The 288,358-nt window shown below is 46.4% G+C and overlaps 1 protein-coding gene across 3 annotated transcripts; it reads left to right on the top strand.

Annotated features, from left to right (window-relative positions):
- The first annotated feature begins 105,944 nt into the window (after positions 1–105,944).
- On the top strand, positions 105,945–216,165 carry TRAPPC3 (trafficking protein particle complex subunit 3). Of its 3 annotated transcripts, XM_063954412.1 has the most exons (6): positions 105,948–106,036; positions 139,358–139,434; positions 187,972–188,069; positions 200,765–200,864; positions 213,002–213,184; positions 215,229–216,165. In XM_063954412.1, exons 2-6 carry the CDS (start codon positions 139,432–139,434, stop codon positions 215,346–215,348), a joined length of 504 nt encoding a protein of 167 aa, XP_063810482.1. In that variant the 5' UTR covers positions 105,948–106,036; positions 139,358–139,431; the 3' UTR covers positions 215,349–216,165. The 3 variants fall into 3 exon arrangements, with proteins under 3 accessions (XP_063810479.1, XP_063810482.1, XP_063810481.1); XM_063954409.1 differs by lacking the exon at positions 139,358–139,434 and having other exon boundaries at positions 105,945–106,036; XM_063954411.1 differs by lacking the exons at positions 105,948–106,036; positions 139,358–139,434 and adding an exon at positions 183,925–184,109.
- Positions 216,166–288,358: the final 72,193 nt, after the last annotated feature.

The raw sequence follows: 288,358 nt of genomic DNA on the forward strand, positions 1-288,358 counted from the left end.
ATACTCAAATAATTTCACCTTAAACTAACAAATTGCATGCAAGTAGCAATAAACAAACACTATTCTGAGAAGTTTATGTGGACTTATCAATTATACTGCTTTAATTTCAGGGCTGAATGATCTTATATCTAACTTGTGTCATTAGTAAATCAATCTATAGACTGTAAGCTGGGTACACACTACACCAGGGGTGGCCAACCAGTCAGAGGCAAAGAGCCAGAAAAGATCTGTAGTCAAGGGTAAGAGCCTCTATTATGCGCGCACCAAAATGGTGGTGTGGCATAGTTTTCACAAAGCCACCCCATTTTTGTGCGCACACCTTTCGGTATGAAGTTTGTAGGACCTTGTGTCATAACCCCGTTTTTAGTCATGTTGTACAGTGCCACGTACAATTAATGCCTCTGTACAGTGCCACATGCATATAAAAATGCCAAAAAAATTGGTGCCTCCACAATGCCAGATACACATATGTCCCCACAGTGCCAGATACCTATATGCCCCACAGTGCCAGATACCTATATGCCCCCACCGTGCCAGATACATATATGCCCCCACAGTGCCAGATACATATATGCCGCCAGTGACAGATACACATGTCCTCACAGTGTCAGATATACATATGACCCACAGTGCCAGGTACACATATGCCCCACAGTGCCAGATACATATATGCCCCACAGTGCCAGATACATGTGTCCCCACAGTGCCAGATACATATATGCCCCACAGTGCCAGATACATATATGCTCCACAGTGCCAGATACACATGTCCCCACAGTGCCACATACATATATGCCCCACAATGCCAGATACACATATGTCCCAACAGTGCCAGATACATATATGCCCCACAGTGCCAGGTACATATATGCCCCACAGTGCCAGTTACACATATGCCCCCAGTGCCAGATACACATGTCCCCACAGTGCCAGATACACATGTCCCCACAGTGCCAGATACACCCCCAGTGCCAGATACACATGTCCCCAGAGTGCCAGATATGCCCCCAGTGCCAGATTCACATGTCCCCACAGTACCAGATATACCCCCAGTGCCAGATACACATATCCCGACAGTGGGCACCCCCCTCCCACCCCAGTGCTGCTCACCGCGCTGCTGCTTTGCTGTGTGTGAGGGGAGGAGAGCGCCTCTCCTGCCCCACAGTCTCTGGCGGCATTATCTCTCTCCAATTAGGTGCCGGTCTGTGAGCTAATCAGAGCTAAGGCTCCTGATTGGCTGCCGGTCCGCGAGCTCTGATTAACTCACGGGCACTGCCGTCGGGCAGCGGGAGGCGGTAGCTTATGAGCCACATGCGGAAAAAGAAGAAGCAACATGTGGCTCGAGAGCAGTGGGTTGGCCACCGCTGCACTGAATGATGTGTACCCAGCCCGCCATCGCTGCCGATGGGACCCGGCATGTGGTAAAAGCATACACACTTGCTGATGCCGGGTCTGACATCGCGAAGCCACGTGACATGCTGCATTCTGCAGCATATAATCACTAGCAACATCCCCCATTGGCCCTGCTGCAAGGATGATATGGGATGTCGCTACTGATCTGCATGAGCACGCATATCATGCGTACACACTAGACGATGTACTCGATATGTTGCTCTGATCCGCGGGATCAGGCGACATATCGTCTAGTGCTTACCCAGCATAAGCTCTATGTAGCAGGTTTTATGTCCTATTGTACCATGTTGGTGTAGGCTACATGTTAAAATGGGATGTGGTTAATATCCCAGCTGTCGGGATCCTGGCTGATGCAATACTAACGTCAGAATCGCAATACCCGTCAAAATCCCAACATTGGAATTCTGACGGAGTCAAGATACCGATGCCGAAACTCTGGCAGCCAGGATCCCAACCGTTGTAAGGGCATGCGATTATGTGACCGACAGTCGGGAGACCGACGGTCACTATACTGATGCTGAAAAGCCAGACAGTCAGCATGCCGACTGACAGGGACTATGTCCATGACACCAATAGAGTGGGAATAGAACCTGTGGCGAGCGCAGCGAGCCCACATGTGGCTTTGTTTCGTTCGCCCCCTTCCCCCCCGATGGCAACCTAAACACCGGGATCTCGGCAACGGTATGGTGACCGGCTGTGTTCCAACCACCAGTCACCTGTACCCATCCCCTTGTAAGTATAGCCACCGGAGCTTGCATTAGTTCAGGGGGCAGGGGTTAAGTTTACCCGAAACTGGGGGGAATTAAGGTTAGGCTACGGGGGTGGGAGGTTAGGGTTTTGCTGCGCTCAGGGGGGTTTAGGGTTAGGCACCACCAGGGGAAAGTTAGGTTTAGGCACTAAGGGTGGAGGGTTAGGTTTAGGCTGCGGGACGGGGTGGGGGGGAAATGGGGGGTTAGGTTAGGCACCACCAGGGGGAGGTTAGGGTTAGGCACTAAGGCTCGGTGAAGGGACAAGGCCAGCAAGAGAAATTTTGGGGCCCTGTACAGTGATACCTCCGGGACCCTCTCACATATATATATATATATATATATATATATATATATATTAAAGCGCAATGGAATTTGCTGTGCTATATATGAAAGTGTTAATAAATATATATATTTATACACATATATAAATATGTATATCTCTCCTTTCTCCCTTACACCCTACAGTCTGTCTCTCCCCAGTGATTCGATGCTGCATTCCCAGCTTCCCCACCCCACCCCTAAGCCCTATATCCCCTCACCAATCCACCCTTACCCTGGGGAGAGACTCATTTGCCGTGCACTACCCAGTAACCAGACCCGAACACCGCACAGCAGGAACCATGCAGCCCTTACACCCCACCAGAAGAGGCCGGTGCAGGGCACAGGATCCTGGTCAGCAGAGCTGGACCTGGAAGAGTGGGCACACATTCGCGCCGCACAGTCACTGTGTGTGAGAGGCTCCTGCCCCTCTGAGGCTGTGCCCACACCGCCTACAGCTCGCTGCCCTTTTTGGACAAGACGGCTCACATCCCTGCCAGCACTGCGTGACATGTCCTTGGGGCCCTTCTGATCCTTGGGGCCCGGTACAGGTGTCCCCTTTGACCCAACCTGTTACTGGCCCTGGGAAGGGAGATTTAGATGGTAGGGGACAGGGGTTAGATTAGTAAAATTACCCCTGTCGGGATTTCAGAAATCGGGATGCTGGTATTTGTATTTTGACTGCCGGCATCCCGTCTGGCGGTCATTCATACCGGACTCGTTAAAATTATGTCATTGTTATAAAAAAACTGCATGTTCTGCTTTCTTTGCTGGCACTTTGAAAATCAATACCTAGAATAATAATTAATATAGAAGCAATAGGTATTTTATTTATATTTTACGTCCCCTCGGCACATACAGTGTAAATCAGTTTCAGACGAATAGACAAATGTTGAGCAATCATAATAAATGGAAGCCCCCACTCAGCACCAAAAAATGACAACATAAGTAAAAACTGAAACATGTAGTGACAGAACTTTTTCATGTGTCGTAAATTCAATCTTCTCAGTATATAAAATTGTAACGATAAGACATCCAGACGTGGGAACATGTAAAAACACAAATAGCAACAATCTAGTGTAGCATGTTCACAAGGGGCAGTGTGACGCAGCAAGAGGATGCTTGTGCAGGTGGCATGGCTGCAGGATCGCATCATCATGGGCACGCTCCTCACTATGCAATGCAGAGATTACCATCACTGAAAGTAGGGGCACACTTGCCTACTCTGCCAGGATGGGCTGAGGGCTACCAAAAATCGTGTTGCACTCCCGGCCTCCCGGTAGAGAAGGCAAGTCTCCCAGAGATGTCAGGTACCTGCTCCCCCGCCCACACACTGACACACAAATCCATTTGCACACCCTGCGATTCCACCACTCGTAGACCAAAAGGAGGTGGTAATCAGGGCATTGCAAAGCAGGGTGCAGATTCACGCCTCTGCACTGCCCACATACGACGATTCCACACCCCCTGCCGAATCGACCTGGCTGCAGCCAGAAAGTAGGTAAGCATGAGTATGGGGTGTGACTACGACAGTGACATGCGGTGAGGTAAATGTCTGAGGAGCCATTGACTAGTACCAGAGCCAGATTTACACATGTAATAAAACGGTAGGGTGGTGTGGTGAGGTGTGAGTGGGCGTACCTGTTTCCACGGCAACATCGGTGTCAGCTTCCCCTGGATCTCACCTATAACTTCTGGCAGAGGGACGGAGAACCCCAAGAAACCTCCAAAAATCACCACACGTTTGGATGTGACTAAAATTTATTTAACTGCCAATTAACTGGTCACTGCTGTAAGTTCAACTTAGTTAAATCCTTTTTAGATTAAATGGGTTAACTTATTCAAGAGACTATATATTCACATTAGAAAACAGTTGTAATGGTAATGTCATCAATCAGTTTTGCACAAAACAGTAATCACAATATAGGAGAATGCAATATAGAAACTGTCCACTAGGTGGCGGTGTACAGGTCACTACACTCAGTTCTGGGGGTTTATTTACTAATATTCGTGTTTGAGTCGGTTTGTGTAGTGTTTAAACTCATTTTTATCGGGTGCATTTTCATGCAACTTTTTGAAACTATGGCCCTCATTCCGAGTCGTTCGCTCGTTCTTTTTTTTCGCATCGCAGTGAAAATCAGCTTAGAGCGCATGCGCAATGTTCGCACTGCGACTGCGCTAAGTAATTCTGCTATGAAGAAAGGATTTTTACTCACGGCTTTTTGTTCGCACCGGCGAACGTAGTGTGATTGACAGGAAATGGGTGTTACTGGGCGGAAACACGGCGTTTTATGGGCGTGTGGCTGAAAACGCTACCGTTTCCGGAAAAAACGCAGGAGTGGCCGGAGAAACGGGGGAGTGTCTGGGCGAACGCTGGGAGTGTTTGTGACGTCAAACCAGGAACGACAAGCACTGAACTGATCGCACAGGCAGAGTAAGTCTGGAGCTACTCTAAAACTGCTAAGTTTTTTTTGTTCGCAATATTGCGTAAACTTCGTTCGCACTTTTAAGATGCTAAGATACACTCCCAGTAGGCGTAGACTAAGCGTGTGTAACTCTGCTAAATTCGCCTTGCGACCGATCAACTCGGAATGAGGGCCTATATACGCTAATTTACGAAGCTGTCGAGTTTTTGGTTTTCGTGTTTTCCGATGTCGATGCCAGTCGGGTTTTTTTGGCACATTTACGGCCGTCATTGTCGTTTGCGTTCGTGTTTTTGTTGTTTTTACTGGTTTATTTTCTATGTTAAACGCGGCAGGGTTATTTACCAACAACGGCCGCATTTTAACTTTTAGTTTCGATTTTCATCCCCGTTCGTGATTGGTTGTGTTTCAGATGTAGGAGTGTCTGTGCGCAACCATATAAATACGCCCCACACCGTCCGCACTTGGTGGGTTTAGTTAGTGGTGAGGAGGGAGGTTGTGCTGTGGAGGTTGGTGAGAAGTTGGTTTGGTGAGGAGTTTTTTGGGCGATTTCTGAGTGTAGTATTGTGTTTTAAAGTAGTCTTGTCATTCTTGTAGTCTTGTTTTTTTTGGTTTGGTCTCATTATTTGTCCAAGTTTGTTTGCTTTATAGTCCCTTGTCAGTGTGTGTGTGTGTGTGTGTGTGTGTGTGTGTGTGTGTGTGTGTGTGTGTGTGTGTGTGTTGTGCAGTGGTAGTGGAGGAGTGTGTTGTTTGTTTTATGTTTTTTCTGTGTTAATTGTTGAACCACACAATTATGTCTGACTCAGAGGTGGTTGAGGTGGCTGAGGTGAGTGAGGTGGAGGGTGTGAGTGAGGGGGAGGAGGTTGGTCAGGTGGAGGAGGTGAGTGAGAGTGAGGTTAGTGAGGTGGGGGAGGTGGGTGAGGTTGCTGCAGCAGCCTCAAGTGACAGTGATAGTGACAGTCAGACAGTTCCGTAGCCACGCACCACTACTAAGACTGGGCGGAATGTAAAGTTTAGTTATGCTGAAAATGTGGCATTGGTGCGGGAGCTGATGAAGTATCAGCGGCAGCTATTTGGGCCTGAGTCCGCCAAGGTGCCAACAAGGAAGAAGAAGGTGTTGTGGGCGAAAGTTGTTGCTGTTGTAAATAGTGAGGGGGTGGTAAAGCGGACGGAGGACACGTGCCGTAAACGGTACTATGACATAAAGCAATGTGTCAAGTCCAAAATGGCCAAGGAGGCGAAGTCGGCTCGCAAAACCGGTGGTGGACAGCCCTATATTGCCAGATATCTGGACTATGAGGAGCCCATGCAGAGTTTAATACCTTCTGAAGTAGTGTCTGCAACCCATGTTCGTGATTCCGATCGGCACAGGAAGGATGGTGAGCATGTGTATTTGTCTTAACATTCTATTACATTACTTCTATCGTAATTTTTTTTGTAAATGTGTGTCATGTGACATTGCATATTACTCCCATCTTCATGTGTGCATCAGCAAAGACATTGTTTTTGGTAATGTTTTCTACAAAAGCCGATGTAACATAGTACTTTATTGTATGTCATGTGGTTTTTTAACAGTACATTTTCCATGTGTAGTTTGGACTTGGTGTGTCATTGAATTGTCCAGCAATAATGTTTTCCTTTTACACATTTTACAGTTTGAAAGTTGGACTATGTTTTTTATTTCAGTTATCCATGTGCAATGTTTCAAAAACAGTGGTTGACATGTTAGAGGCTGGAGTAGTGCAAAGTGGCTTTGAAGCCAGTTACATGTGTAATTTCATTAGTACTGAATGTAATCTTGTTTAAGACAAACCCACTATTTGTTGGTTCATTTTGAGTCTGTATTTGTATCCTGACACAACACTGCAGACTTAGTTACCTTACTATTATGATGGGGTTTTTGTTTTGTTTTTTGGCTCATATTGTGCTAATGTGTGTTTGGAGTGCCACATCACAGAGCATTTTCTATATTGCATCTTTCATTAATTACAAAACATTTTTAAATGAAGATGTGTGTGTTTTGGCTTGTTAGTGTATGTATTTGCAATTGTGTCCTATGTCTGTGTCCTGTACATTATTTCCTGTGTTGCACTTTCCATAGTGCATATGGCTATTGGCCAATGTGTGTGTTTTTCTAAAAAAAAATATATGTTTTTGGTCCGAAATTATTCCCACATAAATAAACATCCATTTTTGAAAGATGTAATGTTTATAAACATAATGGGTGGATGTATCAACAATAGCATGAATAAATGAGTTCTTTTATTTGTTTCATTATTTACAGTGTTGAAAAAAAGCAGTACTGGTCGGCCTACAGTCACTCCCATGCGATCTGATGATGATGACGCTGCGGAAGCAGGTAAAGTGTCCATTGTAGTATAGGTTATGTTTGTAAAGGCATGGCCATAACAAAAGTACACTTTAAATACTAGAGCCATCAAAAGAAGTCTTGAGCAGCAGAAGGCGGACTCCTGTACCACACCAAACAATAATACATGTGGCAACAAAGAAAGCAAGGTCTGATGTCCAGTCCCAACCACAGCAGTCTACCCCGCCACGAAGATTGTCTACAGTTTCTTCGGTCCCACCACTCCAAATTTTGGACACACCTCCAAGACACCAACCACACTCCCCTCATCTTGATTGTGAATAAGAAACTGTAATGAATAAAAAAAATACTCATCTCATAATAATCCATTTAATTAGACTAATTAACTCAAAATCCAACAAAATCTGCTATACGTACCGAAAACAATAAACATCAGATGGAATTTGAGCAAAATGGCCTTGTCCACATACAGTATAGATATGTATGTCCACTTCAGCCATACAGTAGCGGATTGTGTCGAAGATGCTGCAACATAAACACGTGTAAGCTTGGCAAATAGTAAGGTTTTTTTCCTCAATTTCACTTGTGTTTGTCCTAACATTGGCACCAACATGCAAAAACATTACTATGTTTTTGTTTTAAAAACTATAAGGCAAAACATTATGGTTTAAAGTGTGTTTTTATGGTGGAGTATGTCTGATCTACCATACAACTCATGTGGTTGCTTTAAGAATGAAGTAACCAGACACATTTGCCACAAACAGGAATATGTCTGTATTTAAGTTCTGAGTGATGATGTTGCTATGCTGGATATCTGAAACCACCATTTAAATACATGTGTTCCATGTTTATTGCTTTGTATTAATTTCTCAAACATATGTCTAACTAACGCCAAAATTATTCTAATTCCAGATTCTAGTACTGGTACCAGCATCCCGACGCAACAGCAGCAACACAGTGACATGGATGAGACAATCATTTTACAAATGCAGCCAGTAATCGAAGGAATCAGCCACCCAGCACCTGTGAGTACACCACCACAGCAAAGCACACCACCACCACAACACAGCCCAACAACACCAGTAGCACAAGGCCCTGATCAAGTGTTTTGGGACAGTTGGGCTACACAGCAGGCCACTAATCAAGATTGCCTGCGTAGGCAGACCCAAATTTTTTCAAGCCTACCATCTCACCTCCGAAGAATCAGCAGAAATATCAGTTGCCAAAATGAACCAACCACCAGAATTGCCAATACCATGGAAAACATGCGTGCAGACATTACACATGTCATGGGCAACTTACAACGCATAATGGAAGAACAGCACAGACAACAGCAAAGCTACATCAACATCTTAGAAAACACTCAAATGATCAATGAATCTATCACCAGAATTTTAGAAAATCAAAATGCTGCAACACGTGAACTCAATGCCACCCTCACTAACCTCAATGAAACACTCAGATCCCAGCACCAACAGCAACCAAGCAGCAGTTCTGGTACGACTACTCCTATTCTATCGCCAGTGTCCTCACTACCAAGGCGCTCCACCAGAGCACGCCAACACGACAGTGGTAAAGGCAAAGGCCAGTCCAAGCAGCCAACCCAAAAAAAATAAAAAATAGAGATACCGATTTCTGTATAGAGAATAAAATAAACACAGTTAGTAAGTTTAGGATTGTCACAATATATATAACACTTAGCACCTTGTCAATTTTTACAACATAATTAATTATAACTGAAACAAACAACAACAGGATTTTTTGCCACACATTTATTCTTTAACATCTTTGTATTTTTTTGGAGGAGGAAAATGTTCTTTGAGCTGCACATTGATCTTAGCATGCACTAACAATACCACTTGATTTTTTCAGAATAATTACTCTTTCTTGATTCCAATCATTCTCATATCCTGCAGACAGACTAATTGGCAGCCATGCAGATTCATCTATGACCAATACAACTTACAATGTGAATCTTAACTCTTTTACATTTCATCTCTAGATGACATTACAAGAATAACACAATTGAGTTGGCTAAAAAGGTTCTAATATGTTGGCAAAAAATATAGAGAATTCAGTCCCAAAATGAATGACATTATTGTTGTGCCATGTTTGTGTGTGTTAAAAGTGAGTAATCAGATTCTTAAACATGATACAGAAACAAAGAAATTGAAAATATTTGATTGTACAAAAATAATGTGTGCAATAATGGATATATGTTGAAAACTGTGTATTGACTTACAAATCTGCAAGTTTACTCCAGCAAACATAACGAAATAAATTATTTTGGATGAGACTAAGTTTGTGTCCCTTAAATACGATGGAGCATCACACATAGGAACACATGTATTCCTCAAGGCTAACATATTATATGTGGAGAAGTGTTACATTAGGCCGTTACACACATTCATAAAGTAAAAAAACCCCAATTACTATGTGGATTATGTGTGTTTTTAAGAAATTATTAGAACAACTTTATTAACACTTATCCAGACTTCATGCATGTCACTCATAATCTGTTGTTTAGAGAATTTAAATAAACACAATACACATGCTACATTTGTTTTGCATAAAGCGAGGGTATGTTTGTATGTCTCAAGGAGACAGACACATTCTGAGTAATGGTTTTTAAACGAAAAATGTGGCAACATATATTTAGGCTTACACAACAAATGAAAGAAGCAAACAAAACTTACCTTAAATATAACTATTTATGAGGTCTTGCCTAACCTGCCTCCCTACATCTGTACTCCAAGAATCACCAGATGTCTCTAATTCCTCTGCTTGCTGGCTGCTTTCTTCATCCTCCTCATCATCAACATGTGGCAGATCTTGGTGCAAACACATGTTATGAAGAAAGCAGCAGCAGAACACAATTTGAGTCACCTTCAAGGGACTATACAACAAAAGGCCACCAGACTTATCCAGACACCGAAACCTAGATTTCAGCACACCAAAACATCTTTCTATCACATTCCGCGTGGACTTATGTGCATTATTGTAATTGTGTTCAGCAGGGGTATCAGGTCGGGACAATGGAGTTAGAAGCCAAGAGAAACAGCAATATCCTCCATCACCTGAAAGACAGATATAGTAATGTGATTCATGTTAAGATACAGCAACACATAAGAAACACACTGTATTTGGCCAAAGTATACACAGGCGTAGACATATCAAATTACATACCCAGCAGCCATCCATCTGGCATTTGTCCATCCTCAAACTTATCAAAGAGGGATGACTGACTGAGGATGAAGGAGTCATGGCAGCCCCCAGGGTAACCAGCAACAACACTCATTATTTTGAGTTTTGCATCACAAACCAACTGCACATTTGTGGAGTGGTCTAGATGACGATTAGTATAGATGTGCTGCCTGCCCCTAGGTGGTCTCAGCTGAATGTGTGTGCAATCTATGGCTCCCAGCACATTGGGCATGCCAGCAAGCTCATAGAAATCTACCCTGACGGCATGCCACTGAGACTACTGGGTAGGGAAGCAGATTGAGGCATCGATATGGGGCTGCAAAACAGCCAACACCTGTGTGTATATTTGATAGAAAATAAAACATGAGATTTTAGGACAGAACTGGCCACTGAGAGTAATTAAAACCAACCAAAAACAGAGGAGGTAGTTAGGTATACATCACCTTGATAATGTCGATATTATCTTAAACCATAAAGCTATACCTCTAGATACACTTTTACCGTGGAGCCGCTATGGCCGCTAGACTGAATACACGTGCTACGCACTCTGTACGCTATTTGCGTACAGAGTCCCGTACGTGGTACGTACTTGGCGTCCACAAGCCGCGCTGAGTGTACAGAGTACGCACAGCGCACGCACACACAATTGATAACCTTTAAACCTTGTTAGTGATACAATGTAGTGATATGATTACACTTTAAACCCTTAGCAGCAAAGTACTGCAACGATGTTATACCATAAACCTTAAGTAGCGCTGACGGTATAAAGTACCCGCAGTGCGTACACCTTATCAATGCTTATAAACCTTATACAGTTAAATATGCTTTTAAACCCTTGCAGGAAAGTGAAGACACAACACCGATTTGTAGTTGAAACCACAGGGTTCTAAGGCCACCGTGGATTATTTCAAAAGGTAACACAGTACAAATCATACACTACAGGCTAACAAGATAAATATAAACAGAATAATGGCTACAGAGAATGTACATACGTGAGAATGTTCGCAAGCGCAACCCGGCTGGTCCTCCGCTTGTCAGATGGAAAGCGTTCAGAGTCTTCTGACCGGCCAGGCAACAATGGGCTTTTTATACACAATTTACATACACAATACAATGGTCACTGTAATCTCATTGTCCATTGGACACAGAGATGTGTCTTTTCATTACAGGAGAGGTCATAGGTTGATTTGAAAGGATGGGCGATGTCTTTCCCCAACTGCTCTTGTGGGTGGTATCCTCTGGATTCCCGCCGCATACATAATATACAGTAAATACAGTTAATATCTATATTCTACTTTTGCACATAACTATACGCTGGAACATGCGATCTTTCTCTAACCAACACCGGAATGTTACCCTTCAATACCCTACAGCTGGATACTAGACATCACCTTCCAACCTTTATCTGACCCTTCCTATCATGCAAAGGCGAATCCCTTAGTCCTGGAACTGTTTAAACTGTTGATTCTCGCTGATGTGGTGTACGGGAACTATGTGTACAAAATGCACTATTTGGGTTAAATATGTAATGTTCTAATAACCCTCTACGCGCTCACAAACTCCGCCGTAAATACCCATACCACGCGCATGATCGCAGGAGCGATCCTACGCAAATTGCGGATATGTGCACAGACGGCGGACTGAGTGCACGCGCAGCGGGCATGTGCATGGGGTTAGTACAGGGTATATGCATTACAATATTTTTCGACTTTGACAGTCCACCCTTTGGCAGTCAACTATAACTGCCACTATCTAAACATTAAACAGAAAAATATACAATACAATATCTACAGATGATTGGATAAAAATATACAATACATTATCCATAGGTGGTTGGATGGTAGGAGGAGAGGTGTAGGCGGGAAATGTATGACCTAGTGGCATAGTAAAAGCATGTATGTATGAAATCCATGTCTGAGGGGCATGTATCATCGTGCCGTATATGTTCTAGATAAGCTTCGAGGTATTGCGAAGTATACATTAAATCCTTCTCATCCCGTATTAAGGGTCTGTAAGTGGGCCAACAAACACTACCGAGCTCTTTTCGGCTTCTTGTTCCAACAAATGGGGTGCACATTTAGTTGATGATACATGGAGGGGGAACACATGTGAATGCTAATATGTGGATATCACCTGTCGACTATGTGTGTCACTACCTGAAGGTTGTAGAGATGAAGATAAGACACATATCAAACATACATTCAAATAACATTCACGTAATCATTCTTGGGTGTTGATTGAAGTCTTCTCCGGATGGGTGTATTTTTGCTTTGGGAAAAACAAAGGAGAAACGGGTGAAAGAAACGGACCGTGGAGTCACGTTTTATCACAACATTGTCTCTATTGATGGGTCATAAATTAAATCAGTTGCTGTAACAATGCCCCCGCTCCTCAAACTCATCACTTTGGTACCGCGCTTGCACCGCGTTAAAATTTGAACACACCTAAATATCAAACCAATCATTATGACAACTCCCAGGATACAAAGGAGAAACTTTCCTACACTCACGATAAAATTTTGAGCCCATTCTCTTTTACCTGAGAACCAATTTCGTGGGTTCAACCATGAGACCCAGCCGGTCAGTTCATTACTCACAGCAGTAAGGGTAAGGTTGTGTCTCCTCCGGAACTCCCACTTCAACTGCAAGATATCGTCCATCTTTTGATCTATGACCTCGGTTGGGTCATCAGTGCTATTTGTGATATACGTGCAGCACTTCACACCATACTGGGTTGCCAAAGTGACACAGTACCCGCCTGTCACCGCTGTGATATAACTGAGGACCATCCTGTGCTGGATCAGTTCCATTTTGTAAGCTTGCAACTCCCTCCCTGTATACCTGAAGGTGTCATCATACATCTCGGTGATATTATCTATTAGGTTCGCTAGCGCGTGGTTATACCTATAATTTATAATTCCTCTGGTGGTACGGGTGATGTCTAACGCGAGTAGGAATTGAATCCCGGTGGATTCGTTGATTAAATCAGAGGCTGCGTGCTCTGTCCTATCTATAAGGTGTCTCTTAACGATGTGTTCATAGTGAGTATGAGTGTAAGGAGCTTGAGCATTGCGGTGAACGTCTTTCATCTTATTATAGGTTATGGTCATAACTTCTGGCAACACTCTTCCAATGTAACACAATCCCTCTGAGTTTGGGGCAAGCCACTTATACGCCTTCCTCCCGCATATGAAATATGCATCATCGGGGAGAACATATGGGACAGAATAGGACATTACCATATTGCAAACCTTCCAAGTAAAAAATCCTATCCCTAACTCTCTCATCTGTTCAGTACACGTATCAGGCTGTATGATATGCGCACAGTATCCTGGTGATACTTCTCCAACCTGCATGGTCCTACTTCCTAGAGTATACCTGTACCGAAAATACCTTCCACCGTCGGCTATTTGGCGTATAAGTTCAGAGTCTACGGGCATTCTATCAGCTCTGTGTGAAAATGCCATGGTTTGGTTATTCCATGTCACTTCCCAATTTCCCGGCTTTCGGGAGTTGGAAATGTTGAAACATACTAAGGATCTATCTACATGGTACTGGTGGAGCTTCAAACTAGGGGGCTTAGAAATATTAAATTTCTTGTCCACCGGTCTCCCACCCCGTAATTCAAGTACCTCATCTATTGTTAAAGAGTATGGTACTTGTCCTGACTTGCTCTGACCTTGAGGTACTTGTGAGCACACCCAGCATTCTGTTTGGTTTAAAACCTTACCCACTAATGAGTGATAATCGCTCAATGGATGACGGTCCATGTTGATATTAAGGCTGGACTGACATCTCTGGATGCACACGTCCTCAACTATGTTTTCACAGTTTCTACAAATACAATTTTCCTCAGCCAATAACCCTTCACAGTGCCTCCTAGTTTCTTGACTACCAGATCGTTTTCTGATACTCGCCTTTGCTCGGTGGATGTGTTTCTCTTGGAATTCTACAAATCCGTCCTTGCCATCAGAACCCATTCCAGATCCTTTCTCGACCTCTCTGGTACTCTCATCGAAACAGACTGCTCTGGTTAACAACAGGGTCAACAGGAAAACCCGGAATGCAGTCTCTTGGGGTAAGTCCATCTCGTTAAGGGGAGAGAAAAGGGAGCAAGAAGGGGGGGGAGGAGGGTAATGGGAGATGGAGAAAATAATAAAAAGGAAAAAGAAATTTGGTGTGACAACCGTCTCTGGTCTTGTAGTTCTCTGTGCTCAGGTGCCGTGACAACAGTCCTGCCTCTCAACCTTCCCGGAACAGGTACTCCAGTGATACGATTTCCTCTACACTCTGCTCTTTGTCACGGGTTTTCTCTGGGTCAGCGACCTTCTTACAGTGGGACGAGTGGACCCAAGTCTCTCTATCGGCAACCTTTAATGCTGTCGTGCTGGTTAGTAAGACTTGGTACGGTCCTTCCCACCTGTCAATGAGGCAACCTGAGCGTAGAAAATTTTGAATCATTACATAATCCCCAGGTTCAATGTCATGACAATTACTGTTTGGTAGGTCAGGAATCACCAGCTTTAGATTTCTGTATTGATTCCTCAACTGCTGGCTCATCTTAATCATATATTTTACAGTCACCTCATTATTGCATTTCAAATCATCCTGGGGGTCAATCATTACATGGGGTTGTCGACCAAAAAGAATCTCAAAGGGTGATAGGTTAAGGGGGGACCTGGGAGTGGTTCTGATGCTGTACAATACAAGTGGCAAAGCTTCTGGCCATAACAATCCAGTTTCAGCCATCACTTTGCTCAGCTTGTTCTTAATAGTGCTGTTTACTCTTTCCACTTTCGCACTCGCCTGTGGGCGGTACGGAGTATGCAGCTTACTATTAATTCCCAAAAAAACGAAGAGGAGAAAGACTCTTTGTTGGGGCACTCTTTGTCAAATATTAGACATTTAAAACATAACTTTTAATAATTATATTAAAAATAAAGTGACACAGTTAGTAGAGATATGTTTACAAATAGTGATGCATATCAATTATGCTTATCTTAACAAATTATTTAACAAATGTAAAGATAATAAACGCCTTGGTGAAGATTGTTAGTAATTAATAGATAATTAATTAAGCTGGGAATAGGTCTGTCTATAATGTACGACAGATTGTTTTTCTGATCCCAGAAAGAAAAGGATACCTTGGTTTAGTTACCTCCGTGTTTATGAATGCTTCCAATGAAAAGGAGAGTAGATGTGATCTGACAAATTTGAATGTTGCCTATGTGGGTTCTTGAACACCTTCTGCTCTATGTTTAGGCAGCCGTGTACCCGGGAAGGCTTTTGCTTAATAAATATTGTATCATTCGACTTTTTGCTACAGACAGAAGTCTGAAAGTCCGAATAATTGCTGATTTGGTATGAGAATATACTAATCACACAAGTAGTATAATAAAGATAAATGGAGAAAAAATTAATTGGGTATATAGTATATGTGATAGTTACTGCTAGATTTTTTAGGATACAGGAAAGACAAGGTAAAGAAAAAGATGGACCACACCTCCATGTTCACAGACCGAACGATTCATCTCCTCTTTCCCAATAAAATCAGCCGTCAGCAGCATCTATGTTTCTATGACTACCGCCAGCCTCAGCCTCCCCGCCCCCCAACATGCGTCATATGTCAGACGCCACGGGGAGCCTTCTCCCGTCAAACAGCCGAACGTAATGGCTGTGATACGCAAAGCTGTGGAACGCATTGCGTTCCCATGACTCCGGTCCTGGCCTCAACGTCATTTCCGGAACCGCCAGCTACACACGGCGTTGTTCTTACTAATCACCGGCGGCCACTCAGGTAATTAAACTTACCTCATATATACCCTTATTATTAGCCACACTAACCACCAGTGAGCAAGCCTATTCTATGGTGAAACGGTCCGTTTGGTGTAGTGGGATCCAGTGGGACTGCGCAGCCCAATCCCAGACAAGGAATACTACGGTTTAGTAAGCGCCCATTTAGGGCAACAAGACATTATTTTCTATTATCATTATCTATCTAGGAAGCGCCCATTTAGGGCAACAAGATTTACCATATTATTTTCTATTATCATTATTTATCTAGTGACCTCCTTTGTTTATGTGCTTTAATTTGCAATAGGAGTAAAACTGTGATGGATATATCTATGTGATCTAAACACAATACTATCCTTTATTCTCAAAGCAGCAATTTACATAAAGATTTACTATATTATTTTCTATTATCATTACTTATCTAGTGACCTCCTTTGTTTATGTGCTTTAAATTGCAATAGGAGTAAAACTGTGATGGATATATCTATGTGATCTAAACACAATACTATCCTTTATTTTCAAAGCAGCAATTTACATAATACTTTAGCCTTTTTCTTACAAATAGCAAACCAGTGTGTGTTTGTTTTGTTGTTTTTTCATTATTCTCTATTGCTTAATTTGCTATTTAATCTGATATTAAATTATCAACAACAGTGCACAGATGTCTGCCTTGCACTAGGGATCAGAAAAACCATATTCTCAGAAAAATATCCTTTTTGCAAGGTGGAGCAAGGATTTCTTCTTTTGGTATTTAACCTGTATAGGCCAATAACATTGACAAGAACCTAGGGCATTTAGTCCTCTATTAGTAATAGCAGCCAAATGATTGGTTTATGCTCTTTCTGATGTATGCTCTTTCTGATATACAGCTTATATGTGTTCTTTCTGATATACAGCCTATAAATTTCATGCTCTCTCATCCACTAATCTGGACAGCAGAAGCACTTTGGTAGTCATACTCTCTCATTCAGCAGATTACGGCCATACTCCACAGGATACGCCTGATCCCGTTCGATCTTGGAAGCAAATCTGTGGCAGGCCTGGTCAGTAACTGTGTGGGGGACCAGCAGTGAACACCAGGTGCAGTAAACAACCCAGCTGAACAGCAGAAGTAAGACACCCCCTCAAATTATTCCATCTTTTTCTTTACCTTGTCTTTCCTGTATCCTAAAAAATCTAGCAGTAACTACCACATATACTATATACCCAATTAATTTTTTCTCCATTTATCTTTATTATACTACTTGTGTGATTAGTATATTCTCATACCAAATCAGCAATTATTCGGACTTTCAGACTTCTGTCTGTAGCAAAAAGTCCAATATTTATTAAGCAAAAGCCTTCCCGGGTACACGGCTGCCTAAACATAGAGCAGAAGGTGTTCAAGAACCCACATAGGCAACATTCAAATTTGTCAGATCACATCTACTCTCCTTTTCATTGGAAGCATTCATAAACACGGAGGTAACTAAACCAAGGTATCCTTTTCTTTCTGGGATTAGAAAAACAATCTGTCGTACATTATAGACAGACCTATTCCCAGCTTAATTAATTATCTATTAATTACTAACAATCTTCACCAAGGCGTTTATTATCTTTACATTTGTTAAATAATTTGTTAAGATAAGCATAATTGATATGCATCACTATTTGTAAACATATCTCTACTAACTGTGTCACTTTATTTTTAATATAATTATTAAAAGTTATGTTTTAAATGTCTAATATTTGACAAAGAGTGCCCCAACAAAGAGTCTTTCTCCTCTTCGTTTTTTTGCTTTAAACCTACTGACTCTGGGAGCACCACCGACTGGTAATTGATACACTTAGTGTACATTATTTGTTTAAAGTCGGTCACAGACCAAGAACCTATTTTGGTTAACGTCTGTATCAACAACCTGTTGCGGAACTATCCCTATAAGTTTTACTATTAATTCCCATCAGTTTGCACATTACCTGAAAGACTTCACCTGTAAAATGGGTACCCCTATCGCTTTCAATTATCCTAGGGATACCATATCTGCACACAAATTCCTGCACAATTTTCTTTGCAGTAAACGTAGCAGTATTTGTGGCAGCGGGGAACGCTTCAACCCAATTTGAAAACACATCAATACAAACTAACACATATTTGAAATTTCTGCAGGGTGGTAACTGTATGAAATCAATTTGTATTACCTGAAAAGGGCCGTCTGTCGGCGGGATATGGGATGGTTCTGTTGGTATTGACTTTCCAATATTCTTCCTCAAGCAGATAAGACATGTCATTGCTCTCTTACCTGCATGAGAAGAGAATCCTGGCGCACACCAGTAGGCTCTCACCAGCTTACACATACCCTCTTTGCCCAGATGAGTCAGACCGTGTGCCGCTTCAGCTAAGCTTGGAAGATATACTCTGGGGGCTACTGGCTTACCTTGTCCATCTGTCCAGAGTCCCGAGGACTCCTGGCCATATCCCTTTGACCTCCAGACTGCCTTTTCCTGTGGAGAACACAAATTTTGCATTTCACTTAATTTTTGTGTGTTGACGGTATTGAATACCATCAGTTGTGTGATATCTGTCTGTATGGGGGTGCTGGCTGCTGATTTAGCAGCTTCATCTGCTCGGCTGTTACCAAGTGACACTGGGTCTTGACTGTCTGGGCTTTGCACTTGATAACAGCCACTCTGTCAGGTTCCTGTATCCCTGTTAGAAGCCTTTTTATATGGGATGCATGCGCTACAGGTGTGCCAGCTGCCGTCATGAAATTTCTGAGGCGCCATAGGGCCCCGAAATCATGCACTACTCCAAAGGCATACCTAGAATCTGTATATATATTGGCTGACTTACCCTTAGCCAATTCACACGCTCTGGTTAGGGCGACCAGCTCAGCAACTTGTGCTGAGTGCGGTGGGCCCAGGGGTTCAGCTTCTATGATACCTCTGTCATCTACGACTGCGTATCCAGTACACAAGTCTCCCGAGTCCGTCTGTCTGTGGCAACTACCGTCAGTGTAAAAAGTTAAATCTACGCCTTCCAGTGGGTTGTCACTAATGTCGGGTCTTGCAGTGAAAGTTTGGTTCAGATATTCCATACAATCATGTGTGTCAGTGTCTATACTAAATCCTCCTTCACCATCATTCTCATCCTCCACCCTTTGTGCTTGTCCAGGCACACCTGGGAGATAAGTTGCAGGATTTAGTGCGCTGCATCTCTTTATGGTGATGTTTACAGGGGCCATTAGAGCTAATTCCCACCTTGTAAACCGTGCTTATGAGACATGTCTGGTTGGGGCAGAGTTCAGTAAGGCTGACACTGCATGAGGTGTATGAATGGTCAGGTTGTGTCCCAACACTACGTCTTCGCTTTTACTCACTAGCAAAGCTATCGCTGCAACACTTCGCAAGCATGTGGGGAGAGACCGTGCTACGGTGTCCAACTGTGCACTGTAGTAAGCTACCGGCCTGCTGGCATCACCATGTCTCTGGGTTAGGACACCTGCCGCACACCCAGCACTTTCCGTACCGTACAACTCAAAAGGTTTCCCATAATCTGGCATGCCTAATGCAGGTGCCTGTGATAGGCATTGTTTAAGTTTCTCAAATGCCAGTTCGGACTCATCTGTGTGAGAGATCCGATCTGGTTTGTTCGAGGAGACCATTTCCTGCAAAGGTAAAGCCAGTATGGAGAACCCTGGGATCCAGTTTCGGCAGTACCCACACATTCCAAGGAAAGTGTGGATCTGCTGCTGGGTTTGTGGCAGAGTCATGTCGCGAATCGCTTGTATTCTATCAGTGGTGAGGTGTCTAAGTCCTTGTGTCAAGCAATGTCCCAAATATTTTACCTTGGTCTGGCACAACTGTAACTTATCCTTTGAAACCTTGTGTCCCGTATTAGAAAGGTGAAACAGAAGCTGTTTCGTGTCTTTCAAGGACGACTCGAGTGAATCTGAACACAGCAGTAAGTCATCTACATACTGTATTAATACTGATCCGCTCTCAGGTTGAAAGGATTGTAAACAGTCATGCAAAGCCTGGGAGAAAATACTTGGGCTGTCAATGAAACCTTGGGGTAGGTGAGTCCAGGTGTACTGTACTCCCCTGTATGTAAATGCAAACAAATATTGGCTGTCAGGGTGCAGAGGGACCGAAAAGAAAGCAGAACAGAGGTCAATGACAGTGAAAAATTTCGCAGTAGGGGGAATTTGCATGAGGATGACAGCTGGATTTGGCACTATGGGGAATTGGCTCTCAACTATCTTGTTTATCCCCCTTAGATCCTGCACTAGCCTGTAACCCCTCCCCCCACTCTTTTTCACAGGGAAGATGGGACTATTGGCAGTGTTGGACGTCCTAACTAGGATGCCCTGTTGTAGCAAGCGCTCTATGACTGGGTACACTCCTAATTCCACCTCTGGCTTCAGAGGATATTGTGGGATTTTTGGAGCTATCCTACCATCTTTTACTTGTACCACTACAGGAGCTACATTTGCCATCAATCCAGTGTCTTGTCCATCTTTGGTCCAGAGGGATTCCGGTATCTGGGAGATCATTTCCTCTACCTTGGATGGACATCTGTCTATAACAGCAGAGTGTGACATTAACCTTTGTGGGGTGTCTAACATATCCTGCACTTCCTGAACGTGATTCTCGGGTATATCCAAGAAGACACCCTCAGGAGTACAATATATGACACACCTCATCTTACACAATAAATCTCTCCCATGTTATAAACCACAGGTAGTGGTTCATTCCTATTTTATGTTTATAAGTAGTCTTGCAGGCCAGGATTTCCCGTTGCTCTGGTTTAAGAAGATTCTTGTTTGCTGCCAGTGGTGAGTCTGTGTGATTGCAGTTTGTTCCCATGTGTTCAGCCTCACCTGTCTGTTGATTGCACCTCTCAGTTGTGCAGCAGGGCAGCTGCACGACATAATTAATTAAGACTCTCTGTTATATGCTGGCTCAGTGCAATTCACAGACGCTGGTGATATTTCCTGAGTTCCAGAGTTCTTGAGTTCTGAGCTAGTCTCTGTCAGTTCCTGAGCTCCTGTCTAGCAGTATCTGCCTAGCTGCTTTGAGTGTCGGTTCCTGAGTGTCGGTTCCTGAGTGTCGATTCCAGTGTCGATTCCAGTGTCTGATCCTGTGTCCTGCCGTGAAGCGTTCCTGTCCAGGAGTCCTGTGGTTTTGTGCCTGGTCGAATATCTGGCTTCTTGGTGTCCACCGGTCTGTCGTTTGGGATTCTGCCTGTCCTCCAGTTCCGAGAGTCTGTGTCGGCTACATTGGGGGTTCCTGTCCATTTGCCAGTATTTGTACCGGTTCCGTGAGTAGCGGCTTTGCCCCGTCCATCGGCTCAGGCCGCAGTATTCTTTGGTTATAATTTGTTTCTGGTGTTTTGCAGAGGGTTCTGCTTGTGCTGTCACCGCCGGTACACAACGGTATTGTGTCGGCGAGTGGACAGCATTTCCTTTGTTGTTCTTTTCCTTTGGCGGCATGCCGCACATATATTTAGGTTTAGGGTTGTTAGTAGCCCTTAGCCTTCTGTTTGTTTTAGCTAGAGGTCCCCTTGTTATTATCCTGTCTCGGTTCACGCCTTGTCTCAATCTAAGACCTGGGGGCATCGGAGTTGGGCAGACCCAATCCGTCCTTCAGACGCGGCTGCCGTGGGCCCAAGAAACCATAGTTACTCAGGCGTGAACGGACCACACGGGGGAAACAATGGAGGTAGGGTGCTAGGGGCTATTTCCACACCACACCTCGTTTCAGCGTCACGTTCTGGTGCTCAGGACTCACTACGCAACATCTCCCTTGTTCTGAGCACCAGAAACATTATCACCAGCCATACAACAAAAAAGAAATAATTTTCTTTTTTGGCCCAGTCCAGTGTCTTGTCTAGAATCCAGTCCTGTCTAGAACTCAGTGTGCAGAATCCAGTCCGGTGTTTAAAAATCCAGTCTTGTCTTGTCTAGTTTAAAAATCCAGTCCAGTCTTGTCTAGTCTAGTCTAGTCTAGTCTTGTCTAGTTTAAAATCCTCCTATGCCAACTATGCAAGCCCTGCAGGCGTCTCTCTCAGCCCTGAACTCTGCTTTTAGTGCTTTGAAACCTGAGCGGATGGAAGTTTTGCAGCAATCCTTAAAGCAACTGCAAAACCTTCTGACCAAAATTTTGCCAGAAGTTCTTGAGAGTTCATTCTCTAAAGAGACTCTTGTTCACAGTATGGTGACCAGTGAATCCTCAGGTTTAATTAGAGAGAAAAAGTTTGAAAGTTTTCTGCGGCCCAGGCTCTCAGAAGAGGAGCGTCTGCGTCGCAGAAACTTAGATTTATGCCTATATTGTGGGGGTTTAGGCCACTATCTGCAGACCTGTGAGTTGCGCAAGCCAAAGTGTGGTGACAAGTCCTGCCCTCTGGCCAAGTTGAGTCAGGATACAAGACCTACTCCTGTCTCTACTGTGGCAGAGGTACTTGTCACACAACCCACACTAAAAAGCACTCTGTCCTATAATTGGGGTCCTTGGGCTAGGGAGCCCCATTATAGATTCAGGAACCAAAGGAGAATGTTTCTCTCCTCTCTTGATTTTCCTGTGGAAGCAGAGTTGCAAACCCCTGGAGTGGTGCCCGATGCCCAGGGTCCTGGAGTGGTGCCCGGTGCCCAGGGTCCTGGAGTGGTGCCCGATGCCCAGGGTCCTGGAGCGGTACCCGATGCCCAGAGTCCTGGAGCGGTGCCCGATGCCCAGAGTCCTGGAGCGGTGCCCGATGCCCAGAGTCCTGGAGCGGTGCCCGATGCCCAGAGTCCTGGAGCGGTACCCAATGCCCAGAGTCCTGGAGCGGTACCCGATGCTCTAGGTTATAGAGGGACATCGAATATTATTGCTCAGGTGTCAATACCAGAAGGGGTCTCAGAAGCTGTTACCCCAGGTTGAGACTTGAAAAGCGCAACTCCAGAGAAGGTGTCTAAAACCATAGTTCTAGAAGGGAACTCGAGAAGCAAAACCCCAGAAGGGATCTTTGAAGGAATATCCCCAAGTTGGGTCTCGAGAGACGCAGCCCCAAAGAAGGGTCTAGAGGTCGCTTCCCCAGGAAAGGACTCAAGAGGCATAGCGTTAGTGGAGGTTCTGAAGGTTATAGCTTCAGCAAAGGTCCCGGAAGTCTTAGTCCCGGGAGACGTTTCGATAATTATCGACTCAGAGAGAGAGGCCGACTGCTCGGTCCCAGAGAGGGAGGCCGACGGCTCGGTCCCAGAGAGGGAGGGCAACGGCTCGGTCCCAGAGAGGGAGGCCGACGGCTCGGTCCCAGAGAGGGAGGCCGACGGCTCGGTCCCAGAGAGGGAGGCCGACGGCTCGGTCCCAGAGAGGGAGGCCGACGGCTCGGTCCCAGAGAGGAAGGCCGTCGGCCCGGTCCCAGTAAAAGAATCCGAGGTGCTGGCCCCAGCGGGGTTCCCGAAGGCCACTGCCCCAGCGGGGTTCCCGGAGGCCACTGCCCCAGCGGGGTTCCCGGAGGCCACTGCCCCAGCGGGGTTCCCGAAGGCCACTGCCCCAGCGGGGTTCCCGGAGGTCACTGCCCCAGCGGGGTTCCCGGAGGCCACTGCCCAGGGTGGGGTTCAGAAAGTCACTGCCCCGGGTGGGATTCAGAAAGTCACTGCCCCGGGTGGGGTTCAGAAAGTCACTGCCCCGGGTGGGGTTCAGAAAGTCACTGCCCCGGGTGGGGTTCAGAAAGTCACTGCCCCGGGTGGGGTTCAGAAAGTCACTACCCCAGGTGGGGTTCCGAGGGTCACTGCCCCAGGTGGGTTTCAGAAAGTCACTGTCCCAGGTGGGGTTCAGAAAGTCTTAGCCTCGAGTAAGGTCAATAGTGACCAGGTCCTAGCAAAGCACTCTAGTCAGTCAGATGGGAAGGAAGCAGATCCTGACTCTGTTGATATCTCAACATCTATAATCTTTGATGGGGACTTAGTCGAATTTCTGGCGCTTTACAAACACTATTACACCATTTTGTAGTTTAGACCATTTCTGGGCATCACTTCAGAGAACCTTGTGCTCTATCTGATATATTCCTTTAGAGGAGAGCCTTTTGAGTGGGCAACCAGTCTAATGAAAGCTGAAGATCCCATTCTTCAGGATCCCCCGGCATTCAGTGATGCAGTTATTAAGATATATGGTTCCAAAGAAATTGGTTCAGGTTCCTCTAGGTCACCCGTCTTATCTGCTGATAGTTCACCGTATTCTGTAAATTCGGCACAAGAGTCTCAGCCCGTTGTTTTGACTGCAGGATGTGCTTTTCTCTCTTCTTCTAATAGTAGTACTTTGCCTGAAAGTTCAGCTCCCAAGGTTAAGAAACCAATCTCTGATTTGAACCCAGCCTTGCTGGGAGGTACCATCAGTTCAGACAATGGCCCTCATTTCGAGTTGATCGCAGTGAATCATCGCATCGCAAACGGGCAGAAAACAACTAAACGCGCATGCGCAAAAGCGGAAATACGCATGCGCGAGCATAGCGATACGACACTTGTGCAGAAATACTACAAAGAAAACTGCTCGTTACACAGAAACGAAAACGGGGAGTGGCGAAGGCGTGACAGAGGCGCGACTTCGCAATCTGACAACATGGGCGTGAAAGTGGGCGTCTAGTGTGGGAGTATGCAACTAGCAGTAGGCGTGTTTTTGCAGAAATGCATTTGCGCAGTTAAACTTAACATAGCAATTCCTCGCAATCTTGACGCAGCAGCCTAGTAGGTCTGCAGTTACTCTGCATTTGCGAAGTAGTGTTACAAGTGTGTATGCAATAATTAGCAGTTAATTGGAGAGCCCATTCATCTGTTGTCCAATTACTTGCTAAACACTGCTCTGCTGAAGTACTGCAAACAGCAATTGTGTGGACACATTACATGTTTATTCTAAGCACCTATAAATCTGTAACGCTGCCAAATAAGGTTTTTATTGTGAGTCAAGTTTTTGGATAAACATTCATGTTAAGTGCATGTTTTAATGTGTTAAATACTACCAAATGCAAACAAGTGAAATTAACAAAACTTCCAAACTACATCAGCAACATCTAAACTACATAAAATGTTACCTTTGTATATCCCAAATATCAGGACCAACATAATGCAGCATACACTTAATTTTTTGCTTAAATAAAACTTTTATCTTTGGTTAGAATATCTGACAATGTTTAAAATTATGTCCTGTTGCCCATAGTAAAACAAAACCTGAGTTGTGACTATTTTTATAATATGGACATTAAAGTGTGGTGCAAGGCATACCTGTTGCATTTTTAAAGATGCAATGCTTGTATGTTTTTTCTGATTGTTCCCTTGTTCCCCAGGTGTCTATATGCTTTGCTAAACTTTCCTGGACTAAGATTAACATAATGCATTAACTTTAATAAAGTACACAAACTTTTTTTTTTATTACTGCTGTAATATATTTAGTGATCCAAACAACATGGCTACAGGTGAGTATCACAGGCAAAGATGGACCAAGCAGCAAGCAGATGCCACTGACACAAATGACATAGCAGAACTCAGTACTAGGGAAACTCCATCTTCTGACAAAATAATAATTTAAATGCAAATAAATAATATGGTGTAAACACCCTGCCAGACAAATATATTTGGGGAACTGAGAAAGATTCAGGAGCCAGCACACAAACACAACAATACACAGCACACTAGGAAGAGGAAGATGGCTCTGGTGTACAGGACAAAAAGCTCACAGGCTACAATATATCAAAACAGAAATAATAAATTTCACTAAGAGTGAGTTAGCCATTCTGGCCACACAAGCCAACACAAAAAAAACATAGAGACAACATGAAAAACATGGGTGCTGCCCATCTGGAGAGACATCACTTTCTTTTTTTTTCCCCGCCTGATGCTGTTCTTCTTGGCTTGGTCTGCGGAGCGACCTTCGTGTGCCCTGCCCAGTGGGATGTTCTTCCTGGGCAGGGGCAGGGGAGGGAGCCGATGTGGCTGGCTCTCTGCCACTGTGGGCAAGGGAGACAGCGATGGCCTGGAGCCAGGGCCGGTGCTAGGGTGTTCGGCGCCCCCCTGCAAACTATAAATTTGCGCCCTCCCATATTCCTTTGGCGCGCGACGCGAAAAGGGGTGTAGTCTCACAAGTAAGGGGCATAGCCACACAATAGTACCCCCATTCAAAATTGCGCCACAATGTAGCACAATCTTATTCATCTTATACGTAATGCCCCACCCGTAGTAGTAGCGTCCTTATATGTAATGCCCCCCCAGTAGTAGTAGCATCCTTATGCATAATGCCCCCCCAGTAGTAGTAGCGTCCTTATGCATAATGCCCCCCAGTAGTAGTAGCATCCTTATGCATAATGCCCCCCAGTAGTAGTAGCATCCTTATGCATAATGCCCCCCAGTAGTAGTAGCATCCTTATGCATAATGCCCCCCCCAGTAGGAGTAGCATCCTTATGCATAATGCCCCCCAGTAGTAGTAGCATCCTTATACATAATGCCCCCCAGTAGTAGTAGCATCCTTATACATAATGCCCCCCCAGTAGTAGTAGCGTCCTTATACGTAGTGCACCCCCAGTAGTAGTAGCATCCTTATACATAATGCCCCCCCAGTAGTAGAAGCGTCCTTATACGTAATTCCCCCTAGTAGTAGTAGCGTACTTATACGTAATGCCCCCTCCAGTTGTAGTAGCGTCCTTATACGTAATGCACCCCCAGTAGTAGTAGCATCCTTATGCGTAATGCCCCCCCAGTAGTAGTAGCATCCTTATACATAATGACCCCTCCAGTAGTAGTAGCATCCTTATACGTAGTGCACCCCCAGTAGTAGAAGCGTCCTTATACGTAATTCCCCCTAGTAGTAGTAGCGTACTTATACGTAATGCCCCCTCCAGTTGTAGTAGCGTCCTTATACGTAATGCACCCCCAGTAGTAGTAGCATCCTTATGCGTAATGCCCCCCCAGTAGTAGTAGCATCCTTATACATAATGACCCCTCCAGTAGTAGTAGCATCCTTACACGTAGTGCACCCCCAGTAGTAGAAGCGTCCTTATACGTAATTCCCCCTAGTAGTAGTAGCATCCTTATACGTAATGACCCCTCCAGTTGTAGTAGCGTCCTTATACGTAGTGCACCCCCAGTAGTAGAAGTGTCCATATGCATAATTCCACCCTAGTAGTAGTAGCGTCCTTATACGTAATGCCCCCCCAGTTGTAGTAGCGTCCTTATACGTAGTGCACCCCCAGTAGTAGAAGCGTCCTTATACGTAATGCGCCCCCAGTAGTAGTACCGTCCTTATACATAATGCCCCCCCCAGTAGTAGCATCCTTATACGTAATGCCCTCCCCCAGTAGTAGTATTGTTATACGTAATGCCCCCCCAGTAATAGTAGCGTCCTATACATAATGCCCCAAGTAGTAGTATCGTCCTTATACGTAATGACCCCCCAGTAGTAGCGTCTATACACGCAATGGCCCCCATTAGTAGCGTCGTTACACGTAATGCCCCCCCTGTAGTAGTAGCGTCCTTAAAGCACACATAAACGCACACAGACATACCACACACACACACACACACACACACAATACACACACACATTTCCCTCTCACACTTCACTTACCTAAGGCAGTCTCCATACACTATGGCAGCCTGGTCCGTGTAGCTCCGCCCCCTTCTGTCCCGTTTAGCCCCGCCCCATTCCGTCCGCTTAGCTCCGCCCCCTTGTGTACCGTGCACAGCGCTGTCCTGTCACACAGGTGAGGGGAGGGAGGAGGCTATTCACGCTGCAGGCGCTGCTGCCAGTGCCTGTCATACAGTGACAGGCACAGCAGCAGCAGCAGCAGGGGGCACAGGACGGCGCAGCAGGGAAGGAATGCAGAGCAGGGGGAGCGCCTCTCCGTCCCAGCGCCTCACTGCACTGCATCCCTTCGCTGAGCGGGTAGCGCCGGGCCTGCCTGGAGCCCTTGCAAGATGTTATTTGCAAGGTTTTGGAATGAGGAGGCAAGTTGATCTTGTCCCTGCCTGATCTCTGCCAGACCTTGGCAGAGTTGAGCAACACCTTGCTCCACACTGGTTCTGTGCTCAGTGAGCCGGACAGCTATCTGGCTTACCTCCCGGATCATCCTGTCCTGAAAAGCATTTAGGCTCTCACCATACCTAGCTATTTCAAGCAGGATCTCCGGGATAGCAGAGGGTTGGGTGGGGGGGCCAGTTGGAACCTGGATAGGTGGGATTTGGGGTCCCACACTGCCAGACACACTAGGTCCCTCCACCTCAGCCTCAGCCACATAACCCTCCTGTGACTCTACCTGCTCACCCCCCTGTGCTGTGTTATGTGCAAAGCAAATAGAAGAATGTGTGGAAAAAGAGTAGAAAAAAACAATATGAGACTTTTGTAACAAAAACAATTAAACAATACAAATATGTGTGTAAACTTACCTGGCAAGTCATGTTCCGTCAGTATTTCAGGCAGGTCCGTGTCCATATAAGACACCCCTGACCCCTCCTCATAACTGACACAGTCCATCGCCATCTCCTCCAACTCTGTATACTCCACAGCGACAGCTGGTCCGCCCCCTGTAGCCCTCAAGGCATTCCACTCCGCAGACCTCTTGCCCTTCAGGCGGGATTTGAAGTCGGCCCAACTACATATATTTGGAAAAATAGGGGCAAGGTATATTTTAAAAATAAATTCCTGCTTTAATATATAGGACACATGTTCTGCATTTGGTTGCTATAGACATCACATCTAATATATAGGACACATGTTCTGCATTTGGTTGCTATAGACATCACATCTAATATATAGGACACATGTTCTGCATTTGGTTGCTATAGACAAAATCACATGTAACTAGCTTTTTAAGAATACTTTGCACAGATAATGGACTGCCAATATACACTTACCGTCGTCTAACTTCCTGTGATGTTCAGACTATAGAGCCGACTTCATTCACAGAATGAGTGATGTCCCTCCAGATTCGATCTTTGGTAGCAGCACCCATGTTTTTTGGTCCTCTATGTATTTTTGACATGGCCTGTGTGACCAAAACACGCAACTCCCTCTTAGTGAATGCGGGCTGCCTTTTTTTTCGCCTTGAAGTAGCCTGTGAGCTTTGTTCCTGTTCCTCCTCACCATCTTCCTCGTCACTAGCTGCTTGTGTATGTTGTGGTTGTGTGGCTAATGCTGAATCTCCCTCAGTTTCCCCAGTCTGTCTGTCTGGCAGGGTAACCCCTCCGAACTGCTGGGTATCAGAAGCTGGAATGTCTCTAGTACTGAGTCCTGCTTCTTCAGAATCCGCAGAGGCGGATTCCAGCATTTGCAGACGCAATGCTATTTGTCTTTGTGCCAATGCGGCCTGCTGCCGCTGCACGCGGTCCATCTCTGCTGCCAAATCCTCACGAGTAGCCATGTTGCTAATGACATGTCTGTACGCACAGGTGTGTAGGTATTTATAGCTACGTGCGCAGCGAAAATTCACACAGGTGTAAATTATGCTAATTGTGTGACTGATTGTACTGCTTATTTAAGAGCCTTGTTTGCAGCCTGTGTGAGTGGGTGTATGCTGATAAAATCTGCTGTGTGTTATCTTCGAAGGTGGTCGTCTTTGGTACAACTTTGCAGTGAGTAATTTTTGCATGGTCTTGCAGACAGATGTCCGTTTATTCGCTTTAAACATTTTGTATAGCGTAGTGCGTTTTTTTTGGCTAAGTTTCTTTTGTGAGTATTCCTACATTAGTCAATTATCAAGCCAAGTATGTATGGTGGTGCAATGGAACTGGGTTTATGTATTTTGGAGGATATCTGTTTGATATTTAAATGGTTTAGTATGCCATATGTTTTTTTTTCTTACCTGTACTTTACAGTGTGTATGTTATATTGTTCACACAGTTTGTTTGATTTATTAGACTCCTTCTGTGTCTCTTGTAGGTGTCTCATTGTTGGATTTAGGTTCCATATTTTGATTTTGCACAAGTAGGCTGATTTTTTGTTCTTTTTTTCAAACACATTTGAAACTTCATTTATTGACCAGGTAAGTAGCCTATCCCTGTGTGTGCTGCTGTTTGTTGTAATTGTCTATATGATCTCTTAGACTCCTTCTGTGTCTCTTGTAGGTGTCTCATTGTTGGATTTAGGTTCCATATTTTGATTTTGCCCAAGTAGGCTGATTTTTTGTTCTTTTTTCAAACACATTTGAAACTTCATTTATTGACCAGGTAAGTAGCCTATCCCTGTGTGTGCTGCTGTTTGTTGTAATTGTCTATATGATCTCTTAGACTCCTTCTGTGTCTCTTGTAGGTGTCTCATTGTTGGATTTAGGTTCCATATTTTGATTTTGCCCAAGTAGGCTGATTTTTTGTTCTTTTTTTAAACACATTTGAAACTTCCTTTATTGACCAGGTAAGTAGCCTATCCCTGTGTGTGCGCTGCTGTTTGTTGTAATTGTCTATATGATCTCTTAGACTCCGTCTGTGTCTCTTGTAGGTGTCTCATTGTTGGATTTAGGTTCCATATTTTGATTTTGCCCAAGTAGGCTGATTTTTTGTTCTTTTTTCAAACACATTTGAAACTTCATTTATTGTGCAGGTAAGTAGTCTATCCCTGTGTGTCCTGGAGTGTGTTTGTAGCAAGTGTGTATCTTATTTATTATTGCCCATTTCTCTATCTAGTAGGTGTTATTTCTTGGTTTACAAAGCATTTACTTTTGACAAAGTAGGGCTGATTTTTGCTGTATTAGCTACTAAAGGACCCCCCTTTTTTTTTTTATAATTATCAAACTAATTTACATTATTCATACTTAGTTGTTTGAATATATATTGTGGCAGTTATTATATGGGTATGTTTGAAATCTCAAATACTTTTTGATTTGTGATGTTAACCTATGTTTGAAATAATTAGCTAAAGGTTTCTTTTTGTTTTGTTTCCAATTTTGTGTTTTGGACCCGTATTTTATTCTTGAAGAAATGGAGTATGCTCCTGCAGTAAGTTAACACCCATACACTTTGACTTTGATTATGGCTGACAATGTGTGTTTTTTTGTTTTTGTTTTTTAAATGATTCTTACCTTCATTTTAAGTTGGTGATGTCCATTCATGTGGCAGCTGAAGCCCTCCCACCCCAACCCACGGAACCACTCCCACCCCAACCGCTGCAAGCTCTCCAACCGCAACCGGCTCCTCATCATCCAAGGCAACGGAGGTGTGCTAGGCCACCAATTTTCCGTACCCGTGTCCTCCTTTTTGGGATGCCTGATGATGTGGTTTTGCGCAGATACAGGCTGCCACCTCATCTAATCCTAGACACTCTCTCCATAATAGAGAGTGATCTAGAACAATCCATTAGGTATCCTACAGCAATACCAGCATTGACACAATTCCTTGCTGTGTTACATTTTGTGGCCACTGGTTCATACCAGCATGTTGTGGGCGATCTGGTTGGCATGTCGCAGGGCCAGTTCAGTAAGGTCCTGCGGCGTGTCAGCCAGGCTTTTATTAAGCGCGTTAAGCAATTTATTGCTATGCCTTTGGATGTTGGGGCCCTAGATGTGGTGAAGCGGCAATTTGAGGAAGGTGGTAGTTGCTTCCCACATGTTATTGGGGTTGTGGATGGCACACATGTAGCTATTGTACCACCAAGACATAATGAAGAAATTTATAGAAACAGGAAACTGTTTCATTCTCTGAATGTAATGGTTGTTTGTGGGCCATCCCTCCAGATCCTGTCCCTGAATGCTAAGTTCCCGGGGAACTCCCATGATGCCCATGTCATTAGACAATCAGGGATATGGCACAGATTGAGATCGATGGAAGGACAAGACATGTGGTTATTGGGTGAGTGTTTTTATTTATTTACTTACAATAATATTTTTAAAATTTACATTCTAATTATTTTCTTTTCTTCTCATTAAACAGGAGACCGTGGATATCCTTGCACCCCCTGGCTCATGACTCCTTACAGTAAGCCCAGGCCAGGACCACAGACGGCATTTAACTCCGCGCTTACTGCCACTACACAGCTGGTGGAGCGCAGGATTGGTGTCCTTAAAGGGCGCTTTCGTGTGCTCCACCGCACTGGTGGCGACATCATGTATTCGCCGGAGATGGTAAGTAAAATTGTGGTCTTGTGCGCAATTCTACATAACATCGCTGTAAGGAGTCGCGTTGAGCTTCCTCACACAGAGGAATTGCCAGATGAGGAGCCAGGGGTTGGGCGGAGAGTCGGTGGGGGGAGTGTTTCCCGGAGAGGAAACGAAGTAAGGGCACGCATTGTGCGGGAATATTTCAGGTATAGTGATTTTTAACAAATTATAAAAATATTACACAAAGTCACTGTATGTTTATGTTCATTTTGCTCTGATGTCATTTAGGTAGCTTTTGAAAGCTCATTGTGTAATTGTTTTGGTGTGTGTGAATATATTATTAGTTGTTTCTGTAAATATTCAAACATGTTAACCTTACAATGTTTTTTTTGTTTTGAAAATATTTTTCCGTTGTTAAATTGTTGTAATTTTTTTTTTTTATACTAATACTGTTTTCAAAACCAAATACACAACATATGATACTAAATGTTGAAAACTTTCTGACTGTGCAGCTGATTGTTCCTCCAAAATGTGGTGAGTACACAGATTGTCACAAATATTTTAGTAAAAATGTGTGTGTGTGTGTGTGTGTGTGTGTGTGTGTGTGTGTGTGTGTGTGTGTGTGTGTGTAATTGTGAGGGTAGGTTCTTTTATTATCATGTTCTTCCGCGACTGTGAATTTCCGCTTTAGCGAAATAACCCCTCTGCTCTTCACAGCACTGCAGACAGCAATAAAGTTTATTCAATGCACACATCAATAAAGTTAATTTAGATGACAGCACAGATTTTACACCAATCACATGCCAACACACACTATAAATATATGTCCATATATGGAAAACGCCATTGCCATGATGCGTGCTGAACCGTTCACACGGCGTGAGCTCCGCGTCCTGGTGGCGGTGATGGACCGCCGCGTAGGGCGCTTTATCCCAAATCGGGTAAAGCGCGAGGCCTACGCGGAGGTCCGCCGCTTGTTAAGAAGCCGCATCCGCAGCCGGAGGACCATTATCCAGCTGGAGAGGCGCTGGAGCGACCTGCGAAGGCATACGCCGGACTTGTTGGCGGAGCTACGCCAACAGATCCGGACCCTACGTGGGCGCAGTAAGTAACATTTCGGCACATGACGGATTTTACGCATAACCTTTGCATACTTTCACTAAGTGAGAGTGTGAAAATTTGCACACTTACAATAAGCATGAGTGTGTGTGGGTAGGGCAAGCAGTACTGTATACCTCCCAACATGACCCTCTCCAGGAGGGACAGAATACTCTGCTTCTGGACTTGTCACTTAATTTATTGAATAAAGGTGTTTCAGCACAGATGATGGCAATCATACATTAAGAGGGAAGTGACGGAGCACAACATTCTGTCCCTCCTGGAGAGGGTCATGTTGGGAGGTATGGTACTGACTGTATGTTGTTGGGCATAATTACTACACAGGCTGACAACTGAACACAATAACCTGCTCAGTGGTTTATTAAAAAAAATTTTGGTGGTTTTGAGAACTGGTGATGTTGGCTATAACAAACATTCAGATTCTATATATTATCGGATAGAAGGTGCTTCAGAAAGTTTAATTATATTATGATTGGTTGATAAGGACAACATCACCAGTATAAACATTTTAATAACTTAATAATGTTACCCCTGTCTCTTTAACATGGGACAGAACAGAGTAATATGAATATGCGGATGTTCTAAATGTATATGTTAAAACCTAAAAATTACATATGTCATTCTAGGGCGAGCACAACGGCAAGGTGCTGCTGCTGGTGCAGGGAGGCCACAACAGGCACATCCTCAAACACCATCCCCTTCTGGCTCCCCCTCCACCTCTCCAGCCACCTCACCCTCTCCAGCCACCTCACCCTCTCCAGCCACCTCCCCCTCTCCTGCCCAATCCCCCTCTCCTGCCCAATCCCCCTCTCCTGCCACCTCACCCTCTCCAGCAACCTCACCCTCTCCTGCCCAATCCCCCTTTCCTGCCCAATCCCCCTCTCCAGCCACCTCACCCTCTCCAGCCACCTCAGCCTCATTTTCCAACTTCCCCTCTCCAGCCCAATCCCCCTCTCCAGCCCACACCCCCTCTCCAGCCCAATCCCACTCTCTTTACAAATTCCCCTCTGCCCCCCTCCCCCTCTGTGTCCCAAAAAAGCACACCACCACCCTCACCCTATCATTCCCAAACACCCTCTGTAAGTACCTCCCCCTTCCATCCTCTCACCCAATTGGACCCTCCTTCCCCCATCCTGCCTCCTTCCCCCATCCAGCACCCATCCCCCATCCAGCCAACCTCACCCATCCAGCCTCCATCCCCCAGCCAGCCCCCATCCAGCCAACCTTACCCATCCAGCCTCCATCCCCCAGCTAGCCAACGTCGCCTACAGAATGGGCAGCCCCGGAGCCACTAGAGGGAGGTGGCCAAGTGGCAGAGGAGAGTAAGTTCGCACACATTCCTTATTTTTACATTTTTAAAATACAAAACACATTCAAATAAATGCAGTGTTGTACTGTGGCCAATCTTTTGTCAAGGTTAAATGCTTGTCTTCTTCATCATGGTATGGATGATGCATTCACATTTGTGTGCGGGACATTATATGTACAGTGTCTACATCTGGTTGCTAATCACTATGTCAACAGGTTTTCCTGCACAACAAGGTTTGTATGTGAAACATTAGATGCAACACATTTAGACCTGAGTGTTCATTTTTGTGTGGTTTTACTTTTACAATTGAGCTTGGGTATTGCAATATTTTCTTAAAAAAGTCGCAGGAGTCACTTTGTTAGCCAGCCTAACGACACAATGATTTGTGTTGTGAAAGTTACACTCACAAAATGCTTATTTGCTTTTTCAAAACCTGTTTGACCTTATTTATTTAGTAAGGCAGGCTTTCAGGGAGTGTGGGCATGCTAGGATGTTGTCCTTCTGAAGATGTTGATACGCAGTGTGATGATGCAGGGCAAAACAGCACAAAAGACAAGTCTGCTTCACTACAGATGTGAATGATGACCAGTATGGGGTTACATGTACTAATTTGGGGGTGTGATTCAAGATTGGATGTTGAACATAGCAACCAAACAAAAACAAAGTTTCAGTTATTTCCCACCTTCTAGAAGAGAAGTAGAATGTGATTGGTTGCTATGGACAACATCACACCCTAAATATAACTCCCATCTTAGTAAATGTACATCATGGTGTGGTAGACTTTTACACATTGAAATTTTGCTATGACAAACATTGCTGAGTATGCTTGTGTGTTGGTATGCTACTGTTTTGTCATTTATACATCCATGATGTATATCATTTGATATGAAAGTGTGCTTTTTGGAATTGTGATGTAATAGGTAATGTGAGTTATGTTTTAATTTGCATTTTGACTCTGCATTTCAGATGGTGCCATTGGAGATCCCACAAGCCTGGCAGGCATCGTTGGCCGGATGAAGGCACATTTGGAGGCCATGTTGGCCGAAGTAAACCATTTGGCTAATTTATTTAAAAAAAAAAATATGTTTATAAAAAACTTAAAACAAAAAATGTTCAAAAAATAAAAAGAAATGATTTACTGTTATGCGCTTGTGATGTTTTTAATGCAAAAATATCAAAGCATATTGCAAAGCAGAAATTGGTTACCTAACAAAAAAAACACAAACAAATTACGAGTTTTAGTCTTATTTATTACATACAAATTAGGTTAGTTAGTAGCTTATTTTTAAAATAAACATGTAAACACATACATTCACACACTAAACATCCACACCAAATTATGCTATTTACATTTATGTCAGGCACAGTTTACACATCTCTTGCACTTCTTTAAAAACAAACATGGTAATGTCCAATTATGCCTACAAAGTGTTCTTGAGGTATTCTTTGCAGACTTAATTGGTCATGCACACAATCAATTATTACACTAATTGGATTTATAATTGAGGGACGCTTGCTGAGTTTGATTTGCAAGGTGCCATCTAAATTAGGGAAAAAAAACATTGCTGTGCGTTTGTTTGCACAAACCTTAGCACATTTAAGAGGAATGCGTAAATCTACGATGAGATCGTTTTTTTACGATGAGTGTTCGTATGCGATGGATTCGCATTAATGCGTTGTGATTTGGCATACGCCTACTTTGTGTAGTACTGCGTACGAAATAGCAAATGTACGTTGGGGGCGGATGTTCGCAGTTTTACAACATAATCGCAACTTTGCGAATATGTTGTGCGAACGAAAAACATAGCGAACAACTCGGAATGACCACCAATGTTTGGGGAATTACCTTGGTCAGACCTCAAGAACTTTGTAAAAATAAGAAGAAGAAAAAGAAATGATTATTGATTCTTGCCTTGTTAAAAGAAAAAAAGAAAAAGAAAAATATTTTTTTCCTTTCCTTGTCTTGTGTCCAGTGGCCACCGTCAAGGGGGGGGCACCGTTACAAGCTGTTGTCACAGCTTGTTTCTGTAAGACCAGTGTGTCAGGTTTTTTTTTGTATCCCTTGTTTTGGAAAGTCTGAATTTTAGGGTCCTTTGACCCCTCCTCAAGGGGGGGTTAATGTTATGAGCCACGGCTGTGGCTCATTCCTGTTTTGCATTTTTGGTTATGTATTTTATGTTATACTTCTGTTTCTGTTCCCCGTGGGTGTCATGGGGTGTTCGGAGCCCACCCTTAAAGAGAGGGTACTGTTATGAACCACAGGTAGTGGTTCATTCCTATTTTATGTTTATAAGTAGTCTTGCAGGCCAGGATTTCCCGTTGCTCTGGTTTAAGAAGATTCTTGTTTGCTGCCAGTGGTGAGTCTGTGTGATTGCAGTTTGTTCCCATGTGTTCAGCCTCACCTGTCTGTTGATTGCACCTCTCAGTTGTGCAGCAGGGCAGCTGCACGACATAATTAATTAAGACTCTCTGTTATATGCTGGCTCAGTGCAATTCACAGACGCTAGTGATATTTCCTGAGTTCCAGAGTTCTGAGCTAGTCTCTGCCAGTTCCTGAGCTCCTGTCTAGCAGTATCTGCCTAGCTGCTTTGAGTGTCGGTTCCTGAGTGTCGATTCCAGTGTCTGATCCTGTGTCCTGCCGTGAAGCGTTCCTGTCCAGGAGTCTTGTGGCTTTGTGCCTGGTCGAATATCTGGCTTCTTGGTGTCCACCGGTCTGTTGTTTGGGATTCTGCCTGTCCTCCAGTTCCGAGAGTCTGTGTCGGCTACATTGGGGGTTCCTGTCCGTTTGCCAGTATTTGTACCAGTTCCGTGAGTAGCGGCTTTGCCGCATCCGTCGGCTCAGGCCACAGTATTCTTTGGTTATAATTTGTTTCTGGTGTTTTGCAGAGGGTTCTGCTTGTGCTGTCACCGCCGGTACACAACGGTATTGTGTCGGCAAGTGGACAGCATTTCCTTTGTTGTTCTTTTCCTTTGGCGGCGTGCCGCACATATATTTAGGTTTAGGGTTGTTAGTAGCCCCTAGCCTTCTGTTTGTTTTAGCTAGAGGTCCCCTTGTTATTATCCTGTCTCGGTTCATGCCTTGTCTCAATCTAAGACCTGGGGACATCGGAGTTGGGCAGACCTAATCCGCCCTTCAAACGCGGCTGCCGTGGGCCCAAGAAACCATAGTCACTCAGGCGTGAACGGACCACACGGGTGAAACAACGGAGGTAGGGTGCTAGGGGATTTCCACACCACACCTCGTTTCAGCGTCACGTTCTGGTGCTCAGGACTCACTACGCAACATCTCCCTTGTTCTGAGCACCAGGAACCTAACATCCCAAGTAGATTAGTCGGAGCCGATGCAGCTAGCAAAAAGGAGTGCTTGGTCTGCAAAGGCCCTATCGTAATCTCCGCTGGTCTACTTAAAGGGTAGTGTTGCACTATTCCTGTTACCCCCATTGCTGAAATTGTTTTACCCGTGGTTTTCATACCTACCGTTGAATTTAACACTGACCTGGCCGCCCCTGTATCTACAAGGAAAGGTAGTGATCTACCAGCTACATCAACTGTAACCTCTGGTTCATTTCCAAGGCTAGCAATCAACTTCACTGGCTGCAGACTACAGGTGTGGCCTAACCCCTATTGTATGTTGTGATCCTCCCGCAGCGCGCTGGCAGCTACAATATGTGAGGGGGGTAGCTGAGAATTTCCAGAGGTCTGCCAGTCCCTCCTAGGTGGGTACCTCCTTGTTTCCCCTGCATGTGGCTCATAATTCCTCCTATGCGGTCCCTGATCTCAATTACGTGTGTTATGCTGTGAGTCATGTTCTGGTCTAGGGGGTCGATATACGTTATGTGTGCCTTTAAAATTACAGTTCCGTGCGTAATGTCCTTCCCTCTGACAATTGTAACATTTTACTACATACGACTTACCATCAGGGGTCTGGGGTTTTGGCTGATGTGGCTTCGTTGTCAGTGCTTTTATACTTACTGTCATCAGCTTATCCCCCTGTGACTCCTTGTGCTTAATGATGTTCCGATCGTGCTCGATAGCGGACTATCTTAATGCAGCCACCGAAATACCTCTCTAGTTAGGTTGAGTGGTTTGTACCCTTGTTCTCAACGTTTCTTTTAAACCGTCCATTAATACTGACACAGTTACCTCTCTATGATGTACATTTTCCTTAATGTCCTCGACCCCAGTGTATCTAGCCATTTCCTGCAGTGCTCGATGGAAATATTCAGAAGCAGTTTCACCTTCTTTTTGTCTTATGGAAAAGATTTTATTCCACTTGACAACAGTAGGGAAATATACTCCTAATTGTAGATTGATCTGTCGTACAGTCTCCTGAGTGTATTCATCAGTGAGAGGTACTTCTATGTCTAATTTACAATCAGCAATGAATTTCACAGGGTCAATATTGGAGGGTAAGCATGCCCGTAGCACTGTTCGCCAATCTTTGTTTGTGGGTTCGGTGGCATTACCTAATTCTCTAATAAACGTCTGACATGCGGCTAGATCCTTTCTGGGATTGGGAAATTCAGACATAATTGTCCTCAATTCTGTCCGGGACCAAGGACAATGCATAGCAATGTTCCTGATGGGAGTGATTCCCTGAGCGTCAGTCTTCCCATTGGGGACCGCGATCACCCTGACAGGATTTAGTTCAATTACATCATTTTGTGTTGACTCTACAATGTGAGGTGCAATTGTCTCTGCATAATGTACTGTACCGTACTTACCTGTGGACACGACCTCACCTGTCCCTCCGCTAGGGGCCTTTGCTACTGCTCTTACTGGTTGGGCCGTGCCCACTTGTGTGTCTTGTATGGTGGCTGCTAGAGAGAGTGCCGATATTGTGCTGGGCTCATCTTCTTGGTCACAGTCCTGAGGGAAGTTTAAGATGGGATACAACTTGCACGGGTTAGCATTAATACATTTATCAAGTTCACTCTTATCATATATTAGTATGCCATTGTCTGTAGCCACTTTCTCCCCTGTAATATACGGTGGTGGTGGTGCAGTTGCTATCAGTTTCCTGCTAGGGTTGGAACCGGCTGCATGAGCTAGTTCCCTCTGCATATCACCCTCTTGTTGCCATAAATGTAAACAGCTTGCGTGTCTGACCCTTTGTCTTCGGGATTTTAACAGACATATCCTAATCCTTAAATTCTGCAACACCTCTGGATTAAAACTGCCTATCCTAGGGAATGGTTCCCTATCTTCCGCAGTCATACGTTCCCATTCATTGCATAAAACCTCTGCGTGTGATCCATATTTCTCACACATTATGTACCTCGCTGACCCCTTGGGCCACGGAATATCAACCTGAACCCTGGTTGATCGTCCCTTACATGAGCAACTGGCCCCCATCTTTTGCAGGTATTGCCTTCTCAGCTTATTCCTACAAAAAAACCAAAATACTCAATATAAGGCAACGGTGAAAGTCCTCCGAGTGCTTTCACCCACTCACGCCCACGTTGGCCAATACACCTAAACACTGTCGTCAGCGCCGGTACGTACCCAACCTAGGGCCCCTGTGTAACCTCTATTTACTGAAAGTATATGGGAGTGACTTACTCTTCCCAGTAAATATTGGTTGTTGGAGATTTCCTGAGTGACCAGCGAAACTCCCTTAAAACAAAAAAACTTTTTACACAAATCACGCTTGCGTATGCTACACCCAGCGCTAATGATCCCGCGATTTTACGCAAAGCTCATAAAAGGGTATCACGTTGAGCTAAGTATTGCACCCATGAACGCGCGGTCCAATCGCACAGCGTATAGGTAACTGTTACTTATCCGTCGTACGACCAATGGAATCGTTTTTCAGGCTGCGAAACCTCAGCCGGAGCGTATCTGAACGGGCCTATATGGGTTCTACGCCAACCACCTGGGCTGCGCTCTCTAAACAAAAACCTTGCTGACCTTTGGTCTGCGGTACTCTATACCTTCGCTGACCTTTGGTCTGCGATATCTACTACTTTACTCCATTCTACTTTAATCAATGTTAACGTGAGCAAGCCACTCTCACGCCACCAAGTGTTCACTCACCTGGTGTGGTCTCCTACGGGATCCCAAATTCCCTGGGTCCACAAAACCTTTATTGTTTGCACACTCACGCTCGTTCACTCATATACACTTTGGTTTTTCTGTACAGAAAATTAACTTTCATTCAGATAAAACAGCCTTAGTTCCAGAGGTAATACAGTAAAAAAGGTTTTTAAACTAAATATTGGACACTGAGCAATTTGTGCTATTATCGCGTGGCTACCATCTCGCGCCTAAACTAAAACAATGCTATTGTGTGATTTGTACTTAGCGGTCGTACTTTTACGCACGTTGCGTAAACACGCCACGTGTGTAGGCCTTTACGTTGCGTACGCAGTCCCGTACTGTGTCCGAGACACGTGTACAAAGGCCGTACGTCCGCAGTACTACAAATCCCACACTTCTATAAATGTAAGCGATATTTAACTATAATCGCTTACTTAACACAACACACAGTTTCTTCTGTATAAACCTTTACAACTAGGCCAGGCTGCATGTGCGTCTTACACTTACTTCCTTAAATATTAACTCTATATTTTAACTAAATAGCAACAAATTTTCTCAGTACAGGTCAAAACGAACCTAATAATCGCTACTTATGGCAATAATACGGGCAGATAAGCAAAGTACAAAATACAGGTGTATGTGTGTGTTGTGTGCGCATTTGGCGCCAAAACAGAAATTTCATAGATTTAAAAATAAAATAAAAATAGCTTTGCGTTCTTACCTTACGGATCCCTCCAGCATCCCTACAAACCATGCAGGGCAGACGCTTATCTAATCAGCACTAGTGTATCCACCAACCAAGAGAAGTCTTACGGGGGATACCTTTCCGCCCTTTGCTGATAGATAAAGTCTGCGTAAACCTGCTAGGCTGCGGGTATGAGGAAAAACCGGACGATGTCCCCAATTGATAATGTCGATATTATCTTAAACTATAAAGCTATACCTCTAGATACACTTTTACCGTGGAGCCGCTATGGCCGCTAGACTGAACACACGTGCTACGCACTCTGTACGCTATTTGCGTACAGAGTCCCGTACGTGGTACGTACTTGGCGTCCACACGCCGCGCTGAGTGTACAGAGTACGCACAGCGCACGCACACACAATTGATAACCTTTAAACCTTGTTAGTGATACAATATAATGATATGATTACACTTTAAACCCTTAGCAGCAAAGTACTGCAACAATGTTATACCATAAACCTTAAGTAGCGCTGGCGGTATAAAGTACCCGCAGTGCGTACACCTCATCAAGCTTATAAACCTTATACAGTTAAATATGCTTTTAAACCCTTGCAGGAAAGTGAAGACACAACATCGATTTGTAGTTGAAACCACAGGGTTCTAAGGCCACCGTGGATTATTTCAAAAGGTAACACAGTACAAATCATACACTACAGGCTAACAAGATAAATCTAAACAGAATAATGGCTACAGAGAATGTACATACGTGAGAATGTTCGCAAGCGCAACCCGTCCGGTCCTCCGCTTGTCAGATAGAAAGCGTTCAGAGTCTTCTGACCGGCCAGGCAACAATGGGCTTTTTATACACAACTTACATACACAATACAATGGTCACTGTAATCTCATTGTCCATTGGACACAGAGATGTGTCTTTTCATTACAGGAGAGGTCATAGGTTGATTTGAAAGGATGGGCGATGTCTTTCCCCAACTGCTCTTGTGGGTGGTATCCTCTGGATTCCCGCCGCATACATAATATACAGTAAATACAGTTAATATCTATATTCTACTTTTGCACATAACTATACGCTGGAACATGCGATCTTTCTCTAACCAACACCGGAATGTTACCCTTCAAATACCCTACAGCTGGATACTAGACATCACCTTCCAACCTTTATCTGACCCTTCCTATCATGCAAAGGCGAATCCCTTAGTCCTGGAACTGTTTAAGCTGTTGATACTCGCTGATGTGGTGTAGGGGAACTATGTGTACAAAATGCACTATTTGGGTTAAATATGTAATGTTCTAATAACCCTCTACGCGCTCACAAACTCCGCCGTAAATACCCATACCACGCGCATGATCGCAGGAGCGATCCTACGCAAATTGCGGATATGTGCACGCACGGCGGACTGAGTGCACGCGCAGTGGGCATGTGCATGGGGTTAGTACAGGGTATATGCATTACAATTTTTTCAACTTTGACAACCTGTGTTAGTATTCTTGAAAATGAGGGCTGTGAGATTCCAATGACATCCCCAGACACAGCCTGAAAGCTCCTAGTAGCCATAAAGTGGAACACAGCCAGGAGTTTGTGCAGGCCTGAGACAGGGCGAGAGCGTGCTGTCTCAGGGTCTAGGCCCAGTTTGACAAGGTCATACAGATGGAAAATGTTGTTACGATTTAGACAGAACATCTGTATGACCCTGTCATCGGACAATGCGTTCAAGTTTAAACGCCCCCTAAAAAAACGAGGCCTGCGCAGCCTCCGCGGAACCTGTACAGCCTGCTGCCCATGTTCAGTTTCTTGGCCCTGGTTACTTACAGGCTGATGTCTGAGTCTGAGGAATCCCACAACACATAAAAGATCACTGGTCCACAGTCCTGCTGCCATTTCCGAGTGTAGGTTGTTTGAAATGGGCCTAACATCCTTTTATAGGCATCCTAATTCAGGTGTGAATGATTTGTAAGTGGTAACACATGTAAACACGCCTGAAAAAAGCAGGTCTATTTTTTGCTGCTTTTTTTAACGAATCGCAAAAAAAATACGACTGCAATTGAGCACTCAGAGACTAACACCCAAATACGAATGAATAGTGAATACCCGTGTTGTATGAAATAACAGACCGATGGTCTATTCATTCGTATTTCTGAACTTTGCCGTTAAAACCATTACGAATAGCCCAAACTCTGCCAAGATTTGTGCTTAGTGAATTCCCACGTTGGGACTTAGAAAAAAAAAACACAAATCGGACAAACTCGGATTATTAGTAAATATAGGCCCTGGTGTGGACCCTTCACATAAAAGTCAGTGGTAGACCCACTAATTTTCAGATAGATAGCAGGGAAACCGGTAACTTTTGAACATATGCTAAGCAGAGCAGCGAGTGACAGAGCCTCCCAACTGCCCCCCCTCCCTCACCAAGGGACACTGCTGCACATGGGTGGGACTGTGGGACAGTCACAAAAAAGGGATTATGGTTAACTGTTGCTTTAGTGGGCCCTTGTAAGCAGTGCAGAAGTATTTAGAGCAGTGGTCAGGGAACAGGGGTAAATTACCCCAAGTGGGGTAAAAATTAAATTTTATATATATATATATATATATATATATATATACAGTGTAACGAAGAAAAGGCGGCACTCAGAGACTGTGGTAATCAGAATTGTATTCCACACAAATAGACCCAACGTTTCGGGGTGCTTACGCCCCCTTTGTCAAGGTGAACAATGAAACTACAAAGCAAATGACACACCTTAAATACCAAAGAAAACCCGCCATGTGAACAGCGCCGTCCCGGCCGCACGCTCCGGCGTCTCTTCCGTCTCTCTACTAACGACGTCATCAGGTTGCGTGTTGTTGTCATAACAACCTCAGATGCTTCAAGAACCCACATTGTGAGTTCGGCTTGGTGGACGGGCCACCACAGGACAGGACAGTCCCTTTAGGGACACCCGTGCCAGTATCAAAAGAAAAGGCAAGAAGAGGTCGTCCACCCGCAGGGGCGGCCAGTGTGCGCGAAACCAGAGGTGCTACAACAAGCAGGAAACTCTGATCTATAATCTCTTAAAAGAGTGCTCTCCGAGATTGAACAGGGAGTACTAGAAAAAGGACTCTCTTCTGTCCCCACCACCCCTTTCAACGATATCAGGTGGCATATTGAATTGCATCAGTTTTCACGCAAGCTCAGACGTCAAGAATTTTTACAACATAAAGCGAGAGAAGTTACCTCCAATGTAGGCCTTGATGCACAACACCAAGGCTTCCTGAACCAACGACTTAAGTCGTCTTTTGACCCCGCATCTACAAATGCCTCCATTACATAATTTTCAAAATTAATGGAAGATTCCATCACACGATACAATGCGGCGTCCAATCCATCATCAGTGCATCGCAACATGTCCAGAATGGAATGGACAGCTTTGAAGAAGCTGGGGGATTACAGGGACATTATAATCTGCCCGGCGGACAAAGGGGGTGGGGTAGTGATTCTAGATTTGGATTACTATATTAATCAAATCTACAGCCAGTTGGCTGATGACACCACTTATGAGGAGTTAATTTCAGATCCGACCATCGAATACCAGAAGGCTTTAACAGGTATCTTGGACGCAGCTGTATCAGACGGTAAATTGACACAGAAATTGCATAAAGCCTTAACTCAAACTCACCCTCTAGTACCAATATTCTTTACAGTCCCCAAAATCCATAAAAAAACCCCTGACTCTGCCAGGTAGGCATATCATATCCGCAAGAGATTCAATTTTTCAACCCGTGTCCATTTTCCTTGACGGCATTCTGCAACCGCTGATTCTTAAGCACAAGCACTTTATCAAAGGACACTACCAGCTTTTTAAATCGTCTCGGAAGGATTAAACAGGTACCAGAGGGTACACTGATATGTGTTGTAGATGTCATTAGTCTTTATACAAGTATACCCCATGAGGCCGGATTGAAGTCCATGGAAGACTTCCTGGTAAAAGAAAAAATGGAAGCCCTTGACATCACATTATTTTTGGGTCTTCTTCGGATGACACTTGAAAAAAACTATTTTTTATTTAACAGTAAATTTTACTGTCAGAAAACGTGGTGTGCGATGGGGAGCAATGTCTCCCCATCGCTCGCCAGCATCTTTATGTTCAGGGAGGAGGAGGTGTTCTTCAGTGATGATTCCATCTCACGTAATATTTTACTGTTTACGCGTTTCATTGACGACCTGTTCATTTTATGGACAGGGGGTACTGACCGTTTCAACCAGCTTATGAATACCATCAACTTGAGACCTTCCAGTATCAAATATACCTTCCAGACCAGCAGCAGTTCATTAAACTATCTAGATGTTCAAGTTTCCATCTGCGACGGCAAGTTACACACAGGCCTCTACCGCAAGCCGACCGATCGGAATACCTCCTCAGAGCTAATAGTCATCATCCAAAATCACTCAAGGAAGGACTTCCGCGTTCCCAAATGATTAGGATTTCACATATTATCAGTGACCGTCACGGTCACATTGGGAAGGGAATTAGATGTTATGGTCGCGAAATTCCAGGAAAGAGGCTATGATCGTCATCTCTTGTTAAAACAAAAAACAGAAGTCCTCCAGCTATCCAGAGAGTCTCTACTCATTCCAACGGAACGACAGCAGAAATCAGTCATTCCTTTTATCTCAAGGTTCAATACATCCAGCCCTGTAATACAGAGAGCCACTGGGGCTCTGTGGCCGATAGTGTCCTCAGACAGAACGCTTCACAAACTTAAAGATAAAAGACCCATGATGTGTTACTCACAAGGTAGTAACATCAAAGATCGAATTGTGCACACAGACGTCACCGGGTTTCAGACGGAAGTGACCAAACAGAAAGCACCTAATACCATGTTTTTAGGTAGAAGTCACGGATGCTACAAGTGCATAAAATGCACAACCTGTGAGAATATGATCACAGGGTCAAGCTTCAAGAACCCACATCGTGATAAGGTCTATAGAATCAATTTTGTCCTCACATGTACTACAACACATATCATTTATCTGATAAGTTGCCCATGTGGGCTACATTATGTGGGGAAATCGGTCAGGACCTTGAGGGAAAGGATGGCGCTTTATCGATCTGCAATTAAACAGGCACTAGCAGGCAAGGACTCAGAGCAGCCAGTGGCGAGGCACTTTGCCATGGCTAAACACTCTATGGGGGATCTTCGTCATCTAGTAATAGATAATGTCCCCAAACACATCAGAGGAGGAGACAGGGATGGTAGACTTTTACAGTTAGAGGCCAAGTGGATTTTTGAGCTCAACACCACCAATCCGAACGGGCTTAATGATAAAATGAGCTGGAATATCTTTAAATAATACTGCTTGTAGCCATTATGTGTCTGTTTACTGTGATAGCTGGATATAATACATGCGGGTTAAATGCAAATACTAGGTTTACATATATGGTACCCATTGAAGGATGCAAAACCTACATTTAGGATTTATTTTTATAGGGGCACCCATTGGGGGCCTCCCCCTTTTTTACTTTATTGCTTGGCTAGCTATAAACCCCTTTATTTGCTTGATGCAGTATCATCCTCGCATGTAAATTTTTCTCCAGCTGTCATCTCAATAACGGCATAGTGGATTATCAGCTATGTGTATTTTTCCTTTATTTATTTCTATCTGGTGCGGGGTGCTTGTAATTTGTTCCGCACTCTTATATTTCTTTGTTACACAGTGCCGCAGCCTGGCCGTTTTAGCATCTGAGGTTGTTATGACAACCAGACGCGACCTGATGACGTCGTCAGTAGAGAGACGGAAAAGACGCCGGAGCGTGCAGCCGGGACGGCGCTGTTCACATGGCGGGTTTTCTTTGGTATTTAAGGTATGTAATTTGCTTTGTTGTTTCATTGTTCACCTTGACAAAGGGGGCGTAAGCACCCCGAAACGTTGGGTCTATTTGTGTGGAATACAATTCTGATTACCACAGTCTCTGAGTGCCGCCTTTTCTTTGTTACACTGCACCATTTGTATCGGAGGGCACCTGAGCAATATTGCCAGTAAGGAGGGAGTGCCGGTCCACAGTAACTCTCTCTCTCTCTCTCTCTCTATATATATATATATATATATATATATATGTAATCACGACAGCACTCAAAGCCTATGTATGTAAAGCAAAAAATGGTGGTGCAGGCCAATAAATATTAAACACGCACTGCAGAAAAAGTAGACAAGCCAGACCGACTGGTCTTCCTTGTTAGCCCCTGAGGAAGACCAGTCGGTTGAAACAGCTGTCGGGCTGTGTTTGATGTATTTGCTGTACTTCACCATGCCATTTGGTTAAGGAATAAATCATCTACATCTACACGTGAGTGCTGGCTTGTCTACTTTTTCTGCATCACTGGAGAAGTGAGTGTTTTATATATATTTATATATATATATATATATATATATATATATACACACACACACACACACACACACACACACACACACACACACACACACACACAGTATCTCAGAAATGCCATATAAACAGTGATAACCAGTATATATGCACATTAATATATGATTCCCTTCCTTTCAAATCAAGGGGTAACGTCTGCGTATCTAAATATATTTTGGGGTAAAAGGTAAAAAAGTTCCCTGACCCCTGATTTGGAGTAAAGTTATCAGCAATCGCAGTTCCACAGTTAAACTATCAAGCAAGCAGAGGAATTAGCAAGCAGTTGCCGTGAATCTCCTAGCAATGACAAGAGTGGGTTAAAGCAGTTCAAGCTGGAAATTGTAACAGCAATATATAATTTCAATCCTCAGCATTGGCAGTAGTTACAGTTAAAGCAGTTTGATGACAGTAAGTGAAAATAGACAATGCTGTTCGGTTTCTTGTTTGATATGCAAGCTTGTGAAAACAATTGAAGCAGTGAAAGATGAAGGTAATATAGGCCCTCATTCCGAGTTGTTCGCTCTGTAATTTTCTTTGCATTGCAGCGATTTTCCGCTAACTGCGCATGCGCAATGTTCGCACTGCGACTGCGCCAAGTAAATTTGCTATGCAGTTAGGTATTTTACTCACGGCATTACAAGGTTTTTTCTTCGTTCTGGTGATTGTAATGTGATTGACAGGAAGTGGGTGTTTCTGGGCGGAAACTGGCCGTTTTATGGGAGTGTTTGAAAAAACGCTACAGTTTCTGGGAAAAACGCAGGAGTGGCTGGAGAAACGGAGGAGTGTCTGGGTGAACGCTGGGTGTTTGTGATGTCAAACCAGGAACGACAAGCACTGAACTGATCGCACTGGAAGAGTAAGTCTCGAGCTACTCAGAAACTGCACAGAGAAGTCTTTTCGCAATATTGCGAATCTTTCGTTCGCAACTTTGATAAGCTAAGATTCACTCCCAGTAGGCGGCGGCTTAGCGTGTGCAAAGCTGCTAAAAGCAGCTTGCGAGCGAACAACTCGGAATGAGGGCCATAGTTCCTGTCACTGACAAATTGGCTGCCCTGTAGCAGTGGGTTGAAATGCCTCACTTTGCTAGAACAAGTCTCTCACTGGTCCTGAATTGAAAAGAGCCTCGCTGTAGCACCCTGCATATACAGCTAAGTCTGTTCCTGATTAAGGTTCTGACAGAAAAGTTTCTCCACAAGGGGAATGAAGCATACCCTCCAACTGTACCTTTTTGGCCGGTACTGTTTTTTTATGGTTTGTACTGGCCAAAATGGGCTTTGTGCCGATCTTTGACTCACTAAATTTCCATTGAAAGTATAGGAAAGGGTGTGTGGTCACAGCCCCTTTACCAGTGGTCACGCCCCCTTTCCTCATTTGTACCGGGTTTTGAGTGTAAAATGTTGGAGGGTATGATGAAGGCTATTATGTGTCATCAACAGGCTTCTAGATCTGGGTTACTATGCCCGCTGCCGTCCCTTGCTCCTGAAACTCTGACTGGGTAAGCTTGTGAACTGACAGTAAAGTCTGTGTGAATGGACCAGTACCTAGTTGACTGCTGTGGCTGCTGACTCTTTTCCCTTTGTAATTTGTACTGCAGGGCATGGGTAAGGACTCGTGTGACTAAAGGAACTGGTAAATTCTAGATGATGCTGAGGTAACTTAGGCCCAAATGTTTTAAGCCTTAAAAAGTGATAATGTGGAGACAAAGGGGCATATTCATTATGAAAAATGTTTGAATTTTTCAATTCTCATTGCATTCTCACACAATTTTTTCATAATAGTCCATGCATAGCCTGTGCAGCAGCGGCCACCCCACACCCCCTGCTGCCAGTACTCTTGTCATGTTCCGGGGCTGGCCGGCTGCTGCATAGTGCGTGCAGCAGTGGCCGCCCCGCTGCCGGCACCTGTTGCAAAGTCTCTGGGCTGGCCGGCTGCTGCACCCTTGTCATGTCCCAGGGCTCGCCGGCTACTGCATAGTTCATGCAGCAGCAGCTGCCCTGCACCCCTCGATGCCAGCACCTGTAGTAAAGTCTTGGGGCTGGCTGCTGCATAGCCTTTGCAGCAGCGCCGCCCCTGCACCCCCTGATGCCGGCACCTGTGATGTCCCGGCTGCAGAGATCGCTCTGCAGCCACGGACACCCCCCTTAGCTGCACAAGCTGCCATGTAAATGGCAGCTTGTACAGAGATTCAAGAGTTGTTCATCATCTCAGGATGGCGAACAGATTCTCATTCAAACTCCGAAAATAGAGCATTTTCAGAGATTGATGAATGTCACAATTTCTACATCTCCTGTGGAGTGTAGAAATTGTGACTTTTAAAGGATAATCAATATGCCCCAAAGAGTGATAAATGACCAGCCAACCAGCACCTGTCATTTTTCAAACACAGCCTGTGACCTGACAATTAGGAGATGGTTGGCTGGTCATTTATCACTCTTTGTGCGAGATTAAAATCTCCGCCTCTCCCCTCCCGCCCCTTGTTTCGCACGCCAGCAGTATTCTAATGCTACGGACATGTGCAACAAGTTAATTTCAGCTCGCTAGCCCCGGGGGTAGTGAACTGAATTGCACGTCAAGATACCCATTTGGGCGCCCAAATGGCTCTTTTCACGATCGTGCCCATTACTTTAGTTGGGTTTAGGTGCACACCTAAACCTCAAGAGTAATGGGCGCGATCAGCATGGAAGGGGGGGGCATTTGAATATCGCCCCTCATTCGCCCGTCACTTTAGACGGGAGATCGGGGTTGTGATAACATTTGAATTCCCCCCTTTATCCATTTCCACTCTATTGCTTTTTAAGGATTAATACATTTGGGCCTTAGTCTTTCTGTCAGGCTGCCTGTCCCTGTCACCGCTCCTGCCGGCCTTGACCACCCCAGGATGTGCTCCCCGTCACTTACCACTGCCTGAATCTTGCGCTAGTACCTCACGCGGCTTTCTTGTTTCTGGTTACAGAGCGGCATACAGGGTTGGACTGGCCATCTGGCACTTCTGGCACATGCCAGAAGGGCCGATGGCCAGGTGGGCCGATTTGTCCATCCATTTCAAGACTGGGCTGGCCTGGCAGCACCACCTCCTGGGCGGCACTGTGCTGGGCGGACGCATCATTTGCATAGTGACGTCATGACGCAGCTGCGACATGACGCGACCGAGCAGCAAGTACGAGCGGTGTGGGCAGGGGGAGCTGAGCGCACAGTGAGCCCCCATATGTGAGTACTGCAGCACCGCGTCCTGGGCAGCACGGAGGACGGAGCGGGCGGAGTTTCATGCGTGGCCGCATCATTGCTTAGTGACGTCATGACGCGGTTGCGTCATGACGCGACCGAGCCGGCCAGAGTATGAAAGATGCGGGCTGGGGGGAGCTGAGTGGGCGTAGTTCCATGTGCAGTCGCGCTGGGTATGAATTGAAAGGCGCATGCGGGCAGGGAGCTGAGCAGCAGGTGCAATGCTCAGATGAAAGTGTCTGCCTGCCTGTGCTCGTGCATTCTGCTCACCATGTGCACCGGCTCCTGCCTCCTCCACTCACCTGCAGAGTGCACAGCTTCCAGTCTCATTCCAGGCCCGCACACCATTCTGGGAGCGGCAGCAGTGGTGGGAGAAGACGAGCGAGGAGCATTGAAAGAACAAGGCGCAGCAGCCCCAGCGTGGCGGCATGCGGCCGCCTGCCCAAGCATCCAGTCTGCCTGCCTGAGCCCCTGTCCCTGGATCCTGGCCCCAGCAGCAGTACAGCAGACAGTTGCAGCATCAACACTGCAGGGAGAGTGCTGCCCTCCAGCCAGGGTGAGTGCAGGTGTAGATATACCCTTGTTGACTCTCACTCACTCTCTCTCTGTCCTCTCTGCTCTCTCTCTCTCTATCCTCACCCCCTCTCTCTTCCTCTCTCTGTTCTTTCTCTCCCCATCCGCCCCCCCCCCCCCCTCCCTTCACTACTGTGGCATAATTTGAATTAGGGTACTATCAGGGCCGGCCCGACGCATATGCGGGGTACGCGGCCGTGTAGAGCGCCAATATGTAAAGGGCGCAGCTGCAGAGAGTGAGATAGTCACTCAGTACACCGCCGCGGCCACCCGCCCTGGACACAAAACTCCTTTTTGATAAGCTTGCAGCCGTGCATACTCCTGGCTCCCAGCCCTCCGACAATGACAGGAAACAGGGGGAGGGAGACAGTGGGCTGCTGTCCCTACCGCAGGGGATATAAATTAGCAGGGGTGGATTGGCCCAGAGGGACCTTGTGACCATTTGCTGGTGGGCTGGGCCCATCCTGGCCCTAGTGACCGCGCTAGCCCTCCCCTCCATCCACGTGGGCCATGGGCTTGGCTTCCCGGGGGCCGGGCTGAGTGTGAATAGGCCCTGCACTAGACTGTCTTATGTGCTGCGGGGCGGGATGTGACGGCATATGTGCTGCAGCCTGGAGGTAACTGCATATGTCATATGATATGTGCTGTGGGGGGTGACGGCTGGGGAGGCTGCTCATCATATCGCTCCAGAAAGGGATACATCGGCACCTCAGAGTTGGTGACCTCCGATGGTAAGAAGGCGGAGATAGTGACCGCATGGCGCTGGAAAACACTACAAAAGTGTTACACAAGGTGAGGGGCGAGAGGGTGACAATGCTGCTGGGTGTGTAGCATACAGGACACTCAGCACAGCCATATGGGATTTGAGTCATGCTGCCTGGAATTTATGTGTTGGGTGATCAACTTCAGTGACACTCACTGTGCTGTCTGCCTTTGCTGGTAACTGCACTCGGCACATAAATTCCAGGCAACATGACTCAGATCCAGAGCTGGATTAAGGCCTTGGGGGGCCTGGGGTACTTACGACAGGGGGGCCCTAAAATGTAATTAAAATCATAATCACTACAAAGTATGATATAAATATACACACACATATATATGTGTGTATATTTTATATATATATATATATATATATATATATACACACATACCTAGAACCTAAACTTTAACTATAGCCACACTTACTTTCTTTGGACAGCTGTCACTCAGCTGTCCTGTGTGCAGCGCCGGTGTTTGGCGGTGGGGAGCCGAGACAGGCAGCGGGGAGCCGGGACAGCCAGTGTTGCGGGGAGCTCAGCAGCACCAGTGTTGTAGGAGTCTGAGAGCTGGCTGATAATGGGTGCTGGGCTGGCTGCTGCCTCCACGGAGTCCACACGCGGCTGTCCTCCCTCCTCCTTCCCTGCAGCCTGCACGCCCAGTGGCAGCCAATGACTGACCCGCAGGCTGCTGCTCCTCACCTTATTGGACAGCTGAGCCGTCACTCAGCTGTCCTTCCATCACAGGCAGTGAAGTCAGTGGAGCCGCCGCCGGGAGCCTGAGCCGCCAGGGACAGCAATCGCTGAGCTGCCCTGCCGTCGCGTGTGGCGCCGGCTCCCGGGAGCGCAGCGCAATACCGCAGATCGGATCTCTGTTCCGATCTGCTGTGGCGATGGGGGGCCCTTTGAAAAAGGGGGCCCGGGGTACTTATCCCCGGGACCCCCCTCTTAATCTGGCTCTGCTCAGATCCCAGTGTCTGTACTGAGTGTCATGTATGCTACACACCCAGCAGCATTGTCACCCTCTCGCCCCATCACCTTGTGTAACACTTTTGTAGTGTCTAAAATAAATCCAGTCTGTCGCACCCGTCATAGTAGCACCATAATTCATACATATAATTTATTTAATAATGTGTTTTAAAAAATGTTATTGTCCTGTTTTTTTTATCACGTTGGGTATGTTTGACCAGTAGCCAGGATCCCGGAAGTCAGCATACCGACGCCAGGATCCCAGTCAGCAGAGGGGTGAGCGCAACGAAGCCCCTTGCGGGCTCGCTGCGCTCGCCACAGGTTCTATTCCCACTCTATGGATGTCATGGACAACCACGAGTGGGTATAGCCTTTGGCCCCCTGCTGGCATTCCTGTAGCCGGGGTTCCGGTGTCAGTATGCTGACCACCGGGATCCCGACCGCCGAGATGATAACTACATCCCTTTTAATCATATAATTTATGCAGCTACCTATGCCAGTGATCTCAAAATATATGCTACAGAAAGTGAGGGACCTGGTTTTGGAAAATGAGCAGGTGTGTTGCTCTGCACCAATAGGAATCCTCAGACTCTGTCTCCCCATCCCAATTGTTCTGCACACTACCAGAAGGCCCTGCCCCCTACCGTGGATAGGCAGACACTGGGCGCTTACTGTGTTACAGGGATACCACTGTCACTGATGCCAATGCTACTCAGACTGGGAGCAGCTAGAAGACTTAAGTTGCTGCTGGGGAGTGCGGTTACCGTGACAACGAGGACTCTTACAGTGAGCAAGCCTGGCCCATCTGATAGGTAAGCTGCAGGGGGAGGTTAGGTTTAATCCGTGGGGGGAGGGTTAGGTTGCGGGGATGGGGGGTTATGTTTAGGCTGTGGGGAAGGGGGTGTTAGGGTTAGGCTGCAGGGGGTGGAAGGTTGGGATGCGAGGAGGGGGGTGTTAGGTTTAGACACCCCCGAAAAGGGTTACGTGGGGATGGAGGGGCAGGGGGTAGGTTTAGGCTGCTGTAAGGGAGGGTTAGGAGGCCATTGGGGCAAGGTAAGTATACTCGCCTTCCGCCTTTCTGGATTTTGACCGCCAGTATTTCAATCCCAATCTGTGTAGGGCATGTGGGGTGGACATAAGGGGAGCCCAAAAGCATAAATTGTGTTGGGATCCAGAAAAAGTGGAGTAGGACCCCAAATTTCTAAAGTAAGGGGTCCCTGGGCCCCACTTTTTTTTTCGCTCCACGCGATCACTGCTCCCAAGTCACTCACTATCCACCTATCACTCCTGTCTCCCCAATCACCCACTATCTCCCAGTCACTCTTGCCTTCCCAGTCACCCACTATCCACCTGTCACTCCTGCCTCCCCAGTCACTATCCACCTGTCACTCCTGCCTCCCCAGTCACTATCCACCTGTCACTCCTGCCTCCCCAGTCACTATCCACCTGTCACTCCTGCCTCACCTGTCACTCACTATCCACCTGTCACTCCTGCCTCCTCAGTCACCCACTATCTCCCTGTCACTCCTGCCTCCCTACTCACACACTATCTCCCTGTCACCCCTGCCTCTCCAGTCACCCACTAAATCCCTGCCACCTCTGCCACCCCAGTCACCAACTATCTCTCAGTCACTTCTGCCACCCCAGTCACCCACTATCTCAATGTACCCATTGGGGCACTGTTGTGTGGCCACACCCTTTCCTTGTCAAATCACAGCCTTTTTTTGCGGCAACAGGTGCGCTGTCCCTGTAAAAAGTTGATCCCATCATGGGGCCAAAAGTTCCAGTACTAGTCAGGCAAAAACCTTTCATCAGGTCTGGAGGGTAACCCGCACCGAGATTAATAAGTTATGTTGTAAGTCACAAAGTTGGAGTGCCTATAATTATATCTGATTAAACCCTGTTATAGGGATTCACATGCACACACACACATATATATATATATATATATATATATATATGTATACATACATACATACATACATACATGAAAAAAGGTTCAAAGGCTCATGAAGGTGCTACCAACTGGTTTAAACAAGGATATGGAGTCAAATCCCCAAAGAAGGGGGAAAAGAAAAAGAAACCAGATAGATTTAAGGTGCACTCATCCAACTACTGAGTCATTGGTACAATTATTGTTGTGACACATATATGTCCCCAGCGGCAATATCAAATAAGGGCTTAAATGCTCAGTAACCTTAATTAATGTAGAGGTTTGTTTTATTATACATTTACATGGGACTAAATTATCCTTTATTGAAAGTAGAGCGAAATATTAAAATTCATAGAATAAGAGACAGTAAATAGAAGGTGACAGAAATTGAACTAATGTGAATAAAGATTTAAAAACAAAGCTAATGTGTTTCTCCCTTCATATATTTTCCTGTGTTTATTACAATTGTGCATTCACATACAAATATTTGCGCAGCACTGTGACAGTGCTATGCTTATATGAGACCTACGGTTTTCATATTCATTTGAGCCTACTATGCTGCGATAGAGGGAGATGTGCTGTCTTGCTTGAAAGTTGCAAACTGTTACATCAAATTGTAACCAAGTTATATTTATATAAAAATGTGCAACAAAAGATCTCCACTCCTGCCCCTAAGGCTGTGATTAAGGTTATTTGAATCTTATATTATAAATTGAGGAGTGACACAATGTTGCTGAATATGTAACTAATGCCTGAAATTCTGAAATATCATATGGTGCAGGACACAACCATATGATATTTCAGAATTTCAGGCATTAGTTACATATTCAGCAACATTGTGTCACTCCTCAATTTATAATATAAGATTCAAATAACCTTAATCACAGCCTTAGGGGCAGGAGTGGAGATCTTTTGTTGCACATTTTTATATAAATATAACTTGGTTACAATTTGATGTAACAGTTTGCAACTTTCAAGCAAGACAGCATATCTCCCTCTATCGCAGCATAGTAGGCTCAAATGAATATGAAAACCGTAGGTCTCATATAAGCATAGCACTGTCACAGTGCTGCGCAAATATTTGTATGTGAATGCACAATTGTAATAAACACAGGAAAATATATGAAGGGAGAAACACATTAGCTTTGTTTTTAAATCTTTATTCACATTAGTTCAATTTCTGTCACCTTCTATTTACTGTCTCTTATTCTATGAATTTTAATATTTCGCTCTACTTTCAATAAAGGACAATTTAGTCCCATGTAAATGTATAATAAAACAAACCTCTACATTAATTAAGGTTACTGAGCATTTAAGCCCTTATTTGATATTGCCGCTGGGGACATATATGTGTCACAACAATAATTGTACCAATGACTCAGTAGTTGGATGAGTGCACCTTAAATCTATCTGGTTTCTTTTTCTTTTCCCCCTTCTTTGGGGATTTGACTCCATATCCCATCATGGGGCGCCAAAATGTATTTTCGCTTACCAAAACAAATAAGCTTGGGCCGGCCCTGGGTATTATTGTGTGGTCACGCCCCTACCTTGTGAGACCAAACCCTATTTGCTCTCCCCGCCAATGCTCTTTATCTACTCAGGGCACAAAAATGTATACTTACAGCTCTGCTTTGGTACGCACAGATGTGTCCTCCTCTGTGGTCAACCCCACTGGCGTAACTACTGCCCCGCAGACCCCGCCGCGGCGTGTGATGGGGATTGCGGTGTGTGGCATAATGTATCACAGACATTGTGGTGTGTGTCATATAAAGTGTCACAGGCATTACGGTGTATGGCATACAGTGTCACAGACATTGTATGTGCTATAATGTCTCGGTGCATTGCCGTGTGTAGCATAATGTATAACAGGCATTGCGATGCGTGGCGTAATCGTGACGTAATATGTCACAGGCATTACGGTGTGTGGCATAATGTGTCATGGGCATTACGGTGTGTGGTATATTGTGTCACAGGCATTACGGTATGTGGCATATTGTGTCATGGGCATTATTGTGTGTGGCGTAATGTCTAAGGGCCATTGCAATGTGTGGCATGATGTATACTGGGCATTACTATAAGGAGGAAAAATGACAAATAATGTAAGGGGCATGAATCAGGATTATTTTTTTTTCCTGTGGTGGCCAACGTCTGGGCGTGCAGGTTTCAAAACTGGGGTTTAAGGTAGTCTTTCCCTGCAATACCACACCCCTTTATGCAAAGCCACACCCATTTCAGCAAGGCCACGCCCCCTTTTTTGCAACAGATTCATCAGTTTTCTAATAGCACCTGTGTGTGTGGAAGGGGGATGGGGCACCAGAGAAAGTTTTGGCTTGGGGGAGAAATTTCTAGTTATGCCGCTGGTCAACCTCCTGCCCTATATAATTCCTACAGTGAGGACTATCTAATCCTCTACATCTGCTAAGGCAGGCCTTGGTCAATTGGGGAAATGCATTCCCTTTTCTTTTTGTGTGATCTACACCAATGAAGTCTCCGCTTTACCTAACAGAACCAACCAAATGTCTGACTTTGGCACATGTTGGAATCCCCTGCAAGATGAGCTTTGTTGAATGCATTTTAATAGATAACGATGTACATTTGTAGGTTATTTTAATATTAATTATATTTGTAAGAGCATAGACTAAGTAGGAGGAGTCAGGAATAGTAAGGGGAGGATTCAGATGCTGACACCGAGGTGGGCCTGTCTGCCTAAAAAATGCCAGGGCCTATTTTTAGTCCCAGTCCGGCCCTGGCGGCATACATCGACTCCGGTGCGGCTCTCTGCTTTCGAAGCAGCTCCCGTGACCCGCAGACCTCGGCCTCCTCAGCGACAGCTCTCCAGCAGCACAGCTCTCACTTCCACCACCTCCAGACTTGATTCCCTTTCAGCGGGGCAGGCCAGCAGCGTCACCTGCTCCTGTCTCTCCATAGAGTGCTGTCCGATCCTCCGCAGCCCCAGTCACAACTCTCCTGCTGCTTATCCTCCAGAAGCTCCGTCAGACACGCCCCCCTCATGGATCTCTTCGTTCAGTACACCCGCCCTCTGGCTTCCCACTGTCTTGGCTCCTCCTCTGTCCAGGCGGTCATCCAATCGTGGGATCTCTTCACGCTCTCTAAGCACAGTGGCTGCAGTCCCCTGGATCCAGGAGCTCTCCATATGGGTCCCATTACTGATGTCACAGGTAATCAGGGCAGGCTCCAGGCCTACTAGCACCCTCAGCAAGATTTTTTTAAGCGCTCCCCCCACCCCACCCAATGCGAGCGCTTTTGGGAATGTGGACGTGGCCTAATTTCTTTAGGAATTACTACCTCAGCTAAGTGTGCTGTTGTACAGAAATATATGTTCATAGTAAAGTACTAAGAAATAAAAATGTTGAACAGTGACATTTACTAAAACTTCGTATACATGGAAGCCATTATATAGGGACAGGACAAAGGTAACAGCAGGGACGGGGACAGGACAGGGACATGACAGTGGGAACAAGGACAGAACAGAGGGGACAGGAGGGATGGGACAGAGGTAATGGCAGGGACAGGACAGAGGGGATAGGACAGCATACCTCCCAACTGTCCCGATTTTCATGGGACAGTCCTGTTTTTTTGGGACTGTCACGCTGTCCCACCTGCGGGCCGCACTGTCCCGTGGTGGGAGGGGGCAGTTGGGAGGCTCCTGCACTCGCTGCTCTGGTGAATAATACCCCTAGAATGGGCAGGACATCCTGATCCCTGTGAGTGGATGGCTGCGGAGCGAGAGAATCCGGGGACACGGGAAACGGAGGTTTTAAAACAAAGGAGGTGTCCCGGGCAGGAAGGTGAGAGAGACGCGGCATGATGCTGTGAGGAGAACACGGAACAGTGTGCCCGTGATACAGGATGGTGACAGAGCGTACAGAGGCAGCGCAGCACCTCTAGTAACCGGAGGTGACTGGCTTGGTGTGCGAGCAGCGGCATTCCCGACAGCAAAGTGAACGCAATAAATATTGGTGCCCCCTATATATAAATAGTGTTCTGGAAAAGAAAATTATATACAAGTTGTGCTCATAAGTTTACATACCCTAGCAGAATTTGTGATTTTCTGCCCATCTGTCAGAGAATATGAATGATAACTCACAAACTTTTCTTTTACTCATGGTTAGTGGTTGGGTGAAGCCATTTATTGTCAAACAACTGTGTTTACTCTTTTTAAATCATAATGACAACAGAAACTACCCAAATGACCCTGATCAAAAGTTTACATACCCTGGAGATTTCGGCCTGATAACATGCACACAAGTTGACAAAAACGGGTTTGAATGGCTACTAAAAGTAACCATCCTCACCTGTGATCTGTTTGCTTGTAATCAGTGTGTGTGTATAAAAGGTCAGTGAGTTTCTGGACTCCTGAAAGACCCTTGCATCTTTCGTCCAGTGCTGCACTGATGTGTCTGGATTCTGAGTCATGGGGAAAGCAAAAGAATTGTCAAAGATCTGCGGGAAAAAGTTATTGAACTGTATAAAACAGGAAAGGGATATAAAAAGATATCCAAGCAATTGAGAATGCCAATCAGCAGTGTTCAAACTCTAATTAAGAAGTGGAAAATTAGGGATTCTGTGGAAACCAAATCACGGTCAGGTAGACCAACAAAAATTTCAGCCACAACTGCCAGGAAAATTGTTCGGTATGCAAAGAAAAATCCACAAATAACTTCAGCTGAAATATAGGACTCTCTGAAAAAAAGTGGTGTGGTTGTTTCAAGATGCACAATAAGGAGGCATTGGAAGAAAATAAGATTTTACTCACCGGTAAATCTATTTCTCGTAGTCCGTAGTGGATGCTGGGAACTCCGTAAGGACCATGGGGAATAGCGGCTCCGCAGGAGACTGGGCACAACTAAAGAAAGCTTTAGGACTACCTGGTGTGCACTGGCTCCTCCCTCTATGACCCTCCTCCAGACCTCAGTTAGGATACTGTGCCCGGAAGAGCTGACACAATAAGGAAAGGATTTGGAATCCCGGGTAAGACTCATACCAGCCACACCAATCACACCGTATAACTCGTGATAGTATACCCAGTTAACAGTATGAAATATAACTGAGCCTCTCAACAGATGGCTCAACAATAACCCTTTAGTTAAACAATAACTATATACATGTATTGCAGACAATCCGCACTTGGGACGGGCGCCCAGCATCCACTACGGACTACGAGAAATAGATTTACCGGTGAGTAAAATCTTATTTTCTCTAACGTCCTAAGTGGATGCTGGGAACTCCGTAAGGACCATGGGGATTATACCAAAGCTCCCAAACGGGCGGGAGAGTGCGGATGACTCTGCAGCACCGAATGAGCGAACTCTAGGTCCTCCTCAGCCAGGGTATCAAACTTGTAGACTTTAGCAAATGTGTTTGACCCGACCAAGTAGCTGCTCGGCAAAGTTGTAAAGCTGAGACCCCTCGGGCAGCCGCCCAAGAAGAGCCCACCTTCCTCGTGGAATGGGCTTTTACAGATTTAGGATGCGGCAGTCCAGCCGCAGAATGTGCAAGTTGAATCGTGCTACAGATCCAGGGAGCAATAGTCTGCTTTGAAGCAGGCGCACCCAACTTGTTGGGTGCATGCAGGATAAATAGCGAGTCAGTCTTTCTGACTCCAGCTGTCCTGGAAACATAGATTTTTAGGGCCCGGACTACGTCCAGCAACTTGGAATCCTCCAAGTCACGAGTAGCCGCAGGCACCACAATAGGCTGGTTCAAATGAAAAGCTGAAACCACCTTTGGGAGAAATTGGGAACGAGTCCTCAATTCCGCCCTATCCTTATGAAAAATCAGATAAGGGCATTTGCATGACAAAGCCGCCAATTCTGATACACGCCTGGCCGACGCCAAGGCCAACAACATGACCACTGTCCACGTGAGGTATTTTAGCTCCACGGATTTAAGTGGTTCAAACCAATGCGACTTCAGGAAATCCAACACCACGTTGAGATCCCACGGTGCCACTGGAGGCACAAACGGGGGCTGATGCAGCCCTCCCTTAACAAAAGTCTGAACTTCAGGCAATGAAGCCAGTTCTTTTTGGAAGAAAATGGACAGAGCCGAAAACTGGACCTTACTGGAACCCATTTTAGGCCCATAGTCACTCCTGACTGTAGGAAGTGCAGAAATCGACCCAGTTGAAATTCCTCCATTGGGGCCTTCCTGGCCTCACACTAAGCAACATATTTTCGCCATATGCGGTGATAATATTTTGCGGTCACATCTTTCCTAGCCTTAATCATCGTAGGAATGACTTTATCCGGAATGCCCTTTTCCTTTAGGATCCGGTGTTCAACCGCCATGCCGTCAAACGCAGCGGCGGTAAGTCTTGGAACAGACAGGGCCCCTGCTGCAGCAGGTCCTGTCTGAGCGGCAGAGGCCATGGGTCCTCTGAGATCATTTCTTGAAGTTCTGGGTACCAAGATCTTCTTGGCCAATCCGGAACCACGAGTATAGTTCTTACTCCTCTCCTTCTTATTATTCTCAGTACCTTGGGTATGAGAGGCAGAGGAAGGAACACATACACCGACTGGTACACCCACGGTGTTACCAGAGCGTACACAGCTATCGCCTGAGGGTCCCTTGACCTGGCGCAATAACATTTTAGCTTTTTGTTGAGGCGGGACGCCATCATGTCCACCTGTGGCCCTTCCCAACGGTGTACAATCATTTGGAAGACTTCTGGATGAAGTCCCCACTCTCCCGGGTGGAGGTCGTGTCTGCTGAGAAAGTCTGCTTCCCAGTTGTCCACTCCGGGAATGAACACTGCTGACAGTGCTAACACATGATTTTCCGCCCATCGGAGAATCCTTGTGGCTTCTGCCATTGCCATCCTGCTTCTTGTGCCGCCCTGTCGGTTTACATGGGCGACCGCCGTGATGTTGTCTGACTAGATCAGCACCGGCTGGTTTTGAAGCAGGGGTCTTGCCTGACTTAGGGCATTGCAAATGGCCCTTAGTTCCAGAATATTTATGTGTAGGGAAGTCTCCTGACTTGACCATTGTCCTTGGAAGTTTCTTCCCTGTGTGACTGCCCCCCAACCTCGAAGGCTGGCATCCGTGGTCACCAGGACCCAGTCCTGTATGCCGAATCTGCGGCCCTCTGGAAGATGAGCACTCTGCAGCCATCACAACAGCGACACCCTGGCCCTTGGAGACAGGGTCATCAGCCGATGCATCTGAAGATGCGATCCGGACCACTTGTCCAACAGATCCCACTGAAAGATCCTTGCATGGAACCCTCCGAATGGAATTGCTTCGTAAGAAGCCACCATCTTTCCCAGGACTCGCGTGCAATGGTGCACCAACACCTGTTTTGGTTTTAGGAGGTCTCTGACTAGAGATGACAACTCCTTGGCCTTCTCCTCCGGGAGAAAAACTTTTTTCTGTTCTGTGTCGAGAACCATCCCCAGGAACAGTAGACGCGTTGTAGGAACCAGCTGCGACTTCGGAATGTTCAGGATCCAGCCGTGCTGTTGTAGCACTGCCCCAGCTAGTGCTACTCCGATCAACAACTGTTCCCTGGACCTCGCCTTTATAAGGAGATCGTCCAAGTACGGGATAATTATAACTCCCTTCCTTCGAAGGAGTATCATCATCTCTGCCATTACCTTGGTAAATACCCTCGGTGCCGTCGACAGACCAAACGACAACGTCTAGAATTGGTAATGACAGTCCTGTACCACAAATCTGAGGTACTCCTGGTGAGGGGGGTAAATGGGGACATGCAGGTAAGCATCCTTGATGTCCAGTGATACCATGTAATCCCCTTCGTCCAGGCTTGCAATAACCGCCCTGAGTGATTCCATTTTGAACTTAAACCTTCGTATATAAGTGTTCAAGGATTTCAAATTTAAAATGGGTCTCACCGAACCGTCCGGTTTCGGTACCACAAACATTGTGGAATAGTAACCCCGTCCCTGTTGAAGAAGGGGTACCTTGACTATCACCTGCTGCGAATACAGCTTGTGAATTGCCTCCAGCACTGCCCTGTCTGAGGGAGCTGTTGGCAAGGCAGATTTGAGGAAACGGCGAGGGGGAGACGTCTCGAATTCCAGCTTGTACCCCTGAGATACTACCTGTAGAGTCCAGGGATCCACCCGTGAGCGAGCCCACTGGTCGCTGAAATTCTGAGACGGGCCCCCACCGTACCTGGCTCCGCCTGAGGAGCCCCAGCGTCATGCGGTGGACTTAGAAGAAGCGGGGGAGGACTTTTGTTCCTGGGAACTGGCTGTATGCTGCAGCTTTTTCCCTCTACCTCTGCCTCTGGGCAGAAAGGACGCGCCTTTAACCCGCTTGCCTTTCTGGGGCCGAAAGGACTGTACCTGATAATACGGTGCTTTCTTTGGCTGTGAGGGAACATGGGGCAAAATGTTGATTTCCCAGCTGTAGCTGTGGAAACGAGGTCCGAGAGACCATCCCCAAACAACTCCTCACCCTTGTAAGGCAAAACTTCCATGTGCCTTTTAGAATCAGCATCACCTGTCCACTGCCGAGTTCCTGGCAGAAATGGACATTGCGTTTATTTTAGATGCCAGTCGGCAATTATCCCTCTGTGCATCTCTCATGTATAAGACTGCATCTTTAATATGCTCTATGGTTAGCAATATAGTGTCCCTGTCTAAGATACAGAGAATCTGACCATGCAGCTGCAGCACTGCACATTCATGCTGAAGCAATAGCTGGTCTCAGTATAATGCCTGAGTGTGTATATACAGACTTCAGGATAGCCTCCTGCATTCTATCTGCAGGCTCCTTTAGGGCGGCCGTGTCCTGAGACGGTAGTGCCACCTTCTTTGACAGACGTGTGAGCGCTTTTTCCACCCTAGGGGATGTCTCCCAACGTGACCTATCCTCTGGCGGGAAAGGGTACGCCATTAGTAACCTTTTAGAAATTACCAGTTTCTTATCGGGGGAAACTCACGCTTCTTCACACATTTAGTTCATCAGATGGGGGAAAAACCATTGGAAGCTTTTTTCTCCCCAAACATAATACCCTTTTTTGTGGTACCTGGGGTAATATCAAAAATGTGCAACACATTTTTCATTGCCGTAATCATGTAACGGGTGGCTCTATTGGAATGTACAGTAGTCTCATCGTCATCGACACTGGAGTCAGTATCCGTGTCGACATCTGTGTCTGCCATCTGAGGTAGTGGGCGTTTTAGGGCCCCTGATGGCTTTTGAGACGCCTGGGCAGGCACGGGCTGAGAAGCCGGCTGTCCCCCATCTGCTATGTCGTCAAACCTTTTATGTAAGGAGTTGACACTGTCACGTAATTCCTTCCATATGTCCATCCACTCAGGTGTCGACCCCGCAGGGGGTGACATCACATTTATCGGCATCTGCTCCGTCTCCACATAAGCCTCCTCATCAAACATGTCGACACAGCCGTACCGACACACCGCACACACACAGGGAATGCTCTGACTGAGGACAGGACCCCACAAAGTCCTTTGGGGAGACAGAGAGTATGCCAGCACACACCAGAGCGCTATATAATGCAGGGATTCACACTACCCACAGTGATTTTTCCCTTATAGCTGCTATAATACACAGATTTGCGCCTAAATTTAGTGCCCCCCCTCTCTTTTTAACCCTTTGAGCCTGAAAACTACAGGGGAGAGCCTGGGGAGCTGTCTTCCAGCTGCACTGTGAAGAGAAAATGGCGCCAGTGTGCTGAGGGAGATAGCCCCGCCCCTTTTTCGGCTGACTTCTCCCGCTCTTATAATCATAATGTGGCAGGGGTATTTTACACATATATAGCTTATTAGGCTATATTATGTGTGATTTGCCACTCTTAAGGTACTCTAATTGCTGCCCAGGGCGCCCCCCCCCCCCAGCGCCCTGCACCCATCAGTGACCGGAGTATGTGGTGTGCACAGGGAGCAATGGCGCACAGCTGCAGTGCGCTACCTTAATGAAAACCGGAGTCTTCTGCCGCCGATTTCCTGGACGTTCTTCTTGCTTCTGGCTCTGCAAGGGGGACGGCGGCGCGTCATTTGGAGTGATGAGACCAAAATTGAACTTTTTGGCCACAACCATAAACGTTACATTTGGAGAGGAGTCAACAAGGCCTATGATGAAAGGTACACCATTCCTACTGTGAAACACGGAGGTGGATCGCTGATGTTTTGGGGATGTGTGAGCTACAAAGGCACTGGAAACTTGGTCAAAATTGATGGCAAGATGAATGCAGCATGTTATCAGAAAATACTGGGAGGAAAATTTGCACTCATCAGCCCTGAAGCTGCGCATGGGACATACTTGGACGTTCCAACATGACAATGATCCAAAACACAAGGCCAAGTCGACCTGTCATTGGCTACAGCAGAATAAAGTGAAGGTTCTGGAGTGGCCTTCTCAGTCTCCTGACCTCAATATCATTGAGCCACTCTGGGGAGATCTGAAACGTGCAGTTCATGCAAGACAGCCCAAGAATTTACAGGAACTGGAGGCTTTTTGCCAAGAAGAATGGCCAGCTTTACCATCTGACAAAATAAAGAGCCTCATCCACAACTACCACAAAAGACTTCAAGCTGTCATTGATGTTAAAGGGGGCAATACACGGTATTAAGAACTGGGGTATGTAAACTTTTGATCAGGGCCATTTGGGTAGTTTCTGTTGTCATTATGATTTAAAAAGAGTAAACACAGTTGTTTGACAATAAATGGCTTCCCCCAACCACTAACCATCATTCATCTCTGGTGCCTCCACACTCAAAGATATGAATGGTATCTCGTTCATTAATGAACGAGATCATTCATATCTTTGAGTATAATCACCCAGTGTGTAGGGCCTATTACTGATAGAGCTATTTTTTCCTACATTGCAAGATGGCAGATTCTAACTACATGAAGCTGCTACATAGAATTGTCAGATCAAAACCATTGCAACTAGGCAGCTCTATGTAGTGTACAGCCACACACTACATAGATCTGCTCAGTCACTCACAAAGCTTATTTTGTCTCTGACACTAAAGCTAGGTACACACTATACAATTATCTGGCAGATTATCTGCCAGATCTAGCTGGTTGGAATGAAACTCTGGTAATGGATTAGAACAAATGACAATCGATCATTTGCTCCCAAACACTGGAAAATAGACAAAAACAGTTGTTCATCCAAGTTGGTTAAATTTGTGTTTAACAAGTTTGTATGAAAGACAGGTTTTGTTCGTATTCCAGTGTTTGGGAGCAAATGGTCGATTGTCATTGCTCTCATCCATTACCAGATTTTCATTCCAACCAGCTAGATCTAGCAGATTATCTGCCATATAATTGCATAGTGTGTGCCTAGCTTTATTTTACAAGTGTCATCCCAGGATTAGAACCCACGACCTCCCACAGTTACGACTCTGTGTATATACGTAATTTAATGGATTTATACTCCAAAATGCCTGGAAATCAATTTGTTAATTTACAAAGAATGGGCCTAATTCAGACCTGATTGTAGCAGCAAATTTGTTAGTAGAGGGGCAAAACCATGGCCCTCATTCCGAGTTGTTCGCTCGCTAGCTGCTTTTAGCAGCATTGCACACGCTAAGCCGCCGCCCTCTGGGAGTGTATCTTAGCATAGCAGAATTGCGAACGAAAGATTCGCATAATTGCGATTAGAAATTTCTTTGCAGTTTCTGAGTAGCTCGGGACTTACTCTGCCACTGCGATCAGTTCAGTCAGTTTCGTTCCTGGTTTGACGTCACAAACACACCCAGTGTTTGCCCAGACACTCCCCCGTTTCTCCAGCCACTCCCGCGTTTTTCCCAGAAACGGCAGCATTTTTCCGCACACACCCATAAAACGGCCAGTTTCCGCCCAGAAACACCCACTTCCTGTCAATCACACTCCGATCACCAGAACGATGAAAAATCCTCGTTATGCCGTGAGTAAAATACCTAACTTTTGAGTAAAATAACTACCCGCATGCGCTCTGCGAACCTTGCGCATGCGCAGTAAGCGACTAATCGCAATATAGCGAAACTCGGCAACGAGCGAACAACTCGGAATGAAGCCCATGGGGGTAATTCCAAGTTGATCGCAGCAGGAAATTTTTTAGCAGTTGGGCAAAACCATGTGCACTGCAGGGGAGGCAGATTTAACATGTGCAGAGAGAGTTAGATTTGGGTGGGGTATGTTCAAACTGAAATCTAAATTGCAGTGTAAAAATAAAGCAGCCAGTATTTACCCTGCACAGAAACAATATAACCCACCCAAATCTAACTCTCTCTGCTCATGTTGTATCTGCCCAACCCCCCCCCCCCCCCCCTGCAGTGCACATGGTTTTGCCCATCTGCTAACAAATTTGCTGCTGTGATCGGGTCTCAATTAGTGATGAGCGGGTTCGGATCCTCGGTTAACCCGAACGTCATCATCCTGCGGTCGGATTCTCGCGAGATTCGTATTCTATATAAGGAGCCGCGCGTCGCCGCCATTTTTCACTCGTGCATTGGAGATGATCGTGAGAGGACGTGGCTGGCGTCCTCTCAGTTTCTATGTTCAGTGGGCTGCAAATTGTGCTGCAAATATCTGTGCTCAGTGTGCTACAAATATCTGTGCTCAGTGTGCTAATTGCTTTATTGTGGGGACTAAGGACGAGCAGTATTATATAGTAGGAGGACAGTGCAGAGTTTTGCTGACCAGTGACCACCAGTATTATACGTTCTCTGCCTGAAAAACGCTCCATATCTGTGCTTCATTGTAGTGTATAGTAGGAGGACAGTGCAGAATTTTGCTGACCACCAGTATAACTATATATATAGCAGTACAGTACAGTAGTCCACTGCTCTACCTACCTCAGTGTCGTCAAGTATACTATCCATCCATACCTGTGGTGCATTTCAGTTTTGCACAGTTTGCTGACCACCAGTATATAATATATAGCAGTACGGTACAGTAGGCCACTGCTCTACCTACCTCTGTGTCGTGAAGTATACTATCCATCCATACCTGTGGTGCATTTCAGTTTTGCACAGTTTGCTGACCACCAGTATATACTATATAGTAGTACGGTACAGTAGGCCACTGCTCTACCTACCTCTGTGTCGTCAAGTATACTATCCATCCATACCTGTGGTGCATTTCAGTTTTGCACAGTTTGCTGACCACCAGTATATACTATATAGCAGTACGGTACAGTAGGCCACTGCTCTACCTACCTCTGTGTCGTCAAGTATACTATCCATCCATACCTGTGGTGCATTTCAGTTTTGCACAGTTTGCTGACCACCAGTATATACTATATAGCAGTACGGTACAGTAGGCCACTGCTCTACCTACCTCTGTGTCATCAAGTATACTATCCATCCATACCTGTGGTGCATTTCAGTTTTGCACAGTTTGCTGACCACCAGTATATACTATATAGCAGTACGGTACAGTAGGCCACTGCTCTACCTACCTCTGTGTCGTCAAGTATACTATCCATCCATACCTGTGGTGCATTTCAGTTTTGCACAGTTTGCTGACCACCAGTATATACTATATAGCAGTACGGTACAGTAGGCCACTGCTCTACCTACCTCTGTGTCGTCAAGTATACTATCCATCCATACCTGTGGTGCATTTCAGTTTTGCACAGTTTGCTGACCACCAGTATATAATATATAGCAGTACGGTACAGTAGGCCACTGCTCTACCTACCTCTGTGTCGTCAAGTATACTATCCATCCATACCTGTGGTGCATTTCAGTTTTGCACAGTTTGCTGACCACCAGTATATACTATATAGCAGTACGGTACAGTAGGCCACTGCTCTACCTACCTCTGTGTCGTCAAGTATACTATCCATCCATACCTGTGGTGCATTTCATTGGTTTGCAGTATATATAGTAGTAGGCCATTGCTATTGATATATTTCTGGCATATAATTCCACACATTAAAAAATGGAGAACAAAAATGTGGAGGGTAAAATAGGGAAAGATCAAGATCCACTTCCACCTTGTGCTGAAGCTGCTGCCACTAGTCATGGCCGAGACGATGAAATGCCATCAACGTCGTCTGCGAAGGCCGATGCCCAATGTCATAGTAGAGAGCATGTAAAATCCAAAAAAATAAAGCTCAGTAAAATGACCCAAAAATCTAAATCAAAATCGTCTGAGGAGAAGCGTAAACTTGCCAATGTGCCATTTACGACACGGAGTGGCAAGGAACGGCTGAGGCCCTGGCGTATGTTCAAGGCTAGTGGTTCAGCTTCACCTGAGGATGGAAGCACTCATCCTCCTGCTAGAAAACTTAAAAGAGTTAAGATGGCAAAAGCACAGCAAAGAACTGTGCGTTCTTCTAAATCACAAATCCCCAAGGAGAGTCCAGTTGTGTCGGTTGCGATGCCTGACCTTCCCAACACTGGACAGGAAGAGGTTGCGCCTTCCACCATTTGCACGCCCCCTGCAAGTGCTGGAAGGAGCACCCGCAGTCCAGTTCCTGATAGTCAAATTGAAGATGTCACTGTTGAAGTACACCAGGATGAGGATATGGGTGTTGCTGGTGCTGGGGAGGAAATTGACAAGGAGGATTCTGATGGTGAGGTGGTTTGTTTAAGTCAGGCACCCGGGGAGACACCTGTTGTCCGTGGGACGAATATGGCCATTGACATGCCTGGTCAAAATACTAAAAAAATCACCTCTTCGGTGTGGAATTATTTCAACAGAAATGCGGACAACTGGTGTCAAGCCGTGTGTTGCCTTTGTCAAGCTGTAATAAGTAGGGGTAAGGACGTTAACCACCTAGGAACATCCTCCCTTATACGTCACCTGGACCACATTCATCAGAAGTCAGTGACAAGTTCAAAAACTTTGGATGATAGCGGAAGCAGTCCACTGACCACTAAATCCCTTCCTCTTGTAACCAAGCTCCTGCAAACAACACCACCAACTCCCTCAGTGTCAATTTCCTCCTTAGACAGGAAAGCCAATAGTCCTGTCAAGTCTGACGAGTCCTCTCCTGCCTGGGATTCCTCCGATGCATCCTTGAGCAGCAACAACTGGCGCTGCTGTTGTTGCTGCTGGGAGTCGATCATCATCCCAGAGGGGAAGTCGGAAGACCACTTGTACTACTTCCAGTAAGCAATTGACTGTCCAACAGTCCTTTGCGAGGAAGATGAAATATCACAGCAGTCATCCTGCTGCAAAGCAGATAACTCAGGCCTTGGCAGCCTGGGTGGTGAGAAACGTGTTTCCGGTATCCACCGTTAATTCACAGGGAACTATAGACTTGATTGAGGTACTGTGTCCCCGGTACCAAATACCATCTAGGTTCCATTTCTCTAGGCAGGCGATACCGAAAATGTACACAGACGTCAGAAAAAGAGTCACCAGTGTCCTAAAAAATGCAGTTGTACCCAATGTCCACTTAACCATGGACATGTGGACAAGTGGAGCAGGGCAGACTCAGGACTATATGACTGTGACAGCCCACTGGGTAGATGTATTGCCTCCCGCAGCAAGAACAGCAGCGGCGGCACCAGTAGCAGCATCTCGCAAACGCCAACTCGTTCCTAGGCAGGCTACGCTTTGTATCACCGCTTTCCATAAGAGGCACACAGCTGACAACCTCTTACGGAAACTGAGGAACATCATCGCAGAATGGCTTACCCCAATTGGACTCTCCTGGGGATTTGTGACATCAGACAACGCCACCAATATTGTGCGTGCATTACATCTGGGCAAATTCCAGCACGTCCCATGTTTTGCACATACATTGAATTTGGTGGTGCAGAATTATTTAAAAAACGACAGGGGCGTGCAAGAGATGCTGTCGGTGGCCAAAAGAATTGCGGGCCACTTTTGGCATTCAGCTACCGCGTGTCGAAGACTGGAGCACCAGCAAACAGTCTTGAACCTGCCCTGCCATCATCTGAAGCAAGAGGTGGTAACGAGGTGGAATTCAACCCTCTATATGCTTCAGAGGATGGAGGAGCAGCAAAAGGCAATTCAAGCCTATACATCTGCCTACGATATAGGCAAAGGAGGGGGAATGCACCTGACTCAAGCGCAGTGGAGAATGATTTCAACGTTGTGCAAGGTTCTGCAACCCTTTGAACTTGCCACACGTGAAGTCAGTTCAGACACTGCCAGCCTGAGTCAGGTCATTCCCCTCATCAGGCTTTTGCAGAAGAAGCTGGAGACATTGGAGGAGCTAAAACAGAGCGATTCCGCTAGGCATGTGGGACTTGTGGATGGAGCCCTTAATTCGCTTAACCAGGATTCACGGGTGGTCAATCTGTTGAAATCAGAGCACTACATTTTGGCCACCGTGCTCGATCCTAGATTTAAAACCTACGTTGTATCTCTCTTTCCGGCAGACACAAGTCTGCAGAGGTTCAAAGACCTGCTGGTGAGAAAATTGTCAAGTCAAGCGGAACGTGACCCGTCAACAGCTCCTCCTTCACATTCTCCCGCAACTGGGGCTGCGAGGAAAAGTCTAAGAATTCCGAGCCCACCCCCTGGCGGTGATGCAGGGCAGTCTGGAGCGAGTGCTGACATCTAATCCGGACTGAAGGACCTGCCAACGATTACTGACATGTCGTCTACTGTCACTGCATGTGATTCTGTCACCATTGAAAGAATGGTGGAGGATTATATGAGTGACCGCATCCAAGTAGGCACGTCAGACAGTCCGTACGTATACTGGCAGGAAAAAGAGGCAATTTGGAGGCCCTTGCACAAACTGGCTTTATTTTACCTAAGTTGCCCCCCCTCCAGTGTGTACTCCGAAAGAGTGTTTAGTGCAGCCACTCACCTTGTCAGCAATTGGCGTACGAGGTTACTTCCAGAAAATGTGGAGAAGATGATGTTCATCAAAATGAATTAAAATCAATTCCTCCGTGGAGACATTCACCAGCAATTGCCTCCACAAAGTACACAGGGACCTGAGATAGTGGATTCCAGTGGGGACGAATTGATAATCTGTGAGGAGGCGGATGTACACAGTGAAAGGGGTGAGGAATCGGACGATGAGGAGGAGGTGGACATCTTGCCTCTGTAGAGCCAGTTTGTGCAAGGAGAGATTGATTGCTTCTTTTTTGGTGGGGGCCCAAACCAACCAGTCATTTCAGTCACAGTCGTGTGGCAGACCCTGTCGCTGAAATGATGGGTTCGTTAAAGTGTGCATGTCCTGTTTATACAACATAAGGGTGGGTAGGAGGGCCCAAGGACAATTCCATCTTGCACCTCTTTTTTCTTTCATTTTTCTTTGCATCATGTGCTGTTTGGGGACTATTTTTTTGAAGTGCCATCCTGCCTGACACTACAGTGCCACTCCTAGATGGGCTAGGTGTTTGTGTCGGCCACTTGTGTCGCTTAGCTTAGCCATCCAGCGACCTTGGTGCACCTCTTTTTTTCTTTGCATCATGTGCTGTTTGGGGACTATTTTTTAAATCTGACATTCTGTCTGACACTGCAGTGCCACTTTTAGATGGGCCAGGTGTTTGTGTCGGCCACTTGGGTCGCTTAGCTTAGTCACACAGCTACCTCATTGCGCCTCTTTTTTTCTTTGCATCAGGTGCTGTTTGGGGACTATTTTTTTGAAGTGCCATCCTGCCTGACACTGCAGTGCCACTCCTAGATGGGCCAGGTGTTTGTGTCGGCCACTTGTGTCGCTTAGCTTAGCTTAGCCATCCAGCGACCTTGGTGCACCTCTTTTTTTCTTTGCATCAGGTGCTGTTTGGGGACTATTTTTTTGAAGTGCCATCCTGCCTGACACTGCAGTGCCACTCCTAGATGGGCCAGGTGTTTGTGTCGGCCACTTGTGTCGCTTAGCTTAGCTTAGCCATCCAGCGACCTTGGTGCACCTCTTTTTTTCTTTGCATCATGTGCTGTTTGGGGACTATTTTTTAAATCTGACATCCTGTCTGACACTGCAGTGCCACTCCTAGATGGGCCAGGTGTTTGTGTCGGCCACTTGGGTCGCTTAGCTTAGTCATCCAGCGACCTCGGTGCAAATTTTAGGACTAAAAATAATATTGTGAGGTGTGAGGTGTTCAGAATAGACTGAAAATGAGTGGAAATTATGGTTATTGATGTTAATAATACTATGGGATCAAAATGACCCCCACATTCTATGATTTAAGCTGTTTTTGAGGGTTTTTTGTAAAAAAAAACACCCGAATCCAAAACACACCCGAATCCGCCAAAAAAATTTCAGGGAGGTTTTGCCAAAACGCGTCCGAATCCAAAACACGGCCTCGGAACCGAATCCAAAACCAAAACACAAAACCCGAAAAATTTCCGGTGCACATCACTAGTCTCAATTGGGCCCAATGTGTCATAGTGCCCTTCCCAAGTGGTTATTAGATGCACAGATGATGGACAGCACTCAGGAAACCTTAAAAGTAATAATCAGGACAACCTGTATAGTCAATGTTACAGAGATAATTCAATATATATATTACAGAAGTGTTTTATTCTGTGATCTCCCCCACAGACAAGAGAATATCCTAACAGAACCAAAGCCTCCCTGAATCTGGGAAGGACTCTCTGACATCATCCCTAATTCATTTTTGTCTTTTTCCCTATGTATACTCTTTTTAATCTAATAGTCCTTATATTGAATTGGTTACTGAAATCCCGGCAGTCAGAATACCAACAGCAGAACCCTGACAGAGGGGGTAATTCAGATCTGATCGCTCCTCTGCGAATTTGCAGAGGTTTTCAATCAGATAGTCACTGCCCAGGGAGAGTGAAAACCTGCCCTGTGCAAGTCTGCGTACGCCTTGAGAAAATCTCTGCTAAAGCCGGTCAGCTGCAAATTCATTCGCAACTCACTCAACATTGAATGATTTTTCCCATCTGTGCATAGAGCCAGGACTTACTCCTACAGTGCGATAGATTCAGGCTGATTAGGGCCAGAGCTGACATCACACACCCTCCCTGAAAATGATTGGACACGCCTACATTTTTCCTGACACACCCAGAAAACGGCCAGTTACCACCACCAAATGCTGGCTTCCTGTTAATCCACTTGTGTACGCCTAGCGATCAAAAAAAGTTGCTGGATTTTTTCGCAGTTTGGCCTCGCACTACAACCCATACGCATGTGCAGTCGATGGATAATCGTCTGCCTTGCGAATTCGCAGAACAGTGATCAGGTCTCAATCAGGCCCAGAATCAGAACCCTATCCATGCCCTTATCTTAACCCTAACCCACCCTTACTACAGCCTCACCCAAAACTCCCTCACCCATGCAGTCTCAACCTATCCCTTACCCTAGTGCCTAACCTCACAGCCAGTACTTACCTTCAGTATCGGTCAGGATTCTGACTGTTGGTATACCGATTTCAGTATTACCGACTGCATCCCCTTATATTTGCTGACTCAGAAATGCCGCCATACTGCCTACTTATTTCATACCTCCCAACTCTGTTCTTTTGGGACTGTACTGATGTCCCTCCCTTGGGCTGTAGAGTCCCGTGATGGTGGGGGGCAGTTGGGAGGATTCTGTCACTCACTGCTCTACTGTAGAGCAGCGGTGAATAGACGCTGTGCACATAGCGTCTATTCATAGCCAGGCCCGGCAACAGGGGGGGGTTAAAGGGGACACCCGTCCCGGGCCCCAGCGCTGTGATGGGTCCCACGGTTCGGCTTCAACAGCTGCAGGCTTAGCATGGATGGATGTACAGTAATACTTATATACATTGCGGCATCACGCCGCCATGCCTCTGTGAAGTTAATAGAAGCATGATGCTGCTATTAACCACACAATGTGCAGCCGGTGTGGCGGCGCGATGCCGCAATGTATATAATTAGCCAGCATTACTCATACAGCAGCCCCCCTGTGGTAACCCCCCTCACTGCCCCCAGGTCGGGTGTCTGGGGACAACTTGTACAGCTGTCCCCGTGTGCAAAGTGCGACGATGCGTCCTTCCCTCCTCTTCTCCCTGCCCGCCCTGTCTCTGCTGTGTGGCAACTACCTTAGAGGAGCGGCCGGTCCGGTAACTGGACTGTGATTAAAAGACTGCCAGGCTGGCGAGCTGCCAGAATAAAACAGCCTCAGACAGGCAGGCTGGCAGCTTGTGGGGAGCCTGGTCTGCATAGCGGCGGCTGTGTGCTGGTAAGTGTGCGCTCTCCACATCACAGAATGTCTGTGGTGGCTGGTGCAGATCAGCACAGACAGTGCAACACTGCCTGCCTATTCTGGGCAGGCCCATCAACAGGGGTGGCAAAGGTGACACCCTTACTGTGCCCCGAGGCTCAGAGGGGCCCGGCCGGGGATCAGGGACACATATTATGAGACTGCAGCTCCTTTTAGTACTTTTTAAAGTAACTGCCTGTCCGCCACCAATTTAGCTAATTAAGAGTCTGGACACACAATCCTCCTTCCCCCCTCACTTGGTGCATGCAGCCGCCGTGACATCATGACTATGACGCTGTGCTGGCCCTTCCATTCCATGTCTCTTGCCACTGAGGAGCATGCCTGAACCAGCCCAGCCTCCTGCCAGCGCAGGGCACAGGCGTGTGACAGTGGCATTTACAGATTTAAAGGGGTGGGGGTCCCCCAGAGATATCAGTGAATGGAGCCCCAAGATTTCTGTTGCCAGCCCTGTTCATAGGAGGCAGAGGGACTGGGGGCATGCCAGCAGCTCAGAGCGCTGGGCATGCCCCCTCAGTGACGGAAACCGGGGGGCGTGGCAGGCAGATGTGGCATTTCCATGAAGCCATGCCCCCTTTAACAAGGTCACGCCCCCTTTTGGGACGGGAGCAGCTTCGCTGTACTTAGGAGTCCCAACTCTACAATATTAAAAGTTGGGAGGTATGCTCATACTCTGAAAAGAAAAAAAGGAAGCACCTGCAAAGTGTCCTACTCAGTACTGTTTGTATGTTATTAAAAATAAAGCAAAATGTCATAGCTCATGGCTTGTTTTATTATTATATTATACTGAGAAGCAATTGTTTAAGGTGCATAATAGTGTATTTCCTCTGTCTACATACTGACCATCATGCTGTTGCTGTAATTACATTGACCAGAGCTACTATATACGCATGATGTAAACACTGATTAGTGTGACAGATCCTTCTCTAATCAGAGGCAGCTGGCAACTTTTCCACCTGCAGCTGCCAAATCACATTGTGAGGAGTGTGCAGAGAATGCTTTCTGTCATGCTGCTGTTCTGCAGAGCGGAACGATTTCAGAATTGATAGATATGGAATGTGAATCTTAAATGGAAAAAATATTTTTGGATACTGTATGTCCACATGGATAGGGGATAAGAGTATCCCTTACAGTAGTTCTAGGAGTGACAAAAAGGAGGCACTCCTTACTTTCCATGCCTGTACCTAGCATGTTCTAAACAAGGCAAAACTACAAAAGTTAATGGAGGGACGTTTTAAGAGCATTTCTCCATCCTTTGTGGACTTGTGTGCAACATGTTTCTATGTTACAGTATGGTGTGACCAGGGGCATCAGAACATTTATAGGTTGGGGGGGGCAAGATAGATCCTTATTTTGGCGCCCCTGGGGGCGGAGCCCCCACCATGGTGGAGGAGGAGACGCACTATGTAGATGGAGGCAAGGACTCCCTCTGACGGAGGTGCTGTGATGGGGGAAGGAGGAGCCTGGGACTGCAGCACTGCGCTGGCAAGCACCATTGTGTAGGTGAGGCTGGCCCCCGGGACCTCCGGGGAGCAGGCAGGGACGGCAACAGAAATATTGGGGACCAGTATGCAGATATCTCTGGGCCCCCTTCCCTACCTCGACTCCATACATCCCCATCCACTGCCACTACAATTCCCCTTAGGGGAGCAGAAGACATGGGAGTGAGAGAGAAACAAAGAGGGTGTCGGCGAGGGGAAGCATTTGATATCCCGGCTGTGGGGATCCCGGCATTCAGCATACCGGCACCGGAATCCCGACCGCCAGGATACCGACAACTTTTCTCCCTCTTGGGGTGTCCACAACACCCCTGGAGGGAGAATAAATAGAGTGCCACCATGCCCGCAGCGTGGCGAGCGCAGTGAGCCCACAAGGGGCTCTTTTGCACTTGCCCCACTTCTGGCAGTCAGGATCCCGGCGCCGGTACGCTGGGAGCCTGACAGCCGGGATATCATAGTCCCCCGTCGGCGAGAGAGAGAGGAGCAAGAGGAGAAAGTGTTAGGGAAAAAGAGAGGCGAAAAAGAGAGTGTCAGAGGGAGAGGTGCAAGGAGAGTGTTAGGGAGAGCAAGCATACGCGCACGCATGGGGGTTCTGAGTACCTCATATATAATATGTGGTAATCAGTTTGCCGGCTGTCGCTATCCCGGCGGTCAGGATACCGACGCCGGAAACCTGACAGCCAACTATACCGACAGCCGGAATACCGGACCACAGGGGCTTTTCCCACTCTTTGTTGACCACGACACCCATAGGGTGGGAATAGAACCTGTGGCAGCGCTTCACTGCGCTCCCCCCTGCTAGCATTTTGATGTACATGCTGTATGAATATGTGTGTGTGTATATATATATATATATATATATATATATATATATACATACACACACATATATTCATACAGCATGCACGTCAAAATGCTAGCAGGGGGTCAGGGGTTTCCATATATGTACATTTAACACATAGATATATACTGTATACTAGGTGATTCATCGCGCCCTACGGGCGTTCTTCACACCATCGTAAAGGGCTACGCCCCTGTGGGCTGAGGGATGGTGGAGGGGGCAGGAGGTGTTGGGCTTGTTGGAGTTGTGGGTGTGTGTGGCAGGGGGATTCGGGAGGGTATGTCCGAGGCTGCCATAGGTGGTGGAGTTCCACATTGGGTGTGTGGGTGGATGGTGAAGGGTATGGGGGGCTTTGTAGTGTTCATGGGAGGGGTGGAGAGTAGGGTAGGGGGAGGTTGATGGTTTTGTTGAGTTTTCGTGTGAGCGGCAGGGGTGGTGTATTTGCATAAGCTGTGTGTCAAGTATGGGGCTACAGTGTTTGGTGGATGTTATTGTGAGGTGTTGTGGGTGTTGGGCAGGTGTATGTTGTGTGGATGTGGGGTAAAAGTGTACATGGTGTGTTGTTTATATGTGAAAGGGGGTGGGTGTAGTGAGGTGGAGGTGTGTGTGTTGGCGTTGCCCTGGGATTGAGGTATTGACTGTTTGTGGGGAGGGTTGTTGTAGGTTGTGCGTGTGGTGAATGTTTGATTGTAAAATGGCCTTGTGGATGGGGATGTTGGTGCAGAGGTGGTGGTATAAATGGGGTATGTGGATGTTGGGAGTGGTGGAAGGTTGGCAGTGGGGGGTATGGAATTTTTGAAGGGGGAACGGATGTGCTGTGTGTGAGGGAGGAACATGTGGTGTGTAGGTGGGTTGAGAGGGAGTGTTGCGTTTGGCAGGGTGTACATAAGTGCTTAGGGGATTTTGTGGGTGTGGTGGGGAGGTTAGATGGGTTAGGGATTGAGGATGTATGTGTTAGGGAGTGTGAGGGTTGGCTTTGGATTGTTGATGGTGGTGAAGGTAATGTGTTTGGTGTGGTGGTGTGTGTGAGTGTTAGTAGGTTTGGCCTGTGGCCCTGTAAGATGCTGGGGAGGGTGAATGAGTGTGTATGGGCTGAACCGTGGATAATGGCCGGTGACTGCGTATACAGGGGCAAGGGGTAAGGGATGGTGTAGGTGGTGTAGTACTTGTTGCATTTGTGTTGTGCGGTACACGGGGATAGGGGTGGGTGTTGGAACGTGGCATGGGTGGGGGAGTTGCACATGGGGAGTGTGGTGGGATGATGGAGGGCATTTGGGGTGGGGTGCTGTAAGGAAGGGGGGGTGGGGAGTGAGTTAGGGGGATGGTGCATGGGGTAATGGTTGTGTGGTGTATGTGTGGATGGTGGATGTTAGGTATGGGTTTAGCTTGTTTGGGGGATGTGCTTGTGAGGTGCAGCTGATGTGGTGGAGGTGGGTGAGGTGGAGTTGCGGGTGCGGTTGTATTGAGGGGTAGGGGTTTTTGGGTGGTGGTTGTGTTTTATGATGTAGGTAGCGATAGCATGCAGAGAGGGATGGTGTTGTGTGCGGTGCATGTGGAAGATGGTTTTTATGTGAAAGGGTCGTGTGGATGGGGGTGATGTTTTAGAGTGGTGGGTGGAAATGTGGTATGTACATGATGTGAGTGGTGGAGGGTTTGCTATGGGGGGGATGGCAATCAGGGTGGGTGAAGGCAAAGTGTGTGTGTGTGTGAGGGAGGAAGGGCTGGTGGACAGGTAGGTTGAGAGGGGGTGCAGGGTGTGGCAAAGCCATGTGCAAGGTGGTGTTGGGGGGGGGGTTTAGGGAGTATGCTGAACTGTTATTGTGGGATCTGGGGTGTGTTTGGAGGGTGCGTCTATTGTGTTTTTGTGGGAGCGGTGGGTGGATTGTTTATGTGTGTGGCAAGGTGAAATGGATGTGGTGTTAGGGTGTTTGTTGGGGGCAGAGGTGTGTTGTGTTAGCAGATGTTGGAGTTGGAATTGGCGCATTAGTGGCTTTAGGCTATGGGGGTAGTGTTGTGGGGTAGACAGTGTTTTAATGGTTTGACCGAATTAGTTGGGTGCAGAGGGAGGGAGGTGGGTGTGCAATACGGTTAGGGTGGCGTGTGGCTGGATTGTGGAGGGTGTTGAAGGGAATGTGTGTGGTGGAGTGTTTTTTGTGAAGGGTACGTAGTTTGGGGTGTGGTTTGCTGAAATGCTGTGGGTAATAATTCATGGTCCTTGGGCAAGTGTGTGGAGAGGGGTCACTGCCTGTATATGTTTTTGCGTAGGGGTGAGGGATGGGGGTGGTGATAGGAGGTGTAGTGTGGGATGGAGTTGGGTGGCAGGGGGATGGAGGAGGGGGTTTGAAGTTGGCATGGGTGGAGGAGGTCCACATAGGATGGGTGGTTGGATGGTGGAGGGTTTTTGTGGGGTTTGTGGTGTGTGCATGGGAGGGGAGGGGAGGGGGTGGCAGGATTAGTCAGATGGGTAAGGTTGTGCTGTGATTGTGTTGGATGGGTGTTGTATTTGTGGTGGCTGGGTGGGCGGTATGGGTGTATTGCGGTTGTCGGATGGGCTTGCGTGTGCGCGGTGGTGTTGGCCAGGTGGTTGCGTAGGTGTGGGTTTGTTTGTTAAATGCAGTGTTGTGTGTGTTAGGGTTGTTTCCCCTAGTGGTGTGAAGGCAATGGGGGAAGGGGTGGTTGTTGTTGGGTGGTGGTGTAGCAAAGATGGGTAAGGTGTTTTGTGTGTGTTGGGGGGAGGGGAAAGGGAAGTGGAGGGTGCGTGCGTGTTGTTAGGAGTGTGGATGGTGAGTGTGTGTGTGTGGAGGGGGGGAGTGAAAAAAAAGGGGGGAGAGGGGGGGGAGGGCAGTGGAGGGTGCGTGCGTGTTGTTAGGAGTGTGGAGGGTGAATGTGTGCGTGGGGGGCGAGTGGAGGGTGCGGGCGTGTTGTTAGGAGTGTGGAGGGTGAGTGTGTGCGTGTGTAGCGGGGAGGGGAAAGTGGAGGGTGCGGGCGTGTGGAGGGTGTGTGTGTAGGGGGGAGGGGAAAGTGAAGTGGAGGGTGCGTGCGCATTGTTAGAAGTGTGTTGTTAGGAGTGTGGAGGGTGAGTGTGTGTGTGTAGGGGGGAGGGGAAAGTGGAGGGTGCGGGCGAGTGGAGGGTGTGTGTGTAGGGGGGAGGGGAAAGTGAAGTGGAGGGTGCATGCTCATTGTTAGAAGTGTGTTGGTAGGAGTGTGGAGGGTGAGAGTGTGTGTGTGTTGGGGGAAGGGGAAAGTGAAGTGGAGGGTGCGGACATGTTGGTAGAAGTGTGGAGGGTGAGTGTGTGTGTAGGGGGGGAAAGGGAAGTGGAGGGTGCGTGCGTGTTGGTAGGAAGGTGAGAGTGTGTGTTGGGGGAAGGGGAAAGGGAAGTGGAGGGTGCGGGCGTGTTGGTAGGAGTGTGGAGGGTGAGTGTGTGTGTGTGTTGGGGGGAGGGGGAAGTGGAGGGTGCGTGCGCATTGTCAGAAGTGTGGAGGGTGAGGGTGAGTGTGTTGGGGGAGGGGAAAGTGAAGTGGAGGGTGCGTGCGCATTGTCAGAAGTGTGGAGGGTGAGTGTGAGTGTGTGTGTAAGGTAGAAGTGGTTGCCGTGTATGTGGTGATAGGTGTTGGTATATGTGGGGCCATGAGGCTGCTACTTGTTTCCCCCCTTGTGATGGACGGGGTGCACCTGGTGGGATGGTTGATATGGGGGGCACACCGTATGTGAGTGGGTGGGTGAGGGCGTTGTCTGCACAACACGGAGTAACAATAACACAGGCCATAGCTGTACATGCGGCATCACCCTGACAGCACGCCGCACCTGACTCTGTACCAGCGTTATATCTCTCTCGCCGCTGCTGCCTCAGACCTGACGACCCCGCTGGATGTTTGGAAACAGACAGATTCGTCGGGTCAGAGGCAGCAGCGGCGAGAGAGATAACACTGGTACAGAGTCAGGGGCGGCGTGCTGTCAGGGTGATGCCGCATGTACAGCTATGGGCAGTGTTTCTGTTACTCCGGGTTGCAGACGGCGGGTCCAAGGCAGCGTGTCAGTGGCTGCATGTGTGAACAGGCGACGGGCTGGTGCAGAGGGAGGGGTGCGGATGTTAGTGGGCTCCCGGGCAGTGTGTCCCGTCTGTGCCATCGGGTGCTCCCCCCAGCTCTGCTCCCCCCACCGCCGGCCCTGTTCCCCGGGTCATACAGCCGAAGCGGCCTCCGCTCCCCCCACCGCCGGCCAGTGTGTGCAGCGGTAGTGGGGAGGGGGGGGGAGCGATGTGTGCGGGCTGGGTGTTAGCCGTCAGTGTGTGGCCGCGGCACGGCTGCACTCTTACAGATGGTAGGGGAGGTTAGCGGCGGCCTCGGTAGCGGGTGAGTGTCCCGCCGTGGTGGGGAAGGTGGGTGTGTTAGGTGGTGGTGGGTGTTTGCAGGGGAGGGGTGGTGTGGGGTGAGGGTGTCTGGGTGTCCATACGTACCTTGCAGTGTGGGGCGTCAGTGCACTGCTGGCTTGTGGCTGGAAATGGTCTGTTGAATCTGTGGCTGGTGGTCCCTTCTGTGGTGTGTAGTGTGCTGACACTGAGCAGCTCCTGGCCTATCCAAGTCCGCCCAGGTCTGTGACTCCACCCAGCGTTAGAAATGCAGGCACAGAGTCACAGGGCTAATACTTAGGAGATAATATATATGTATTTTTTTTTATATGACGTACATACAGTATATGGAACCCCCACCCTCCCCTACCCTGCATTTGCCATTGGAGTGGGTGAGAGAGAGAGGGAGTGGGAGGGAGCGGGGGAGACTCTTTCTGGTCACAAGTCAGCCACAGGTCTCTATTGAAGGGAAGGAAGGCACGTATCTTCATTAGGCCACGCCCCCTACACACCCGCGAATCGCGGCACTTCTCTGGGGCCGTGAGCCGGCCCTGGTAGGGGGGGGGGGGGGCGCCCAGCTGCAGCACCATTGAAAACTGGGTCTGGGAGCAGGAGTGGCTGCACAGTGCACACAGCCACATCCTGCTGCTGCTGCTGCCCAGTTCCTGCCTGCACGGAGCCGGAGGTGATGTCTGTGCGGTCTTTCAGCTGACCGCACATCGCTCCTCCCGTATATCGGCGGCGCCTGTCATATTTTCAGGTGGCGAGCTGCCCCCTTGCCCCCCTCATTCCGACGCCTCCGTGTGACCCCTATGTATGCTTTGCTTTTTGGAGATTGGTCCTATTGGTTTATGCCATCCTCAGATGGCATAAATGGCTTTATGTCTATGGAGGCATTCTCACAGCCTCCAACCTGCTCTGGAAACTAACGCTGTGCGGACGCGCAGTGTCAGTTTCCCCAGAGGAGTCTCTCAAAGATGTGAAAGACTACTCTAATGTGGCTGGGATGTAACTCACTGACATCGGTTTTATCGCAACCGCTGTGACTGCGAGTTACATATAGTACAAGAAGTGGATATTTTTATTACGAATGAAAGTCTGTTATGATACGGATTGGTAAGAAATGTGGCACACACATGGCAACAGTCAACAACAGATGCCTGGGTGCAGAAGGTAGTATCTCAGGGGTATGGGTTCCCATTCAGGAGGCAGCCTCCTCAAAGATTTTTTTGCACCAGTCCGTCTCGTATAGAGTCGAAGGCCAATGCCCTGCAAGAAGCAGTCCAAAAATTACTGCAGTCAGGTGTGATTGTCCCAGTACCTCCATCACAAAAGGGACAGGGGTATTACTCCAATCTGTTTCTAATCCAGAAACCAAATGGGTCATATCGACCAATTCTAAATCTGAAGATGTTGAACAATTACATATGGATCCCGAAGTTCCACATGGAGACGTTACGCTCCATAATGTTGGCTATGGAACCGGGAGACTATATGGTATCTCTGGATGTGCGGGATGCTTACCTACATGTGCCTATAGCACTATCACATCAGTGTTACCTCAGGTTTGCCATCCTCAAGGAACACTTCCAGTTCCTAGCTCTGCCCTTCAGGCTAGCTACAGCACCCAGGGTGTTTACCAAGATCATGGTGGTTATGGCAGCTTGTCTGCGCAAACAAGGGATAAGGATATTCCCATACCTAGAAGACCTATTAATCTTAGCACAGTCGCAAGATTTACTGTTGAGCCATCTCCAACAGACGATAGTTTGTTTACAGAGACACGGGTGGCTCATAAATTGGGAGAAGTCGTCCCTGAATCCATCACAGTGGATGGTTCATTTGGGAGCCATATTGGATTCAGACCTACAGAGAGTTCTCTTACCAGAGAAGAAAATAGTCAAGGTGCAGGTCATGGCTCAGGAAGCGTTGCAAGCCCAGACAATGTCAGTCCATGCAGCAATGCGACTGTTGGGTCTGATGGTATCAACGTTCGACATGGTGGAATATGCGCAATTCCACTCCAGACCATTGCAGCATCTCATTTTGACAAAATGGAACGGAAATCATCAAACAATAAAGAAGCAGATGATAAAGATTCCAGTAAATGTAAAAAGGTCTCTAGCATGGTGGCTACAGACAGACCATTTAAACAAGGGGAGACCCTTTTGGATAAAAGAGTGGCAAGTCCTGACGACAGATGCCAGCCTGCAAGGTTGGGGGGCGGTACTCGGAAGTCTATGGTTCCAGGGAAAATGGACCGCAAGGGAAAGTCGCCTGCCGATAAATCTGTTAGAAATAAGAGCCATTTACTTGGCCCTAGTTCAGGCAAAGGACAATCTACAAGGAAGACCAGTCCAGATCCGCTCAGACAATGCAACGGCAGTAGCATACCTAAATCATCAAGGAGGGACTCACAGCAAGAGTCTGATGGAGGAAGTAACTCCCATTCTAAAGTGGGCAGAACTCCATCTCCCAGCATTGTCAGCAGTATTTGTCCCGGGTGTACTAAATTGGGAAGCGGATTTTCTCAGTCGGCACACCATTCAGGAAACCGAATGGGCACTACACCCAGAAGTGTTTCAGACACTGGTGAACAGATTGGGTCTACCGGAGATAGACCTTATGGCGTCTCGTCTAAACAACAAAGTTCCGAGGTACGGATCAAGAACAAGGGACCCAGGAGCAGTCCTGGTAGACGCACTGTCAGTAGAATGAAGGTTTCAGCTGGCATATCTGTTCCCTCCAATATCTCTGTTACCCAGAGTAGTGAGAAAGATAAAACAGGCAAAAGGAGCAATCATTCTAATAGCTCCAGCTTGGCCAAGAGGGCATTGGTACACAGATCTGTGGAGAATGTCTGTGGAAGCACCGATACTGCTCCCTCAACGTCCAGATCTGTTAATGCAGGGTCCTTGTTGTCACAGTCATCTGGATCGCCTGTCTTTGACGGCGTGGCTGTTGAAACCTCTATCTTAGAGGCTAAAGGATTTTCAAAGCAAGTAATCCAAACCATGCTTAGAGCAAGAAAGCCTTCTTCGGCCCGTGTATATCATAGAATATGGCAAGCCTATATTCATTGGTGTTCTGGAAAAAATTACAATCCAAGAGCCTTTAAAGTAGCTAGAATTTTGGATTTTCTGCAGGCAGGATTGGATAAGGGGTTGAAGGTTGCTTCCTTGAGGGTGCAAGTCTCAGCGTTGACTGTATGGTTTCAGCAGAAGATTGCTGACCTACAGGATGTACGTACTTTTTTCCAAGGAGTAGTACATATTCAACCTCCATTTGTTCCTCCTGCAGCTCCCTGGGATTTGAATTTAGTTCTTAAATTTCTCCAGGGTCCTTTGTTTGAACCACTTGAGAGAGCAGATCTTAAGTGGTTAACGGTTAAAGTTCTTTTTTTAACTGGCAATGGCGTCAGCCAGAAGAGTGTCAGATTTAGGAGCATTATCATGTAAGTCTCCTTTCCTAAGTTTTTTTCCAGACAGAGCAGTTCTCAGAACGAGATCTAGTTATCTTCCAAAGGTGGTGTCAAAGTTTCACCTGAATGAAGAGATTGTAGTCCCAGCTTTTCAGGTATCGGAACTATCTGTGGGAGAAGCGTCACTGGACGTGGTCCGGTCTTTAAAAATCTACATAGATCGTACTAGTGCCATCAGGAAAACAGATTCCCTCTTCATCCTCTACGGATTCCATAGGAGAGGTTGGCCTGCTAGTAAACAGACGCTGGCGAGATGGCTCCGAATGGTAATATCTGAAGCTTATTCTCATGCAGATCTCCCTATTCCGGCTAATGTCTCTGCACACTCTACACGTAAGGTAGGTCCTTCTTGGGCAGCACAACAGGGTGCATCAGCAGAACAGATATGTAAGGCAGCCACATGGTCTTCCATAAACACATTCATCAGACATTATGCCTTGGATACTTTTGCCTCTCATGACGCAGACTTCGGGCGAAAGGTCCTCCTGTGCAATCAGGAGCGTCCCCACCACTAAAATGGCGTTGGGAATCCCAATGTTATCCTGTGGATAATCCTGTGGACCCAGCCAGAGAAATGAACGTTATGGTAAGAACTTACCGTTGATAACGTGATTTCTCTTATGTCCACAGGTATCCACAGGGATCCCACCCGGACGCATCTGATTTGAGGATCTAGACAAACACTAAAAACCTCTTCCTTCTTGTATGGAAGGGTGTGCATGTGTGTTCTTATCGCCTGTACAGGTCTCTACCTAATGTTCCTGCCTATAATCGCTGTGGAAAGAACTGATATGACTGAGTCAGTGGGCGGGACTATATAGTGGAGGCCCCAATGCATCCTGGGAGGCCAGAAAGCTCGTGACCGTGTTGGTGCCATTTTCGCTGTCGCTCGACAATATCCCAATGTTATCCTGTGGATACCTGTGGACATAAGAGAAATCACGTTATCAACGGTAAGTTCTTACCATAACGTTCATATTTTATCTGCAGAATATGTTTTCAGGCATTTAGTTTGTGGCAAAGTTACGTATAAATCTGTGATAGTATCCTACCAGACCAAGAAATGTTCTGCGTTGTGAGTTGCATTTTGGTCTAGAGTGAGGACAGGGCCGGTTTCGGAGCTTCTTGCGCCCCGTGCGGCATTAGGGTGTGTGGCTTCATACAGGGGGCGTGGTCAGTTACGCCCCCTGTACTCTAGTAGGATGTGCGGTGCGCGATGACGTCATAGCGCACCGCACAGCAAAGGTCCTCTCCACGAAGGAAAACTAGACGCTAAGCATCTAGTTCCCTTCGTGGAGATGACCTTTGCTGTGTGGTGCGCAATGACGTCAACGCGCACCGCACATCATTACAGTTAAGGTCCTGTCCAGGAAGGGAAACTAGACGCGTAGCGTCTAGTTTCCCTTCACAGCTGGCAGCCCATGAAGCGTGTCTAGTTTCCCTTCACAGGACAGCGGGCAGCGGCAGCGGGGGGCACCACAGCAGCACCGGATCTTGCCATGGTGCGGCGCTCTCCGGAAGGCAGCGCCCCGGGCAAAGTCCTGCTTGCCCGTGGCAAGATCCGCTACTGTGTGAGGACTGCTTCCACCTTACTGGGCTGTGGTTTAACCCTCCCTCTGCCCACAATATATCCTAGGTAACTTGCCTATGAGTATATGGACTTCCTCTTACTAGAGGGGTCAGGACACAGCTACGCTGATTTGGTGGAGACTACAAACAGCGTGTTGATGCGCCGAACATCTCGAGTGTGACAGCGCTACGCTCCGGGGATCATAGGCGCCAGGACTAGGTGAGGCCGCGATCCTGGGAGTTTAAGTCAACAGGGGGTTTCAGACGCTCTCCTGGCCGTCCCTCCTCCGAGTTCATGGCCAGTTCCCGTGGGTCTCTCGTTTCATGAACTGAATGACCTCACTTCCGGCTCAGACGCTACCACGAGGGTACTCGGTCGCAGCTTAGACGCTGCGGTTGTGTACACTGGATATAAACCCGCCCAGACCGAGTCGCAGGCCTTTAGTGTCTGCATGCACGTGGAGTGGCTCAGCGTCCGTGTCCGTTGGTGAGCGTCCGTGTCCGTTATCAGTTACCAAGAGCGGCAGTGTACACCAGTAGCGTCTGAATCCACTCAGCGTCTTTCGAGCGTCTTTGCTTGGATATGGAAGTGTGGTGAGTCTCCCTGTATCCCGCTCCCTGGAGGCAGGGTATACAGTACTAAAAATTCCTTCTACTTCTTAGTGTGCACTGTTAATTTTTAGTACCTATTGCATATGAGACCTGTATATTACTGTGTTTTCTGCATGTTATGTTGAAAAAGAACCAGTTACACAGAAGTACAAATTTCCTACTTATGTATAAGTTATTATGGAGGTTGTATTCTCATATGACAATGTCTAATGCTTTAACATGTGACTGACTGCTAGTATGTGTGCTGACTTTTCTGTGTAATGTCAGTCCTGTTCTGACCCTCAAATCAGGTGCACTGTGGTCAGATTGATTTCACCTCTATATACTGATTATAGGGTGTGGTTCAGTCACAAAATTGTGTAGTTAATATCAGAAAAAATGTCTGTGAGCGGCAAAAGTGATGAGGAGAATTTGTCAAGCACTCCTACAGCCCTAACATGCTTATCTTGTAAGTCAGGGGTAATTGATATGATTCAATTGGTCACTTATGAGGGTTTGTGTGCAAACTGTTTCGCTTTTCAGCGAAGTAAAAAACAGGAGTTAGTTCAACCTCCAGTAGAGCCACCATGGAATATGTTCGCAAAGACTCTGTCTTCAATAGCGGACAGGTTAGCTCCAGTAGCACCACCTCAGGGGTTAGGTTACACTATGAACCCATACATGCAGCTCCCTTCCTATGGTTTGGTTCCAGTAGCCTCTACAAGCAACCAAGGGGTAGGTAAGACTAAGACAGATACGTCTGTATGGCAGACTACACAAGAGGATACATCGGATGATGATGCGGAAACAATAGATTCAACTCCGTATGATGATCTGTCGCAGAGCTTTAGTTCAGATGATGTAGCTGAACTCATTAATGCAGTAAAGGCTGTGCTTTCTCTGGAAGAACCAGCCAAGACAGCGTTAAAAGCAAAAGCACCTGTATTCAAACGAACAAAGTCAGTGAAAGCTGAATTTCCAGCGTCAGAGGAGTTGACGGAAATGATGGATGAGTCTTGGGCAGCGCCCGGTAAAAAGTATAAGATTCCTAGGAGATGGGATTCTTATTATCCATTTCCTGCTGGAGATTGTTCGAAGAGAGAAGTTCCTCCAAAAGTAGATGCACATGTTCTGCGACTCGTGCACAAATCTGCTTTGCCACTGTCATCTACCTCTTTGAATGATGTCACAGACAGGAGGGTAGAGAGCCTATTGAAAAATATTTTTTCTCTTGTGGGTGCAGTAGTAAGACCTGCTATGGCTTCGGCCTGGGTAGCAAAGGCAATGGGCGAATGGATAGAGGAACTAGAGAATGACATCCCCTCTCCTACTAGGGAGCAAGAGGATCGTCTTTGCCGTTTAAGACAATCTGCCCAGTATTTAGAAGAAGCAGCCATTGATGTAGGCACTGTTGCTTCTAAAGCTTCAGCCCTGGCAGTAGTCGCTCGCAGAGCAGTCTGGCTACGGACCTGGAAGGCAGATGCGGAGTCCAAGAAGGAATTGGAAGCATTGCCTTTCATGGGTAATATATTATTTGGAAAACCTTTATCGGATATCCTAGAGTCAGAGGCTGAATCGAAGAAGGTCAGATTTCCGGCTACCTACAACCCTAAGTCCAAGGGTTTAAAATTTCGCTCATTTCGCTGGCAAAGCAAAGCGAAAGGTAAAGAGGAGCCTAAACAACCCCAGTTTAAATCCAGGGGTAAGAAGCAGTGGGCTAGCAAAAAGCCAGCTTCCAAACCTGAACAAAAGCCCTCAGCCTGAAGAGACGGGCCTCCGCCTGGAGGATTCCAGGGTTGGGGGCCGACTCCTGCAATTTGCACACACATGGCAACAGTCAACAACAGATGCCTGGGTGCAGAAGGTAGTATCTCAGGGGTATGGGTTCCCATTCAGGAGGCAGCCTCCTCAAAGATTTTTTTGCACCAGTCCGTCTCGTATAGAGTCGAAGGCCAATGCCCTGCAAGAAGCAGTCCAAAAATTACTGCAGTCAGGTGTGATTGTCCCAGTACCTCCATCACAAAAGGGACAGGAGTATTACTCCAATCTGTTTCTAATCCAGAAACCAAATGGGTCATATCGACCAATTCTAAATCTGAAGATGTTGAACAGTTACATATGGATCCCGAAGTTCCACATGGAGACGTTACGCTCCATAATGTTGGCTATGGAACCGGGAGACTATATGGTATCTCTGGATGTGCGGGATGCTTACCTACATGTGCCTATAGCACTATCACATCAGTGTTACCTCAGGTTTGCCATCCTCAAGGAACACTTCCAGTTCCTAGCTCTGCCCTTCAGGCTAGCTACAGCACCCAGGGTGTTTACCAAGATCATGGTGGTTATGGCAGCTTGTCTGCGCAAACAAGGGATAAGGATATTCCCATACCTAGAAGACCTATTAATCTTAGCACAGTCGCAAGATTTACTGTTGAGCCATCTCCAACAGACGATAGTTTGTTTACAGAGACACGGGTGGCTCATAAATTGGGAGAAGTCGTCCCTGAATCCATCACAGCGGATGGTTCATTTGGGAGCCATATTGGATTCAGACCTACAGAGAGTTCTCTTACCAGAGAAGAAAATAGTCAAGGTGCAGGTCATGGCTCAGGAAGCGTTGCAAGCCCAGACAATGTCAGTCCATGCAGCAATGCGACTGTTGGGTCTGATGGTATCAACGTTCGACATGGTGGAATATGCGCAATTCCACTCCAGACCATTGCAGCATCTCATTTTGACAAAATGGAATGGAAATCATCAAACAATAAAGAAGCAGATGATAAAGATTCCAGTAAATGTAAAAAGGTCTCTAGCATGGTGGCTACAGACAGACCATTTAAACAAGGGGAGACCCTTTTGGATAAAAGAGTGGCAAGTCCTGACGACAGATGCCAGCCTGCAAGGTTGGGGGGCGGTACTCGGAAGTCTATGGTTCCAGGGAAAATGGACCGCAAGGGAAAGTCGCCTGCCGATAAATCTGTTAGAAATAAGAGCCATTTACTTGGCCCTAGTTCAGGCAAAGGACAATCTACAAGGAAGACCAGTCCAGATCCGCTCAGACAATGCAACGGCAGTAGCATACCTAAATCATCAAGGAGGGACTCACAGCAAGAGTCTGATGGAGGAAGTAACTCCCATTCTAAAGTGGGCAGAACTCCATCTCCCAGCATTGTCAGCAGTATTTGTCCCGGGTGTACTAAATTGGGAAGCGGATTTTCTCAGTCGGCACACCATTCAGGAAACCGAATGGGCACTACACCCAGAAGTGTTTCAGACACTGGTGAACAGATGGGGTCTACCGGAGATAGTCCTTATGGCGTCTCGTCTAAACAACAAAGTTCCGAGGTACGGATCAAGAACAAGGGACCCAGGAGCAGTCCTGGTAGACGCACTGTCAGTAGAATGGAGGTTTCAGCTGGCATATCTGTTCCCTCCAATATCTCTGTTACCCAGAGTAGTGAGAAAGATAAAACAGGCAAAAGGAGCAATCATTCTAATAGCTCCAGCTTGGCCAAGAAGGCATTGGTACACAGATCTGTGGAGAATGTCTGTGGAAGCACCGATACTGCTCCCTCAACGTCCAGATCTGTTAATGCAGGGTCCTTGTTGTCACAGTCATCTGGATCGCCTGTCTTTGACGGCGTGGCTGTTGAAACCTCTATCTTAGAGGCTAAAGGATTTTCAAAGCAAGTAATCCAAACCATGCTTAGAGCAAGAAAGCCTTCTTCGGCCCGTGTATATCATAGAATATGGCAAGCCTATATTCATTGGTGTTCTGGAAAAAATTACAATCCAAGAGCCTTTAAAGTAGCTAGAATTTTGGATTTTCTGCAGGCAGGATTGGATAAGGGGTTGAAGGTTGCTTCCTTGAGGGTGCAAGTCTCAGCGTTGACTGTATGGTTTCAGCAGAAGATTGCTGACCTACAGGATGTACGTACTTTTTTCCAAGGAGTAGTACATATTCAACCTCCATTTGTTCCTCCTGCAGCTCCCTGGGATTTGAATTTAGTTCTTAAATTTCTCCAGGGTCCTTTGTTTGAACCACTTGAGAGAGCAGATCTTAAGTGGTTAACGGTTAAAGTTCTTTTTTTACTGGCAATGGCGTCAGCCAGAAGAGTGTCAGATTTAGGAGCATTATCATGTAAGTCTCCTTTCCTAAGTTTTTTTTCCAGACAGAGCAGTTCTCAGAACGAGATCTAGTTATCTTCCAAAGGTGGTGTCAAAGTTTCACCTGAATGAAGAGATTGTAGTCCCAGCTTTTCAGGTATCGGGACTATCTGTGGGAGAAGCGTCACTGGACGTGGTCCGGTCTTTAAAAATCTACATAGATCGTACTAGTGCCATCAGGAAAACAGATTCCCTCTTCATCCTCTACGGATTCCATAGGAGAGGTTGGCCTGCCAGTAAACAGACGCTGGCGAGATGGCTCCGAATGGTAATATCTGAAGCTTATTCTCATGCAGATCTCCCTATTCCGGCTAATGTCTCTGCACACTCTACACGTAAGGTAGGTCCTTCTTGGGCAGCACAACAGGATGCATCAGCAGAACAGATATGTAAGGCAGCCACATGGTCTTCCATAAACACATTCATCAGACATTATGCCTTGGATACTTTCGCCTCTCATGACGCAGACTTCGGGCGAAAGGTCCTCCTGTGCAATCTGGAGCGTCCCCACCACTAAAATGGCGTTGGGAATCCCAATGTTATCCTGTGGATAATCCTGTGGACCCAGCCAGAGAAATGAACGTTATGGTAAGAACTTACCGTTGATAACGTGATTTCTCTTATGTCCACAGGTATCCACAGGGATCCCACCCGGACGCATCTGATTTGAGGATCTAGACAAACACTAAAAACCTCTTCCTTCTTGTATGGAAGGGTGTGCATGTGTGTTCTTATCGCCTGTACAGGTCTCTACCTAATGTTCCTGCCTATAATCGCTGTGGAAAGAACTGATATGACTGAGTCAGTGGGCGGGACTATATAGTGGAGGCCCCAATGCATCCTGGGAGGCCAGAAAGCTCGTGACCGTGTTGGTGCCATTTTCGCTGTCGCTCGACAATATCCCAATGTTATCCTGTGGATACCTATGGACATAAGAGAAATCACGTTATCAACGGTAAGTTCTTACCATAACGTTCATATTTTATCTGCAGAATATTTTTTCAGGCATTTAGTTTGTGGCAAAGTCACGTATAAATCTGTGATAGTATCCTACCAGACCAAGAAATGTTCTGCGTTGTGAGTTGCATTTTGGTCTAGAGTGAGGACAGGGCCGGTTTCGGGGCTTCTTGCGCCCCGTGCGGCATTAGGGGGTGTGGCTTCATACAGGGGGCGTGGTCAGTTACGCCCCCTGTACTCTAGTAGGATGTGCGGTGCGCGATGACGTCATCGCGCACCGCACAGCAAAGGTCCTCTCCACGAAGGAAAACTAGACGCTAAGCATCTAGTTCCCTTCGTGGAGATGACCTTTGCTGTGTGGTGCGCAATGACGTCAACGCGCACCGCACATCATTACAGTTAAGGTCCTGTCCAGGAAGGGAAACTAGACGCGTAGCGTCTAGTTTCCCTTCACAGCGGGCAGCCCATGAAGCGTGTCTAGTTTCCCTTCACAGGGCAGCGGCAGCGGGGGGCACCACAGCAGCACCGGATCTTGCCATGGTGCGGCGCTCTCCGGAAGGCAGCGCCCCGGGCAAAGTCCTGCTTGCCCGTGGCAAGATCCGCTACTGTGTGAGGACTGCTTCCACCTTACTGGGCTGTGGTTTAACCCTCCCTCTGCCCACAATATATCCTAGGTAACTTTTCTCCACCATTCCGATGGCACACTTCTCGGGTTAGCAGTGAACCCATATGCCCATAGAGACTGTAATACCGCCACTACTATTGGAAGGTGTGATTTCCAATCAGAGCTAAAAAAGACAATGTCATCTAAATAAACTGCAGCATACTCCCTATGAGGCCGGAGCAACTTGTTCATAGCTCTCTGGAAAGTCACAGGGACTCCATGTAACCTGAAAGGCAACACCTTACAGTACATTCGGAAAGTATTCACAGTGCTTCACTTTTTCCACATTTTGTTATGTTACAGACTTATTCCAAAATGAAATAAATTCATTTTTCCCTCAAAATTCTACACACAATACTCCATAATAACAATGTGGGGGGAAAAATTGGGAGATTTTTGCAAATTTATAAAAAATATAAAACTAAGAAATCATATGTACATAAGTATTCACAGCCTTTGCTCAATACTTTGTTGATGCACCTTTGGAAGCAATTACAGCCTCAAGTCTTTTTGAATATGATGCCACAAGCTTGGAACACCTATCTTTAAGCAGTTTCGCCCATTCCTCTTTGCAGCACCTCTCAAGCTCCATCAGGTTGGATGGGAAGCGTCGGTGCACAGCCATTTTCAGATCTCTCCAGAGATGTTCAATCGGATTCAAGTCTGGGCTCTGGCTGGGCCACTCAAGGACATTCACAGAGTTGTCCTGAAGCCACTCCTTTGATATCTTGGCTGTGTGATTACTGAAATAAGTCCTCTGGGGTAGAAAAGACTGTTTCTGCCTTGACAACTTGAGTCAAAGGGATTTGCCAGAACCCTTTTGTTAGGCTTTTTGCTAAATTGTAACTAATTCCTCAACCCGGGCATTGGGTAGGTGTCAAACTACTAAACTTTATTTAATTTGAGGAAATCATTGGAAAATCTTAAAGCTCCCGAAGGCTGGGAACCAAAACAATGGGATTATTCCATTTACTGGTTGATTCCTTTATAGCGCCCAAGCGCAGCAACTCCTCCACTTCCATTTTAAGGCGCCCAGTTTGGCTTTAGGTATACGGTGAGGCCTTTGTTTTATAACCACCCTAGGAGGAGTGATACTATCATTCTGTATGATTTGGGTTTTCCCTGGGATGGCTGTGAGCACATCCTGATGATGTGCTACTAAGTCCACCACTTCTTGTTTCTGGCTAGTACCCAGTCTGTCTTTAATAGGTACCTGACATTCTGGAGTTTTCCTAGCAACCAAGGAGGGCTGACTGGTATTTACTTTCCAGGGCTTTAATAAATTAATATGTAAAGATCTATATCTCCTTTCTTCTACCGTCCTGGAGCACTTTATAATTAACAGGTCCTACTGCCTCCATGATCTCATAGGGTCCTCGCCATTAAGCAAACAGATTAGTTCCAGTGGTAGGCACGAAAACCTAAAGTACCTAAAGGACCACTTGATTGTGGTAGTGTCATGACAATGCTGTTGAGCCTTAACCATATGCTTGTTCAGAAGTGTCTCAATTTGCCTTAAACGGCCATACAATTGGGACACAAACTGAATTATGTTAGGCTCTGGGGAAGCTTGTTTCCACCCTTCTTCCAGTAAATCTAAGATACCTCTTACTATCTACAATAGAGAAGCTCAAAAGGGCTAAGCCTTGTGGAAGCTTGGGGCACCTCACGAACTGCAAACATTAGGTAGGGTAAAATTAGGTCCCAATCTCGCTTCTCCTGGAAAAAGTCCTACGTATCATTTGCTTCAAGATTCAGTTGAAGCGATCTACCAAATCATCTGTCTGCAAGTGGAAAACTGAGGTGTTAATTTTATCCACCCTCAGCAGTCAGCATAGACCTTTCATCAAGTTAAACACAAAAGTCCGCTCACACCTTGGTCCATCAGGACCTCTTCTGGGATCCCCAGTTGGGTCCATAGTATCAGTAGTTCACGAGCAATAATACTAGACTTTATATTACGTATGGAATGGCCTCTGAGTACCTGGTAGCATAGTCAACCAACACTAGTATATACACTGATGCCAACAAGCGGATTTTTCCACTGGCCCTATCAGATCCATACCAATTCATCCAAAGGGCACGGAAATGATAAGTAGGGGAACAAAAAGTGCTCTAAACTCAGGGTGCTATCTTTTTGGCACACTGGGCACACCTGACAATATTTATTTACTGATGCATTAATACCTGGCCAAAATACCCGTAACTGGATACGCTGGAGAGTTTTCTCCTACCCCAAATGGCCACCCTATAAATGCATGTGAGCCGCCCTCAATACCAGTTGCTCATTTTTCCTGGGAATTAACAGCTGGTCTACTCGCTTACCCTGCAAATAGGTTACCCAGTACAATAAAGATTTTTTTTACATAAAATATAACACACCTTCTGGTGGCAAAGCAGTAACTACTTTACCATGTACCTCCACAACATTTTTAATGTATTTATCAAATTACCATCATTCTGTTGGAGTCTCACCGATGGGAGAAGAAGGGCTCTCAGTTTCATTTCCCCCCTGCCGCTAACTGGCCAAAGAGGGTTTTATACAGGAACGTGCAGTCAGGGGAGGCAGTGCCTCCCCTGTGATTAATTATTAAAATCATACACAGAAGATATTTATGACACATATTCTGTGTCATAAGTAACATCTTTATTTTATTCTAATAATTTTAACTACTAAAATCAGGTTGGGAAGCACTGATAGCAGTGCCTTCTGTAGACAAAGGGAATGGGACAGAGCGGGGGGGGGGGGGCCCAAGCACTGGGCTTGAAAAGCCCATTAAAAAAAAGCTTGAAGGCGGCACTTAAACAAGTGCCTCGCTGACAGGGACACCACCTCCATGTCAGCGAGGCAGCTGTGATTGGACAGCGGATCCAGTGCTGGATCCGCTGTCCAATCACCCCTATATGCGGCGCGGCGGGTCCCGGCGGTGGAGCTGCACTCAGCTACAGCAGCGGAGGAGCGGTGGCCCTGAAGACTGGAGCGGTGGGAAGCGGCGGGGGCCAGCGCTCTTCCCTCTCCTCCCAGCCAGCAGCAGCGCCTACACTCACTGTCCAGACACACAGGTGAGGAAGGGGGGGGGGGGACGTGCTATGACTCTCTGCCAGTGACGTGCAGTGAGGTCATAGACTGGGTATTGCACTGATTGATGCGTTTCCCCGCTTGGACCTTGTATCGGCGGCTTCATCAGAATTGATTCCATTCTGATAAAGCCACCAATACCAGGTCTAGGCGAGGAAACGTGTGAATTTGTTTGAATATCTACAAGCCGGCAGTAGACTTGGTCCCTTGTTTTTAAATCAGCAGAGTTGCCACACTATATCTTGCAACGATCAGCTGATGAAGTAGCACAGCAGCGAGAGCTGTGCACCTGTATGAGCGGCGGGAGTGTAATTGCTGTCTTGACATGAGCTGCGAACAGGAGCCGAATACCTGGAGAAACTTATTCTCATAATAATATACTTACTAGGTTACTTTTCCTCTGGATATGACCGTGATAAGAGGAATTGCCACCAGCAGTCGGGAGGACTATTTCTAATAAGCAACCTCACTGATGGGTAAAGTAACCGTGTATCTAAAAAGCTACTCAAAGTAACTTTTCTTTGCTGATTATACAGATCTTTGACAAGTGACATTGTAGTTTAATCTAAAGAGACGTTCATTTGGGAATTGTTCTAATTGCCGGACGGTATTAATATATATATATATATATATATATATATATATCCCAAGCGCTTCTTTTTCTTTTATATGCTGTGATATTTTAAATAATTTGTATGTACTATATTAATTATTAAATTGTGTACATTGTTTAAATACCAGCGCCTTTTTGCTTCTCCACTTGTGGAGATTTGTGTGCGCTCAGTTCAGCTCGCCACCTCCTGAGGGTGTGATCTGAGATGCCGGTGTAGCCAGCTGATTGTGCCCAAATGGAGCTACAAAAGAATTGCTCCGTTGGGCGTTATCTGCTGGCTGTTGGCGGTTACAAAAATAGGATTTTAATTACCTACCAGTAAATCCTTTTCTCGTAGTCCGTAGAGGATCCTGGGGTCCACATTAGTACCATGGGGTATAGACTGGACCACTAGGAGCCACTGGCACTTTAAGAGTTTATGTGGGCTGACTCCTCCCTCTATGCCCCTCCTACCAGACAGTCTAGAAACTGTGCCCGAGGAGACGGGCACGATAAGTTTCGGCTCAAATAGAAGGGAGATGAGTATATATAGTGAAGTAAGTTTTAATAACACATATCACATACAGTTAAAAATGTTTGGGCATTCCCATAATGACAAAAAATTCTCTTAAAAAGTTCTTTTAAAAGTTCTTTTAAACTTATCGTGCCAAGGAGTGAAGATTACTTCAGCTATTAACATAAGCGCCGACAAGGTTCTGTTTCACTTTTTTTTTTATGCACTGTGTTTGGCGAAGGTGTGAGGGAACCTTCGTGTGGAACAGAGCCAGGGTCGGCAGCTATATTGCGCACACTTTTAATCTCTTATCTTGCATATATTCAACTTCGAGAGAAGGATTAAACTAGTGATGAGCGGGTTCGGTTCCTCAGAAACCAAACCCCCCCGAACTTCACCCATTTTACACGGGTCCGAGGCATACTCGGATTCTCCCGTATGGCTCGGTTAACCCGAGCGCGCCCGAACGTCATCATCCCGCTGTCGGATTCTCGCGAGATTCGGATTCTATATAAGCAGCCGCGCGTCGCCGCCATTTTCACTCGTGCATTGGAAATGTTAGGGAGAGGACGTGGCTGGCGTCCTCTCCGTTTATTCATTGTTGAGTTGATGCAAATATTTGTGCTTGCTTATATTATTGTGGGGACTGGGGAGCAGCTTTATATTAATATAGGAGGAGTACAGTGCAGAGTTTTGCTGATCAGTGACCACCAGTTTTATCCGTTCTCTGCCTGAAAAAAACGCTCCTTATCTGTGCTCAGTGTGCTGCATATATCGGTGCTCACACTGCTTAATTGTGGGGACTGGGGAGCAGCTGTATTATATAGGAGGAGTACAGTGCAGAGTTTAGCTGACAGTGACCACCAGTATACGTTGTCTGCCTGAAAAACACTCCATATCTGTGCTCAGTGTGCTGCATATATCTGTGCTCACACTGCTTTATTGTGGGGACTGGGGACCACCAGTATAATATTATATAGGAGGAGTACAGTGCAGAGTTTTGCTGACCAGTGACCACCAGTATACGTTGTCTGCCTGAAAAACACTCCTTATCTGTGCTGCATTGTGTAGTATATAGTAGTACAGTGCATAATTTTGCTGACCACCAGTATATAATATATAGGAGTACGGTACAGAAGGCCACTGCTGTACCTACCTCTGTGTCGTCAAGTATACTATCCATCCACACCTGTGGTGCATTTCAGTTTTGCACAGTTTGCTGACCACCAGTATATAATATATAGCATTACGGTACAGTAGACCACTGCTGTACCTACCTCTGTGTCGTCAAGTATACTATCCATCCATACCTGTGGTGCATTTCAGTTTTGCACAGTTTGCTGACCACCAGTATATAATACATAGCATTACGGTACAGTAGGCCACTGCTGTACCTACCTCTGTGTCGTCAAGTATACTATCCATCTAGATTCTATACCTGTGGTGCATTTCAGTTGTGCAGTTTGCTGACACAGTGACCACCAGTATATATAGCAGTACGGTACGGAAGGCCACTGCTGTACCTACCTCTGTGTCGTCAAGTATACTATTCATCTAGATTCTATACCTGCGGTGCATTTTAGTTTTGCAGTTTGCTGACAGTGACCACCAGTATATATAGCAGTACAGTACGGTAGGCCACCTCTGTACCTACCTCTGTGTCGTCAAGTATACTATCCATCTAGATTCTATACCTGTGGTGCATTTCAGTTGTGCAGTTTGCTGACACAGTGACCACCAGTATATATAGCAGTACGGTACGGAAGGCCACTGCTGTACCTACCTCTGTGTCGTCAAGTATACTATCCATCTAGATTCTATACCTGTGGTGCATTTCAGTTGTGCGCAGTATATATAGTAGTAGGCCATTGCTATTGATACTGGCATATAATTCCACACATTAAAAAATGGATAACAAAAATGTGGAGGTTAAAATAGGGAAAGATCAAGATCCACTTCCACCTCGTGCTGAAGCTGCTGCCACTAGTCATGGCCGAGACGATGAAATGCCATCAACGTCGTCTGCCAAGGCCGATGCCCAATGTCATAGTAGAGAGCATGTAAAATCCAAAACACAAAAGTTCAGTAAAATGACCCAAAAATCTAAATTAAAAGCGTCTGAGGAGAAGCGTAAACTTGCCAATATGCCATTTACGACACGGAGTGGCAAGGAACGGCTGAGGCCCTGGCCTATGTTCATGGCTAGTGGTTCAGCTTCACATGAGGATGGAAGCACTCATCCTCTCGCTAGAAAGCTCTAAAGCTCTAGAAAGCCCCTCTCCTGTTTATACAATATAAGGGTGGGTGGGAGGGCCCAAGGACAATTCCATCTTGCACCTCTTTTTTCTTTCATTTTTCTTTGCATCATGTGCTGTTTGGGGACAATTTTTTTGAAGTGACATCCTGTCTGACACTGCAGTGCCACTCCTAGATGGGCCAGGTGTTTGTGTCGGCCACTTGTGTCGCTTAGCTTAGCCATCCAGCGACCTTGGTGCAAATTTTAGGACTAAAAATAATATTGTGAGGTGTGAGGTGTTCAGAATAGACTGGAAATGAGTGGAAATTATGGTTATTGAGGTTAATAATACTATGGGATCAAAATGACCCCCAAATTCTATGATTTAAGCTGTTTTTTAGGGTTTTTTTAAAAAAAACACCCGAATCCAAAACACACCCGAATCCGACAAAAAAATTTCGGTGAGGTTTTGCCAAAACGCGTCCGAATCCAAAACACGGCCGCGGAACCGAATACAAAACCAAAACCCAAAATCAGAAAAATGTCCGGTGCACATCACTAGATTAAACACAGGTAGTGGCAAGATTCACACCAGCTCATACATACAAGGCAAACCAAGCTAACCAGCTTGAAAACTTAGCAACGGCTGAACAAGATTACTTAACCAAGTAACAAAACAGTACATAACTAAGAACTAAGCATTACTGAATCAAGTAACCACTGCAGGATCACGAAACGCTGGGTGGGCGCCCAGCATCCTCTATGGACTACGAGAAAAGGATTTACCGGTAGGTAATTAAAATCCTATCTTCTCTCACGTCCTAGAGGATGCTAGGGTCCACATTAGTACCATGAGGATGTACCAAAGCTCGCAGAATGGGAGGGAGAGTGCAGAAGCTCCTGCAGAACTGATTGACCAAAATTAAGGTCCTCAGAGGCCAAAGTATCGAACCTGTAGAATTTTGCAAACGTGTTCGACCCAGACCAAGTAGCCACTCGGCAAAGCTGTAAAGCCGAGACACCCCGGGCAGCCGCCTAGGAAGAACCCACCTTAGGAGTAGAGTGGGCCTTAACAGATGTAGGACACGGCAATCCTGCCGTAGAATACGCATGCTGGATAGTGAACCTGATCTAGCGAGAGATAGTCTGCTTAGAAGTAGGACACCCAAGTTTCTTGGGGTCATACAGGACAAACAAAAAGTCAGATTTTCTTTGACGAGCAGTCCTTTTCACATAGATTTTCAGAGCCCTTACAACATCCAAGGGCTTTGATGAAATTGAGGAGTCAGTAGCAACTGGCGCCACAATAGGTTGGTTGATATGAAATGCAGACACAACCTTCGGAAGGAACTGCTGACGTGTCCGAAGCTCAGCTCTATCTTCATGGAAGATTAAGTAGGGGCTTTTACAAGACAAAGCCCCTAACTCCGACACACGTCTAGCAGAAGCTAAGGCCAACAAAGTGACAGCCTTCCACATGAGAAACTTGACCTCAACCTCCTGTAGAGGCTCGAACCAATCCGATTGGAGGAAATGCAACACCACATTAAGATCCCAGTGTGCCGTAGGCGGCACAAAGGGAGGCTGGATGTGCAGAACCCCTTTCAAGAAAGTCTGAACCTCAGGGAGGGAAGCCAACTGTTTCTGGAAGAAAATGGATAGGGATGAAATCTGGACCTTTACGGATCCCAACTGCAGGCCCATATCCACACCTGCTTGCAGGAAGAGGAGAAAACATCCAGGTTGAAACTCCACCGTAGGAAACTTCTTGGATTCACACCAAGATACATACTTTTTCCAAATGCGAGGTAATGTTTAGACAATACTCCTTTCCTAGCCTGTATCAGAGTAGGAATAACCTTGCTCGGAATGCCCTTCCGAGCTAATATCTGGTGTTCAACTTCCATGCGGTCAAACGTAGCTGTGGTAAGTTTAGATAAGCGAATGGTCTCTGCTGCAGCAGGTCCTCCCGAAGAGGAAGAGTCCTCGGATCTTCCAGCAGAAGACCCAGAAGATCCGCGTACCAAGCCCTCCTTAGCCGGTCCGGAGCAATGAGGATTGCCTGAACTCTTGTTCTCCTTATGAGTTTTAGAACTCTTGGAATCAGTGGAAGTGAAGGAAAGATGTACACCGACTGGAACACCCACAGAGATGCCAGGGCGTCCACTGCCACGGCTTGCGGGTCCCTTGACCTGGAACAATACCTCCGAAGCTTCTTGTTGAGATGGGAGACCATGTCTATTTGAGGTACACCCTAAAGATCTGTTACCTCCTTGAACACCTCCGGATGGAGTCCCCACTCTCCTGGATGGAGATCGTGTCTGCTGAGGAAGTCCGCTTCCCAGTTGTCTACTCCCGGAATGAAAATTGCTATCAGTGCCACCGCATGCTTTTCTGCCCAGAGGATGATTCTTGTTACCTCTGACATTGTAGCTCTGCTCTTCGTTCCACCCTGTTGGTGTATGTAGGCCACCGTCGTTACATTGTCCGACTGCACTTGAATGGCTCGATCTCGCAGAAGATGAGATGCTTGGAGAAGACCATTGTAGATGGCTCTTAGTTCCAGAATGTTTATTTGAAGACTGGATTCCAGGCTTGACCATCTTCCTTGGAAGGTTTCCCCCTGAGTGACTGCACCCCAGCCCCGGAGACTTGCATCCGTGGTAAGAAGGACCCAGTCCTGAATCCCGAACCTACGGCCCTCCAGAAGGTGAGGCATTTGCAGCCACCAGAGTGAAATCATGACTTTCGGCAACAGATGTATCCTCTGGTGCATGTGAGAACCCGACCATTTGTCTAGGAGATCCAGTTGGAAAGACCAAGCATGAAACCTTCCGTACTGTAGAGCCTCGTAGGAGGCAACCATCTTCCCCAGAAGGTGAATGCACTGATGAACAGATACCCGGGTTGGCTTCAAGACATCCCGGACCATTGTTTGAATCACCAACACTTTCTCCTCCGGCAGAAACACCCTCTGCACTTCCGTGTCGAGGATCATCCCCAGAAAAGACACGCTCCTTGTTGACTCCAAATGTGACTTTGGAAGGTTCAGGATCCAACCGTGTTTCCTGAGCAGATGAGTTGTGAGAACAACGGACAGTGCCTTTATCAGCAGATCATCCTGATATGGGATTATGTTCACCCCCTGTCTGCGGAGGAGAACCATCATCTCGGCCATCACCTTGGTGAACACCCTCGGTGCTGTGGAGAGGCCGAATGACAGTGCCTGAAATTGATACCGACTGTCTAACAGTGCAAATCTGAGATAAGCCTGGTGTGGTGGCCAAATCAGAATGTGGAGGTACGCATCCTTGATATCCAGGGATACCAGGAACTCTCCCTCCTCTAGACCTGAAATCACTGCTCTGAGAGACTCCATTTTGAATTTGAACACCCTCAGGTAAGGGTTCAACGATTTCACGTTCAAAATCGGTCTGATCGAACCATCCGGTTTCGGTACCACAAAAAGGTTTGAATAATAACCCTTGTTTGCATATGAGGTGGAACTGGGGCAATGACCTGTGACTTTTCAAATTTTAGGATGGCTTCCCGTAGGATAGCCCTGTCAGTCAGCAAAGCTGGTAAGCCTGATTTGAAGAATCGGTGAGGTGGGAGTTCTTGAAACTCTAGTCTGTACCCCTGGGACACAATATCCTGTACCCAGGGATCCAGGCCGGACGATACCCAGACGTGTCTGAAACGTCTGAGTCTCGCACCCACCAGCCCGTCCTACAGGCTGTGCGGTCCACCGTCATGCTGAGGTTTTTGAGAAACCAGAAGCAGGCTTCTGGTCCTGGGAGCCTGCGGGTTCAGGCTTTTTATATTTTGCACGACCACCTCTAAAGAAAGTGGTAAGAGGCTTGGACTTTGGTTTCTTCGTAGAAGGTGTAGCAGAGGGAAGGAAAGGTGACTTACCCGCGGTTGCCGTGGAAATCCACACATCCAACGCTTCCCCAAAAAGAGCCTTACCTGTGTAGGGTAGGTTCTCCATACTTCTTCTGGATTCCGCGTCTGCAGATCATTGGCGTAGCCAGAGTCCCCTGCGAGCTGAGACCGACATGGAAGAAATCCCTGCAGTCAGCATACCCAGGTCCTTCATGGATTCCACCATGAACCCTGCAGAATCCTGTATGTTACGTAAAAACAATTCAATGTCACTTCTATCCATTGTATCCAAATCCTCTAGTAATGTGCCCGACCACTTTACTATGGCTTTAGAAATCCATGCATAGGCAAGAGTGGGCCTTAACACCACTCCTGAAGCAGTGTATATGGATTTGAGCGTAATGTCAATCTTACGATCAGCCGGTTCTTTTAACGCGGTTGATCTAGGGACAGGTAAAACCACCTTTTTAGACAGTCTGGAGACAGATGCGTCAACTATGGGTGGGTTTTCCCATTTTTTTCTATCCTCCTCAGGGAAGGGAAAAGCAACCAGAACCCTTTTTGGGATCTGGAATTTTTTATCCGGGTTTTCCCAGGATGTTTCAAATATAGCGTTCAATTCTTTTGACACAAGGAAGGCTAGCAAGGCTTTCTTATTGACAGCGAAATAAGCCTCCTCAACCTGCTCAGGTGTTGTGTCAGTTATATTTAACACATCTGTAATGGCCTCAATCATGAGCTGCACCCCCTTTGCAAGGGATGCCGCCCCCTCAGCACGTCCCCATCACCGTCTGCTGTGTCAGACGGTATCCGTGTTATCTTGCATAATCTGGGCAAGTGCACATTTCTGTGGGAACATACTAGGGGATTTTGCAGGAATAGGAACAGAACCTGACCAAACTGCCATAGAGTTCTTTAACACCTGAGTTTCAGTCTCAGTATGAGCTACCCTGGGTAGAGATCTGAGAGATCATGACATGGCTATGTGAGACAACAAACACACACACACACACACACACACAGGGAAATGTCAGACACCGTTTCCCCCCCAAGTATGCCACAAAGAGACACAGAGATTGAAGCCAACCCACACACAGTGCTTACCGAGGTAGATATAATACAACTAACCAGCGCTTACTGTGTACCTTAATAGAGTACACAGTATTTACACAGCTCCCCCCCCTCTTCTACAACCCCCTGGTACTGCACAGGATAGCTGGAGTTGCTTGGAGGGACAGCTCTCCCTGTCAGCGTCTCTGTAGAGGATCTGCAGGCAGGAAAATGGCGCTGAATGCTGCTGGGTCCACTCTGAGGAGATGCTCCGCCCCCCTGAATATGGCGCTGTTTCCCGCTCTTCAATTCTTTATACTGGCCTGAGGATTTCTGCTGTTGGTGAAACCGAGGTCCCTGACAGACTTGCTGACCAGTGTAGGGAATCGGCGCTGGCTCAGTGCGCCCCTCACAGTGCCGCACTATGTACCGCTGAGCCTCCGGAGCGCAGTTAATACTGCACTCCCACCCTGTTGTCGCCATCTTCACACTGGCTACCTGCTTGCTGAGGGGGCCGGTAACTCACTCGCCACCGGAATTCTTCTGGCTCTGTTAGGGGGTGGCGGCATGCTGCGGGAGTGAGTGGTCGCCTGGGGGCGGCTAACGATTATCACCCCCAGGAACTAATGTTTTGTCAGCAGAGATAGTGGCTCAAAACCCCTTAGGGCGGACACCACTCCTCCCCCCCCCCCCTCCCTCCCTAAGTCCCACGAAGCAGGGAGGCTGCTGCCATCAGCCTCCCTCTGCCTAACTTTACTCTTAGAAAAATAATAAACATTAAAGAAGCTCTAGGAGCTCCCCTAGCTGTGACCGGCTCTTCCAGGCACATTTTCTAAACTGAGTCTGGTAGGAGGGGCATAGAGGGAGGAGCCAGCCCACACTCTCAAACTCTTAAAGTGCCAGTGGCTCCTAGTGGACCAGTCTAGACCCCATGGTACTAATGTGGACCACAGCATCCTCTAGGACAGGCATTCCCAACCATGGTCCTCAAGGCATACTAACAGTGCAGGTTTTAGTGATATCCAGGCTTCAGCACAGGTGACTTAATTAGCACCTCAGTTATTTTGATTTAACCATCTGTGCTGAAGCCTGGATATCACTAAAACTTGCACTGTTGGTGTGCCTTGAGGACCGTGGTTGGGAATGCCTGCTCTAGGACGTAAGAGAAAATTGAATATCGCCCAATATGTATGTTGCCTTTTTACAGTTTTCTACCACATTTGTCTTAGTATTTTAGATGTTACTAGTAAGCCCACAATTCTTAGGTTCTAACATTTTTATAATTCTTTCCCATTACACTCAAAATTTCAGTTTCCTTATATGTTTTATGTATCAGGGAATAATATACTTCATTTCTACAGGACCTAAAATTACCTAATCTGGGTGATAGTACCTAAATGTACCTATTTTGACTGTTAGAACCAAAAAAGACCTATTTCTGTTACTTAAGTTGAAACTATATAAATTTAGTGGAGGAATGGTAGTTTTCATATGTAATTCATATATACAGATGTGTCCCGTTACAGCTTTGCTGTGTAGCATACTCATTGTGACTGCTGGCTCCCAAGATTTGAAGGTGCGACCGTACGCATACACAAGCAATTAATTTGCTTCTATGGGAAAGCCATACCTGCCAATGTATTGCAGCCTTCCGCGGCATAGCGCTCCTGCAATGTGTTCGCATCACAAGAGCAAAGGAAGTAGCAGGACACATCTGTATTAAAGTCAGTGTTTCATACATAAAGATACGTTGCATGATTTTTTTTTTTTTTTTTACACAATGTACAAATTCCTAAACTGAAATTTTTAAAACCTATAAAATAATAAACCATAGATTGAACCCACCAACCCCCATACCCCCCCCCACACACACACACACACACACACACACACACACACACACTCCCTCCCCCCAGCCCCACCTAATTTTAATTTTTTTAGGTCCTAAAAATCCGGGGCCTAGTTATTAGTAATAAACGTGTAACATAAGGACAGTTTGTGAGACAACATTACAGAGATAATAAAGCAATTTGCTATTCCAGTAAAGAATAGTGTTAAATTCTGTGTTTCCATTTATGCCCAAAATTGTTTTTATCTAATATAGTGACACAGCATGAGAGGAAAGGGTGTGACCTGCCACAGGCCGCAGAGTCAAACCATGGCACTGGAACACTCTCTAAAATAGAACATGACCAGGGTCTGTTCTATCACAGCCGTCACCTGGAAGTTGTCAGTTCATATATTTTGGTCCACTCTATTCATATAAATGTGCATTATCTCTTTGTTGTTTTTCACTATACATCATCTTAGTTTAATATGATATATAGCTTTGTTTGGTTAGGAATCATGTATATTTACCTTGCCTGTGATGCAATCTGGTATCCTGGGCTCCAGTGGTCCAGTCTTCTTGTGATTTCATCTGAGCAGCTGCTGCTTCTGTTCTGTGGACTGTTATGCACATGTGCCGTCTCTGACTAGCAGGTCAGAGGAAAATGCCATCAGTGGCTGCTGGGCAATAAAGAGGGTGCTGCTAGAGAAGTGATGAACTTCTCCACGGCAACCCACTCTGTGAACAGGGTGAAGCAGAGAAAAGCTGAAAACAGGGCTTCTCACTGCACTATAACTCCTTAGGGGTAAATTTACTAAGGTGGGAGTTTTTGTAGAACTGGTGATGTTGCCCTTAGCAACCAATTGGATATCTTCTAGAAGCAGCTAGACAAATGTTATGTATAATCTTATTGGTTGCTATGGGCAACATCACCAGTTCTTAAAAAAACACTCCCACCTTAGTAAATTTACTCCTTAGTCTTTCAAGAACACGGATAAGTGGATAATGCAATGCTTGTCATTACCACATGTTGAAAAGTAATGTCACTCTATATTCAATATATTAGTGAATAATTTGTGACACCTTTGACCCATAAAACTGTTACAAATACTGTATGCATAACAGTAATACAGCACTTGTTTTGTATCTTCAACTTAAATATTTATAATCACCTTTTCCTCTAATTTTCATTAGTCGTTTAATGAACATTTCTCGATTATGGCCTATGCGTTGGAATGACTGCACAGTTCTCCCTCAACATTTCAAAGCTAAAAATGTTTGTCTCCTTAATTAGACAAGCTGATGCTTCTTTCTGTCCAGGAGCATAAAACTGTAAAGCGCAATGGAATAAATAAATAAAAACAAATCTTAACCAATCTGCATTCTGGTCTCTACTATATAAAAAAAAAAAAGTACCAAATAATGCTGTAGCTATAGATCTTAGTGTACATGGGATTGGCCACCCGGGAATCTAGTCTACCCGGTACCCCGATGGACCAATCCTCCCCATATGAGCTGTAGGCCATAAGTTGGACCCCCACTGTCCTTGACAGCCAGAACATCAGGCGCCAAGATTAATAACCATATATTGGAGCAAATTCAATTATCTGATTTTTCTTCTTACACTTCCAGAGGCTCCATCAGCTTCTGTATTTGCCCATTATTAATAAGACAGCTCATGTGTAATTGCCCTATATTACCATGATCATTACACAGGGATTTCAAAGTAAACACTGTGCTGTGCACTTTAGAATTTGTAGCAGGAAATGCATTATATCATCACATGACGTCAGAGGGATACAGCACGACAAGACCCTGATATATGGATGGAGGACCTTAATCAGGACTCCTAAGAAAATCATCTCTAACTGCTCCTGGTCTGAACATTCAGGGAAAGTCTATTTCTTTTATGTATGATTCACTTTTTACCCTAGTTATTCCAACATGCTACCGAATGTAAGAAAGTCTTATTGCTTGTGGAAAAAAAAACCGAATAGATTTAGGGGTATATGCAATTGCCGGCGAATCGCGGCAATTTTTCGCCCGTTTTTTAATTCGACACAATTCGACCGTCGAATTCCGGCAAGTGGGTGCCGGAATTCAACATATTCAATAAAAAACGGATTCGACAGTCCCGCTGTCGAAAAACGTCCGATTTGACGAATTTTGATTAGACTTGTAAAAATGTAAAAAAAACGGGAAAACCGGTAAAAACCACGAAAAAAAATTGCGTGGGGTCCCCCCTCCAAAGCATAACCAGCCTCGGGCTCTTCGAGCCGGTCCTGGTTCTAAAAATCTGGGGGGAAAACTGACAGGGGATCCCCCGTATTTTTAAAACCAGCACCGGGCTCTGCGCCTGGTGCTGGTGCAAAAAATACGGGGGACCAAAAGCGTAGGGGTCCCCCGTATTTTTTACACCAGCATCGGGCTCCACTAGCTGGACAGATAATGCCACAGCCGGGGTCACTTTTATACAGCGCCCTGCGGACGTGGCATTAAATATCCAACTAGTCACCCCTGGCCGGGGTACCCTGGGGGAGTGGGGACCCCTTCAATCAAGGGGTCCCCCCCCAGCCACCCAAGGGCCAGGGGTGAAGCCCGAGGCTGTCCCCCCCCCCCCCCCCCCCCCATCCAAGGGCTGCGAAATAATAAAACTTATCGCTCATGACTTACCTCCAGTCATAAAAGAGTTAAAATACATAAAACAAAATCTACATTTTAGAAATATAACAATTACAGAATACTGAGGATAAAAATATAGAATTTGACGGCAGATAAGAGCCACTTGGCCCATCTAGCCTGCTCCCCCCCCCCCCCCTATTTTTTTTTACCATATTTTTATCTCAAACCTTATTTGATCCTTATTTCTTTGTAAGGATATCCCTATGTCTAAGGGCGTAGCTACCATAGGTGCAGGCAGTGCAGCTGCTATGTGGCCCAGAGCTGAGAGGGGCCCACCTTCCGTGTCAAACTTACATGTGTTCTATACATTTCTCTTACGTCCTAGAGGATGCTGGGGACTCTGTAAGGACCATGGGGTATAGACGGGCTCCGCAGGAGACATGGGCACTCTAAAGACTTTAGATGGGTGTGCACTGGCTCCTCCCTCGATGCCCCTCCTCCAGACCTCGGTTAGATCCTGTGCCCAGAGGAGACTGGATGCACTGCAGGGGAGCTCTACTGAGTTTCTCTGAAAAAGACTTTTGTTAGTTTTTTTTATTTTCAGTGAGCACTGCTGGCAACAGGCTCCCTGCAGCGTGGGACTGAGGGGAGAGAAGCAGACCTACTTAAATGATAGGCTCTGCTTCTTAGGCTACTGGACACCATTAGCTCCAGAGGGTCGGAACACAGGTCTCACCCTCGTTGTTCGTCCCGTAACCGCGCCGCCGTCATCCTCGCAGAGCCGGAAGATAGAAGCCGGGTGAGTATAAGAAGAAAGAAGACTTCAAAGGCGGCAGAAAACTTCTGATCTTCACTGAGGTACCGCGCAGCGGTATCGCTTCGCGCCATTGCTCCCACATTCACACACACTGACGGCACTGTATGGGTGCAGGGCGCAGGGGGGGGGGCGCCCTGGGCAGCACTCATAAACTTCTAGGGACACTGACATAGATATATATATACTGCGGAGGCAGTATATTACAGAAACCCCCGCCAGTATAAACATTTGAGCGGGACCGAAGCCCACCATTGAGGGGGTGGAGCTTGATCCTCCAGCACTAACCAGCGCCATTTTCTCCACAGCACGCTGCAGAGAAGCTGGCACCCCGGACTCTCCCCTGCTGAACACAAGTACAGAGGGCACAAAAGAGGGGGGGGGCACATTTATTTGGCGCAGTGAGTGTATTATTATATATATATATATATATATATATATATATATATATAATATGCGCTGTACTGACTGGGATTTTTTTCCGGTGGCGCTGGGTGTGTGCTGGCATACTCTCTCTCTGTCTCTCCAAATTGGGGGACTGTCTCCATATAGATATATATCCCTGAGTGTTTGGGGGTGTCGGTACGTGTGTGTCGGCATGTCTGAAGCGGAAGGCTCATCTAAGAAGGAGGTAGAACAGATGATTGTGGTGTCTCCGTCGGTGACGCCAACACCTGATTGGTTGGATATGTGGAATGTATTAAATGCAAATGTGTCTTTATTACATAAGAGATTGGAGAGTCCAGGGAAGAAACAGGGAGTCAATCCATGGCTTTGGTTGTGTCACGGGGCCCTTCAGGGTCTCAGAAACATCCCCTGTCCCACGTAGCAGACACTGATATTGACACGGATTCTGACTCCAGTGTCGACTACGATGATGCGAGGTTACACCCAAGGGTAGCCATTCATTATATGATTATTGCTATAAAAGATGTTTTGCATATCACAGATGACCCCTCTGTCCCTGACACGAGGGTATGCATGTTTAAGGAAAAGAAACCTGAGGGAACCTTTCCCCCGTCTCATGAGCTGAACGCTTTATTTGAAAAGGCTTGGGAAACTCCAGACAAGAAACTGCAGATTCCCAAGAGAATTCTTATGGCGTACCCTTTCCCTGCGCAGGACAGATTACGGTGGGAATCCTCGCCCAGGGTGGACAAGGCTTTAATGCGCTTGTCCAAAAGGGTGGCGCTACCATCTCCGGACACAGCAGCCCTCAAGGATCCTGATGGTCGCAGACAGGAAACTACCTTAAAATCAATTTATACACATACGGGTGCCTTGTTCAGACCGGCAGTAGCGTCGGCATGGGTATGTAGCGCCGTAGCAGCATGGGCAGATAACTTGTCATCTGACATTGACACCCTAGATAGGGATAGCATTTTATTGACCTTGGGTCACATTAAAGACGCAGCCTTATATATGAGAGACGCTGCGAGAGACGTTGGGCTGTTAGGTTCAAGAGCCAACGCCATGGCTATTTCTGCTAGGCGAGCCCTGTGGACCCGCCAATGGACGGGTGATGCCGACTCAGAGACATATGGAAGTTTTACCTTACAAGGGTGAGGTCTTATTTGGGGAGGGTCTCGCTGACCTGGTTTCCACGGCTACCGCGGGTAAATCTTCTTTTTTGCCTTATGTTCCCCCACAGCAAAAGAAAACACCACAATATCAGATGCAGTCCTTTCGGTCGCATAAGTCCAGAATAGGTCGGGGCTCTTCCTTCCTCGCCAGAGGTAAGGGTAGAGGGAAAAGAATGCCTGCTACGGCTAGTTCCCAGGAGCAGAAGTCCTCTGCGGCTTCTACTAAATCCACCGCATGACGCTGGAGCTCCACTGAGGGAGTCCGTGCCGGTGGGGGCACGTCTTCGACTCTTCAGCCAGGTCTGGATTCTGTCAGACGTGGATCCTTGGGCGATGGAAATTATATCCCAAGGCTAGAAACTGGAATTCAAAGAGGTGCCTCCTCGCCGATTTTTCAAGTCGGCTTTGCCAGCTTCTCCCCCAGAGAGGGAAATAGTTTTAGCTGCAATTCAAAAGCTGTATCAACAGCAAGTGATTATCAAGGTTCCCCTGGTCCAACAGGGGAAAGGGTACTATTCAACCCTGTTTGTGGTCCCGAAACCAGATGGCTCGGTCAGACCCATTCTGAATCTAAAATCCCTAAACCTGTACTTGAAAAAGTTCAAATTCAAGATGGAATCGCTCCGGGCAGTTATCTCCAGCCTGGAAGGGGGGGATTTTATGGTGTCACTAGACATAAAGGATGCATACCTTCATGTCCCCATGTATCCTCCTCATCAGGTGTACCTGAGATTCGCTGTACAGGACTGTCATTACCAGTTTCAGACGTTGCCGTTTGGGCTTTCCACGGCCCCGAGGATTTTCACCAAGGTAATGGCGGAAATGATGGTGCTCCTGCACAGGCAGGGAGTCGCAATTATCCTGTACTTGGACGATCTCCTGATAAAAGCGAGATCGAGAGGTCAATTGCTGAAAAGCGAGTCGCACTCCTTGAGAGTGCTGCAGCAGCACGGCTGGATTCTAAATCTACCAAAGTCACAGTTGATTCCAACGACTCGGCTATCTTTCTTAGGCATGATTCTGGACACGGAACAGAAGAGGGTTTTTCTCCCAATGGAAAAAGCCCAGCAACTCCAGAACATGGTCAGGGACCTGCTAAAACCAAAAAGAGTGTCAGTCCATCAATGCACTCGAGTACTGGGAAAAATGGTGGCGGCCTACGAGGCCATCCCCTTCGGCAGGTTCCATGCGAGGACATTTCAGTGGGACCTTCTGGACAAGTGGTCGGGGTCCCATCTACAAATGCATCAGAAAATAAGCCTGTCCCCCAGGGCCAGGGTCTCTCTCCTGTGGTGGCTGCAGAGTGCTCACCTTCTCGAGGGTCGCAGGTTCGGTATTCAAGACTGGGTTCTGATGACCACGGATGCGAGCCTCCGAGGATGGGGAGCAGTCACACAAGGAAGAAATTTTCAGGGACTCTGGTCAAGCCAGGAGGCTTGTCTACACATCAACGTACTGGAGTTGAGGGCCATATACAACGGCCTACGACAAGCGGAGAATCTTCTTCGCAACCTACCGGTTCTGATTCAATCAGACAACGTCACAGCCGTTGCTCATGTAAACCGCCAAGGTGGGACAAGGAGCAGAGTGGCAATGGCGGAAGCCACCAGGATTCTTCGCTGGGCGGAAAATCACATAAGCGCTCTGTCAGCTGTCTTCATTCCAGGAGTGGACAACTGGGAAGCAGACTTTCTCAGCAGACACGATCTCCATCCAGGAGAGTGGGGACTTCATCAAGAAGTTTTTGCAGAGATAACAAGTCATTGGGGACTTCCTCAAATAGACATGATGGCATCTCGCTTCAACAAGAAGCTTTGGAGGTATTGTGCCAGGTCAAGGGACCCTCAGGCAGTAGCGGTGGACGCCCTGGTGACACCCTGGGTGTTTCAGTTGGTCTATGTGTTCCTTCCTCTTCCGCTCATCTCAAAAATATTGAGAATCATAAGACGAAAAAGAGTGCAGACAATACTCATTGTTCCAGATTGGCCTCGAAGGGCCTGGTATTCAGATCTTCAGGAAATGCTCACAGAAGATCTGTAGCCTCTTCCTCTCAGGGAGGACCTGTTGCAGCAGGGGCCCTGCGTGTTCCAAGACTTACCGCGGTTACGTTTGACGGTATGGCGGTTGAACACCAAATCCTAGCTGGGAAAGGTATTCCGGAGGAAGTCATCCCTACTCTAATAAAGGCTAGGAAGGAGGTGACGGCGAAACATTATCACCGTATCTGGAGGAAGTATGTATCTTGGTGTGAAGCCAAGAATGCTCCTACGGAAGATTTCCATCTGGGCCGTTTTCTCCACTTTCTACAGACAGGAGTGGATATGGGCCTAAAGTTAGGCTCCATTAAGGTACAGATTTCGGCCCTATCAATTTTCTTTCAGAAGGAATTGGCTCCTCTTCCAGAAGTCTAGACTTTTGTAAAGGGAGTGCTGCACATCCAGCCTCCTATTGTGCCCCCAGTGGCACCATGGGACCTTAACGTGGTGTTACAGTTCCTAAAATCTCACTGGTTTGAACCTCTTCAAACGGTTAAATTAAAATTTCTCACTTGGAAGGTGGTCATGTTGTTGGCCTTGGCATCTGCAAGGCTGGTGTCTGAATTGGCGGCTTTATCTCACAAAAGCCCCTATCTGATTTTCCATGTGGATAGAGTAGAGTTGAGGACTCGTCCTCAATTTTTGCCTAAGGTGGTTTCATCGTTTCATATGAACCAACCTATTGTGGTACCTGTGTCTACGGGTGACTTGGAGAATTCCAAGTCCCTTGCTGTAGTCAGGGCCTTAAAAATTTATGTAGCCAGGACGGCTCGGGTTAGGAAAACAGAGGCACTGTTTGTCCTGTATGCAGCCAACAAGGTTGGCGTTCCTGCTTCTAAGCAGACTATTGCTCGCTGGATCTGTAACACTATTCAGCAGGCTCATTCTACGGCTGGATTGCCATTACCAAATTCGGTAAAGGCCCATTCCACTAGGAAGGTGGACTCTTCTTGGGCGGCTGCCCGAGGCGCCTCAGCATTACAGCTGTGCCGAGCAGCTACTTGGTCGGGTTCAAACACTTTTGCTAAATTCTACAAGTTTGATACCCTGGCTGATGAGGACCTCGTGGTTGCTCAATCGGTGCTGCAGACAGTAGCTGATCTTGCCACGGGCAAGCAGGACTTTTGCCCGGGGCGCCGCCTTCCAGAGGGCGCTGGTGCCATCCGGAGGGCGCCGCACCGTGGCAAGATCCGCCACTGCTGCCCGCTGTGTCCCCCGTCCGCCTCCGCTGCCCGCTACCCGCTGCCGTCCTCGTCCACCTCCTGTGAAGGGAACTAGACGCTATGCGTCTAGTTTCCCTTCGTGGAGAGTAACTTTGCTGAGCGGTGCGCGATGACGTCATCGCGCACCGCACAGCAAAGGTCCTCTCCACGAAGGGAACTAGACGCATAGCGTCTAGTTTCCCTTCGTGGAGAGGACCTTTTGCTGTGCGGTGCGCGATGACGTCATCGCGCACCGCTCAGCATTCAAGCGGCGCTAGCAATGTACAGGGGGCGTAACTGACCACGCCCCCTGTATTAGGACACGCCCCTTTTCCTGCCCGGGGCGCAGAGCGCCCTTGAACCGGCCCTGGCTGCAGAGTCATCCGCACTCTCCCGCCCGGTCTGGAGCTTTGGTATAATCCCCATGGTTCTTACGGAGTCCCCAGCATCCTCTAGGACGTAAGAGAAAATAAGATTTTAAACCTACAGGTAAATCTTTTTCTCCTAGTCCGTAGAGGATGCTGGGTGCCCGTCCCAGTGCGAACATATTTCTGGAAGGCTTGTATATAGTTATTGCTTACATAAGGGTTATGTTACAGTTAAGATTAGTCTTTGGCTGATGCTGTTTTGTTCATACTGTTAACTGGTTGCGTATGTTCCAGGTTATATGGTGTGGGCTGGTGTGAATCTTGCCCTTAGATTAACAAAAATCCTTTCCTCGTACTGTCCGTCTCCTCTGGGCACAGTTCTTTAACTGAGGTCTGGAGGAGGGGCATTGAGGGAGGAGCCAGTGCACACCCATCTAATGTCTTTGGAGTGCCCATGTCTCCTGCGGAGCCCGTCTATACCCCATGGTCCTTACGGAGTCCCCAGCATCCTCTACGGACTAGGAGAAAAAGATTTACCGGTAGGTTTAAAATCTTATTTTTTCGCCATTGGGTGGTACATAGGGGTCCTTTCAAACTTTTTTATTGGGGCCTTCAATATATCTAGGTATGCCCCTGGACCTGCTCATTGTAGTGTGGTATAAAATGAACTAAAGGGCATTTTAATGTTATATAATATGAAACCGGGCACTGTAATGAGGCACAATATGTACGGGGAGCACTATATATAATATGAATTGGGGATACTGTGTTGCATAATGTGTACTGGCAGCTCTGAAATGTGATGTAGGGCGAACTTAAGCACTACTACGATTCATAAAAGAAACAAGGGCACTACTATGGGGCATAACATTAAATAAGGATCTACTATGGTTCAGAAAATGAACTAGGGCACTATTATAGGGCATAAAATTAACAACTGCTGCAGAGAAGTGTCTCTTTAGAACAGGAGTAGCCAACCCTGGTCCTCGAGAGCTACCAACAGTGCGCGTTTTCCAGGTCTCCGCACTGTTAAGTGATTAGCTCCACTTGTGGATCTTTTAAAATGAGACAGCATGCATTAGTTTGCTTCGATGGTTCAGGTTTTATCCATGAATGTTAAGGGGTTGAACTCCCCTAATAAGCGAAGGTTAGCATTGGGCTATTTTGCTAGGCACAAGGCGGATATTGTCACATTGCAAGAGACACACTTTTCATCTTTGGCGGACCCTATTTTTAAAGACCGCAGATTTCCATTGGGGTATTTTGCTAATGGTCCCTTTAAGAGGAACGGTGTGGCTATATTGTTTAAAAATTCCGTCTCCTTCACCTTGCATTCCCAGATAGCTGATAAAAAATGGCCGTTATCTTATCCTGAGTGGCCTTTTAAATGACAAACCGGTTACTTTGGTCTCGGCATATGCCCCTAATTCAAACCAAGTAGCTTTTTTTCGTAAATTATGTTTGGCTATTCAGAAGATTCGTACAGGCTCTCTTCTTCTCGCAGGGGACTTTAATTTAGTCCTTGATCCTAAATTGGACAGGTCTCCCAGGCCTTCTTCCTCCTCTAACGCCCCATGTTTAGCCTTTCGTAATCTCTTAGTTGCTTGAATTTGATCTCTATGATATTTGGCGAGTCCAAAACCCTTCCGGTCGCGAATACACCTACTATTCTCCCGTTCACAATTCTTATTCCGGCATTGATTTTCTGTTTTCGGATAAATGGACCCTCCAATTTGCCAGATCTGTAGACATTCTCCCTATCACCTGGTCAGACCATGCCCCGATGATTCTTAAGTGGGATATTGCTAGTCAACATTCCCCTCCCTGTCCCTGGAGACTATCTCCTCATCTACTGGCTAATCCCATATCTAAAAAAATTATAGTTGACAGTATCACGTCTTATATGGAATTTAATTGGCCCGCGGACACGTCCACCCTGAATTTTTGGTGCGCCCTTAAAGCTGTTACTAGGGGGGGTGACAATACAAGCAGGAGCGCAGCTTAAAAAACTTAATCAACAACGTCAGAATGATTTGGAGCTTAAATTAAAGGAGTTGGAGAACAAAAATCAAACTAGACCCTCGAAATCCCTCCAGAAAGAGTTGGTTGACACTCGGTCCCAACTCCAGAAATTGCTTATGGCACGCACCCAGGCCACACTAAACAGGATGCGTCAAAAATTTTATTTAACAGGGAATAGACCGGGGAAAATGCTTGCTCGTAAGCCAGGAATAGAATTAGACTTATTGTATCCCCCACGGGCGCCAAAATATCTAACCCGTTGGAGATATCGAATCCGTTTGCCAACTTCTATTCCCAACTCTATAATAATAATAATAATAATAATAATAATTTTATTTATATAGCGCTCTTTCTCCAATAAGACTCAAGGCGCTTAACAGATACATAGCATAATATAGTACAGAAAATAATGAAGTAGATTTTCATAAAATACAGAAGCATGAAGACACTAAAAGGGACATTATGGAAATGCTTGAGTAAACAGAAAAGTCTTGAGTCTACTTTTGAAGGATTCTATAGTTGGGGCCTCTCGCACTGTGCGGGGAAGTGAGTTCCATAGAGTCGGAGCCGCATGACTAAAAGCTCGACCCCCCAGATGAATTACGGTAGATTCTAGGTACTGCTAAAAGTCCTTCATCTACAGATCGCAGTAATCGAGTTGGGCAGTATGGGGTCAGAAGCTGTTTCAGGTACCTTGGTCATGTAATGCTTTGAAACTCAGTAAGCCAATCTTGAAGATGATTCGCCATCGTACAGGCAGCCAGTGAAGGGAGTAGAGGATGGGTGTTATGTGGCTAGAACGGGGCTGGTTGGTTAATAGCCTGGCAGCTGTGTTTTGCACATAACCTTTCGACTGACCCCTCTACTCCACAACCCACTCTCTCCTCTATCAACTCCTTTCTTGCTGATTTGAGACTCCCTTCCATTTCAGACGATCAATTAGAGATGCTGAATGCCCCTTGGTCCACATCAGAAACCCTTAGGGTGATCAAGTCCCTCCCCAAAGGTAAAGCACCAGGCCCTGATGGTTTTATTAATGATTTTTATGTCTCCCTTCAGGATCTCCTGGCTCCCTCTCTAGTGGCAGTTTACAATGATATTACTTCTCAGGGCACCCTCCCGAAAGAGATGCTGGAGGCTCGCATTGTCACGATCCCCAAACCAGGTAAAGATTTGAATCTTTGCCAAAATTACAGCCCCATTGCATTATTAAACGGGGACATTAAAATATATGCTAAACTAATAGCTTACCGACTGAATGCCCTCCTTCCCTCGCTGATACACCCAGACCAGGTCGGATTTATACCTGGAAGACAAGCGTCTGACAACACCCGTATGGTATTTAACCTCGTAGACTCCTTAGCCCGTAAGCAAGGTCTCCTTCTGTTATCTTTGGACGCGGAGAAGGCTTTTGACTGCTTAAATTGGTCTTATATGCGAGAAGTGTTATTGAAATTCGGCCTTCGAGATCAAATCCTGTCATCCATACTAGCCTTGTATAGCTCTCCGTCGGCCCGGGTCTTTAGTAATGGTTTTCTATATTTTCCCTTTTCAATTTACAATGGCACCCGCCAGGGATGTCCTCTCTCCCCTCTCATTTTTGTCCTGGCAATTGAGCCTTTAGCAGCTAAGATCCGAGCGGACCCGCAGTTCCCAGGACTTCAGTTAGGTTCCACCCTTCATAAACTTTGTCTGTTTGCGGACGATGTTTTTTTATTTGTAACTAACCCGTGCACTACACTTCCACATTTACATAAAATTTTAGATATGTACTCTGCAGCATCCTATTATAAATTAAACGCATCTAAAACTGATGCCCTGCCGATTAATCTTACCCACTCCTTTGCCTCTTTACGTGCTAATTACCCATACAATTGGCAAACGACCTCAATACGATATTTGGGTATTTATATCCCCCCGTCTTCCTCTTCAGTTTTCAAAATTAACCTCCCTCCTATATTGGCCTCACTTCAGTTGTTCACCAAATCATGGCTTAACTATGAGATATCTTGGCTGGGGCGTCTGGCTGCTTTTAAAATGTCGTTGCTTCCCAAATTAATGTTCCTGTTTCGTACAATTCCCTATATTTTTCCGAATAAATATCTAGATAAGGCTACTGCTATTCTCACCAATTACATATGGTCTTCGCGCCCACCTAAACTCGCCCGCGCTAGGATGCATTTACCAAGGAGAGATGGTGGCTTGGATATGCCTAATCTCTCACTATACCAGGAGGCCTGCCTCTTAGCTCAGATTAAAGATCTTTGTAGTGATACACGTTTGGGGTGGACGTGTCTGGAAGAATTAGCTTGCCCCAGGTTTCCCTTGAGAGATCTCTTCTGGCTACCTAAATTGCTGCGGCCACCGGGTTTAAATATCCTTCCCTCAACTCGAGCCACATTACAGGTCTGGGACAAACTGACCGTGGGCCTATCACCTTCCTTTCACAATTTGTCTTTAGTCTCGTTACGCACAGTGGCCACCCTGGTCCCTAATCTTAATCTTGCAAATTGGCGTTCTAGGGGAATCGGTTTCCTGGGAGACTTGTTTAATGGGTCTTTGCTTGGTTCCTTTTCTGACATTCAGGGACGCTTCTCTTTACCTAACTCTGAGAGGCTCCGATACTATCAAATACGACATTGGTGGAATAGTCTTCACCATGTCCTCACCCCACCACTCCCTTCTATAGCACAGGTCTTAGGCCGACTCTCTAATGATACTTCTAAAGGTGAGATCTCGTTCTGGTACAAGACACTACTAGCACTGATCCCCGTTTCTAAAACTAGAGCCCAAATCCGGTGGGAGGAGGATATTGGTTGTACCTTACATGACACACAATGGCAACACATTTTTCTGTCTTCTTTTACAATGTCTAAATGCCTGAACCACACCGAGATGCACGTTAAGTTACTGCATAGATTATTCCTCCCACCTGATAGGTTGCACACAATTTGGCCTGCATGTTCAAAGTCCTGTTGGCGTCTATGCGGTGAGGTGGGCCACCTCTTCCATATTTTTTGGACCTGCCCCCATATTAAACTATATTGGGTCGAGGTATTTGGGCTAATTAACAAAGTTCTTGAGCTTAACCTGCCCCCCTCCCCTCTCATAGCTCTATTGAACGTATTCCCGCGATTTGTGGGGGCCCATTTACATTATGTTTTAGGCCATATTTGCCTGGTTGCCCGTGCGGCCCTGGCTCAGAACTGGAAACAATTTTTACCGCCCCCTCTATTGAAAGTCATACACAAAATCCAGCTACACTTTTTGATGGAGACTGAGTACATCCCATATTCCTCTTCTGCTAAGTCCCCCCTAGTACGCTGGATGCCTTGGCATCTTTTTGTCACGGAGGGTGAGGGTACACAATTGGTACTTCGTTCCACCTCCCCGGACATACACCCTCAGAGCCTCTCTGCTGCTGGGGACCTCCCCCTCCCTTGAGTCTAGATGTGCCCCCTTCTCAACGCTGTAATTTGTGTTATTACGCTGTCGCTGTGCCCAATGTCACCTTTGTTTGCCTTTATTTTATTCGCCTCTATACTACGCCATTCTCTCTTATTTTCTATTTTACTGGGTCCACTGCAGTTTTCCTGATGAACATATTTGACTGGCTTTGAAATGTATGTATATTTTCATCATTCTGTTGTCTCATGTATTTTTGTATTGATCCCCCCCCCCCTCCCTATTTTCCTTCTGTACCCCTGTTTTGCAAAACAAAAAATTTAATAAAAATTGATGGGGAAAAAAAAACCCTTGATATATTTGAAAGTTTCTATCATGTCCCCCCTTTCCCTTCTCTGCTCCAAACTATACATATTGAGATTTTTTTAGTCTTTCTGGGTATGTTTTGTGATGTAGGCCATGCACCATTTTAGTTGTCCTTCTTAGTACTGTATCTAATGTATTAATATTCTTTTGAAGATATGGCCTCCAGAATTGAACACAGTATTCTAGATGAGGCCGTACCAATAACCTATACAGTGGCATTATTACTTCTTTCTGCGGCTAATTCCTCTCCCAATGCAGCCAAGCATCTGACTAGCCTTCCTCCTTGCTTTGTTACATTGCTTACCTGCCTTTAAGTCACCTGAAATAGTGACTCCTAGATCCCTTTCCTCCTCAGTAGTTTCCAGTATAGTGCCATTAATACTATATTTAATATTTGGATTTTTGAGACACAAGTGCATGATTTTGCATTTTTTGGCATTAAACTGTAATTGGCACACTCTTGACCATTCCTCTAGTCTACCTAGATCCTCAATCATTTGTTTTACCCCTCCTGGTGTGTCTACCCTGTTGCATACCTTTGTGTCATCTGCAAAAAGGCATACTTTCCCTTTAATGCAATTTGCAATGTCACCAATAAAGATATTAAAAAGCACTGGTCCAAGTACAGATCCCTGGGGTACTCCACTGGTAACACTTCCCTCCTGTGAATGCACTCCATTTACCACAACTCTCTGTTTTCTATCCTGCAACCGAGATCCTATCCATTCAATAATCCTAGTATCCAATCCCAAACTTTCAAGTTTATTTAGCAGTCTGTGATGTGGAACAGTGTCAAAAGACTTACTAAAGTCTAGATAAGCTATATCCATGGCTCCACCTTTATCCATCACTTTAGTCACACAGTCAAAAAAGTCAATAAGGTTTGTTTGACATGATCTCCCCCCAGTGAATCCATGCTGTTTAGGATCCTGTAACTTGCTGGATTTGAGATAATCTACAACTCTTTCTTTTAAGAGTGTTTCCATCAATTTCCCTACTACTGATGTAAGGCTCACTGGTTTCTAGTTGTTTGCCTCTTCCTTCCTTCCACTTTGGGACTACGTTCACTCTTTTCCAGTCCTCTGGAATTACTCCTGTAGCTAATGACTGGTTGAATAATTCTGTCAATGGTGCTACCAGCACTTCTTTTAGTATCCTTGGATGTATCCCATCTGGCCCCATAGATTTGTCCACTTTCTGCTTTGAGAGTTCTGTTACAGTGATCGCAAAATACGCGCTGTACCGTGTTTTTACGTGCTACAGCTCACGTGGGACTCACAATTAAAAAAGAGCAGGTCCGGCAGGACGCGCTGCGAGCCAGAACCCTGTGTGCGCCTTAGCCAATACTGAAATGCTATTGGCTGAGGCACACATAGGACTCTGACTCGCAGCTCATCCTGCCGATCCCACTCATTCCTCAGAGGCCATCTTCCCTGTCACTCACCGCTCACAGCCATTCCCCATCTGAGACCTCTGTCCTTCTTGCCCTGGGAACCTGGCACCAGATTGGTCCAGGCCATTGATCTTGCAGTAGCAGACAGCAGGTGGGGAGCGGTAGTTGAAGTGCGGCCTCTGTAGCGATGCGGGTGCGTGAGTCTATCTCACTGGTGCAGCGTGAGCAGCAGCGTCAGGTAATTGGGGGTGTGGGAGGGGGGGTGCAATGGTTACATGGCAATGTATAAGTGGCAACAGTGCAGGTATACTTTAGTCCAAATGCAGGGTCTCTCACCGTCTAGGGGTGCTGCAGTGTGCTGGGTGCTGCGGTGTGCTTAGCCCACCTAAGCTAAGCCCACCGCAGCACTAAAGTAGTATTTTTGCCATTTTATACTTTGCCATGTGTGTTTTTTTTAGAATTGTATATACAATATGTATTATTAAATATGTTATTTTATGCCTATACTCTCCTCATACACCAAGGACAGTAATTTGGGGTTATTAATTTTTTTTTTTTTGTGTGTAAGCGCCAACACACTTACACAACCTGAAAAGATATAATTTTGGTATCAGGCCTACAGGGAATCAGTATGTAATGCCGGCGCACGGGATCTGACAATCATGATACCGACGCCAGGATCCCGATGTATGAAATCATGACAGGGGTTAGTAGAGGGTATTTTATCATGTCCCCTACCCCCAAACCCTCTGTTTCTGCAGCCTAACCCTAACCTTCCCCTTAGTGCAGGCCTGGCCAACCTGTGGCTCTCTAGCTGTTGTAAAACTAAAAGTCCCATCATGCCTTGCCACAGGTTTGCTATTAGGGAATGCAAAAACTGTGGCAGAGCATGCTGGGATTTGTAGTTTCACAACATCTGGAGAGCCACAGGTTGGCCAGGCCTGACTTAGTGTATGACCCTAAACCCAACCTCCATCCCCGCTGCTTAAAGCCTAACCGTCCCTCTTTCGCAGCCTGACCATTAATCTCCCTCGGGGGTACCTAACACCAACTCCCTTCAGCTATCCCTAACATACCCAACCCTCGCAGTCTCAGCCTAACCCACCCTTTCCATTCCTAAACCTAACCCTCCGGCTGTTATTACTGTTGGTATTCCGGGCCAGTCTCCTGCCCCTTTCAGAGTTCCAGTGTCGGGATTCCTGCAACAGTATTTCAACTGCCAGGATCCAGAAAGCCGGCATCTTCACCGCATCCCACCTACAATACCTTCTATGTAGTCTTTGTTGTTTGTTGTTTTTTTTTATATAGATAGTAGCTAAGGTTGTAAATCTGGATGTAAGAATAGAGAAAGCCTTTTACTGTCGGCATGCTGGACATTGCATTATTATTGTCCTTTATTTATAGCTCTACAATAACTAGAGGACAAGAGACCGGGTCCTGCAGGACGTGCTTTGAGTCAGAGTCCTGTGTGTACCTCAGCCAATACTGAATGGCCGTATCCCCTGTCAATCACCTCCTTTTCCCCAGTACTGCCCAAACTGCTTTCTATCCTTACCCCCAGCACTTTCTGCCCCTAACCCATTCCTTGCCCTGAGTATTGCCCCAACTGCTATATACCTTTACCCACTCCCTATCCCACTCTCCCCCCAGTATTGCCTCTCCCTAACCCCCTCCTTGCTGCCAGCACTGCCCAAACTGCTATCAACCCTTACTCCCTTCCTACCCCTAGCATTTCCTGCCCCTAACCCTCTCCTTCTTCCCCAGCACTGTCCCATCTGCTTTCTGCCCTCATCCCCCATAATATGTGATGGGACCCAGAAATAGTGGAGTAGGACCCCAATTTTTCAAGTGAGGGGTCAATGGGACCCACAAATTATTTCGCTCCGCGCGATCACTGCTGTTAGGACCTTCTCCTCTATAAATGGGGAAATACAGGACAGATGGATACACTGCTCATTGCTCACAGTCACTGCAGTTAAACGTCATCCTCCTCCAACTTTTACTGTTTTGTTACTATATTATGTCAGTTAGAAAAATATGTAGTAATTTTAAATAAAAAATAATATCTTTAATTTTTTTATTTAAATGGTTGACAACTCTGGTAGATAAAATAATATTTGTCAATGGTTTTGTCACACCCCGCGGGCAGCGGCGGCCGCGCTTACCGCTGCGGGTGTCCTGGATGGCCTGGCGTCTCTCCCCTCCGGCGGCCTCGGGGGTCCGGCGTCGGGTCGGCGGGTCTCTCCGGCGGCTCCCGGAGCGAGGGCGCCGCCATGCTGCTTTAGATTAGGTAGGCGGAGCGGGGCTGACGTCATCTGCCCGCTCCGCCAATCAGACCAAGGCGGGAGGTTCAAAGCCAGACGCCGAGCAGGGAGCCGGCGCCTGTGTATCATCGTTCTGCTTGTCTGAAGCAGTGATTTCCAGAGCTCCCTTGTTCCTATTTTCCGCTGTGTCTCCAGTGTCTCCAGTGTCTCCAGTGTCTCCAGTGTTCCAGTGTCTCCAGTGTCTCCAGTGTTCCAGTGTCTCCAGTGTCTCCAGTGTCTCCAGTGTCTCCAGTGTCTCCAGTGTCTCCAGTGTCCCAGTGTCTCCAGTGTCTCCAGTGTCCCAGTGTCTCCAGTGTCTTCACGCACTTCCGTGCCTCCAAGCGCCCGAGCGCCATCACGCACCTCCGTGCCTCCAAGCGCCCGAGCGCCATCACGCACCTCCGTGCCTCCAAGCGCCCGAGCGCCATCACGCACCTCCGTGCCTCCAAGCGCCCGAGCGCCATCACGCACCTCCGTGCCTCCAAGCGCCCGAGCGCCATCACGCACTTCCGTGCCTCCAAGCGCCCGAGTGCCATCACGCACCTCCGTGCCTCCAAGCGCCCGAGCGCCATCACGCACCTCCGTGCCTCCAAGCGCCCGAGCGCCATCACGCACCTCCGTGCCTCCAAGCGCCCGAGCGCCATCACTCACCTCCGTGCCTCCAAGCGCCCGAGCGCCATCACGCACTTCCGTGCCTCCAAGCGCCCGAGCGCTATCACGCACCTCCGTGCCACCAAGGCGCCTGAGCGCCATCAGCACCTCAGTACCTCGGCACCTCAGTGCCTCTGTTCCTCAGCACTCCGGTGCCTCAGCACCATAGAACCTCAGCACCTCGGAGCCTCTGCACCTTAGTATCACAGAACTCCAACACCTCAGTACCTCGGTGTCTCAGCACCTCAGTGCCTTCAGCACCTCAATAATACCAGCATCTCTGTACCTCAGCACTCAGCACTTTCACTAGTCTTGTTTTTCAGGAGACCTTCATCATTCCTCCGTGCTTCCTGCTTACCGTCTTCATCCTGTATGAAGAAGACCTACATCCGGCCATCTCTATTGCGACCCAGTAGCGGTTCCTCTTCCCTGTCACCGGAAGAAGCCCCGAGTCCACAACACCCTTCGACCAGGTCAGTGATAGTATACACAGGCCACATGGACCCGGGGAATCGGAACCCAGAAGCAAGTGCCATCCAAGATCTGGTTTCCCGTGTACAGAGTCAGGAAGCGGCGCAAAACCAGGTGATGCGGTATCTCCAAGAGCTATCCGGCAGGTTGGATCAAATTCAGGTTTCCCTGGCTTCAGTAGTTCCAGTTCCAGCTCCAGTACCCACTCCGGCAGTCGTTCCTGTTAATGCTCACGCAGTGTCCGGTACCAGGTCACGCCTTCAGCTTCCCACTCCCTCTCGCTACAACGGCAACCCGAAGAATTGCCGTGGTTTTCTTAACCAGTGCGAGGTGCAGTTTGAACTCCTCACACACAATTTTCCCACGGATCGATCCAAAGTAGCATACATTATTTCCTTGCTTGAGGGTTCAGCGTTGGAATGGGTGTCTCCTTTATGGGAGCGATCTGATCCTTTGGTTTCCAACTACACTAATTTCATCTCATCTTTCCGCCGGATCTTTGATGAGCCTGGCAGAACGGCCGCTGCCTCTTCAGATCTTCTTAGAGTTCGACAAGGCTCTCGTTCAGTGGGTCAGTATGTGATTCATTTTCAGACCATAGCTTCCGAATTGCGCTGGGATAATGATGCCTTACGGGCCGCTTTCTGGAACGGGCTGTCCGACCGTCTTAAAGACGAATTGATTACAAGAGATTTGCCAGATTCCTTGGAACAGTTGATCTCGCTCTGTGTGAAAGTGGATCTCCGCATGCAGGAACGAGTTGGCGAACGTTCTCGGTCTGATCGGTGCAGATTCCGGGCTCCTCCGTCTAAACCATCGGTTACGACAGCTCCAGACGAACCCATGCAAATTAATCGGTCTCGACTGTCTCCAGAGGAGCGACAGCGTCGGCGTGAGAACAAACTTTGCCTCTACTGTGGAGCCGCGGATCACTTCCTCAAGTCTTGCAAAGCTCGCCCGGGAAACGGGCAATCCTAGCCTGTTCCGGGGAAGTCAAGCTGGGTGTGGTTTCTCAATCTTCTCCAGAAGTGGACTGTTTACTCTCAGTATCTTTGTCTACTAAAACAAAAGTCAAGACCGTTATGGCTCTTTTGGATTCAGGTGCTGCGGGGAATTTTATTTCTCTTTCCTGCGCCCAGAGTTTGGGTTTGAAATTACAGTTGGTCGAACGACCTATTACTATTACAGCCATTAACGGGGTTCAAATTCCTAACGCCTTGATTACGAGTCAGTCTGAGTCAATTCAGCTACAAGTGGGAGCTTTACATCATGAACAACTGAAGTTTCTAGTTATTCAGGAAATGTCTCACGATCTCGTTTTGGGTTTTCCCTGGCTCAGGCTACACAACCCTCATGTCGACTGGGGGTCGACACAAATAATTTCTTGGAGTCCTTTCTGCCGATTGAATTGTCTTACTCCTGTCGTTCCACTCCGTGCGTCGGCCAAGTTGGACGTGGAGTTAGTTCCTGAGGCTTATCGAGAGTTTTTGGATGTCTTCTCGGAACAGGCGGCTGATAAATTACCTCCGCATAGGGCTTGGGACTGTCCCATTGAGCTCATTCCTGGGAAAATACCGCCTCGAGGTCGCACTTATCCTTTGTCGGTTCCAGAGACACAAGCTATGTCTGAGTACATTAAGTCGAATTTGCAGAAGGGCTTCATCCGTCCCTCCACTTCTCCAGCGGGAGCTGGCTTCTTCTTTGTAAAAAAAAAAGATGGAGGGCTGAGACCATGCATCGACTATCGTGGTTTAAATGAAGTCACCATTAAAAACAAGTATCCTCTGCCGCTCATCACAGAGCTTTTTGATAGAGTGCGTGGAGCTCGAGTATTTACTAAGCTTGACTTAAGAGGAGCATACAACTTGATACGTATTCGTCAAGGAGATGAGTGGAAGACGGCTTTCAATACGAGAGATGGGCATTATGAGTACCTGGTAATGCCATTTGGCCTCAGCAACGCCCCCGCTGTCTTTCAAGGATTCATTAATGAAGTCTTTCGGGATATGTTGTATCTGAATGTAGTAGTCTATTTGGATGACATTTTGATTTTTTCTAAGAATCTTTCTGAGCACCGACTACAAGTTAAGGAAGTACTCCTTCGGTTGCGCAAGAATCATCTTTATGGCAAGATCTCCAAGTGCACCTTTGAGGTTCCTTCTATTTCATTTTTGGGCTACATTATTTCTGGAACTGAATTGCGTATGGATCCGGAGAAACTTTCGGCCATCCGGGATTGGACTCAACCTCTTTCCTTAAAAGCAGTGCAACGATTTCTAGGATTCGCAAATTATTATCGGAAATTTATAAGAGGTTTCTCTACCATCGTGGCACCTATTACGGCTCTGACTAAAAAAGGGGCTGACCCAAGCAATTGGCCTTCTGAAGCAATAGCAGCGTTCAAACAGTTGAAGACCGCCTTTATATCTGCTCCCGTACTTCAGCAGCCAGATTTCCTAAAACCATTCTTTTTGGAGGTTGATGCTTCCACGGTAGGCATAGGTGCTGTACTCTCGCAATACGCCTCAGATGGGAAGTTGCATCCGTGTGGGTTTCATTCTCGCAAGTTCTCCCCTGCTGAACTAAATTACACCATCGGAGACAAAGAGCTACTGGCAATTAAATCTGCGTTGGAAGAATGGAGGTATCTTCTGGAGGGTGCTAAACACTTAATCACAATTTTTACGGACCACAAGAATTTACTGTATCTAAAGACGGCCCAATGTTTGAACCCCCGTCAGGCGAGATGGGCGCTCTTCTTTACCAGATTTTCCTTTATCATCAAGTATCGGGCTGGAATTCTAAATACCAAGGCGGATGCCCTATCCCGTTCAGTGATGGCTTCCGATGAGGAGAATACTATGGGGAAGGCATTAATCCTCAGTCCCATCTCTATTTCTGCAGCTCCCACTAGGTTGGGCCCTCCTCCGGGAAGAATGTCGGTACCAGTTAAATTTCGACCGAGACTGTTGCAGTGGGCACACACTTCTAAGTTTTCTGGTCATCCGGGAATTCAGAAAATGTGGGAATTTCTGCGAAGATCATACTGGTGGGACACTATGAAAAAAGATGTTCAAGAGTATGTCAATTCGTGTCCTCAATGTGCTCAGCACAAAACTCCACGTCTGCCGCCTACGGGTTTGTTGCATCCTTTGTCCATTCCTAAAAAGCCTTGGACTCATATCTCGATGGACTTTGTTACTGAATTACCGCTCTCTAAGGGTCATAACACCATTTGGGTGATCATTGACCGATTCTCTAAGATGGCACATTTTATTCCGTTGACCGGATTACCCTCCGCTTCCAAGTTGGCCCTGTTATTCATCCAAGAGCATTTCCGCCTGCACGGGTTACCTCTGGAAATAGTCTCAGATCGGGGAGTACAGTTTACAGCGAGATTCTGGAGAGCCCTCTGTTCAACTCTACAAATTAAGCTCAAATTCTCTTCTGCTTACCATCCACAGACTAATGGGCAAACTGAACGCGTCAATCAGGATCTAGAGACTTTTCTCCGTATTTACCTTTCCCCTTCTCAAGATAACTGGGTGGAGTTGTTGCCGTGGGCTGAGTTTGCCCACAACCATTTTTATCATTCTTCTACTGGTGAGTCTCCATTCTTTATTAATTATGGATTTCATCCCCAAGTTCCGGAGTTGCCCATTTGTCCTCCAGAAGAAGTTCCTGCTGCAGCCTCAACTCTTCGACATTTCACTCAAATTTGGAGCCGAGTTCATGCCAATCTTAAGAGGGTTTCCGGTCGCTATAAATTCTTTGCGGATAGGAAACGACGAGCAGCTCCTCAATATAAGGTTGGTGACAAGGTATGGCTCTCTACCCGCAATCTTCGTTTGAAAGTACCCACCATGAAATTTGCCCCAAGGTTCATTGGTCCTTTCTCAGTGCGGCAAGTCTTGAACCCGGTCGTTTGCAAATTGGAGTTGCCTTCCCACCTTCGAATTCCAAACTCCTTCCACGTCTCTCTCCTCCGCCCCCTCATTCTAAATCGGTTCCACTCAGCATCTCCTAGGCCAACTACTACTGTGTCTGAAGCTGGGACAGAATTTGAAATCAAAGCTATTCTTGACTCTCGTTATTTTCATAAGAAATTACAGTACTTGGTAGAATGGAAAGGTTATGGTCCTGAAGAGAGAAGTTGGATCAATGCTACTGAGGTAATGGCTCCCCGACTGGTTCGAATCTTCCATTCCAGACATCCAACTAAACCCGGAAAGTGTCCAGGGGCCACTTCTGGAGGAGGGGGTACTGTCACACCCCGCGGGCAGCGGCGGCCGCGCTTACCGCTGCGGGTGTCCTGGATGGCCTGGCGTCTCTCCCCTCCGGCGGCCTCGGGGGTCCGGCGTCGGGTCGGCGGGTCTCTCCGGCGGCTCCCGGAGCGAGGGCGCCGCCATGCTGCTTTAGATTAGGTAGGCGGAGCGGGGCTGACGTCATCTGCCCGCTCCGCCAATCAGACCAAGGCGGGAGGTTCAAAGCCAGACGCCGAGCAGGGAGCCGGCGCCTGTGTATCATCGTTCTGCTTGTCTGAAGCAGTGATTTCCAGAGCTCCCTTGTTCCTATTTTCCGCTGTGTCTCCAGTGTCTCCAGTGTCTCCAGTGTCTCCAGTGTTCCAGTGTCTCCAGTGTCCCAGTGTCTCCAGTGTCTCCAGTGTCCCAGTGTCTCCAGTGTCTTCACGCACTTCCGTGCCTCCAAGCGCCCGAGCGCCATCACGCACCTCCGTGCCTCCAAGCGCCCGAGCGCCATCACGCACCTCCGTGCCTCCAAGCGCCCGAGCGCCATCACGCACCTCCGTGCCTCCAAGCGCCCGAGCGCCATCACGCACCTCCGTGCCTCCAAGCGCCCGAGCGCCATCACGCACTTCCGTGCCTCCAAGCGCCCGAGCGCCATCACGCACCTCCGTGCCTCCAAGCGCCCGAGCGCCATCACGCACCTCCGTGCCTCCAAGCGCCCGAGCGCCATCACGCACCTCCGTGCCTCCAAGCGCCCGAGCGCCATCACGCACCTCCGTGCCTCCAAGCGCCCGAGCGCCATCACGCACTTCCGTGCCTCCAAGCGCCCGAGCGCTATCACGCACCTCCGTGCCACCAAGGCGCCTGAGCGCCATCAGCACCTCAGTACCTCGGCACCTCAGTGCCTCTGTTCCTCAGCACTCCGGTGCCCCAGCACCATAGAACCTCAGCACCTCGGAGCCTCTGCACCTTAGTATCACAGAACTCCAACACCTCAGTACCTCGGTGTCTCAGCACCTCAGTGCCTTCAGCACCTCAATAATACCAGCATCTCTGTACCTCAGCACTCAGCACTTTCACTAGTCTTGTTTTTCAGGAGACCTTCATCATTCCTCCGTGCTTCCTGCTTACCGTCTTCATCCTGTATGAAGAAGACCTACATCCGGCCATCTCTATTGCGACCCAGTAGCGGTTCCTCTTCCCTGTCACCGGAAGAAGCCCCGAGTCCACAACACCCTTCGACCAGGTCAGTGATAGGTTTGTGTTCACTATCAGACAGTAATCCTTAGATGTTGAATTTCAGTCGAGTCTGCTCTTGGTGCCAGCGACAACTGTATTGCTGAGTGGAGGACTGGGATGTATCAGAAGGATTGGGGTTGAAATGCCAGTGGTTGGGATTCCTGTGGACCGAATACCGACCACGGCATCTCGCTGTTTAGAATCCCAACAAGGGTCGGGAAGAAAGTTACCTTACCCCCCTAACCCTCCCTTACTACAGCCTAACAATGGCCCTCATTCCGAGTTGTTCGCTCGCCAGCTGCTTTTAGCAGCATTGCAAACGCTAGGCCGCCGCCCTCTGGGAGTGTATCTTAGCTTAGCAGAATTGCTAACGAAAGGTTAGCAGGTTAGCAGTTCTGCTATTAAATATTTCCCTGCAGTTTCTGAGTAGCTCTAGACTTACTCCTAGATTGCGATCACTGCAGACTGTTTGGTTCCTGGTTTGACGTCATAAACACGCCCTGCGTTCGGCTAGCCACTCCCCCGTTTCCCCAGCCACTCCTGCGTTTTCGTCTGGCACACCTGCGTTTTTTAGCACACTCCCGAAAAACGCTCAGTTTCCGCCCAGAAACACCCACTTCCTGTCAATCACTCACCGATCAGCAGAGCGACTGAAAAGGGTCGCTCGGCCCTGTGTAAACTTGCATCGTTTTCTGTGAAAGTGCTTAGCGCGTGCGCCCTGCGGCCCATACGCATGGAAAGAACTGCCGGTTTTTAGCCTGAACGCAATTCTGCTAAAAACGGCAGCAATCAAATGACCACCAATAAGCCTTCCCCCACGACCTAATACTCCCAGTTGGTGCCTAACCCCAACCCCCCTCCCTGCGGCCTAAACCTAACCCCACCTTCCTGCAGCCTGACCCTAACCCTCCCCCTGCAGCCTAAACCTAACACCCCACCACCACCAACATAGCAGTCACTTCAATGGGATCCTGGTTGTTGGGAGCCGGTACTGGCATTGAAATCCTATTAGGGATGCCAGCACCGGCATTCTGATCAGTGTCGGCATTCCGGCGTCTGCCTTTTGACAGCCGGGATACCGACCGCCGGGATCATGACCGGATTCCTAATAAAACTGTGTGCAGTCAGGTGTGTAATGAAGTCAGCACATTTGTGACCATCCACGTTTTCTGAGACCGTTTTATTTATTTTATTTTTAAACCTTTTATTTATGAATTCTTTACTGGTATAAATGAGAATAAAAATACTTCCCTTGCCAGTTAGCAAAGGATTTGTTAATCATACATATACTTGGACAGGTTTACTTACTGTGCCACTGCAACTTTGCCCTGAGCTATTAAATTACTGCAGCTACTCTGCGCAGTAAGCCCCAAGTGTGCATTTAACACCGTGTGAGTGCCATAGCACCCAGAAGCTAACATAGGGGTCATTCCGAGTTGATCGCTCGCTGCCGTTTTTTGCAGCGCAGTGAACAGGTTACTACTGCGCATGCCCCGCAATGCGTAGGCACGTCGTACGAGTACAAAGCGGATTGTTGCTGGGCGATGCATTTAACGAAGAATCCATTCGTACATCCGATCACAGGGAGATTGACAGAAAGAGGGTGTTTATGGGTGGCAACTGACCGTTTTCTGAGTGTGTTTGGAGAAACGCAGGCGTATCCAAGCGTTTGCAGGGCAGGTGTCTGACGTCAATTCCGGGACCAAAAAGACTGAAGTGATTGCAAGGGCTGAGTATGTCCAGTGCTACTCAGAAACCGCAAAAACGAGTTTTATGGTAAGAACTTACCGTTGTTAAAACTCTTTCTGCGAGGTACACTGGGCTCCACAAGGATGGACAATGGAGTGTAGAGTAGGATCTTGATCCGAGGCACCAACAGGCTCAAAGCTTTGACTGTTCCCAAGATGCACAGCGCCGATTCCTCTATAATCCCGCCTCCCAGCACAGGAGCTCAGTTTTTAGTTAACCAGCCCAATGCAGTAGCAGGAAAGAGACGACAACAGTTAGTAGCCACATGCATCACACTCTCACGAAAGGAGAAGTGTCAGCGGGGGCTAATGCCATACCAACCCAAAGAAGCTAAGTGCGTCAGGGTGGGCGCCTTGTGGAGCCCAGTGTACCTCGCAGAAAGAGTTTTAACAACGGTAAGTTCTTACCATAAAACTCGTTTTCTGCTGCTGGATACACTGGGCTCCACAAGGATGGACAATGGGGATGTCCTAAAGCAGTTCCTTATGGGAGGGGACGCACTGTAGTGGGCACAAGAACCCGGCGTCCAAAGGAAGCATCCTGGGAAGCGGCAGTATCGAAGGCATAGAACCTTTATGAACGTGTTCACTAAGGATTACGTAGCCGCCTTGCACAATTGGTCAAGGGTCGCACCACGTTGGGCCGCCCAAGAAGGTCCAACAGACCGAGTAGAATGGGCCGTAATGTGATCAGGAGCTGACAGACCAGCCTTCACATAAGCATGTGCAATCACCATTCTAATCCATCTGGCCAGGGTCTGCTTGTGAGCAGGCCAGCCACGTTTGTGAAATCCAAACAAAACAAAGAGAGAATCAGATTTTCGAATAGAAGCAGTTCTCTTCACATAGATACGGAGAGCCCGTACCACATCCAAAGACCGCTCTTTGGGAGACAAGTCAGGAGAGACAAAGGCCGGAACCACAATCTCCTGATTAAGGTGGAATGAAGAAACCACCTGCGGTAAATAACCGGAACGAGTCCGAAGGACCGCCCGGTCACGGTGAAAAATCAGATATGGGGAACTACAGGATAGGGCACCCAAATCCGACACTCTTCTAGCAGAGACAATAGCCAGCAAGAACACCACCTTAAGTGAAAGCCACTTAAGATCAGCTGAACCAAGGGGTTCAAACGGAGACTCTTGTAACGCCTCCAAAACCACCGACAAGTCCCAAGGAGCCACAGGCGGGACATAGGGAGGTTGGATACACAACACACCCTGAGTGAAAGTATGAAACCACACCGACAAGGCAGAAATATGAACCTTGAGTGAGGCCAGACGCAGGTCTCAATCCAGGCCCTGCTGCAGAAAAGCCAAAAGTTTGGCTGTACTAAACTTGGAAGCGTCATAATTGTCAGATGCTCACCAAGCAAAGTAAGAATTCCAGACCCTATGGTAAATCCGGGCAGAAGCCGGTTTCCGGGCCCGCAACATAGTTTTAATGACCGCCTCAGAAAAACCCTTAGCCCTCAAGACGGAAGCTTCAAGAGCCACAACGTCAAAGACAGCCGGGCTAGGTCCTGGTAGACACAGGGGCCCTGAACGAGGAGGTCTGGGCGTTGTGGAAGTAGAATTGGACGCTCTGACGATAGGCCCTGCAGGTCTGAGAACCAGTGCCGTCTGGGCCATGCTGGAGCTATGAGAAGCAGGATTCCTCTTTCTTGCTTGAACTTCCGAATTACCCTGGGCAGGAGTGACACCGGAGGGAACACGTACGGCAGCCGAAACCTCCACGGCACCGCTAGCGCATCCACAAATGCTGCTTGAGGATCCCTTGTTCTTGCTCCGAAGATCGGAACCTTGTGATTGTGTCAAGACGCCATCAGATCCACGTCTGGAAGGCCCCACTTTTCCACTAGGATTTGAAACACTTCTGGATGGAGGCCCCACTCTCCGGCGTGTATGTCCTGACGACTGAGAAAGTCCGCTCCCCAATTCAGGACTCCCGGAATGAATATCGCCGATAACCTTAAGCATGCAAGAGCATCTCCGTTTTGCAATGCACTCTCATGTTGGGGGGGGAGGGGGGTGCATGTGGGGCGGATTTGCCAGCTCCTGCCCCCCCTGTGCTGGCCAGACCCCTGCATGTCAGTGTAATGGGTTGTAGATTCTTTTTGCACATCTACGACCCATGCTGACTGAAATAGGCCCTGAGTCTGATTAATTGCAGCTCTGTAAAGAAGAGAAAGCATCTGTTGGGGCTCAGCATCGCAAAGGAGGTGTCACTCATGCATACTGTAACTGGAAGTTCAATACCTCCATGGGTCCCTCTAGTGAGCACTATCTCGTATTTCATCTTTTTTTCTTGTTCTTTTTTTTTACCGTTTTGTAACAGTTTACTTATCAAAGAGAGGGAGGATTTCTTCTTTCTTGTACTTGGTATGTTCTTAAATTTACAAATAGTATTTCTTTTTACAGTGCATCAGAGTGGATATTCAAATGCTCCAACCCAGCCGATACACTTTAGGAGGTAGTTTCCTCAGGCACCATGAGCATCACTCATGCACATGCATGCAAAGGGGTACTTAAATACACAAAGGTACAAATTTTTAGGGGCAGATCCCCTTCGTTGCGAGATCCCGCTGAAGCCTTACGCAACGTGCGATATTATGGTAGGTATAACAACGCTTGTTTTTGCTCATATATCTAGCTATAACATGTAAGAAAAAAGTAAACTCAAAAATAACACAAATGACTATTAATGTATGTAATGATGTCATGCGGGAAGCAAAAGCCTGACCTCAATATAGTGATGCATGGGAGATTCCAAGAGAAGTGAGTGGTTATAGCTAGACTCAAGTAAAGTTATCTTGTGTCTACAGTAAAGAGTGACGCAGATGATTTCCTGGTACAGGCATCTAACATCCTAAGATGTAAATGCTGTAATCACCCAGTGACTTTCACCATACATAGTAATACCATCTGAATAGTACCACAAGGATTATTTCTTCTAATGGAAGTCAATCTCTATTGCATGTTCACTGTATTATATATAATCAATGTGCTCTTTTTATGCAATTGCAGTGTTGTCAGTGACAGTGTTGGACTGAAGGGTGAAGGGCCCACCGGGGATTGCAGTGGTAGGGGCCCAGTTTTGGGGGTGTGGCCAGTCTCCAAAGAGGGTGTATCCAACCACATTGGTTTGCCTAACCATTACAAAGTACATGGTTTGGGCTCCTTGATAAATCTATTTAGTAATTACTGCTAGTGAATGCATGATAATATACCAGATAAATAACAGAAATGCACTGTAGAGAATACAGCATAGTCCTTTGCAGTATAAGGTAACATATGTTTAATGTATAAGTCAAGGCCACAGTCTGGAACCTGATCCATAGAGGAGGAGGTGGGACCCACCAGGGGTTTCCCCCGGTAAACCTTTGGCCCAGTTCAACCCTGGTCGGTGATACTGCAGTCCGTGACTCAGGGGGCTATGTATGAACAAATGACATAAGCTCCAGGAAATGCAACTAAAGGCATAAAACGGTTCATATATGGAGTGTGCTACTGCAATAACCACCATAGTGCTCCATAACTGAAGCAACTGCTCTTTCATCAAAATGGTGCCATTAACCAGTCATCACCGTGTTTGAGCACAAGAGTGGCGGGATAGGCCAGGGTGACATATGCCACTACGGCGGTACTCTCTTAAGCATTTGGGGCCAGCCAGGGAAGGCTGTCTATCCCTGTCAGTCTCCACACAACTTCTTGAGCAGCCTGGAGTCATAGTCACGCTGCTCTGCGGGCTTCTAGGGAGGGAGGTCTGGCTGGTGTGATACCCAGTGAGTGTTAATTTAGCCTGCTATAGACTCAGAGACAAATTTCAAGTGCCTGACGCTGATACGAGTGGTGCCCCTGGCTGGGCTGTCTCCGGCTCATCTATTAGCAAGCTATTGTGACGGTGGGCTGGGGGACGATATGTTATGACGTCCTATCCCCCAAGAAGGGCACACTGCAGCAAGGAGTACGGACTCAGCAGAGGGAAGCTACAGTGCAAAGAAACAGAAGAGACTGCCTCAGTAGGAAGTTGTCAGGTCGGAGTGTGTGTTTGTGGCGGGGGGGGGGGGGGGGGGAGGGAAGTTTGGGGGGTGGTGTCTACTTATTAATGGAAAATTAAAAACAATGGGATTTTTTTCTTTTATCAATGTAAAATGGGAACAATTTTTCTGAAATTGTTAGTGTATGTGTGTCAAATTGTTTTAAGGATTAAATAATATGTTTTAATGCCAGGTTGGTAATATTCTTATTTGTTTTTACAGGTAGAGTGGAACTTTATTAATTACTTGTTTTAATCAGTTTTTATGCAGTGTCTTGGTGTTTGACCAGACCCAGTGCTACCGCTAATGTTTGCATGTAGATTTTCTGTAGTATTGTTTGTAAGAGATGCCAGTTTCTCCCTCTGGGATAGGTGGACTTGGACACATATGCTCACGCTTTGCATACAGTAATTGGTAAAAACTGTGTATATTCACCCCCAGTGTCGGACTGGGGATTGAAGGGACCACCGGGGATATGCAGTGATAGGGGCCCATGGAATAAGGTAACATTCAGTGTGTATAATTCAAGTGCATAGTCTGGAACCTTATCCCTAGAGGAGGAGGAGGGGCCCCAGGCAGTAGGCAGTAGGGCCCACCAGTGGTTTCCCCTGTACCCCTGTGGGCCAGTCCAACCCTGTTCACCCCTATGCAGAGCTGTATACATCCTGTGGTACGTCGACCTCTATACGTATGTTTGGTTTGCTACGAATCATGAACATTGTATATCAGACTACACAAGATGCGAATCGTAACAGACATAGGGGTCTATTTAATAAGCCTTGGACGGAGATTAAGTACCAGCCAGTCAGCTCCTAACAGTCATTTTTCACACCCAGCCTGTGACACGACAGTTAGGAGCTGATTGGCTGGTACTTTATCTCCGTCGACTTTATCTCCATCCAAGTTTAGTAAATAAACCCCATAATTTTACACCCATCTCTGTCGCTGCAGTTCTGTCTACACGCCCTCACTGAGCTTTATCTACATGAGACTGCCTGTTTCATCCCAATTACACTTTTTTAGCCATAAGTGGAGATATGCTTGTACGAATACTGGGTTTATGCCCATTTTTCCATTGTCATATGTTTGTGGATAACCAGAGCCACTTGCTTGCATTTGCCCCCAGGCTAAAAGTTGCCAGCCAGCCTCTGGCCACACGGATGTGTAGTACTCAGCTCCGTGGTGGACCCTGCAATATTCTCCACTATCTACTTAAATGCACGACTGGCTGGTCTACTGTATGCTCTGCTCTATTTCCGCGATTTGTCTGTGTAACTGTGAGAATAGCTGTACAAGGGTGGTCTTCACTTGGTCGGCGGTCGGGCTCCCGGTGACCAGCATATCGGCGCCGGAATCCCGACCGCCGGTATACCAACAGTTCTTTTCCCTCTTGGGGGTCTACGACCCCCATGGAGGGAGAATAGATAGCATTGCGCCCGCCCAGCTGTTGGTATGCTGTCGGTCTGGATTCCGGCGCCGGTATGCTGGCCCGCCGGCATAACATACTACACCCCTGTATACCTATGCCTATGCACTTCACTAAATCCAAGCTCCTGGTTAAGTGTACCTTTGGCTGGTGGGGCTACAGTAAATAACACAATGAGTAAGTGCGCTACGTAAATCAGACCACAGTAAATGATTAACAAGTGTTTGCTTTCACTCACAGAATCCAAGCGACATGTTTAAGATACAAATATTTACTAAAACACATACAGTCACAATGAAAAATGCTGAAACAAATGTAGCAGCTAGAATTGACACACAGGGATAAAGAACATACAATAGCATGTATTAGCATAAATATGCCAAAAAAGGCTATAAAATACCAATAAAACTGGTAGATGGTTTGGCCAATAATATAAGATTTGTAAACTAATGACTTCTCAGTATAAACGCTCAATGTCACTTAGAACAGCCGCTAATACTCGCAGCCTATATACACATGTCTGTAATAAGGAGCAATAGTCTCACAACTACAGAGGGGATATATAGTCTCCAATCTTCCTGTCACTGGCGTCCCAGTGCAGGGTGATTTCCACTGTGATTTTTACCCGATCAAGCAGGATTTTGTGTTGTGTTTAATAGTTACCCCTTCTGAGTGTATATTTCCTCCGCCGGCACTTTAGCACTAGTGCAGGGATCTTTATCCTGACGGGTACCGTTGTGTATTTTCAGCTGGTGGGCGGTATGGCAGTAAGAGCGGCCAGAGACCACAGTAGACAGCTCGACAACAGGAGCGACAGGAGACCATGGTGAGCGGCACACCAGCAGAGGCGGCAAGAGCGTTTAAGTTGAGATGTTTGAATTGGGCGGTACTCCAACATGAGGTGACGTCAACGCGTTTTGTCCTATCAATTTTCGGGACTTTCACAAGACTAAGTAACTGTCGGAGTGCAGCCTTTTTATCTGTCCCACAGTGAGGTCATCAACACAAGTGAAATCACCTGTGTATCACCTAACAGCTCCCTAACAGTAGCAGAACGCTATGGATGAGTGCACACCAGAACAGATAGAAGGATATGTCTGATCATGTGCTGCTGTCTCTCAGCCCCATTCCAGGGAATCTTCTGCCAGTCTCATTATCCAGAGACTCCCCCAGGTCTGACTCCCACGCCAATTTATGAGGATACTTAAACTAAGATGCAGAGGTTTTGAGCTCACCATAGAGAGTTGAGATCAGGCCTATATTTGATACTTGCACAGTGATTAAAATAAAGATAACGGACAAATGGTTATTCAATCTTTGGCTGTTCTGCGGAAATGCCTTAGTTGCAAGAATTGATACAACATTTTTTGTGTGGAATTACATTTTATTCTTTGAATTCAGAAAACTAGGGGACAGAGGTTCCACAGGATAGGTCATTTAGATATGTTACACTAGTTATGCTAGCCAAGGTGAGAAAGCAGGGTGGTTACATACAGAGGGAAAAATCAGGGTTCATTAATAGAGGCATAAGAGGCCTAGGGATAGGGGCTAGACAAAATTGTCTGACATCGACCCATATGCTGAAAGAGTGTAAGACAAAGGGGTGAGAATACACTGACTTCGGACGATGAGAGCCAGTAAGCCCCAGGAGGGAGAAGGTATGCTACCCTAAGAATGTCTACCTCATTTTGACAGGATTTGATCTGTTCCAAAAAAAAAAAAAACATTGGTCAGATGAGCAGCCACATAAAACTTTGTGTTACAATTTTAAATAAGTTTCCTACAGATTCCAATGGGCATATAGAAAGCAGCAGTCAGCATTATATGAATTGGCTGGAAATGATTCCCTTTAGCCAATTCACCAGGATAAAAAGAACAGTTGTGATAGAAACATTTCTGAGGAACATATTATAGAAACAACTCAACATTTATAAATAAAGTTTATTCAATCAAAAGAGAACGTAGAACAAAAAAGGTTAATAGGGAAGATCTCTTTAAAAAAAAATTAAGTATGAGCCCAAAACAAATATGAATGATAAGTATAAATGGTCCTTTGTAAGTTAATTCAGTACTAATAAATAAATTGAAAAAGGTCTTCAGTAAAAACTGGAAAAAGGACATAATCCTGGGGTAGAATAATCCACGGTGCAGAGGGACTGATCCTGCAGTGCTGGATATGTTTGTTTAGGTAGCCACACAGAGTCTGCAGCGCCATACAGTGATAAGCAACACAATAACGAGATTTATGGTAAGAACTTACCGTTGTTAAATCTCTTTCTGCGAGGTACACTGGGCTCCACAAGGATTAACATCGGGGTGTAGAGTAGGATCTTGATCCGAGACACCAACAGGCTCAAAGCTTTTGACTGTTCCCAAGATGCACAGCACCGCCTCCTCTATAACCCCGCCTCCACGCACAGGGAGCTCAGTTTCGTTAACCAGCCCAATGCAGTAGCAGGTACCAGAGACGACAATCGCACTTAGCCAATTACACCACACACCACAGGAGAGGGTGTCAGCGGCTATGCCAAAACCAACCCAAAGAAGTTAAGTGCGTCAGGGTGGGCGCCATGTGGAGCCCAGTGTACCTCGCAGATAGAGATTTAACAACGGTAAGTTATTACCATAAATCTTGTTTTCTTCTGCGGGGTACATTGGGCTCCACAAGGATTAACATCGGGGATGTCCTAAAGCAGTTCCTTATGGGAGGGGACGCACTGTAGCGGGCACAAGAACCCGGCGTCCAAAGGAAGCATTCTGGGAAGCCGCGGTATCAAAGGTATAGAACCTTATAAACGTGTTCCCTGAGGACCACGTAGCCGCCTTGCACAATTGTTCAACGGTCGCACCACGATGGGCCGCCCAAGAAGGTCCAACCGACAGAGTAGAATGGGCCTTAATAGTAACAGGAGCCAGATGACCATCCTGTACATAAGCATGTGCAATCGGCATTCTAATCCATCTGGCCAGAGTCTGCTTGGAAGCAGGCCAGCCACGTTTGTGAAAACCAAACAATACAAAAAGAGAATCAGATTTCCTAATGGAGGAAGTTCTCTTCACAGAGATATGGAGAGCCCGTACCACATCCAAAGACCGCTCTTTGTCTGACAACTCCAGGAGAATTAAAAGCCAGAACCACAAACTCCTGGTTAAGGTGGAGGGAAAACACCACCTTGGGTAAATAACCTGGTCACGTTCTAAAAACCGCCCGGTCACGGTGAAAAATCAAATAGGGAGACTTGCAGGATAAGGCACCCAAGTCCGAGACCCTTCTAGCTGAAGCAATAGCCAGCAAGAACAGCACCGTAAGGGAAAGCCACTTAAGGTCAGCAGAGGCAAGAGGCTCAAAGGGAAACGCTTGCAAGGCCTCCAAAACCACCGACAAGTCCCAAGGGGCCGCAGGTGGCACATAAGGAGGCTGAATCCGCAACACACCCTGAGTGAATGTATGGACATCAGGTAGGGTGGCAATCTTTCTCTGAAACCAAACCGACAAGCAGAGATGTGAACCTTGAGGGAGGCCAGACGCAGGTCTAAGTCCAGGCAATGCTGTAAAAAGGCCAAAAGTATGGCCGTACTAAACTTGAAAACGTCATGATTGTGAGACGCACACCAAGTAAAGTAAGCATTCCAGACCCTATGGTAGATCCGAGCAGAAGCCGGCTTACGGTCCTTCAACATAGTTTGAACGACCGCCTCAGAAAAACCCTTGGCACTCAGGACGGAAGCTTCAAGAGCCATGCCGTCAAAGCTAGACTGGCCAAATCCTGGTAAACACAAGGGCCCTGAACTAGGAGGTCTGGTCGTTGTGGAAGTAGAAGGGGACGATCCCACGAAAGAACCAGGAGGTCAGAGATCCAGTGCCGTCTGGGCCACGCCGGAGCGGCCAGAAGCAGGTTTCCTCCTTCATCCTTGAACTTCCGTATGACTCTGGGCAGGAGTGACACAGTAGTGAACACATAAGGTAGCTGAAAAATCCATGGAATTGCCAGAGTGTTAACGAACGCAGCATGACCAGAACCTTGTGATTATGTTGAGACGCCATCAGATTCACATCTGGAAGGCCCCACATGTCCAAGAGAAGTTAAAACACCTCTGGATGGAGGCTCCACTTTCCTGCGTGTACGTCCTGATGACTGAGATAGTCCGCTTCCCAGTTCAGGACACCCGGAATGAACACTGCGGATATGGCCGGCAGATGGCGTTCTGCCCACTGAAGAATCCATGACACTTCTCTCATTGCCATGCGGCTTCAAGTGCCGCCTTGATGATGTTGTCCGATTGTACTTGAACAGGTCTGTTCTGTATTAAATGCTGGGCCATTGTCAACGCATTGAACACTTCCTGCAGTTCCAGAATATTTATCGGGAGTAGAGACTCCTCCTTGGTCCACCGACCCTGAAGAGCGTGTTGTTCCAACACCGCGCCCCAACCTCTCAGACTGGCATTCGTCGTCCGAAGGACCCAGTTGGATATCCAGAAGGGACGGCCCCTGCTCAATCGTTGGTCCCTGAGCCACCAGCTCAGTGACAGGCGGACCTCTGGAGACAAGGAGATCATGTGAGATCTGATCCGGTGAGGCAGGCTGTCCCACTTGGTCAGAATTAACTTCTGCAGAGGGCAAGAGTGGAATTGAGCATACTCCACCATGTCGAAAGCTGACACCATGAGACCTAGTACTTGCTTTGCTGAATGTATCGACACTTGCGGACGAGATAGGAAGCATCAAATCCTGTCCTGAAGCTTCAGGGCTTTCTCCTGAGACAGGAACAACCATCATGATCGCCATAACTTTGGTTACAACTAGGGGAGCCGTTGTCAAACCAAAGGGTAACGCCCGAAATTGGTAATGAAGGTTGCCCACCGCAAACCGCAGGTACTGCTGATGAGATACCGCAATAGGAATATGTAGGTAGGCAACCTGTATGTCTAGGGAGACCATATAGTCCCCAGGCTCCAAGGCCAGAACAATAGAGAGCAGAGTTTACATACGAAACTTGGAGATCCGCACATGCTTGTTCAAGGACTTCAGATTAAGAATGGGCCACGAGGACCCGTCCGGTTTTGGGACTAGGAACAGCGGTGAATAGTACCCCTTGCCTCTCTGAGCCAGAGACACCTGTACTACCACTCCTGCGGTCAGGAGGGAATGTACCATCGAGTGCATAGTGTTTGCTTTTGCCGCATCCAGAGGCACATCTGTCAGGCAATATCGATGCGGGAGACGTTTCTTGAAGGGTATAGCATAACCTCAAGCGACGACTTCCCTCACCCAGGTATCTGAAGTGGTCTTCAACCATTCCTGGGCAAAACCTAGAAGTCGGCCCCCAACCCTGGGCTCCCCCAGAGAGAGGCCCACCCCGTCATGCAGCAGGCTTGTCAGTTCTGGAAGCTGGCTGACGGGCGGCCCAGGTACGCTTTTGTCTGAGCTTGGCAGGTCTGGAAGCATGAGCTTGCTTTGGGTACACCTGACCTTCTGCTTTTCCTGGAGGATGAAAGGGCTGAAGGAAAGTACCTTTAGCCTTCTGTGCGGAAGGAGCCGTACTAGGTAGGCAAACTGTTTTAGCAGTAGCCAGATCAGCCACAATCTTATTCAGGTCTTCTCCAAAGAGAATGTCTCCCTTGAAAGGAATCACCTCCAGGGTTTTCTTGGAATCCATATCCACCGACCAGGATCTCAACCAAAGGATACGTCTGGCCAAGACGGACGTAGTAGCAGCCTTGACCGCGAGCACCCCAGCATCAGGGGCCGCCTCCTTAAGGTACAGAGAAGCTGTGGTAATATGAGAGACATTGTCGAGCATGCTCAGATGCGTTGGAAGGCAGTTCCGCCTCAAGGTCCTGAGCCCACGCCTCAACAGCTTCAGCAGCCCATGTTGCTGCAATGGTTGGCCTATGCACAGCCCCTGTTAGGGTATAAATTGCTTTCAAACAACCCTCCACACGTTTGTCCGTCGGTTCCTTCAGAGAGGTGACGGTAGTTACTGGCAGAGCAGAGGAAACAACCATACGCGCCAAATGAGAATCTATGGGCGGAGGAGTTTCCCAATTCTTACTTATCTCCGCAGAGAGAGGATAGCAAGCCAACAGTCTCTTATTCGATGTGAATTTTGTCCCCGAATTTTCCCAGGATTCCTGACGTATGTCAACCAGGTGTTCAGAATGAGGTAAAACTTGTTTAACGACCTTCTTATGTTTAAACCTATCTGGTTTCTTAGAGACAGCCTCAGGATCATCAGACACCTGAAGAATGAGCCTAATTGCTTCAATCAAATCCGGGACATCCACCAATGACTTCCCTTCCCCATCAGAAATATCTGTGTCAGTGTCTGTGGGATAAGTATATGCACCATCCTCCTCAGAGGACGTGTCTGGGATAACAGTGGATTGGGAGGAGGTAATGGCCCATTTAGAAGACGACTTAGTCTTAGGCGGGCAAGAGTGACACTTAGGTTTAGTCAGTGACCTGTTCAAATGTTGTAACTGAGTGGAGATTTGATCTGCCCATGGCGGATTAATAGTAGGGACCATAAACTGCTGCATTGGCACAGGTGGTCCCCAGGGGGCACCAATTAGTTACAAGCGTGTTTAACAGCATGGAAAATGTAGCCCAAGGTGGGTCCTGTGATGCCCCAGGTGCTACCGACCCACTGCGGGGTAAGGAACCCTCTGAACCTGAACTCTCAGCTGCCATATTCTCCTCCATCACGTCTGCGGCCTCACTACCACGCAATGTGGGAGAAGCCCCAGCGTCGTTGTCACGTGTAGCAGACATAACAATGTGCACAATATCGGGCAACCTGGTACAAGGTTTAGCAGCGATATACCTAGCAAGAACACCCGGTGAAGTGTGACTTATGGCAGCACAAACCGGGAGTTCAAGAGATATAAATCTATATGGTGACTATAAATCACAAGTAAAAATACACAGCAAGTATATCTTGTGATACAGTCCTATATAATACAGAAAGAAACCTGATACACTTAGCACCTTCAGGTATAGCAATATAGGAGTAGCCTACTGAGTGAAATACCCTTTAATAAGGCAACCACGCAGCAGCTACATGCACACACACATATATAGTCACAAGCATACCATGCAGAAATTATGCACCATAAAACTGCACTGGACTAGCAATACAAAGTAATACTCAGTACGGCTATATGTGTTAACAATAGATATAACAAAGCACAGTAGAAACTGGATGTATATCACAGGGTGTTTGTACCACACAAGTGACACAACTCTGAATGTATGCACTCTTTCTTAACTAACACTGTCCCAGTGACAGGTAGAACACTTAAGTGTCCTGTATGAAGCACAGCACTGGCAATCAGGCGGTTCTACAGAGGAGGATTTGCCCCAGCAGTCCCAGGAACAGCTCAGCTCTGTCTGTGATGGCTGCTGACCGGGAGTGAAGGAGATAAATGCAGCTCCAGCGTGAGAACATTAGCAGAAATGGCGCGCTGGGGGGGAGGGGCCACAGTTCAGACCTGCTCCCCTTGCTGGGCAGTGAAAAGCGGGGTTATGTACATTAAGAAACCTTCAGACCTGTGCCCTGTAATTGTCCCTGGTGGGTAGTAAAGCAGCTGCCCAATAACAGTGTCCACGCCAGTGCGCGCGCGGCCCGCCTCCCACGGCCACGCTGGATCGCGGTAAAGTGCGGCCAAAGAGACCCCTTACCTCCCCCATACCTGCGGCCCCACGATCCGGGAAAACAGCGGCGTGTGTGTGACTGATGTTTTGAAGGAACCGGACTACGGACTACGAGAAAAGGATTTACTGGTAGGTACCAAAATCCTATTTTCTCTTACGTCCTAAAGGATGCTGGGGTCCACATTAGTATCATGGGGATGTACCAAAGCTCCCAGAATGGGAGGGAGAACGCGGAGGCTCCTGCAGAACTGATTGACTGAACTTCAGATCATCAGATGCCAAAGTATCGAACTTGTAAAACTTTGCAAACGTGTTCGACCCAGACCAAGTTGCAGCTCGGCAAAGTTGTAATGCCAAGACACCCAGGGCAGCCGCCCAGGAAGACCCCACCTTACGAGTAGAGTGGGCCTTGACAGATCTTGGACTAAAAATAATAGTGTGAGGTATTCAGAATAGACTGAAAATGAGTGGAAATTATGGTTATTGAGGTTAATAATACTATGGGATCAAAATGACCCCCAAATTCTATGATTTAAGCTGTTTTTGAGGGGTTTTTGTAAAAAAACACCCGAATCCAAAACGCACCCGGATCCGACAAAAAAATTTCAGGGAGGTTTTGCCAAAACGCATCCGAATCCAAAACAAGGCCGCGGAACCGAATCCAAAACCAAAACACAAAACCCGAAAAATGTCCGGTGCACATCACTAATTCCTATAAGGATTTCTTTCACTAGGTAGGCTATCTCCAATATGTACACAAGTGAGTTGTTATCCTTGAAATCAGTATTAAGATGACCCTCTGTTATGCTGAACCAGTCTGGTATTAGTTATTGTAGTTCAGCCCTCCTGCTTTCAGTATAATTTACTCTCTGTATTAATCCCTGCACTGGCTACTACCGCTGTCCCTGTGGTGAATAGTGTGCATGGATTTACAGACCTCAGATGTCTTCAATGAAAGGCTCCAGCCAATCACCACAGGAGCTATCGTGAGGTCACGTCCCCCAACTTCTGCTATCGGTGGGCTGCTGAATCTTGTGCCTTGTACTGATGCGGCTGGGAGGCTCGGCTTTGGCCGTGGCTGATATTAGAGACCACAGGTGTAGTGCTCAATGGAGTGAGGCTCTTGTGGCCCTTCACCTCTCCATACGTCTCTTACGGCAGTGGGGCAGGTAAGATGCAGCTCTTTCCCCTTTCTGTGGTACAAGCCTCCTCTCCCCCGGCTCTGTGGTCACTGGCGACGGTCTCTGCTCCCGCGGCTCTGAGGTCATTGGCGCCGAACTGCCGTACAGCTGCTCTGTCTTCCACTTCAGTGTGCTCGCAGACAGTGTCAGCCACTTCCTCTCTCCTGCTGCTCACCAATGTTTACAGCACAGCTCTTTGTTGTGGGGCAGGAGAGAGAGAAGTAGCTCTCACTATGGCGCACCCTCCAATCCCCTTCAGCGCTGGAGTCTCCTTTTTTATACTAAACAAGTGATGGGTAGTTCATGACTGATTAGTTCAAAATGAACTAATCTTCAAAGTGAACTAGTTCGTTCAGTTCACAACTCTGGCAAAGATTAGTTCATCGGGAAGGAGGAGTTAGACACAGACAGAATAGAGCCAGCAGCTGCATTAGGCTACGCTCACTGGATTTTACTACCTTAATCTGATGCTGTAAAATGAAAGTTAAAAGTACAACACAGCCCAGCAATACAGATATAATAAAAAAAAAATATCTGCACTGCCTAGCCAAAGTCTATGTGTGTCTGTGAGTGAGCATATTTGGTCATGCTGCTCACCTTTCTGTGATAAAATCACTGTCCTATTAATTCAGATATCCAAACACTTGCTGCTGCTTCTGGTACTGGGCATACTGCTGTGCTAAATCTTCTACTGGGTGTGTAGGTGCTGCTGCAGCAGCACTGTTATTCAGCTCTCTCATGTAATACTCATGAGTCAGTACATCTCTGCTGCCAAAGGTGGCACTGCTGTGCTCAGACATGGGCCAGTATTTACTAAAAATCCGAGTTTGGTCGATTTGTGGTTTTTTTTCTAAGTCCCAATCCGGGAATTCACTAAGCACCAATCTCGGCAGTGTCTGGTCTATTCGTAATGGTTTTAATGACAACGTCCCGAAATACGAATGAAAAGACCATCGGTCAAACGCGGCTGTTATTTCATAGAATACGGGAATTCACTATTCATTCGTATTTGGGTGTTAGTCTCTGAGGGCTCAAATGCGGTCGTATTTTTTTGCGATTCGTTAAAAAAAGCGGCAAAAAAATAGACCTGCTTTTTTCAGTCGTGTTTACATGTGTTGCAAATAAAAAATCACTCACACCTGAATTAGGATGCCTATAAAAGGATGTTAGGCCCATTTCAATACACCTACACTCAGAAATGGCAGCAGGACTGTGGGCCAGTGATCTTTTGTGTGGTGTGGGATTCCTCAGACTAAGACATCAGCCTGTAAGTACCCAGGGCCAAGAAACTGAACATGGTCAGCAGGTTGTACAGGTTCCGCGGAGGCTGCGCAGGCCTCGTTTTTTTTAGGGGGCGTTTAAACTTGAACGCATTGTCCGATGATAAGGTCATACAGATGTTCCGTCTAAATCGTAACAACATTTTCCGTCTGTATGACCTTGTCAAACTGGGCCTAGACCCTGAGACAGCACGCTCTCGCCCTGTCTCAGGCCTGCACAAACTCCTGGCTGTGTTGCACTTTATGGCTACTGGCAGCTTTCAGGCTGTGTCTGGGGATGTCATAGGAATCTCACAGCCCACATTTTCCAGAATCTTAACACAGGTGATGTATACCTAACAACCTCTTCTGTTTTGTGTTTGTTTTAATTTCTCGGTGGCCAGTTCTGTCCTAAAATCTCAAGTTTATTGTTCTTTAAAATGTTCACACAGGTTTTGGCTGTTTTGCAGCCACACATCGAGGCCTCAATCTGCATCCCTACCCAGGAGTCTCCGTGGCATGCCGTCAGGGTAGATTTCTATGAGCTGGCTGGCATGCCCAATGTGCTTGGAGCCATAGATTGCACACACATTCAGCTGAGACCACCTAGGGGCAGGCAGCACATATATACAAACCGCCATTTTGAACACTCCACAAATGTGCAGGTGGTTTGTGATGCAAATCTCAAAATAATGAGTGTTGTTGCTGGTTACCCTGGGGGCTGCCATGACTCCTTCATCCTCAGTCAGTCATCCCTCTTTGATAAGTTTGAGGACGGACAAATGCCAGATGGATGGCTGCTGGGTATGTAATTTGATATGTGTAGGCCTGCGTAGACTTTGCCCAAATACAGGTGCAGATGTATTAACCTGTAGAAGGCATAAGGAAGTGAGAAACCAGTGATCTGTGCAAGGTGTTAAAGGCACCAGCCAATCTGCTCCAATATGTAAATTAACATTTAGGATCAGATTGTCTGCTGCCTTTACTACCTTGCACATATCACTGGTTTTTCACTTCCTTATGCCTTCTACAGGTTAATACATCTGCCCCACAGTGTTACTAATGCGTTGCTGTATCTTCACATGAATCACATTACTATATCTGTCTTTTAGGTGATAAAGGATATGGCTGTTTCTCTTGGCTTCTAACTCCATTGTCCCGACCTGATACCCCTGCTGAACACAATTACAATAATGCACATAAGTCCACGCGGAATGTGATAGAAAGATGTTTTGGTGTGCTGAAATCTAGGTTTCGGTGTCTGGATAAGTCTGGTGGCCTTTTGTTGTATAGTCCCTCCAAGGTGACTCAAATTGTGTTCTGCTGCTGCTTTCTTCATAACATGTGTTTGCAACAACATCTGCCACATGTTGAGGAGGAGGAGGAGGAAGAAAGCAGCCAGCAAACAGAGGAATTAGAGACATCTGGTGATACTTGGAGTACTGATGTAGGGAGGCAGGTTAGGCAACACATCATCAATAGCTATTTCTAAGGTAAGCTTGGTTTGCTTATTTCATTTGTTGTGTCTTCATAAATAGATGTTTTGTTTTTTTGCTCAAAATCCATTACTCAGAATGTGTCTGTCTCCTTGACACATACAAACATACCCTCGCTATATGATCTACAAATGTTGCATGTGTATTGTGTGTCTTTTTAATATCAAAACAACAGATTATGAGTGGCATGCATTAAGTCTGGATAAGTGTTCGAAATCTTACAGTGCTAATTTCTTACAAGCCCACATCATCCATTTAGTATTTCACTTTATCATTGTGTGTAATGTCCTAATGCACAGGTTCACAAACTCGGCCCCCAGGACCACACACAGTGCATGTTTTTCTCGTAACCCAGTAGAAGCACAGGTGTATGAATTACTCACAGACATATGTAAAAAGGTTCACAGGTGGAGCTAATTATGTCACTTGTGATTCTGTGAGAAGACCTTCAAAACATGCACTGTGTGGGTTCCTGATGGCCGAGTTTGAGAACCTGTGTTCCCAAAAAACACTCCTCAACATATAATATGTTTGCCTTGAGGAATACATGTGTCCCTATGTGTGACGCACCATCATATTTAAGACTCACAAACTTACTGTAATCAGGAATTATTTATTTCCTAATGTTTGATGCTGTAAACTTGATGATGTGTAAGTAAATACACAGTTTGCCACACATATACATTATTATAAACAGGTTTTTTTTAAAGTACATATTTGTTTGTTTCAGCATCATGTGTAAAAACATGCTTAATAATTTTTAGCACACACAAACCTGTCCCAACAATACTGACATTCATTTGGACAATGTTTTTCAAACAAAACAAAGGCAACATATTACAAGCTTTTTACGCCACTCAATTGTGTTCATCTTGTAATGTTGTATAGATAAAATAGCTAAGATATGTAGCACTAACATTGTAATTTGGATTGTCTGCAGGCAAAGAGAATGATTGGAATCTAGAAAGAGTAATGATTAGAAAAAAATCAAGTGGTCACTTTACTTCCTGCTAACATGTATGTGTGGCTCCATCAACATTTTCCTCCTCCAATACCCCAAAAAAATGACAAGGAATAAATGTGCATACTATTTTTTACAATTAATTTGGTGCACTTATAATTAATGATGTTAAAAAAAGGGGCAAGGAGCTAAGTGTGCTATTTTGTAAAGCATCAAAAACACTTGCTAACTTTACTTATCACAAATGTCTAACTTCTTTGTTACGTTTTTTTGGTGGCTGCTTGTCCCGCCCTTTGCCTTTAGCACTGGCATGTTGGCGTGCTCTGGTGGACCGTCTTGGTGGTGATGAGACTGGCGTGATATTTGGAGTAGTCGTACCAGAACTGCTGGTTGTTTGCTGTTGGTGCATGCATCTGAGTGTTTCATTCAGGTTAGTGAGGGTGGCATTGAGTTCACGTGTAGCAGCATTTTGATTGTCTACTATTCTGAATAAACTTTCATTAATCTTTTGACTGTTTTGAAAAATGCTCATATAACTTTGCTGTTGTCTGTGCTGTTCTTCCATTAGTCTCTGCTGTTCTTCCATTAGTCTGTGCTGTTCTTCCATTATGCACTGTAAGTTGCCCATGACCTGTGTAATGTCTGTACGCATGAGTTCCATGGTATTGCCTATTCTGGTTGTTTGCTCATTTTGTCGACTCAGATTTCTTGAGATTCTTCTGAGGTGAGATGGTAGGCTTGCAAACATTTGTGTCTGCTTACGCAGGCAATCTTCATTAGTGGCCTGCTGTCTAGCCCAAATAGTCCAAAACACCTGATCAGGGCCTTGTGTTCCTGGTGTTGTTGGGCTGTGTTGTGGTGGGGGTGGTGTGCTTTGCTGTGGTGGTGTACTCACAGGTGCTGGGGGGCTCATTCCTTGCATTAATGGCTGCATTTCTAAGATGTTTGTCTCCTCCATGTCACTGTGTTGGTGTTGTTGCGGAGGGATGCTGTTCCCAGGACTCGAAGCTGAAATGTTACATATCTCCGTTAGCTATCCATGTGGTTGGGAAATGATAAAAAAAAACACTACACATGGAACACATGTCATTCACTGTTGCTTTAAACTATTCTGCCTAGCAACATCATCACTCATAGCTTAAATACATACATATGCCTGTTTGTGGCAAATGTGTCTGGTTACTTAATTGTGAAAGCAAACACTTTAGTTTTATTGTAGCTCACACATACTCCAGCATAAAAGAAACATTGTAATACATAATGTGTTACCTTATAGCTTTGTTCAAACAAACATAGTAATGTTTTTGTAGGTATTTTGCAATGTTACCTTAAGCACACATGAGATTTTTGGAAAAACAAACTTACTTTTTACAAACAAACCAACATGCTTTTTTGTTGCAGCATCTTAGACCCAATGTCATACTGTATGACTCAAGTGGACATACATATCTTTACTGGATGTGGACAAGGCCATTTAGTTTGGATTCCATTTCAGCTTTTACTTACTGCGGTAAGTATTTTTGTTTTGGATGTGTTTGGACTTAATGCGGTTATGACTGATTATGATTATGTTCTGACATTTTACACTTTTTTTTTCAGTTTGATACTCACAATCAAGATGAGGGGAGTGGGGATGACGTCTTGGAGGTGTGTCCAAAATTTGGAGTGGGGGGACAGAACATACGGACGATAACCTTCGTGGCGGGGTAGCCTGCTGTGTTTGTGGCGGGACAGACGACCTTGCTTTCTTTTCGGCCACAGGTTTCTTGTGGTGATGTCTAACAGAAGAGCCACTTCTGCTGCTCCATACTTCTTTTGATGGACCTTTTAATGAAAGTGCAATTTTGTTATGGCCATTCCTTTACAAGCATACCCTATACTACAATGGACACTTTACCTGCTTCCGCAGCGTCATCATCATCAGATGTGTTAGGATTTACTGGCCGACGAGTAGTACTGCTTTTTTCAGACACTGTATAAAATGAGATATATTCATAAATCATGCTATTGTGTATACATCCACCCATTATGCTTATAAACATTTTTTCCTTTAGAAATGCTTGATTTTTAATTCAAACAAACATAAGGACCAGAAATACAAAAAAAAATAATAATAATAATATGCACTATGGCAACATCAAGACAGGCAAACATGTACAGGACACTGACATAGGCCACAAGTTAAAGGAATGGGTTTTTATTTAAAAAAACACACAAATTAATTTTGTATTGTTTATAAAAATAATACAGATGCAATATCTAATTGGCTCTGTGATGTGGCACTCCAAATACACATTACCACTATATGACCACACAAAAAAAAAAACAGCAAATGTTAAGATTTAAAAAAATGCAGTATGGTGTCACGGTACAAATACAAGCCAAAATTTTTTTTTTATAAAAAAAAACACATAACATTCTGGAAAGATGACATTACACATGTAAGTGGTTTACAAACCACTTTCCAGTACTCCAGCCTCTAACATGACAACGACTTATTTTAATTCCAAAAAACATGGATCACTTATATATAAAACAGTCATAATTTTTAACGTAAAAAACGCCCAAAAGGAAAACATTATTGCAGGACAAATCAGAGACACACCAAGTCCAAACTACACATGCTAAATATCTGTCTGAAAAACACATGACATACAATAAAGTAAGATGTTACATTGGCTTTTAGCTAACACATGACCCAAAACAATGTATTTGCAAACACACACTTGAAGATGGGAGTAATATGCAACGTCACATGACATAGATTACAAAATACAACTTATGAAAAAAAAAAAAAAAACACATGCTCACCATTCTTCCTTGGCCTATCTGAATTCCGGACATGGGTTGCAGAGACACTTCAGGAGGTATGACACTCCGCATGGGCTCCTCATACTCCAGATATCTTGCAATATAGGGCTGCCCACCACCGGTTTTCCGAGCCTCCTTGGCCTCCTTGGCCATTTTGGACTTGACACGTCGCTTTATGTCATAGTACCGTTTGCGGCATGTGTCCTCCGTTCGCTTGACCACCCCCTCACTATTGACAGCAGCAACAACTTTCGCCCACAACACCGTCTTCCTCCGTGTTGGCACCTTGGCGGACTCAGGGCCAAATAGCTGCCTCTGATACTTCATCAGCTCACGCACCAATGCCACATTTTCAGCAAAACTAAACTTAACATTCCGCCCAGTCTTAGTAGTGGTGCGTGGCTACGGAGCACTCTGACTGTCACTGTCACTTGAGGCTGCTGCAGCAACCTCACCCACCTCCTCCACCTCACTAACCTAACACTCACCTCCTCCACCTGACCGACCTCCTCCCCCTCACTCACACCCTCCACCTCTGAGTCACACATAATTGTGTGTCTAAACAGTTAACACAGGGGAAAAAAAAGACAAACAACACACTCCTCCACTACCACTACACAACTCACACACACACACACACACACAAACACTGACAAGGGACTATAAAGAAAAATAACTTGGACTAAAAATGAGACAAAACCACAAAATACAAGACAACAAGAATGACAAGACGACTTTCAAACACAATACCACACGCAGAAATCGCTACCAACACTCCTCTTCAAACCACAAAATCACCTACCTCCACAGCACAACCTCCCTCCTCCTCACCACTAACTAAACTCACGAGGTGCGGACGGTTTGGGGCGTATTTATATGGTTGCGCACAGACACTCCTACCACGGGGATGAAAATCGAAACTGAAAGTGAAAATGCGGCCGCGGGAAAAAAAACCCTGCCGCGTTTAACTTAGTGAAAAAAACAGCAAATCCAACAAAAACACGTACGCAAACGACAATGACGGCCGTAAATGTGGCCAAAAAAACCGACTGGCATCGACATCGGAAAACAATAAACTCGACTGCTTAGTAACTTTGCGTATTTGGATTCAAAAAGTTGCATGAAAATGCACCCGATACAAAACGAGTTTAAACACTACACAAACCGACTCAAACATGAATATTAGTAAATATTGCCCATGGAGTGGACTCTGTGGAGCTGATTGAGCTACATTGTCCTGACAACTCATGAGTCACTCTCCTTGCAAGTAGTTCAGCAGTTCACTGATTCATACAGATCACTGATCAGCTCTCTGACTCAATGATTCATACAGCCATAATGAGTCAGTACAGTACCTCTAAACTACCATGTGTGGCACTGCTGTGCTCAAACATATGCATTGTATGGAGCTGATCCTGAGCTATGATGACTCATGAGTCATTCTCCTTGCAAGTAGTTCAGCAGTGCACTGATTCATACAGATCACTGATCAGCTCTCTGACTCAATGACACATACAGCCATAACGAGTCAGTACAGTACTTCTAAGCTACCATGTGTGGCACTGCTGTGCTCAGGCATATGTATTGTATTGAGCTAATCCTTAACTCCATTGGCATGATTCACTCCCCCAGTATATTAGCTCACAAGCTACACTCCCAATCAGCTAAAGACACAGTGCTGAGTGCTGCATGCTATCCTGTAGTGTCTGATTACTGCACACAAGACATAGGGGGATATGTACTATGAACTGTCGCTTTATATACTGTTGAAGATAAATGACAGAAGCTGATTGGTTACTTTGCAACATCTCCACTTTATCTCTCTCTAAGGTCTGTTACATTGGGGCAAAGGGACATTTTTTCTTTTAAGTACTGTATTTTAAAAGCAGAAAAAGTGACTTATTACATTACTCTAAATTTGGGTCTTTCACTTGCATATTATGAAGTGAAAATTAGTACCAACAATGGGATTAATATTGCAGAGATAAACATGTCACTATAAGGTTGCTATATAAGTTATTGTTTTTCTTAAATAAATAAAAAATCTCACATATTAAACATATCTGATCATTTGAACAAGACTATAACTCCTACAATCAGGGGCGTAGGGAGGGTGGTTCCAGTAGAGCTAGAGCTCCAGGCGCCCAAGACAGTACAGGGTGCTGCAGCTTGACTCCGCCGAAACCTCCGCCTGGCCGCAAGCAGCTCGCAGCCGCAACTGTCAGTCACTGACAGCTGGAAGCCCGAGCTGCATCTCTCCCTCCTCCCCTATGCTCCATGACTTGCGTGTGACTTCACATGTCACACGCACAGGCGTCTGATGTCATGATATCAGATGGGCGGAGGCGCGGCCAGACTCAGAGGGACAGCGTAGACGGAGCAGCAGCAGTCGGGAAGCAGGAGCGGGGCAGGTGAGCATTTTTTTTTTCATTAGTGTTTGTAAGCAGCGCTACCAGGGGGCACAAACCAGGGGGCACAATTACTCTGGGCACAGATACAGGGGGCACAACTACTCCGGGCACAGCTACAGGGGGCACATCTACTGGGGGCAAATCTACAGGGGGCACAGCTACTGGGTCCATAACTACAGGGGGAATAACTGTGTCCACGCCCCTTCCCTATGAAGCAACACTCCTATTTTTTGCTGCGCACTATGTTTAAACTATGGGTGGGGGGTGGCGCCAAAGGAAACTTTCGCCCTGGATGTCACAAGGTCTAGGACCGGCCTAGAACCACAAGGTCTACACCTCTGCCTACAATGAGCTAGTATTAGAAATACCTACTCTATCTGTAATAGTCAAGACTAGTTCTGAATCCATTCACTCCTTTCAGTCTCAGAGCCAGTGAGTGAAATGATGAACTAATCTTCTGAACTAATCTTTTCATACCCCTTTCACACTGCACAAATAACCCGGTATTGATCTGGCATATTGGGGGTAATTCCAAGTTGATCGCAGCAGGAATTCTGTTAGCAACTGGGCAAAACCATGTGCACTGCAGGTGTGGCAGATATAACATTTGCAGAGAGAGTTAGATTTGGGTGGGTTATTTTATTTCTGTGTAGGGTAAATACTAGAGATGAGCGGGTTCGGTTTCTTTGAATCCGAACCCGCACGAACTTCACTTTTTTTTTCACGGGTCCGAGCGACTCGGATCTTCCCGCCTTGCTCGGTTAACCCGAGCGCGCCCGAACGTCATCATGACGCTGTCGGATTCTCGCGAGACTCGGATTCTATATAAGGAGCCGCGCGTCGCCGCCATTTTCACACGTGCATTGAGATTGATAGGGAGAGGACGTGGCTGGCGTCCTCTCCATTTAGATTAGATTTAGAAGAGAGAGAGAGAGAGAGAGAGAGATTGCTGTGATACTGTAGATTAGAAGAGAGTGCAGACAGAGTTTAGTGACTGACGACCACAGTGACCAGTGACCACCAGAGACAGTGCAGTTGTTTGTTTTATTTAATATATCCGTTCTCTGCCTGAAAAAAACGATACACAGTCACACAGTGACTCAGTCTGTGTGCACTGCTCAGCCCAGTGTGCTGCACATCAATGTATTGTATATAAAGCTTATAATTGTGGGGGAGACTGGGGAGCACTGCAGGTTGTTATAGCAGGAGCCAGGAGTACATGATAAATAATATTATATTAAAATTAAACAGTGCACACTTTTGCTGCAGGAGTGCCACTGCCAGTGTGACTAGTGGTGACCAGTGCCTGACCACCAGTATATTAGTAGTATTGTATACTATCTCTTTATCAACCAGTCTATATTAGCAGCAGACACAGTACAGTGCGGTAGTTCACGGCTGTGGCTACCTCTGTGTCGGCACTCGGCAGGCAGTCCGTCCATCCATAATTGTATTATAATATATACCACCTAACCGTGGTTTTTTTTTCATTCTTTATACCGTCGTCATACTAGTTGTTACGAGTATACTACTATCTCTTTATCAACCAGTGTGCAGTGCGGTAGTTCACGGCTGTGGCTACCTCTGTGTCGGCACTCGGCAGGCAGTCCGTCCAACCATAATTGTATTATATACCACCTAACCGTGGTTATTTTTTCATTCTTTATACCGTCGTCATACTAGTTGTTACGAGTATACTACTATCTCTTTATCAACCAGTGTACAGTGCGGTAGTTCACGGCTGTGGCTACCTCTGTGTCGGCACTCGGCAGGCAGTCCGTCCATCCATAATTGTATTATAATATATACCACCTAACCGTGGTTTTTTTTTCATTCTTTATACCGTCGTCATACTAGTTGTTACGAGTATACTACTATCTCTTTATCAACCAGTGTACAGTGCGGTAGTTCACGGCTGTGGCTACCTCTGTGTCGGCACTCGGCAGGCAGTCCGTCCAACCATAATTGTATTATAATATATACCACCTAACCGTGGTTTTTTTTTCATTCTTTATACCGTCGTCATACTAGTTGTTACGAGTATACTACTATCTCTTTATCAACCAGTGTACAGTGCGGTAGTTCACGGCTGTGGCTACCTCTGTGTCGGCACTCGGCAGGCAGTCCGTCCAACCATAATTGTATTATATACCACCTAACCGTGGTTTTTTTTTCATTCTTTATACCGTCGTCATACTAGTTGTTACGAGTATACTACTATCTCTTTATCAACCAGTGTACAGTGCGGTAGTTCACGGCTGTGGCTACCTCTGTGTCGGCACTCGGCAGGCAGTCCGTCCAACCATAATTGTATTATAATATATACCACCTAACCGTGGTTTTTTTTTCATTCTTTATACCGTCGTCATACTAGTTGTTACGAGTATACTACTATCTCTTTATCAACCAGTGTACAGTGCGGTAGTTCACGGCTGTGGCTACCTCTGTGTCGGCACTCGGCAGGCAGTCCGTCCATCCATAATTGTATTATAATATATACCACCTAACCGTGGTTTTTTTTTCATTCTTTATACCGTCGTCATACTAGTTGTTACGAGTATACTACTATCTCTTTATCAACCAGTGTACAGTGCGGTAGTTCACGGCTGTGGCTACCTCTGTGTCGGCACTCGGCAGGCAGTCCGTCCAACCATAATTGTATTATAATATATACCACCTAACCGTGGTTTCTTTTTCATTCTTTATACCGTCGTCATACTAGTTGTTACGAGTATACTACTATCTCTTTATCAACCAGTGTACAGTGCGGTAGTTCACGGCTGTGGCTACCTCTGTGTCGGCACTCGGCAGGCAGTCCGTCCAACCATAATTGTATTATAATATATACCACCTAACCGTGGTTTTTTTTTCATTCTTTATACCGTCGTCATACTAGTTGTTACGAGTATACTACTATCTCTTTATCAACCAGTGTACAGTGCGGTAGTTCACGGCTGTGGCTACCTCTGTGTCGGCACTCGGCAGGCAGTCCGTCCAACCATAATTGTATTATAATATATACCACCTAACCGTGGTTTTTTTTTCATTCTTTATACCGTCGTCATACTAGTTGTTACGAGTATACTACTATCTCTTTATCAACCAGTGTACAGTGCGGTAGTTCACGGCTGTGGCTACCTCTGTGTCGGCACTCGGCAGGCAGTCCGTCCATCCATAATTGTATTATATACCACCTAACCGTGGTTTTTTTATACCACCTAACCGTGGCAGTCCGTCCATAATTGTATACTAGTATCCAATCCATCCATCTCCATTGTTTACCTGAGGTGCCTTTTAGTTCTGCCTATAAAATATGGAGAACAAAAAAGTTGAGGTTCCAAAATTAGGGAAAGATCAAGATCCACTTCCACCTCGTGCTGAAGCTGCTGCCACTAGTCATGGCCGAGACGATGAAATGCCAGCAACGTCGTCTGCCAAGGCCGATGCCCAATGTCATAGTACAGAGCATGTCAAATCCAAAACACCAAATATCAGAAAAAAAAGGACTCCAAAACCTAAAATAAAATTGTCGGAGGAGAAGCGTAAACTTGCCAATATGCCATTTACCACACGGAGTGGCAAGGAACGGCTGAGGCCCTGGCCTATGTTCATGGCTAGTGGTTCAGCTTCACATGAGGATGGAAGCACTCAGCCTCTCGCTAGAAAACTGAAAAGACTCAAGCTGGCAAAAGCACCGCAAAGAACTGTGCGTTCTTTGAAATCCCAAATCCACAAGGAGAGTCCAATTGTGTCGGTTGCGATGCCTGACCTTCCCAACACTGGACGTGAAGAGCATGCGCCTTCCACCATTTGCACGCCCCCTGCAAGTGCTGGAAGGAGCACCCGCAGTCCAGTTCCTGATAGTCAGATTGAAGATGTCAGTGTTGAAGTACACCAGGATGAGGAGGATATGGGTGTTGCTGGCGCTGGGGAGGAAATTGACCAGGAGGATTCTGATGGTGAGGTGGTTTGTTTAAGTCAGGCACCCGGGGAGACACCTGTTGTCCGTGGGAGGAATATGGCCGTTGACATGCCAGGTGAAAATACCAAAAAAATCAGCTCTTCGGTGTGGAGGTATTTCACCAGAAATGCGGACAACAGGTGTCAAGCCGTGTGTTCCCTTTGTCAAGCTGTAATAAGTAGGGGTAAGGACGTTAACCACCTCGGAACATCCTCCCTTATACGTCACCTGCAGCGCATTCATAATAAGTCAGTGACAAGTTCAAAAACTTTGGGTGACAGCGGAAGCAGTCCACTGACCAGTAAATCCCTTCCTCTTGTAACCAAGCTCACGCAAACCACCCCACCAACTCCCTCAGTGTCAATTTCCTCCTTCCCCAGGAATGCCAATAGTCCTGCAGGCCATGTCACTGGCAAGTCTGACGAGTCCTCTCCTGCCTGGGATTCCTCCGATGCATCCTTGCGTGTAACGCCTACTGCTGCTGGCGCTGCTGTTGTTGCCGCTGGGAGTCGATGGTCATCCCAGAGGGGAAGTCGTAAGCCCACTTGTACTACTTCCAGTAAGCAATTGACTGTTCAACAGTCCTTTGCGAGGAAGATGAAATATCACAGCAGTCATCCTACTGCAAAGCGGATAACTGAGGCCTTGGCATCCTGGGTGGTGAGAAACGTGGTTCCGGTATCCATCATTACTGCAGAGCCAACTAGAGACTTGTTGGAGGTACTGTGTCCCCGGTACCAAATACCATCTAGGTTCCATTTCTCTAGGCAGGCGATACCGAAAATGTACACAGACCTCAGAAAAAGAGTCACCAGTGTCCTAAAAAATGCAGCTGTACCCAATGTCCACTTAACCACGGACATGTGGACAAGTGGAGCAGGGCAGGGTCAGGACTATATGACTGTGACAGCCCACTGGGTAGATGTATGGACTCCCGCCGCAAGAACAGCAGCGGCGGCACCAGTAGCAGCATCTCGCAAACGCCAACTCTTTCCTAGGCAGGCTACGCTTTGTATCACCGCTTTCCAGAATACGCACACAGCTGAAAACCTCTTACGGCAACTGAGGAAGATCATCGCGGAATGGCTTACCCCAATTGGACTCTCCTGTGGATTTGTGGCATCGGACAACGCCAGCAATATTGTGTGTGCATTAAATCTGGGCCAATTCCAGCACGTCCCATGTTTTGCACATACCTTGAATTTGGTGGTGCAGAATTTTTTAAAAAACGACAGGGGCGTGCAAGAGATGCTGTCGGTGGCCAGAAGAATTGCGGGACACTTTCGGCGTACAGGCACCACGTACAGAAAACTGGAGCACCACCAAAAACTACTGAACCTGCCCTGCCATCATCTGAAGCAAGAAGTGGTAACGAGGTGGAATTCAACCCTCTATATGCTTCAGAGGTTGGAGGAGCAGCAAAAGGCCATTCAAGCCTATACAATTGAGCACGATATAGTAGGTGGAATGCACCTGTCTCAAGTGCAGTGGAGAATGATTTCAACGTTGTGCAAGGTTCTGATGCCCTTTGAACTTGCCACACGTGAAGTCAGTTCAGACACTGCCAGCCTGAGTCAGGTCATTCCCCTCATCAGGCTTTTGCAGAAGAAGCTGGAGGCATTGAAGGAGGAGCTAACACGGAGCGATTCCGCTAGGCATGTGGAACTTGTGGATGCAGCCCTTAATTCGCTTAACAAGGATTCACGGGTGGTCAATCTGTTGAAATCAGAGCACTACATTTTGGCCACCGTGCTCGATCCTAGATTTAAAGCCTACCTTGGATCTCTCTTTCCGGCAGACACAGGTCTGCTGGGGTTGAAAGACCTGCTGGTGACAAAATTGTCAAGTCAAGCGGAACGCGACCTGTCAACATCTCCTCCTTCACATTCTCCCGCAACTGGGGGTGCGAGGAAAAGGCTCAGAATTCCGAGCCCACCCGCTGGCGGTGATGCAGGGCAGTCTGGAGCGACTGCTGATGCTGACATCTGGTCCGGACTGAAGGACCTGACAACGATTACGGACATGTCGTCTACTGTCACTGCATATGATTCTCTCAACATTGATAGAATGGTGGAGGATTATATGAGTGACCGCATCCAAGTAGGCACGTCACACAGTCCGTACTTATACTGGCAGGAAAAAGAGGCAATTTGGAGGCCCTTGCACAAACTGGCTTTATTCTACCTAAGTTGCCCTCCCACAAGTGTGTACTCCGAAAGAGTGTTTAGTGCCGCCGCTCACCTTGTCAGCAATCGGCGTACGAGGTTACATCCAGAAAATGTGGAGAAGATGATGTTCATTAAAATGAATTATAATCAATTCCTCCGCGGAGACATTGACCAGCAGCAATTGCCTCCACAAAGTACACAGGGAGCTGAGATGGTGGATTCCAGTGGGGACGAATTGATAATCTGTGAGGAGGGGGATGTACACGGTGATATATCGGAGGGTGAAGATGAGGTGGACATCTTGCCTCTGTAGAGCCAGTTTGTGCAAGGAGAGATTAATTGCTTCTTTTTTGGGGGGGGGTCCAAACCAACCCGTCATATCAGTCACAGTCGTGTGGCAGACCCTGTCACTGAAATGATGGGTTGGTTAAAGTGTGCATGTCCTGTTTTGTTTATACAACATAAGGGTGGGTGGGAGGGCCCAAGGATAATTCCATCTTGCACCTCTTTTTTCTTTTCTTTTTCTTTGCATCATGTGCTGATTGGGGAGGGTTTTTTGGAAGGGACATCCTGCGTGACACTGCAGTGCCACTCCTAGATGGGCCCGGTGTTTGTGTCGGCCACTAGGGTCGCTAATCTTACTCACACAGCTACCTCATTGCGCCTCTTTTTTTCTTTGCGTCATGTGCTGTTTGGGGAGGGTTTTTTGGAAGGGACATCCTGCGTGACACTGCAGTGCCACTCCTAGATGTGCCCGGTGTTTGTGTCGGCCACTAGGGTCGCTAATCTTACTCACACAGCTACCTCATTGCGCCTCTTTTTTTCTTTGCGTCATGTGCTGTTTGGGGAGGGTTTTTTGGAAGGGACATCCTGCGTGACACTGCAGTGCCACTCCTAGATGTGCCCGGTGTTTGTGTCGGCCACTAGGGTCGCTAATCTTACTCACACAGTCAGCTACCTCATTGCGCCTCTTTTTTTCTTTGCGTCATGTGCTGTTTGGGGAGGGTTTTTTGGAAGGGCCATCCTGCGTGACACTGCAGTGCCACTCCTAGATGGGCCCGGTGTTTGTGTCGGCCACTAGGGTCGCTAATCTTACTCACACAGCTACCTCATTGCGCCTCTTTTTTTCTTTGCGTCATGTGCTGTTTGGGGAGGGTTTTTTGGAAGGGACATCCTGCGTGACACTGCAGTGACACTCCTAGATGGGCCCGGTGTTTGTGTCGGCCACTAGGGTCGCTTATCTTACTCACACAGCGACCTCGGTGCAAATTTTAGGACTAAAAATAATATTGTGAGGTGTGAGGTATTCAGAATAGACTGAAAATGAGTGTAAATTATGGTTTTTGAGGTTAATAATACTTTGGGATCAAAATGACCCCCAAATTCTATGATTTAAGCTGTTTTTTAGTGTTTTTGGAAAAAAACACCCGAATCCAAAACACACCCGAATCCGACAAAAATAATTCGGTGAGGTTTTGCCAAAACGCGTTCGATCCCAAAACACGGCCGCGGAACCGAACCCAAAACCAAAACACAAAACCCGAAAAATTTCAGGCGCTCATCTCTAGTAAATACTGGCTGCTTTATTTTTACACTGCAATTTAGATTGCAGATTGAACTCACCACACCCAATCTAACTCTCTCTGCACATGTTATATCTGCCTCCCCTGCAGTGCACATGGTTTTGCCCAGTTGCTATCAGAATTTCTGCTGCGATCAACTCAGAATTACCCCCATTGCCGGGTCGACACGGGTCAGCATGCGGTGTGATAGCGCCATGTTGGAAATCCCGGGTCGCTTGACCCGGCAATTCAACCCGGAAATAAAGCAGTGTTATTCCCGGGTTGAATACCAGGTCAATGGCAGCGTAAACGGGTTCCTGGGTCGATGCATGATGTCACACACAGCCGCCACGACCTGGGCAGCAACGAGTAGCTCCCTGCCAACGCGCAGGAGCTGCGTTTGCTGGGAGCTGCGTTTGCTGGGAGCTACTCCTGAAGTACAAAAGCATCACTGCTGTGCAATGCTTTTGTACTTGTGCGATGGGGAAGGGACTGGCATGCATGGCGGGCTAACCATGTGCTGGGCGTCCCCCCGCATGTCAGTGTGACTGATCGTAGCTGTGCTAAATTTAGCACATCTACGATCAGGTCTGAATTAGCCCCTAATACACCACGGTATATCCAGGAAGGAAAACCTTGTTTGCTTTTTTTCTTGCAGTCTTAGAGGTGTAAGTAACAAACTAGCAATGTTTTCCCTCTGCTACCATGCCACCGCTCATAATGAAAGGATCCAGTGTCACCTCACGCTTCATTAAATCTGCTTGTGATACAGAAAAAGTAATTTTCTAAGATAACTAAAGATAGCTTGTGCTGGCATCACTCTGATCATGATGTGATAATTATCTTTAGATCTGTACTTGCCATTTAAAAGAAAGCTAATCAAATAACTGAAGACTATTATCTAGAGATGAGCGCCGGAAATTTTTCGGGTTTTGTGTTTTGGTTTTGGGTTCGGTTCCGCGGCCGTGTTTTGGGTTCGACCGCGTTTTGGCAAAACCTCACCGAATTTTTTTTGTCGGATTCGGGTGTGTTTTGGATTCGGGTGTTTTTTTCAAAAAACACTAAAAAACAGCTTAAATCATAGAATTTGGGGGTCATTTTGATCCCAAAGTATTATTAACCTCAAAAACCATAATTTACACTCATTTTCAGTCTATTCTGAATACCTCACACCTCACAATATTATTTTTAGTCCTAAAATTTGCACCTAGGTCGCTGGATGACTAAGCTAAGCGACCCTAGTGGCCGACACAAACACCGGGCCCATCTAGGAGTGTCACTGCAGTGTCACGCAGGATGTCCCTTCCAAAAAACCCTCCCCAAACAGCACATGACGCAAAGAAAAAAAGAGGCGCAATGAGGTAGCTGTGTGAGTAAGATAAGCGACCCTAGTGGCCGACACAAACACCGGGCCCATCTAGGAGTGTCACTGCAGTGTCACGCAGGATGTCCCTTCCAAAAAACCCTCCCCAAACAGCACATGACGCAAAGAAAAAAAGAGGTGCAATGAGGTAGCTGTGTGAGTAAGATAAGCGACCCTAGTGGCCGACACAAACACCGGGCCCATCTAGGAGTGGCACTGCAGTGTCACGCAGGATGTCCCTTCCAAAAAACCCTCCCCAAACAGCACATGACGCAAAGAAAAATTAAAGAAAAAAGAGGTGCAAGATGGAATTGTCCTTGGGCCCTCCCACCCACCCTTATGTTGTATAAACAGGACATGCACACTTTAACCAACCCATCATTTCAGTGACAGGGTCTGCCACACGACTGTGACTGAAATGACGGGTTGGTTTGGACCCCCACCAAAAAAGAAGCAATTAATCTCTCCTTGCACAAACTGGCTCTACAGAGGCAAGATGTCCACCTCATCATCATCCTCCGATATATCACCGTGTACATCCCCCTCCTCACAGATTATCAATTCGTCCCCACTGGAATCCACCATCTCAGCTCCCTGTGTACTTTGTGGAGGCAATTGCTGCTGGTCAATGTCTCCACGGAGGAATTGATTATAATTTATTTTAATGAACATCATCTTCTCCACATTTTCTGGATGTAACCTCGTACGCCGATTGCTGACAAGGTGAGCGGCGGCACTAAACACTCTTTCGGAGTACACACTTGTGGGAGGGCAACTTAGGTAGAATAAAGCCAGTTTGTGCAAGGGCCTCCAAATTGACTCTTTTTCCTGCCAGTATAAGTACGGACTGTGTGACGTGCCTACTTGGATGCGGTCACTCATATAATCCTCCACCATTCTTTCAATGGTGAGAGAATCATATGCAGTGACAGTAGACGACATGTCCGTAATCGTTGTCAGGTCCTTCAGTCCGGACCAGATGTCAGCATCAGCAGTCGCTCCAGACTGCCCTGCATCACCGCCAGCGGGTGGGCTCGGAATTCTGAGCCTTTTCCTCGCACCCCCAGTTGCGGGAGAATGTGAAGGAGGAGATGTTGACAGGTCGCGTTCCGCTTGACTTGACAATTTTCTCACCAGCAGGTCTTTCAACCCCAGCAGACTTGTGTCTGCCGGAAAGAGAGTTCCAAGGTAGGCTTTAAATCTAGGATCGAGCACGGTGGCCAAAATGTAGTGCTCTGATTTCAACAGATTGACCACCCGTGAATCCTTGTTAAGCGAATTAAGGGCTCCATCCACAAGTCCCACATGCCTAGCGGAATCGCTCCGTGTTAGCTCCTCCTTCAATGTCTCCAGCTTCTTCTGCAAAAGCCTGATGAGGGGAATGACCTGACTCAGGCTGGCAGTGTCTGAACTGACTTCACGTGTGGCAAGTTCAAAGGGCATCAGAACCTTGCACAACGTTGAAATCATTCTCCACTGCGCTTGAGACAGGTGCATTCCACCTCCTATATCGTGCTCAATTGTATAGGCTTGAATGGCCTTTTGCTGCTCCTCCAACCTCTGAAGCATATAGAGGGTTGAATTCCACCTCGTTACCACTTCTTGCTTCAGATGATGGCAGGGCAGGTTCAGTAGTTTTTGGTGGTGCTTCAGTCTTCTGTACGTGGTGCCTGTACGCCGAAAGTGTCCCGCAATTCTTCTGGCCACCGACAGCATCTCTTGCACGCCCCTGTCGTTTTTTAAAAAATTCTGCACCACCAAATTCAAGGTATGTGCAAAACATGGGACGTGCTGGAATTTGCCCATATTTAATGCACACACAATATTGCTGGCGTTGTCCGATGCCACAAATCCACAGGAGAGTCCAATTGGGGTAAGCCATTCCGCGATGATCTTCCTCAGTTGCCGTAAGAGGTTTTCAGCTGTGTGCGTATTCTGGAAAGCGGTGATACAAAGCGTAGCCTGCCTAGGAAAGAGTTGGCGTTTGCGAGATGCTGCTACTGGTGCCGCCGCTGCTGTTCTTGCGGCGGGAGTCCATACATCTACCCAGTGGGCTGTCACAGTCATATAGTCCTGACCCTGCCCTGCTCCACTTGTCCACATGTCCGTGGTTAAGTGGACATTGGGTACAACTGCATTTTTTAGGACACTGGTGAGTCTTTTTCTGACGTCCGTGTACATTCTCGGTATCGCCTGCCTAGAGAAGTGGAACCTAGATGGTATTTGGTAACGGGGGCACACTGCCTCAATAAATTGTCTAGTTCCCTGTGAACTAACGGCGGATACCGGACGCACGTCTAACACCAACATAGTTGTCAAGGCCTCAGTTATCCGCTTTGCAGCAGGATGACTGCTGTGATATTTCATCTTCCTCGCAAAGGACTGTTGGACAGTCAATTGCTTACTGGAAGTAGTACAAGTGGGCTTACGACTTCCCCTCTGGTATGACCATCGACTCCCAGCAGCAACAACAGCAGCGCCAGCAGCAGTAGGCGTTACACGCAAGGATGCATCGGAGGAATCCCAGGCAGGAGAGGACTCGTCAGAATTGCCAGTGACATGGCCTGCAGGACTATTGGCATTCCTGGGGAAGGAGGAAATTGACACTGAGGGAGTTGGTGGGGTGGTTTGCGTGAGCTTGGTTACAAGAGGAAGGGATTTACTGGTCAGTGGACTGCTTCCGCTGTCGCCCAAAGTTTTTGAACTTGTCACTGACTTATTATGAATGCGCTGCAGGTGACGTATAAGGGAGGATGTTCCGAGGTGGTTAACGTCCTTACCCCTACTTATTACAGCTTGACAAAGGCAACACACGGCTTGACACCTGTTGTCCGCTTTTCTGTTGAAATACCTCCACACTGAAGAGCTGATTTTTTTGGTATTTTCACCAGGCATGTCAACGGCCATATTCCTCCCACAGACAACAGGTGTCTCCCCGGGTGCCTGACTTAAACAAACCACCTCACCATCAGAATCCTCCTGGTCAATTTCCTCCCCAGCCCCAGCAACACCCATATCCTCCTCATCCTGGTGTACTTCAACACTGACATCTTCAATCTGACTATCAGGAACTGGACTGCGGGTGCTCCTTCCAGCACTTGCAGGGGGCGTGCAAATGGTGGAAGGCGCATGCTCTTCACGTCCAGTGTTGGGAAGGTCAGGCATCGCAACCGACACAATTGGACTCTCCTTGTGGATTTGGGATTTCGAAGAACGCACAGTTCTTTGCGGTGCTTTTGCCAGCTTGAGTCTTTTCTTTTTTCTAGCGAGAGGCTGAGTGCTTCCATCCTCATGTGAAGCTGAACCACTAGCCATGAACATAGGCCAGGGCCTCAGCCGTTCCTTGCCACTCCGTGTGGTAAATGGCATATTGGCAAGTTTACGCTTCTCCTCCGACAATTTTATTTTAGGTTTTGGAGTCCTTTTTTTACTGATATTTGGTGTTTTGGATTTGACATGCTCTGTACTATGACATTGGGCATCGGCCTTGGCAGACGACGTTGCTGGCATTTCATCGTCTCGGCCATGACTAGTGGCAGCAGCTTCAGCACGAGGTGGAAGTGGATCTTGATCTTTCCCTAATTTTGGAACCTCTACATTTTTGTTCTCCATATTTTAATAGGCACAACTAAAAGGCACCTCAGGTAAACAATGGAGATGGATGGATACTAGTATACTTATGGATGGACTGCCGAGTGCCGACACAGAGGTAGCTACAGCCGTGGACTACCGTACTGTACTGTGTCTGCTGCTAATATAGACTGGTTGATAATGAGATGTAGTATGTATAAAGAAGAAAGAAAAAAAAAACCACGGGTAGGTGGTATACAATTATGGATGGACTGCCGAGTGCCGACACAGAGGTAGCTACAGCCGTGGACTACTGTACTGTACTGTGTCTGCTGCTAATATAGACTGGATGATAATGAGATGTAGTATGTATAAAGAAGAAAGAAAAAAAAAAACCACGGGTAGGTGGTATACAATTATGGATGGACTGCCGAGTGCCGACACAGAGGTAGCTACAGCCGTGGACTACCGTACTGTACTGTGTCTGCTGCTAATATAGACTGGATGATAATGAGATGTAGTATGTATAAAGAAGAAAGAAAAAAAAAACCACGGGTAGGTGGTATACAATTATGGATGGACTGCCGAGTGCCGACACAGAGGTAGCTACAGCCGTGGACTACCGTACTGTACTGTGTCTGCTGCTAATATAGACTGGATGATAATGAGATGTAGTATGTATAAAGAAGAAAGAAAAAAAAACCACGGGTAGGTGGTATACAATTATGGATGGACTGCCGAGTGCCGACACAGAGGTAGCTACAGCCGTGGACTACCGTACTGTACTGTGTCTGCTGCTAATATAGACTGGATGATAATGAGATGTAGTATGTATAAAGAAGAAAGAAAAAAAAAACCACGGGTAGGTGGTATACAATTATGGATGGACTGCCGAGTGCCGACACAGAGGTAGCTACAGCCGTGGACTACCGTACTGTACTGTGTCTGCTGCTAATATAGACTGGTTGATAATGAGATGTAGTATGTATAAAGAAGAAAGAAAAAAAAACCACGGGTAGGTGGTATACAAGTATGGATGGACTGCCGAGTGCCGACACAGAGGTAGCTACAGCCGTGGACTACCGTACTGTACTGTGTCTGCTGCTAATATAGACTGGATGATAATGAGATGTAGTATGTATAAAGAAGAAAGAAAAAAAAACCACGGGTAGGTGGTATACAATTATGGATGGACTGCCGAGTGCCGACACAGAGGTAGCTACAGCCGTGGACTACCGTACTGTACTGTGTCTGCTGCTAATATAGACTGGATGATAATGAGATGTAGTATGTATGTATAAAGAAGAAAGAAAGAAAAAACCACGGGTAGGTGGTATACAATTATGGATGGACTGCCGAGTGCCGACACAGAGGTAGCTACAGCCGTGAACTACCGTACTGTGTCTGCTGCTAATATAGACTGGTTGATAATGAGATGTAGTATGTATAAAGAAGAAAGAAAAAAAAAACCACGGGTAGGTGGTATACAATTATGGATGGACTGCCGAGTGCCGACACAGAGGTAGCTACAGCCGTGGACTACCGTACTGTACTGTGTCTGCTGCTAATATAGACTGGATGATAATGAGATGTAGTATGTATAAAGAAGAAAGAAAAAAAAAACACGGGTAGGTGGTATACAATTATGGATGGACTGCCGAGTGCCGACACAGAGGTAGCTACAGCCGTGAACTACCGTACTGTGTCTGCTGCTAGTAGACTGGATGATAAATAATGATATAAAAAATATATATATATCACTACTGCAGCCGGACAGGTATATATTATATAATGACGGACCTGCTGGAGTGGACACTGTCTGTCAGCAGAATGAGTTTTTTAATTTTTATAGAATAAAAAAACACCACACAAGTCACACGACGAGTGTACTTTTTCAGGCAGACATTCAATCACAATATACTATACTGGTGGTCAGTGTGGTCAGGTCACTGGTCACAGTGGTCAGTGGTCAGTCACACTGGCAGTGGCACTCTGGCAGCAAAAGTGTGCACTGTTTAATATGTACTCCTGGCTCCTGCTATAACCTATAACTGCTCCCCAGTCTCCCCCACAATTAAGCTGTGTGAGCACAGTCAGATATTATACATAGATGATGCAGCACACTGGGCTGAGCACAGATATGGTATGTGAGTGTGACTGAGTCACTGTGTATCGTTTTTTTCAGGCAGAGAACAAGAACAGAACGGATTATTAAATAATAATAAATTATAAAACTGCACTGGTGGTCAGGTCACTGGTCATCAGTCACTAGTATAACTCCTCCTAAGCTCCAGTAAGTAAATGAAGTGTCTCACTCTCACTCTCCTATCTATTTTAATTTCTAAACGGTGAGGACGCCAGCCACGTCCTCTCCCTATCAATCTCAATGCACGTGTGAAAATGGCCGCGACGCGCGGCTCCTTATATAGAATCCGAGTCTCACGAGAATCCGACAGCGTGATGATGACGTTCGGGCGCGCTCGGGTTAACCGAGCAAGGCGGGAAGATCCGAGTCGCTCGGACCCGTGTAAAAAAACATGAAGTTCGGGCGGGTTCGGATTCAGAGAAACCGAACCCGCTCATCTCTAATTATAACCCTCTATTCCTCACCTCTGGTGCCATATAGGCCAGTGTTCCTGCATATTCCGTGGCCTTATCTCCACGCATGTTCTGAAGTGCTAGGCCAAAATCTGCTACTTTGACGTGGACTGCTTTTGACATATCTACAGGGAGAAGGGCTTATAGTTCATCATCATAAGAGGCAGAACCACCAGTCATAAATAAAGGCCAAGGTCTTAGCCTTTCCTTGCCACTTTGTGTGGTGAATGGCATATTGCCAATTTTAAGTTTCTCTGCAGCTAGCTTTCCTTTTGATAATGTAAAAATTCATGATCTCAACATGCGACTGTTAAAATGGTCATAATGTCTTTGTTGACCATGCTGACATTCATTGTTTTTCTTTTTTTTTAATCTTATACCAAAAATTTAAATACCAGCAGAATTGTAATGCTCAGTTGTGCTGTACCATTTCTTATGGATCAAACGTGACGTGCACTAAAATGAGAAACCAGTCTCCTTTCTATCCTCCCCTTGGTTCGGTGACTTACTATGCAAAGAGCTGAGAAAACCTCAATGGTTAAAAAAAGAAAAAAAATTGCGTGGGGTCCCCCCTCCTAAGCATAACCAGCCTCGGGCTCTTTGAGCCGGTCCTGGTTGTAAAAATACAGGGGGAAAAATGACTGGGGTCCCCCCATATTTAAAAAAACAGCACCGGGCTCTGGGCCTGGTCCTGGTGCAAAAAATACGGGGGACAAAAGACGTAGGGGTCCCCCGTATTTTTAACACCAGCACCGGGCTCCACTAGTCAGAGAGATAATGCCACAGCCGGGGGACACTTTTATACTGGTCCCTACAGCCCTGGCATTAAATCACCAGCTAGTCACCCCTGGCCGGGGTACCCTGGAGGAGTGGGGACCCCTTAAATCAAGGGGTCCCCTCCCTCCAGCCACCCAAGGGCCAGGGGTGAAGCCCGAGGCTGTCCCCCCCATCCAAGGGCGGCAGATGGGAGGCTGATAGCCTTGTGTGTAAAAAAAGAATATTGTTTTTTGTAGCAGAACTACAAGTCCCAGCAAGCCTCCCCCGCAAGCTGGTACTTGGAGAACCGCAAGTACCAGCATGCAGGGGAAAAACGGGCCCCGTATTTTTTGGACCAGGTGCAGAGCCCGGTGCTGGTTGTTTAAATAGGGGGGGACCCCAGTCATTTTCCCCCCTGTATTTTTACAACCAGGACCGGCTCAAAGAGCCCGAGGCTGGTTATACATAGGAGGGGGAAGACCCCACGCAAATTTTTTGGGGGGATTTTTAACTTTCTTTTCTTCTCATAATATACACAATGAAGCCCTGCACAGATCTCACAGATCCGGCCAGGATTCATTGTGTTTTGTCAGGCAGTGTTTTACTAATCACTCCAGTAAAACACTGCCCGACAATACGAATCACATCGACATCGGAAAATACGAAAATGCAGAATACGACAGCATAGTAAATGATACGTTAAAAAAAAACCCCAAAAGTTGCAAATTAACACTATCGATGTCATTCGTGTTTAATCTCCCAACAAAAATTACGAATCTTAGTAAATATACCCCCAAGTCTATATATGTTGTGGCTGCAGCTTTTCTCAAACACATTCTAGCCTTTGCTTGGTTGAGCAAGGTGGCAGAAAAGTAATCAGACTGGGGGGCATATTTTGGTTAAATACATGCATGTGGTGATGGCATACAGTATACGGGGGACACATCTCTGCATGACTGCCTCAGCTAGGATTTTGTCTTCAGTGACTCTGGCACACTGTACGCTCTTGTTGCAGGCCTGGGAAGCAGAAGCAAAAACTAAGGATTCTTGAGTTTCTGACTTTTTGGGGGGAAATGCCTTGTCCAGAACTAGGGGCCTAATTCTGAGTTAATCGCAGCATCAAATTTGTTAGCAGATGGGCAAAACCATGTGCACTGCAGGAGGGGCAGATATAACATGTGCAGAGAGAGGTAGATTTGGGTGGGGTGTGTTCAATCTGCAATCTAAATTGCAGTGTAAAGATAAAGCAGCCAGTATTTACCCTGCACAGAAACAAAATAACCCACCCAAATCTAACTCTCTCTGCACATGTTATATCTGCCCCCCCTGCATGGCACATGGTTTTGCCCAACTGCTAACCAAGGGGGTAATTCCAAGTTGATCGCAGCAAGAAATTTTTTAGCAGTTGGCCAAAACCATGGCCCTCATTCCGAGTCGTTCGCTCGGTAATTTTCATTGCATCGCAGTGAAATTCCGCTTAGTACGCATGCGCAATAATCGCACTGCGACTGCGCCAAGTAATTTTACAATGAAGATAGTATTTTTACTCACGGCTTTTTCTTCGCTCCGGCGATCGTAGTGTGATTGACAGGAAATGGGTGTTACTGGGCGGAAACACGGCGTTTTAGGGGCGTGTGGATAAAAACGCTACCGTTTCCGGAAAAAACGCAGGAGTGGCCGGAGAAACGGGGGAGTGTCTGGGCGAACGCTGGGTGTGTTTATGTCGTCAAACCAGGAACGACAAGCACTGAACTGATCGCACAGGCAGAGTAAGTCTGAAGCTACTCTGAAACTGCTAAGTAGTTTGTAATCGCAATATTGCGAATACATCGGTCGCAATTTTAAGAAGCTAAGATACACTCCCAGTAGGCGTAGGCTTAGCGTGAGCAACTCTGCTAAATTCGCCTTGCGAACGATCAACTCGGAATGAGGGCCCATGTGCACTGCAGGGTAGGCAAATTTAACATGTGCAGAGAGAGGTAGATTTGGGTGGGGTGTGTTCAATCTGCAATCTAATTTGCAGTGTAAAAATAAAGCAGCCAGTATTTACCCTGCACAGAAATAAAATAACCCACCCAAATCTAACTCTCTCTGCACATGTCATATCTGCCTCCCCTGCAGTGCACATGGTTTTGCCCAACTGCTAAAAAATTTGCTGCTGCAATCAACTTGGAATTACCCCCCAAGTTCCTGCTGCGATCATCTCAGAATTACCCCCCAGATGCAAGCATTAGCTGCCCTTTGAGGAAAGAAGTTCCTTTTCTGCCTTTAACCAAGGGCGTAGCTACCATAGGTGCAGGCAGTGCAGCTGCTATGGGGCCCAGAGCTGAGAGGGGCCCACCTTCCCTGTCACAGTTACATGTGTAATATACATTTTTCGCCATTGGGTGGTACGTAGGGGTCCTTTCAAACTTTTCCTTGGGGCCTGCAATATATCTAGGTATGCCCCTGGACTTGTTCACTCTAATGTGGTATAAAATGAACTGATGGTCATTTCAATGTTATATAATATGAACCGGGGCACTGTAATGTGGCACAATATGAACAGGGACCACTATATATCATAATGTGAATTGGGGGTACTGTGCGGCATAATGTGTACTGGCAGCTCTGAAATGTGACATAGGGTGAACTTAAGCACTACTGCGATTCATAAAAGGAACTAAGGCACTACTATGGGGCATAACATTAAATAAAGATCTACTATGGTTCAGAAAATTAACTAGGGCACTATTATAGGACATAAAATTTGCAACTGTTGCAGAGAAGTGTCTCTCTAGAAGCCTTGGGACGGGGGCCCCTTCAAAATGTTGCTATGGGGCCCACAAAGTTCTGGCTACGCCCCTGCCTTTAACATAACAAAAGTGCTTGGGTGCTTGGCTTTGGTCCATCACCACAGGAAAGGCAAGGACTTAATTCATCAAAACAGTAATACCTGGCTTCTAATGGGAGACAGTATAGGACGGACTTTGGGGGTAATTCTGAGTTGATCGCAGCAGGAACTTTGTTAGCAGTTGGGCAAAACCAGGGCCCTCATTCCGAGTTGTTCGCTCGCAAGCTGCTTTTAGCAGCATTGCACACGCTAAGCCGCCGCCTACTGGTAGTGAATCTTAGCTTATCAAAATTGCGAACGAAAGATTCGCAATATTGCGAAAAGACTTCTCTGTGCAGTTTCTGAGTAGCTCGAGACTTACTCTTCCAGTGCGATAAGTTCAGTGCTTGTCGTTCCTGGTTTGACGTCGCAAACGCACCCAGCGTTCGCTCAGACACTCCTCCGTTTCTCCAGCCACTCCCGCGTTTTTCCCAGAAACGGTAGCGTTTTTTCAAACACTCCCATAAAACGGCCTGTTTCCGCCCAGAAACACCCACTTCCTGTCAATCACATTACGATCACCAGAACGAAGAAAAAACCTTGAAATGCCGTGAGTAAAATACCTAACTGCATAGCACAGTACCACAATCGTATTCACATTACACCACTTGTAGTGCCTCTGATTCATATTGAACCACAGAGTAGTGTCCCTTACTCACGTTACAAAACACAGTAGTGCCCCATATTAACGGTATGTCACATAGAAGTGTCTCTTATGCACATAACGCCCACAGTAGTAGTGCCCCTTACACACACTGGCCACATTAGTAGTGCCACACATAATGCCGACAGTAGTAGTACCCCTTATACATAATGCCCACAGTAGTAGTGCCAAACATAATGCCAACAGTAAAGTAGTAGTGACTCTTACATGTATGTCCATAGGAAGGAAGGGGAGAGATGGGGGAGTGCGGTACTTACATGGGAGATCAGCGGGGTGGATTGGAGACTGAAGAGCCATCACTGCCAGCTGTTAGCACCACTGCCACAGGAGCAGCAGGGAGGAGAGAGGAGGGAGGGAGCCGGAGGGACCAGACAGTGGCAGTCGGCAACAACAGCAGAGTTGCAGAGCGGGGAGAGCGCCCCCTTGCAGTGTTAAAATAAATTGCAGTGTTAAAATAAAGCAGCCAGTATTTACCATGGACAGAAACAAAATACCCCACCCAAATCTAAGGGTGTGTACACACGGTGAGATTCGGACTTATCCGATTCTCACTGTGCGACGGGGGGCCGGGTCGGCACTTAGCCAGTATCGCAAGCACATAATGAGTGTGCTTGCGATCCTGGTTCTGTGCGATTTTGGCTAAGTGTCAATCCTGACTATCTCTTCTATAGAGATAGTCAGGATTGACTTGCCTGCACAGCCTATTTTTTCGGCCGATGCCGACCGCGCATCGGCATCGGATCGGGATCGCAAGGTGACTGTCACCTTGCGATCTGCACTATCTTTTCTTCCGATTCTGACTATATAGTCAGAATCGGAAGAAAAGATCTTACCGTGTGTACATGCCTTAACTCTCTCTGCACGTTACATCTGCCCCACCTGCAGTGTACATGGTTTTGCCCTTTAGAGAAAAACTTTGCTGCTGCGATCAGATCTGAATTAGGCCCTTAGGGGTCTGTTTACTATGCCTTGAACGGAGATAAAGTGGACGGTGATAAAGTACCAGCCAATCAGCTCCTACCTGCCATGTCACAAGCTGGCTTTGAAAAAATAAGAATTTACTTACCGATAATTCTATTTCTCATAGTCCGTAGTGGATGCTGGGGACTCCGAAAGGACCATGGGGAATAGCGGCTCCGCAGGAGACTGGGTACAAAAGTAAAAGCTTTAGGACTACCTGGTGTGCACTGGCTCCTCCCCCTATGACCCTCCTCCAAGCCTCAGTTAGGATACTGTGCCCGGACGAGCGTACACAATAAGGAAGGATTTTGAATCCCGGGTAAGACTCATACCAGCCACACCAATCACACCGTATAACTTGTGATCTGAACCCAGTTAACAGCATGATAACAGAGGAGCCTCTGAAAAGATGGCTCACAACAATAATAACCCGATTTTTGTAACAATAACTATGTACAAGTATTGCAGACAATCCGCACTTGGGATGGGCGCCCAGCATCCACTACGGACTATGAGAAATAGAATTATCGGTAAGTAAATTCTTATTTTCTCTGACGTCCTAGTGGATGCTGGGGACTCCGAAAGGACCATGGGGATTATACCAAAGCTCCCAAACGGGCGGGAGAGTGCGGATGACTCTGCAGCACCGAATGAGAGAACTCCAGGTCCTCCTCAGCCAGGGTATCAAATTTGTAGAATTTAGCAAACGTGTTTGCCCCTGACCAAGTAGCTGCTCGGCAAAGTTGTAAAGCCGAGACCCCTCGGGCAGCCGCCCAAGATGAGCCCACTTTCCGTGTGGAATGGGCTTTTACAGATTTTGGCTGTGGCAGGCCTGCCACAGAATGTGCAAGCTGAATTGTACTACAAATCCAACGAGCAATAGTCTGCTTAGAAGCAGGAGCACCCAGCTTGTTGGGTGCATACAGGATAAACAGCGAGTCAGATTTTCTGACTCCAGCCGTCCTGGAAACATATATTTTCAGGGCCCTGACTACGTCCAGCAACTTGGAATCCTCCAAGTCCCTAGTAGCCGCAGGTACCACAATAGGCTGGTTTAAGTGAAACGCTAAAATCACCTTAGGGAGAAATTGAGGACGAGTCCTCAATTCTGCCCTATCCGTATGAAAAATTAGGTAAGGGCTTTTATAGGATAAAGCCGCCAATTCTGAGACACGCCTGGCTGAAGCCAGGGCTAACAGCATTACCACTTTCCATGTGAGATATTTTAAGTCCACAGTGGTGAGTGGTTCAAACCAATGTGATTTTAGGAACCCCAAAACTACATTGAGATCCCAAGGTGCCACTGGAGGCACAAAAGGAGGCTGTATATGCAGTACCCCCTTGACAAACGTCTGAACTTCAGGAACTGAAGCTAGTTCTTTTTGGAAGAATATCGACAGGGCCGAAATTTGAACCTTAATGGACCCTAATTTTAGGCCCATAGACAGTCCTGTTTGCAGGAAATGCAGGAAACGACCCAGTTGAAATTCCTCTGTAGGGGCCTTCCTGGCCTCACACCACGCAACATATTTACGCCAAATACGGTGATAATGTTGCACAGTTACATCCTTCCTGGCTTTGATCAGGGTAGGGATGACTTCATCCGGAATGCCTTTTTCCTTCAGGATCCGGCGTTCAACCGCCATGCCGTCAAACGCAGCCGCGGTAAGTCTTGGAACAGACAGGGTCCCTGCTGGAGCAGGTCCTTTCTTAGAGGTAGAGGCCACGGGTCTTCCGTGAGCATCTCTTGAAGTTCCGGGTACCAAGTCCTTCTTGGCCAATCCGGAGCCACGAGTATAGTCCTTACTCCTCTCCTTCTTATGATTCTCAGTACCTTGGGTATGAGAGGCAGAGGAGGGAACACATACACTGACTGGTACACCCACGGTGTTACCAGAGCGTCCACAGCTATTGCCTGAGGGTCCCTTGACCTGGCGCAATATCTGTCCAGTTTTTTGTTGAGGCGGGACGCCATCATGTCCACCTTTGTTTTTTCCCAACGGTTCACAATCATGTGGAAGACTTCTGGGTGAAGTCCCCACTCCCCCGGGTGGAGGTCGTGTCTGCTGAGGAAGTCTGCTTCCCAGTTGTCCACTCCCGGAATGAACACTGCTGACAGTGCTATCACATGATTTTCCGCCCAGCGAAGAATCCTTGCAACTTCCGTCATTGCCCTCCTGCTTCTTGTGCCGCCCTGTCTGTTTACGTGGGCGACTGCCGTGATGTTGTCCGACTGGATCAACACCGGCTGACCCTGAAGCAGAGGCCTTGCCTGACTTAGGGCATTGTAAATGGCCCTTAGTTCCAGGATATTTATGTGAAGTGACGTTTCCATGCTTGACCACAAGCCCTGGAAGTTTCTTCCCTGTGTGACTGCTCCCCAGCCTCTCAGGCTGGCATCCGTGGTCACCAGGACCCAGTCCTGAATGCCGAATCTGCGGCCCTCTAGAAGATGAGCACTCTGTAACCACCACAGGAGAGACAGGGTTATCCGCTGATGCATTTGAAGATGCGATCCGGACCATTTGTCCAGCAGATCCCACTGAAAAGTTCTTGCGTGGAATCTGCCGAATGGAATCTCTTCGTAAGAAGCCACCATTTTTCCCAGGACCCTTGTGCATTGATGCACTGACACTTGGCCTGGTTTTAGGAGGTTCCTGACTAGGTCGGATAACTCCCTGGCTTTCTCCTCCGGGAGAAACACCTTTTTCTGGACTGTGTCCAGAATCATCCCTAGGAACAGCAGACGTGTCGTCGGAATCAGCTGCGATTTTGGAATATTTAGAATCCACCCGTGCTGTCGTAGTACTACTTGAGATAGTGCTACTCCGACCTCTAACTGTTCTCTGGACCTTGCCCTTATCAGGAGATCGTCCAAGTAAGGGATAATTAAGACGCCTTTTCTTCGAAGAAGAATCATCATTTCGGCCATTACCTTGGTAAAGACCCGGGGTGCCATGGACAATCCAAACGGCAGCGTCTGAAACTGATAGTGACAGTTCTGTACCACAAACCTGAGGTACCCTTGGTGAGAAGGGCAAATTGGGACATGGAGGTAAGCATCCTTGATGTCCAGAGACACCATATAATCCCCTTCTTCCAGGTTCGCTATCACTGCTCTGAGTGACTCCATCTTGAATTTGAACCTTTGTATGTAAGTGTTCAAGGATTTCAGATTTAAAATAGGTCTCACCGAGCCGTCCGGCTTCGGTACCACAAACAGCGTGGAATAATACCCCTTTCCCTGTTGTAGGAGGGGTACCTTGATTATCACCTGCTGGGAATACAGCTTGTGAATGGCTTCCAATACCGCCTCCCTGTCGGAGGGAGACGTTGGTAAAGCAGACTTCAGGAACCGGCGAGGGGGAGACGTCTCGAATTCCAATTTGTACCCCTGAGATACTACCTGCAGGATCCAGGGGTCCACTTGCGAGTGAGCCCACTGCGCGCTGAAATTCTTTAGACGGGCCCCCACCGTGCCTGAGTCCGCTTGTAAGGCCCCAGCGTCATGCTGAGGACTTGGCAGAAGCGGGGGAGGGCTTCTGTTCCTGGGAAGAGGATGCCTGCTGCAGTCTTTTTCCCCTTCCTCTGCCCCGGGGCAGATATGAGTGGCCTTTTGCCCGCTTGCCCTTATGGGGACGAAAGGACTGAGCCTGAAAAGACGGTGTCTTTTTCTGCTGAGAGGTGACCTGGGGTAAAAAGGTAGATTTCCCAGCCGTTGCCGTGGCCACCAGGTCCGATAGACCGACCCCAAATAACTCCTCCCCTTTATACGGCAATACTTCCATATGCCGTTTGGAATCCGCATCACTTGACCACTGTCGCGTCCATAACCCTCTTCTGGCAGAAATGGACAGCGCACTTACTCTTGATGCCAGAGTGCAAATATCCCTCTGTGCATCTCGCATATATAGAAATGCATCCTTTAAATGCTCTATAGTCAATAATATACTGTCCCTGTCCAGGGTATCAATATTTTCAGTCAGGGAATCCGACCAAGCCACCCCAGCACTGCACATCCAGGCTGAGGCGATTGCTGGTCGCAGTATAATACCAGTATGTGTGTATATACTTTTTAGGATATTTTCCAGCTTCCTATCAGCTGGTTCCTTGAGGGCGGCCGTATCAGGAGACTGTAACGCCACTTGTTTTGATAAGCGTGTGAGCGCCTTATCTACCCTAGGGGGTGTTTCCCAACGCGCCCTAACCTCTAACGGGAAAGGGTATAATGCCAATAATTTTTTAGAAATTAGCAGTTTTTTATCGGGGGAAACCCACGCTTCATCACACACCTCATTTAATTCATCTGATTCAGGAAAAACTACGGGTAGTTTTTTCACACCCCACATAATACCCTTTTTTGTGGTACTTGTAGTATCAAAAATGTTCAAAACCTCCTTCATTGCCGTGATCATGTAACGTGTGGCCCTACTGGAAAATACGTTTGTTTCCTCACCGTCGACACTGGAGTCAGTGTCCGTGTCTGGGTCTGTGTCGACCATCTGAGGTAACGGGCGCTTTAGAGCCCCTGACGGTGTTTGAGACGCCTGTACAGGTAATAACTGATTTGCCGGCTGTCTCATGTCGTCAACAGTCTTTTGTAAAGTGCTGACACTATCACGTAATTCCTTCCATAAGACCATCCAGTCAGGTGTCGACTCCCTAGGGGGTGACATCACTATTACAGGCAATTGCTCCGCCTCCATACCATTTTCCTCCTCATACATGTCGACACAACGTACCGACACACAGCACACACACAGGGAATGCTCTGATAGAGGACAGGACCCCACTAGCCCTTTGGGGAGACAGAGGGAGAGTTTGCCAGCACACACCAGAGCGCTATATATATACAGGGATAACCTTATATAAGTGTTTTTCCCTTATATAGCTGCTGTATAGATTTATCTGCCAAATTAGTGCCCCCCCTCTCTTGTTTTACCCTGTTTCTGTAGTGCAGGACTGCAGGGGAGAGTCAGGGAGCTTCCCTCCAACGGAGCTGTGAGGAAAAATGGCGCCAGTGTGCTGAGGAGATAGGCTCCGCCCCCTTATCGGCGGCCTTTCTCCCGCTTTTTTAAAGAAAAATTGGCAGGGGTTAAATGCATCCATATAGCCCAGGAGCTATATGTGATGTATTTTTTGCCATATAAGGTGTTTTTATTGCGTCTCAGGGCGCCCCCCCCCCAGCGCCCTGCACCCTCAGTGACCGGAGTGTGAAGTGTGCTGAGAGCAATGGCGCACAGCTGCGGTGCTGTGCGCTACCTTATTGAAGACAGGACGTCTTCTGCCGCCGATTTTCCGGACCTCTTCAGTCTTCTGGCTCTGTAAGGGGGCCGGCGGCGCGGCTCTGGGACCCATCCATGGCTGGGCCTGTGATCGTCCCTCTGGAGCTAATGTCCAGTAGCCTAAGAAGCCCAATCCACTCTGCACGCAGGTGAGTTCGCTTCTTCTCCCCTTAGTCCCTCGGTGCAGTGAACCTGTTGCCAGCAGGATTCACTGAAAATAAAAAACCTATACTTAAACTTTTACTAAGCAGCTCAGGAGAGCCACCTAGTGAGCACCCTTCTCGTTCGGGCACAAAAATCTAACTGAGGCTTGGAGGAGGGTCATAGGGGGAGGAGCCAGTGCACACCAGGTAGTCCTAAAGCTTTTACTTTTGTGCCCAGTCTCCTGCGGAGCCGCTATTCCCCATGGTCCTTTCGGAGTCCCCAGCATCCACTAGGACGTCAGAGAAATGACAGTTAGGAGCTGGTTGGCTGGTACTTTATCTCCGTGCACTTTATCTCCATCTATGGCTTAGTAAATAGACCCCTAATAGTTCTTCAAACATGCAGATCTCTGCACTCTCTCAGTCTGATTTCAATAGTGGCAGTAGAGAAGCCAATCTTGGCCCATTTTTGTAATCCCAGGATTCAGGATTGAAAAAATCTCAATTCCAGGATTTCCAGGATTCTGTAGAACAGCAGGCTTCAACTGTTGTAGAGTGCAGGCAGGGTCATGCCAGGGCCGAGGGCACTGGCAGGCAGCAGCAGGCAATGGAGACTCCCAGTCAGTCCTCCTCCTCATTCAGGCTTGTACTGGCGCGTTGGTGGACAGGGTCCACTCCAGACCCCACATATTGAGTCAACTCAGCCAGAGCCAGGCTTCCGCTTAGATGCTAGATCCATTGTTCCACACAGCAGATGCCAGACTCCAGTGCGAGGCTGAATAAGGGGCAGACTGCCCAGTGTGGCCCCTGGTATCACACGCAGCTGCACAGCACAGACATAGGGGGCCCAAGGGCAGTGTCACTCTGACCCGACAGAACTAGTTCGCAGTGCTGCCCCGTGGCTGGAGGCACCAATCCCAGGATTAAAATTTTGGTATTTTTCCTGCTACAATTATTGATTTTATTTTATAGTTAAATTATCTGATACGCAGATTAAAATGTATAATCCTTTTTTATTCTAATAGCAGCTTTATACTTTTGTTTTGTATTCTTTCAACAAATAAGCAGCACGTGTATTTATCAGAGAGCATAAAGTGGGAGGAGGGCGCGTCGCTCATTTACCACAAAGCAAAAAATAAATAAAATGAAATAAAAATGCCCATCTGCTTTCGTAAACACAAATTTCACTTGAGCCATTTTACTTAAAGCGAGTTGTTTCACTCACAGTATTACATATAATAATCTGCTCAGTCGAACTATAAATTGGTAAACATTGGTCGTTGGGTCCTTTATGTTAATTTATTCTTCGTAGAATTAAAATGGTAATTCTTTGGACTTTTTTTCTAAGTAAATTTAATGTACTGAAGATATGGTTTATGCAAAACTCTCACCGGGAAAAAAAAAAACAAAACCTATAAAAAAAAAAAAAAAGGGGAAGACAAAACCAAACAAAAAACAACACTTGATTCTACAGCTCCACCCAGCGCCTCACCCGACATACTGCAGCCACACATATGATAAACTAGTACGTAACGCCGCAAGTATTGCTGGGATTGCTGTCACAGGCCAGGAAGTAGTTTATCATTACCGCAGTAGCTTATGACTACCCGCGACCAATGGCGAGCTCTGCGTTCAGGACTACATTTCCCATAAGCGCTTGCTGTGCGACGCGCAGGCGCATTAGCAATATTGTGTCTAAAACGGCTTGTTTAAAGAGAAAGCGATCCGGGCTGTGAGTGTGTGTAATTCTGCTTGTGCGGGGGACGGGGAGGCGAGGAACCATGTCCCGGCAAACCAATCGAGGAACAGAGAGCAAGAAGATGGTGAGTGGAGCTGGCAGGGAAGAGGTTTAGGTATCACACTGCCAGTGCTGGTGAGTCAGGGCCCGGGCTGCTGCTGGTTATAGGGATCGGCTCCCAGTATGTATGTCCCACTGACCAACCGTGGATGGGAGGAAGTGCTGAGCTGTATATAATCCCCTATGGGGAGCAGCAGGCTATATGCACAGTATACACAATCCATAAGAGCTGCTCTCATTCTGGGGGCTTTACCTTATAGCCTAGCCAGTGTTTTGGACAGTGTTCATAAGGTTACCTGGGTCAGATGAGTCCTGTAACTCTTACTTAATGCTTTTTTATTTGACTTCTTTAATGGGATGGCCGTCACAAGCGAGCCATTGAATAGTTGTGGCACTGCTGTCATCGCAACATGCTTTTTGGTGGCATGTATCCGTCACAAGATAACTAATTCGTGGGTAGCTCGCTTGCACTGTGGTCCCAGGAGGTTTACCCAGGCAAAGGAAGTCAGCTGCGGCGGGTGCTACCTAGTGCAGTAGTAGTAGTGATGGTGTCAGCCTAGCATTGTACGGAATAAGCATTTCCATCAAATAGGAAACATCAGTGGTTGGAGTATGGGTCGTTGGGTCAACAGTCATTAGGTCGACACGGGAATTAGGTTGACATGTATGACATGTACTAGGTTGACAGGTGAAAAGGTCAACATGAGTTTCTGGACTGTTTTTGGTGTAGTTTTCTTCGTAAAGTGACGGGGAACCCCAATAAGTGCACTGTGTCCCCTCACATGGCGAGTGAACTTCGGGCAAGGTTACTATTCCCAATCGTAGTCCACGTGGATTGTCAAGTGTGGAAAAATAAATAAAAATAAAAAAGTGAAAAACTCATGTCGACCTTTTTACATGTCAACTTAATGACCATATCGACCTAATGACTGTCAACCTAAGCTGTGTTGACCTAACGACTGTGTCCCAGTGGTTGCCATCTGTCAGTTTTCAATTGCCGTCCTTAAAATAAACCCCATCCAAATATATCAGGATATGAATATAAAGGGGATACGGTCATTAGGTCGACCACACTTAGGTCCTCAGTCATTAGGTCGACCACTATTGGTCGACATGTACTAGGCTGTCTGCAAGATTAAGCTGTCTTTAGTATAAGTTGCATAAAGACATGCAATCCAATTAGTTAAGGCCCATACACACGAGAAGACTTGAACAATTTGTGAAAGATGGACAATGTGGAAGATCCATTTCCCTTGAACTCCCTGACAAACGAGATTGAGTGTACACACTGATAGGCCCTACACACTGGGCGATATCACTCAAAGATATGAACGATCTCGTTCATTAATGAACGAGATACCGTTCATATCTTTGAGTGTGGAGGCACCAGCGATGAACAATGCGCGGCCCCGCGCTCGTTCATCGCTGGTGCCCCGTCGGCTGTGCATGCAGGTCAATATGGACGATCCCGTCCATATTTGCCTGCACTTCTATGGAGCCGGGTGACGGGGGGAGTGAAGAAACTTCATCCCCACCTAACCCCCCTTCCCCCCCTGCCGCCAGGTCGGCCGTATCCGCCGTCGGGCAGCTCGGCGGCGGATTGACAAATGTGTAGGGCCCTTATCTGAATGACGAACGATCTGCTATGCTGGGACTTATGGGATTGAGCTGCATGCATGGACGACTGACAACCCGCTTCCAACGATCACGGATGTGCGCATCGTTCATTGTTTGCTGTGTGCACACTTCCATGATTTAATCGTTCACAACCGTTGTTATCGCTCATATCTTTGGACAATATCTTCTAGTGTGTATGGGCCTTTATTAGAGCTACAGATGTGTCCACTCTGATCATACAAGCTGATCGCAGCAAATGTGACTTGTTTGCCACCAGTGGCGTGTTCCTGTGTGTGCGTGTGCACGCACTCACGATCCATGTGCATGCTGAAATCCCTTTGAAGACTGTGAGAATTTATTGTCTCCTTAAATACGACACATGTGGGGGAACTGACTTTGGTTTTCTTACTAATGAGCTGCGTGACGCTGAGCATGACTTCATAATTTTATGCTATTGTGCTCTGCTTTGTTCTGAATGTTGCACTGTCTTCTGGTCTCCAGCTTGTTGCCAATCTCTTGGTCTCTAACGTTACACCTGTATCACCTAACTACTTTTTTCTTTCTTTCCATCTGCCTACTGCACTCATTCTGTAGTATTGGTATTTGCCATTCATTTCACCTACTGCATCTCTGCATCTCATGGTACGTGTCCGCAAACACTTTATCACGCTACTTTTAATCACATTTATAATTGTTTCATTATTGGGAAATTGATCCGGGTCCCCACAGCAAACGTGTTAAGAGCTCATGTTATTGTTTAGATCAACTTAAGGGGATGTAGTCCATATCTCGACAGTCGGGGTCACGCGGGCCAGAACACTGACGCCAGGATCCCGACTGCCAAGTATTCTGGCAGCGGCGCCTGAACTATTCCCGCTCGTGGGTGTTCACAACACCCATAGAGTGTGAATATAACCTGTGGTGAGCCACCGAGCCCGCAGCATGGCGAGTGCAGTGAGCCCGCAGGGGGCTTTCTAGCGCTTGCCCCACTGCCAGCATTCTGGCAGCTGAGATCCCGGGGTAGGTATTCTGAGCTCTGGTATCCAGGCTGCCGGTATTCCAACACCAACCCAGCATAAGTTTTTCTAGGGGGAAAAAAACAGAAAAGTCAACCAGTTACCATGCTTTTCATATGATAAAATATATAGCCATAATGTAAATATAATTAGACGAGGTTTATTCTGCTTAATATTTTTTTCTATTATTTTAAACCGCATTGTTACAATAGCTATAGACCCTCGTATGGCATAGTTTTTATTATAGCGCTCAGCCTGCAGCACACACGGGTCACTTTACATGGAAAGCATGGCCTAAGCCAGTGTTTTGTTACGTTCAGTATCCTGTAGAGTATCAACTATCCAATCGTGTTCTAGTTGGAGGATTCTTATTTCCCATACAGCCTTTGAAAATGTAAAATGAATTGCACCGGTTGTTCTTTAAAGCCTTCAGAAATGCTTGTATCAGCGAGTGCATGAATAACATATGGATGTGTGAATGCCTACTTAACATACAAAGTCTCTGGCTGAACCCTCATTATTGACAGCGCTTTTTCTGTTTGGAATTGTGCTGCTATACATGGCTGTGTACTGTAATTCCCCATGCTTAGCTTTTCCTTGCATGTAGTGTTTCATCTGATTGAAAGCATTTTTCTTCTCTAATTCTTTGCAACCACCATATGTGCAAGGAAACGACAAACCTACAGGGAATCCAATTAAGTGTACACAGTTGGTGGGGAGTGCAAGTTGCCGCTGCGACGGCGTGTACATGCCAGCAATGGCCTGAGCATGATTCCTCGTGTCCTCTTCTAGTGTCAGTCACGCACATTTTTGCTTGCAGCAGTACTGTAAGTGTGGCATACCGCTTGACTTAAGGGCCCTACACACTGGCCGATTACACTGAGCGATATGAATGATCTTGTTCATTAATGAATTAAATATCGTTCCTATCTTTCAGTGTGTAGGCACCAGCGATGAATGATGCGCAGCCCTGCGCTCGTTCATCGTTGGTGCCGGGCTCGTTTAAACATGCAAGCCAATATGGACAATCTCGTCCATATTAGCATGCAGGCCTATGGGGCCGGGTGACGTCAGGGAGTGAAGAAACTTCACTCCCCCGTCACATAAACCGCCAGGTCGCCCGTGAGCAGTATCGGCCGTCTGGCACCTCGGCAAGTGTGTAGGGCCCATTACTCGCTCCCACCTAATTGGATTCCCCCCTTAGATAGTGATCTGGTCCTTCCCAATGTTAATTGTTTGTTTTGTCTCCTCCAGAATTCTGAGCTTTTCAACTTGACTTATGGGTCCCTCGTTGCGCAGCTGTGCAAGGACTATGAAAATGATGATGATGTCAATAAACAATTGGAGAAAATGTAAGTCCGATAATATGGGTTTAAATGTTGCTGTAACTGTGCTGAGGCTTTAGTGTCTGGTGTAGGGGGAAGTCTGATACCTAAAACTCTATGCTACAGTAAGTACATTTTGCACCTTGGATGATAATAACACATCTCATATGTCAGCCCATTGTTTATATCGTTACCATTTTTTTTTTTTACACGGCATCGCTATACAAAAAGTTTGTTAATGAGAATTTCAGGGAAAAATATTAAATGAAGTAAATTGTGATTATCTGTCATTTTACACAGTTATGTGGTGGTGGACAGGACTATGCTTCTATGGTTGGCAGTGATCACCACTGGTTTTTCCTATCACTTAAATAATTTGATTTGGTCCTGGACCACCAGTCTGTGGCACCCCTGCATGTGCTCCGCGGCACCCAGTTTGGGTGTCTGTATCCTGCCTGCATTTTTTCTTTGGTATTGCTGATTTATGGATGGAGGGGCCATCATCATTATGTTTCCAAGGAGCCACATTGCTACAGTGGTATGGACATGAGACAGAGGGTAGAGAAGGCCCTGCTTGTGAGAGCTTACAGCCTATGATTATATAAATATAAAAGGATTTGCTGAGAATTGGTAGTGAAAGATGCTTGCTACCACTAATGGCATTAAGATTGCTAGCAACTTTTTCACAACTTAATAACCTTCTGTGGTGTGGTATTATGAACAAAGTTAAACTTAAATGCTTATTGAGCCTTTCTGAGCAAAGGATGTGTCATTAGCACCTTATGAAATTCAAAGATGTACAATGAAGTCATGGGGGTATATCCAATTAGCGCCGACAACCGAATGGATCCGACAACCCCTATTCAATCTCATCTCAATTCAACTTTTTCAAGTCGAATTGAGATGAGAGACGGGGGGGGGGGGGGGGGGGGGGGGAGAGGGCGCAGGGAGACCAGCGGGTACAGCAGACGGAGGAGATCAGTGCTACAGTAGCACTGCAGGAGGATGTCATACAGCCTCCTGACCTCACGGCAGTGTCCACCCGGCTCCAGCAAGCATGACCTCACTTGCTAGAGCCGGGTGGAAGCTGCTGTGAGCGGTGCGGCTGTGTGACATCCTGCTGCAGCGCTGTGCTGTAGCGCGGCTCTTCCCCGTCTCCCTGCGGTTTCCCCCCCCCCCTCTCCTCCTCTGGGTCCCACATCTCAGTCCGACATTTTCTTATGTCGGACTGAGATGGTCGAAAAGGGGGCCAAAACCGTTTTCTACACAAGAACGTGGATCGGCTGCTATTCCCCCGATTCACGTGCTTTTCGACAAGTCGAATACCTCAACTTATCGAAAATATTGAATAGGTTGGAACACCTTCCGACCTAAAAAAAAGTCGAAAACTACCGTCTTTTCGACAGACTGCAGCTTTGGATGTCAATTGAATATACCCCATGGTTTCTGTACTGCAGAAACAGTGAGTGTGTAATGGCTGGGGGGAGAGGTGGCACATATTGAGTTCATTGCTCATGTGCAAAATGGCTTCAGGGACATCGTAGCATATTCAGTTACATTACAGACAAATCTGAAGATCCAGTGGATGGATAAGGACATAAAAGTGCCTGATCTCCCCCCATCCTGGGGGTAAACGCATAAAAAAAAAAAAAAAAAAGTCAAACAAGGGTGTGATGAACAGACCATAATACCTTAAACTACAAAAAGCATACAGTATATGATTACCAGATAGTAAGAACCTACACAGAAAACACTTAAAGAGAGGTACACACGGAGAGATCTGTGCTTAATTTCTAAGCAGTCTTACTAGATCTCTCCGTGTGTATGCCCATAGCGATGCGCGGCCCCACGCTATCGCCAGTTCTAGATTGTGCCTGCATGTAGGTCGCTCACTTCACTGATGTGTGAAGGTTTTCTTTATTAAATGTTCTGACGGCTGCTCGATGTAAGACACTCAAGAAATGTCTGAGCAATTATTATGCATCCCTGTCTAACTTCCCAAATAACCTCCCTGCATTCACAGCAGCTCAAGGAGGAAACGCAGACATTTCTTTATTTCTTCAATCTTGTCACCAGCCCAAAGAAATCTCAGAAGAGAAATTTACTGGTGCTATGAAGCAGTTGCTTCTGGGGTCTGACTGTTTTTTTATGCCATGTATTGCAAAAGTTTCTCTGAACCCCCTACTCTTTATGTTCTTAGATCTGTTCAGTTTGCTCATTCAGGGAGAAAAGCTTGAGAATGCTACTACCCAGGACAACATTGGGGTCGATTCAATTCGGCAACAGATGAATAGCGCCGGGAATTATCTCCCGACGCTATTCAATTCAGCTGCTAGTTACCCGCAATTGTCGGGAATTCTTCTCTCACCCCCGGGGGGGTGAGAGAAGAAAACCGACAAAAGTGCTGCCGCGCAGCCAGCGCAAGGCTGATTCTGTCGGGAATCTGCATCGCCGCGGGTAGTTAAGTCGGAGAATGCCCGTTCTCCCGACAAAACTACCTGTTAAGTCAGCGAGAACGGGCATTCGCCGACTTAACTTTAGCTGAATTGAATAGCGTCGGGAGCTAATTCCTGGCGCTATTCATCTGTTGCCGAATTGAATCGACCCCATTTTAGTTGTTTGTAAACTAGATCGAGATACTATGGAACTAGGGCGCTATAGGCCAATCTCGCTTTTGAATGTTAATCTGAAACTTTATGCCAACAGATTAGGTTGGGGTATGGTTTCCATCTATCCAAATCAGCTGGCCTTTATTCCTAATAGGGCAAGCTGCTGTTAATACTGTACGAAGAACATTAAAGATTTCATCTATGTAGCTTGTTGTCAGGCTGGTGGTGGAGCTTGATGCAGAAAATACCTTGTTCTTTTATTCAGCAGACTTTGGTGGGCATATGGATTAGGGCTGACCCCTGCAGGGAATCTTAAAATCATTATATCTTAACCCTTCTGCCTCAGTTCTTTGTAAACCTTTTCAGCTCCACTCCTTTCTATGTTAGATGCTGCACAAGGTAGGGCTGCCCCCCTGTCACCCGTTAAACTCATTACAGAAGATTTGGCCCCTTGCATTCATCTTAACCTGGTCTTCTCTGATATAGCTGTTGTCCCCCCAGAAGCCTAAAATAGCCCTTTTTATTACTATCGCTAAGCAGCACATCACTCTTCCTAATCCATTCAATAAAATACAAGCCTATAGTGCTTCCTTGCACTATAAGATTAAGGGGTATATTCAATTCCTCTCTGAAAGCCCAACAGGTTGAAAAAACTGCACTCTTCGCCGTTTATAGGGCAAATTTTCATTCGCCCTATTCAATCTAAGTGCCGTTTGTTCGACTTGTCGGAAATTCCGACACTGTCAAAAAACAGGTGGATCGGCGAATTCTCCACTGAACCACCTGTTTTGTCGAATTTGCTGGTGTTTTCGCCCATTTTTTTTGCCAACTCGACTTTAAAAAAAAAAATATATATATGTCAGATTGGCATGGGTGAAAACGGGACAAAAGTTAGCGATACCACCCGCAAATTAAGTAATGAGCTGTCGGGTCCTCTCCAGAGAGGATCCAACATGAATTGAATATACCCTTAACTCTGATAAATCTGAGATTTTGGATTTGAACCTACAGATGTGTCCTCTTACAACTTTGCTTCATGTGCTACAAGTTGCGTTACAGATAACTCATAAGTGCAGTGTGATTTTGTAGCGCAGAGCGTCTTTCTGCATCTTTTGCCGCGAAAATGCGTTTTAGACACATTGGGGGCGTTTCAGTTGTTTCAAGCATCTATTTTTCCCATTTAAATGGGTCTGTATAGAGCAGGCATTCACAACCTCTTCTCAAGGCACACTAACACTCCAGGTTTTATTGATATCCATTCTTGAGCACAGGTGACTTCATTAGTACCTCTGTGTTTTTGTTTTAACCATATGTGCTAAAGCCTAGATCAAACTGCACTGTCAGTGTACCTTGGGGACCGAGGTTGGCAATGCGTGGTTTAGACTTCCAAACAATTGTCACAATTAATTTGTGATTGGGCACCCATGCAAGACACTCGGGGCCTAATTCAGACCTAATCGCAGCAACAAAATCTTTCTCTAATGGGCAAAACCATGTGCACTGTAGGTGGGACAGATGTTATTGTTTCTCTGCAGGGTAAATACTGGCTTCTGTATTTCTCTGACGTCCTAGTGGATGCTGGGAACTCCGAAAGGACCATGGGGAATAGCGGCTCCGCAGGAGACTGGGCACAACTAAAGAAAGCTTTTAGGTCACCTGGTGTGCACTGGCTCCTCCCACTATGACCCTCCTCCAAGCCTCAGTTAGATTTTGTGCCCGGCCGAGGTTGGATGCACACTAGGGGCTTTCCTGAGCTTCTAAAAAGAAAGTATATAATTAGGTTTTTTATTTTACAGTGAGACCTGCTGGCAACAGGCTCACTGCAGCGAGGGACTAAGGGGAGAAGAAGCGAACCTACCTGCTTGCAGCTAGCTTGGGCTTCTTAGGCTACTGGACACCATTAGCTCCAGAGGGATCGACCGCATGGAACTGGCCTTGGTGTTCGGTCCCGGAGCCGTGCCGCCGTCCCCCTTACAGAGCCAGAAGCAAGAAGAGGTCCGGAAAATCGGCGGCAGAAGACATCAGTCTTCACCAAGGTAGCGCACAGCACTGCAGCTGTGCGCCATTGCTCCTCATACACACTTCACACTCCGGTCACTGAGGGTGCAGGGCGCTAGGGGGGGGCGCCCTGAGCAGCAATAAAAACACCTTGGCTGGCAAAAATACCACAATATATAGCCCCAGAGGCTATATATGTAATAATTACCCCTGCCAGAATCCATAAAAAAGCGGGAGAAAAGTCCGCGAAAAAGGGGCGGAGCTATCTCCCTCAGCACACTGGCGCCATTTCTCCCTCACAGCTCCGCTGGAAGGAAGCTCCCTGGCTCTCCCCTGCAGTCTACACTACAGAAAAGGGTAAAAAAGAGAGGGGGGGCACTAAATTTAGGCGCAGTATATATAACAGCAGCTATAGGGGACATAATTCAGTTAGTCCCTGCATTATATAGCGCTCTGGTGTGTGCTGGCATACTCTCACTCTGTCTCCCCAAAGGGCTTTTGTGGGTCCTGTCCTCTGTTAGAGCATTCCCTGTGTGTGTGCGGTGTGTCGGTACGGCTGTGTCGACATGTTTGATGAGGATAATGATGTGGAGGCGGAGCAGATGCCTATAGAAGGGATGTCACCCCCTGCGGGGCAGACACCTGAGTGGATGGACTTATGGAAGGAATTGCGTGCACGTGTCGACTCCTTACACAAAAAAATTGACGACATGCCAAATGCGGGACAGCCGGCTTCTCAGCTTGTGCCTGTCCAGGCGTCTCAAAGGCCATCGGGGGCTCTAAAACGCCCGCTACCTCAGATGGCAGACGCGGATGTCGACACGGATACTGACACCAGTGTCGACGACGATGAGTCTAGTCTAATGTCCACTAAGGCCATTCGTTGCATGATTGAAGCAATGAAAGAGGTGTTACAAATTTCTGATATAAACCCAGGTACCACTAAAAAGGGTATTATGTTTGGGGAGAAAAAACTACCCGTAGTTTTTCCCCCATCAGAAGAATTAAATGAAGTGTGTGAAGAAGCGTGGGCTTTCCCTGATAAAAGATTGGTAATCTCTAAGAAGTTACTAATGGCGTTCCCTTTCCCGCCAGAGGATAGGTCACGTTGGGAGACACCCCCTAGGGTGGATAAAGCGCTCACACATTTGTCTAAAAAGGTGGCACTACCGTCTCCGGATACGGCCGCCCTCAAGGAACCTGCTGATAGAAAGCAGGAGGCGATCCTGAAGTCTGTATATACACACTCAGGCATTATACTTAGACCAGCTATTGCGTCAGCATGGATGTGCAGTGCTGCTGCTGCGTGGTCAGATTCCCTGTCAGAAAATATTGACACCCTAGACAGGGACACTATTCTGCTAACCATAGAGCATATAAAAGACTCAGTCTTATACATGAGAGATGCACAGAGGGAGATCTGCCGGCTGGCATCTAAAATAAGTGCATTGTCCATTTCTGCTAGGAGAGGCTTATGGACTCGCCAGTGGACAGGGGATGCAGATTCAAAAAGGCACATGGAAGTTTTGCCTTATAAGGGTGAGGAATTATTTGGGGATGGTCTCTCGGACCTAGTTTCCACAGCAACTGCTGGGAAGTCAGCATTTTTACCCCATGTTCCCTCACCGCCTAAAAAGGCGCCGTTTTATCAGGTACAGTCCTTTCGGACTCAGAAAAACAGGTGTGGAAAAGGCGGGTCCTTTCTGTCCAGAGGCAGAGGTAGGGGAAAAAGGCTGCAACAAACAGCAGGTTCCCAGGAGCAAAAGTCCTCCCCCGCTTCTTCCAAGTCCGCCCCGCTTCTTCCAAGTCCGCCGCATGACGGTGGGGCTCCACAGGCGGAGCCAGGTACGGTGGGGGGCCGCCTCCAAAAATTTCAGCGATCAGTGGGCTCGCTCACAGGTGGATCCCTGGATCCTGCAAATAGTATCTCAAGGGTACAAACTGGAATTCGAGGCGTCTTCACCCCACCGGTTCCTAAAATCTGCCTTGCCGATTACTCCTTCAGACAGGGAGGCTGTGCTAGCGGCAATTCACAAGCTGTATTCCCAGCAGGTGATAATCAAGGTGCCCCTACTTCAACAAGGACGGGGTTACTATTCCACACTGTTTGTGGTACCGAAACCAGATTGTTCGGTGAGACCCATTTTAAATTTGAAATCCTTGAACACATACATAAAAAAATTCAAGTTCAAGATGGAATCGCTCAGGGCGGTTATTGCAAGCCTGGACGAGGGGGATTACATGGTATCCCTGGACATCAAGGATGCTTACCTGCATGTCCCCATTTACTATCCTCACCAGGAGTACCTCAGATTTGTGGTACAGGATTGCCATTACCAATTCCAGACGCTGCCGTTTGGACTCTCCACGGCACCGAGGGTGTTTACCAAGGTAATGGCGGAAATGATGATACTCCTTCGGAAAAAGGGAGTTTTAATTATCCCGTACTTGGACGATCTCCTAATAAAGGCGAGGTCCAAGGAGCAGTTGTTGGTGGGAGTAGCACTATCTCAGGAGGTGCTACACCAGCACGGTTGGATTCTGAATATTCCAAAATCACAGCTGGTTCTGACGACACGTCTACTGTTCCTGGGTATGATTCTGGATACAGTCCAGAAAAAAGTGTTTCTCCCGGAGGACAAAGCCAAGGAGCTGTCATCTCTAGTCAGAGACCTCCTGAAACCAAAACAGGTATCGGTGCATCACTGCACGCGGGTCCTGGGAAAGATGGTGGCTTCTTACGAAGCAATTCCTTTCGGCAGGTTCCATGCCAGAATCTTTCAGTGGGACCTGTTGGACCAATGGTCCGGATCGCATCTTCAGATGCATCGCCTAATAACTCTGTCTCCAAGAACCAGGGTGTCTCTGCTGTGGTGGCTGCAGAGTGCTCATCTTCTAGAGGGCCGCAGATTCGGCATACAGGACTGGGTCCTGGTGACCACGGATGCCAGCCTTCGAGGCTGGGGGGCAGTCACACAGGGAAGAAACTTCCAAGGACTATGGTTGAGTCAGGAGACTTCCCTACACATAAATATTCTGGAACTAAGGGCCATTTACAATGCCCTAAGTCAGGCAAAATCCCTGCTTCTACACCAGCCGGTACTGATCCAGTCAGACAACATCACGGCAGTCGCCCATGTAAATCGACAGGGCGGCACAAGAAGCAGGATGGCAATGGCAGAAGCCACAAGGATTCTCCGATGGGCGGAAAATCACGTACTAGCACTGTCAGCAGTGTTCATTCCGGGAGTGGACAACTGGGAAGCAGACTTTCTCAGCAGGCACGACCTCCACCCGGGAGAGTGGGGACTTCATCCAGAAGTCTTCACGCTGATTGTAAATCGATGGGAACGGCCACAGGTGGACATGATGGCGTCCCGCCTAAACAAAAAACTAGAGAGATATTGCGCCAGGTCAAGGGACCCTCAGGCGATAGCTGTGGACGCTCTAGTGACACCGTGGGTGTACCAGTCGGTTTATGTGTTCCCTCCTCTGCCTCTCATACCAAGGGTACTGAGAATAATAAGAAAACGAGGAGTAAGAACAATACTCGTGGTTCCGGATTGGCCAAGACGAGCGTGGTACCCGGAACTTCAAGAGATGATCTCAGAGGACCCATGGCCTCTGCCGCTCAGACAGGACCTGCTGCAGCAGGGGCCCTGTCTGTTCCAAGACTTACCGCGGCTGCGTTTGACGGCATGGCGGTTGAACGCCGGATCCTGAAGGAAAAGGGCATTCCGGAGGAAGTCATTCCTACGCTGATTAAAGCCAGAAAAGATGTAACTGCAAAGCGTTATCACCGCATATGGCGGAAATATGTTGCTTGGTGTGAGGCCAAAAAGGCCCCAACAGAGGAATTTCAACTAGGTCGATTTCTGCATTTCCTACAAGCAGGAGTGACTATGGGCCTGAAATTAGGCTCCATTAAGGTACAGATCTCGGCTCTGTCGATTTTCTTCCAGAAAGAACTAGCTTTACTACCTGAAGTTCAGACGTTTGTGAAAGGAGTGCTGCATATTCAGCCCCCGTTTGTGCCTCCAGTGGCACCTTGGGATCTCAACGTGGTGTTGAGTTTCTTAAAATCACATTGGTTTGAGCCACTTAAAACCGTGGATCTAAAATATCTCACGTGGAAAGTGGTCATGTTATTGGCCTTGGCTTCAGCCAGGCGTGTGTCAGAATTGGCAGCTTTGTCATGTAAAAGCCCTTATCTGATTTTCCATATGGATAGGGCGGAATTGAGGACTCGTCCCCAGTTTCTCCCTAAGGTGGTATCAGCTTTTCACTTGAACCAACCTATTGTGGTGCCTGCGGCTACTAGGGACTTGGAGGATTCCAAGTTACTGGACGTAGTCGGGGCCTTGAAAATTTATGTTTCCAGGACGGCTGAAGTCAGGAAAACTGACTCGCTATTTATCCTGTATGCACCCAACAAACTGGGTGCTCCTGCTTCTAAGCAGACTATTGCTCGCTGGATTTGTAGCACAATTCAGCTGGCGCATTCTGCGGCTGGACTGCCGCATCCTAAATCAGTAAAAGCCCATTCCACAAGGAAGGTGGGCTCATCTTGGGCGGCTGCCCGAGGGGTCTCGGCTTTACAACTTTGCCGAGCTGCTACTTGGTCAGGGGCAAACACGTTTGCAAAATTCTACAAATTTGATACCCTGGCTGAGGAGGACCTTGAGTTCTCTCATTCTGTGCTGCAGAGTCATCCGCACTCTCCCGCCCGTTTGGGAGCTTTGGTATAATCCCCATGGTCCTTTCGGAGTTCCCAGCATCCACTAGGACGTCAGAGAAAATAAGATTTTACTCACCGGTAAATCTATTTCTCGTAGTCCGTAGTGGATGCTGGGCGCCCATCCCAAGTGCGGATTGTCTGCAATACTTGTACATAGTTATTGTTAACTAAAGGGTTATTGTTGAGCCATCTGTTGAGAGGCTCAGTTGTTTTCATACTGTTAAACTGGGTATAGTATCACGAGTTATACGGTGTGATTGGTGTGGCTGGTATGAGTCTTACCCGGGATTCAAAATCCTTCCTTATTATGTCAGCTCGTCCGGGCACAGTGTCCTAACTGAGGCTTGGAGGAGGGTCATAGTGGGAGGAGCCAGTGCACACCAGGTGACCTAAAAGCTTTCTTTAGTTGTGCCCAGTCTCCTGCGGAGCCGCTATTCCCCATGGTCCTTTCGGAGTTCCCAGCATCCACTACGGACTACGAGAAATAAATTTACCGGTGAGTAAAATCTTATTTTTTACAATGCAATTTAGATTTCATTTTGAACACACCCCACGCAAATCTAACTCTCTCTGCATGTTACATCTGCCTCACCTGCAGTACGCATGGTTTTGCCCATTAGAGAAAAAGTTTGCTGTCGCGATTATGTCTGAATTAGGCCTCTTAGACCACAGGTGTAGACCTAAGGACCAGCTGCATATCACATGGGGGTCTATTTACTAAGCCTTGCAGAGAGCTATAGTGGCGAGAGATAGAACCAACCAGCTCCTAACTGTCATGTTTCAAACATAGGGGTATATGTATTAACTTGGAGAAGGCATAAGGAAGTGATAAACCAGTGATATGGGCAAGATGATAAAGGCACCAGCCAATCGGCTCCAATATGTAAATTAACAGTTAAGATCTGATTGGCTGGTGCCTGTATCACCTTGCACATATCACTGGTTTATCACTTCCTTATGCCTTCTCCATTTTAATACATCCTCCCCATAGCTTGTAACATGGCAGTTAGGAGCTTATTGGCCCGTACGTTATCTCTTTCTAAGAGGTAAATGTATGAAGTGGCACTATGGGGGAGAAGCTGTATGTGTGCACTTTACCGCTTCTACCCTGTGTGTGATGGCTGCGGGGTGTCCACAGTGAAAGGGGCGCTCTATGCGGCCCTGTCCATATCGGTACTGCTATCTAAAAGATAGCAGGCCGATATGCGAGGGAAATGTATGAACTGTCAGCATCGCTGACCGCTCCTACACCTGCAGCTGTCTATTTCGACAGCTGTAGGTGGCGATGCCCATAGGCCACGTCCCTGCCTGTGGCAGGTGTCTGCTCCTAACTGCGCTGGGGATTTCGCTTGAGTAGCGAGATCCCACGCATGCGCAGAGGAGCCGGGCGGGGAGACATAGTGTGTCAGCACTGAGCTGAAGCGCTGTGTGCTCAGGGAGACATCGCAGGAGGGGAGAGCTTTTGCTCCCCTGCTTCGGCAGACAAGATGTTCATACATCTTGTCGATGTCCCTTCCTGCTTCACCTCGGTAATGAGGCGAAGCCGGAAGTGGCATCGGGCCACTATAATACATTTACCTGTAAGACTTGGCACATAGACTCCATGGTCAGCTATATGTCCCATGATCGAGAGTTAATAGCACAAGTTCACTATTTGTCTGCATTTTAGAAGACATGAAATGAAAGCTAATATCCTTTTACCTATACAATTAAACTAGGAATTTATAATAAGAAGAAAAAAATAGTTGATGTTTCAACTGAGTGGAACATTTTACCCCTTTTCATCTCCTTAAAAAAAAAAATCCCTGCTTACTGGGTGGCTGCAAATATCTCCGAAATGAAGCAACTAATTCCGCCAATATTTTTTGCAAATCTATGGACTAAGATTATTAATTTGGTTTATGATGTGCCCTGTTCAGACAATGGCATCGTAGAAATATATAGTAAAAGTTGTCCTTCTGCTAACTAATATATAGATACACCATAAGCACACTATTTGCATGTAAATTGGAACTGAAGTTAATATACATACGCTTTAGGGATTCCCCAATCCCTATGATGTCTCAAATAAAAAATAAAAAAAAAAGTCAACAGAAGTGACTTCAATATGGAAGAAGCCACAGGTAACAGCTAGTACGCTATATGATAAAGAATGAGAGCATAGATTATTATTTTACAGGTGCGATGGTAGAGGATGCATCACATATTTTTGAGGTAGAGATGACATTTTATAAATGAGTGTGGATAGGTAAAAATAAATACAACTTCCATAAGCTTTTGGTTCAGTAGTGGTTTAAGACCCAAAACGTAGAATTAGGTTACTTTTATGGACTAACCAGTAGTTCTCAAACTGTGGGGCAGACGTATTAAGCCTGGAGAAGTGATAAAGCAGTGATACGTGCAAGGTGATAATGTACCAGCCAATCGGCTCCTGTCAATTTACATATTGGAGCTGATTGGCTGGTGCGTTATCACCTTGCACTTATCACTGCTTTATCACTTCTCCAGGCTTAATACATCTGCCCCTGGGGTGCCTCGGGTTGGTGATCCTGACCAATTCAAGTGATTTATGGTCGGTGTAATAGGCAACACCAGTGCTTGTGGCTGCCAATCATAAAATATGTGAACAAATAGAAGTGAATCCTGTCCCTCACCACACAGTTGAACCTAAGGATGACATATAAACATAATTTACTTAATTTAAATATTTTTTTCTGAATTTCTCAATAAGAAACACTTGGCCTAGGGGTACCGTGAAAAAAATTCTGATACTCTAGGGTGCCGTGATTCAAAAAAGTTTAGGAACCACTGGACTAAGTAATTTAAAGTTAAGAGACAAGTGGGCTAAATGGTGCCAATTTGCAGCTGGACAAACAATGTTGCGATGTAAGGGGTGGAGAAACAATTTGTTTTGGGTGCAGGAAACATATTGCCTGATTTTCTATGTAGCACATTAAATTTGGGCAACAATTTTCACACTGTAATTTAGAGTTGCAATTGAATGCACCACCCTCCCAGCTCTAAATCTGCCCGCACAATTCAACTTGGTCAACCTTGACCTACCACCAGAGTGCAAAATGATTTCTACCTTATGGCTGGATATTTTCCTAACCTAATGACCCTTTTTGTGTCACAAAAAGATACACCTGTGCTGTCTAAAGGGGAGGTCGGTATTAAAGTACAACTCTTTAATTTACGGTTGTGGGTATTTTTGGGCCCATCCAAATACTATATTTTCTGGTGAGGTGTCCTCCTAATACACCACTAAAATCACACAACTGCTCTGAGACAAGATGAACAGATCCTTTATACATTTTTTTGCAACATTTCTGTGTCATTTCTGTTCTCTGGTTTCACTCTTGCTCTGTCTACCTCAGGGGATACAACATAGGTGTCCGACTGATTGAAGATTTCTTAGCTCGATCCAATGTGGGGAGATGCCATGATTTTCGAGAAACTGCCGATGTCATAGCTAAGGTAATGAATGATAGAACATTGGCTCTTTTGTCTTAATGGTTGCTGTTAGTTTTGGTATGGCATTTAGACCTAGAACAGTAATATAGTTATACGTCTACTGATCTATTGCTCCTAATTGAAGTTTTATTTTACGTCTGTAGGTCAGGCAACATCCCTGTTATATTTATACCAGCAAATCATTACCAAATTATTAGAAAAACGTTTTCAAACCAGCGCTCCAACACAGCAGTGCTGCACACTCCGCTGAAGTGGTCACCCCCACTTCCAAAGAAACGTTTAAACAATTCACAGAATGCAGATATGCGCACCCCGGGGTATTACGGGATAATTGTTCAAGCGTAGGTTTTGTGAAGAACGTTCAATATTCAGATGTTCAAATCCTTCCCTTTGAATCAGAACAGAGTTCCTCCTTTTTCCTTTAAAGAAACAGAAGTGAGGGAATATATAGTGAAGTACAGTTTTATTGTGGGTGTAAATAACATAAATAAATAAATAATATACAATTCCACCAACTTGTAGTTGGGCAAATATGCGTACCAGAATATGTGGGGTCCCCAACAATGGTTACCCTATAGCATTTGTGAGGTGTTAAACAGATACCTCCTGGGATCTCAGCACTGTTACTCCTCTAGCCGTGGTAATCCTGGGTACTCCCCCTCTTACTGGATCTGTCGCAGTCTGTCCCACAGCACCAACGCGTTTCTGCTCTCAAGGAGCCTTTCTCATGGTGTGTGGTGGAATGAAAACTGGGAAAATTTATACCCAGTGCTGTGGTGTGATTGGCTCAGACTGGACCTTCCATTAAATATAGTTCCCTCAGTGGATTATCTCATCCTGACTATTTCGGTGGATTTACTCTAGATACTTTATAGCCCCTTATGTGGTGAAGACTTAAATACATTTTAATAGTGAGTTTTAAAACTTAAAATTGATCAAAAACGCAGAGATTCGGCGTGCGTTCCACCTCGTGGAACGCACACCCTAGTTCCGGTTCCGCCCGCCTTGCCTCGTAATACATGCCCGGTGCTGTGGTGACTACCGCGATGCATGCGTTCCATGTGCTGGAACGCATGACATTTCCGTTTCTGCCTACGACCCTGGTGGCAGAGATGTAAAAGTTCACTGTTCAAACCTCCGGTTACGGACATATTCCGCTGTGGAACGCAGTGATTAATATGCGTTCCAAGGCTTCCAAATATAGGAAGAACCCTTTAAATATCTCTGTGAAGTGGGCAAAAGAAAAAAAGGGAAGGATGAAGTTGGACAACTATATATACGCATCAAGTTAGATAGTGCAGGGTATTCTTCCTGCACATTTTAGAAATACCTTTTAAAAAAATACATTTTAAAAATATGTATATCTTCTTAAAAAATATCCTTCAAAAAATGCAGTTTAAAAATAAAAAATATAATAAATGGGACAGTACATTTTGGTAACAAGTAATACAGATAAAAATGGTGATCAATAAATACTCAATAAACAATCAATTGATAAATAATAATTAAAAAATGGAATTGATAATCATAAAAACCTTTTCAATTCAAAGTCCAGATTCAGTCCCTTAGGGGATAAAGTTCCCATATTGTAAATCCACCGCATTTCTGTTTGCGCGAGACTCTCTTCCAAATTTCCATTTCTCCAATGATTCTGCACCATTTTGATGCCTATTACTTTCTCTAAAGCATTACAGTTTTTATTATGGGCTGACTTAAAGTGATTTGAAATTGAGTGGTTTTCGAATCAGTTTCAAATCACTTTAAGTCAGCCCATAATAAAAACTGTAATGCTTTAGAGAAAGTAATAGGCATCAAAATGGTGCAGAATCATTGGAGAAATGGAAATTTGGAAGAGAGTCTCGCGCAAACAGAAATGCGGTGGATTTACAATATGGGAACTTTATCCCCTAAGGGACTGAATCTGGACTTTGAATTGAAAAGGTTTTTATGATTATCAATTCCATTTTTTAATTATTATTTATCAATTGATTGTTTATTGAGTATTTATTGATCACCATTTTTATCTGTATTACTTGTTACCAAAATGTACTGTCCCATTTATTATATTTTTTATTTTTAAACTGCATTTTTTGAAGGATATTTTTTAAGAAGATATACATATTTTTAAAATGTATTTTTTTAAAAGGTATTTCTAAAATGTGCAGGAAGAATACCCTGCACTATCTAACTTGATGCGTATATATAGTTGTCCAACTTCATCCTTCCCTTTTTTTCTTTTGCCCACTTCACAGAGATATTTAAAGGGTTCTTCCTATATTTGGAAACCTTGGAACGCATATTAATCACTGCGTTCCACAGCGGAATATGTCCGTAACCGGAAGTTTGAACAGTGAACTTTTACATCTCTGCCACCAGGGTCGTAGGCGGAAACGGAAATGTCATGCATTCCAGCACATGGAACGCATGCATCGCGGTAGTCACCACAGCGCCGGGCATGTATTACGAGGCAAGGCGGGCGGAACCGGAAGTAGGGTGTGCGTTCCACGAGGTGGAACGCACGCCGAATCTCTGCGTTTTTGATCAATTTTAAGTTTTAAAACTCACTATTAAAATGTATTTAAGTCTTCACCACATAAGGGGCTATAAAGTATCTAGAGTAAACCCACCGAAATAGTCAGGATGAGATAATCCACTGAGGGAACTATATTTAATGGAAGGTCCAGTCTGAGCCAATCACACCACAGCACTGGGTATAAATTTTCCCAGTTTTCATTCCACCACACACCTTGAGAAAGGCTCCTTGAGAGCAGAAACGCGTTGGTGCTGTGGGACAGACTGCGACAGATCCAGTAAGAGGGGGAGTATCCAGGATTACCACGGCTAGAGGAGTAACAGTGCTGAGATCCCGGGAGGTATCTGTTTAACACCTCACAAATGCTATAGGGTAACCATTGTTGGGGACCCCACATATTCTGGTACGCATATTTGCCCCACTACAAGTTGGTGGAATTGTATATTATTTATTTATGTTATTTACACCCACAATAAAACTGTACTTCACTATATATTCCCTCACTTCTGTTTCTTTGAGGGAAAAAGGAGGAACTCTGTTCTGATTCAAAGGGAAGGATTTGAACATCTGAATATTGAACGTTCTTCACAAAACCTACACTTGAACAATTATCCCGTAATACCCCGGGGTGCGCATATCTGCATTCTGTGAATTGTTTAAACATTACCAAAATATAACAGTCTTGATAGTAAACTGAATCACTCTAATACCCCTTTTACATTGCCAGCTTTGAACATGGGTTATTGTACATGAGCGCGCATAATCCTTGTTGCTGTGCGGTGTAAAAAGGCCCAGTTGATATAATCCGGGTCAAGCCAGTATTCGAACTCTGGTAGCTTGCAGGGTTGAACACGTGTTCAATCCTGCTAGCTGTGCTGTGTAAACGGGAAGCCGGGTCCACTCTGTGTGGATGGACAGCGCTTGGAGATCATGTGATCTCTAAGTTCCGCCCCCCGTCGCATCACCGATGATGTCACCAACCTGGCAATATGCCCTGAGGTGGGTTTGCAGCTGGGAAGAACCTGTGTCTGCGACCCGCCTCAGGTGGTATAAAAAGTGTATAAGGGGCATATTTATTAACTTTTTTTTTTTTTTTTTTTTTTTTTTTTGTTCACACCCTTTTCACATTATTTTAGTATCACCTGAATGTATTAAAGGGCTTTTGGAGCAGTTTTCCTGAAATACTGCTTCACACATTTTTTTTAATTGTGGTCTTTTTTTTTTTTTTTTGCTTTTCAGTAAGCAAGATCGCATTTCCCATACCTCTAATGGGAAATGCGATCTGATCGAACTTCCTAAGAGAAAAAAAGAAAGAGAAAAAAATACCACAGGGAACCCTGTGATAATTACGCCAGCTTCAGCTCACTACAGATTCGGTTCTTCTGCACAGCTTTCTCTGTCCCTAGGCAGAGAAAGCTGTATGGGGAGCAGTCAGTGTGATCAGCTATGTGTGTCTGATGGACACATAAGTTGATCATTGTGTTTTAAAAAAACAAAAATGTACCTGCCTACCCAGGGACCGGTGATTGGTGCTCATGTGCAGGCTGCCAGTCATCGTGGCTCCCTGCTGCTCCTTTAACTTCCGGTGCACTAAAATGATGCTGCAAAGCGGCAGCTCACTTTACCGCACCGGAGGTCACAGCAGCAGGGACCCCTGAGGACTGGCAGCGCACACCGAAGCACCAATCACCGCTGGTGAGTATGATCAGCGGTCGGGAGGGGGGGGGGCTGCGGAGGGTAGGGGATACCAACGGAGGTGCATTGGCAATGTCAGGCGGCGACACATGCGCAGCACATAATACAAGTATTTTTTATGAACTATACCCCGAAAGTGCTGCGGAGAGACATCGCATGGACAGAGATTTCTCGCAAGCTCTGCCCATGCATGCGATTGATACATCCATGTGATGTCATCCATAATTGCATTGTGAGTTTGGGTGATTATATCACATCCGCATCCTCAGATGCAGATGGTGATAAATCAGCCCCTAAGTAAGTCAAATCAACAGAGTGAAAATAACTCTAGTTATGTACAGTGCATCCGTAAAGTATTCACAGCGCTTCACTTGTTCCACATTTTATTATTTCTATTTTCTGCCAGAAAATTTATTGGGCACAATTGACTTTCCCCTAGATGTTTACCCCACTTCTACCACTTGTCGGGATACAGACAAAATAACATGTATATGTATGTAGCTCTCAATATAAATGAAGAATGTGTGTTATTGATTCTATGGAGAACTGCTGACAAATCAACAAGCATGAAGAGCTGAGATATACCCAAGTGCTCTCCGATGTTCTACTTCCCCCTCCAGTGTGGCATTTATCCATGTTTCCAGTACCAGACTGGTGGCGTCAGTAGTAGCTAACTATGTAATATACACAGGCAGCATTACTATGTGTTTCACAGCTTCTAAATTATCTATATAACGTTTGCTGTAGAATAGTTTTGGTTAGTGTCATACTGCATATTAAACATAAAAATAATAATATTAATTAATTTAAACATTAACACATTTAATTATACCCCTTTCACATCGCACAAATAACCTGGTATCGACCTGTTATATTGCTGGGTCGACACGGGTCACTGTGCAATGTGAAAGGGGCCATGGAGAATTCCCGGGTCACCTGACCCAGTAATTCAACCTGGGTTATAAGAAGGGTTATTCCCAGGTTGAATACCGGGTCAGTGGCAGTGTAAACTGGTTGCCTGGTGGCTAAGACCCGTTCACTATATATGGAGATGCGGCGTGGAGATTATCTAATCTCCCGCTGTCTGCTCCGCCCCCGCTGTCTGCTCCGCCCCACACCGCTATGGCAACCTACCCGGCATATTATCGGGTCGGGAAGCCTACTGATAGGGACCAATGCCGGATACCACCCGGGAAGGACCTGTTTCCAATTCCCAGGTGGGATCCGGCATTGGAGATGTGAAAGGGGTATTATTATTAACAGAAGGATAAGTGATCTGAAATAGCCCTGCTCGGGTAAAAGCGGCCATGTATGGCTCTGACATAGGATAAAAGCAAATTCGCAGTGTGCAGACTATCTATAGTTATGTGCCCCTACTTTGTGTTTGCTTAAATGAGGACTTTTGTCCAAGGCATAGCGTTACTATGCTGCAGTTTGCCAATGGCGCCTATTATCGTGGCTTTGACTGAAGTATTTAATACCGCAACTGTAATATATTACAGCTGGCATTTCAAATCCATCTACCCCAAGTGTTTATAATTAGTGTGTTGTAGGTAAAAATAAAATTAGAATAATATAAATTTCTCTGACGTCCTAGTGGATGCTGGGAACTCCGAAAGGACCATGGGGAATAGCGGGCTCCGAAGGAGGCTGGGCACTCTAGAAAGATTTATGACTACCTGGTGTGCACTGGCTCCTCTCACTATGACCCTCCTCCAAGCCTCAGTTAGATCTTGTGCCCGGCCGAGGTTGGATGCACACTAGGGGCTCTCCTGAGCCTCTAGAAAGAAAGTATAGAATTAGTTTTTTTATTTTCAGTGAGACCTGCTGGCAACAGGCTCACTGCAGCGAGGGACTAAGGGGAGAAGAAGCGAACCTGCCTGCTTGCAGCCAGCTTGGGCTTCTTAGGCTACTGGACACCATTAGCTCCAGAGGGATCGACCGCAGGCCCAGCCTTGGTGTTCGGTCCCGGAGCCGCGCCGCCGTCCCCCTTACAGAGCCAGAAGCAAGAAGAGGTCCGGAAAAGCGGCGGCAGAAGACATCAGTCTTCACCAAGGTAGCGCACAGCACTGCAGCTGTGCGCCATTGCTCCTCATACACACTTCACACTCCGGTCACTGAGGGTGCAGGGCGCTTGGGGGGGGGCGCCCTGAGCAGCAATAAAAACACCTTGGCTGGCAAAAATACCACAATATATAGCCCCAGAGGCTATATATGTGGTAAATACCCCTGCCAGAATCCAGAAAAAAGCGGGAGAATTGGCCGCGGAAAAGGGGCGGAGCTATCTCCCTCAGACACACTGGCGCCATTTTCTCTTCACAGTGCAACTGGAAGAAAGCTCCCCAGGCTCTCCCCTGTAGTTTTCAGGCTCAAAGGGTTAAAAAGAGAGGGGGGGCACTAAATTTAGGCGCAATATTGTATATACAAGCAGCTATGGGGGAAAATTCACTCAGTTATAGTGTTAATCCCCACATTATATAGCGCTCTGGTGTGTGCTGGTATACTCTCTCTCTGTCTCCCCAAAGGGCTTTGTGGGGTCCTGTCCTCAGTCAGAGCATTTCCTCTGTGTGTGCGGTGTGTCGGTACGGCTGTGTCGACATGTTTGAGGAGGAGGCTTATATAGTGACGGAGCAGATGCCGATAAATGTGATGTCGCCCCCTGTGGGGCCGACACCAGAGTGGATGGTTAGGTGAAAGGTATTAACCGACCGTGTCAACTCCTTACATAAAAGGGTGGATGACGTAACAGCTGTGGGACAGCCGGCTTCTCAGCCCGCGCCTGCCCAGGCGTCTCAAAGGCCATCAGGGGCTCAAAAACGCCCGCTCATTCAGATGGCAGACACAGATGTCGACACGGAGTCTGACTCCAGTGTCGACAAGGTTGAGACATATACACAATCCACTAGGAACATCCGTGACTTGATCCCGGCAATAAAAAATGTGTTACACATTTCTGACATTAACCTCTAAAAATGGGTTTTTATGTTTGGGGAGAAAAAGCAGGCAGTGTTTTGTTCCCCCATCAGCTGAATGAATGAAGTGTGTGAAAAGCGTGGGTTCCCCCTGATAAGAAACTGGTAATTTCTAAAAAGTTACTGATGGCGTACCTTTTCCCGCCAGAGGATAAGTTACGCTGGGAGATATCTCCTAGGGTGGATAAGGCGCTCACACGGTTGTCAAAATAGGTGGCACTGCCGTTTTAGGAACGGCCACTTTGAAGGTACCTGTTGATAAAAAGCAGGAGGCTATCCTGAAGTCTGTATTTACACACTCAGGTACTAGACTGCAACCTGCAGAGCGTGCTGCTGCAGCGTGGTCGGTGACCCTGTCAAACATACTAGTTTGCTAACATGAGAACATATTAAAGACGTCGTCTTATATATGAGGGATGCACAGAGGGATATTTTGCCGGCTGGCATCCAAAATGAATGTAATGTCCATTCTGTCAGGAGGGTATTAGAGACCTGTCACTGGACAGGTGATGCTGACTTTAAAAGGCGCATAGAGATTCTGCCTTATAAGGGTGAGGAATTATTTGGGGATGGTCTCTGGGACCTCGTATCCGCAGCAACAGCTGGGAAGAAATATTTTTACCTCAGTTTTCCTCACAGACTAAGAAAGCACTGTATTATCAGGTACAGTCCTTTCGGCTTCAGAAAAGCAAGCGGGTCAAAGGCGCTTCCTTTCTGTACAGAGACAAGGGAAGAGGGAAAAAGCTGCACCAGTCAGCCTGTTCCCAGAATCATAATTCTTCTCTCGCTTCCTCTGAGTCCACAGCATGACGCGGGGGCTCCACAGGTGTAGCCAGGTACGGTGGGGGGCCGTCTCAAAAATTTCAGCGATCAGTGGGCTCGCTCACAGGTGGATCCCTGTTTCATTCAAGTAGTATTTCAGGGGTACAAGCTGGAATTCGAGATGTCTTCCCCCCGCCGTTTCCTCAAATATGCCTTGCCGACAACTCCCTCAGGCAGGGAGGCTGTGCTAGAGGCAATTAATAAGCTGTATTCCCAGCAGGTAATACTTAAGGTGCCCCTACTTCAACAAGGACGGGGTTACTATTCCACACGGTTTGGGGTACCGAAACCGCATGGTTCGGTGTGACCCTTTTTTATATTTAAAATCCTTGAACACATACATAAAAAAATTCAAGTTCAAGATGGAATCGCTCAGGGCGGTTATTGCAAGCCTGGACGAGGGGGATTACATGGTATCCCGGGACATCAAGGATGCTTACCTGCATGTCCCCATTTACTATCCTCGCCAGGAGTACCTCAGATTTGTGGTACAGGATTACCATTACCAAGTCCAGACTCTGCCGTTTGGACTGTACATGGCACCGAGGGTGAAACCAAGGTAATGGCCGGAATGATGATACTCCTTCGAAAAAGGGGAGTTTTTAATTATCCCGTACTTGGACAATCTCCTTATAAGGGCGAGGTCCAAGGAGCAGTTGCTAGTCGGGGTAGCACTATTTTGGAAAGTGCTACAACAGCACGGTTGGATTCTAAACAGTCCAAAGTCACAGCTGGTTCCTACGACACGTCTACTGTTCCTGGGGATGGTTCTGGACACAGACCAGAAATAAGTGTTTCTCCCGGAGGAGAAAGCCAAGGAGCTGTCATCTCTAGTCAGAGACCTCCTGAAGCCAAAACAGTTATCGGTGCATCATTGCACGCGAGTCCTGGGAAAAATGATAGCTTCCTACGAAGCAATCCCATTCGGCAGGTTCCATGCAAGAACTTTTCAGGGGGACCTGTTAGACAAGTGGTCCGGATCACATCTTCAGATGCATCGGCTGATAACCCTGTCTCCAAGGACCAGGGTATCTCTACTGTAGTGGCTGCAGAGTGCCCATCTTCAAGAAGGCCGCAGGTTCGACATACAGGACTAGGTCCTAGTGACCATGGATGCCAGCCTTTGAGGATGGGGGGCAGTCACACAGGGAAGAAACTTCCAGGGACTTTGGTCAAGTCAGATGACTTCCCTACATAAATATTCTGGAACTGAGGGCCATTTACAATGCCCTGAGTCAGGCAAGGCCTCTGCTTCAAAACCAGCCGGTCCTGATCCAATCAGACAACATCACGGCAGTCGCCCATGTAAACCAACAGGGCGGCACAAGAAGCAGGATGGCGATGGCAGAAGCCACAAGGATTCTCCGATGGGCGGAAAATCATGTGTTAGCACTGTCAGCAGTGTTCATTCCCGGAGTGGACAACTGGGAAGCAGATCTTCTCAGCAGACACGACTTCCACCCGAGAGAGTGGGGACTTCATCCAGAAGTCTTCCAAAGGATTGTACACCATTGGGAAAGGCCACAGGTGGACATGAAGGCGTCCCGCCTCAACAAAAAGCTATAAAAGATATTGCGCCAGGTCAAGGGACCTTCAGGCGATAGCTGTGGACGCTCTGGTAGCACCGTGGGTGTACCAGTCGGTTTATGTGTTCCCCCCCTCTGCCTCTCATACCAAAGGTACTGAGAATAATAAGAAGGCGAGGAGTAAGAACGATACTCGTGGTTCCGGATTGGCCAAGAAGAGCCTGGTACCCAGAACTTCAAGAAATTATATCAGAGGACCCATGGCCTCTGCCGCTCAGACAGGACCTGCTGCAGCAGGGGCCCTGTCTGTTCCAAGACTTACCGCGGCTACGTTTTGATGGCATGGCGGTTGAACGCTGGATCCTAAAGGAAAAGGGCATTCCGGAGGAAGTCATTCCTACGCTGATTCAAGCCAGGAAAGATGTAACTGCAAAACATTATCACCGCATATGGCGGAAATATGTTGCTTGGTGTGAGGCCAAAAAAGGCCCCAACAGAGGAATTTCAACTAGGTCGATTTCTGCATTTCCTACAAGCAGGAGTGTCTATGGGCCTAAAGTTAGGCTCCATTAAGATACAGATCTCGGCTCTGTCGATTTTCTTCCAGAAAGAATTAGCTTCAGTACCTGAAGTTCAGACATTGTAAAAGGAGTGCTGCATATTCAGCCCCCGGTTGTGCCTCCAGTGGCACCTTGGGATCTCAACGTGGTGTTGAGTTTCTTAAAATCACATTGGTTTGAACCACTAAAAACCGTGGATCTAAAATACCTCACGCGGAAAGTGGTCATGTTATTGGCCTTGGCTTCGGCCAGCTGTGTATCAGAATTGGCGGCTTTGTTATATAAAAGTCCTTATCTGATTTTCCATATGGATAGGGCAGAATTGAGGACTCGTCCCCAGTTTCTCCCTAAGGTGGTATCAGCGTTTCACTTGAACCAACCTATTGTGGTGCCTGCGGCTACTAGGGACTTGGAGGATTCCAAGTTACTGGACGTAGTCAGGGCCTTGAAAAATTATGTTTCCAGGACGGCTAGAGTCAGGAAAATTGACTCGCTATTTATCCTGTATGCACCCAACAGGCTGGGTGCTCCTGCTTCTAAGCAGACTATCGCTCGCTGGATCTGTGACACGATTCAGCAGGCGCATTCTGCGGCTGGACTGCCGCATCCTAAATCCGTGAAAGCCCATTCCACAGGGAAGGTGGGCTCATCTTGGGCGGCTGCCCGAGGGGTCTCGGCTTTACAACTTTGCCGAGCTGTTACTTGGTCAGGGGCAAACGCGTTTGCAAAATTCTACAAATTTGATACCCTGGCTGAGGAGGACCTTGAGTTCTCTCATTCGGTGCTGCAGAGTCATCCGCACTCTCCCGCCCATTTGGGAGCTTTGGTATAATCCCCATGGTCCTTTCGGAGTTCCCAGCATCCACTAGGACGTCAGAGAAAATAAGATTTTACTCACCGGTAAATCTATTTCTCGTAGTCCGTAGTGGATGCTGGGCGCCCATCCCAAGTGCGGATTGTCTGCAATACTTGTAAATAGTTATTGCTAACTAAAGGGTTATTGTTGAGCCATCTGTTGAGAGGCTCAGTTGTCTTCATACTGTCAAACTGGATATAGTATCACGAGTTGTACGGTGTGGCTGGTATGAGTCTTACCCGGGATTCAAAATCCTTCCTTATTATGTCAGCTCGTCCGGGCACAGTGTCCTAACTGAGGCTTGGAGGAGGGTCATAGTGGGAGGAGCCAGTGCACACCAGGTAGTCATAAATCTTTCTAGAGTGCCCAGCCTCCTTCGGAGCCCGCTATTCCCCATGGTCCTTTCGGAGTTCCCAGCATCCACTACGGACTACGAGAAATAGATTTACCGGTGAGTAAAATCTTATTTTTTCTTTCCTATAAACTGAATAAAACTCATGGTCGTGCGTATATTTAATACTGGTTGAGTATCCCATATCCAAATATTCCAAAATACGGAATATTCCAAAATACGGACTTTTTTGAGTGAGATAGTGAAACCTTTGTTTTTTGATGACTCAATGTACACAAACTTTGTTTAGTACACAAAGTTATTAAAAATATTGTATTAAATGACCTTCAGGCTGTGTGTATAGGGTGTAATATGAAACATAAATGAATTGTGTGAATGTACACACACTTTGTTTAATGCACAAAGTTATAAAAAAATATTGGCTAAAATTGCCTTCAGGTTGTGTGTATAAGGTGTATATGAAACATAAATGCATTCTGTGCTTAGACTTAGGTCCCATCACCATGGTATCTCATTATGGTATGCAATTATTCAAAAATCCGGAAAAATCCGATATCCAAAATACCTCTGGTCCCAAGCATTTTGGAAAAGGGATACTCAACCTGTATATGCAAGGAATATTTTATTTATTAAGATAAAACACTTAATAGCAATACCAATTAATAACATCTACAAAACATCTAAAATGTAAAAAAAAATATATATTTCTTATCACACAGAACATAATTGTATTTACTGTTCCTCATGATTACGATTCTTTTGCTTGTCTTTTAGTTTTAAGTCAATTATATATTGTATACTATCTTTTTCATGTGTTGAATCAGGTGGCGTTTAAAATGTACCTGGGAATCACACCCACAATCACAAATTGGAGTCCAGCAGGGGATGAGTTCTCCCTTATCCTGGAAAACAATCCTCTTGTAGATTTTGTTGAACTGCCGGACAACCACTCCACCCTCATCTACTCCAATCTCCTGTGTGGAGTACTCAGAGGAGCACTAGAAATGGTAAGTGCCACGGCCTCTGTTATAGGTGCTGTTCTTTATGCATTCAGCTGCTGCCGAACCAGAAGGGGGTTCTAGACAGTTACCTCTTAGGCCAGTGACATATATACACCTTAGGGGGTGTAGTACGGCTGACCGGCGGTCTCCTGACCGCCGGTCAGCTTACCGACGCCGGGATCCCGGCAGCGTACCGACGCCGGGATCCCGGCAGGGAGGGGCGAGTGCAGCAAGCCCCTTGCGGGCTCGCTGCGCTCGCCACGCTGCGCTCGCCACGCTGCGGTCGCCACGGGTTCTATTCCCACTCTATGGGTGTCGTGGACACCCACGAGTGGAAATAGTCCCTGTTGGTCGGCATGCCGACCATCGGGATAGTGACCCGTCGGGCTGGTGGAGGAGGTCATGTGACTGTCGGTCAGCTGACCGGCGGTCACATGAATACCACCCCACCTTAGGTACACACGTGCTTTAGAATTGCTATGGGATAGTAAACTCTAGGAATACTGCCTGCTACTGTCATAGATTTTCATGCCTCTCAACATTTGAAACGCCACACACACTGAAGGGGCATGACCTCACAGGATAGGTGTGGTCTCGTGACGTACCCCTGTTTCATCACTCTGGGTCCTTGCCCATTACTCCTGGAAATACTGGGCTGCTCGCACTGTGCTGTGCAGAACAGCGGTGTGTGCCCCTCTTCCCACCATTGGTAGGACGACTTGATAGACCCAGAGAAGCCTGACTGTCTCCAAACAAAGCAGGGCAGTTGGAGGTATGGGTTTTGTCAGTGTAGATACTCTGATCTGACCCTACAGACATTTACAGGTGAGCTTGGCAGTTTTCATGTTTTGTAACGCAAAAAAAATACAAAATGTATATTACGGCCATTTATTATAGCCCATAAACCATACATTATTGGAAAGTAGGAGTGCTAAAGCATTTTACCAAGTGTCTCCGCTATTTTATCAGGCACCTTAGGCCAAAAGTTTCCTGTATTGAGATATATTAAAAACGTATGTGAGACCAATGGACGGGATGCCGGCGGTCACAACACTGACAGCGGCATCCTGATCTTTAACAGGGGCAAGCTAAGTATGCTAACCCCGCTCCCCACCTCCTAGTTTAACCCTTCCTTCTCGCAGCCTAACATTAACCTCCCCCGATAGTGTCTAACACTTCCCGACTTAGGGGTCTATTTACTAACCCTTGGATGGAGATAAAGTCGCTGGAGATAAAGTACCAGCCAACCAGCTCCTGTCATTTTTCAAACACAGCCTGTGAGATGGCAGTTAGGAGCTGATTGGCTGGTACTTTATCTCCACAGACTTTATCTCCATCCAAGGCTTAGTAAATAGACCCCTTAGTGCCTAAACACTTAGTGCCTAAACACCCCTTAGTGCCCCCCCTCCTTCCCGCAGCCTAATCCTAACCTCCCCGCACAGCCTAACCAAAGCCCTCCTAATTAAAATTAATTGAATACCGTCATAAAATATAACATTTGAGCATAAAACAGCATGTCCATATGCTAAAAAAATGTGTTTAATGTATGCGATTTGTACAAGGTGTTATCTAGATATGTATGTCTTGACTTATGTATATGTAATATACACGGTCGAGTCACATTTTAACCACCAGCTAATAGCCGTTCTTCTCTCAGATCAATGGCATGTGGTGCTCTGCAGTGTTCACGTTGATTATTTGCAATGGTGCTATTTGTCCAGTCACGATGCACCTTCACCACAGTTGCACACGAACAGTTTGCAAACTGCGCTGCCTCAGAAATACTGCCACCCTTGGCCTGAAAGCCAATAATACTCTCTTTTTGCAACTCTGATAAATTGCCCCTTTTACCCACCAAGCCAGCACACGACACGTGATATAATTCTTCATGGACCACATGCTGCCAATGTCAAATGTAGGAGGTGGTCATAATAGTGTGTGTATGTGTGTGTGTGTGTAAAATATTATATATAACGTAGTGCCCTCTACGTTTTGGTGGTGCATTCTATGTGATCCCAGATTAACTACATATATGCACTTTTTCTCACAGGTACAGATGGCTGTTGATGTGAAATTTGCTCAGGACACACTGAAGGGCGACAGTGTAACAGAAATCCGAATGAAGTTTATCCGAAGGATTGAGGACAACTTACCTGCAGGAGAGGAGTGACCGAGGGACTTGTGACTATACTGACCATGTTGCAGCTTGACTGAAGGCATCATTTGTAGTCCACATACTCATGGAAGGTTGTCTTTCAGTTTAAGGTTTTACCAGAAAGTCTTGGACCAACTCACTTAATTTTTACAAAATGCCATTTTCTCATTTGTTTTTCTATTACAGTTCAATGTGAAATTTTCCATCACTTAGAGTGCAAGAAATGTATTCCCACCGGTATATGTTTTCCCTACAGATTGCTGCAGAGGTGATATACTATTTATGGCTAATAAATTAGCCTTCTTGAATTGAAACCTATATAATATTATAAATTATTACCCAATTGTTTAAGCAGTCATGCCAGTTTTTCTTATTAATGTAACTGAACCAGCCTGTCTCCTACACTCCCAGTAGCTTTTTGTTATGTCATTGTAAAAACAAAGGAAAGCATGGGCAGCGCATCACATTGTGTTTCTAGAGACCTACCCTCTCATGCAAGACGGAGCCTGTGGTCACTTCTTACCTGCGTGTATCTCAGGACCCATCTGGAAGCTAAGATTACCCAAATCTGCTCTGGTACCAATAAGCAAATTTAATCAAAACAGCGGAACCATTAGTGACCTGACAACATGGTATGTCAGTGTGATTACTTATTGATTTGACACATGAACATTGTTAGAAAACTATTCATCCTTTCTTGTCCTGCAGACTTGAAACACAAAGCTAATCTTGGCATGGGATATAAACTGGTTTGTAATATTCAAGCTTGTTAAAGTGACAAGTACATGGTTGTACTGCTGATTTATAGAATTAAAACATGTTCTTATTCTTCTGTTTTGTCGGCTTCAGTTACATAAATTGTGTAGTACATTTAAAATAAATACATTTAAGACTGTTTGTAACAGGTTACCACCTTTCCATCTGTTTTATAGGGTGTAGTATGGTATGCCGGCGGCCGGGCTCCCGGCGACCAGCATACCGGCGCCGGGAGCCCGACCGCCGGCATTCCGACAGCGTGGCGAGCACAAATGAGCCCCTTGCGGGCTCGCTGCACTCGCCACGCTGCGGGCACGGTGGCGCGCTACGCGCGCCACGCTATTTTATTCTCCCTCCAGGGGGTCGTGGACCCCCACAAGGGAGAAACAGTGTCGGTATGCCGGCTGTCGGGATTCCGGCGCCGGTATACTGTGTGCCGGGATCCCGACAGTCGGTATACTGAAGACCACCCGTTTTATATTGCTCCAAATGTCATACAGTATGGCTTAAACACAGATTCCAAGATTGTATATATGTCTAAATAGTTGATGTATTATTACATATTCATATTAAATTGGTAGTTAAGCATAGTTACCCTTCCTTGAAAAGAACACAAAGTACAAGTATATATAAACCAGACAAATAGTGCTAAAGCAGTCCTGATGCTGCGGCAGCAATGTACTGGACTTGGTATTGATGTTTCTTTTTCATCCACTAGGGGTCACTGGAGTACTCTTGGGATATGGACGGCTTCCGCAGGAAACAGGGCACTGAATATTTAAATTTAGAACTCTCCACCCCTCCATATCCCAGAGTACCTCAGTGTTTTTTCTGTGCTCATGCACTAACAGATGCTTGTGTGGGGATCCACACTTTTCTTTGAATATTTTTTGATTTTGTTTTTAATTTTTACCTTTTTTATTACTACTTAAACACATCCCTTCCCAGTTTCTACTAAAAACATGGGTCCGGGATAGTGCCGCTGCACGAAGCAGCGCATGGCGTGTCGGTCCTCACAAAGAGCACCCTCACAGCCACACGCAGCTCACTGCCTGCTGCAAGAGCTGGACGGAGCTTACAGGAAGAAGCCCCGTCGCAGCCCTCCGTACAGGAGACAAGGTATGCTGGGGGGGAAACGGGGCGGTCAGCGCGCGCTGCCGCCCCGCTGTGTGGGGTCCGTGTTATAACGCCGCCCGCACCCGCCGCTGATACAGCCCGCCCGCCCCAGCCGCTCCGTCCGCCCGCCCCAGCCGCTCCGTCCGCCTGGCCCAGCCGCTCCGTCAGCGCTGTACGTCCATCAAAGTACCAGCGCTAAGAGAGGGAGAACCGCCGCAGCTCAGCTAGCGCTGCCGGAAGCCGCTACGCGCCGCTCCGGCCAGCCGAACTCCGCTGTCTGCATAATGTTCACTCGGCCGCTATCTTCATAAGCGTCCCCCGCGTCCCTGCAATGACAAGGTCAGCTTCCTGGCAACGCTCCCCGCTGAGACACAGCGCTACAGGGAGCACAGGGTGAGGGGGGGGGACAAGTCTGATTACAGTGCTGCTGCAAGGGAGAAAAACTTATATGGGAAGAATAGCCTGTATGACAGGCTGCCATATGCACCATAGGTTGTATTAATAGACTATTGAGCCTATATTAAACTGCAGTCAGGAGGCATGTATTGTAACCTGTCCTGTGATTATCAGTGTAAGCATGGCATGGGGGCCATTTTAACCATGCTTCCTGTTTCTTCCTGTTTGTAATTCCAGAACGTTCCTGTCCTACATCTCTACTCCACCGGAGGCGCAGGGGTGTTAGTGGGAATTTTTGGTTCAGGTTTCATATAGGCTGGCCATGTGAACTGCACTTCGGATATATATATATATATATATATATATATATATATATATATATATATATATATATATGAGACCAGTGAGTGCCATCTTTGGATATATATATGCCCTACCAAGAGGAGGTAATCGAGCAAAAATTTTGCTTAAGCGGGAATGTAGATGGATATTTATGTTGAAAACATTGGCCCCAAAAGGGTTAAACGACACTTTGGGGTTACAATGTTATTTATAAAGATGTAGTAACAACCATATGTACTAACGTGTATCACCTAAACGATTAATGAGCAACGGGTTCATGTTTCAGTGAACAGATCGCCATAGTATAAGGGACAAAAGCAGCTAACTAAAAGTACCATGAGCGGGTAGTGCTGCATTAATTATATCTTTAGATAATCAAGTTTAACAGGTATTACAATAGAGTGCAATGTAGTCATGACACACAGTTGGTAAAGAATATGCTCAGCTTTTAATATAATTATGATTTTAAATGTTTGTAATAAAAAATCCTTCTTTGCACTGTCAGGTTGCTAGGCAACAGAACATGAGTGAAGCTTCGGCTCGGCGCCGCCTGGTGACGTCGGGATCCAGTGACGTCAGTTTCCTGCGCGCGGACCCGGCTGCACCGAGCGGCGTGGAGCAGGTGAGTGAGTTTAGCAATTTGTGTACATGTTTGGTAGGGTATAAATGTTTGTAATTTTGTATGTCACAATGTGTATGATTGTCCCTGACGACGGGCGAGAGCCCGAAACGTAACGTAGGAATAAAGGACACTATGGAAAATTGAAAAAAAGCCTGGAGAGTGCCGCCCTTTCTTTTGCAAGATATATATATATATATATATATATATATATATATATATATATATTCACATAACACACCTTAAGTAACAATTTTACTGAGTCGTGCAAGTGTCTGTCTTTGTCTATTGTGTTGTCTGTCTGCATAATGAGTAAGGCACCAGCAAAGACTAAAAATAGGTTTTACTGCAATGTCTGTACACAAATCTACCACATGTTCAGTATGTTTTGTAGGTTTCCACTCCGGAAGCCGCTTTCATTCCCAGATCCTATGTTGAGCAAGAATTGTCCGCCGCTCGTCACGAGCGGCAAGATCGGAGTCTCGGGTGAGACCGCCAGATCTAACGGAGGAGTCTCAGCCTTTGCAAAGGTCCAACTTCACTTTGGGTACAAGGGATAAATTTAATTTGTCTTATAATTTACCCGTTTCTGCTTTGTTGCAGTCTAACAATTCTATGCCAGACCTCACGGCGCTAAATAAGGGTGAGGAGGGCAAATTAGACCAGCAGTCAGATAGTGCAGCTTTTGACAGCCCATGATAATCTCATCAGGCCAGTGCGTCAGTCTCTGAAGTTTACAGAGACTAAGTAGCATCTGACATATAATAAAGTCGTATTTACTAAACGACAGAGATCTCCAATGGGGTTCTTCTTTAGGAATATCTTAATAAGATGTTAGTAGAAACACGAAAGAACCGCATAACCGGTTCTTTACCTCACAGATTTAAGTCTACTTACCCATTTCCACACAGTGACATCTACATTGGAAAATCCACCATTGGTGGATTCGTCTGTGTCAAACCTTATAAAGACCCTTCAGATTTGGGTCACTAAGGCGCTATTTGTATGGATAACGGAAATCAAGTCTGCTCTACATGACGATCACGTTATACTATCAGCTCACTTCTCGCTTTTCATCGTCGCTAGTTACAGCATGACAAGTACTCTGGCTGCGTTCTTGGCAAGCCGAGTCAGAGGTCCAAAGCATACGGTGGCCAGAAGTTGTTTGGTCCTAAATTGGACAAATGCTTTTCTCCGTCCAAGGGGGGGGGGGGGGGTGGAGGAAGAAGAAGAAGAAGAAGAAGAAGAGGAGGAGTCTAGTTTCCTGCCATTGCCTCCACTGGTACCGAGTCGGAAATACTCTGGCCCGGCGTTCAGATCCTTTAGACTTCAGTCCTTTCAAGGCTGTGGTAGAGAAACAGTCACGCCTTGTAACGTCAGGGCGCTACGGTCACCGACAAGCCAGTGGCTTGACGGGCTCCCAGGTCATCTCGGAGTTCCAATAGTGGGAGCGCGCCTTCAGACGTTACATTTGCCGGGATTCCAGACATCCACTGATGTATGTATCCGCAATTTAGTTTTAAAAGAAAGCTGTCTCCCGCCACTGCGTTTTTTTTCAAGACAGACCTGCCTCTGTCGGACGACAAGAAGGAGGTTCGGCAAATTGCCATTCAGTCTCTGCTGGATTCAGCAGTTTTAATTCCAGGCCTGGTACACCAACAAGGGCAGGGTTATTATTCCAGTTTGTTTGGGGTACCGAAGCCGGATGGCTCCGTCAGAGTCTCAATCAGTAAGTCACTTACTACAGATTAAAGATGGAATCTCTGAGGTCAGTAATTGCAGATTTAGAGCCACAAGAATGCATGATTGCGCTAGATCTCAAGGATGCGTACTTACACATTCCGATTTAGTCACCTCATCAGAGGTTCTTGCATTTTGCAATGCGCCATTACCAGGTTCAGGCTCTACCGTTTGGCCTCTCGTCAGCGCCTCGGGTATTCACCAAAGTGATGTCTGTGATGATAGCTCATCTCAGATCCCTGGGAGTGACAATCGTTCCGTACTTAGACGATCTGCTCATAAAAGCTCCGTCTCAACAGATGCTCCTCCAACAGGCGCTGCAAACGTACAATGTAATGGTTCACCACGGTTGGAGTGTCAACTTCAAGAAATCACATCCAATTCCGTCTCAACGACTTCAATTCCTAGGTATGATTCTCGATACGGTAAATCAAAGAATTTACCACAACAGAAAGTACAGATTATTCGCCATCTGGTACAATTAGTGCTCAAGCCACGCACAGTCTCGGTACATTTGTGTATTCGCCTATTAGGAACAATGGTGGCGGCTTTCGAAGCGCTTCAGTTCGGAAGATTTCACTCACGTCCATTTCAACTGGATGTGCTCGCACAGTGGTCGGCCTCGCATCTGCAGATTCACCACAGGGTGAGGTTGTCACCAAAGGCAAGGGTGTCTCTACTCTGGTGGCTCAAGGTACACCATTTAACCGCAGGCGGCGGCTGGAATTGGATAATTCTAACGACGGACGCGAGTCTCAGAGGTTGGGGAGCTGTAGTTCAAAATTGTCAGCTCCAGGGTCTCTGGGCGGATCACAACAGATTGCTGTCTATAAATGTCCTGGAACTCCGCGCAATTTACAATGCACTACGACAAGCAGTACACATGCTTCGCTCTCAGACTGTCCAGGTGCAGTCAGACAACGCGACGGCAGTCGCATACACAAACAAGGAGGAACGAGAAGCCGCATGGCAATGCGGGAAGTAGCTCGAATCCTCAATTGGCCAGAATACCACCAGGTGATATTGTCGGCAGTGTTCATTCCGGGAGTGGACAACTGGGAGGCGGATTATCTCAGCCGTCGGGCTTTTCATCCAGGAGAATGGGCATTAAATCCAGAAGTGTTTCACATGTTGGTCCAGAGGTGGGGTTACCCTCAGGTGGACCTGATGGCATCTCGCCACAATCACCAAACGCCCCAGTATGTGTCCAGAACGAGAGATCCAAAGGCAGTGGCGGTGGATGCTCTCACAATCGCGTGGCCGTACAGCCTCGTGTATCTGTTTCCACCGTTTCCGCTGCTCCCTTGGTTGCGAACACGGATCCAAAGAGAGTCCGTCACAGTCATACTAGTGGCGCCTCATTGGTCTCGGAGAGCTTGGTTCTCGGATCTCCGCGGACTACTCGCAGGCGATCCTTAGCCGCTCCCACTACGTCCGGACTTGTTACAACAGGGTCCGGTCCTTTACCCCGATTTTAGCGCGGCTGCGTTTGACGGGGTGGATGTTGAGACCGCCCTCTTAAGAACAGAGGGCATTCCAGAATTGGTTATACCAACCATGTTATGAGCTAGGAAGCCGGTTACGGCAGCTCATTATTACAGAATTTGGCGTGCCTATTTAGGTTGGTGTGAAACTCTGAAGTTTCCGACATCATCTTTCAAGTTATCCCATCTTTTGTTATTCTACAAACGGGGTTAAATGGAGGACTGCGTTTATCTACACTAAAGGTGCAGGTATCTGCTTTGTCAATTTACTTTCAAAGACGATTGGCTCTATTGCCGTCTGTACACACCTTTCTGCAAGGTGTCCTCAGAGTACAGCCTCCATTCTTTCCACCTACAGCGCCATGGGACTTGAATCTGATTTTAGATTTCTTACAGTCTTCATATTTTGAACCCTTACAACAAGTGGATATTAAGTTTCTCACTTGGGAAACAATTTCTCTCCTAGCCTTAGCTTCGGCAAGGCGTTTTTCAGGTTTGGGTGCCTTGTCAGGCAAGCCACCGTATTTGGGGTTTCATGATGACCGAGCGGAACTTCGGCCGAATCCCGTTTTCTTACCAAAGGGTAGTGTCATCTTTTCACATCAATCAACCAATAGTAGTTCCTGTGTTAACCGGACATTCTGGAACTCTGGATGTGGTACGCGCATTCCGCGTTTATGTATTCCGATCGTCTACAGTTCGTAAAACGGATACGTTGTTTGTTCTCTATGATGCTGACAACATAGGTTGGCCAGCTTCTAAGCAGACCTTATCCGGATGGATAAAACTGACTATACGTCAGGCTTACCTTCATGCTAGGTTTCAGCCGCATACATCAGTAACAGCTCATTCCACATGTTCTGTGGGAGCTTCATGGGCATCTGGTCGTGGAGCTTCTACGACGCAGCTTTGCCGTGCGGCTACATGGTCATCAGTGCACACGTTTGTGCGATGTTACAAGTTTGATACGTTTGCGACATCAGCATCTAGATTTGGCTGCATAGTGTTACAGGTGCCAAACAGCTCTCCCGCCCACAAGGGAAACTTTGGTACGTCCCAAGAGTACTCCAGTGACCCCTAGTGGATGAAAAAGAAAATAGGATTTTGGTACTTACCAGGTAAATCCTTTTCTTTGAATCCATAGGGGGCACTGGATGCCCACCCGGAGCAGTTTTACCTGGTTTGTGGTAAGCTCAGGGGATATTATGGTAACACATTTTCACCGACTGGTTCAAATTATAAAGTTCTATCTGGTATGGTGACAACTGTTTAGTTGTCAGTAACGTTATTTGTCAACTTTGTTGTTGTCCGTTATGTTATATGTAATTCTCCATTGTCAACCTCTCTATAGTTCCTGTTCGGCTCAGTAAAAAATACTGAGGTACTCTGGGATATGGAGGGGTGGAGAGTTCTAAATTTAAATATTCAGTGCCCTGTTTCCTGCGGAAGCCGTCCATATCCCAAGAGTACTCCAGTGCCCCCTATGGATTCAAAGAAAAGGATTTACCTGGTAAGTACCAAAATCCTATTTCTCTGACGTCCTAGTGGATGTTGGGAACTCCGTAAGGACCATGGGGAATAGCGGCTCCGCAGGAGACTGGGCACAACTAAAAGAAAGCTTTTAGACTACCTGGTGTGCACTGGCTCCTCCCACTATGACCCTCCTCCAAGCCTCAGTTAGATTTCTGTGCCCAGCCGAGCTGGATGCACACTAGGGGCTCTCCTGAGCACCTAGAAAGAAAGTTTATTTTAGGTTTTTTATTTTACAGTGAGACCTGCTGGCAACAGGCTCACTGCATCGAGGAACTAAGGGGAGAAGAAGCGAACCTACCTGCTTGCAGCTAGCTTGGGCTTCTTAGGCTACTGGACACCATTAGCTCCAGAGGGATCGACCGCATGAAACCTTGGTGTTCGTTCCCGGAGCCGCGCCGCCGTCCCCCTTACAGAGCCAGAAGCAAGAAGAGGTCCGGAAAATTGGCGGCAGAAGACATCAGTCTTCACCAAGGTAGCGCACAGCACTGCAGCTGTGCGCCATTGCTCCTCATACACACTTCACACTCCGGTCACTGAGGGTGCAGGGCGCTGGGGGGGGGGCGCCCTGAGCAGCAATAAAAACACCTTGGCTGGCAAATATATCACAATATATAGCCCCAGAGGCTATATATGTGATAAATACCCCTGCCAGAAGCCATAAAAAAGCAGGAGAAAAGTCAGCGAAAAGGGGGCGGAGCTATCTCCCTCAGCACACTGGCGCCATTTTCTCTTCACAGTGCAGCTGGAAGACAGCTCCCCAGGCTCTCCCCTGTAGTTTGCAGGCTCAAAGGGTTAAAAAGAGAGGGGGGGGGCACTAAATTTAGGCGCAATATTGTATATACAAGCAGCTATTGGGAAAAATTCACTCAATATAGTGTTAATCCCTAAATTATATAGCGCTCTGGTGTGTGCTGGCATACTCTCTCTCTGTCTCCCCAAAGGGCTGTGTGGGGTCCTGTCCTCAGTCAGAGCATTCCCTGTGTGTGTGCGGTGTGTCGGTACGGCTGTGTCGACACGTTTGATGAGGAGGCTTATGTGGTGGCAGAGCAGATGCCGATAAATGTGATGTCGCCCCCTGTGGGGCCCAAACCAGAGTGGATGGATAGGTGGAAGGTATAAACCGACAGTGTCAACTCCTTACATAAAAGGCTGGATGACGTAACAGCTGTGGGACAGCCGGCTTCTCAGCCGCGCCTGCCCAGGCGTCTCAAAGGCCATCAGGGGCTCAAAAACGCCCGCTCCCTCAGATGGCAGACACAGATGTCGACACAGAGTCTGACTCCAGTGTCGACGAGGTTGAGACATATACACAATCCACTAGGAACATCCGTTACATGATCCCGGTAATAAAAAATGTGTTACACATTTCTGACATTAACCCAAGTACCACTAAAAAAGGGTTTTATGTGTGGGGAGAAAAAGCAGGCAGTGTTTTGTTCCCCCATCAAATGAGTGAATGAAGTGTGTAAAGAAGCGTGGGTTCCCCCGATAAGAAACTGGTAATTTCTAAAAAGTTACTGATGGCGTACCCTTTCCCGCCAGAGGATAAGTTACGCTGGGAGATATCCCCTAGGGTGGATAAGGCGCTCACACGTTTGTCAAAAAAGGTGGCACTGCCGTCTTAGGATACGGCCACTTTGAAGGTACCTGCTGATAAAAAGCAGGAGGCTATCCTGAAGTCTGTATTTACACACTCAGGTACTAGACTGAGACCTGCAGATAGTGCTGCTGCAGTGTGGTCTGTGACCCTGTCAAACAGGGATACTATTTTGCGAACATAAGAGCATATTAAAGACGTCGTCTTATATATGAGGGATGCACAGAGGGATATTTTGCCGGCTGGCATCCAAAATTAATGCAATGTGCATTCTGTCAGGAGGGTATTAGAGACCCGACACTGGACAGGTGATGCTGACTTTAAAAGGCACATAGAGCCTTATAAGGGTGAGGAATTGTTTGGGGATGGTCTCTGGGACCTCGTATCCACAGCAACAGCTGGGAAGAAAATTTTTTACCTCAGGTTTCCTCACAGCCTAAGAAAGCACTGTATTATCAGGTACAGTCCTTTCGGCTTCAGAAAAGCAAGCGGGTCAAAGGCGCTTCCTTTCTGCACAGAGACGAGGGAAGAGGGAAAAAGCTGCACCAGTCAGCCAGTTCCCAGAATCAAAATTCTTCCCCCGCTTCCTCTGAGTCCACCGCATGACGCGGGGGCTCCACAGGCGTAGCCAGTTACGGTGGGGGGCTGCCTCAAAAATTTCAGCGATCAGTGGGCTCGCTCACAGGTGGATCTCTGGATCCTTCAAGTAGTATCTCAGGGGTACAAGCTGGAATTCGAGGCGTGTCCCCCCCGCCGTTTCCTCAAATCTGCCTTGCCGACAACTCCCTCAGGCAGGGAGGCTGTGCTAGAGGCAATTCACAAGCTGTATTCCCAGCAGGTGATAGTCAAGGTGCCCCTACTTCAACAAGGACGGGGTTACTATTCCACACTGTTTGTGGTACCGAAACCGGACGGTTCGGTGAGACCCATGTTAAATTTGAAATCCTTGAACACATACATAAAAAAATTCAAGTTCAAGATGGAATCGCTCAGGGCGGTTATTGCAAGCCTGGAGGAGGGGGATTGCATGGTATCCCTGAACATCAAGGTTGCTTACCTACATGTCCCCATTTACCATCCTCACCAGGAGTACCTCAGATTTGTGGTACAGGATTGCCATTACAAATTCCAAACACTGCCGTTTGGACTGTCCACGGCACCGAGGGTCTTTACCAAGGTAATGGCAGAAATGATGATACTCCCTCGAAAAAAGGGAGTTTTAATTATCCCGTACTTGGACGATCTCCTTATAAAGGCGAGGTCCAAGGAGCAGTTGTTGGTCGGAGTAGCACTATCTCGGGAAGTGCTACAACAGCACGGATGGATTCTATACATTCCAAAGTCACAGCTGGTTCCTACCACACGCCTACTGTTCCTGGGGATGGTTCTGGACACAGAACAGAAAAAAGTATTTCTCCCGCAGGAGAAAGCCAAGGAGCTGTCATCTCTAGTCAGAGACCTCCTGAAACCAAAACCGGTATCGGTGCATCACTGCACACGAGTCCTGGGAAAAATGATAGCTTCTTACGAAGCAGAATTCCATTCGGCAGGTTCCATGCAAGAACCTTTCAGTGGGACCTCTTGGACAAGTGGTCGGGATCGCATCTTCAGATGCATCGGCTGATAACCCTGGTCCTTGGAGACAGGGTTATCTCTACTGTGGTGGCTGCAGAGTGCTCATCTTCAAGAGGGCCGCAGATTCGGCATACAGGACTGGGTCCTGGTAACCACGGATGCCAGCCTTCGAGGCTGGGGGGCAGTCACACAGGGAAGAAATTTCCAAGGACTTTGGTCAAGTCAGGAGTCGTCCCTACACATAAATATTCTGGAACTGAGGGCCATTTACAATGCCCTAAGTCTGGCAAGGCCTCTGCTTGAAAACCAGCCGGTACTGATCCAATCGGACAACATCACGGCAGTCGCCCATGTAAACCGACAGGGCAGCACAAGAAGCAGGATGGCGATGGCAGAAGCCACAAGGATTCTCCGATGGGTGGAAAATCACGTCTTAGCACTGTCAGCAGTGTTCATTCCGGGAGTTGTCAGCTGGGAAGCAGACTTCCTCAGCAGACACGACCTACACCCGGGAGAGTGGGGACTTCATCCAGAAGTCTTCCAACTGTTGGTAAACTGTTGGGAAAGACCACAGGTGGACATGATGGCGTCCCGCATAAACAAAAAACTAGATATTGCGCCAGGTCAAGGGACCCTCAGGCGATAGCTGTGGACGCTCTAGTGACACCGTGGGTGTACCAGTCGGTTTATGTATTCCCTCCTCTGCTTCTCATACCAAAGGTACTGAGAATAATAAGAAGACGAGGAGTAAGAACGATACTCGTGGTTCCGGATGGGCCAAGAAGAGCTTGGTACCCAGAACTTCAAGAAATGATATCAGAGGACCCATGGTCTCTACCACTCAGACAGGATCTGCTACAGCAGGGGCCCTGTCTGTTCCAAGACTTACCGCCGCTGCGTTTGACGGCATGGCGGTTGAATTCCGGATCCTAAAGGAAAAGGGCATTCCGGAGGAAGTCATTCCTACGCTGATAAAAGCCAGGAAAGAAGTAACCGCAAACCATTATCACCGTATTTGGCGAAAATATGTTGCGTGGTGTGAGGCCAGGAAGGCCCCAACAGAGGAATTTCAGCTGGGTCGTTTTCTGCACTTCCTACAGTCAGGAGTGACTATGGGCCTAAACTTGGGTTCCATTAAGGTCCAGATTTCGGCTCTGTCGATTTTCTTCCAGAAAGAACTGGCTTCACTGCCTGGACAGACATTTGTAAAGGGAGTGCTACATATTCAGCCCCCTTTTGTGCCTCCTGTGGCACCTTGGGATCTCAACGTGGTGTTGAGTTTCCTAAAATCACATTGGTTGAGCCACTTAAAACTGTGGATTTGAAATATCTCACGTGGAAAGTGGTCATGTTATTGGCCTTGGCTTCGGCCAGGCGTGTGTCAGAATTGGCGGCTTTGTCATGTAAAAGCCCTTATCTGATTTTCCATATGGATAGGGCAGAATTGAGGACTCGTCCCCAGTTTCTCCCTAAGGTGGTATCAGCTTTTCACTTGAACCAACCTATTGTAGTGCCTGCGGCTACTAGGGACTTGGAAGATTCCAAGTTACTGGACGTAGTCAGGGCCTTAAAAATGTATATTTCCAGGACGGCTGGAGTCAGGAAAATTGACTCTCTTTTTATCCTGTAGGCACCCAACAAAATAGGTGCTCCTGCTTCTAAGCAGACTATTGCTTGCTGAATTTGTAGCACAATTCAGCTGGAGCATTCTGCGGCTGGATTGCCGCATCCTAAATCAGTAAAAGCCCATTCCACGAGGAAAGGGGCTCATCTTGGGCGGCTGCCCGAGGGGTCTCGGCTTTACAACTTTACCGAGCTGCAACTTGGTCAGGGGCAAACACGTTTGCAAAATTCTATAAATTTGATACCCTGGCTGAGGAGGACCTTGAGTTATCTCATTCGGTGCTGCAGAGTCATCCGCACTCTCCCGCCCGTTTGGCAGCTTTGGTATAATCCCCATGGTCCTTACGGAGTTCCCAGCATCCACTAGGACGTCAGAGAAAATAAGATTTTACTCACCGGTAAATCTATTTCTCGTAGTCCGTAGTGGATGCTGGGCGCCCATCCCAAGTGCGGATTGTCTGTAATACTTGTATGTAGTTATTGCCTAACTAAGGGTTATTGTTGAGCCATCTGTTGAGAGGCTCAGTTATATTTCATACTGTTAACTGGGTATAGTATCACAAGTTATACGGTGTGATTGGTGTGGCTGGTATGAGTCTTAACCGGGATTCAAAATCCTTCCTTATTGTGTCAGCTCTTCCGGGCACAGTATCCTAACTGAGGCTTGGAGGAGGGTCATAGTGGGAGGAGCCAGTGCACACCAGGTAGTCTAAAAGCTTTCTTTTAGTTGTGCCCAGTCTCCTGCGGAGCCGCTATTCCCCATGGTCCTTACGGAGTTCCCAGCATCCACTACGGACTACGAGAAATAGATTTACCGGTGAGTAAAATCTTATTTTTTTTAAGACACCATGGGGCAGATGTATTAACCTGGAGAAGGCATAAGGAAGTGATAAACCAGTGATATGTGCAAGGTGATAAAGGCAGCAGCCAATCAGATCCTAACTGTTAATTTACATATTGGAGCTGATTGGCTGGTGCCTTTATCACCTTGCACATATCACTGGTTTATCACTTCCTTATGCCTTCTCCAGGTTAATACATCTGCACCCATGTACTTAATAAAGCGGCAGGCATCAGTTAGTGCAGGGGCGGCCCAACTGCAGCAACCTTCTGCAAAAGACTGCCCCCCCCTTCCCCTCAAAGGGATTGTTCTGGACACCTAATTCCGTGTGCCCAGCAATAACGTTGCTGGGACGCATTGCAGTGCAACGCCTATGTAAACGCTTTTGTTCTGCAGATTGGCCCATTGATGTCACTGCCAAGCCGATCCTCTTTCTATCTGCACGTTCCGTAACCTTGTAGGTGCAGTAGCGCAGACGTGGAGTGACTTTGAGTTGCAGCAGGTGGATGCAAAATAAGAGGACAACACAGAGTACAGGACATTCGCTATTTAACAGACCAGGCAGGCATATACCCCTTGTGGGCATCCTGGGCAGGCATGTAGCTGATGCTGAGTGGGACATACATTGCATGTTTTCACACTTCATTTCCTTCTGAACAAGTATGGGCTATACTGAGTCATATGAATTTTTAATGCATCTTTACTCACAGTTGAAGACTTGTAACTGGGCATCTCAAGTTGAAGTTCAGTGAGGGTGTGCCAATACAACTTTGGGCTATGAGGAGTTGAACATAATTTTAAGCTCATCTTCTGTGTGGAATGTAATGCGAAAAACTAGTCGCATTATGCTTGCTGCGCCTTGTCGAAGTGTGGTCTATTCAGTCACAGTGTAATGAATTGAGTATCGGTCGGGTGCTATACTGGTGTTCATCCACCAGGTGTCTTTTTTGAAAACTGCCATTGCGCATGTGTGAAGTCTCCATTGTAAGGTCAAACGATGCTTGTAGTTTAAGAACTGTTTTTTTTAAGATTCTCTACATTAATTAGAAATGTGAACACAGAAAAAGATTGTCTCAGCGTCTCCAATGCACACAAAGAAAACCACAGTTCAAAGTTCTATACAGCTCTCTAAAAGAAATAAAATCATTACAATCAGCTATAGAGTTGGGACACACAGCAGGGACGTGCATTGAGCTAAATGGCTCAGGAGGCACTGCCTAGCACCAGATCCAGATTTACATGCAATATATGAGCCAAAGGGTACATCTGGGCATTATACACAGGTTCAGCAGTATAAACTCCTGGAACTTTGGTGAGTTTTGATCAGAGCTGTCATAGACTTTATACTCCAGGGTTTTGGCTATAAAAATGTTTAGAATAATGCAAAGAAGATATTTCAGAGTCAAAACTCTGGCACAAATGTTAGTATGACAGAAAAGACTCTGCCTCACCCAACCAAACGTCACTGACACACAGCAAGGGGAGTGTGCCTGCAATCGGGTGTCACCCGCCGAGGGGTGACACAAAAATGGCGGTTCCTGCTCGGTGACAGGAGCTGAGTGCTGCACTCTCACATTATGTGCAGCACTCTGCTCCTGTCGCTGTGTAGCAGCCAGCACTCCGCGGGAGGCAGCCCGCATCTGCCGAACACCCAAGTGACGAAAAACGGGGGTCGGATGCCACGCCCACTTCCTGGGAAGCCACACCCCCTTTTCTGCCAGCACCTCACCGGGTGTCCACAACGTAAGTGACGCTTCTGCTGAAACTTTCCCAAAACAAGCTCTGTTGTGGTTCATATACAGACTCAGACATGCACACATCTATACAGCCAAAATTAGAAAAAAAGATGCTACTTTTTACACAGATATGCAGTACAAGTATGGCTTTTCAAATTACGAAACGCATATCTTTGAGACTGAGTTTACTGTTCTTCTTCCCGGGCCTCCCCACTGCTTTAATAGGCAGCCTCCCTCAGCCCCAATCCACCCCTGTGAGACTTGTGATTTCATGGGCTGGGTCTGGGTGTACTGCTTAGTAAATAACAGCATGAGCCATTCATTTACATACAGAAGTGTACCAGCCGTGTTGTGTTTTACTAAGCAGTACACCCAGTCCGTGAAATCACAAGTATTGCTCATCAGTGCACTGTTGCAGGGACAAACGCTCAAGGCTGTAGACATACATCTCAGGACCAGCTGCTTCTCCCATGGGCAGCTTTACATGGCTTGCTCACAAGTTATGCTGCTTTCACATTGCAAACCCTGCTTTTGAAACGGTTCTTTAAACGGGTCTGAGCAGTTAAACCCCCTTCACATCGCATGTTGTAACTGGTATTTCTTTTTCATCCACTAGGGGTCACTGGAATACTCTTGGGATATGGACGGGCTTCCGTAGGAACAGCACTGAATATTTAAATTTAGTAACACTCCACCCCTCCATATCCCCGAGCACATCTCAGTGTTTTTTCTGTGCTGAACGTGGCAACACCTGAATAACTGAAGTCACGGTTTTTTGAAGAAACTTTTATTTTTTATTTTTATTTTTTCTACTATTTGGACACATCCCTTTCCCCCTTCCAAAAGGCAGGGTCAGGGATAGTGCAGCTGCTGATAGCAGCACGGGCGTGTCGGGCCTCTCTGAAAGAGCTCCCTCACAGCCCACACATCCTCCTGCACAGGCTGGCCGGCGCTTGTTTAAGAAGCCCCGTCGGAGCCTCCGCACGTCTGCAGGAGTAAGGTATGTGAAACGGGGCGGTCAGCTCCCGCTGCCGCCCCGACGTGGGGGTACATAGTGCTTGGTGACGCCGCTGATCTCCCCTCTCAGGCGCCGCACGTTCGGCCACAGACCTCCGTGCAGGCACCGCGGCTCTCCCCTCTCAGGCGCCCGCACGTTCGGCCACAGACCTCCGTGCAGGCACCGCGGCTCTCCCCGCTCAGGCGCCCGCACGTTCGGCCACAGACCTCCGTGCGGGCACCTCTGATCGACTCTCACAGGCCGCCGGCCGCCGCAGCGCTAGCTTGATTAGCTGACGCTATTATACAGGAGCCCACCGCTGGGAAACACGAGGCACACAGCGCTCTACGATACCCGCTGGGGGCCCACACGCTGCGCTGCCGCTGTACTAAGTTAAAAGAGCAGGCAGCCATTACAGGGGGGACAAATAATAATGAAGCAGAGAAATACTGCAGCAGCAGATAAGAGGCTGCAGGGATTGTTACAGTATAATCAGTGAATGTAACCAGCACTAGGATTATATGTATAAGTTAGCAGGGCAGCCATTTTTAACCATGCTTCCTGTGTCTTCCTGCTGTGATTCCAGAACGTTCCAGTACTACATCTCTACTCCACCGGAGGCGCAGGGGTGTTAGTGGGAATTTGGGATCACATTTCATAGTACTGGCCACGTGTACTGCACTGGGCCAGATATATATACAGAGACACCTTATTGCTATTTTACTGAGTCGTGCAGGTGTCTGTTTTTTGTGTATTGTATTGTCTGTCGCCATAATGAGTAAGGCACCAGCAAAAACTAAAAAGCATATTTGCAAAGTATGTGGCAGTGTGTTACCGGATGCATCTACCACATGTAAAGTATGTTTTGTGGATTCCGTTCAGAATACCATTTCTGCTCCGGTTTTACAACCAATTTCCTCACCGGACCCTCCGTGGGGTATGTTAGTAAATGTACTGGAGAGATTTCAGACAGAAATGACCGCGGCTCGTCTGGAGCGAGAAACGTTAAGATCTGAGTCTAGGGTGAGACCGCCAGAACTACCGGAGGCGTCTCAGCCTTGCGTAAGGTCCAAATCCATTTTGGGCAAACGGGATAATTTTCATATGTCTTATGATTTTCCAGTGTCTGCTATGTTGCATTCTGACGATTCCATGCCAGACCTCACGGAACACGATGAGGGTGAGGAAGGCGAAGTGGAGTCAGATAACGAGGATGTTAACAGTTCCGGCATTGATGATCTCATCAGAGCGGTACGGCAGTCTCTAAGGTTTCCTGAAGCTGAGCAGCCTCTCACCAATGATCAGGTCGTATTTACTAAACGACGGAAGACGCCAGTAAGTTTTCCTGTGTCGGATTCGCTAAATCAGATGTTAGTAGAAACACGACAGAATCCAGATAAACGGTTTTCTATACCTCGCAGATTTAAGTCTAGTTATCCGTTTCCAGACTCTGTAACGTGTACATGGGAGAATCCACCAATAGTTGATTCTTCAGTGTCAAAGCTTACCAAGAAATTAACCATACCAGTGCCAGCAGCTACTACGCTTAAAGATCCTTCAGATCGCAAGATAGAAACTATGCTAAAAACCATGCATGTAGCAGCAGGTGTGATGCTAAGACCTGGATTGGTTGGCATTTGGGTAACTAAGGCGCTCATAATATGGCTTACAGAACTCAAATCTGCTTTACAGGACGAAAACCTGATAGTTCTGGTAAATCAAATGATTGAGGCTGTAGAGTATCTCTGTACAGCGTCTACTGACGTCTGTCAGCTCACTTCTCGTATTTCATCTTCGCTAGTTACGGCACGAAGAGCACTCTACCTGCGTACTTATCAAGCGGAGGCAGAGGTCAAACGAAGTATAGAGGCGTTGCCTTACGATGGCAAGAAGTTGTTTGGTCCAGAATTGGACGCATGGATTAAGGAGGCTACGGGAGGTAAGTCTGTTTTCTTACCATTGCCTCCACCTGCGCCAAGAAGAAGGTACGCTGGACCTTCGTTCAAATCCTTTAGACCTCAGCCCTTTCGAGGACGTGGCAGAGGATCAGCCACGCCTGCTAGACGTGGTCGAGGACGTGGTTTCCATCAAACCAACACAACTCGCCAAGACGCTAAGGTTACCGACAAGCCAGTGGCATGACGGGTTACCAGCCCATCTCGGTTCTCCAATTGTGGGAGCACGCCTTCAGACGTTCCATGGGGCGTGGTTCCACACATCCGCGGAGGGCTGGATTCGCAATTTAGTGTTAAAAGGTTACAAAATAGAGTTCGACTGTCTGCCGCCTCTGCGGTTTTTCAAGACAGGATTGCCTCTGTCGGACGACAAGAGGAGAGTTTTGCAAATTGCCATTCAGTCCTTACTGGATTCGGCAGTGTTGATTCCGGTCCCTGTACACCAACAGGGTCAGGGTTATTATTCAAGCCTGTTTGTGGTCCCGAAGCCGGATGGCTCAGTCAGACCAATATTGAACTTAAAGGGCCTCAATCAGTACGTAACTTACTACAGATTCAAAATGGAGTCTCTACGTTCGGTGATTGCGGGGTTAGAGACCAAGGAGTTTATGATTGCCTTAGACCTCAAGGATGCGTACTTACACATTCCAATTTGGCAGCCTCATCAGAAATTCTTACGGTTTGCAATACGCCAGAACCATTACCAGTTTCAGGCTCTGCCGTTTGGCCTGTCATCAGCGCCTCGGGTATTCACCAAAGTAATGTCTGTGATGATAGCTCACCTCAGATCCCTGGGAGTGACAATAGTTCCGTATTTAGACGATCTGCTCATCAAAGCTCCGTCTCAACAGATACTTACCCAACATGCGCTGCTAACATACAATGTACTGGTTCACCACGGTTGGATTGTAAATTTCAAGAAATCACATCTAATTCCGTCTCAACGCCTTCAGTTCCTAGGTATGATTCTCGATACGGTCAATCAAAGGATTTACCTACCACAACAGAAAGTACAAATGCTACGCCATCTAGTACAATTAGTGCTCAAGCCACGCACAGTGTCGGTACACTTGTGCATTCGCCTGTTAGGCACAATGGTGGCAGCTTTCGAGGCGCTTCAGTTCGGAAGATTTCACTCTCGTCCATTTCAGCTGAACGTGCTTGCCCAGTGGTCGGGCTCGCATCTGCAGATTCACCACAGGGTGAGGTTGTCACCAATAGCAAGAGTATCTCTGCTATGGTGGCTCAAGGAACACAATTTAACCGCAGGAAGACGGTTCGGAGTTTGCAATTGGATAATTCTAACTACGGACGCCAGTCTCAGAGGTTGGGGAGCGGTAATTCAAAATTGTCAGCTCCAGGGTCTCTGGGCGGATCACGAGAAATTGCTGTCTATAAATGTTCTAGAACTCCGCGCAATTTTCAATGCGCTACGACAAGCAGTGCACATGATTCGCTCTCAGCCTGTCCAAGTGCAGTCGGACAATGCGACAGCGGTCGCATACATCAACAAACAAGGAGGAATGAGAAGCCGCATGGCAATGCGGGAAGTAGCTCGAATCCTCAATTGGGCGGAATGCCACCAGGTGATATTGTCGGCCGTGTTCATTCCGGGAGTGGACAACTGGGAAGCGGGTTATCTCAGTCGTCGGGATTTTCACCCAGGCGAATGGTCATTAAATCCAGAAGTGTTTCACATGTTGGTTCAGCGATGGGGTTATCCTCAGGTGGACCTGATGGCATCTCGACACAATCATCAAACGCCCCAGTATGTGTCCAGAACAAGAGATCCAAAGGCAGTCGCGGTGGATGCTCTCACTGTCGCGTGGCCGTACAGTCTTGTGTATCTGTTTCCACCGTTTCCGCTGCTCCCTCTGGTGCTAAAACGGATCAAAAGAGAGTCGCTCACAGTCATACTAGTGGCGCCTCATTGGCCTCGGAGAGCTTGGTTCTCGGATCTTCGAGGATTACTCGCAGACGATCCGTGGCCGCTCCCAATACGTCCAGACCTGTTACAACAGGGTCCGTTTCTTTACCCCGATTTAGCGCGGCTGCGTTTGACGGGGTGGCTGTTGAGACCGCCCTCTTAAGAAGAGAGGGCATTCCAGATTCAGTTATACCAACCATGTTACGAGCTAGGAAGCCGGTTACGGCAGCTCATTATTACAGAATATGGCGTGCATATATAGGTTGGTGTGAAGCTCGGCAATTTCCGACATCAGCTTTCAAAGTATGCCGCCTGTTGTTGTTTCTACAAACAGGGTTAGATGGAGGATTGCGTTTATCTACACTAAAGGTGCAGGTATCTGCTTTGTCAATTTACTTTCAAAGACGAGTGGCTCTATTGCCGTCTATACGCACTTTTCTCCAAGGTGTACTCAGGGTACAGCCTCCATTCATTCCACCTACAGCGCCATGGGACTTGAATCTGGTTTTGGAGTTCTTACAGTCTTCATATTTTGAACCCTTACAACAAGTGGATATAAAGTTTCTCACTTGGAAAACAATTTTTCTCTTAGCCTTAGCTTCGGCAAGGCGTGTTTCGGATTTGGGTGCCTTGTCATGCAAGCCACCGTATTTGGTGTTTCATGATGACAGAGCGGAACTTCGGACGAATCCCGCCTTCTTACCAAAGGTAGTGTCATCTTTTCACATCAATCAACCAATAGTAGTTCCTGTGTTGACAGCACATTCTGGAACTCTGGATGTGGTTCGCGCATTACGCGTTTATGTATCCCGAACGTCTTCAGTTCGTAAGACGGATACGTTATTTGTTCTTTATGATGCTGCCAAGATTGGTTGGCCAGCATCTAAACAAACTTTATCCAGATGGATAAAACTGACCATACGTCAGGCTTACCTTCATGCTAGGTTACAACCGCCTACGTCAGTAACCGCTCATTCCACACGTTCTGTGGGAACTTCATGGGCAGCTGGTCGTGGGGCTTCTGCGACGCAGCTTTGCCGGGCGGCTACATGGTCTTCAGTGCACACGTTTGTGCGCTTTTACAAGTTTGATACTTTTGCGGCATCAGCATCTAGCTTTGGCCGCCTAGTGTTACAAGTGCCAAACAGCTCTCCCGCCCACGGGGGAAGCTTTGGTACGTCCCAAGAGTACTCCAGTGACCCCTAGTGGATGAAAAAGAAAATAGGATTTTGGTACTTACCAGGTAAATCCTTTTCTTTGAATCCATAGGGGGCACTGGACGCCCACCCAGAGCAGTTTTACCTACTTGTGGTTAGTTCTGAGGATCTTATGGTAACACACTTTCACCGACTGGTTCAAGTTACAAGTGCTGGTTAGGGTGTCAACTGTTTAGTTGTCAGTAACGTTATGTGTTAACAACGTTCGTGTCAGTTATGTTATATGTAATACTCCATTATCAACCTCTCTTAATTCCTGTTCGGCTCAGTAAAAAACACTGAGATGTGCTCGGGGATATGGAGGGGTGGAGTGTTACTAAATTTAAATATTCAGTGCTGTTCCTACGGAAGCCCGTCCATATCCCAAGAGTACTCCAGTGCCCCCTATGGATTCAAAGAAAAGGATTTACCTGGTAAGTACCAAAATCCTATTATTACCGTTTCATTACCGTTTTGGTACCTTTCACACTGAACCCGTTTCTCCCATAGAAAACAGTGGTTGTCATTTTAAATGGACTTTTCTGGCCCACACATTATTAATTAATTATTAATAATTTGGCTAGTCGTACGATGGAACCCAGCAGCTTCAAGCATCTTTACCATGTTTTTGTAGATTACTGCATCCTTCACTGTCCCAGTGATTTGTCTAGCAATTTCTTCATCCCCTCTCATCCTAAGCAGCTCCCTAACCTCCTCATCACTCCAATTTGCCATTTTAAACTGTATTCTGTATAAAAAAAAATGCTTCTTCACTCTCATGTGTTTCCTCCAGTTTATTTCCTGCTTCTGCCTGGTGACATCACGCATGGAGACAGCCTATCACCTTCTGTGGTTTGGAAATACCATTTCAGAGCCTTTCACATTGCACAATGAAATGGGTCTGAACCGTGTAGGACCCTGCTTTTTAACCGTTTTAAAATACCAGTAATCTGTAACCAGTAAATTCAAAGTGGCCCTTTCACACCGCAGCTAGAACCGTTTTGGAAGGCTTAAAAAAAATGGCAATTTACCGGGTTATAGCTGCAGTGTGAAAGGGGTATTAGTAGCCCCAAGCATCTTTTTGTGTTAATCCCTGAAGGGGAAAACTGCAAATAGTGACAAAGAGAAGAGCCAATTGCACAGGAATATGATTATACAGGTTGAGTATCCCATATCCAAATATTCCGAAATACGGAATATTCCGAAATACGGACTTTTTTGAGTGAGAGTGAGATAGTGAAACTTTTGTTTTTTGATGGCTCAATGTACACAAACTGTGTTTAATACACAAAGCTATTAAAAATATCGTATTAAATGACCTTCAGGCTGTGTGTATGAGGTGTATATGAAACATAAATGAATTGTGTGAATGTACACACACTTTGTTTAATGCTCAAAGTTATAAAAAATATTGGCTAAAATTACCTTCAGGCTGTGTGTATAAGGTGTGTATGAAACATAAATGCATTCTGTGCTTAGATTTAGGTCCCATCGCCATGATATCTCATTATGGTATGCAATTATTCCAAACTACGGAAAAATCCGATATCCAAAATACCTCTGGTCCCAAGCATTTTGGATAAGGGATACTCAACCTGTAGCTGAATAATTGAAGGAAAGAGAGGCCCCCAATTTAAATCCTCTGTTCACTTAAACAAGTGTTATGAGACTGGGGTGTGCTATCACATTACAATAAATTGGGTACAATTAATGAGAAGAAAAATATTGTCGTAGTGCTTAAGATTTAACCTTTTATTAAGTATATACAGGTTGAGTATCCCATATCCAAATATCCGAAATACGGAATATTCCGAAATACGGACTTTTTTGAGCGAGAGTGAGAGTGAAACTTTTGTTTTCTGATGGCTCAATGTACACAAACTTTGTTTAATACACACAGTTATTAAAAAATATTGTATTAAATGACCTTCAGACTGTGTATATACGGTGTATATGAAACATAAATGAATTTGGTGACTGTACACACACTTTGTTTAATGCACAAAGTTATAAAAAATATTGGCTAAAATTACCTTCAGCCTGTGTGTATAAGGTGCATATAAAACATAAATGCATTCTGTGCTTAGATTTAGGTCCCATCACCATGATATCTCATTATGGTATGCAATTATTCCAAAATACGGAAAAATCCGATATCCAAAATACCTCTGGTCCCAAGCATTTTGAATAAGGGATACTCAACCTGGTATTAAAATGTCTTTAAAACTGCAAAATATACAGAGAGAGAAGAATAGTGGTATAAAATCTCACTGTGTGTGGGAATACCATTGCATGATGTTAAGTATCTAAGTAATTTTATGTAATAAAAACATTTTTTTATACAGTATGCACCTGCTGTGTTTTCCTAAACTATTCAGAACTCCGTATTCAGTACCGTGTACAGTGTAACACTTACATGTGTGGTCATTCAATTTGGTAATTATGTAACAACATTGGGGGTAATTCTGAGTTGATCGCAGCAGGAACTTTTTTAGCAGTTGGGCAAAACCATGTGCACTGCAGGGGAGGCAGATATAACATGTGCAGAGAGAGTTAGATTTGGGTGGGTTATTTTGTTTCTGTGCAGGGTAAATACTGGCTGCTTTATTTTTACACTGCAAATTAGATTGCAGATTGTACACACCACACCCAAATCTAACTCTCTCTGCACATGTTAAATCTGCCTACCCTGCAGTGCACATGGGCCCTCATTCCGAGTTGATCGGTCGCAAGGCGAATTTAGCAGAGTTACACACGCTAAGCCGCCGCCTACTGGGAGTGAATCTTAGCTTCTTAAAATTGCGACCGATGTATTCGCAATATTGCGATTACTAACTACTTAGCAGTTTCTGAGTAGCTCCAGACTTACTCTGCCTGTGCGATCATTTCAGTGCTTGTCGTTCCTGGTTGACGTCACAAACACACCCAGCGTTCGCCCAGGCACTCCCACCGTTTCCCCGGCCACTCCTGCGTTTTTTCCGGAAACGGTAGCGTTTTCAGCCACACGCCCCTGAAACGCCGTGTTTCCGCCCAGTAACACCCATTTCCTGTCAATCACATTACGATCGCCGGAGCGAAGAAAAAGCCGTGAGTAAAAATACTTTCTTCATAGTAAAGTTACTTGGCGCAGTCGCAGTGCGAACTTTGCGCATGCGTACTAAGCGGATTTTCACTGCGATGCGATGAAAAAGAACGAGCGAACAACTCGGAATGAGGGCCATGGTTTTGCCCAACTGCTAACAAAGTTACTGCTGCGATCAACTCGGAATCACCCCCATTGTGTAGTAACTCTTAAATATTCAGAACGTGTACAGTGTATAACTTTTTAGTAAGAAATGAAGTACATTCCAATCGCTGTACAGTGTTACAATTAATAATGTCAGGACCTCCCACCTGATATCCCTGCAACTTAACTGCGGCCCCTTCCCCTCTCTTTCAGTAGTGAATACTGAGCAAAAATAATTAAGATAATCTGCTATTACATTGTCTCCCTCAACAAGATTCCCAGTCTCTGTCTTTAGTCTTATTATTCCGCCTTTCTCTGGCTGGGTCCACAGGATAACATTGGGATATGCCGGAGCGACAGCGGAAATGGCACCAAACGGTCACGAGCTTTCTGGCCTCCCAGGATGCATCGAGGCTTCACCATATTATCCCGCCCACTGACTCAGTCAAATCAGTTATTTTCTTACGTCCTAGAGGATGCTGGGGACTCCGTAAGGACCATGGGGTATAGATGGGCTCCGCAGGAGACATGGGCACTATAAAGAACTTTTAGTATGGGTGTGCACTGGCTCCTCCCTCTATGCCCCTCCTCCAGAGCTCAGTTAGATCCTGTGCCCAGAGGAGATTGGGTGCACTACAGGGGAGCTCTCCTGAGTTTCTCTGAAAAATAATTTTGTTAGGTTTTTTATTTTCAGGGAGTACTGCTGGCAACAGGCTCCCTGCAGCGTGGGACTGAGGAGAGAGAAGCAGACCTACTTAAGTGATAGGCTCTGCTTCTTAGGCTACTTGTCACCATTAGCTCCAGAGGGAGTCGGAACGCAGGTCTCCCCACGCCGTTCGTCCCAGAGCCGCGCCGCCGTCCTCCTCACAGAGCCGGAAGGTAGAAGCCGGGTGAGTATAAGACGAAAAGAAGACTTCAAGGCTGCAGAAGACTTCAGATCTTCACTGAGTTACCGCTGCGCGCCATTGCTCCCACACACTACACACACTGGCAGGCACTGATGGGTGCAGGGCGCAGGGGGGGCGCCCTGGGCAGCAATATAAACCTCTGGAATGGCATTATATTGATATAGGCTGCGGAGACCGTTAATATATAAATCCCCCGCCATTTTTTATACAATTGAGCGGGACCGAAGCCTGCCGCTGGAGGGGACGGAGCTTGGTCACACAGCACTAACCAGCGCCATTTTCTCCACAGAGCACTGCAGAGAAGCTGACTCCCCGGATTCTCCCCTGCTGAACACAGGGCTGGGGAGGGGGGGGGGGGGGATTTGTAGGCGCAGTGAGTGTATTACACGATTATTATATATATAAAAGCGCTATATCTGGGAATTTGTTTCCAGTGTCAGTTGGCGCTGTGTGTGTGTTGGCATACTCTCTCTCTGTCTCTAAGGGCCCTGTTGGGGAACTGTCCCCTTATAAATATATCCCTGTGTGTGTGGGGGTGTCGGTACACGTGTCGGCATGTCTGAAGCGGAAGGCTCGTCCAAGGAGGAGGTGGAGCAGATGATTGGGGTGTCTCCGTCGGCAACGCCGACTCATGATTGGTTGGACATGTGGAATATTTTAAATGCGAATGTGACTTTTATTACATAAGAGAATGGACAAAGCAGAGTCCAGGGAAAAAGCAGGGAGTCAATCCACGGATTGGATTGGGTCACAGGGCCCTTCAGGGTCTCAAAAATGTCCCCTATCCCAAATAGCGGACACTGATACCGAGACGGATTCTGACTCCAGTGTCGACTACGATGATGTAGGGTTACAACCAAAGGTGGCCAAAAGTATTCATTATATGATTATGGCAATAAAAGATGTTTTGCATATCACTGATGACCCCTCTGTCCCTGACACGAGGGTGCGCATGTATAAGGAAAAGAAACCTGAGGTAACCTTTCCCCCATCTCATGAACTGAACGAATTGTTTGAAAAAGCTTGGGAGACTCCAGACAAAAAACTGCAGATTCCCAAGAGGATTCTTATGGCGTATCCTTTCCCTGCACAGGACAGGGTACGATGGGAATCCTCGCCCAGGGTGGACAAGGCTTTAACGCATCTGTCCAAGAAGGTGGCGCTACCGTCTCCATACACGGCAGCCCTCAAGGATCCTGCTGATCGCAGACAGGAAACTGCCTTAAAATCTATTTATACGCATACGGGTGCTTTGCTCAGGCCGGCGATAGCATCGGCATGGGTTTGTGCGCAGTTGCAGTGTAGACAGATACCTTATCAGCTGACATTGATACCCTACCATTTTTTAGACCTTAGGTCACATTAAAGACGCAGTCTTATATATGAGAGACGCTCAAAGAGACGTTGGGCTGCTTGGTTCCAGAGCCAACGCCATGGCTATTTCTGCGAGACGAGCTCTGTGGACCCGCCAATGGACGGGTGATGCCGACTCAAAGAAGCATATGGAGGTTTTACCTTACAAGCGTGAAGTTTTGTTTGGGGATGGTCTCTCGGACCTGGTTTCCACAGCTACCGCGGGTAAATCTACTTTTTTTACCTTTTTGTTCCCCCACAGCAAAAGAAAACTCCACAGTATCAGATGCAGTCTTTTCGCTCGCATAAACCCAGAAGAGGTCGGGGCTCCTCTTTCCTCGCCAGAGGTAAGGGTAGAGGAAAGAGAACACCTGCTTCGGCTAGTTCCCAGGAGCAGAAGTCCTCCCTGGCTTCTGCTAAATCCACCGCATGACGCTGGGGCTCCACTGAGGGATTCCGCACCGGTGGGGGCACGTCTTCGACTCTTCAGCCAGGTCTGGGTTCTTTCAGACGTGGATCCTTGGGCAATGGAGATTGTATCCCAAGGCTACAAACTGGAATTCGAAGAGGTGCCCCCTCGCCGATTTTTCAAGTCGGCCTTGCCAGCTTCTCCCCCGGAGAGGGAAGTAGTATTGGCTGCAATTCAAAAGCTGTGTCAACAGCAAGTGATTGTCAAGGTTCCCCTGGTCCAACAGGGGAAAGGGTACTATTCAACCCTGTTCGTGGTCCCGAAGCCGGATGGTTCGGTCAGACCCATTTTAAATCTAAAATCCCTAAAAAAAAGTTCAAATTCAAGATGGAATCGCTCCAGGGCAGTGATCTCCAGCCTGGAAAGGGGGGATTTTATGGTATCACTGGACGTGAAGGATGCCTACCTTCATGTCCCCATATATCCTCCTCATCAGGAGTACCTGAGATTCGCTGTACAGGACTGTCATTACCAGTTTCAGACGCTGCCGTTTGGGGTTTCCACGGCACCGAGGATTTTCACCAAGGTGATGGCGGAGATGATGGTGCTCCTGCGCAGGCAGGGAGTCACAATTATCCCGTACTTGGACGATCTCCTGATAAAAGCGAGATCAAGAGATCAATTGCTGAAGAGCGTGTCGCTCTCCCTGAGAGTGCTACAACAGCACGGTTGGATTTTCAATCTGCCAAAGTCACAATTGGTTCCAACGACTCGACTATCATTCCTAGGCATGATTCTGGACACTGAACAGAAGAAGGTTTTTCTCCCAATGGAAAAAGCCCAGGACCTCCAGAACATGGAGAGAGACCTGCTAAAACCAAAAAGAGTGTCTGTTCATCAATGCACTCGAGTTCTGGGGGAAATGGTGGCAGCCTACGAGGCCATCCCCTTCGGCAGGTTCCATGCGAGGACATTTCAGTGGGACCTTCTGGACAAGTGGTCAGGGTCCCATCTACAAATACATAAGAAGATAAGCCTGTCCCCCAGGGCCAGGGTGTCTCTCCTGTGGTGGCTGCAGAGTGCTCACCTTCTAGAGGGTCGCAGGTTCGGCATTTAGGACTGGGTTCTGTTAACCACGGATGCGAGCCTCCGAGGATGAGGAGCAGTCACACAGGGAAGAAATTTTCAGGGACTATGGTCAAGCCAGGAGGCTTGTCTACACATCAACGTGCTGGAATTGAGAGCCATATACAACGGCCTACGACAAGCGGAGAATCTTCTTCGCGACCTACCAGTGCTGATTCAATCAGACAACGTCACAGCCGTGGCTCATGTAAACCGACAAGGCGGGACAAGGAGCAGAGTGGCAATGGCGGAAGCCACCAGGATTCTTCGCTGGGCGGAAAATCACGTAAGCGTTCTGTCAGCGGTCTTCATACCGGGAGTGGACAACTGGGAAGCAGACTTCCTCAGCAGACACGATCTCCATCCAGGAGAGTGGGGACTTTATCAAGAAGTCTTTGCAGAGATAACAAGTCATTGGGGTCTTCCTCAAATAGACATGATGGCGTCACGCCTCAACAAAAAGCTTCGGAGGTATTGTGCCAGGTCAAGGGACCCTCAGGCAGTAGCGGTAGACGCCCTAGTAACACCTTGGGTGTTTCAGTCGGTCTATGTGTTCCCTCCTCTGCCTCTCATCTCAAAAATATTGAGAATCATAAGACGAAACAGAGTACAGACAATACTCGTTGTTCCAGATTGGCCTCGAAGGGCCTGGTATTCAGATTTGCAGGAAATGATCACAGAAGATCCGTGGCCTCTTCCTCTCAGGGAGGACCTGTTGCAGCAGGGGCCCTGCGTATTCCAAGACTTACCGCGGCTACATTTGACGGCATGGCGGTTGAACACCGAATCCTAGCTGAGAAAGGTATTCCGGAGGAAGTAATCCCTACTCTGATAAAGGCTAGGAAGGAGGTGACGGCGAAACATTATCACCGTATTTGGAGGAAGTATGTATCTTGGTGTGAAGCCAAGAATGTTCCTACGGAAGATTTCCATCTGGGCCATTTTCTCCACTTTCTACAGACAGGAGTGGATATGGGCCTGAAGTTAGGGCCGAAATCAGTACCTTAATGGAGCCTATCTATATTCTTTCAGAAGGAATTGGCTTCTCTCACAGAAGTACAGACTTTTGTGAAGGGAGTGCTGCACATCCAGCCTCCTTTTGTGCCCCCTGTGGCACCTTGGGACCTGAACGTGGTATTAAGGTTCCTAAAATCTCACTGGTTTGAACCTCTTCAAACGGTGGAATTAAAATTTCTCACTTGGAAGGTTATGTTATGTTAATGTTATGTTAATGTTATGGGCCTTGGCATCTGCAAGGCAGGTGTCCGAATTGGCGGCCTTGTCTCACAAGAGTCCCTATTTGATTTTCCATGTGGACAGAGCAGAGTTGAGGACTCATCCTCAATTTTTGCCTAAGGTGGTTTCTTCATTTCATATGAACCAACCTATTGTGGTGCCTGTGGCTACGGGTGACTTGGAGGACTCTGGATGTAGTCAGGGCCTTAAAAATGTATGTAGCCAGGACAGCTAGGGTTAGGAAAACAGAGGCTCTGTTTGTCCTGTATGCAGCCAACAAGGTTGGCGCTCCTGCTTCTAAGCAGACTATTGCTCGCTGGATCTGTACCACGATTCAGCAGGCTCATTCTACGGCTGAATTGCCGTTACCAAATTCGGTAAAGGCCATTCCACTAGGAAGGTGGGCTCTTCCTGGGCGGCTGCCCGAGGCGTCTCGGCATTACAGCTTTGCCGAGTGGCTACTTGGTCGGGTTCAAACACTTTTGCAAAATTCTATAAGTTTGATACCCTGGCTGATGAGGACCTCGCGTTTGCTCAATCGGTGCTGCAGAGTCATCCGCACTCTCCCGCCCGGTTTGGAGCTTTGGTATAATCCCCATGGTCCTTACGGAGTCCCCAGCATCCTCTAGGACGTAAGAGAAAATAAGATTTTAAACCTACCGGTAAATCTTTTTTTCCTAGTCCGTAGAGGATGCTGGGCGCCCGTCCCAGTGCGGACTAAATCTGCAAGACTTGTATATAGTTGTTGTTTACATAAGGGTTATGTTACAGTTGGGATCAGTCTTTGACTGATACTGTTTTTGTTCATACTGTTAAGTGGTTGCGTATATTCCAGGTTATACGGTGTGGTTGGTGTGGGCTGGTATGAATCTTGCCCTTAGAATAACGAAATCCTTTCCTCATATTGTCCATCTCCTCTGGGCACAGTTTCTCTAACTGAGGTCTGGAGGAGGGGCATAGAGGGAGGGGCCAGTGCACACCCATACTAAAAGTTCTTTATAGTGCCCATGTCTCCTGCGGAGCCCATCTATACCCAATGGTCCTTACGGAGTCCCCAGCATCCTCTACGGACTAGGAGAAAAAGATTTACCGGTAGGTTTAAAATCTTATTTTTTGTTTGGTGCGGCAGGAGCCGGACCATGGTCACTGGGCTGCTGGTAATAGCAGCCTGAAGCTTTTATTTAATTTTTATAGTCTTAGTATGTTTTTTTTTTTAGTGACTTTTCTTAACAGCGTCTTAAACGCATATTAGAAAGAGTCGCTCCAACAACTCCCCACCGGGTCGCAACAATGCTTACCTTCGTGGTATAGTGCTGTCTCGACGGGCGTCTGTGTCGGATGATTCTAGCAGGTCCAGCAGACGTAACCAGGCTGTGGCCGGAGCATGGGGAGAAGGTAAGTCAATGGACTTCCTCTTACTAGGGGTTCTGGACACAGCTACACTGTATTGTTGGAGACTACAAACAGTGTGTTGATGCGCCGACCACTCTTAGGTGCGACAGCGCTATGCTTTAGGGATCATAGGCGCCAGGACTAGGTTGAGGCCGCGATCCTTAGAGTTTAAGTCAGGGGTGTCCAACCTTTCACCTGCCCTGGGCCACATTTAGAAGATGAAAATTTGGTTTGGGCCGCACATAAAATCAAATAACAGTAACGATACCTGATCATCCAAAAAAAACATAGAAAACATAGTTAACATATTAAACTTACTTGGAAATGAAGTTAGTGAGATGTTTGACATTGTTTCTCAGCCACCAATGCATCCCCCCCCACACGCACACTGTAGTCCTCTTCCTCTCCTCCTCCTCTCCCTCCCCCCCCCCCTCCACACTGTGCTTCTTCAAGGGCCCACAAATTTCTCCCGCTGGGCTGAGCTCCGTGCTGCTGTCACGTGTGCCACTATGCAGTAGAGGAGGGCTACACTGTGACTGACAGCGGACCCCAAACCCCCCCCCCCCCCCCCTCCCGGACACATTGTACTGCAGTGGCACCTGACTTCATCCTCGTTACCCCCTCCCCCCGAACCAATCTGTACTGTGGAGTTTAGACACCGCCGGCCTCATATTACTGCTGCAGCGCTGGACATCAAGTCCATCCCTGCTCCCTAGAAACCCCCCGGACACTGTATTGCGGCGTGGCGCTGGACTTCAGACCAGACCCTCCCTTCCCCCGACACTGTACAGCGGTTCAGACCTCCTCTCTCCACCCCACCCCCCCCGGGACACTGTACAGCGGTTCAGACCTCCTCTCTCCACCCCACCCCCCCCGGGACACTGTACAGCGGCGCGGGCCGTGGCCACGGTCTTCAGAACCCCATTCCCCCCCCCCCCCGGACACTGTACAGCGGCGCGGCCACGGACTTCAGACACCCCCCTTCCCCGGCTCACTTACGAGTTCTTGTAGAACCAATTTCTCCGCTGGGCTCCTCTACTCTCGCGCTGCTCAGTCACGTGTGCCGCTATGCAGCGGAGGAGGGCTACACTGTGACTGACAGCGGAGAGGGCGTGAGCTGGTGCTGGTCCCAGCGGCAGCAATCCAATCAGGATGTGCTGACAACCTGCTGGGGCTGGCTCAGCTTCACATGTGGTGTCCGTACTCTGCAAAAAAATAATAATGGATGGGGCGGGTGAAGCGCGCTGGCGTCACCGTTGTGATGTGCCCCGGCCGCAAGCGCCGGCAGTGTAACTTGAAACTTTAGAATTTCTTAAAAAATTAAAAATTGCACTGGGCCGCATTACTAGCCGACCTGGGCCGCATGCGGCCCGCGGGCCGCAGGTTGGACAAGCCTGGTTTAAGTCAACAGGGGGAATTAGACGCTCTCCTGGCCGCCCCTCCCCCAAGTTCATGACCAGTTTCCGCGCGTCTCCCGTCCATGAACTGAATGACCTCACTTCCGTCTCAGACGCTACCACGAGGGTACTCTGTCGCAGCTTAGACGCTGCGCTTGTGTACACTAGAGTTGCCGGGCCGAGTCGCAGGCCTTAGCGTCTGCATACACATGGCATTCACTGAGCGTACATGTCCGTTAGTGAGCGTCCGTGTCTTTTCATCAGTTATCAGAACGGCAGTGTACACCAGTAGCGTCTGAATCCACTCAGCGTCTTGCGAGCGTATTGATGGATATGGAAGTGTGGTGAGTCTCCCTGTATCCCGCTCTATGGAGGAAGGGTTATACAGTACTAAAATTCTCTCTACTTGTTAGTGTGAATTGTTAATTTTGGTACATATTGCATATAAGGCCTGTATATTACTGTTGTTTCTGCATGTTATGTTTGAAAAAAACAGTTAAAAACAGAAATACAATTTTCCTACTTACTTGAAAGTTATTATGATGGTGATTGTATTCTCATATGACAATGTCTGATGTTTTAACATGTGACTGACTGCTAGTATGTGTGCTGACATTTATATGTTGTCAGTTCTGTTCTGAACCTCACTTCAGGTGCACGGTTGTGGTCAGATTGATCTCACTTCTATATATTTATATATAGGTGATTTTCAGTCACAAATTGTGTAGTCATTAAAACAGATTAATACCATGTCTGTGAGCGGCAAAAGTGACGAGGAGAATTTATCAGGCACTCCTACATCCTTAACATGTTTATCTTGTAAAACAGGGTTAATTGGTGTAGGCCAGTTGGTCACTTATGAGGGGTTATGTGCGAACTGTTTTGCTTTTCAGCAAAGTCAAAAACAGGAATTGGTTCAACAACCAGCAGAGCCACCATGGAGTATGTTTGCACAGACTTTGTCTTCAATAGCGGACAGATTTACTCCGGCAGCGCCACCCCAGGGAATAGGTTACACTATTAACCCATACATGCAGCTCCCTTCCTATGGTTTGGTTCCAGTAGCTTCTACAAGTAACCAAGGTACAGGTAAGACTAAGACAGATACGTCTATGTTGCAGACTACTCAAGATGATACAACAGATGATGATACAGTATATTCAAATACTCCGATTATCAATCGCAGAGTTTCAGCTCAGAGGAGATAGCTGAATAAGTTGATACAATGAAGGCTACTCTCTCTTTGGAGGAAACAGCCAAAACAGTGTCAAAATCTAAAGCACCTGTGTTTAAACGAACAAAAACAGTTAAGACTGAATTCCCAGCGTCAGAGGATCTGACGGAAATGATGGAAGAATCCTGGGCGAAGCCCAGTAAAAATATAAGATTCCGAAAAAATGGGATTCTTATTATCCATTTCCAGCTGCGGATTGTTCAAAAAGAGAAGTTCCTCCTAAAGTAGATGCGCATGTACTGCGACTTGTGCATAAATCTGCTTTGCCATTGTCGTCTACCTCTTTAAATGATGTCACAGACAGAAGGGTAGATAGCTTCTTGAAAAATATATTTTCTCTCCCAGGAGCAGTGGTAAGGCCTGCTATGGCCTCAGCCTGGATGGCAATGGTAGAATGGATGGAGGAACTAGAGAATGGCCTCTCCTCTCTTAATAGGGAGCAGGAGTATCATCTGGGCCGTTTAAGACAAGCTGCCCAATATTTGGAAGAAGCAGCAATTGATATGGGTACGATTGCTTCTAAAGCATCAGCCTTGACAGTAGCCGCTCGTAGAGCAGTTTGGCTACGCACTTGGAAAGCAGATGCTGAATCCAAGAAAGAATTGGAAGCATTGCCTTTCATTGGAAATATATTGTTTGGGAAACAATTGTCAGATATTCTAGAATTGGAAGCTGAATCCAAAAAGGTTAGATTTCCGGCTAGTTATAACCCTAAGACTAGGGCTTCAAAGTTTCGGCCATTTCGATTGCAAGGCAAAGCAAAGGCTAAAGTGGAGTCTAAGCAACCCCAGTTCAATAGATCGACCAGGGGTAGGAAGCAATGGGCTAGTAGAAAGCCAGCTTCCAAGCCTGAACAGAAACCATCAGCCTGCAGAGACGGGCCTCCGCCTGGAGGATTCCAGGGTTGGGGGCCGACTCCTTCATTTTGCACACATATGGCATCAGTCGACGACAGATGCTTGGGTGCGGAAGGTGGTATCTCGCGGGTATGGGTTCCCATTCAGGAGGCAGCCTCCTCAAAGATTTTTTTGCACCAGCCCATCTCGTATAGAGTCGAAGGCCAATGCCCTGCAAGAAGCAATTCAGAAATTGCTTCAGTCGGGTGTGATTGTCCCAGTACCTCCATCACAAAGGGGACAGGGTTTTTACTCCAATCTATTTTTGATTCTGAAGCCAAATGGGTCATTCTGATCAATTCTCAATCTCAAAATGTTAAACAAATACATTTGGATTCCAAGGTTCCACATGGAGACATTACGCTTCATAGTGTTGGCTATGGAACCAGGAGCTTACATGGTATCTCTGGATATACAGGATGCTTACCTACATGTTCCTATAGCACGGTCTCATCAATGTTACCTCAGGTTTGCCATCTTCCAGCAACATTTTCAGTTCCAAGCCTTGCCCTTCGGGCTAGCAACAGCACCCAGGGTGTTTACCAAAATTATGGTTGTTATGGCAGCTTATCTCCGCAAGCAGGGGATAAGAATATTTCCATACCTCGACGACCTGTTAATCCTAGCACATTTGCAGGAGTTACTTTTGAGCCATCTTCAACAGACAGTAGCTTGTCTACGGAGACACGGGTGGCTCATAAACTGGGAAAAGTCGTCTCTGAATCCGTCACAGCGGATGGTTCATCTTGGGGCCATATTGGATTCAGGGCTACAGAGAGTTTTCTTACCAGAGAAAAAGATAGTCAAGGTGCAGGTCATGACTCAGGAAGCGTTGCACACTCAGACAATGTCAGTCCATGCAGCAATGTGACTGTTGGGTCTGATGGTGTCAACCTTCGATATGGTGTAATATGCGCAATTCCACTCTAGACCACTACAGCACCTTATTCTGTCCAAATGGTACGGAAATCATCAGACAATAAAAAAGCAGATGATAAAGTTTCCAGTAAACGTAAAAAGGTTTTTAGCGTTGTGGCTACAGACAGACCATTTAAACAAGGGGAGACCCTTTTGGATAAAGTAATGGCAAGTCTTGACAACAGATGCCAGTCTTCAAGGCTGGGGAGCGGTACTCGAAAGCCTTTGGTTCCAGGGAAAATGGACCATAAGGGAAAGTCGCCTGCCAATAAATCTGTTTGAAATAAGGGCCATTTATATGGCTCTAGTTCAGGCAAAGGACAGTCTGCAAGGAAGACCAGTCCAGATCCGCTCAGACAATGCAACAGCAGTAGCGTACCTCAATCATCAGGGAGGAACTCACAGCAAAAGATTGATGGAGGAAGTAACTCCCATACTAAGGTGGGCAAAACTCCATCTTCCAGCATTGTCAGCAGTGTTTGTTCCAGGTGTACTGAACTGGGAAGCGGATTTTCTCAGTCGACACACCATTCAGGAAACCGAATGGGCATTACACCCAGAAGTGTTTCAAATGATAGTGAACAGATGGGGTCTACCAGAGATAGACCTCATGGCGTCTCGAACTAAACAACAAAGTTCCAAGGTACGGATCAAGAACAAAGGATCCCGGAGCGGTCCTTGTAGATGCACTGTCAGTAAATTGGAAATTTCATCTGGCATATCTGTTCCCTCCAATCTCTCTGTTACCCATAGTAGTGAGGAAAATAAAGCAAGCAAAAGGAGCCATAATCCTAATAGCTGCTCCAGCTTGGCCGAGAAGGCATTGCTACACAGATCTACTAAGGATGTCCATGGAAGCACCAATTCTGCTCCCTCAACGTCCAGATCTGCTAATGCAGGGTCCTTGTTGTCACAGCCATCTGGATCGTCTGTCTTTGACGGCGTGGTTGTTGAAACCTCTATCCTAGAAGCTAGAGGATTTTCAAAGCAAGTAATTCAGACTATGCTTAGAGCAAGAAAACCTTCCTCAGCTCGTATTTATCATCGAATATGGCAAGCCTATATTCATTGGTGTAGTGAAAAAAGTTTGAATCCAAGATCTTTTAAAGTATCCAGGATTTTGGATTTCCTTCAAGCAGGATTTGGATAAGGGTTTGAAAGTAGCTTCCTTGAGAGTTCAAGTATCAGCATTAACTGTATGGTTTCAGCAAAAGATTGCTGATTTACAGGATGTGCGTACTTTTTTTCAGGGAGTTGTACACATTCAACCTCCATTTGTTCCTCCTGCAGCTCCCTGGGATTTAAGTCTAGTTCTTAAATTTCTTCAGGGACCTCTGTTTGAACCACTTAAGAGAGCAGATCTTAAATGGTTAACGGCTAAAGTACTCTTTCTACTGGCAATGGCCTCAGCTAGAAGAGTATCAGATTTAGTAACACTGTCCTGTCGTGTAAGTCTCCTTTCCTAAGTTTTTTTCCAGATAACCAGATCTAGTTCTGAGAACTGCTTTATCTTCCGAAGGTGGTTTCAAAGTTTCACCTTAACGAAGAGATTGTAGTCCCAGCTTTTCAGGTATCGGGACTTTCTGCGGGAGAAGCGTCGCTGGACGTAGTCCGAGCATTAAGAATCTACATAGATCGTACTAGTGCCATCAGAAAAACAGACTCTCTCTTCATCTTCTATGGATTTCATAGAAGAGGATGGCCTGCTAGTAAACAGATGCTGGCAAGATGGCTCTGAATGGTAATATCAGAAGCTTATTCTCGTGCAGATCTCCCTACTCCGGCTAATGTCTCTGCTCACTCTACACGTAAGGTAGGTCCTTCATGGGCAGCACAACATGGTGCTTCGGCAGAACAGATTTGTAAGGCAGCCACATGGTCTTCCATAAACACATTCATCAGACATTATGCCTTGGATACTTTTGCCTCTCATGACGCAGAATTCTGGCGAAAGGTTCTCCTGTGTAATCAGGAGCGTCCCCACCACTAAAACTGGCTTTGGGAATCCCAATGTTATCCTGCGGATAACCTGTGGATCCAGCCAGAGAAATAGACGTTATGGTAAGAACTTACCGTTGATAACGTGATTTGTCTTATGTCCACAGGTATACTATCCACAGGGGTCCCACCCTGATGCACCTTATTTGAGGATCTTTACAATCACTAAACCTCTTCCCTCTTGTATGGAAGGGTGTGCATGTGTGTTCTTATCGCCTGAATAGGTTTCTACCTGATGCTCCTGCCTAATTGCTGTGGAAAGAACTGATTTGACTGAGTCAGTGGGCGGGATTATATGGTGAAGCCCCGATGCATCCTGGGAGGCCAGAAAGCTCGTGACCGTTTAGTGCCATTTCCGCTGTCGCTCCGACATATCCCAATGTTATCCTGTGAATACCTGTGGACATAAGAGAAATCAACGGTAAGTTCTTACCATAACGTCTATTTTGTTTTGCTCCTTTCGCTTAAATACCTAAAAAAAAATATAAGTTTTGCCTCATTTACCCACTGACTTGGCCATTGTTTCCTCAGTTTGTGCCTTTGCACATCTGATTACATTCTTAGGGGTAAATTTACTAAGTTCCCAAATACATCTGAGTTTGCATTTTCATCCAAAAATGCAATTCGGTGATTTACTAAAAAGCAATTATAGGAGTGTTAGTGCTATTCGTATTCACTTTCACTGTCGACACGAATCAATACATCTTCGATCAAACACAGCTGGATATTTAAATGTACCTCATAAAACGGGAATTTACCAAGAATTCATATTCTTCAATATCTGCTGACAATAGCCAAACACGGCCGCAAAAGCAAAGAATTTGTATATAAATGGAACTTTCAGATAGAAGTGCTTTTGGCTGGCATGTTTGGAGAAGCATGCATCGGGCTCCACTAGTCAAGAAAATAATGCCAGAGCCGGGTGACACATTTATATAGGTCCCTGCAGCTGTGGCATTACCTCCCAACTAGTCAGCTCTGTCCGGGCTTCCCTGGAGGAGTGGGACCCACCCTAATAAAGCTTCCCACCTCCTCCAGGCACCCAAGGGCCAGGGATGAAGCCCGAGGCTGTCCCCTGCACCCCAGTGCGGTGGGTGCCGGGCTGATAGCCATTAAGTGTAAAAATAAATAATATTGTTCGCTTACGTCCTAGAGGACGCTGGGGTCCATATTAGTACCATGGGTATAGACGGGTCCACTAGGAGCCATTGGTACTTTAAGAGTTTGAGAGTGTGGGCTGGCTCCTCCCTCTATGCCCCTCCTACCAGACTCAGTTTAGAAAATGTGCCTGGAGGAGCCAGTCACAGCTAGGGGAGCTCTACAGAGCTCCTCTGGTAAAAAAAAATGTTAGAGTTTATTATTTTACAGGTAGGCTGCTGGCAACAGCCTCCGTGCTTCGTGGGACTAAGGGGGAGGGGAGTAGTGTCCGCCCTGTGGGGTCTGAGCCACTATCTCCGCTGACAGGACACTGAGCTCCTGAGGGGATCGAACGTTCCCCGCCACAGGGAATCGCTCACCCCAGCAGCATGCTGCCACCCCCATACAGAGCCAGAAGATCTGTGGCGAGTTAGCCACTGGCCCCCCTAGCAAGCGGAGGGCTGGTGTGAAGATGGCGGCAACAGGGTATGGAGTGCAGTACTAACTGTGCTCCGGGGCTCAGCGGTACATAGTGCGGCGCTGTGAGGGGCGCCCTGAGCCAGCGCCTACACCCTACACTGGCCTCCAAGTCAGGGTCTTAGGATCGCTGCCAGCACAATTCTTCAGGCCAGTATAATCTCCAGAAGAGCGGGAAAACAGCACCATGAAGGGGATGGAGCTTCTCAGAGCAGACCCAGCAGCATTCAGCGCCATTTTCCTGCCTGCAGAAGCGCTGTCAGTGAGAGCTGTCCCTCCAATTCAACTCCAGGTATCTCTTACGGTACCACAGGGTTGTAGAAGGGTGGGGGGAGGCTGTATAAAGACTGTGTAATCTATTAAGGTACACAGTCAGCACTGGTTTGGGTCTCCCTATACCTTAAAAGCACTGTGTGGGGGCGTGGCTTGGCACAGCATGGAGTAGGCAGCAGGCTGCTGTAGCTCCCTATTCATCCTTGAACCCATCCTTAACCCCGGTGTTTTTGGAATTCACACTCATCTGCTGCTGTGTGAACCTCTCCTGCACCCCCTGAGACGTCTGGCACCGCTGTGCGCCTTGTACCTGCAGAGATTTGGACATTGTGGAGGGACGTGCCCGGCCCGCTTGCAGCACCTTCTGCCCTGCTTGTGACCTCTCCCTGCACAAGGTACTCTCCTCTCCCCTCTATGTGGTGCTGGGGCACATGCTCCATTATTAACTGCTGCTGGCAATTACAGAGGCCCGCTGCTTCCCACCCAGTGTGCTGCAGTATATATGTTTGTGCCTGGGCCCTGCATTGGGCTGGATGCCTGAGTCTCTCTCAACATATTTGGATTACAATTCTGATGTGCTGCACTGCCTTCTATGAATACTGACTGTACCCTGTTTATCTTGGATCCTGTTTGATCACACTCAGAGGTGCATTTTGTGTTTCTTAATTCTCTGAAGCAGCTACTGTACTCCAAGCTTCACTATATAAGACTTTGCCACTCTCTTTGTGCTTATTTACTCTTATTTTCCTGAAGCGATTATTCCTCCTGCAGTGGTATGGGAAAAACCTGCAATGCTGCTGCCACTGTTGCGCGCTTGGAAAGATTTGCTAGAAATCCACGCGGGCCGACACCCTCGCGTACCCAGGCTACACCGCCTCCCTCACCGCAGCACGCTTCGGAGGAACCCTCTGTTACTGATGTTATGCAATCCACACAGCAAATTCTGCAAGCCATCAATACGTCTGAGACGAGGGTGATGGACAAGATCGGCCAGGTTCAGGCTGATATCTCAATTATTCGTCATGACATGCAAAGGCTGCATGAGCGTGTGGGGGGTGTAGAGCAACGTGTCTCTGACATTGAAGATGTGACTGCACCACTCAAGGATAGTGTCGCTGACCTTTCATCCCAGATGGCTGCTATTAAAACCAAGTTGTCGGATATGGAGGGCCGCTTACGAAGAAATAACGTACGCTTTGTGGGGCTGCCTGAGCGAGCTGAGGGTACACATCCAGAAACATTCTTGGAGGACTGGCTACTCAGTGTGTTTAAAAAAGATGATTTTAGTGCGCAATTCGCGGTGGAGCGCGCACATCGTTTACCCTTTCAGGCCCCCCCTCCCGGTGCCCCAGCGCGCACCTTTATTGCCCGCATGCTCCACTTCAAGGATCGGTATGCCATTCTCCGCCTGGCCAGGTTGCACGGTCCGTTGCAGTTTGATAACCACTCTGTGTCTGTTTTCTCTGACTTTGCTATGGACGTACAGAAATCCAGGTCCCAATTTCTTCAGGTCAAACGAAAGCTGAGGGACAGGCAGATTCAGTATTCGATGCTGTTCCCTGCCAGACTGCAGGTGATATATGAGGGCTCTACCCATTTCTTCAACTCTCCAAAAGAGGCCGAGGCATGGCTGGAGCAGAGAGCCCGTGCACCTCGCTGAATGGAGCTCCTATTGTACCGCCAGTTTATTCTGTGTTTTTTTTCTCTCTCAGGTTTTTTTTATTTGTGAGAGTTCATATGGTTGACTATTGCATGTGAAGGTTTATTTGTATGTCTTTTTACCGGGGGCCACTCTCCTTTACAGGGAGCCCTTGCTGTGATATAGTAGTTGGGGGTGTCTACTCCTAACTGTTCCCTTTTTGCGACCTTTACTATTTAGGGTTTTTTTTTAGTTTAGGTAACGGGAAGTTTTGTTGGGGATATAGGTATATCTAGGTTCCTGATGGATGTACAGGGTGGGGGGTGGTTGGGTTGTTGCTGTTTTATTGGTTTTTTTTGCTTAATTATTGGTATTTTTTGTTATGGTCAAGTACTGCTGGTGATTTAAGGCTGCAATGTATCTTCAAAGTCATAGTGGATGTGTTCTGGCGTCCTTGTTTCTCGACTGCTCCGAACTTTTTCTCTTCCTCTCTTTTGCTTATTTGTACACCTGCTGCTCTGATCTACATGTGCTCTGATGAGGTATTCTCTGTCATTGTGTCATTTTTCTCCTTTTCTCTTCTTTTCTCCTGTTTTCCAGTCTGTCTTTCAATGTTGGTAGCATCTCAGGGGCTTCACCTACTCGGCTTGAACGTGAGGGGACTTAACAATAAAATAAAGAGAGCATTTGTACTGTCGCAAGCTAAAAAATATAAGGCGGATATTATTTGCTTTTAGGAGACTCATTTGGTTGGTGGTACGACGATGGCCCTGAAAAAACCATGGGTGGGATGGCTGTTTCATTCTACCTTTTCACAAAATGCCAGGGTGGTGTCTGTACTTATCAGAAAATCTGTAAATTTTCATTTAGATCATAGTCAGGTGAATCAGTATGGTCGCTTTGTTTTTCTTAGAGCCTTCGTTAACTCCACCCTTCTACATATTCTTGCAGTATATGTTCCCCCCTTACAATAATGATGTTTTGCGACAAGCTATGTCGTTTGTTGCATTGTCACCATCTACTCCCACCATCTGTATTGGTGACTATAATAATGTAATGGACTTATCTTTAGATAGGTGGAGAGAGAGCCCCCATACTGATCTATCATCTCCTTCTCCTACCCCCTTCTCTAATTTAACTACTGAATTGGGATTAATTGATATTTGGAGGGTCCGGTTTCCCCATGAGAGCCAATATTCTTGCTATTTGGCTACTTTTAATACATTCTCCCGTATTGACCTGGCCCTCATATCACCGGATTTGACCCCTAAGGTAACTCAGATTAAATACCCAGAGGGATTTCCGACCATTCACCTGTCTTGTTGGTCTTAGATCCTTTGTCTCCCCATGGGGTTTTGTTTTGGAAACTTAACCCATTCTGGCTGTCCTTAATGGGTTGATGGAGCTGATTTGCTTGCTGACTGGTGAGACTTCAAGGATTTTAACGCCTCCTGCCCTACCCCTACTGTTAAGCATGATGCATTTAAAGCCTCTATCCGTGGCTCCCTTATTAAAAGGGTGACTGCTATTAAGAGTCGGGGGCAGTGGTGGTGTCCCTGGATGCTGCCAAGGCCTTTGACTCGGTAGAATGGGGGTACCTGTGGGAAGAGCTTCATAAATTTGCATTCGGTCCCAAATTTGTTCGGTGGGTCCAGTTGCTCTATTCTTCCCCGGCTGCTCGTGTTTCAGTCAATGGTCATGTGTCACGACCCTTTTCACTGGAGAGGGGTACGAGGCAGGGCTGCCCACTCTCTCCGGCCCTATTTGCCCTTGCCATTGAACCGCTAGCTAGTTGCATACGTATGACCCCGGACATTGTAGGCATTAAGGTTGGGAGCCATGTTGATACTATCGCACTATATGCTGACGATATGCTTTTATTTCTTAATGATTCTGAGAATTCGTTACTCACTATGTTGCAGTTAGTTAATCATTTTGGAACTTATTCTAGTTTACAGATAAATTGGAACAAGTCCAATATCTACCCCATATCTGGTGTTCTCCCTGATGTGACGGACTCCTCTTGCCCGCTGCAGTGGACCCTCCAGTTTAAATATTTGGGGATTTGGATCTCTCCTTGTCCGCAGGACTATGTTGCGTTAAATGTGGAGCCTGTGACACATAATTTTAAAAAGAAGGCTCACCTGTGGAAGAAGCTTCCTCTCACTGTGATGGGCCGTATTAATGTATTTAAAATGTCTATCCAACCCAGGTATCTGTATGTGCTGCAACATTCTCCTGTGTACATACCTAAAAAAGTTTTTTCCTCTATTGACAGCGTATTGAACTCTTTTGTTTGGGGAGGTGGGGCGCCTAGGGTGGCTATGAAGGCCCTGGTTAAGTCCAAGTTAGATGGAGGTCTTGGCCTCTCTAATTTGAGACTATACTATTTGGCCTCTCAGCTGGTTTACCTTTCTTGTTGGCTCCTGGATACAGGTGGGGACACATTGTTGGGGTTCTATGCCGAGTGGGTGGAGTCTCCTCTCTCTCTACTTCATTTTTTGCTATCTGGCTCTTCTCTCTCTGGTCATCGCCCTATTCTTATACAGGCTCTTCTGGTTTGGCGATTGGCGCACACCTTTTTTGACTGGCAAGACATTGATACTGATACACCCCTGTGGTTTAATTCCTCTTATAGGGATCTACTGCCCCTATCCTCGGATACTTTATGGCGGCGGATGGAAGTTATAACATTTGCTCAGCTTTATGATAATGGTATTCTTAAATCATTTGAGCGGCTACATGGCGACTATGCTGTTGCTAATACTGCTTTTTTTCACTACCTGCAGCTGCGTCATGCACTGCAGGCACAGCTGGGTATGGCCCCCTTAACTATATTGGTGTCTCCAGTTAGGAAACTGCTCCTTTCGTTGGGGTCCAGGGGACACATATCTCTGATTTATGCAGCATTGAATGTGCAGGTTAATTCTCATCTGTTTGACCCCTTGAAACTTAAATGGGAAGGTAATATTGGCGATCTCTCCAAAGAACAATTGATACAGATTTTGGGATCCATTCGTAATACTACCCCGTGTGTTCGGTATCAGCAGGTATATTTTTATACCTTACATAGAACATATCGTACCCCAGTAATGTTGTATAGTGCACATCTTCACTCTGATACCTGCTGTCCGAAGTGCAATGGGGAGGGTGCTGACTTTTGGCACCTATTATGGTGATGCCCAAGGTTGGCACCATTTTGGGCTGCAGTTTGAAATTATATTGGGGGTAATTCCAAGTTGATCGCAGCAGGAAATTTTTTAGCAGTTGGGCAAAACCATGTGCACTGCAGGGAGGCAGATATAACATGTGCAGAGAGAGTTAGAATTTGGTGGGTTATTTTGTTTCTGTGCAGGGTAAATACTGGCTGCTTTATTTTTACACTGCAATTTAGATTGCAGATTGAACTCACCACACCCAAATCTAACTCTCTCTGCACATGTTATATCTGCCTCCCCTGCAGCGCACATGGTTTTGCCCAACTGCTAAAAAATTTCCTGCTGCGATCAACTTGGAATTACCCCCATTGTCCCTACAGAACCATCATTGCCAGTAATGAACTCTAGATTGTGTCTGTTCGGGTTAGACCTTGAAGAGATGCATTCTCTGGTCAAATATCGTTATGTACTATGCTTAACCACTCTGGCAAATAGCCAGAAAATGGTTTTCCCCTGAATTACCCATTATATCTCATTGGCTGGCTCTGGTCAACGAGGTTTCTGGCCGTGAACGAGCAATGTTTAGATCTAGTGACATGCTGGTTAAATACTCTAATAAATGGGATAGATGGAATACGTCAGCCCTTGGAGTGGGTGGGACGTGATGGAAAGGGGAAGGTATCCTGTGTAATGTATACTGTAGCTAATACAGAATGTTATATTATGCCTGTTTGCTCTGGGGCGGTGCAGGAAGCATGGAGGCTTTAGAAATGACTCCTTATTGTTGTATTGACTATATATGTATGTGATATGTTGCCTGCTACATTACATATCTTGTTTAACAGATATACTGTAAATCCAATGTCATTGATGTTTTTGATACACTATTTTTGTACTTGACCTGTTTGTTGAGCTAGGTTTAGCTGCTGTATGTTTTTTTGTTTGTATATGTAAAACACTATCAATAAAAAATTACTGAATAAAAAAAAAAAAAACACTGTGTGTGGGTCGGCTCCAATCTCTGTGTCTCTCTTGCCATTCTTGGGGGGTAAAACTCTGTCTGTCCTCCCCTGTGTGTGTGTGGAGTGTCTGTGGTCTCCATTAAGCTATGTCCAGGGACTCTGTGTCATATGCTGCAGAGGATATGTCCTCTCAGGATGATTCCATTCCATGTAATCAGGATTGCACTATCTCAGCGCAGATACCAGCAAGAGAGCCGGAATAGTTATCCTCTATTAAAACTATGATTTCTCAGATTTCTACTAGGGTTGCACAGAATGAATCTGCAACTCAGGTTTTACAGAACTCTATGGCAGTTTGGCCCGGTTCTGATACCTCAGGACCCCCTACTGTATGTTCCCACAAACGTGCTCTTGCCCAGATTATGCAAGATGACACAGATACCGATTCTGACATGGCAGACGGTGAGCGGGATGTGCTGCGGGGGGCGGCATCTCTTGCAAAAGGGGTGCAGTTGATGATAGAGGCTATTGGAGATGTGTTGAATATTGCAGATACAACACCTGAACAGGTTGAGGAGGCTTACTTCACTGACCATAAGAAAGCCTCGCTAACCTTCCCTGCGTCTAAAGAATTAAATGCTATATTTGAGAAAACATGGGAAAACCCGGAGTAAAAATTCCAGATCCCTAGGAGGGTTCTGGTTGCTTTCCCCTTCCCTGAGGAGGATCGGAAAAAATGGGAAAACCCGCCCATAGTTGACACGTCTGTATCCAGACTCTCAAAAAAGGCGGTTTTACCTGTTCCAGGATCTACCGCTTAAACGAGCCAGCTGATCGCAAAATCGACACTCAAATGCATATACACGGCTTCAGGGGCGATATTACGTCCTACTATTGCCTGTGCATGGATTTCCAAAGATATAGTAAAGTGGTTAGGCACGTTACTTGAGGATTTGGATACAATGGATAAAAGTGATGTTGAATTGTTTTTACGTAACATTCAGGATTCTGCAGGATTTATGGTGGAATCCATGAAAGACCTGGGTTCCATGGCTGCAGGGATATCTTCCATGTCTGTCTCAGCTCGTAGGGGACTTTGGCTGCGCCAGTGGTCTGCCGACGCGGAATCCAGGGGAGGTATGGAGACCCTACCCTACACTGGTCAGGCTCTCTTTGGGGAAGCGTTCGATGTGTGAATTTCCATGGCTACAACGGGTAAGTCTACCTTTCTTCCCTCAGCTGCACCTGCTATGAAAAAAGCCTTTCCTTCAGCTGCATCTCAGTCGTTTCGGACTGCCAAAGCAAGAAAGGCCAAGCCGTCTAACACCTTCTTTAGAGGAGGTTGGCCAAAATCCAAGAAACCTGCTGCGGCGGGTTCCCAGGAACAGAAACCTACTTCGGGTACGCCAAAGTCCTCAGCATGACGGTGGACCGTGCGGCCTGGAGGTGGGACCGGTGGGGGCGAGCCTCAGGCATTTCAGTCACGTCTGGGTGTTCCCGGGTACAGGCTGTCGGCTGCGACGAGCTGCGGTGGTGGAAGGAGCGAGGCCATGCTGCATTTGGCAGCATGGCCCTCGTAAGCAACATCGCATGTCATAACTGCATGTGACACCACGCGGGAGCAAGCATCACATGCAATATTGTGTGTACACATTACATAATATCGTATGCGATCATACGATATCAGCCGTATTGCATAATGGGGGTAATGGTGTGTACACACGGTGATCCTTGCTATGTTCGATTTTGACTATGCGATTTCCCTTGAACTCCCCCCAGAGCCCAGATAGCACAGATAGTACAGATTTTAACTATCTGTGTTTAAGATTTTGTCTATGTACGATTTTGACTAAGTGCCAATTTTGACTATACTTTGTACCAGATAGTACACTAGATAGTTAAGATTGACTTGCCTGCACAGTCTATCTAGCCTTGCAATACCGACCCCACGGGAGCGAGCATCGGGATCGAATCTGTATCGCAAGCTGCCTAACACCTTGAGATATGCACTAACTTTTCATAAGATTTTGACTATATAGTCAAAATCTTACAGATTTATCTCACCGTGTGTACACACCTTTAGTCAGACCTGACCGCAGCAGCAAATTTGTTAGCAGTTGGGCAAAAAAAAGTAGTGCACTGCAGGTGTGGCAGATATAACGGGGGTCATTCCGAGTTGTTCGCTCGTTGACGATATTCGCAACGGTGCGATTAAGGCGAAAATGCGCATGCGCATGGTACGCAGTACGCATGCGCTAAGTATTTTAGCTCAAAACTTAGTAGATTTACTCACGTCCCAACAAAGAATTTCCATCGTTGAAGTGATCGGAGTGTGATTGACAGGAAGTTGGTGTTTCTGGGCGGAAACTGGCCGTTTTCTGGGAGTGTGCGGAAAAACGCAGGCGTGCCAGGATAAAACGCGGGAGTGTCTGGAGAAACGGGGGAGTGGCTGGCCGAACGCAGGGTGTGTTTGTGACGTCAAACCAGGAACGAAACGGACTGAGCTGATTGCAATCTGTGAGTAGGTCTGGAGCTACTCAGAAACTGCTAAGAAATTTCTATTCGCAATTCTGCTAATCTTTCGTTCGCTATTCTGCTAAGCTAAGATACACTCCCAGAGGGCGGCGGCCTAGCGTGTGCAATGCTGCTAAAATCTGCTAGCGAGCGCATAACTCGGAATGACCCCCAACATTTGCAGAGAGAGTTAGATGTGGGTGGGTTATTTGTTTCTGTGCAGGGTAAATACTGGCTGCTTTATTTTTACACTGCCATTTAGATTTCAGTTTGAACACACCCCACCCAAATCTAACTCTCTCTGTACGTGTTATATCTGCCCACCCTGCAGTGAACATGGGGGTCATTCCGAGTTGATCATAGCTGTGATCAGGCACTCAGACATGCGGGGGGACGCCCGCATGTCAGTGCCGCCTTCCCCCCCCCCCCCCCCCCCCCCAGAAATGCAAAGGCATCGCACAGCGGTGTGTTACACCCGGTCAGCGGCGTGTTACACCCTCTTCGCTGACCCGGGCCGCAGCGGTTGCATGTGACATCACGCAGCCACCGCGGCCCGCCGCTCCAATGGTCCGCCCACACCTGCGTTGGCTGGACCACGCCACCGAAATGGCGGCTTAACACTGCCGTCCATCCCCCTCCCGCCCAGCGACCGCCTCTGCCTCAGAGGCAAATGCTAGGCAACGATGGCTGGCATGCGCCGGCGCACTGCGGCGCCGGTGCATGCGCAGTTCCGACCCGATCGCTGTGCTGCGATAAACTTCAGTGAGCGATCGGGCGGAATGACCCTCATGGGGCCTAATTCAGAGTTGATCGCAGCAGCAAATTTGTTAGCAGTTGGGCAAAACCATGTGCACTGCAGGGGGGCAGATATAACATGTGCAGAGAGAGTTAGATTTGGGTGGGGTGTGTTTAAACAAATCTAAATTGCAGTGTAAAAAAAGCAGCCATTATTTACCCTGCACAGAAAAAATATAACCCACCCAACTCTAACTCTCTCTGCACATGTTATATCAGCCCCCCCTGCAGTGCACATGGTTTTGCCCAACTGCTAACAAATTTTCTGCTACGATCAGGTCGGAATTACCCCCAATGTGTACACAGCCTTATGCCTTTGCTATTGTATGGGATGAGTAAGCACTGTATCTGTCTTTATACTGAACCATACTGCTTGATGATCACTGGATCCCTAGTTTTCACCCACTTTTACGTCAGCTATTCTGTCTCCATTTGTAAGTATTAAGTCTAATATTGCATCTTTCCGAGTGGGCTCCCCTCACCAGTTGGTGGAGGGATGCTCCCTGCAAGGAATTCAAAATGTCCCTACTTCTAGTGGAAGTAGCAACAGACACCTCCCAGTTTACATCAGGAAGATTATAAAGTCTCCCATAATTATTACCTCTCCTTTTAATGCCATTTTAGTGATGTCCTGCACTAGGTTCTTGTCCAGTTCCTCTGCCTGGTGGCCTGTATATCACCCCAGTACAAAGAATCAACTTCTCCCCTGTTTCTGTGGTCACCCAAAGGGCCTTAGTTTATTCTTCGATTGGAGGTGAAAGGGGATACATTATTCTTATTTAAAGCAAAAAAAATAAAATAACCAAAAACATGCTGGTTATGTGTAGGGGTTAAGGGCCTAATTCAGACCTGATCGCAAAAGCCGACTTTTTCTCTAATGGGCAAAAAACCATGCTGCACTGCAGGAGGGGCAGATATAACATGTGCAGAGAGAGTTAGATTTGGGTGAGGTGTGTTCAAACTGAAATCTAAATTGCAGTACAGTATAAAAATAAAGCAGACAGTATTTACCATGTACAGAAACAAAATAACCCACCCAAATCTAACTCTCTCTGCAAATGTTATATCTGTCACACCTGCAGTGCACATGGTTTTGCCCATTAGAGAAAGATTTTGCTTTTGCGATCAGGGGGTATATTTACTAAGCTCCCGATTTTGACCGATTTGATGTTTTTTCATCAAAGTGTCATCTCGGGAATTTACTAAACTGAAATCTCGGCAGTGATGAGGGCATTCGTATTTTTTGGGAAGTCAAAGAAAAAAAATACAAATGAATACACCATCGGTCAAATGCGCCTGTTATTTTATATATTTTATGCAGTCAGCGGTTGACCGCGAGTAACCTCAACCGCTGACCGCAAAGTTCCCACCATTGGATACAATGGAGCGCCTATGCGCTACATTGTATCTTCAGTGCGCAGCCTGACTGACAGCTCAGGAGCGCACAGCCAATCAGGAGAGTGCCATGACGTGGTGCTCCCTGATTGGCTGAAGGGACCCTCTTTGACAGGAGTCACAGGGGGTCCCGGCAGTCAGGGAAAGGGGTCCCATGTGTAAACATGGGACCCCTTTCAGTGCGTGGATCGGGTTTTTTGGTTTGTTTTTTTGCCAAGTACGTGGATTACAAAGAGGACGGAGCTACACTGGATTGTGTGAGTATAATTTTATTAACAGGTACCCCGTGGATTCTACGTGGAGAAGTGGACCGAGCCACGTGTGAACATAGGTAAGTATGTGTGTATGTAGGTGTGCATGTATGTAATAAAGTTTTACTGTCACGGTGTGTGTGTTCTGTTTTTTTGGGGGTATTTTTTCTGTAGTAGAACTACAGGTACCAGCGGGCCCATTTTTCCACCGCATGCTGGTACTTGTGGTTCTCCAAGTACCAGCTTGTGGGGGAGGCTTGCTGGGACTTGTAGTACTACTACAAAAAAAATATTCTTTTTTTACACTATGGCTATCAGCCCCCCATCCGCCACCCTTGGATGGGGGGGACAGCCTCGGGCTTCACCCCTGGCCCTTGGGTGGCTGGAGGGGGGGACCCCTTGATTTAAGGGGTTCCCACTCCTCCAGGGTACCCCGGCCAGGGGTGACTTGTTAGTGATTTAATGCCAGGGCCGCAGGGACCAAGATAAAAGTGTCCCCCGGCTGTGGCATTATCTCTCTGACTAGGGGAGCCCGGTACTGGTTAAAAAAATACGGGGGACCCCTACGCTTTTTGTCCCCCGTATTTTTTGCACCAGGACCAGGCGCAGAGCCCGGTGCTGGTTGTTAAAATATGGGGGAACCCCTGTAAATTTTTTCCCCATATTTTTACAACCAGGACCGGCTCAAAGAGCCCGAGGCTGGTTATGCTTAGGAGGGGGGACCCCACGCAAATTTTTTCTTGATTTTTAATACTTTCATTTTTTTTTTAAAGGTGCACAATGAAGCCCTGCACGGATCTCACAGATCCGGCCGAGATTCATTGTGTTAATTTCGGCAGTGTTTTACTATTCACTCCCGTAAAACACTGCCCGAAAATACGAATGACATCGACATCGGAAAAAACGAAAATGCAGAATACGACAGCATAGTAAATGAGGCGTACAAAATTCAAAAAGTTGCAAATTCACACATTCGATGTCATTCATGTTTGAACTTTAACCTAATTCAGAAAAATACGAATTTTAGTAAATATACCCCCAGGTCTGAATTAGGCCCTATATTCTGATTCACATTGCCAGCAGGTTGACAAACAGGATAGCTTGCAAAAAATGAACAGCTCTGAGCTTCTGAATGTTTTGCCGTTTTACTTTGTGTTTTTTCATACAGATACCAAAGTTAATGCATAACAGTGTTTTATTAACAGGTTTCTAGTGTTTCTGAATGTAATATGAATTTGCTGACATCTTGTGGCCTAAAAGAAGCAGACAGAAAGCATGGAAAGTATATATTAAAGGCCAAATATATTTGTACTTTAGGTGCAGACTGAGAGCCCACTGAGAGATTATCGCCACACTGTGAATGTGCCATGACGGTCTAGTGAAACTGGTCACAGACAGTATTTATTTGCAAAGTGATTGACTGTCAGGGACTGTTTGTGGGAGGTAACAGGGAGTGGTGGCAAAAAGAATGTTGCCAATGTTCTCAGGCCAAGTTTGAGGCTGTGATGATAATCTCATACACGGGTGTAATGTCTCCGGTGTTTTACTTCCTGCAGCCAAGCTATGCGACCCGACAGCATTTCAATACAAATCCAGGCGGCAGCAGGATTGTTGCAGAAATGCAGCGTACATGTTGTATTTACAGATACAAGTGCATTTCTGTACATCTCTGAATTTGGCCCTGCGTCAATAGAATTAGGAAAGATGGGCACTATCGAGCAAACTTGTTTTCTTCAGCTCTTTACTTAAGTCTCTTATAGACATCAACAGTGGAGTATTTATAATGGGTGCAGTGTGTGCAGTGCACACGGGCTCCCCGAGATCCAGGGAGGGCCACACCACATACCCTGCCCCCATTTTTTCAATAATCTTTTTTAAAGGAATCGTCAGGAAAACGGCACAATGGCCATTTTCTAAGCATTTTGGAGTAATGGTGGTGGCGGCATGTGCACTAGACTCTGGGACAGCTCGAGGAAAGGGGAGGGAAGGGAAGGTTTATGATTAAACCATAATGAAAACAAATAAATTAGGTTGCAGCATGTGCCTCTCATATGTACATTGAGGTGACTATATCAACATGAAAAGGGAGCAACAGAGCAGATGTGGAAAGATTTTAAAATATGGGGCAATAAAAAGCAGCCAGGGAAAGGGTAGCAGAGATGGAGACATAACAGCATACAGGGAATGGAGGGCTCCTGGGACACACTGACACAGACACCACTTACTGACACATACTTTCTGACACAGACACTTCTTACTGACAGACACCCCTTACTGACACAGATACCACTTACCTACACAGACACCGCTTACTGACACAGATACCACTTACCTACACAGACACCCCTTACTGACACAAACACATACTGAAAGCACACCCCTTACTGACAGATACCAGTTACCGACACAGACACCCCTTGCACAGATTCCCCTTACTGACACAAACAAACTGATACAGACACACATACTGGCACACCTTAATGCCACAAACACTTACTGACACACACACTTACAGTACTGACACAGACACCACTTACTGACACAAACACATCTACACAGACACCTCTTACTGATAGACACCGCTTCAGAGCCGGACTAAAGAGTTGGGGGGGGGGCAGGACGTCAGTACCCCGGGCCCCCCAGTCTTAAGGGGCTCTCCGGTCCAGAGTTGCTCTGCCCAGCTCTGGTGCTTCTGTCTCCACTCTCCAGCCTCTGCCATCAGCAGCAGCAGAGGCAGGATATTGTCTGGATCAGTCCCTGTCCTACCCGAGAAGAGGCGGGAGGGAGCTGCATGCGGGACATCACACGGCCAGCGGTATGAGACATACTGCTCTCCTCCCCAGCAGCATGGAACCTTCCCTCTCGGCATCCTGGAGTCTTCTCTCCCCACTGCAGCGTGGGGGCAGAGGGGTGAGCAGTGGGTGTAGCCATGGGTGGTTGCTGGCGGAAGGGGGAGGACCCCCCTGTCTTAGGTGCCCTGGTACCCCCGAGGGCTTAATCCCTGCACCACTTACTGACACATACCGCTTACTGGCACGGACACCTCTTACTGACACAAACACACTGATACAGACATACTTACTGACACAAACACACGGATTCTGACATCAGATAAGAACTACCTGGCCCATCTAGTCTGCCCATGCACACAGTTGCACACAAGGGTTATTTTTTTTTATTGGGAGCCAATTAACTAACCAGTATATTTTGGATTGTGGGAGGAAACTGGAGTACCCAGAGGAAATTGAACCCGTGACTTCATTACATCATCCGTACTGCTGTACAGCCAACAGGGTTGGCATTGGATATTACTAATGTGTCTTAGCACAATGATTAAAAATAGGTTAATCAAGACGGCGCTGAGCCTAATAAGTTGCAGCTACAGAATTCTTTTTAATTACTACCTGGTTCCACAGTATACAAGTTAAATTATAGAATATGAATTCCCTTTAGCACATACCTTATGCAACTCCCATAAAGTAATACATTTGTTCATTGGGCTGTAGCCAATTATTTGGAAACCCCCCTTGCGTTTGCCATTTGAGAAGCCTACACATACACTGATTAGTTCAGCTGTGTCTGTGATTGTGAGAGATGGATAATATCAGTGTGGAGCTTTACGGAGAAGAAGCTAGAGAGATCGCCACTGATGAGTGCCCTTTCCAGCCCTGTGCAATAGGTCGGACTCAATTTCTTAGCAGGCAATTTGTGGAATCCAGCAGATAAGTATATGCGCTGGGTCCAGGGCCCCCTTAGCTTCTGGGCTCCATAGCAATGGCATCTCAGGCACCCACTATAGCTTTGTGATGAGGGACCTTCTTGTGTCATAGCCATCCGTCCCCAGAAAGGGGGTGGGGCTTCATCTGAGAAGGGTGTAGCCTCTGCTGTGTGGGTATAGCCTCACATCACCTCTCCTGTTTTTATCATTGTGGGAGCGTGCAGCGTGCCCAGCGCTCCCCAAGCAGCTGGGCATCCCCCAGGCTCACTACAATGCCCTGTTTAGATGCCATGTACATGGCATCTATCCAGAGATCACCAGCTGCTTTGCTGTGCAGAGCAGCCGTAATCACAGGCTCCCCAACCTGCACCGCTGCCCATGGGACACTGCGGCCCGTAGTAGATACAGTGTCCGAATAGTGGGACTGTCCCGCTGAAAAAGGGACAGTTGGGAGGTAAGATGCACATGAGGTGAAGTAAGGTAAACCCACCTACAAGTTACAATAACTGGTTGGTAAAGTACTGCTTCTAAAACATTGTAATTGTTTTATGAAACCTCATTGGTGCGCTAAGAGTTAACAGTACGCATATAATGAAATTATTTGTAACTATCTTTTCATGAATAAACTCATCATTGTATTCTTGCACTACATATATTCTACATAAGAAGCATTATTCAAGTGTCTTTAGATACAGTATAATTCTATTTACAGTATATCTGCTTGTCAAGGTTGTGCTGGATTCCAGTGCAGAATATATTCTTTTTCCCATTGTGCATTGTATTTGACCAACAATGGTAACTCTACCATGCCTTATATTTGTTGACATATGAGTGTACATGTATTAATATGCATCGCGAACACTGCATACCTCACAAATGTTTCAGGTTGTTCAGATTTTCACAGGACAGTTCCGATGGGCCCCAAAATGCGTTGTGGTATACAGTAGTATAGTAATTTAAACTTGCTGCAAATTTCTTGGATACAAGATTCAAAAGAAAGATAAAGAATGATCTGGAAAAGTTCCTGTTGGCGCCTCGAGAATAATTACCAGAATCTACATGATGATCTAAACCCTGTAGCCAAAGGACAGGTGGAACATCATAATTAGTCCTAGGCTAATGTAAGCAAAGGCGTCCCTAGGCATAGGCAGTACAGGGGCACCTAAGCAGGCTGGACATCTAAATTCTAATTAGCAATTTGGGGCTGTAGCTTTATTGCACTGGTGGCGGGCGGTGCAATAAAGCTTTGACATGCACAGCAGAGGCGCTATGGCAAAAGGCAGCCAGAAGACAGCAGCGGGTGGCCAAAAGACATTAAAGAAGGTAAGTTTGGAGCATAGAGAGTCACTTGTGTGGGCTGGGGCTGGAGTCTGCAGGATTCATTCATGTCGCTTGAGATATTTTATATATATATATATATATATATATATACAAACAGAAAATTCAGCACTCACCATAGCAAGCTCACTTATCCTCACAACATCAATAAATAAATGATGGGGGTTTAGTTAGTGAATTGGCCAATGCACGGAAGCCTGCAAACCGATTGCCAAAGTACCCCACCTTCATGCAGGTCCTACACTAATTAACTGCATGAAGGTGGGGTACCTTGGCGAGTGGTTTGCAGGCCTCCGTGCATTGGCCAATTCATTAACTAAACCCCCATCATTTATTTATTGATGTAGTGAAGATAAGTGAGCTTGCTATGGTGAGTGCTGAATTTTCTGTTTGTAAATATTTAAGTAGGTGGCCATGGGCTACATGTACCCCACCCTATGAATGGTGACTGCAGACATTGCACCCCGCTACTGGGGTGGCGAGTGTTGTGGTTTTATATTTGTGTGTATATATATATATATATATATATATGATCCATAAAAATATCCGTCACTCTGACAGTTGTAAACAGCGTGCCCCAGTGCTCTGTTTCAAGCTTATGTATATCCCATATATATATTAGGGTGCACTATTTTAACAATGTTCTAGAGCTGGGGCTGGAGAGACAATTGTGTTGACTGGCGAGACAAAAGGGGTGATGGGGAGCACAACACAATGGGGGAAGGGGAGCACAGCACTTTGAGGCCACGCCTTTCTATAAGATCACACCCATTCCCCAAGGCTGTCGCACAAACGTTCCCACATGGGGGGTACTAGACAAAATCTTGCCTAGGGCACCAAATTGGTCAGGACTGGCTCTGAATGTAAGAACAAAGCGTTTATCTCTGCCACTGGTATATAGACCCAAACTGAGTTGCCACTATAGGAAGTAGTGATGACATCCAGGGTAATGGTGTCAATTGGACCTTGAATTTACGAACCCTATACATGTTGTGGGCTCTAATTCAGGGTCATTCCATGTCTAATATGTACATTTCCGCTACAGTTTTACATCGATTTGTTTAAAAACTTTAACTTCCATGAACTGAAAATAGATCTGGAACTAGTATTGGCTTAGTACAACTACTGATCATCTCACAATCTGACAATACCAATTTAATGCTTTCTGGTTTTTCATATACTGTATGTTATATCCATCTTAAAAAAGGGAGGAATGCTAGTGCAGGCAGGTTTGCTATTTAGTGGGTGAAAAGTCACACTGTGCAAAGGTTAGATGCATTGCCTCAGAGCACCTGGGTCATGGGTTCGATTCCATACAGGGTGCATTCTGTGTGTTATCCCCCCTGTTGTCAAGACTTTCTCTTACAAATATTCCAGTTTCCACCACACAATAAATAAGCAAATTGGGAATCTGGGAAAATAAATTCACCACACACCCATACAGAAAAAGCTCTGAAATATTTGTGTGATATGCAATAATAACTGTTAATAAATGATATACATGTTTCAGCAGGGTTGATCATGCATGTAACCAAGCCTGTTATTTGTGGATTTGTCTTGAGACTGTATTATGCAATCAGCATGCTGTTCATTTTAGGAGCATTTAAACAAGGTTGGTTGTGCTTCCTTTGGTTATGATTTGTGACATGGATAGCCAAGGAAGCAAAAGTTGAAAAAAAAACATGAACTCCCCAACCAAAAAATGTGTCAACCACATTTTTGCCACACCTGCCTATCACATCGAGTTTATACAATCCTCAATATCTTTCTAGGTCACTTAGCTATACAATAGAGAAAATGTGATCTAAATTCCTCCAGTAGTTTTTGTGTGACGTAAGAACGAACGGACAGACAAACATGCAGACAGAAATTCTGAATTATTTTTTATTTTTTCGTATATATACGTGATACAATCCAGAATAAAGCTGCACTGCTACTTAATAGGGAATGACTATTTAAAGTGGCATGAACAATAGCTAACTACTAGCGGAAATAAAGAAACTAGCGTCATTAATTGTACTTACTCTACCTGTAGATCAAGTCTACTACTGTCATCTTTACATCTTGCACATAAGCAACATATAAACAAGGCAAATTATTAACAAAATCCATTTATTGTTGAGTTTTGCAAGTAATCTCAATATATTTGGCTATCAGCCAAAGTTTCATGATTTTAGACTGTCAGCTAACATTTGTGTTGATTATGTACATAAGTAGATTGTCTTCAAAAAGCGTGTCTTACATCAGGACTTCTTGACTGCAATTTTTTGTACTGTGTCTACCAGAGACTTGATAGGACTCATGTAGTAAATTTTTGGTATAAATACTCACACAGACACAACCACACACCAAGATTTAGTTAATCAATATTTCTTGCATGCAACATTAAGAAAGCGTCCCCATTTATGCTAAGACATATAATACAGTATGTCCATTATTATAACTACTATTACTGTAGAGTAATGGCCACTTAGTCCAATTACAACATTTTCTACAGAAAACGTCCATTTCTGGACACTTGGCATTGAGCCATTAAATTTATTATCACCATGAACCTGGGATAAATCCCCAGAATTATTGAGCCTTGACCCCTCAGGCAAACTATGTCTAATGGTGTCACACCTATATCTTTTTAACTGACAATTATTAAAAGTTAAATTTGAATTTCTATACGTAAAAGAGTGCACCCCAAAAAGAGCCTTCTTTGGTGAGATTTACTCTTAGTCTTCCCAACCATTTGCTATTATCTGATGCAGCCATCTGCAGCATCTGTCTAATAGAACTGCGATGGTTCGCCATCCTCTCAGGGAATGTGCGAGTCATCATAATGACATATCGCTAGACCACATGATTATATCAATGGCTTTTCCCTGCGCATTGTCCACCGATGGTGCTTTAGGGATTAACGTGCAGGTTCATCTCGCTAACTGAATCGGCCTGGTGCAGTAAATAGCGGCAGTTGAATATGCCCCACAGTGTTTTTGGTGTATGCTCTTGGGGGGTAATTCAGACTTGACCGTAGCAGCAAATTTGTTAGCAGTTGGGCAAAACCATGTAGCACTGCAAGAAAGGGGGGGGGGGGGGGACACACACATAACATTTGGAGAGAGTTAGGTTTTGGTGGGTTATTTTGTTTCCGTGCAGGGTCAATACTGGCTGCTTTATTTTTACACTGCAATTTAGATTTCAGTTTGAACACACCCCACCCAAATCTAACTCTCTCTGCACATGTTATATCTGCCCCCGTGCAGTGCACATGGTTTTGCCCAACTGCTAACAAATTTGCTGCTACGATAAGGTCTGAATTACCCCCAATGTGCGGTGCTGTGGTACCTTTGTTGCTCCTTATAAATGAATGAAGAAGATGATGATAAAAATAAAACAAATAGATTCTAATGTGATTGTGCTTCTTTAAACAAACAATTCTTTATTTCATTACAGTTAGGTCATTACAATGAAAAATAACCACATGTCACAGTCACTGTATTGTCTTACAGAGTCAAAGAGAGTGGAAGATTCCATGAGGCACATAGCTAAGAGCTAAGGTGTGGAAGAAGAAAAAAGTTGTAAATGTCAGTGGAATTCAGGACCTTTCATTATAAGGGTCCAGTGTTGTATTAAAGAACTCTCCTTTCTTTCTTTTTTTTCTTTCTTTCTTTCTTACTTTCTGTGGTTCGGGCTGCTGGGAGCTCTCACATATCCATAAAGATTTCCTGCAAGCAATGAATGTGAAGAGACTTACAAAGTCATGATTCAGTTCACCAAATCCAGACTGGGTGAGATACCGGAGAAATTGTTTTACCTGTTACCTTTGAAAGAAATTGCATTTGCCAAACTAATACAATATACTCATTAGTCATCCCATGCAGATTGTTAGCCAAATAAGAGATTTTAATGTGCAATAAATAATAAATGACAAATGCAGAATTCTATGCGTCCAATTTACAGTAGATGTGAGCTAAAATAACTTCCTTCTATAACCTAAAACTTCTAATATAATCATGCACTTGCAATATAATAATAATAATAATAACATATCAAAATGGCACATAAATGATACAGATATAATATAAATCATGTTTTGGAAAAAAACAGTCAGACCGAACTCGAAGTTAGTTTAATTCTGAAAGGTATAATATAACATTGATGTACAATACCTGAGTTTTCTAGTTTCTTCAATTCTCATTCTGATGTTTTTGTTCAGAAATGTTCTTTTCCTGCAGGCCTGTGTAAATGTTTCTTTAATGTCCCCAAATGGGTGTAAATGTTTGCCAAGTAGTATCCTCTTATATGTATACCAAAGAACACCTTTTTAGTACTTTAGACTTATACGCCTGTTTTTATCAGTGAGCTGCTTCTGCCACTTGTACATATGGCACCAATGTATCTCTGTTCTTACCTAGGACAGTTCCAAATTGTTTATCTCATAATGCTTCTTTGTACAAAAGTCAGAGTCCCACTGCATCTACAGTATATTAATGACATTACTGAGAATAGACTGTTTTCATAGTTTGGCACCAACAAAGGAAAGATGGGATGTAATTATATTGCATTGGGAAAATGTCAGGTCACATGGCTGTCTGATTTTTTTATTTATAAAATAGGGAAACTTAATAGGGATAATGCATCCCTATGGTAAATGGCTAATTTATACAGTGCTTATAGCAGTAGTGTGCTGAATGTCAGGCCCAGTGTTGGGGTAGGGGGGTCAGTACAAAAGGTGCATTCCTCTCAAACCCCAAGATTCAGAAGGACTGCAGTTTCTAAATGTGATTTAAAAAAACGATCGATCCGCCAGTCCAGAGCGAGCCACTGCACAGATAGTTACATAAATACTGTGGATGTCGGGGTCGGAGAAGGGTTCAAGGTGGGGCCACCAGAGATATCAGTATCCAGTATACCAGGTCCCAAGATTTCTGTTTTTGGCCCAGCTGAGTATACAGGGCAACAGACACCAGTGTTGCTTAGAAAGGCAATCTTTAAAGGCCCTTCATTTCTCTGAGGTTCCCCATGGGGTTATCAACAGTATTTGTTCTTGTAATATAATTGAATGGACAACTACCTCTCCTTCCTGTCCTGTTTTTTCTATGTTTATTAGTTTGGATTTAGAACAAATATGGCATAATTGTGTACTTTGTGAAACACTAAACAACAAAAAAATGCTAAAGGAATGCTTAGCAGCAAGTTGCAAAGTTCAAAAGAGGTTAAGCCATAGCTCAAATGTAATTCAGGGGATTCTTTGCAAAACGTGGGCCAGGAGGAACAACGTTTCTCTTATTGCACCACATGCAACCACTAAGAGGTCTTTCTCTGGAACAAAATATTTACATTTCAGGCAGCTGAGGTTCCATACATTTGAGTAGGTGCGGGCAATCAGTGGTTATGGATCAATGGGTCGATAGTCAGAAGGTCAAAAATGTCTAGGTTAACACCAAATGGTCGACATGGAAATGGTCAACACATGAAAAGGTTGACATGGCTTTTAATGGGTTTTTTTTTGTGTCAAATTTTTCCTTCCAGCATGTAGACCCCCAATTAGCACACCGCATCCACTCGGGAAAGGTGCCGCAGGTTACTATTCCCAGTTGTACTCCACGTGGATGGTAAAGTATGAAACAGATCTGAAAATGAAAAAAATTAAGAAAAAAACTTAAGTCTGGTCTACCTTTTCATGTGTCCTCCATTTGGTGTCGACCTATCGCTTGTTGACCTTTTCACTGTTGACCTATCATCCAGACACTATTATTTTAGCTAGGGGCCCATTAAACAAGTTTTAGCAAATTGTCAAGGACTGCTCATAAAATATTTTTATAGCTTTAGTAAATAAAAAAATAGGCAGATACGGAGCTATTTAAGCCAAAATTTGTTGGAAATGTAAAAATATTGTTAGTGGCATTAGTGGCATATCAATAGTAGCACACTACAATGCAGCAGGGATTAGAAGAATGTTGTTTCTTGCTGCTAACCCTACATTATTGAAGTCCCTCCTTTCCTGTGTGTCTGGTCTTACCTCCCACCTTTGCTGTGTCTCTGGTCTTCCATCCTCATACAAGCTCTGTGGATCGCAGAGGACAGGCTGGAACAATAATGGATACCGCTGGATATGGATACTCAGGGCCGGATTAAGCCTTGGGGAGGTCCGGGGCACATAAGCCATGAGGGCCCGTGGATTGTACATACCTCCCAACATGACTCATTCCAGGAGGGACAAAATGCTCTCTACCTGGACTTCCCTCTTAATATATGATTGGCGTCACCTGTGTTGAACTAGTTAATTGATAAGAAAGGTATTTTTCAACACAGGTGATTGCAATCAAAAATTAAGTGGGAAGACCAGTTGGAGAGCAATGTATCCCTCCTTGAATTTGTCGTGTTGGAGGTATGGATTGTGTGTATTAAATTTAAACCAATGGTGTATATTAGATTTAAACTAATAGTTTAATAATGCCTGGGTACTGTTTATAGCTCCACCTAATGGAGAGACTATTTTATAAAGTGTTACTGTAGTGGAACAAAGACAACTTAACCTTAAAATACACATAGAAAAATAAAATGTATAATTTATCTTGCAAGAATGCAATAGCAACAGCAGCCTCTGTGCTACTTACACACTGGGACAGGACTCAGAAGGACTATCTGTGTGTGTCTCTCTCTCTAGACCCAAATGCTCTCATTAGATAACAGGTTACACTGGACCCAGACAACCAGGCAGGAAGAAGGAGAAGCTGGCATCCCTGGGTTACTAACAGCTCTCTCCCTCCTCCTACCATTCCTCTGGTCAGAAAGCTCTGTTGGTATCTCATGAAGCCGGATACTCCTGTGTCTCTGCATACTGTGATGCTCACATTTTGGCTGCCTGATTCTGCTGCTGCACAACAGGGAGAGCTAATGATGTCAGTATGCTCTAGCCAGGGGTCCCATGACAGAGGGGGGCAGATGAACAGAATGCCCTACGTACCTCCCTTAATATGGCTATGCTGAAGCTGTCTGCTGGCAGCACTGGCCGTTTCATCCTCTCTCACTATTCCCTCTCCCCTTCATTCATTACAGAGAACTGGTATTAGGGACCGCTTACAATATACAATTTTCTACACATAGAGAGAAGGTATTGAACTAATACAAAGTATTAGCAAACAACCTCCTCTCTTCCTCTGTGTAGAAAGTTGTATTTGACGAGCGACCCCTAATGTAAGATCTCCAACTGCTGATCATCTGCTGGTGCTTCTCCCTCTGCAGAGTACCATGACTCAGGGAGACAGAAACAAAGAGCCAGACCCAACTGCCTCAGGGGTCACATACAGCTGCGGTCCATATTTTGTGTCCACCCCTGCGTTAGAGGGGAGTTCTTGGTTACTGGGTGGGCACAGAGCGCATTCACACCTATTTTATACAGTAAAGCAAATCTAAAGGCGCAGTACTACCTATAAAGCTTCAAACAAGTTATCAGTATAAGAAAGCATTGTTTATATTTACTCAGACCCCACAGAGGTATGAGCACAAAAGATGCAATATTTTACATAGCATGATACCCAGCAGTGAGCAGTCAACAGATAATTGAATCTCTCCATGGAATGAAATCCCATACGCAGTGGTGATGTAAGCACCAGTTGATCAAATGGATGCTTTAATGGAGAACTACAGATGCAGCACTTTGACAATGTATTTTGCTGCTACTAATTATATTCAGTGAGTATCCAAGGCAATATAATGTATAATACGGTACTAGAGTACTGGTTAAAACCAATGCAGGAAAAGTTATTACAAATTGCTTAAGTATGTGAGAGTATAGACACTTAGGGGGATACCCAATTAGCCCTGGTAATTTACCGGGGCTAACTGTCGAGCCGGCAGAGCCGGCCCTAAGCAATATGATGTCCTAGGCAAGATTTTGGCTAGTGCCCCCTAACACCACTGCTAGTTCTGCAGGAGATGTCTGGCATGAGTCAGCTGGTAGCTCTGCTAATGTCGAACGCCTATTGTTTATGAAAATGCATCTTATTTGCATTACTATGTGGCTAGGATGCACAAGCAGCTTCTGCTAAAATTATATGTGGCATACCTATATTCTGTGTGCGACTGCGGCTGTATCTGCATACGAAATACTACATTACAGTAATTTCCAGGAATACACGCAACGTAGCATTTCGTACGCAGTTAGAGCCGCAGTCACAAACAGAATGCTGGTGCCCCTAAGCATACCAAATTCCCTAGGCATTTGCCTATGCCATAGGCCGGCTCTGCCCGCCAGGGGCTATCCTATTACCCCCGATTCGCCGGCACGAGCGGTGGGCTATCTGGGATTACCTGATGCTGCTGACAGCTCCCAGTGCAGCGCTGCTCCTCCGGCTCCTCCGGTCACATGGACGTTCCCCTGTCATGTGATCACTGCCGGGGGCGGGGGGAATGTGGTCACGGCGCTGCCCTGGCTTTTCCGCCGGGGGTCACCGCGCCAGGTGGCAGATTCCGGGCCGCGGCGCCATGCCTGCAGTCCCAGCCTGCTGCAGTGGGCATGGGACGCTGCAGGTTGTCCCTGGTAATTGGGGATTTTGTTTCACCTGCCTTAGGCAGGCGAAACCAAATCCCCAGAAACAGCCCCGTTTCCGTGCGAAATCTGGGCTGTTTCTACTGAAAACACGCAGGTTTCACTGAACCTGTGTGTTTTTGGGAGAAAGGGCATTTTTTTTTTACAGGCGATCAATCTGGATAGCCTGTAAAAAAATAAAAAAACAAAATAAAAAAATCGGTGAAACATCAGGAAAAATCGTGAGAAAAACACGTTTTTAGCACCTGATGTTTTACCGGGGCTAATAGGATATCTCCCTAAGGGATAATTAGAAATTATTAATTTCTGTGGTATTTTTTTCATTGGGTATACAGGTAAGCAAAAGCTTTTTTAATATACTATATGCCATTTTTTCAACACATCCATATTTTATTAGTCCATTTGTGTATATTTCAAATTGTAAGAATGAATGATGTTTTGTAAAAACTAATAAAAAATCAATTATATACTGTATTTGATATGTATTTTTGTATAGCCTTTTGTTACAATATACTATTCTGGCAAAATTGCCTTTGAAGATATTTGAGACATTAAAAAATTTTTTTTAAATAATATGAAAGTGCACTTTAAAATACATTAAAACAGATGGAGAAAACCAATAGGAACAAAAACATGGGGGGAAACAATGACTATAACTCAGATCTGATTGCAGCAGCAAATGTGTTAGCCAAAGGGCCAAAACCATGGGCCTAATTCAGACCTGATCGTAGATGTGCTAAATTTAGCACATCTACGATCAGTCAAACAGACATGCGGGAGGACACCCAGTACATGGTATTCTGCCCCGTATAGGGCTAATCCGCCCCCCACACAAGTACTTGTACTTGAAGAGTAGCTCCCAACCAGTGCAGCTCCTGCGCGCTGGCAGGGAGTTACTCGTCGCTGTGAGGATCGCAGCGGCTGCGTGTGATGTCATGCAGCCGCTGCGGCCTGCCCACCACATGGTCCGGGCACGCCTGTGTTGCCCAGACTGCGCCCCCTAAATGGCGGCCAAACTGTCAATCAGGCAGAGGCGATCGCAGGGCTGAGATGGCCGTCGGCAGTCTAGCATGTGCTGGCGCACTGCGGCGCCGGCACATGCATAGTTCAGGCCTGATCGGCTGCTGTGCGAAAACAGCACCGAACTTGTCTGAATTAGGCCCTATGTGCACTGCAGGTGGGACAGATATAACATGTGCAGAGAGTTAGATTTGGGTGAGTTATTTTGTTTCTGTGCAGGGTAAATACTGGCTGCTTTATTTTTACACTGCAATTTAGATTTCAGTTTGAACACACCCCACCCAAATCTAACTCTCTCTGCACATGTTATATCTGCCCCACCTGCAGTGCACATGGTTTTGCCCATTACCTAACAAATTTGCTGCTGCGATCAGATCTGAATTAGGCCGCAATGTTCAGTACCAAAAATTAATTTAAAATATAATTAAAGTCTGTTTTCAACACAAATATAAAAATAAAATACAAAATGAAATAAACAAAAATGCTACAAATATGCTTTGTGATATACTGTAAGAAGGGTTATGTATACAAAACCAGGGAGATTAAATATAACAGCATTAGTGGGTGAAATTGTTTCTCACAAATGTATGAACCTAAAAAAAAGGACGTAGTAAAAATGAATGAATAATTAGCAATTATACATTAATAAATTTGTTAACATCAATGGGGATCTGAGGCTGAGTCTGAGCCACACACAAGTGGGCAGATTCAATTAAGCACAGGGAACTGCGATTAAGAATCTGTAGTAAATGCACTTTCTGGAGTTAACACATGGGGTAACCCAGAGATTTCAGGCTCGGAACTCGGAATCTATGAGTTACTGCGCGATACCATGTGGGAAATTTGCATTATAATTCAATAGCATTAAAGCCAGAGCTTTAGCAGAGCAGTAAACACAGCAGCTATGTGAATCTGCCCCAAAGTGGCTGTAGCTGCGGGCAGCCTCAGAGGCTTGTGTCACTACTTTATGCCAATGTGAGTATCTGTGCATGTGTGTGCATCCAGAAACCATTGGTTTCACATCGGTCACAGCAGTGTTATCATTAGTATCAGCCCCATGCTAAGTGCAACAGATATGTCAGAAACAGGCTTTCCCTCCCGTTACCACTACTTAGAATCACACTCTGCTTTTGATACATGCACACACATAGGTGTGCGCAGGGGGGAGTGCCTGGTGCGCACAGGCACCCCCTAATGTCTGGCACCCCGATCTCACATGCCTGATGCAGCGATCGCCGAGCAGGCTGATTACTGTCCCCTCTGCGCTGCACCCTGTCAGGACTGCATTACTGACCAGACGCCTGGGTTAATCAAGGATGCCACCGCCCACCCATCACACCTGCCACATGCCCACCTCTCTCCTTCTATGCTATGCCAATGCCAGACACTGATGAGGATCAGCATGCAGCCAGCTTTCCTCTTAGGAAGACAAGTTCAATACTGGCAGGCGACCAGCAGCAGCATTGACACGTCACTCGTTTTTCCAGCAGCAGCAGTACTAGTCTGCGACTGTCAGTGTCAATGAGTGACTGACTTGTAAGTAAGCTGCTGCAGCTTGCAGGGGAAAGAGAGGGGCAGCCAGACCAGGCTGAGGACGAGCAGGGTAACTGCAGTGAGTGCCATCAGGGGTGTTTGTCTGACAATGTATCTGCTTTATTAGGATTGCTACAAAGGTGGATATTTTAGATTGCGTTGACCAATAGATGGTGCTAGACACACCCAAAAGGTGGTGCTAGGCACACCCCTCCGACGGTGCACCCCCTAATAAAAATGTGCTGTGCACGCCTATGTGCACACAACATGCCCGTAGCACTCCCTATCAGATTGGTTCTCTGCAATCACTTTGCCACTGCCCAATTCATGCCCTATTCCACGGAAAGACACATCCGGTCAAGTTGTGTTAGACTCAATAGGACTCAGAACAGAACGGACAAAATGCAATGGTACAACGTAAAGTCGCTTCTGCACGTGCACCCAGGGGCGTAGGGAGTGCAAGCTCCAGGCGCCAGAAACTTCAGAGGGCACTGGGCAGCCACCAGATCACGCAGGGGGGGTTTCTGAGTGCCTAGAAACCCCCCCTGCTAACTTGATCTGCTACTGCAGCTCACCGATTCAACCCCCTCTGATACACATGGAGTTGGCCAGTGAGGAGCGGCTGGAAGAGGGATGAGTGCTTTGGGCCAGCGGAGTGCGGCGCAGAGAGGGCTGCTCCCTTTCCCCCCCCAACCTGTAGCCCATCAACAGCAGCCGCCGAGCTCCCGGAGAAGAAGCAGGAGGTGCAAGTGAGGACAAGTCTCCCAGGCGGCAGTGTCCGGCTCTGCTACAGCTACTGTCAGGAGATCGGGTACAGGAGTGGTGCACGAGTCGGTGGTATGGAAGGGGCGTCCGGGGCAGCAGGTGCAGTCCGAGTGTGTGTGTGAGGGGGGGCTGTCAGTCTGTGTGCATGTGCTTGTGTGTGTCTGTAAGGGGGTGGGCAGTCTGTGTGTGTTTCATATTGGCAATATGCCTGTAAAAAGTCATGTGGGTGGTAATTTTATTTTTTATATATATATATATATATATATATATATATATATATAAAATTGCATTATAGGCAGCACATACACCAATATAGTTTACAGCCCTGGTGCCCTCTCTAGGTAACCCCAGCCTGGGTCCAACAGTGTGCAGAAAGTCCAGCGGCACTCAAGTACTCATAAAGCTCTGGTCATATTAACGTTTCACTAGTTTATTGTAATGTCATCATGGCATCACGTTGGTATGACCTGAGCTTTATGAGAATTGTTTATTACCTGAGTGCCGCTGGACTTTCTGTATGTACACACACGTGCGCGCGAAAACCTCCCCTCAGAAATCCTGCGTTTGCCCCTGGGCAACGCCGGTGCTGCAGAGACCTTACGCACGCCGCATGTCCTCTGTAGCCAGCACCGGCTTTTCCCAGACGCGGCCCGGGATGGCAGCAGCAGGGAGCATGAGTATGGTAATGGGGCAAGGAGCAGAGGATGGTGATGGGGCAGGTGGCTGAGTATGGTGATGGGGCAGGCTGAGGATGATGATGGGAGCTGTGGCTGAGGAAGATGATGTGGCTGAGAATGGTGATGGGGGCTGTGGGTGAGGGCGGTGTTGAGGGACTGAGGGCGGTGTGGAGGCTGTTGTGGTTTTTCCCTATTCAGGTCAATGCTCTTTTCCAAGTCAGGAACTATGTGTTTGTGTGTATATGGGTGGTGTGGGGAGGGGGGGGGGGGGGATTTGGTGGTGGGGGCGCCATGATGTAAATTTGCTCCAGGTGCCATTGCTCCACGCTACTCCTCTGCGTGCACTATATGCAGAAACTTGCCATTTGCATCCATGTGACATAGAATCAGCCACAGTAAGTGATATTGGCGGACATATCTGAAAATGACTGTCATATATATGCATTTAGTACTTTACAATATAGTCTTATTAGTTAAAAGCATTAATACATATAAAAAATAAATGGGTCAGAAAATTTGTATGCAATGTGTCTACATTGTGTATACATTTGTACAGTTGATGTGCATGAGACAACATGCTAAAGCTATTTTATGAGTATAAACCATTATGCACTATTTATTACTCCAGTCCAGATGTCTCTCTTTACCTGTCTTGTCCATACATACCTATATTTTCATATTCCAACTTTATCCTACTGTTGTGGGACTGTGTGTCCCACTGGAACTGCACATGGGAGAAAGGACTTTCTACAGTATATCTAAGGCCATGCCACTTCTGTTTCCCCCTAAATACTGCTCAGTTCTGCATCCTTTGTATCTGAGATTCTTCATGACAGCAAGAAAAAAAGGCATTTGTTTCCCCCAGCACCCTGAATGATAACCGTAACCAGATATAAATTTCACATAATAATAGAATTCAGAGATCTTTGTTACACATATTAGCGCAAATGTGTGAATAAGCCCCAAAGCCGCATCAAGGCGTCTCTGTATATTTGGGGTCCCTAATGGGGTTTGGGGTTCTTCATGACAGCGAAGGACTTTGGAATGATCTCCAGTAAGTCTTCCTTTTGTGTGTGTGAAAGATTTGTTTTCACATTAGACAAATGTGTTATCCCATATAACGAGAACCAGGAGTGTGTGTGTGAACACACTAAATAATAATAATGCGATCATAAAATCACTTTCTTTACCTATTCAATCTCACTTAAATCCCATGTAGTGAAGCAAAACTGGGCACAATCATGAATGTAGCCTGTCCTGAAGAAGGAACCTCTATGTCCGCCAAGCTTCGCTTATCAGGAGGTGCCAGATGTGTGCATTCAGTCTGTATAAGTGACATAAAATGAGGGGCACTTGTACATCTATCATAAATGATCCTTGCTTTATGTAAAATCTCCAATACAGAGTTATGAATTATAATAAGCTCAGTATTACACTGGGGAATGTGAGCACGCCTAAAGGGGTCATGCTTTAACAGTGCCACAAAGCCACGATTATGCAGCATCATTGAAGACCTGAGCTGAGCTTTCACATGAGAGTTGTCAGTTACCGTAACCTAGGGTTTTATTAAACATCTTTTTATACCACTGGGCACCTGATTAGTGTATGTTTTCTTGTATTTTTATTGTCTGTTTGGTACATATTTCGTTTAAAGTACATTCATTTGTCTTTCTTTTCAACTAGGTACTCTATGGGGGTGATTCCGAGTTGTTCGCTCGCTAGCTGCTTTTAGCAGCATTGCACACGCTAAGCCGCCGCCTACTGGGAGTGTATCTTAGCATAGCAGAATTGCGAACGAAAGCTTCGCTAATTTTCTCGTAACGATTACCCCGCAGTTTCCGAGTAGCTCCAGACTTACTCAGCCATTGCGACCAGCTTAGTCCTTTTCGTTCCTGGTTTGACGTCACAAACACACCCAGCGTTTGCCCAACCACTCCCCCGTTTCTCCAGCCACTCCTGCGTTTTGCAACTCGAACGCCTGAGTTTTTCCGCACACTCCCATAAAACGTCCAGTTTCCGCCCAGAAACACCCACTTCCTGTCAATCACACTACGATCAGCACAGTGATGAAAAAGCTTTGTTATGCCGTGAGTAAAATACCTAACTTTTGTGTAAAAAAACTAAGCGCATGCACTCTGCGAACCTTGCGCATGCGCAGTAAGCGACTAATCGCAGTATAGCGAAAATCGTCAACAAGCGAACAATTCGGAATGACCCCCTATATGCACTCAGTTACCTGCAAATAAATCATGCCTGTTATTGTTGTTTAAAATAGGTTTAGCTCTGATAAAGGATCAGACTCTGTCATATTTTTACAAGCAGTAACAAAGCACTGGGCTTAGGCTTTACTCAAGAGTAAAAGTGTATTACTATCCATGTAATATGCTAATTGTTTGCAACCTTAAAAATGATACCTATTCATTTAGCCAGGATGTGGTCAAAATGCCGGCTGTCAGGATCCCGGCAGTTGCAATGTCGACGCCAGAATACCGATGCCGGAATACAGACTGGGTTACTAGACTGATACCAGAATCCTGACAGCCAGCATCCAGACCGTAAAGTAGGGTTAGAGCCGGGAGGGGGGGGGGGGGGGGGGGATGGTTTAGGCACCACCCGGGGAGGGGGGATTAGGGTTAGGCTGCACAGGGTGGGGGAGGTTAGGCTTAGGCACCACCAGAGGGTGGTTAGGGTCAGGCACTAAGGAGGGAGGTTAGGGTTAGGCTGCGGAAAGGGATGGCTAGGGTGTTTGGGAGAGGGGGGAACAGTCTTACCTGCCCCTGTTGAGAATTACAAGGGATGCCGGCGTCGGTATTCTGACTGCTAGGTTCCCCTCAGCCGGGATATCATATTAAATCATATTTAGCCTTATGTAGCTATTAACAGGTCAGGTTATTGTTTTTCAAAATGTTCATGTTGTTCTTCATACTTTTTAAAAAGTTAATGTAATAATAACTCTTTTATAATACTTTTATAAATTAAATTCAGCATTTGTTTTGTACTGTACATATGTGTGTGTGTGTGTGTGTGTGTGTGTGTGTGTGTGTGTGTGTGTGTGTGCGTGTGTGTAAAAAAAAAGCAACTTTTGAAAATCCGTGAGTACAAAAAAACATATGTATTTTATGCATACATGGAGACTATAATGTGGCATTATTTGGAAAACATCAGTGTAAATTCCACTACAACCATTAGAAATGGGTCTTCATTGAATTCGATTATATATCGCAGAAATGTTTTTACCCTAATAATAACTTATAGACTGTTACAATATCTCTTCAGATTTCTCCCTTTTAAATTCTCACCAGTTACCAGCCCGTCAAAGTGACGGAACAACATAGCGCTGGCGACTGTATACGAGCCAAAACGGAGCAACACTTGAATTTCTCCATTGGGCGTCATCTAGTGGCCATCAGCGCGCAAAACACTTGAATTTCCCCCATAGAGGTGAAAAGCAGTGCTTGCCTTTATATTATATAGGATACTAAAAGGCATATTTACCATTATCAAGCCTGATTTCTGCAGAGAGTAGGGATAGCAAATGGAGCTAACGTACCACTTGCCAGGCCAGTCTGCAGGAGTGCACAAGCTTGAACTGCCAGCACTCACAGTAGAACTCAAGGTTCCAGATCCACTTAGGTAATAAAAGAAATGTGTGTTGTTGTTTTTTTTTTATAATAATTTACTTTATAAGTTACAAAAATATTTTTCAATAATAACGCCTAAAATAAAGGATTTACAATGAAAATAAAATATTTTCTAATGTCATTGTTCCTTTATCACCATCCTGAGACAGCAATAACACAATAGAAAAACGGATTAAATGCTACATGGAAGCATCTGCCATAAAGAAGTTCAGTATATGATTACCAGGGGCAGATTTAGGCACAACAGTACCTAATTTTATTATTTTTATTGATTGAATATATAAGCCTTCATTTTTTTTATAGAATAGTAATGAAACTAACCATGACATTTTTTTATTTTTAATTATGTATACATATTTACTATGTAGAACAGCTGACAGGGGCAGTATGTGCATGTCCTACCCGTTTACACTTCATTCAAGATGGCATATGGTACAGTACAGTGGAAATATTTTGCAGTTACTGGTACTTTTTGGGCTGACGTTACCAACACAAGCATCCAAATGCCGCCGCCAAACAAGTGCTGCCCCTAGGCATGTGCCTAATGGGAAATTCGGCACTGACGATTTCTTCATGTATACTGAATGGTTTAGAAGTCTTTATAATGTATTTTTTAGCAACAAATTAAACTATTTGTATTATTACAAATGAATTCAGAATACTGTGCAGATATATATGAAGAAAGATAAAATAAAGCTTTTAAATAAAGATGTGCTTGGCACATCATATGTGATCATCTATTCTCATAGATTACTAAGGGAAGTACTAGACAATAAAGAGATATAGAATGCAGCAGCCAACAGCCGGGATCCTAAACGTATACCGTCACATACAACAATAACTAATTAGTAAAATGCATTTGCCATATCTGATGTGTACTTATTCGTTGTGCTGATTCGTACCTACTCATATATCGTGATGTGAGCTATTTTCTTAGATGATACCTTGTGTTTACTGAGTGTTTTAAAACTAGCAGCAGTGACTGCTTAAATTCAGTGGCCATAGGTACGCAGCCCAACAGTACTTTTTCATATACAATACTGTGATCTATTTTCTCACTATCTAAGTGATGTAGTTGTTTTTAATAAGTGCTTTAAATCTAGCACTTCAGAACGCTTAAATTGAGAACCTCTGTGTATGGAGCCTTAAACAATTGTAAACTAGCGTCATTTTTGTAACCACTTACGTTACAATACAAATATTATAGCTTTATTATAGAACTACATGAAGTCGCTGACATAAACTCTCCAATATCATTTATTATTACATGCCTATAACAAGTTCTGAGTGTAAAGTCATAACCACACCGGCTAACAGGTGGGTTCCAAGTTCCATTACTGATATAGTTTATATTCCTTCCGGACAGCGCACTCACATTCTCCACCAACTGTGACTGTCACACCCCAGGCAAGATCCAAAAACTTAAAAACATATATGACAGAGGACTATACAGTAAAGAAAAGCAGGAGAAGGCAAGAGTTAACCATATACTTCCCACACATATAATGCACTCACCCTGAACTTAAAAAAAAACATGTTTCTTTCTTTTCTTCTTAACCTTTAATCAATCCAATCCAATACCCATAGATTGTAAGCTTGCGAGCAGGGCCCTCCTACCTCTGTGACCGTTTGTTTTTACCCAGTTCTGTCTTCTAATTGTGTCCA

Source organism: Pseudophryne corroboree, chromosome 2 (assembly GCF_028390025.1).
Source record: "Pseudophryne corroboree isolate aPseCor3 chromosome 2, aPseCor3.hap2, whole genome shotgun sequence".
Classification (NCBI taxonomy): Eukaryota; Metazoa; Chordata; class Amphibia; order Anura; family Myobatrachidae; genus Pseudophryne; species Pseudophryne corroboree.

Coding starts and splice junctions, on each gene's coding strand:
- TRAPPC3 (XM_063954409.1), top strand. CDS start 105,992: ATGCCTGCTCTAGGACGTAAGAGAAAATTGAATATCGCCCAATAT. Junction 188,070..200,764: donor AATAAACAATTGGAGAAAAT/GTAAGTCCGATA, acceptor TGTCTACCTCAG/GGGATACAACATAGGTGTCC. Junction 213,185..215,228: donor TCAGAGGAGCACTAGAAATG/GTAAGTGCCACG, acceptor TTTTTCTCACAG/GTACAGATGGCTGTTGATGT.